The sequence below is a fragment of the Sciurus vulgaris genome (genome assembly GCF_902686455.1).
Source record: "Sciurus vulgaris genome assembly, chromosome: X".
Lineage (NCBI taxonomy): Eukaryota > Metazoa > Chordata > Mammalia > Rodentia > Sciuridae > Sciurus > Sciurus vulgaris.
This window is the reverse complement of record NC_136471.1, coordinates 94930470-95209713: the sequence shown is the minus strand read 5'-3', so window position 1 is coordinate 95209713 and position 279244 is coordinate 94930470. Positions and strand designations below refer to the sequence as shown.

Genomic DNA, 279244 nt, shown 5'->3' with positions numbered 1-279244 from the left:
AGGGGCAGCAAAGAGCCTCAGGAGGTATTCTCCAGTGAATATGAGTACACAGGCCGTGTCCATGCAGAAAAAGGCCGTCGGAAAGCGGTCACCACAGGGCTGCTCCCTTGGTGGCCGCCTTGCAGGGCCACGACACGGGATGGTCTCCACCACGTTGGCGATGACTGACACTGCGATGAAAAAGCCAGTCACATAGTAGAAAACCAGCGCCGCAGTGCTCGTGTGCGGGTTCTCGAAGGCCCTCCAGAGCCGCTGCCGCAGTGAGCTGCCTGCCGGCAGGGCGGGCCCATCACCGGCCTGCTCAGCCTCCTCGTCCTCAGCGAGGCGCTCTGCATTCTCCTTCTTGCGGTCCCGGTACTCTTCAAGGCAGCAGTCGCCCACGAGCTCGGGGACCAGGCCGTAGAAGGCCAGCTCTTCGTCGAAGGCCTGGATGCACTCCTGGCGTGGGCAGTGTAGCCGACCAGTTCGGTAGAAGTTCAGCACGTGCCGGAACATGTCCGGGTCGCGATCAAAGAAGTACTCTCCAGAGTCCGCGTCATAGAAGAACTCCTTCTCAGAACTGCCCAGCAGGGTGTCTGGGTAGCGATCCAGTGTGTTCTTCCAGGTCTCGAAGCGCCGTCCGCTCACATTCACCACCAGAACCTCATCCCCTCGAGATGCCTTCACCCCTGGCGCTGGGGGCAGAGGCTGCTGGGCAAGGGGCAGCCAGCCCACAGCAGCCGCCCGAGCAAAGGGCAGCCACGTGGCCACTCCTGCGGCCATCCTGCGGCTCCCCAGGCCCACGGAGACTTAGGGGGTGTGGCGTTTAGGAGAATGTGGCTGTCTCCAGGATGGTTGGGACTTGGAGAGGCCCTGGGCCACCCGGACAAGGAAACTGGGGGTGTCTAGAGAGGCCAAGAGGAACCAGGAGGAACTAGAGAGATGGGCAGGAGCTTGTGGGACATTTAGAGGGTCTAGAAGGGGCCCTGGTGGTGTCCTGAGGGACTGATAAGGGCTTGAGGAGGCCAGAGGGAACAAGATGGATCCTCAGGTTTAAAGAGACTGAAATGATTCTAGAGAGGTCAGCATGTGCCTGAGAGATATCTGGGGGTGTTTAGAGGGACGAAGAAACAAGTGGGGAGCTCTCAACATTCTCAAGAGTTCTCAGGGAAGTGAAAAAAAAAGGTCTGGAACCCATTAGCCAGTTTGGAGAGGAAATTGGGGCATCCGGAGGGGTACAAATGAGACCAGAGGTGCTTGAAAGAGGGAGTGTGCCTGGGGGCTGGTTCTAGAGGGTCTGAGAAAGGTGAGGAGGGTCGTCCACACCCTCAGGATTTCTGAGGTAAAGATAAGGGGGGTTAAGCACCCTCATGGATCTGAAAAGGGGGATGGTGCTTCTCAAGGGTGGCTGTAGAGCCAGGAGGTTGTAAAGAGGCTGAAAAGTGTCTTGGGAGTGCCTAGAGCTGCCAAGAATAGCCTGGGGGGTGTTGTCTACATTTTACAGGAGTTCTAGGGAAAGCAGAAGAGGTGAGGGCCCCCTAGTGGGGCTGGAAATGGAATAGGGTAGCAAAAGGGGTAGTTATGGGACTGGATTATTTTGTAAGAGGATGGTAGGTATCTGGAGGGGCAGAGGAATCCTGGCTCACACTCTGAAGAGTTCTGGGAGAAGGGAAAAGGGGCCTGGGGAACCCCAAGGTGCAGGGATTCAATCGGACCCAAGTTGGGCACAACCCCTGAGAACTCAGGGAATCTCAAAAAAGACTAAAAGGAAGGGGTTTCCTTCCCAAAAATGGGTTGGAGAAAAGGGTGGGGTGTTGAAAGGGAGTTGGGTGTGTCTCCAGGGAGGGGGGGCTGCTGGACCTTGCAGGAGACAGGCAGGGGAGGCTGGGTCCCACCGATGGGGGCAGGTCTGGGGAAACCACACCCCGAGGGGCTGGCGGTGTGTGCTAGGCAGCAGCAATAGCAGCAGCAGCGGCGGCAGGAGGAGGAGGAGGAAGAAGAAAAGCAGCCACAGCCAGGCCTAGGAGGGAAGGCGGCACAGGCAGGGGAGGGGGTTGGGTCCCTGGAAGGAGGCTGTGGAAGGACAAGGTCCAGTGGGATCCCTGGGGACTGTCCCAGGATGGGCTAGGGTGTGGGGGCTGGACCAGGGAAGGACAAGGACAGTGCTTGGCGGCCCCCTCCCACTCCCCATAGGGCTGTCCTCACCTGTGTCCCCGCTGCAGCAGCAGCAACAGCGGTGGGGCTAGGGGTACCAAACACCGGAGCTGCTGGCCCCCTCTGCAGAGCTGCCCGAGTTCTCCTCCTCCTCCGGCTCTCTCCCCGCCCCTCTGAGCTTGCCGGGAGATGGAGAGGCAGGGAGGGGCCTCCTGGCTCCCAGAGCCCCCTCCCCTAGGGTAGCCTGAGAGGGACCCTGGGGAGACTCCGCCTCCTACAAAGCTGGTTGGGCCTCAGTCGCGTCATCTGGAAAATGGGGGTGGCAGGGAGCTTTGCCAGTTCTCCCCACCTCCTTCCTGGACTCCCCCCTCTTCCTGCCCAGTTCCTACCCCCTCTGCCCCCAGGGGCCCCCACCCCCACCCGCCTGAATCAGCAGCACTTAGCAGATCCGATCGATGGGGAGGCGTCTGTTAATGGCCCCAGAGCGGAGTGCCATGGGGAATGATGCAGCGCTGTGTCCCCTCCCTGCCCCCCAGGCTGTGGAAGGGCAGAAACTGGGGTGGGAGGGTTCTTGGCAGGGGGTGTCCCCTCTACATGGACAAGCCTCCAAAGTCACCCCCTAAGGGGTGTCACAGCCCCAACTCCAAACCTCCACCATGGGACTGGAGCATGCATCTCCCACTGTTTTGAGATATGAAATAAGGGATAAGGGGAGTGCAGACAGGGACAATTCAGGCCCCACCCCCCAATCCGGGGAGGTCCCACGCCAAGGGGGCAGGAGCCCTTATCTGTGCACATCCAGTGGCTGCAAATCACACCACATCCTCTAGAGGGCTCTGCTCCTGGGCAGCAAGAGCGCTGAGTATGGAGAGCCTTCTGGCAGGCATGGGTGGGTTCAAACTTCAACTTTGCCACATTTTCTGTGTTCTGGAGAACTGACTTGTTTCATCTGTTGTCAGAATGGATTTATCCCCACTTGACAGTGTCATTTGGAAGAGCATTAATTGAAATGATGTGAAAGCACAGAACCTGCACACAGAGAATTCCTAATCTTAAGTAAATAAAGTTGTGTAGTGATGAGGGCTCAGTAACCTAGGAAGTCTATCCTGATCCATTTACCAACCCATTGGATTCCTCCATTTGCTCACTTATCACATTCTTGATTTGTCCATCCTCCCATCTATATAAGCAATTACTCTATTCACCCTTCCACCTGTCCATTTAGCCACTAATCCACCCACCACCCACTCACTCATCCTTCTGTATATTCACTCTATCCAATTAACCATTCACCAACCTATCCATATGTATCAATATCATCTATTCACCCATAGCTTCACCCATCCTTATGCACCATTTACCCTCCCCATTCATTAGCTTATCCATCCATACATTCCCTTATCTGTCCATCAGTTTATTCTCAACCTATTCTTAAATCCATCCATCCAGCTATATGCCTAATTCATCCACTCAACCATTTGTCCACACATCTATACATCATCTGTCCATTTATATATCCACTTATCCATTCTCTAGCTATCCACTTACTGATTCATCTATCCATTTATTCATCCACCAATCCATCCATCCATTTCCCAACTTATCCAAAATTGATCCATGCAACCTTCCACTTATTTATCATCAGTCCATACAACCACTTAGCATCCTCCCATCTGTCCACTCATCTATACCCACAACCCCATACACATCTACCCACATACATATCTGCAGATATTTATGCTCCACTTAGTTTGCGAAGTTGGTCAGGCGACAAGTGAGGTGAGGTTGGAGGAAGCAGTAAAGTTCCAGGCAGATAATTCCCTCCCCATTCCAATAGTGACCTCCCCACCCCCAGAACATCCCTCTTCATTGGAAAAAAAAAATGAGACCAGACAGTCAGTGGGTGGGCCCGTCTGGCCAGATGGTATTTTGGCTGCACAGCCTTTATACACACACGCGCGCGCGCACACACGCACACACACACACACACACACACATTGCTAGAATGCTGAACACAGACCGCACCCCCACCCAACATCCCCAATCCCAAGTGCAGAGTAGTCAGGCTTCCAGACATAAATTAAAAAATAAAATAAAATAAAAAAGAGTTGGTCTCTGGGAGGGAGAGCTCATGCAGAGATGGAGGCAGAAGTCCCTGGGAGCCTGGGCCAGGATAAATCCCTACCCCTTCCCTGGGGATTCCCACTCCCTGGGGGCCTCTGCCCTGACCGGGTCATTAACACCAGCCATCAGGCCTCTAGCCCCTTTAATGTCCAGTCTCCCAAATTACTAGATTTTGGTACAAGCCCCCATTTCCCACCACAGCCCAAGGGAGTAGCATCCTGGGGGGTGACAAGGGGAGGGAGTGGGTGCAGCCTGCAGGTCTTTAGCTGGATTCTCCAGGCTCTAGGTCTGGGTCAGGTGACCCCACGCACTCCTTGCTGAGTCGCACAATTTCCTGGGACAGAACTTCCATGTCCTAAGAAACAAACAAGCAATCATGGGCCAGAGAAGTGGGTAGGGGCAGCTCCTTCATCGAACATTGGGTATCATCTGTGATTTCCTTCTCACCCCATTCATCAGTCCCAATGGTGTCTGGCATGGGATGGGAAGGTTCTTAGCACTCACAGAGCGTCCAGCAAAAAGGTGGGCATGGAGAGAAGCTAAGGAGATGTGGTGGGTCACCTGCTGTGGCCCAGTGCTGCTGGAGGATACAACTGTCACCCTCACCACCTTGTCTTCTACTAAATGTGAGCTTGCTTCTCCAAGGAAGGAGCTGGGTCTAACTCCTTCCTGAACCCCCCAGAGATGGGGGAATATTTTGGTGGGAGGGGTGGGCAAATGGACATATAGGTAAACACATCAGGGATCTATGGGAGGCAAACGAGTGCACAAATGCATTGTAAGATGACATAGGGAGGACAACAGATAGGAAGGCAGGTCACTGGGTAGGTGGGCAAGGTAAGGCAATGGGTGACTGAGGAGAGAGGGGTAGGTCAGGAAATGGTTGGAAGACCTAGGGAAGATGAATAGATAGGTAAATAGTAGAGTAGGTATGGACAGATGGATAAAAGGTTGAGTGTGTGTATGAATAGAGAGATGGATGGGTGGGTAGAAGAACAGAGAGAAGAGTCAGAGACTAATAAGCTGACCCAAGGATGAAAGATGAGGGCATGAAAGGGTGGTAGATATAGGGGAAGGAGGATGGCTAGGAGGACAAGGTCTGGGTAGGTGGCTAGAGGGACTGGTAGAAGACCTGGGGGCTCTGTGGCTAGGGAGACATGTGGCTGGATAGACAGATGGGAAGGCTGGTAGGCTACACTCGCCTTGTGCAAGTGCATATTCTTGGTGAGCTGCTCCTCCAGCATGTTCTGCAGCTTCTTGTTCATCTCCCGAAGGTTCTCGTCACCTGGCTTCACTAGGTCTCTCAGGACGCTGCCCAGCCCGCTGCGGTCTGTGTGGCCTGCTGCCACAGACACATCTGCAAGGGCCCAGGCTGAGCACTACCCCCTCGGCAGAGCCAGAGGAGAGATGGGCAGAGCCAGAGGAGAAAAGAGGGAAACAGAGCAGAGGAGAGGGGAGGGAGAGAAGCCATATTATGTAGGGGGCAGAGATTTTGACATGTGAAACCAAGTGCTGTCATTACTAGTGATGTGACCCTGAAAAATGGGGATAATACCTAAATCATGGAGTTGGAAAGATGCATATGACTGCATGCAAATTATAGAGTACTTGGTAAACCCTCACCACATGTCAGTAGGTATTGTTCTGCTAAGGAAAAATTAGGGAGAGAAGGTTTGAAAAAAGAAGCAAAAGAAAGAAAGGAAGCGCAAAGGGGATAGAAGGTGGGAGACAGGTGGAAGAGGAAAAAAGGGTGAGGAAGGAGGGAGAAGAAATCAGAACCTCGAAAGGAATAAAGGTACAGAGAATTAAAATTTATGGAGGTAGAATACAGCCAGTAAGAGAGAGTAAAGGAGGGGGTTCAGAAAAAGACACAAGGAGAAAACAGAAGGGAGATAGAGGAGGAAGCTGAGACTTGGGGAGAAGAAAGGAGACAGAAGGCCGGAAAAGCACATTAGAGGAATGGATAGTGAAGGAATGACAGGCACACAGAGAAGAGGAGGAGGAAAGATAAAAACAGCTTCCCTGCTCTCCCTCCCATGGGTTGTAATTTTGTTAATAGCTTCACTGAGTTCCAAGAAGAGAAAAGCCACAGCATAGAACAATGGAAAAGGAGGGTCAGGTAAAGGCTGGATGGGGTTGAGGATAGGGGAGGGGGCACTGACCGATCCGGCTGTCCATGACGTAGGTCTCAATGATGGCGCTTTTCCGGCAGAGGTCCTCTGCCATGGAGGCACTGCTCACCTCCAGGTGCTTCACCTGCAAGATGGCCCAGCCCACCTCAGGCCCCTCAACTGCACATGAGGAGAGACCTGAGCAGACCCCCTCCTCACTGCCCAGCCAAGAGCACTTCAGGTGGGGATAAGTAGGGAGACAGACAGCACCTTCTCCTCTAGCATCCATTTCTCCTGCTGTGTCTCTGCCAGCCGCTGAAAGAGCTCAGCCACTTCCTCATCCGACAGCTCTGCTGGGCGAGGGGGCTGGGCCTGAGGGCTACTGGATAAGGACTGCAAGAAAGAGGAGATAGAGACCAGCCCCAGGTTCGTCACTGCCCACCCCAGACACAAGTCAGGAACAGGAGTTGGATGGGAAAGTGTGGGCCCTGTGGCTTGGGCTGTTGGTCAGTCGTAGCACCTTCAGAGACTGTTTCCCTTGGTCTAAAGGCGGGTAGAGAATAACTACCACATCAGGGCCTTATTGAGAGAATTCAAAGAAATACATTAGCAAATGAGATCTAACTTTCAGGCAACAGAAAAGGAGGCTGAAAAAGCTAAATGACACCACTAATAAGCAAGTAAAAAATTCCAAAAGGTGGGACACTTCTTGCAAGTCAACTGGGCTGGTCTATTCCCAAGTTGATGTCAGAAAAAAGGGACCACACGAAGGCTGGACATGGTGGCACTGCCTATAATCCCAGTGACTTAAAAGACTGAGGAGGATCACAAGTTCAAGGCCAGCCTGAACAATTTAGCAAGGCCATGAGCAATGTATCAAGACTGTCTCAAAAAATAAAAAGGGCTAAGGATATGGCCCAGTGCTCACTTTAGTGCCTCAGGTTCAATCCCTAGTACCAAAAATAAAAAATAAAAAAGAGAAAACAACCAGATGATGCAACATGTGCTCTGAAAGAGAATGCTGGTTTTCAGAAAAACAGCAACAAAGAACATTTTGGGGCCAACTAGAGAAATCTTATTAAGGGCAGAGTATTAGATGAGATGAAAATTTATCAAATTGAGAAGCTAGAGATCAGGTGAACCAAAACAGATTACTCTTAATCCCATTTAGGATTAAAAAGGAAGGATCTGAAAGGGTATGACCTAAGATTTGTTGTTTAGATGGGGGTCTCACCATGTTGTTCAGGCTGGCCTTGAATTCCTGGACTCAAATGATCTTGCCTTGTCCTTCTGAGTAGCTGGAACTACAGATGGGCAACACTGTGCCCAACTTGAACTAAGAATGTATAATAATGACCTTTGGATGGTGAAATCCTTGCTCACTTCATTTTTTGTTTATTTGTTTGTTTGTTTTATGGTACCAGAGATTGAACCCAGGGACACTTTACCATTGAGTTACATTCCTAGTCCCTTTTCATTTTTAGACAGGGTCTCACTAAGTTGCTGAGGCTGGCTTTGAAATTTCAATCCTCCTGCCTCAGCCTCTTGAGTATGTGGGATTACAGGAATGCACCACAACACCTGAAACACTTTTTTAAAAATTCTACAATGTACACATACTATTTATGGAATGATAAAAAATTATTTCCAAATAAAAGTGGCTGGCAAGGAACTGACATAACAGGTAGCAATAATAATGAATAATAAGTGTAAGTTGGAAAAAGGGACCTCCTGCATGGATGGATACAGTTACTACAAGCCATTTATTTTATGACTCCCAGAAAGGTGAAATTAGCTGACAAATGATGAAACAGAGGTTCAAAGAGAGAAAACGATTGACCTGTCCCCCATGTAACAATCTGAATCCAAGTTGATGACCTTGGGAAGAACTTGACAAGAAAATGCATGTGCCAGGGGATGGGGTCATAGCTCCAGTAGGAGAGCATGTCTGACACCCTGGGTTCAAACCCCAGCACCAAAAAAAGAAAAAAAAATGTTCATGCTAGACTCAGAGTAGATCACTGTAGGTCAGGAAAAAATGGGGAGATGGCCCAATTCCAGATTCTGGGCAGGAAAAATGGGTTGTAGGCTCTTCCTTGTCCCTTACCCTCGCTGGAACAGCTGAGCTCTCCTTCTCCCGCAAGATCTCCCGGTAGCTGAAGGAGGAGATGCTACTGCTATCTCCTGTCTGGGTTCGGCTTGGTGAGTTCATCTCAGAAAGAACCAGTTCCTCAAGGCCTGGAAAGTGGAGGGAAGAGAAACCTGAGCCCCAGTACCCCTGGGTCCCAGGGCACCAACTTGCAGAAAGAGGCAGAAATAGATTTGACAGAGATGGAAAGAGGCAAAGAGACACACTTGGGCATGGGAAAGGCAGAAGCAGACAGGACAGGGAAAGAGAGTAAAAAAAGAAAGAAAAAGAGCTGTCTCAGTTGGCAAATACATACAACAAGAGAGAGCCAAGGTGAAAGAGGCCAGGAGAAACATGGGCCTCAAGTGGCATTAGCACTTAGACTTGGGTTTGAAGAAAGGAAGACAGAGCACTGGAGAGGGCATAGGGCACACTCACACTCACAGAGAAAACCCCAGAGGGATAGGAAGCCAGAGCAAATAATGGAGATGATCACAGACCCTGGCAAAAGACATGGAGCAAAGAAAAATGATGGTGAAACTGGGCATGGTGGTATGCACCTAAAACCCCAGTGTCCCAGGAGACTAAGGCAGGACGTTTGCAAGTTTGAGGCCAGCATCAACAATTCAGCAAGACCCTCAAAATTTATTGAGACACTGTGTCAAAATAAAAAATAAAAAGGACTGGCAATGTAGCCCTGTGGTAAAAAGCACCCCTGGGTTTAATCCCCAGTGCCAAAAAAAAAAAAAAAAGAAAATGATGTCTCCATAGCCATGCACCTAGATTTCAGTTCCATTTAATGGACAAAGTGAATGTATGGTATACAGTTCTAATCTGTTATGTGCCTCTTAGTTTGTAACAAAACAGAAACAGAATGCCTCTGTTATAAAGAGGTACTTCAGAAAACTGAGTGCCTCATAGAGAAAGTGATTTGAAATGAGATAACATCAGTTTTGCCATGTCATTTGAAACATGGGCACTGTTTGTGCCACTGCTCTTGTGGCTGCTTCTCAGTGTCAGGAAGGGGTTAACAGCACATACCAAGGGATCTCCAGCAAGGGTGGGGTGCTGAGTGAGGTTCCATGTGTACCCTGAGTGGGAGAACAAGAGAGCAAGTTTTCTCTGAGGCTGTGATCTACATACAAGTTGCAACAAAGCCATCACTGCATGTTACTTATCTCAATGTATTAATAGGCTACCCCCATCTAAAAAAGGCAGAAACAATGCCAATTTTTTATGTCTGTCTTTTGCCTTACATGGCAGAAATAACAAGGATTGGATCTGGTTGTATAATGAAAACAGTACAGTGTTGCTGCCTGCATGAATGTCTGTCTCCCTAGCTCCACTGGGAAGCGAATCAGGGGGCTTTTTCCAGGAACCCTGGACTTGATCATGGGAATTTATAGAAGAAAAGAATGGATATAACAGATTTAAAAACACTGAGTGAGGTGTAGGATTGTATATGTGGGGGTAGTGGAGAGGCAGAGAGAGAGAGAGAGAGAGAGAGAGAGAGAGAGAGAGAGAGAGAGAGAGAGAGGGAGGGAGAGAGGGAGAGAGGATAGAGACAGAATGAGATAAAGGGACAAAAGAAGAAAAAGTGGGGAAGAGGAAAGGAGAGATGTAGAGAAAGAAAGCAGGGAGAAAAAAGCAAGTAAGAAAGGGAACAAATGGAACACAGAAACAGAGAAAAAGGAGAAAGAGAGAGAGAGAGAGAGAGAAATAGAAGAGAGACAGAAGAGGTAAGAAACAGAGTTCAAGAGGGACAGAACAAGCCAGAGAGCAGAAACAATGGAGGTGCAAGGCCCTGGGGCCCATATTTCCAGGCACTGGCTGCCCTGCACCATATATCCTTCTCTTCCTATCCTGGTGCCTCACCAGAGCGGCTCTTGCTATTGGTGAGGATATCCTGCAGTCGCTCCTGCAGCTTGTCGGCCCGTTTTCGCTCCAGGTGCAACTGCCGCTTGAGGTCCTTGAGCTGTGCAGGGACAGGAGGAAGATGAGGGCTGAGGACCAGGGGGCCCACAGGGAAGGGAAGGGGGTGCATGCCAGGAAGGGGCTGTATTAGGGCACCTCCCCATCTTACCGCAGCACTGCCCTTCTTCTCCAGGATTCGCTGCCCATCTACTGTATCCTTCACCTCCTGAAGGGTAAAGGCAGCATGGCTGATGGATGCCAGAACAACTGTCTGCAGCATGTCCTCTCTCTACCCTATGCTGTATACTGAGACCCAGGGGTGTGTCTGGGGCCACAGAGGGACCACTGACCTGCTTCAGGTTGCTAATGGTCTTCAGGTGGCCATCTCGCTCCTCCTGGGCCTGCTGGAGCTGATCACGCAGACCCTGAAGCTCCTCCTCCTTGCCCTGCAAAGCAAAGAGTAGCTCAGGCTGCAGCTTGGGAAGCCTCTGTCCTCCCTTGAGGGCCCTTCAGTACCCGGAGAAAGGAACACCATCAAAGGAGAGGCACCTTCAGCTCAGCAGTATGCTGCTCCTGGCACTGCTTTAGGGCTTCCTCTTGCTCCTGCTGCTGCTGCTGCAAGGATTCCTACGAGACAAGTCCCAGGTCTGGCCACAGCCCCCCCAGAAGACTTCATGCCCAGTTTAAGGGTATACTGAAGTGGGGCCCTTCAGGTATGTAGAAAAGAACTTCTTGCAGGCAAACACCACATGCCCTTAGGCAAAAATGTCACATTTATGTCTGTGCCATTCATATAACTCAATTTGCATTTACATTTTCTTTTATTTAACAACACATAACATAACACTTACTATATGCCAGGAATATTCAAAGGGTTTTACATATATTAACTCATCTTCCCTAATCCTTCCATATTCCCTAGACAGTAGGCATTATTTTTATTATATTGGTGCTGCAAACTGAACCCAAGGCCTCAGGCACCCTAAACAAACACTCTACCCCTGAACTATACCCCCAGACCCTATTGTCATCCCTTTTTTACCAAATATGAGAACAGGTCACAGAGAAGGCAGATGACTTTCCCAAGGTCACACAGCTAGGAAGTGACCCAGCCAGAATACAAACCCAGACAAACAACTGGCTCCGGTCTGTGCTCTTCCATGCTACTTGACATTTCCTCTTATATATTGTCCTGAGTTTTCCAGAAAATGGCAATAAAGGCTCTTGTTCAAATCATATCAGTGTATTACAACAATTTCCTGACAGAAGTAGAGTTCCAAGAGGAGAAGGTACCTTTTCAAATCTGCACAAAGGCGGGTTGGCTCTGCACACCTAATGTTTTGCCCTATCTGTTGGCCATTCCCTGGTCCACTCCAGAAGGCTGCTGTTGAGCCATCAGGACTGGGGCTGCACACACAAGTCCAGGACATCTCAGAAAGTTCCAGGGCCTGACCACTTTTGGTTCCCTGGTTTGGCCTGGGTTCCCCATAAGCAGCCTCCATGCTTCACTGGTCACCACCAACTCACCTCAGCTTCCTTCAAGCGCCGTTCAAACCAGCCCTTGGCTCCATCCATGGAGTGTACCTGAGCCTGAAGTTCTTCCACTGTCTGCTGGAGATTCTCCAGTTCCCGTGTTCGGGCCTGGAAGGGGCATCAGGGACAAGGTGGGCTGAGGAGTGGGCACCTCACACATGCCATTTATTGATCCATCAACAACATTGTGAACCCCAGGTTTTGGAGGAGGAAGGGCATGGTAATTTACCCACCCACCTTCTCCTCCCGGATCTGCCCACGGAGCTCCTCCTCCTGCCGCTTTTTGTCCTCATGCAGCTCTCGGAGCTCACGCTCGTAGCGGGCACGCACCCCCAGCACCTCCTTTTCATGCCGTAGTCGGACTGCTCCCAGCTCTTCCTTGTGCTGAGACTTCTCCTGCAGTGTCTCCATTGCTAGTTCATCCAGCATCGCCTTCCGCTTCTCAGCACTCTGGGGATCAGAAGGGTGGGCCAGGAGGATGGCAATCAACCTCCTCCCCCAATACTGGAAAAGGATTGCCACCCTGTCCCCATGGCCAAGGAACTAGCCAGACACCCCCCTCCCAGTCCAATCAATTTGGCTGAGTCACTTTCCCATCCTCAGAAAATGGGTCATTTGGGGCTGGAGTTGTTGCTCAGTGGCAGAGTGCTTGCCTAGTATATGTGAGGCACTGGGTTTGACTCTCAGCAGCACACATAAATAAATAAATAAAATAAAAGTACAACAACAACTGAAAAAAATATTTAAAAAAAGAAAATGGGTCATTTTCTTCCCCTTTCCATTCCCATGGATTTGACCATATCACCACTCTCCATCCCCTTGGACTGAGCCAGTTCCCCCACCTCTCCCCATGGTGCCCTACCTTCCTAGCCTCCTGGAGTTCCTGGATCAACTGCTCCTTCTCCTGTCCTATTTCTTGAAGTTGTTCCAGAAGGCGACTATTGGCCCGTAATGACTCCTATTGCAGGAACAAAGGGGGTAAGTTTGAAGAACTAGTAGTTGCTGGTTACCTGGGATGCTTCTGGTAGACCATTTCCCTTTTCATTGGTAAAGTGAGTGTTATAATCTCAACCTCTACACAGCTGGTTGCTCCCCAATATTCATTCTCCCCAATATCCCTAGCAACAGAATTTGTAGTTGAGTACATGATGGTCTAGCAAGCATTTCCCCTCTTTCTTCAAACTTAGGTGTACCTATGTGATTTTTTTCTTGTTTCTTTTATGAGACAGGGTCGTGCCATTGCCCAAGCTGACCCCAAACTCCTGGGCTCAAGGGGTCCTCCTGCCTCAGCCTCCTGAGTAACTAGGACTACAGACTTGTGCCACTACACTCAACTCACATGATTACTTTTTAATGTATGGAATTGGTTGATGTAACCTAGGTTATGCTTTTTTTTGGTACTGGAGATTGAGATCAGAGCCTGGCACATACTAGACAAGCACTGAGCTATATCCCCAGCCCTTTTTATCTTATTTTAAGACAGGGTCTCACTAAGTTGTCCTGGCTGGCCTCGACTTTGGGATCCTCCTGCCTAATCCTCTCAAGTAGTTGCTATTAGAAGTGTGCACCACCAACCTGGTAGGTAGTATGCTTAAAGGAAAGGGACATACTATTCCCTGCCCTATTTCCTTCTTCCTTCAAAATGGAATGCAAAGGCTGGGCTTGTGTCTCAGTGGTAGAGTGCTTGCCTAGCACTTGTGAAGCACTGGGTTCAATCCTCAGCATCATATAAAAATAAATAAATAAATAGAAAAAAGGAATCATGTCTATCTACAACTAAAATATAATTTTAGAAAAGATGGAATGCAAACATGATGGTGGAGGAGCGTAAGCAACCACCCCAAATGCCAAGATAGAAGTCTTCTGTTGAAGGGGCAGAATAGCAATAGAAAAAGAACCTGGGTCACTGGTGATTACAGAACCATTATTCGTCCTTAAACACCCTACTTGGAGTTTTACATGAAAGAGATCTAAATACCCTTATTTAATCTATCATTATTGTAGTTTCTAGTTGAGTATCCCTAATGCAAAAATCCAAAATCCCAAATGTTTTAAAGTCTTAAACTTTTTAAGTGTCAACATGAAACCAGAGAGGAAAATTCCACACCTGACCTCTTGTGACAGATCACAATCAAAACACAGGTGCAAGCCAGGCACAGTGGTACACACCTGTAATCCAAGTTACTCACAAGGCTGAGGCAGGAGGATTGCAAGTTCAAGGCCAGACTAGATAACATAGCAAGATCTGTCTCTCCCAAGGGAAAAAAATACAGGTATATTAAAATATTATATAAAACTACCTCCAGGCTATGTGTATAAGGTATGTATAAAACAAACGCATTTTGTGGTTAGACGTGGGCCCTATTCCCAATACATCTCAGTAAGTATATGCAAATATTCTAAAAAGCAAAAAATCAGAAATGTGAAACATTTCTAATCCCAAATATGTTGGATAAAGGACACACAACCTATGTATGGAACCAGAATATATATCCTAATGAAGTGAAGAGGTTTAGTTTCAGAGAAGCAAAATGATTTGTGCCAGGACATACAGGGAATCAGCCTGGGATCTAGATGCCCCTGACTACACAGTCTTCCCACTGCACCTCATGGGGACTCCACTGAGCCAGGACTAGGGAACTACAAGACAGGCTAGGGTCAGAAGTATCACCTGGAGCTGGGAGTTGAGGTCATCTTTCTGTCCCATGAGATCCTCATACTCAGTCTGCCGCTGCTGTAACTCAGCTGCCAGCCCAGTGGTCTGTTCCCGTAGCATATTCAGTTCTTGTGTCTTTGCTGTTTGGATCTGCAGAAAGTAGTGGTGATGGGAAATGGAGTGAAGAAGCCCCAGGACCCAGGCATGAGCATGGGCCTCTCAGTTCCAGGGGGACAGGGAGAAAGGCGTGAAAAAGATAGAATGAAAGAGAAAATTTCAAACAGAAAAACAGTGAGGATAATGGATAAATATGATATATTCATGCAATGGAGTACTACACAGTAATGAAGGACAAACCCAAGCACTGGGTTGTAGCTCAGTGGTAGAGCACTTGCCTTGCAAGTGTGAGGCACTGGGTTCAATCCTCAGCACCACATAAAAATAAATTAAAAAATAAAGACATTGTGTCCATCTACAAATAAAAAAAATATTAAAAAAGAACAAACCCAAGCTATATTTGGATAAACCTCATGGATACAAAGGTGCCAGAAAAAAGCCAGAGACAAATGATTCCATTTATATGAAATGAAAAGCAAATGAAGTGAATCTATATTGCTAAAGGTCAGAATAATGGTTATTTCTGAGGAAGTATTGACTGGAAGGAGTAAAGGGGACCTTTGAGGGTACTGAAAATACACTATATTTTGATCTGGGAGGTGGCTACATGTAGATAGAAAAATATGAAGATTGATGGATAGAGAGAGAGAATTCACTGAGTTACACACTTTAAGATTATTACATTTCATGCACTTTACTGGAGAGAAACTAGAATGCCAGAGAAGCAGGGACGGATGGCCAGAGAGAAGAGGGCTAGAGCCAGCAGAAAAGAAAAACAAATAGGCACCTTAAAACAGCATGGTATCCAAACCACTCTGCTTGGGTGTGGACCAGAAAGGAGAGAGATGGGGGAATGAGGAGGGATCCATGAGGGCTCTCAGGTGTCCTGTACCTGCTCCAGGGCAGCCAGACTAGTCCTCAAGGCATTGTTCTCAGCCAATAGCCCTTCCACTTGTTCCTGCGCATCTGCACTCTGGATAGAAACCTGGCCCCACCCCCACAACAGGTGAGAGTGGGTCCAGAACAGGGAGGCAGGACCTACCCACAGCCAAGAAAGAAAAGAGACAAAGAGACAGAGAGACAGAGAAACAGAAACACAGACCAGGACTAGGAGAAGCAAGAGCCCTGGGGACCTGCCTGCCTGTTTAGTACCCACTTAGGCTGCCACCTCCCCCAACCTCAGATTCATGAGCCCATCCAGTACAACATACCTGATCCTGTAGGGCCCTCAAAGCTGCTGCATGCTCCAGGCGCTCTCCCTGCCGCTGATCTCTTAACTCTGCCAAGCTCTGTGGGTATCAGGAGGTCAGGGGTGCCCATTCCAGACCTCAGTCTCCCCTGAATACGTATAACCATATAGACTCCCTTTCGAGTAACCAACAGTATGTCCTCAGCACCTATGAGTTTTGGACTACCCATCAAGGATGTCAGGTTCACCAAAATCCAGGTCACTACCTGAAGTGGCCTTAAGACACACTTGCACCCTCTACACCATCTTGCAATAATCTCAGACACACCTAAGCTTCTGGTCCTAGCTCCTGGGGGGCTCAAACTCCCTTAGCCCCCATCCATAAGACACCTTACACTAACTCAGATTCCATCTTGGGAGCCCCAGATTCTCAACATACATGCAACCCCCATAGATTGCAGATGTGCTCAACATCTAGGGACTATGGCTTTACCCAGACTCCAGGTTCTGACCACTAGGATTTTCAGAAACACTCAAACCCCCATGTCTCAAGTTCCCAAGGTCTCAGATTCACACAAACTCCTAGTCCCAGACCCTAGAGGTCTCAAGCTTATACAATCTCCTAGTTTCCAGCTCCTGGAGAAGTCTCAGACTGACACCTGCCATCTATTACTCTGGTCCCTAGTCTCTGAGGATCTTCAGATCTAGACCACCACCAGCTCCTGGGGGTCTCAGCTTTACTTGGACTCCTGTTACAGTCCACATATTCCCAGTTTCTAGGGGCCTTAGTACCATCAACCACCACATTCCCTTCTCCAATGGACTTATAACTTACCCCTTCTAGAAGAAAGCCTAGAGGCTTTAAAGTCACCCAGCCCTTGACCATCAAGAGCCTCAGACCCACCTAGACTTTTACACCAGCCCCTGAAGGTCTCTGACTGACCAGCTTTTTGTTCACTGCCCCCAGGGGTCTCAGGATCACCTAGTCCATGCAATCCCACTTCCTAAACATCTCAGACCAAAACTAACCTCCAGTCCCTGAGAATCTCAAATGTACTACACCTCTAGCACCAACTGCCCCACCCTTGAAAATCTTGAATCTACTCAGTCCCCATGCCCTTGGTCTCTGGAAATCTCAAATTTACTGACTCCCCTGCTCTTAAATGTCTCAACATCACCCAGTCTCCAGGAAGTTCAGACACACAATTCCTGGTCCCAAACCCCAGTGGGAGTTTCAGATTGATATGAACATAATCCCCCAAGTCCTCAGCCCTAGGACTTCTGATCCACACAGACTCTTATTCCAAATCTCATAGTTCTTGGGGCTCCTGAGCTCCTGGGGAAGGCCTAGATCCATCCAATCTCTGAATTTCCAACATGGGAAATTGAAGACTGCCCAGCCAGCCTCCTTGGGTCATAGACCTCCCCAAACAGGATCCCCACCCCAAGGAGTCTTGGGACTTGGCCTCCTCACTTGATTGGCAGCCTCAAGTTCCTGCTGCAGTTTCTGGGTGCGAGCCAACTGAGCCTTTAGATCAGCTTCCTTCCGCTGTTGTAATTCCTCAATCTTATTCCTAGGGGTGACAGGGGTAGGGCACACTGGATGACTCAAGGTTCAGTCTCTTGGCTCTACCCTTGTGATCTTCAGGAAATTCTGCATGGTATAGTCCCTATTTGTCTACCAGTGGTCCCAACCCTGGCAGTTACCTGCTGTCATTAAATAGTGTCTCCTTCTCTGTCTGCAGACGGCAAAAGCTGGACACAGAAAGACAGACATAGATGGGTCTGTTCTACAAGTCAATGCCTCTTTAGGCCCCCCAAAACATAGAAAAAAGAAGTATACCTTTCTTGTTTCTTTTTTAGTTTCTCAGAGAGCTAGATGGGAGGAATAAAGGGGAGTAGACAAGTGATAAAAATGAGAGTAATATTAATGAAAGACAAAAATTAACTTAATATTCACACATTTCTCACTGCATTCTTTCTGGAAGCCATGATTTACTTGTGTTATCCTGTGGAATCCTCAAAATAGCCCTGAGAAGTACTACCAGTCTTACAAACTGGGAAACTCAGTCTTAGAAGGGATAAGTAATTGCCTGGTTGGTCAGCAGCAAAAAGCATTATCTCCATTTAGTTCCCTTGATCTCCAAAGGTCAGCACTTATGCCCCCTACATAGTGGCCAATAGCCACATCATAGAATGGCTAGTCTGGGAGGCCTATAAATCAGCATCCTAATTGGTTATCTTATCACTGGGCCTCCGGGTTCTAAAATAAGAATTAGGAGTCTGTAAATGCTTGGATAAATGAATGAATGGGCTAAGTTGGAAGGAGACAGAAGTGATGGGACCTGACATGCCCAAGATAGAATGGGACCACATTAGCCCATTACATATTGAAAGCAACTCTGAAACATAAGTGTGAGTCTCTCCACTTCCCCCATGATGAAACTGAGGCTCTGAGGGAGGCACAATGGCCCTTTATGCTATGCCAGGAAAAAGCTGGGCAGCCCCACCTTAGCAAGTTCTTCCTGCAGCCTGGATGTTTCAGCCTGCTTTGAGCTCTGCAAGGAAAGATGAGGGATGAGCTTGTTGTTAGTAAGGACAGGGGAAGGCCTCTGCTTTGCCTTGTCCTCCTGCCTCCCTCACCCCTTCCATTCTGCCCACGAGATGATGATGTCACAGACATCTCCGTGGGACCATAGGCAGAGCCAGGGCTTCGGCCTGCCTCCTGACATCCCAGCTCCAATAGACCCAGGTTTACCTCCAAGCCTTGCAGCTGTTCCCAGAGCAATCTCTTTTCCTCTTTCTCCATTTCCCATTTCAGCTCCACCTCTGCCAATGGCATGGGGGCCATGGCAGTGGGGGTGAGGCCCCCGGGGGGGTCCCCTTGGCCTTCACTGACAGCTGAGGTCTTCACAGCCTCTTTCCCATAGCGCTCCTGCAGGGCTAGTGGGTTGAATGAGAATATGATGGATAAGGTAGTCTCTGAAGTTCTCTGCCATGCTTCAAATAGAGGGAAAAGCAGCCTCCAACCCTTCAGGTCACAGAAATCCTGCTCCAAATGCCCACAAGCCCCATCCATGCCTTTCACAAATCTTTCAAGACCTACCAACCTCTGAGATCCTGTCTGCCATGCTCCATTCCCTACTTATAGCTAAATCCCTCCTATAACCTCATAATTCCCACTCACATTCCAGTAAGTCTCCCTCCCGATCGTGGAACAAGCACCCACCAACAAACAAGTCCCAGCTGTTCACCAAGGGTCCACATATCAGGACTTTCTCACAATATACCAAACTGTCAGCTTTTATCCTAGACCCCACCTATGATCTGAGCTCCTTCATTCGCTTTCTCCACTTAGTAAATATATCCTTTTCAACATTCATGCTGCTGCTCTCTAACATTTGCTAGGGACCAGGCCCGGAACCAAATGCAGAATGATACCACCTCTTTCTACTATCATTTTCCAGGTAGCAGCCATCACTGTGTACACTGTATAGATGATGACCCTTTGGCTCAGATAGGTGAACTGGCCTGTCCAAAGCCACACACTGGTTCAAAGCAAGGTCAAGCCTAACCCTGAAACCCTTCTCCTTCCCCCGAGAGGCAGACATCCTTCTATGCTCCACTCAGGCTCTGAGGTCCCTATATCCCCAGGAGAGCTGCTACATACCTGCCACATTCTTCTGCAAGGCTGTATTCTCTGCCTGCAGTCTCAGCAGCTCCCCATCCACATGGGGTCCAGCTTGGACAGCCCCTGTTCCAGCAGCCCCCTCCTTCAGTTGCTGGTTCTCCCGTTCCAACTGCTCCATCTGACTGCAGAGCTGACCAGGGGAAGAGGGAGGAAGCAGAAGCAGCAAATCAGAACACTATTCACTGAAACATATATAGCACTTGACCATGCAGTTTATAATTCGTTTAATTCCCATAAAGACCTTATTACATAAGTGCTCTCACACTTTATAGATAAGGACACTAAGGCACAGAAATATTAAAAATCTTCATATTCACACATCTGTTAAGTGGCAGAATCAAAAAGGATGAGAATAGTGAGAACAATTTCCCCTTTGCCTCTTCCCAACATATCAATAAACTCCAAGACTTCAGATTCCTCTGGAAATTGTCAGTACCATGGATAGTCCCAATGCCATGCCTTCTATGGACAGTTCTGTGTCCTGGGTATTATACCCAGGGATAGTTCCTTCTCAGTCCAGGCACCACAGACAATTTTAAGAGCATTTCCAGGGCCAGCACTGCCTACAGTTCCTGCCTTGCCAACTCCTGGCCTTGGAGAGGTAAACAATACAAGCCAGTCCCAAGTTAACAGCCAGTCCCCTGTTAACTTCCCAACGAAAGAACAGTTCTCATAGAAGTTCCAAGACGATCCCTTATCCCCATTTTCAGGGGATAACATTGAGGCCCAGGGAGAATTTTTAATTTTATTGACTGGGATATTTTCTACCCCAAACATTATTTCTTTCGCCTAGTTCTTCACATGACTGGCTCCTGCATCCTTTATTATTCTGCTCAGATGTCACCTTTAACCTAGTATCGCATGGGCTAGGGATACAGCTCAGTGGTAGAGCACTTGCATAGCCTTGAGGCCCTGAGCTCCATCCCTAGTACTGAAAAGAAAAAAAAAATGATGTCCCTCAACACAGAAATTCTACTATTCTATCAGAGAACTGCATCCAATTCTTTATTATCAGGTGTTAATCACAATTAAATTTTACTTTTTAACAGTCACAAGCACAGATTCTGAAACCAGACTGCTTGGATATGAATTTCTACTTTGCCGTTTACTAACCAGGTGATCCTAGGACAAATTACTTTATCTCCCTGGGGCTCAGTTTTCCTCATCTGTTAAATAGGGATCCTAAAAATATCTCATAGGCTACTGCAAGAATGAAATGAATAAACAATGTGGAGCACTTCAAATAGGAACTGGTACATAGGGGATGCGATATAAATGTCAGTTATTACTACTAATTTTATTTGCTTACTATGTTATGTCTTTCTCCTAATCCCATCCCCAGAATGTAAGTTATGCAAAAGTGGAGACCATTCTGTGCTGCTCACAAGGTATTTCCAGAACACACAGAACATAGCAAGTACTCTATAACTGCTGAAGAAACAATTGAACTGAAATATATTGGCAAAAAAGGGGTGGATACAGGCTTCAACCCAATGCTTCCCTGTGAGCACTTCCAGTGCCTGGGAGGAGTAGGAAGGTGACTATGAAGTAAGTCTCTACACCAGGTCCTGTACCCAGCCTCGGGTAGTGCAGGGAAACATGAGCTGGATTGATGGAAAAATGCCTGCTCTGCCCCACCCCCTTAGAACCAAGATATCACAGAGGCAGAGAGCGGTAAGGCTGTGAGACCAGTGGTTATGTGAGCATCAGGGATATGCAACTAGGGGAGGGAGCACCAGAAGGTAATGTTTAAATGAATCATGAGGCAAGACCTGCAGATCAAAACAACCTATGAGGAATGAACCAATTAAAAAAACTTGAAGTGAGAAACCAGAGAGAAGACTGTGAAAATATAGCAGGTGAGAGGTAGTAAGGGCAGAGGCAGGTCAGGGCCACGGGATGGATATAAAACTTTTTTTTTTTTCAGTACTGGTGATTGAACCCAGGGTCTCATATATGCTAAGCAGGTGCTTTACCACTGAGCCATATCCCCAGTCATCTATTTTATGGTTTCTGTATGTGATACTAGAAATCAAACCAAGGGCCTCATGCTTGCTAGACAAGTGTTTTGTCACTAAGCTATATCCCCAACCCCTGGATATAAAACTTAAAAAGTTAACAAAGAGGGCTGGGGTCGTAGCTCAGTGGTGGAGCACTTGCCTAGCATGCATGAGGCCCTGGATTCAATTCTCAGCACCACATAGAAATAAATCAAATAAAGGTCCATTGATGACTAAAAAAATATTTTTTTAAAAGTCAACAAAGAGCTGGTGATGTAGCTCAATGGTATAGAGCACGTTTTTAGCATGCATGAGTCCCTAGGTTCAACCTCTAGGATTGCCGAAAAAAATAAAAAAAATATTTTAGAGAACTAGGGATGTAGCTCACCTGCTTGGCATTTGCAAAGCCCTGAGTTCAATCCCCAACACTGCCAAAATAAAATGTATTTTAGAGCAAGACTGAATCAATAGAAAGATAATATCATCAGCTAACATTTCCATAGCTGATATTACATCCAAAGCTCTGTTGTAAGTAGCTTATGTACGTTACCCATTTAATCCTCACAAAGCACTGCAAGACAGATGCTGTTATCAGTATCATTTGCATTTTAAATATTTGGGACCAAAGAAAAAGTAGGATGAGTGACTTTCTTGAGGTTACAGTTAGCAAAGATTTTAATCTAGGCCTATCTGGGAGTGGTGGCTCCCAGACTACAATATCACCAGCTGGGGAAGCTGAGGCAGGAGGATCACAAGGTTGAGGTCAGCCTTGGCAACCCAGCAAGATCCTGTCTCAAAGTTTTAAAGAACAATAAAATAGCTCAGTGGTAAAGTATCTCTGGGTTCAATCCTCAGTGCTGAGAAAATAAAAAGATTTTAATCTGGGTCTTCTGCTTCTAGACTCCATGTTTGGAATAACTGCTTGCTGAACTGCCGCTCCTGGCACTGTACTTGCTTAAAGGTTGCTTTTTGCTTTATTTTTTAAGGTCTTAAGCGGTATTGTATCAGGTGAAACCTTATAAATACCATTCTTACTGCCAAGGGACTTTTGTCCTGAAAACACCCTAAAAACTTACAAAGTGATTAGCCATGGACACAGTAGATAAGAAAGAAAACAAAAGACAAAATCTCCAACTGCTCAGTAGTTTCAGAAGCAGCCAGGACACTAAAATCAGTGAGGAAATAGAATTAACTGATCCAGGATGAATTATCTGGAAGAAGTAGAACCCCAGGCTCATGTCAGATGAAGGGAAGGAAGACAAAAAGGAAGCACTTCAAATATCTTTCCAACCTGTATTAAGCATAATAATTTTACCTAAAGACCCAACACCCTGATGTTTCAGAGCATCAGCCCCAAATTTATGGAGATTTGATGTTCAAAGAAAAGGAGCGCCTTGGCCAGGAACCAGCTGACCTCAGGGCTTGAAGTCATCTGATCCCACCACAGTAAATGGCCCCATCTGTCAAATTACTGCCCCCCCCCCGCCCCGCATTCCAGGACCTTTTTCAGCACCACGGACAGTGATCTAGGGTCAGACCCTGTCCAACCATCAGTTGCTGTCAGGTTTCAGCCTAGGTGGTCCCTACACACACTTATGCACACAAACACACACACACTCCATTCCTGTTCCCTCCTCATTTATCCCGGGCACCAGCACCTTGCTGAACTCGGCCATAAGAGTGCTGTTCTGCAAGCGGAAGTCCTCCTCCTGGCTGTGCAGCTTTGCCTGCAGCATCTCATTTTCACTCAGCAGTACCTCGACTTCCTGCAGTGGCAGATATAGACCAGGACTCCAACAAAGGCAGAAAAAATGAGGTGATATGGCAAAGAAAGAGACAGAAGGAGAAGATGACATGGGGGAAGCGCATAGGGTACAAAGAAAGAGGTGATATAGGGAGGGATAAAATAAGAAAAAGAGAAAGATGGAGAGAGAGACATAGGAAAATAGAAAGAAGGGAAAACAGGGAGGGAGAGACAGACAAATAAGGGGGAGTAAAAGAAAATAAAGGGAAAGGTAATGACAGGAAAGGAGAGAAGGATCAGGAGAGAGAAAAAGAAAATAAAGGAACAGGGAGAAATCACCAGGGAAAGAACAGAGGGGAGAGAGAAGCAAGGGGGTCAGGGTAAGAAATGAGTCAGGATGAGATAAAGAAACGAGGATAAAAAGAAATAAAAAGGAACAGGGGAAAGAAACAAGGAGTCAGAGAGAAATAAACAAAAAGCATTAAAGAGACATGATGACAGAGATGGGAACAGGTTGGGAAAAAACAAAGAGAGGGTTGAGGAGAGAAACAAGTCAAGAGAGAGGGAAACAGGAAGACAGAACCAGGAACAGACAGACTCAGAATAAAGAGAAAAATGAAGAAAGAGAGAAGCATAGGCAGAGTACAAGATAAACATAGGAAAAGAAAGACAGACACAGAAATACATGGCAGTGAGGAAGTAGTAGATGCAAGGACACACACAGAAAAAGGCAGGCCAGTATAAGGAGATTCCAGCACACAGAAATATCCCCATTTAGACAAAGTCTTCCAGACACATTCACCATGAGCCCCCTTACCTGAGCTTTCTTGCTTTTGCTCAGTGCCTAAAGGGAGGAGTGGGAAGAGAGCTTAAGTGAACAGCAATGAATTTATCCTACCCTCAGTAGGGTATGGAGACTACTGTGACAAGTGTTAAGGGAGAACAATGATGACATGGGTCGTAGGGTGATATTTTCTTCAACCTCAGAACTTTCCTGACAAATTGAAGCCCACAGGAATAACAGAATGAATGAGTAAATAAGAGACTGCCTTGGTGTTACAGCACACAGGAATCTTCCTTTTCTCTATGTCCTTGAGGTTGAGGTGTGTCTTATTATTTAACCCTTTACAGCTTGGATCTCCAGGCTCAGAAATTGTGGCTTCATTGCTATATTGTCCAAACATATCTATGTTGATCCTTCCCATGGAACATGGAAAGTGCTGCTCCCCTGCTCAGCAGCCAAGGGCATTGTCAGGTTTGGAGAATTAGCACCCTAGGAAAGAGAAGCCCAGCCTCCCAACAACGAGATTTTCTGCAATCTGTATTAGTTCATCCAACAAATATTTATCCAGCATGTACTACGTATATATTGTAAACATGGGGACAGAACAGTGAAGAAGACAAAGGAGAATGTTGAATGTCTTGAGGAGCCATAATAAGTTATATTCTATCTCATCTTGAGAGGATTTAAGAGGTGGGTTGGGTCTTATTTTACCAACAGGACCAGAACAGGGATGGGAGGCAGGAGCACAAGGCAGGATGTGGTTAGAAGTTGGGAGGCAGATTGAAGGCAGAATAGATTAGACTATTCAATCAAAAGGTAGTGACTGAGTAAGTAACTGAAATTAGAATGAATTGAGTTAATTAAATTAATCAATAAACTAAGCAGGATTAGGTAAAATTAGCCAACTAAAGAGACTTCCTTGAGAATTATTTAAATGACTATGTGAAAACAGCATATAATATGAGTGCTAGTTCACTGTAGGTGCTCATTGGCAACATGAATGAGTCAGACAGATAAAGGGTAACAGATAGTGGGTGGCTGGGTGGGTGGAGAAAGGTACCTTTTGAGCTTTACTGAACTCCTTATCCAGGTAGGCAACCTTCTGTCGAAGACTGGCAAGTTCTGGTGTGGGAAAAGTAGGGAATTGCAGCCTTAGGCAGTGGAAAGGAGCTGAAGGCCTTCCTGCAAGGCGTCTAAGGTAAAAATGTCAGCCTCTGGCCCCAAAATTCACCCCCATCTAATGAGACCCTCTTGGCTCACCAACACCATTCTTGCGTAGTTCATCTGAAAGCTGATAGTTGTTTGTCCGGAGTTCCAGGAGCTGAGCCTTTGGGGAAAACAGAAGGGAAAAGACTTAGTTAGGAAAAGTGCTCCCACCCCTATCACAAGGGAACCATGCTCCTAAACCACATAGATTGGACTGACACCGTCCATGTGCTTCCTCAGTCACTCCTTATGACTTAAGCATACTGCATCTTAAAGTAAGTTGTCAGGCCCTAAGCCCAGCTCCACTTATAAACCTAGCCACTCTCAACCCTCCATCTCCACTCCTCCAATCCATTCTGCACTGTGGCCATCAGTGAGTTTTGACTCAGTCAGGCTACTGTTCATGTGCATGAACATAAGTCTTCACACACACAGAATGAAGTTCCACTTCCTCATCTTGGCTGACTCCTTCACACACTGAACACTACCTTACCAGACCTGGAGGCCCCTGAGGGCAAGGGACAAGAACTTGCCTTCCCATTTCTTTCCCAAGAAGTTCTGGTATTTTCCTCTCCATCCTTCACTGAATCAAGGGGATTCCCAGGATCCTCCAACTACAGTTTCTCAAAACATTTCCAGGCCCCCTTCAAAAATTAAGGGAAAGGGCTGGGCATGATGATGCATGCCTGTACTCCCAATGACTCAGGAGGTACATGCAAGAGGATCACAAGTTCAAAGCCATTATTAGCGAGGTACTAAACAACGTAGCAAGACCCAGTCTCAAAATTAAAAAAAAAAAAAATAGAAAGGGTTGGGGATGTGGCTCAGCAGTTAAGCTCCCTTAGGTTCGATCCCCAGGACCAAAAAAAGAAAAAAAGGAAAGGGCCAGGTGCAGTGGCACAAGCCTGTTATACCAGTGAATCAGGAGGCTGAGGCAGGAAGATCACAAGTTTGAAGCCAGCCTCAGCAATTTAGTAAGACTCTATCTAAAAATAAATAAATAAAAACTATTGGGAATGTAGCTCAGTGTAAAGCATTCCTGGGTTCAACTCCCATTACACAAAAGGGGAAAAAAAGAAATAAAAGAATTAAGAGAAAGTGAAATTTAGGCCATTCCAAACAGCACACTCCTATCTACAAGCCCTGTAGGTCTCTGAGGCTGGTTCTTCCCAGACACACTCACTATCCCCCACCCCTCTAGGACCTTTTTCCTCCCTCACAACACACCAATATCTGCATCTCTTCCCCTGATAGTCTACTCAAAGTCAGAAGGTTTGGCCTTTATAAAACTTTTCCTGCCCCTGTCCTCACCAGGACCCAGTATGTCTCTCCAAGTCCTGATAGAATTGGTACACTCCTTTCCACTCCCTTAGATTCCCTCCTCAACAGAGCCAAATGATTTCCTCTCACTCACTGCCCAGTGGGATCAATCTTCCTCACTCAAGGATCCCCCATCCCCACAAGATCTCCCCAGTCATGGTCCATTGGGATGACTCTACACACTTCAAGTTCTCTCAAATGCAAAGCCTTGGGTGGGCCAGTTGGATTACTCACTTAGATTCCCTTGCAAATGTTAGGGTAGTCTTTCCAATTAATAGTACAATGATCTTGCCATTACATTCCCAGTGTCCCTCACTTAGGAACTACAGTTTTCCCTCATTCAAGAACCAAAATAATTACTTGTCCTCACTCTGAGTTCTTGCCCTTTACCCACAGGATTCTACTCAGGATTTTCTCCTTTCAGAGACTCCCTCAGCAAGGAACTCTCTAGAGAAGAGCCCACTCCTGATGCAATGTTATGGCCTTTCATCCCTTCTCAGAGTCCCCACCCTAAAAGAATCAAGTAATCAGAGTACCAATTCAGGGTACCTCCAGAAAGTCCATTGGTCCTTTCTCCATACAGTTCAAGGTATCACTCTTTTACATCTTCTGGTCCTCTCCCCCCCTAGAGATTGATGGTATTGCCCATTCAGGTCCTTCTTTACCCCAGGTCTAACGGGATCACCCCTAATAATCCAATGATACCCCCCTCTGAGGATCCCTGACCACCAAAGGCACAGTATCTCCACTTCCCAGGAACACACCTAGGGTCTTTCCCCAATCCCCTAGCATAGTTTTATCTCCCACAAACTTTCCACCTCCCACAGGCTAATGGTACTGCCCTCTCAAGGGCTCCCCGCACCGTGACGCAAACGGCCCAACGCCCGCTTCCTTCCTCTCCAGACAAAATGGTTTCGCCCTCAGGATCTCCTCCTTTCAAAGCCCCAAATTATCATCACCCACCAATGGTATCCCACACACACAGGAACAAAGATCTCGTCCCCGCAGTTCTGAGTGAGGTATCGCCTACTAAAGGACGCTCTCCCCTGCCCACAAGGCTAACAGAATCAGTCTTCAGAGCCCAAATATCTCAGAATCCAAGAGTCTCGCTGATCACAGCCTCAGTTTCCCTTCTCCAGGTCAATTCCTTAGACTCAATGTCGGTACCAGCCAACTCCTTCTCAGAGCCGGCGACACGACCTCTCTCTACCCCGCCTCCCATCGCCTAGCCGGGTGGTCTTTCCCACAGCGAGCGGCACCTGCATCCGCTGAAACTCCTCCTCAGACAGAGCTTGCGCCATGTTCCTCCCCCCCACCCCCCCTTCAGCTTTCTGCGCAGACGCAGCTCGTGCCCCCTGTCAGTATTAAGTTTGGGCCAAACCAATGGCCAGAAATAGTGGGGTAGGAACCGAATTCAGAAGTTCAGCTTTTGGGAGACGGAGAAAAGAGAACAAAACTGACAGGTCAGATGGGTTTTAGTTTAACGTTTTACTAGATTTCAAATCATCCTATCTGACTTTTAAACTTTTTTAGATTACCAATTGTTGCGAGACATTATGGCATCCCTGTCTCATGAGTGGACTCTTCGGTAGGGAAGTGTTTGCCGACAGAAAAGAACGCTTCCTCGCTATTCCTTTAATAAGAATGGTTGACTTAATAACCATAGAAATGAAAGCGGAAGCTTTCCTCTGTTCTGGTTCCCGCCTCCTTCCAATGACCCCAGAGGGGAATCCCTCCTCTCGTGAAGCCCCTTTTTTCGAAGATTTGACAGTGATTTTATTAACATGATACTGTACAACATGTTAGGTAAAGGACCTAGTCACCAATAAATTAAAAATACCTGAGAGGAAAGAATGGCAGTGAATGGGAGGGAGGGGAGCTCCATTAAAACAACAAAAACAAAAGCAAGGGCTAGGGGTGTAGCCCAATGGTAGAGCCCTGGGTTCTCTTCCTGGCACCCGGAAGGGTGGAGGAGGGGACCTGAATGCTGAAACATTCAAATAAATACTAAAATGCCAGGGCTCTTTTTTTCTTTCATTTAATGAACTTTATTGAGATATACTATTTATCCCACTATATAAAAGCAGCCATTTGCCAGGCATGGTGGTGCACACTAGTAATCCCAGGGGCGACAAAAGATGAGTCAGGAGGATCGCAAGTTCAAAGTCGGCCTCAGCAATTTAGCGAGGGTCCTGAGGAATTTAGCGAGATCCTGTCTCACTATTCTGTCTCAGAAAAAAGAAAGAAAGAAAGAAAGAAAGAAAAGAAAGAAAGGAAAGAAAGGAAAGAAAGAAAGAAAGAAAGAAAGAAAGAAAGAAAGAAAGAAAGAAAGAAAGAAAGAAAGAAAGAAAGAAAGAAAGAAAGAAAGAAAGAAAGAAAGAAAGAAAGAAAAAGGGCTGGGGATATGCTTCAGTGGTTGATCGCCTCTGGTTTCAATCCCTGGTACAAAAAAAAAAAAAAAAAGGAAAAGAAAAGAAAAACAGGGGATCTTTATCACTGAGCAAAGTCTCCAACCCTTTATGTTTTTATTTTTACTTTTGGGTACCAGGGATTGAACTCAGGGGCACTCAACCACTGAGTTACATCCCCATCCCTATTTTGTATTTTATTAGAGACAGGGTCTCACTGAGTTGCTTAGCACCTCGCTTTTTAGCTGAGGCTGCCGCTGAACTCGTGATCCTCCTGTCTCAGCCTCCTGAGCCGCTGGAATTACAGGCGGGCGTCACCGTGCTGGCCCCTTTTTATTTTTATTTTGAGGAAGGATGGTGCTAAATTGTTGAAGCTTGACTTTGCCTCAGTCCCCCAGTTGCTAGAATTACAAAAGGATGCCACTGCATCTTCTTTTATTGATGAGTAGAATTCCATAGTATGGATTTACCACATTTTGCTTATCCATTCCCTTAGTGTAGTTTTGATTTGTGTTTCTCTTAGTATGAGTGAAACTAGGCATCTTTTAGTATGTTTAAGGACTATTTTAATATGCATGTATATGGGTGTGTTTCTGCAGATTTAACCAAAAGAACCTCTGCAAGCTTGACAAGTTCCCTACCACTAAACTACATCACCAATCCTGAACATTGTGTGTGTGTGTGTGTGTGTGTGTGTGTGTGTGTGTGTGTATGTGTGTCAGTGTCAGGGAATGAATCCAGAGGCACTTAACCACTGAGGTGGATCTCAGCCCTTTTAATTATTTATTTATTTATTCGTGTATTTATTTGATACAGGATCCAGTTGAGTTGCTTAGGGCCTCGTTAAATTGTTGAGGCTTGCTTTGAACTTGCAATCCTCCTGCCTCAGCCTCCTTAATCACTGGGATTTCAGGTATGTGCCACCATGCCTGGTGTTAAGTGCATTTTGAAATTTAAAAAAAAAATTAGTTCTTTTGCCCATTAATTGATCAGGATATCAATAATCAAGAATACAAGTAATAATAAATGTTGGCAAGGATTCAGGGAAAGGGTACACTCATACATTGTTGGTAGGACTGCAAATTGGTGCAACCACTCTGGAAAGCAGTATGGAGATTCCTCAGAAAACCTGGAATGGAACCACCATTTGACCCTGTTATCCCACTCCTTGGCATATACCCAAAGGACTTAAAAACAGCATACTATACTGACATGGCCACCCGAATGTTTATAGCAGCTCAAATCACAATAGCTAAACTATGGGACCAACCTAGATGCCCATCAACAGATGAATGGATAAAGAAATTTTGGCATATATACACAAAGGAATATTACCCAGCCATAAAGAAGAATGACTTTATGATATTCACCAGTAAATGTGTGGATCTGGAGACTATCATGCTAAGTGAAATAAGTCAATCTCAAAAAATCAAAGGTCGAATGTTTTCTCTAATATGTGAATGCTAACCCATAATAAGGCCTGTGGGGGGAGTAGAAGTTCATTGGATTGGGAAAAGGGGAATGAAGGGAAGGGAGAGGATAGGAAAAGGAATGACAGTGGAATTAACCTGAAATAATGTTTCTATGTACATAAATGAATGCATATCAGTGAATCTCACTATCATGTACATCCACAAGACTGGGATCCTAATTAGAATAAGATATATTCCTTGCTTGTATAAATATATCAAAATAGATCCTACTGTCATGTATAACTAAAAGGAGTCAATAAAAAATAAAATATTGGAAGAGAAAATAGTTTTCCTCACATAAGCATTTTTCGCATTTCTTTTTGGGTTAATTCCTAAGTATTTTATTTCATTTGTTGCTATTATTTTCTTTTTTCCTTGTGGTTCTGGGGATCAAACCAGGAACCTCACACATGCTAGGCAAGCACTCTACCACTGAGCTTCATCCCCACCCACTCCTTGCCATTGTAAATGAAGTTTTCACTGTCATCATATCCTCAAACTGATTAGTGTTTGTATGTATGAAGTCCTTTGATTTATCTGTTATTTTCATATCCTTCCAATTTACTGAATACTTTGATTGTTAGAGTTATTTTACCATTGATTCTCTAGGGTTTGTCAAATACAATATCATATGGTCTAGCTGGGTGAGGTGGCTCATGCCTGTAATCCCAGCAATTTGAGAGGCTGAGGCAGGAGGATTGAGAGTTCAAAGTCAGCCTTAGCATATTAGTGAGGCACATAGTAACTCAGCGAGACCCTGTCTCTAAATAAAATATAAAAAAGGACTGGGGATGTGGCTCAGTGGTTAAGCACCCCTGGGTTCAATCCCTAGTACCAAAAAAAAAAATTCATGTGATCTGAAAAGAGAGCTATGTTTATTTCTTTTTTTCTAATCAATCAGACTGCTTCTAACTGACTTCCCTTATCTAATTACTATTTTTCTGTTACCAGTTACCAGGGCCCCATGAAGAGAAGGCTGATTCCAAGGCTGGGACAGGGAAAGTACAAGATTAGTCTGGAACATCTTATTTTACAACCCAATGAACTAATTTGAATTAAAAGAAAATAATCTACCAATCCAAATTGATCTAAATAAGTAAGTGGAGTAGAAGTGAAAACTTCCTTAGAAAACAATTGTAGGGGCTGGAGATGTAGCTCAGTTGGTTGAGTGCTTGCCTTGAAAGTATAAGACCCTGGGTTCAATCTCCAGCACCACCCAAAAAAATTGGAAATAATTAATGTGGGAGAAATGATGGAATCAGAAAATCTCCATTTGGCAACTGTTGCTGTAATAACTGCTTCAAGCAAATGTCATCAAGGGGTACTAAAACTAATGGGTATGAGTGTAAGGAGGAATACTATATTTACTTAGTGTTAAAGAATTGCCCTGCCTGGCATGGTAGCCCACACTTGTAATCCCAGCAACTCCAGAGGATGAGACAGGAGAATTGCAAGTTTGAGGCCAGCCTCAGCAACTTAGAGAGAACCTGTCTCATAATAAAAAATTTAAAAAGGGCTGGGGATGTGGCTCAGTGGTTAAGCATCCCTGGATTCAATCAGTCAATCTATCAATAAAAATAAATAAATAACTAAAAAGAGCTTGGGATGTTCATTGATGGTTAAGCACCCCCTGGTTTTAGTCCCTGGTACAAAAAACAAGAGTAATAACCTTAAAATTACTTCTTTTTTTCCTTTGGTACTGAGGATTAAACCCAGGGGTGCTTCACAACTGAGCTATATCCCCTGATCTTTTTTTACTTTCTATTTTGAGACAGGGTCTCGCTAAATTGCTTAGGGCCTCACTAAATTGCTAAGGCTGGCCTCAGACCTGCAATCTTTCTGCTTCAGCCTCCCAAGTAAATTACTTCTTAATTATACTGCGGGAAAAAGTAACTATACAATGCAGAAACCTGGTGAACACCACCATAACCAAGTGACCATTTGCATCATCCATGTGAGGACAGACTGGTGGTATGGGCCTGCTGATGTAATGTATTGAGAAGGACACAACATCATTTCTGGGATATTTCTACCATAAATTTATAATCTGAATAGACTCATGAGAAAATATCAGGCAAACCCCAATTAAAGAATTTCTCAAAAACATCAAAGTCATGAAAAACTGAATAAGTGATCCAGATTAAAGGAGACCAAAGGAGCATGACAACTACAATGCAACACTTAATTTTGGATTGAAGCCTGTACAATAAATTTGTTTAAAGTTATGATACAAGGTCGGGCATGGTGGCACATTCCTGTAATCCCAGTGGTTCAGGAGGCTTAGGCAGGAGAATTGCAAATTCAAAGTCAGCCATGGCGACAGTGAGGTCCTAAGCAACTTAGTGAGACCCTGTCTCTAGATAAAATATAAAAAAGGTTTGGGGAGGGGCTGAGGTTGTAGCTCAGTGGTAAAGTGCTTGGCTAGCAGGTGTGAGGCACTGGGTTTGATCCTCAGCACCACATAAAAATAAATAAAGATATCGTATCCATCTACACCTAAAAAATAAATAAAGGTATAGAAAATACAATAACATTATAAAAAAAGGTTCTGGGAATGTAACTAAGTAGTTAAGTATCCCTGCGTTCAATCCCCAGTACCAATAATAATAATAATAATAATAATAATAATAATAATACCTGCAATCCCCGCAACTTGGGAAATGGAAGCAGGAAGATGGCAAGTTTGAGGCCAGCCTCAGCAATTTAGTGAGATCCTGACACAAAATTTTTTAAAAGTGGGACTGAAGATGTAGCTCAGTGGTAGTGTGCCCCTGAGTTCAATCTCCCCCAACATACAACACACACACACACACACACACACACACACACACACACACACGAGTTTTCTATAAAGGAGTTCAGTAGGGCAAATGGACAAATTTGAATCACGTCTAAAAAAATAGGACATAGGATTATATCAGTTTTAAGTTTCCTGATGTTGACACTGACATTGTGGTTTTACAAGACAATGTTTTTCTGTTGTATGTCCTCATAAAGAAAAACTAAGGGGCTGAGGTTGTGGCTCAGTGGTAGAGTGCTTGCCTAGCATGTGTGAGGCACTGGGTTCGATTCTCAGCACCACAAATAAATAAATGAATAAAATAAAGATCCATCAATAACTAAATATATAAATAAATATATAAATTTTAAAAAAGAAAAGAAAAACTAAGACTGGTGCTCGCTTCAGCAGCACATATACTAAAATTGGAACGATGCAGAGAAGATTAGCATGGCCCCTGTGCAAGGATGACATCCAAATTTGTGAAGTGTTCCATATTTTTAAAAAACTAAGACTGATGCCCTTAAATGATCTACTTGTAAGGTTGGCCCTTGACTATTATCTGATAACTGGCTGGTAAACAGTTCCCTACACTGATAAAATATTTTTTACTAATGAAACTAGCTGGGCCTGGGGTGTAGATCAATGCTGGAGTGCTTACCTAGTAAGCTCCAGGCCCTCAGTTCCATTCACAGCGCTGCAAAAAAAAAAAAAAAAAAAAAAAAGAGTGGCTCACCATGACTAAACTGTTTGGAGAAACAATGTGGTTTATACTAAATACCTGCATTCCTTCAGAGTCTGGAATTTTGCTATGTGCTAGGTAGAGGGCACCCACAGACCAGCCTCCACCAAAAACCTTGGGCACTGAGTCTCTAATGAGTTTACCTGGTAGACAACACCTCATAACTCTTGTCATGCTCATTGCTGGAGGAATTGAGTTTTATGTGGCTCCACTGGGAGAGAACTCTATGAAGCTTTGCCTGGTTTCCTCTAGACTTTGGGTCGTGTCCCTTTCTCCTTTGCTCAAGGAGGTATAGAGCAGAAAAAAGCCTGTACCTGGATTTGTCAGATATGACCTATTTTTTGTTTGTGTGTGTGTGTGTGTGTGTGTGTTTGTGTGTGTGTGTGTGTGTGTGTGTGTGTGTGATCTGAGCCACCAAACAGGAGGATTGTCCTGGTGACTTGCAACAAAATTCCAAACAGATAAAGAGACAATGCAAGAGGAAGGAAAGGTGGTAAAATGTTAACACTGGAGCATTTGGATGAAGAAGTATAACAGTATTATTATTTTGCAACACTTTTACTAGTCTAACATTATTTCAGAATAAAGTTGTTCATCATATTCCCTTTATCCTTTTTTAAAAACATTGTCATACATATAGATAACAAAAGTTACCATTTTAATCATGTGTATAATTCAGGAACATTAAGTACATTCACAATATTGTGTAACTATCACCACTATCTATTTTCAGAACTTTGTCATCATCCCAAACAGAAACTCTGTACCCATTAAGCAATAACTCCTCATTCTCCCCCACCATCCAGTCCTGGTAACCTCTATTCTATTTTCTTTCTCTATGTATTTGCCTATTCTAAATACTGGTAGAAGTGGAATGAAACAATATTTGTCTTGTGTCCAACTTATTTCACTTAACATGATATTTTCAAGATTCATCATGAGTTGGCTTTCTGTCTCCAAGGGATAAGCTGGGTAATCATAAGGCTCACCTTGTTTCTTTTTATCCTCTCAGGGATCACTTTGCTTCATTGTCTGAGGTCCAGTTATCTTGAGATTTGTTGTTTCATATATTTGTCTGGATTTCTACTTATTTCAGGCAGGAGGGCAAATCTGGTCCCCATTATTCCATCTTGGTTGGAAATAGAAATCTCCTTCTTGCTTCATATTATCAACTATTGATCACAGGATATTAAAACTTCTGACAATGATTATGGATTTGACTAGTTCTCCCCTTGTTTTTGTTGGGATTTGTGTCATGTCTTTTTATTTGTTCATTGTTTTGCTTTGAGTACTAGGGATTGAACAGGAGCACTTTACCACTGAATTACATCTCCTGCCCTTTTTATTTTTTATTTTGAAGCGGAGTCTTGCCCAGGCCGAATTTTAACTTTTATCCTGCTGCTTCAGCCTCCTGAGTCACTAGGATCATGGGCATGTGCCACCACACAGGACTGTCATGTAATTTAAAATCCTATTATTAGATGTCTTAAAGTTGTATGTGTGATGTTGTCTTCCTGATGAAGGACATTATGAAATGTCCCTCTCCATGTCTCTCCAGAGAAAGAGTCCTAGTTTTTTTTGTTTGTTTGTTTTGTTGTTGTTGTTTTGTTTTTTTGATACCGAGGATTGAACCCGGGGGTGCTTAAACATTGAGTCACATCCCCAGCCCTTTTTATATTTTATTTAGAGACATGGTCTCGCTGAGTTGCATAGGGCCTCACTAGTTGCTGAGGGTGGCTTTGAACTCAGAATTCTTCTGCCTCAGCCTCTGAGCCACTGGGATTATAGGCATGGGCCATTTCAGTTTTCTTAAATTTAGTGTTTGCATCATATATATTTTCTATGCTGTAATTGGGCAGGGTGTATGGGGATAGAATCCAAGGCTTTATATATGCTAAGCGTGTGCTCTACTGCTGAACCACACCCACAGCCATTATGTTTTAACTTTTTTTTAATTGTAGTTGAACACAATATCTTTATTTATTTTTGTATTTATTTTTAGTGGTGCTGAGGATTGAACCAAGTGCCTCATGCATGCTAGTCAAGTGCTCTACCACTGAGTCACAGTCATAGCCCCCATGTTTTAACTTTTTAACTGTCATTATTTTATTGTTTCTCTTGTAGGCATAGAATAGGATCCAGTGCCATCCCAAGACATCCTGGACAGGATACAGAAGGAAAACTATATATTTTTTATATTTTTTTAAAAATTTTGCCAGTGTTGGGGATTGAATTTAGGGCCTTGTGTATGCTTTTTAATGTAATTTTTAAAAGTTAGTTTTTTTCAAGGTGGACACAGTGGTGGACACCTGTAATCCCAGTGACTCAGGAGGTTGAAGCAGGAGAATCACAAGTTGGAGGTCTGCTGTAGCAACTTAGTGAGATCCTGTCTCAAAATAAAAAATAAAAAGGCTTAAGGATATAGCTCAAGGGCAAAGTGCCCCTGGGTTCAATCCCCTGTACCAAAGGAAAAAATTTCTAGAACTTTAAAGTCATTGAAAAATATTTACTAATTCAGAATTATGAATATTAAACACACATCATTTTAAGTTTAAATATTTTATTTATACCAAGAACAGAATCTAATTTTGCTGTTCTTGCTTTAATGGAGGAGAGTAACTTGTAATATTTTCAAAATATATTTCTTTGCTTATCTCATTTTCAGTTGAGAGAATTGCCATGTTTGGCAGTCTTTCTCAACCAAGTGACAATCTGAAATAATTTTAAAACTAACTTCTGTTTACTGAAACTTATTTTGTGGGACAACACTATGATTGGTATTATTAAAACATTCTTGGGGCTGGGGACACAGCTCAGTGGTAGTGCACTTACTTAGCATTGCAGGAGGCCCTGGGCTTGAGCAGGCCCTTGGCTGGGGAGCACCAATGAATAAATAAGATGTTCTCAAAACCACTTCCAAATACAGATAAAAATGTACTACACAAAATTTATAAATTAGTTTAATAAAAAGATCCAAGCATGGTACTGAATTTATATTACAAACATCAATATTATTTGCTGTTTAAAACTATTTTAGGGGCTCTGTTGTAGCTCAGTGGTAGAGCACTTGCCTAGCACATGTGAGGCACTGGGTTCAATCCTCACCATGACATAAAAATAAAAAAATAAAATAAAGATATTAAAAGACACAAAATCCAAAATCTTAACACACTTCAGTTAATTTTTTATATAAGCATTTTAAATGTGAAATTAGGGATGAATATGTCAGTGGCAGAGCACTTGCACAGCATGTGAGAGGTCCTGAATTGAATCCCCAGTACCACACACACACACATATACACACGGTTAAATTAGTGTCTATAATCTTAATTTATCCTGGATATGCAGTCTTCCCAAAATAATTGATATTCTCAATCAGTAGTTTGTGTGTCCCCACTGTCTTTACTGTTTTTTTCATTCATTTAAATACTTCAGATGTATAGTCATATCTTATGCTTAAGATGAATACTGTAAGCAAAAGAATAGGCTTTGTCTGTGTGTGTGTGTGTGTGTGTGTGTGTGTGTGTGTGTGTGTGTGTGTGGTGTGCTGGGGAATTGAACCCAAGGCCTTGTGCATGCAAGTCAAGCACTCTACTGAGTTACAGTCCTAGCCCAGGTATAGGCCTTTTCTTAAGCACAGAGCTTTATATATATAATCATGATGTATGTATGTATGTATTTTCAGTATTGGGGATTGAACCCAGGGATGCTGTACCACTGAGCTACATCCTTAGCCCCAGCCCATTTTTATTTTGAGACAGGCTGCCTTGAACTTGCTATATCCTTGCCTCAGCCTCCTGGCAGGCTAGTCATGATTTTTCTTTTAGTAGAGCCTTATTAACTTTTTCCACTTGGTTCAAAATATACCCCATACATGGGGGCTGGGGATATAGCTCAGTTGGTAAAGTGCTTGCCTTACAAGCACAAGGCCCTGGGTTCGATCCCCAGCACCAAAAACAAAAACAAAACAAAAAAAAAATATATACCCCATACAGGTAAGTCACATAAATCTTTTCCATGCTAGGGATAGAACTCAGAGATTTGTACATGTTAAGCAAACACTCTACCACTGAACTCCATCCCCAGCCCTAACAATTTTTAATTTATTTGCACCAGGATGCTTTTGATTACAGCATAATGAAGTGTCATTTGGTATTATATCTTTGAATTTTTTTTTTTTGGTTGTTGATGGGCCTTTATTTTATTCATTTATTTATATGTGGTGCTGAGGATTGAACCCAGTGCCTTGCACATGCTAGGCAAGTGCTGTAACACTAAGCCACAGCCACAGCCCCTATCTTTGAATATTTGATAACCATCTTTAATTACCTTGATTGTATTTGATCTTGTGTGTGTGTGTGTGTGTGTGTGCGTGTGTGTGTGTGTGTGTGTGTGTGTGTTAGTGAAGGGAATTAAACCCAGGGCCTTACACATGTTAGGCAAGTGCTCTATCACAGAGCTATACAAGTGCTCTATCACAAAGCTATACTCTACCACAGTGCTAAATGTCCAGACCCTGTATTCAATCTTGATTCCCACTGGATATCTGTATGTTTTTTGTTTTGTTTTTCAGTACTGGGCATTGAACCCAGGAGTGCTCTATCACTGAGCTACACCCTCAGCACTTTTCATTTTATTTAATTTGAGACAGAATCTCATTAAGTCACTAAGGCTTATCTCAAAATTGTGATCTTGCAGTGTGCAATGGCACACGCTCGTAATCCCAATGGCTCAGGAAGCTGAGACAGGAGGATCATAAGTTCAAAGCTAGCCTCAGAAATTTAGCTGAGGTCCTAAGCAACTTAACAAGACACTGTCTCAAAATAGAAAGTAAAAAGGGCTGGGAATGTGGCTCAGTTGTTAAGTGCCCCTGGGTTTAATCCCCAGTAGAAAAAAAAAAATTGTGATCCTCCTGCCTCAGCCTACTAAATTGCTGGGACTCCAGGTGTACACTAGTGTGTGTGTGTGTGTGTGTGTGTGTGTGTGTGTTTATGGGTGAAATCACACACCTTGTAATCCCAGCAACTGGGGAGGCTGAGGCAGGAGGATTGCAAATTAAGGTCAGCCTGAGCAAATTAGTGAAACCCTGTCTCAAAATATACATATATGTATACACACACACACACACACACACACACACACACACACATTTTGTACTTGGAATTGAACAGGCCCTTACACATGCTAGGCAAGTGCTCTACTACTAAGCTATATCTCCAACCCTTTTTATTTATTTATTTTAATTTTGAGACAGGATCTCACTAAATTTCCCAGGTTGGTCTTAAATTTGTTATCCTTCTGCCTCAACTCCTGAGTAGCTGGTGTATGTTTTTAATGTAGTAGAGTTGATATAAGAATATTCTATCTGCTCACTGAATTCACCAAAATACATATATCCTTTGCATGGTACTAAAAAAGGTTATCATATTTAAATTCACAGGGGTAGTAGTATTTTGCATCTTATATTAAGATGATGATACTTGTGCAGTGACACTAACCTGTAATAATAGAGACTTGAGGACTAAGGCAGACAGATTGGGAGTTCAAGACTAGCCTCGGCAAATAAGTGAGACCCTGTCTCAAAATTTAAAAAAAATAAAATAAAATAAAAAGGCTAGGTATGTAGCTCAGTGGTAAAGCACTCCTGTATTCACTCACTAAAGCCACACACAAAAAAATGATGATGAGTTGAGTAAGGCAAAAATTTAGCCTAATCCTCTTGTTGTGAAATAATGGTTTGTATATTCCTACCATATATGCTCCATTATTATATTCCCAGCCTTACCAGTTTTTAAGTCAATATCATCTTTTTCCCATTTATTAACAGCTTCATAAACAAACCATACCCAGGTTTTTCTTTGGTTCAATAAAAACAATAAATCTGGGACTGGGGTTGTAACTCAGTGGTAGAGCACTTGCCTAGCACATGTGAGGTACTGAGTTTGATCCACAGCGTTGCATAAAAATAAATAAATAAATAGATAGATAAATGTATTGTGTGTATCCACTACAACTTAAAAATTATCAGTTTAAAAAAAAGACAAAAAATCTGTTGTTCCGACATTAGTCCTTATGTAATTTGTTGTTGTTGTTGGCATTGGGGACTGAACATGCGGTGCTTTACCACTGAGGTACGTCCCCAGACCTTTTTGACCGTTTTTTGGAAGTGGGGTCCAAGTTACTTTGGGCCTCCCTATATTGCTGAGGTTAACTTCCAACTTGCAATCCTACTGCCTCAGCCTCCTGGGACACTGGGATTACAGGTGTGCTGATATTATGCCTAATGTGAATATATCTAATAATCTGACACATTTATTCATGATGGGATACACATATTGTGTAATCAAAGAGTACAAAAATAGCTGGGTGAAGTCACACACCTTGTAATCCCAGCAACTGGGGAGGCCGAGGCAGGAGGATTGCAAATTAAGGTCAGCCTGGGCAAATTAGTGAAACCTTGACTCAAAATAAAATGAAATAATCTGGGAATGTAACTCACTGGTAGAGTGTCCCTGGGTTCGATTACCAAGAATTGCATGAAATGAAAAAAATAAAATAAAAAGTAGGGAAAGATTTTGTGTCTTTTACTGAAAAAGGTATTTTAGCTTTTGCATGATTTTCCAGTAGCAGTTAAAATTCAATTTTATATTTATTAGACAAATAAAATAAACCTTAAGAGAATGATAGTTTTGTATGATTAAATATATTATTATATTGATTTACAAGTTCAACTACATTTATAGGCTGGGGATGTGGCTCAGTGATAGAGCACTTTCCTAGCATGTGAAAGGCCCTGGGTTCAATTCCCACAACCTTAAACAAAAGTTCAACTATGTTTAGAAACATTTCCAAAATGGGACTTGCAATAGTTTCTTATGATCTTTTAAGAGATAAATTGATTTTCTGCATAAAACATAACATGTAAAATTACTCAGAGAATATTTCATCATATTTGTTTAATTTTATTGCCTTCTATAGAAATTATCTACTATACAATTAATTTGAATATTTTTAAAGACATTTTCATTTTGAAAAGCATCATGATGAAAATGGAATTAAGTAGAAAACACTTGATTCTATTGCATTACTGATAAAAATGACACATCTAAAACAAAGACAAAGATCATTTTGTTTTTAGTTTGTTTTTGGTGCTGGGGATAGAACCTGGGACTCCTACATACAAGTCAAACCTTTACCCCTGAAGTATATATACTCCAAACCTGACAAGGATCCTTGAGAATAAACAAGCCAGTCAAGATGAATCATCTCAGAAAAAAATTCATATATATATACATATATATATATATCATATATATATATATATATATATATATATTTTTTTTTTTTAAAGAAACCAGTCTTTGGAAAATCTTAGGTCATCATATTAAATGTAAGGAACAAGGCTGCAGCAATTTCTCCCCTGATTCTGCCCCCTCCCCACACACCATATTGTAATGTACATTGTTAACTTGTCAATCATTGGTCCAATAAGCCCACGGGCTTTCACTATTTAAGGGTAATTCCCCTGCTATTTGCTCTCTTTTCTCTCTTTCACTTTCAGTTACTCACTCTTTCACTCTCTCCATCTTCCTTTCTCTTTTACCCTTAAGGGCAGACACTCTGTCTGCTAATAAAGTTTCTTGCGTGAGTTCCCGCGTCTGGAGTGGTTTCTGGGTGCTTTCATTAAATAGATTCTGTACAATATTCATCTTGTCCTTGGTCCGGTTCATGTTATTTAAAAAATATTTTTCTTTTTGTCAGAAATTGGCAGTATACCCGGGCGTGGTGGCGAACGCTGGTAATCCCAGCAACTCAGGAGGCTGAAGCAGGAGGATCAAGAGTTCAAAGCCAGCCTCAGCAACTTAATGAGGCCCTAAGCAACTCAGGGAGACCCTGTCTCTAGATAAAATATCAAAAAGGGCTGGGGATGTGGCTCAGTGGTTAAGTGCCCCTGGGTTCAATCACAGTAACAAAGGATAAAAAAAAAAAAAAAAAAGAAAGAAAGAGAAAGAAAAGAAATTGTCAGTCTAAGGGGTGGGGCGTAGCTCAGTGGTGATGCACTTGCATAGCATGCACAAGGCTCTGGATTCCATCTCCAGCACCTCAAAAAAATCCATAATTACAAACAGTAGGAATTTATGTAATGGGTTTCTAGACAAATTTGGTTATAGATAATAGTGAAAAATGTTTTCTTAGAAAATAATTTAATAAAAGTTAACTATAACTGTTTTAAGTGAATAAAGTGTAAGTATTTCCTGGGAATGCTTTATTTTAAATTAAAAAGTATGTTTTACAGCAAAGCTGGGTGCAGTGGCTCACGCCTGTAATCCCAGGGGTTTGGGAAGCTGAAGTAAGTTCAAAGCCAGCCTTAGCAATTTAGTGAGGTCCTTTCTCTAAATGAAATGCAAAAAAGGGCTGGGGATATGGCTCAGTAGTTAAGCATACCTGGGTTTAACCCCAGTACCAGAAAAAAACATTTTTTTACAGCAAATGTTTGCTGGGGGTGTTGTGGTAAGAGCATGTATTTAGCATATAGAGGACCTTGAGCTTGATCCTCAGCAACACACACACACACACACACACACACACACACACACACAACCATATCTGATCAAATTTTATTTGTTAAGAGTCAAATATATTAGTAACATGTTTTTGTTGTTGTTGGTACCGAGGATTAATCCCAGGAGTGCTTAACCACTGAGCTACATCCCCAGCCCTTTTTTGTAGTTTTTAGAGACAGGGTCTCACTGAGTTGTTTGAGGCCTCACTAAGCTACTGAGCTTGGCTTTGTACTCATGGTCCTCCTGCCTCAGCCTCCAGAGCCACTGGGATTACAGGTGTGTGTCACCATGCCCAGTCAAATCCTTTCCTTTAATTGCAGCATTTATTCCACTTACGTTTTATGGAATTATTGGTATGGTCAGATTAAACTGTATCACATTGTTATGTGTTTTCTATTTGTCCCTTCTTGTCTTTGATCCTCTGTCCCTCCTTTCTTATTTTCTGTTTGTTTTTTTGTGTATGTTTTGTTTTTGTACTGGGAACTGAACACAGGATGGACAAACATTTTACCCCTGAGCTATATCCTACTTTCTTTTCTTTTTTTTTTTTTTTGCAGTGCTGGAGATTGAATCTAGGGTCTAGCACACTCTAGGCAAGTGCTCTACCACTGAACAACACTACTAGCCTCTTTTCTACCTTCTTTCGAGTTAATCAAATGTATTTTAATATTCAAAATTTATTTTTCTATTGGCTTTTAGTGGTACCTGTTTTAATTATTTTATTTTTCTTTCTTTTTCAGGAAGAAGGACACTCAAAATTTATTACATAGCACCAGGCATGGTGATGCATGCCTGTATCCCCAGTGGCTTGGGAGGCTGAGGCAGGAGGATCTTAAGTTCAAAGCCAGCCTCAGCAAAAGCAAGGCACTAAGCACTCAGTGAGACCCTGTCTCTAAATAAAATACAAAACAGGGCTGGGGATGTGGCTCAGTGGTTAAGTGCCCATGAGTTCAATCCCCAGTACCAAAAAAAAAAAAAAAAATTAAAATTACTACATGCCTAAGGCACAGGAGTATTAGACTCATTATTTCCTTTAGATGTTGCCCTGGTCATTACAAAATCCATCCTTCATTTTTTATAGTCAACTTAAAGTTAATATTATGCCATTTCACAGAAGATAGGAACAATTTGCACTGCTAAGGTTGTCCTTTGTGTTATTATGATGTACGTTTTATATACATAATTTCTAAGTCACACAATACAACTTGGTCCTTGCACTTGCTAAGGAATTGTTCTATCCCTGAGATCCAGCTCCAAACAACTTTATCCTTTGGAGGCATATGTTTGGAAAATTCCTTTACTCAAGATGGAAGTAGCCTTTCTTTTAACTCATGGCCTTCCTGGATGTCTTTCTCAGTGAGGTATTGGGTGAGGATTCTTCACTCAGGCTGGTCAAAATTCCTCTGTCTCTCAGAACTGTGTAACCCCTGGAATCTCCATTCAATTCACATAAGCCAAGGACTGTTCTCTGCTTGACCTCACAGTGTCTTTCCATAAGACTACAGAGCTTAGCATTTGGCCAAAGACCCAAAGCAATGCCTGTGGTGATCTGAACTTCACCTGGACAAGCCTCCTTTTCCTCCATTAACATGACTGATAGTCTGAAATTCCAGCAACCCCAACAGCTGACCTTTTCTTCCCCAGCTCAGCAATACTGCTATTCTGTCCAGGGTCCACTTCACTGCAGGGAGGTCCTGAAACTGACCCAGGCAGAAAGAAGGTACAAACACAAGGGTCACTACCTGCTTCCCCTCCAGGACAGTGGGGTTTATAAGACACTGGGTAGCCTTGATAAATATGTCTGCCTAACAACACCAGCTACAGTCTCATGGCAAAAAAAATAAAAGCCACAATTAACAGATGAAGAAAATATTATTTCATTCAATACACAACTGATCTTTCCTTGACCTTGACACTTCTGAAGAATCCTGATTTATTATTTTATAGAATGTCCCTCAATTTGCGTTTCTCATGGTTGCACTGGGGTTATGGGTTGGGGAGAAGCATACAAGTGAAATGCCTTTTCTTTGCATCAAATCAAGAATCCATGATATCCATATATCCTTTTTTTTTTAAATTCCCATCCCTCCTTTCTTCCCCTTTGTCTAATCCACTGAACTTCTATTCTTCCCTCCCCACCCCTTATTGTGGGTTAGCATCCACATATCAGAGAGAATATTTAGCCTTTGGTTTCCATATATCTTATTACTGGTGATGTTAATATTCAAGTCTTGGTTAAGGTGATGCCTGCCAGTTTTCTCTACTGTAGTTACTATTTTTCATTTTGCATTAGTCTTGTCACGAGAAGCAAGTCCCTAAGTCTAGCTCACATTAAAGAGAAGTAGAGGAATTAAGTTCCATCTCTCAAAATGATGAGAATCAAATATATGATATATATTTTGGAGGTGATATTTTAAGGCTGTGTAACTATCATGTTTCACCTTAAACTTTGCCCACTAGTTTTAGCATTTAGTGGGTTCTCCTCAACTACTGGGAATTGAACCCAGAACCTCAGGCCTATTAGGTTAGTGCTGTACCACTGAGCTACATACCCTTTTTATTTATTTATTTTGTGGTAGGGTCTCTCTAAGTTGCTGAAGCCAATCCTCCTGACTCAGCTTCCCAAGTGCCTGGGATTACATGTGTGTGCTACTGTTTGGCTCTGCAGCAATTATTATGGTGGCATCTTTTTTTTTTTTTTTTTTTTTTTTTTTTTGGTACCTAGGGATTGAACTCAGGGGTGCTTAACCACTGAACTACATCCTCAGTCCTTTCTCTTTTTTATTTTGAGACAGACAAGGTTTTGCTAAGTTGCTTAGTGCCTCACTATGTTGCTGAGGCTGGCTTGAATTTGAGATCCTCCTGCCTCAGTCTCCCAAATTGCTGGGATTATAGGCATGTACCACTGTTCAGGCTTATTATGATGGTATTCTAAAGGAAGTTTTCTACTTTCCTCATTCCTTTTATATGTAGTTTCTGGATTTTTTTTTTTTTTTTTTTGCAGTGCTGGGGCTGGAACTCAGGGCTGTGTGAACTCATGGTTGTGTGCATGTAAAAATATGTAACAACAAATCTCACCATTATGTACAGCTATAATGCACCAATAAAAAATTCAAATGAGCTGGGGGTGTAGCTCAGTGTTAATAGCATCCTTGGGTTCAATCCCCAGTACTATAAAAAAAGAAAAAAGAAATAAAGGAAATAAACCAAGATCTGGGCACAAGGTACTTGTCATTTCTGAAATAGCATTTTTTTTTTTTTGCCTTCTTAGTAGATTGACTTGAGAACCTTTCAGGAGATACCAAGAGGATATGACAGTTGAAATGCAGCACAGTATCTGTAGTAGGGAGCTTCTAAGATGTCCCTCAGTGGTCCCTCCTACTGATATTCATGGTCTTGTGTAATCCCCTCCCCTTGAGTAACTTGATTCAAACTAACTTATTGCTTTAACATGGAGGGGATGTCACTTCCATGATTAGATTACATGAGATTGGAACTTCTGTTTCTATTGCTGACTGTCTCTCTCTCTGATTGGCTTTGATGAAGCAAATTACCATGCTGTGAGATGCCTTACTCAAAGCCAAACATGGCAAGAACTGAAGCCATCTCTGACTGACAGCCATCAAGGAACTGGGGCCCTCCATTCAATAGGCTGCATAGAACTGAATCCTGCCAACAACTAGATGCATGTGGGGCCTGATCCTTTCCCAGTCACACTTGTAGATGAGTCCTCAATTCAATCCAATACCTTCATTGTGCCCGAAGGAGAGACTCTGAAGTTGAGGACCCAGGTGAGTCCAGCATGAATTCCTAACCCACAAAACATGAGAGATAATGAACATGTGTTTTTTTAGCCACTAAGATTATGGTCATTTGTTATACAGGAATAGATAACTAATATAACTTCCTTACTTGGATCCTAGAACAGAAAAGATATTAGTGGGAAAATCAACAAAACTCAAATAGTCTGAAATTGAGTTAAAAATATCCTGTAAATATTATCTTCTTAGCATTGATGAATGCACCATATTGGGGGGGAGAACTGGTATGTATTTCAGTGGTAGGGCACTTGCTTGGAATGGGTAAGACCCTAGGTGCTCCCCAGCACCCCCCGAAAAGTTACCATAGTTATATAAGATATTAACATTAGAGGGAAGGAGGTGATTGGTATGAGATCTCTGATGGCTTTGCAACTCTTTGGTAAATCTAAAAGTATTCCAGAATAAAAATTAAAGAAGGCTGTGGGAGGAGATCATTTGAATATCATTTGCTATCATATATAGCATGCTCAAGGCCCTGGGTTCAATCCACAGCATTGTGAGAGGGAGGGAGGGAGGGAGGGAGGGAGTGAGGGAAGGAAGGAAGGAAGGAAGGAAGGAAAAGAAAGAAGGAAAAGAAGCCACTTCTGGGCATTACATGTTATGTTTATAAAATAATAAAGAGATTACACAAAGGTTGAAGAGAAAAAAATAAAGGTATCAGGTATCACTAATCTGGTGTTAGGAACTCAGTAACTACCTCTGAGGGGTTGCAGAGACAGGCTAGAAAGAGGTATCAAGTGTGGTGGTCACAGTATGGTAGGGGAAAGTCACAGTGACTAGCCCTGTCCCAACCTTCAGAGATCAGTCTGATGGGGAAAGAGTTTCAGTTCTCAGGGGTTACATTCTGTTGGGGAAGTTACTGGGATCCAGCCTGAGGCTTCTCCTGGGTGTTAGAGTCTGAATGAGGAATTCCAGGAAAATTTTTTCTTGCCTTTTTTTTTGTTTGTTTTTGGTACTGGGTATTGAACCCAGGGATACTCAACCACTGCGACACACCCCCCAGTCCTTTTTAATATTTTTTATTTAGAGACAGGGTCTTGCTGAGTTGCTTACAGCCTGCCAAATTGCTGAGGGTGGTTTTGAACTTTTGATTTTCTTGCCTCAGCCTCCTGAACCACTGGGATTACAGGTGAGCACCACTGCAACCAGCTCCATTTAAATTCTCCCAAAATGTCAATGTCTGCTCCAAAATCTAATTGCTTCCCTGTTCCTCTACTTTCACGGTTTTTGTCTTTCCCTTCCATCATAATTATCTCGTCTGCCAGGAGATAATCTCATATATTTGTCAGTTTCAAAAGTGAGTTTGTGTGGTGCACGTGTGTAATCCCAACTACTTAGGAGGCTGAGGCAGGAGGATTATGTTTGAGGTCAGCCTTGGCAATTTAGAAAGACCCTGTCTCAAAATAAAAAAGAGCTGGGGGTGTAGCTCTGTGGTAGAGTGCCCTGGGGTTAAACTACCAGTACCACAGACACTTTTTAAGAAGGGCTGAGGATGTAGCTCAGTTGTAGAGCCCTTGCCTAGCATATTGCAAGGCCATGGGTTCAATCCCCCAGTACCACAGAGAGAGAGAGCTTGCAGGGATCTATGTGGCTCACTGGTAGAATGCTTCCCTAGAAAGTTCAACCTTCTGGGTTCCATCCCCAGAACTGGGAGGTGGGAATGAATTTGCAAGCATATCTTTTCTTCCTCTACCCTCACCTCACTTAACCATTTAGTGCTTCACCAATTTACAGGCTGCCTACCTTCATAAGTTATTTAATTTTTTTAGGTTTTGGGGATTGAACCCAGGTGCTTTACCACTGAGCCCCAGTTGTCAAATTTATGATCCTTCTGCCTTCACCTCCTGAGTAGTTGGGATCACATACATGTACCACACAAATTGTGATTACAAGTGTGTGCCACCACCAGTCAACACTTTCCTCAGTTTGTTCAAACAGGAAATGGGAATAAGCAGCAGCACTTTCTGACCAACAGCCCTCTGGGAAATATGAGGTGAAACAACTGCAGCAGTTAGATGGGTGCCTGGCAGGTCATAAAAGGACTGACTGGGGCTGGGGTTGTGGCTCAGTGGTAGAGCACTTGCCTAGCATGTGTAAGGCACTGGGTTCAATCCTCAGCACCACATAAAAGATAGATAAATAAACTAAAGGTATTGTGTCCGTCTACAACCAAAAAAATTTTTTTAAATATTTAAAAAAATAAAAGGACTGATTGTTTTTTAATACAGGTGATTTTCCTCCAGGTCCTCTTCCTATCTAAATTCTCTTATCCACCCCTCTGAAATGTTTCTTCCAGTAACTTGTATCCCTCTTGGTCTGCACAGGCCACATTCACTGCACGGTAAAAAAACAAGGACATGAGACACTTTGCCAAAGTTAAAAGCGCATCAAACACGCCTAGCATTTATTATTTTAATCACAAACCTACAGACCCCTCAGTACACCCTCCTTGGGGCCTGGCCCCAGCAATCCAAAGCTGATGACCTTGGGTATAGGTGACAGGAGAGGTGGGAATGGGCGAGGAGTGTCTCTTGATAACTCTGAAATGAGGAGAGTCCTCCAAATGGAGAACTGAGTGGGGGCCAGAGGTTGGGGCTAACCTAGCTTCTGAGTTGGGGGGGACAATAAAAAATCAGTTAAACAAAGAGAGGGTAAAATACACTTTTTCAACCCTTCCTCCAAGCCTCTGCCTTGTAGGGGAGACTTTGTCTTTTCTCTGGGCTGGGGATCACCCTGGAAGGGCCCCTTCCTTCAGCCCATTCGCATGTTGAACAACGGTACTGGGACACTGGACACCTGGACTGTATTCCCACTAATCCCCATCACCTCCCCAAACTTTCCCTAAAGGAAGAAGACAGGACTCTGTCCAAGGGTAGAGGCTTAATTCTCACTCCAGATCTAGGTTGGAAAAGTCAAACTGTAAGATTTCAAGATCTGTCCTCTTCCCCAAGAGCAGAGTTAGCTCAGAACCATCCTAGATCAGGTCAGGTTGGTCCCAGTTAAGGTGAGGAGCTTAAGTACTGCTCCTCCCTGCAGAGTGGAATGCTTACATGGGATGTTGCTAAGGGCCAAGGGTAGGGCTGTGGTCTCCAAGTGGGGTGGCCTGATCCTACTGATTCCTCCACACCTGAAACACGTGTGCTGGACTCTTCCTACAGGGAAGGGATGGAATGGGGCCTGGCCTCCATTCCCAGAAGGCCAGGACTTGAGTTCCCATGAAAAGGGGCTGGGTCAGGCCCTCAGTTCTATTCCTTGTCTGGATAGGGCAAGGTTCATGGGGAAGGAGATGGGCTTACCCCGTCCCCAGGGGTGGGACCTCCTCTTCCAGTGCCAAGATGGGCTGGACTGGCAGATCTCAGGGAAGGGATGGAGCAGCATCCTGACATCTCCTACTCCAAGGTGACCTGGTTAGGACAGTCTTTAGTGGGCAGGAGTGGAACCTCATCCTGTCTCCTTTGGTCTCCTGGTCAAGGGTAGGACCCACAGAACAGGGACAAGGCTGTTATCCCCAGAGGACAGACCCTGATCTCACAGTCTTCTCCTGCCTTCTCCCTCTGAAATACCTGCACTGGGCTGTGCCTATGGGGGAAGGGGCAGGCCTTCATCTGACTCCACCTCCTTGGTTATTACAGGGGTGGAGTCTTATCACATCATCTCCACTTCCCCCAAAATTCTGGGCAGGGCAGTCTCACAGGAGGGTGGGGAAAAGGCAGGGTCTCATCCTGACTCCTCCTCCTTTCCTGGGTGGGGAAGGTCCCAGGGGAGGGGTGAGGCCTGATCAGGACTCTTCCTCCATGCTGAAGCTGCTGCGTCGGCTGCTCGCCTTTGAGACAGCCGGGGATACTGAAGAAAGCAGGGGGTCAGAGGCAGCCCTCAGTGGGGACAGGGCACCCCCCGACAGTCCTCCCACCACCCCTTCCTCCTCCTCCATCAGAATGTCCTCCAGCCCCAGGTGGAAGGGGTCCCCCAGGTCCCCCAGGTGGTCACTGGGAAAGTGCAGGTCCAGAAGAGCATCTGAGGGTGGTGCTGGGGGCTGCTGATGGGAAGCATTCTGGGCAGGTCCCCCTGCTACATGAAATGTTGCTGTGCCTGGCCTGCCTTCCTCCTCAATGTCCAGCTGCTCTGGCTTGAGGCTGTCAGAGGCTGAAGTCGTGGTTAGGGAGAGCAGCCCTGGGGTGGGAGGCACTGGCAGACCATGGATCTGGGCCTGCAGTTCTAGCTCCTGCAAAAAGTAGGGGGTGGGTACAGAAAAAAGATGGGGGTCTGAGTCTCTCAGAGGCAGAGAAGGGTATTGGTTAAAAAGCCAGAGTGCCTGGGTTCCAATTTAGCCTCTGCTACTGGGTAGTTGCAAAACTTTAGGCAAGTGGCTTAAAGTCTGAGCCTCAGAGTCCCAGTCTATAAAATGGTTATAATGATGGTCCCTGTCACCTCATATGACTGTTGTAAGGATTAATGAGTTAATGGATACAAAACTCTAATTTGTTACAGTGTATGGCACAAGATATACACCATGTATATTAGATAAGTCATAAGTGCTCTTATTAATGTTAGTTAATATTAATTAGTATTCTTATTAATGTTATGATTATTACATATCATCATCACCATCACCATCATCATCATCATCTTATGAGTCAGGAAACATGGGGATCCCCCAGATATGCCAAGAGGGATAACCACGGCCTGTTCTTGCTCTGCCTCTGCTTGCAGGATCCTCCACCCCCACCCGGTCACTCCTGCTACCATCTCCTCCTTCCAGACCTGAATTCGGAGCTGCAGGCTGCGATTGGCTTGCTCCAGGGATCGCTGTCGACTTTCCAGGTCTTTGGAGCGCTGTTGCTCCTTCTGCAACTTGCGGATATAATCCACAGAGGCCTTCAGGATGGTGCCCTTGTTCCAGCGCATCTCCCTATGGGGCCCAATGGGGAGGAAAAAAGGGAAGGTTGAATATGGAGTCTCTCAAGAGGTGAGGGGGTATTGTATCATGTAAATGGAGCACCCTACCAGATGCCCAGAACTTGATGTTAGGGTACCTCAAGGGTGTGAAAAGCTCAGATGAAAACTCCCTGCCTATAACCTTCTAGGATTCACACACTGAACCCAGGAAGCCCTGTGAAACCTTACCCCTTTAGTACATATGGCCCTCTTCATTTGTCTCACTACAGCCACAGTGGCTTCTCAGTGCTTGTAGAACATGGAAAACCATCCCCACCTCAGGGCTTCTGCCCTACCTGTGCCCTCTGCCTAGAATATTCTTCTTCCAAACACCTACATGGCCATCCACCTAGCCTGCTTATGCTTTTTATTTCCTGTGGTGCTGGGGATGGAATACAGGGCCTTGAACATGTGAGGCAAGCACTCTACCACTGAGCTACACCCCAGGCCCCCATCTTTAGGCTCTTCATTCAAATGTTTCCTTGTCAGCTGAAGTTTGTCCTGAGTTGAGGCCTATCCTGTTCCACCTAGCTCACCCCAAAATCTTCCCTTCCCCACCCCAAACTACCACCTTCCTCAATACTCCAACACTCCCCCACCTTCCTTCTGTTCTTTTGTATGTGTGTGTGTGTGCGGTGGGGAGCTGGGGATTGAACCTAGGGCCTTGTACATGCTAGACCAGTACTCTACCACTGAACTACATTCTTGTCCTGTGGATATTGTTTTTGAGTCAGGGTCTCACTAATTTGCTAAGGCTGGCCTCAAAGTGGCAATTCAACTGCTTCAGCCTCCTGAGTCGCTGACATTATAGGAGAGTACCACTGTACTTAGCTTCCTTCTGTTCTTTGTTTTCCCCTACAACACTGATCAAAATGAATCCCACAGATTTTATTAATTCATCTTGTTTACTGTCTGTCTGCCCCCACTAAAACATAGGTTCTATGAGGTCAAGGATCTTTGTCTCTTTTGTTCCCTCTGGTATCCTCAGGACCTAGCATGGTACCTGATACAAAGCAGAGGCTCAATAAATAAATCTTGAATAGAATAAATAAAGGAAGTACTAAGTGAACAGAACACTAGGTGCAATATGTTCTGCACGGAGCAGACAGGACCACTTAATATTTTAGATGGGCACACAGTGAGAGTCTGCAACCCTGATCAGGTTGAAAAAATACCAAAGGAGAACTACTGCTTGGGCAAGGCTGCATGAAGGACCCACCAAAGAACAACAACTTCAGCATGGGGCACCCACCCAACCTCCCGCTTGCCTGGAGTCCCTAGCCCAGACTCACGGGTCATTGGACTTGGGAATGAGGGTGCCCAACTCCTTGATCCTATCGTTAATGTTGAATCGCCTGCGACGCTCAACTTTGGAGGCAGGGAGAGAGAAAGAAAAGGGGAAAGAGTCATCAATGGGTAAAGGAGGGGAAGGAGAAACTGGGGTGCTGGGAGGCTGGTATAGGGAGGGGCACCCCACAGAGGGAGGGCCAGGACTCAGAGAAAAGCAGGAATGTGTAGCGCATAGGCAAGTGTGCACACTCTCAGGCTTACTCAGGTTGTGATTGTCTTTCTTCTGGCGTTCCTTCAATAGGGCCTTTGCCTCGGTTTCTGTAAGAGAGCAGGGGTGGTCAGAGCCTCTGGGCACAGAAGGAAGGAGCATGTGCAGACACAGAAGTAGGGGTTGGTGGGCTGGGGACCAGAGAAGTGACTTTTTAAAGAGATGGGGTCACAATGTGTTGCCAGGCTAGCCCTGAGCTTCTGGGCTCAAGCATTCCCCCTACTACAGGTGCAGGCCACAAAACTCAGTTTGAAGTGAATTTTTTAAAAAGTGCCTCTTCTTTATTATTTTTATGAAGACATGGTGACAAGCCACTTGTTACACCCAAGAGGAGAAGTAGGATAAAAGGACCATGGACCATTGGAGATAATGCGAAAACAGCCCCTTTCTTTCTTTTGTGCTTGCTTTTTCCTTTTTTGGTGCTGGGAACTGAACCCAGGGCCTCGCGCATGCTAAACAGACACTCTACTACTGAGCTACTCCTCAAGACCTGGCAGGCATAGAGCTCAGTCCAAGATACAGGGTAGGGGTATAGGGCCAAGACTCTGGTACTTACCAGAGATCTCCCGTTTGATGTTGGGCAGCTCAGCTGGACAGGAGTTGCTGACAGTGATGGCTGGCGTGGCCACACCCTGATTACTGTACACATCAAGCAGATTCCCTGACACAGGCAGCTGAGGGCAGTGAGAGCACAGAAATAATGGTTAGGAACAGGTCCCAGGCTCAGCCTCTCCTCAGAACCAGTCTCCTGACTCCTCCCAAAGGAGGAGTCCAAAGACTCCAAAGACAGGGTCCTCTAATACAAGCACTAGTTGTCCCAGGAACCCTTCCCTCTTCAAGGAAATTCACATGGCAACCCAATGTGGGGGACAGAGCAAAGAGGACCTCCTGTGCTTTGCTGAGTGACTAGAGTCTGCCTGATAAGCCCATCACCCCTACCAGTTCCCTCAAATCTTTTAGGGGTCTCCGAAACCTCTCTCCCAAACCCCAGTGCTGCCTCTGAGAAGAAATGCTGGAGAACCACCATTCTCAGGTCTTTGTCAGCTCTGATGTGACATTCCAGTCTGATAGCTCCTCCCAACACAACATTCCAATCCAACATTCTTGGAACACTCCAACCCAATCTTCTCAGACCTTGGTAAATTGTCATGGCAACATTCCACCCAAAATCTGGCCTTCTGGAGCATTCCAACCTAATCTTCAGCCTTTCACTGTGATCAAGTCATTCCACCTTAAATGCCACGCCATGTACCAAGGTCCTGACTCTAGTAATTTTCTCGCACATTCTGATCTCTCAGAATTTCTTTTCCAACTACTCAACAACTACCACTGCTTTTATGTCAGCCTAGTGTTTTTCTCTCCTCTGCACTATTCTGGATATACTCCAGTGCAACAAACTAGTATATAAATACACCCAAGTCCCACCTCTTGATGAATTGTCATGGCCTGACACTTCCTTTAGTTTGTTAGATCTGTCTGATATAGAATCTCAATCTCTAACCATGTCCAAATCAAAAAAAAGTTCTGGACTGGGAATGTGACTTAGCGGTAGAATGCTTGCCTAGTGTGTGAGAGGCCCTGAGTTCAATCCCCAGGACTACATGAATAAAAAAATGAAAAGTTCTGATAAACTAGTACCAATTTTTTGTAGTGCTGGGAATAGAACCCAGGTCTTCACACATGCTAGGCAAACACTACTGCTGAGCTACACCCCCAGATCCAAACTGGTACCATTTTTATACATTCTTCTTTTGGGGAGAGGGTACTAGGAATTAAACTCAGAGGCACTTTACCCATGAGCTACATCTATTGCCTGTTTTATTTTTTTTTTATTTTGAGATAGGGTCTTGTGAAGTTGCTGAGGATGGCCTTGAACTTGCAATCCACCTGCCTTAGCCACCCAAGTTGCTGGGATTATAGGTGTATGGTACCATGTCTGGACTACAAATGCATCTATACTCTTGATAAGTGGGAACAAAGCCAAGCATAGCTACTTAGTATGTTCCAAAGCAAGTTATGAGATCCTCGGAATGCTCTAGTGTCGGAACGTTATTATAGTATATCCCTTACTCCTGAAAGTTTTACCCTTTCTCTATAAGGGCCCAGCATTTCAGCGCAGTACACAGCAAGAGACTTGACACATTTAAATCACTACATGGTCCAACCACTTGCTACAACCCACAACAAGTTTTGAGCCTTTTGGCATGTTCCAATCACTACATGGTCTGGGTATGCCCCAAACATCTGAGTCCCTCGGGATATTCAAATTGATATATGAGTCCTACCTCTTGGTACTTCCTACAGCAAAGCCCAAGTGCTTTGGTATACCTTAATATCTCTATGAACTCCCCTCAAAGTCTATAAAGGTCTCCTCTTCATGTAGTCTAACACAAGGCTCAAGGGCAATATTATGTCATATTCTCATCATAGGGCCTCCCTCTCTATCTTAGTACAATCAATGGCAAGGGTCTCATATATACACAGCCAGCTGTGGTGTACTATTAGTGACAGAAGGATGCCCTAATTTTCCGACCAACCAATCACCCATCTCAAGGCCTCACCGTGCTGGGGAGCTGCAGCCCTGCGGTGCCTCCAGGCAGGTAGCTGAGCATCTCATCATTGTAACTGGACTCCAGGCTGATGATCTCATCAATGACATCATCAATCTGGGGGTAAAAGTAAATATTGTACAGGGTTAGAAAAAGTGGAAGGGAACGCTGGGGGTACAGCTTAGAGGTAGAGCACTTGCCTAGCATGTATAAGGCCCTAGGTTCCATCCCCAGCAGCACAAGAAAAATTGGAATACAGGCATGAGAGAGTTGTCTACAGCCTTTTACCTCCTTCTCTGAGCTGGACCCGATGGTGAGCAGCGCCATGGGGCTGTTGGGAGCACTGCCTGTGGGACCAGTGGCGTGGGCAGCCTCAGGGGCAGGCAGCGGCTGGGCACTGGTGGGCCCTGGTGGTGGGGTGAGGGCCTGGGAAGCCAGCTTGGGCCCAAGTGTAGTGGACAGGTACTGTTTCACCTGCTGCCGGCGTGCCTGCTGCAGGTGGTAGCGCGTTGGGTTCTCCAGGTGAGTCTGTACCTAAGAGATAAGAAGGATGGGGCAGGGAGGGGACAAGGTGGAACAGTATCAGAGGGGATAATTCTGAGCCCCAGTCTGATCTTCCTGACTCATCTGTTTCTAGGTTTAGGCAGGCAAACTGGGCCCAGAATCTGAAAACCCCTAAAAATATTGATGAATCTTGCCAGGCACAGTGGCACACACCTGTACTCCCAGCTACTTGGGAGACTGATGCACGAGGATCAGAAGTTAGAGGCCAGTCTGGGCAACCTGGTGAGACCCTACCTAAAAATAGAGAATAAATAGGGCTGGGGATGTAGCTCAGTGATAGTGATAGAGCATATTTGGGTTTAATGCCCAGTACTGGAAAAAAAATATTGGTGAATCTCACCAAAGATCTAGTCCCTTGCTCAGAAATCCTTCATGGTCCCCAGGATCCACCCACAGCTGACAGGAACTGTTTCTAGATCACCTTGTCACTGTTCCCAAGATCCCCATGGAGTCTCTGACACCACCTAACATCTGGAAACTACATATGGTTTTCCAAAACACCCTAATTACCAAAGAATTCCACACATGGACAAACATGCACACACTCACTCATGAAAAGCTCATCCTACAAAGCCAGTGCCCACCTGGGGCTTGGATGATCATCCATGGTCCACAAAAACATCCTCATGACCCCCAAGAACTACTCAGAACTCCACAATAACACCTCAGAAACACTAAACACATAGGACATTAGCACAGACCATTTAAATACTATCAGGGACCTTCCTTATAGACTAGGACCTCATCCAAAAAGACACTAGCACCCCAGGCGACCCCCAGCTCCTAGGACCATTTCTTTGTCACCTGGAGTAAATCCCAGGGCCTCTAGACCTCACCTTACCTTGAGTACCTCCCTGGGCACCTGAGCAGGGGGTGGACGGCCCAATGTGTGGCCCCCAGCAGAGACGCCAACCACAGAGATGGCAGGAGAGGCAGGTGCAGGACTGGGGAAGGGAGCAGCTGCAGCCTGTTCCCGACGCTCACGCCTCTCCTGCTCCTGTGCCTGGGCCCGCATGAGTTGTTGCCGCAGCAAGACCCGGGATGAAGAAGATGACGACATGGCAGGGGTCCTGGAGCCCCCTGCAGAAGACGATGTAGAGAGTGTAGCTGGGGTGGTTGGTGTGGCTTGCAGTGATATTGGGAGGCTGTGGAATGGGAAATATGGGGCCATAGGTAAGCTAAAAGTCTCTGCCCATGTCTAAGGGTCATAGTGTGCTAGAATAGACACAGGAGCCAGGCAGGTTCTCTGCCTTCAGAGGCTATAATGTGGAGGGCAAGACGAAGGAATCAGGCCTGTCTGCAGCCCTCAGGGGTCACAGTCTGACCCGGGAGACCCTGGAACTGGACTCACTCTCAGCACTCAGAGGTCAGACTAGTGGGAGAATTTTAGCCCTCAGTCCTAACAGTGAAGCCTAGGTTTGAGCCAGTTCATATTCTCCGTGGAGATGCCATTGCTGGGGTCTGCAAGAGGGGTGTATCATATTTAAAGGTGAGTGGAAGCAGAATTGAGGTTGTGGCAGTTGACAGGGAATGTAAAGGACTTCTAAACCCACTTTGGGGCTGGAGATGCTCTCAGAGCTCCTGAGCATGGGCACCAGGCTAAAAGGGCAGTCCCAGCCCCCCCCTTCCTTTCCTGTCAGGGCCTCTGGTCCCAAGAGCTAGTCAGTCTCGAAAATCTCAGAGATTTCACAATCCTCTCTTCCTGCCCCTCTTCCAGGTCCCCTCCCCTCTCTTAGAGCTCAGGCCGATGACTCAGCACATTTAGACTACCAGGCTAGGGGAAAGAAGAGAGACCAGTAGGGGTTCCTCCAGGGTTTAGAGTGGGTGGGCTTGTAGAGTGTGGGCAGGGGCTGGGCAGGGGCTGTGGTCATGACTCCGCCCACCTGGCCCGGGAATTTAAGCAGGACACGCCCTACAACTGGGTACTCCAGGCCAGCAAGAATATTTGCGTACCAATGGGCGTGCAGGTGTAGTCAAGGGAGGCTGAGGAGTTCTGGTCAGAGCCAACTTAGCTTGCCCACCTGTTTCCCTGTGTGACATGCTCTTTCTGGCCCCTGATTTTACTATCTAGAAAATATAGGCTGCTGAGAGAATGGGTTGGGCTGGCACTGGGACTCTGCCCTGTCAGGAGGGGAGGCTGAGGAGTTGGGAAGGGAATCAGGTAGGCCAGTCATACCTGGAGCGTAGGGGTAGGGGTTGGCTTTTGAGCTCGTAGAAGCTGTCAGGATCAAGGATGTTTTCTAATTCAATGTCAGCAACAATCCCGGATTCCGGAAGCAAAGAGTTCAGGCTGAGGGTGGGAAGGAGGGAGGGGTGGTGGTCAGTGAGTGTAGGGAAAACTTATTCCTTTCCTTTTTTCTGAGACAAAGGGGGAGGGACCCCTCAGACATACTTGGCCACCCTGCTGGGTAGCTCCAGAGAATCCCTTTATCTGCTCCCCACCCTTTTCCCTCCCCTAACTCTTCAGTTCTGAGTTAACCATGGTCCCTTAAAAGCCAGAATAATGAGTGCCTGAATCCCAACCCCTTCACTCTTAGCAATCACATGCAACAACTGGGGTTGAGGAAAACAGAATTTAGGAATGACAATTCACTTTACAGAAGGATTTCTGACTTTGAATTCAGAGTTCTCCCATGGCCCCCCACCCACTACTGTTCTGACAGTTGAATGTAGACCCACGTTTGAGTCTACACACACACACACACACACACACACACACACACACACACACACACACGGCTAGGGGCTTCCCTCAGCATAACAATCCAGTCTAACACTAACTGCGTGCATCTCAAAGAGAACTGGGGACCATTCACTTTACCTAAGATCTAACACTTTGCAATGAGTTTTTCCCAGCCCCAGCGAGAGTTCATGGGACATTAATACACACCCAAATATAAAAATGGAATCACGGAAGGCTCCCTCACTCCAACAGTCTGTATTTACAAGAGAGAATTTGGGTGAATGATCTGCTTTATACGAACATTCTTTTCTTAGCTGGGGGAACCTACCCAGTTCTCTCCTGTTTTGGGGGGTAGATCAAAACACACACATCCCCAATATCAAGATCCACTGGCACACAAAACAAGAAGCCATGCACACCCCTCCCTTCAAACTGTGCCCGCTACTGTGATGATCCAGGCTGTTATAAGGAATTAGATGATGGTGAATACAGACGGTTCCTGCTCAGCCCCCCATGCTGGGTACAAGGACCCTAGTGCCCAGGGAACACTTACACACATGTGGATGAATATGCATCCTTGAATTTAGTCGAAGATTTAAAATCCTGAGAGACTGCGGGTGACTTCACTTGACAAGAATCCTCTCCCCTCCCCAAGGATCTGTCTTCCTTCCTCTCCTAACCCTCAGATGGGGCTCTAAAACCACCCAGGAAGTGGGGAAGAGGAAGCTAGGGGAGCCGCTGAGCTCAGCACAATTCCTGGCAGAAAGGAGGCAAAGCCCCCTCCCATGCTCACACACCCATTGCACAGAAGTTGAAAGAGATGGGGCGCTGGGGTGGGCAGGGAGAGATGGAGTTCCAAAAAGGGTTGATGAGAGTGGGGGTGAGAAGAGGTCAGAGAGGAGAACCTACCCATGCTCGGATGGTGCAATCAGTACTCACTCCAGCTCTAGGGATAGATTCAAGATTACCCCCAGGAACAGAGAGACAGACTGGGAGGGACAGATAAAAAGAAGAGGGGGTGTGTGGGCAGGGAGTGGGCAGGGCTTGCTGAGAGGCTAGAGTGAGTGGCAGCAGGAACAAGACCCTTCTCTGAGTTCCCAAATAAAAGTCTGAGGTCTTCCAGGAGCTTCGTTCTGTCCCGGATGGTCTCCATTCAAACCCCTGCTGGGTGTAGGAAGAGACCTTTCCACTATTACTGGGATCTGCCCCAGTTGACTGGGTGGGAACGGGTAACAGGGTTATTCTGGACAAGTCTTAGTGAATGTTACTTCTTTTGCTCACTCACATACACACATAAGACCGGTACCACACTGCATAACTGAAATACCCCCAATCTCTCCAGATTCAAGTTATCCCCAAACACATCAACCAATCACTGGGAGTCACTAAGCTCCCAAAACAGCACCTCTGTACCCCACGATCCCTTCTTCCACACTGAGAGAAATACTCCAGGATTTCCTTAAAATCAGTGTCTCACCTGAAAATGTACCCTCAAATTCATTCCTTTCATGCCCAACTCAAGGACCCCAAATCCAGCCTCTAATCAGTCCCCCAAGTTCTGCTACCTCAGACTAGTTTCTGGATACTACAGAATCTGTCATTCTAGACCCAGTCAAGGGCCCCCCAAATCTGACCCTGACCCCCTTAATGCACTCTTACGACTCCTTTAAGCCTCAGTCCAAACAGGCCACCACCGGATCCCCGAGGTGCCCCCCCAAGATCGGCGCCCCGACGTCCTCCAAGCCTAGGCCAAGGGCCTCCAATTCCAGTCAGGGGCCCCAATGCCCCTGGAGAAGGCCCCCGGGCACCCCAGTTGGCACTCCCAGCCCCAGGCAGCCCCGAACCTGAGCAGCTGGGCCGAATCGGCCGGCCTACGCTCCTCCAACAGCACGAACACGGCTCGAGGGCCCTCCGCGTTGGCCTCTACACCGTCCCGAGCTGGCTCGGCCGCATGAGACATGACGCCCGGCCCCGGGCAAGCCCTGCCAGGCCGGTCGGGCCTCGGCCCGGTCCCCCTAACAAAATAAGAGTCCCCCTCCCCCCGCTCGCCACCGCCTCCTCCTCCGCTAAGCCATGGAGCTAGCTCTGCGCGGGCGGGCGGCGTCGGAGAAATGGGATGGGCCGTGAGTCATCCCCCGCCCTGAACGGACCGACACCCCCCCACACCTAACCCCGGACGACCGCCCTCCTCCCCCTCGTCCTCTTCCCCCTCCTCCCTGAACTGGGGAAACTCCACAGGAAGTGACCACACTGGAGATGGACGGTTCATCTGGCCACACCCCTCAGTGAGGTATCCAATCGTTGAGGTGAGACTCCAGGGGCCCGCCCTAGGCCACGCCTTTGAGGCGGATTGAACACTGAATTAGGCCCGCCCTCATTCAGAGAGGGGGCACCTACACCACGCCCTCAGTGACAGAGGCAAATAGGCGAGGGGTGATTTGGTTGAGTCACGCCTCCATGTTTGCATCGGTCTCTGAGCCACGCCTCCTCTTCTCAAATTATCCCTCCGCAAGATAATATTAAGCCGCTCCTTAGCTTCTCTGCGCCTGCGCACCAATGGCCAGTCGGCATGCGGAGGGTCTCCAGGCCAAGCATTTAGCTGCGGAACCGCGCCCTCTCCCGGCTCATGTTTGCAATATCTGAGTCGTATACCGCGCTACAACCTCGATTTAACCGTACCTCCTCAGCCAAAGCCATAACTATGAGGCTGGAGCAGCTACATTTCCTGAAGTTGCTGGCCAGAAACCCTTTCCTTTCAGTTCCCGCAGTCCAGTCGCTCATCTATGTCATGTTCTGTCATTTAAAGTAGTCGTTGTTGTGGGCTGAGGTTGTGGCTCAGTGGTGAAGCGTTTGCCTAGCATGTGTAAGGCTCTGGGTTCGATTCTCAGCACTGCATATAAATAAATAAATAAAATAAAGATCAATCAACAACTAAAATATATATAAAATAATTAAAATAGCTGTTGTATAATGGTTGTTGTGCTACAGAATAGATGCTTGATGGATGAATAAATTGTAGAATCATAGGGAGCCAGGTCTGAGTATGATAGGGGATTTCCCTTCTCTGAGCCTCCTCTTTCCAGACCTGTCAAATGGAATCAAAATCTCTCTCTGGGCTGGGCGTGGTGGTGCATGCCTGTGGCAGAGGCAGGAGCATCGCAAGTTCAAAGCCAGCCTGGGTAGTTTAATGAGACCCTCAGCACTCAGGAAGACCCTGCCTGAAAATAAAAAAATAAAATAAAAAGATCTGGGGACGCACCTCAGTAGTAAAAGTACCCCTGGGTTCAGTCCTCAGTTTAAAAAAAATGAGAAGAAAGATAGAAAATAATTCTATATTTTTTTCTTTTTTTTTTATTGTAAACAAATGGGATACATGTTGTTTCTCTATTTGTACATGGCGTAAAGGCATACCATTTGGGTAATCATAAATTTACATAGAGCAATGTTGTTTGATTCATTCTGTTATTTTTTTAATTCTATATTTTTGAAACAGAGTCTTACTAGGTTTCCCAGGTTGGCCTCAAACTTCGATTCTCCTGCCTCAACCTCTGAGTTGGAGAGTGTTTGCTTAGCATGTGAGAGACCCTGGGTTCAATCTTCAGTACCTTCAGAAAACATCAAAACTGGGCTGGGGTGTGGCTCACCCCAACTCAGAGACCAGTTTCCAAAGCATAGCAAAACCTCCTTTCTCACAAAAAAACTCAAAATATTTTTATATTTTTGCCATAAATATGCAAGAATGGCTAAATTTTACAAAGGAAGAAGAGGAGGGCAGCATCTTAACAGAAAAGAAATATTACAACTGGCAGAGTAGCACATGGTATAATCACAGTGACTCAGGAGGCTGAGGCAGAGGATCACAATTTCAAAGCTAGCCTCAGCAATTTAGCAAGACCCTAAGCAACTCAGTGAGATCCTGTCTCCAAATAAAATACAAAAAGGTCTGGGGATGTAGCTCAGTGGTTAAGGATCCTGAGTTCAATCCCCAGTACCCCCCCCTCCAAAATATATATATATACACACGTGTGTGTGCATGCTCACACCCGCAAGCATGTGAGTAAATTACAAAGCCCTAGTCATTAAAACATGACTGGGAGCCAGACACCATGATGCATGACTGAAATTCCAGTAACTCAGGAGGCTGAGGCAGGAGGATCACAAGTTAGAGGCCTGCCTCTGCAATTCAGTGAGATCCCTGTCTCAAAAAGAAAAAAAAAAAAAAAAAAAAAAGCAGATCTGGGGATGTAGCTCAGTGGTGAAGTGCCCTTAGTTCAATCACCAGTACCAAAAATAAATAAATAAACAAACAGGACTGGGGATGTCGCTCAGGGGTAAAGCTTCCCTGAGTTTAGTCCCTAGTACCAGAAAACAACAACAAAAAAAGGTGACTTGGGTCTTTATTGGAATTAGTAATTGGTATTTCTCCTCCTCCTCCCCCTCCTCTTCCCTTTTCCCTTCCCCTTTTCCTTAGTTCTTAGTACTAGGATTAGAACTCAAGGTCTTGCATATGACAGGTAACACTGAACTACATCCCTAACCCTTTTTTATTATTTTTTTTGGGGGGTGAGTACTAGTGATTGAACCTAGAGGTGCTCTATCACTGAGCTACACCCCCAGCCCTTTTTATTTTTTGAAACAAAATGTCTCACTAAGTTGCAATTGAAGGACTTTGGAGGAATGGGGCACTTACGGGACAATTTAACTATGTTAGTAGGAGCTAGTGGAGGATGGATCATTAATACATTTAGGAGGTTAGAAGATTTTAGGGGTGCTATCTTGTTTTCTTTGGGGAAAAACAAGGATGGTTTAGGGGTCTATAGGAAGATAGTGGGTGTTTAGGAACAAGAGTTGCAAGGTAGTTAAGGATTAGAGCTGTTAACTGCCATAAAATGGTGTGGTTGACTAAATAATGTCCCTTTCAAAGATATCCACATCCTAATTCCTAGAACCTGTGAATGTTATCTTATATGGAAAAATAGGGTTGTGGAAGGACTTCATAGATATGATTAAGTTAAGGATTTTTTTTTGTGGTGCTGGGGATGGAAGTTAGGGCCTCACACATGCCTGGCAAGCACTCTACCACTGAGCTATGTACTCAGACTTTTATTTTGGTACCATGGATTGAACCCAGGGCCCTTTTTATGTTTTAATTTGAGACAAGGTCTTGCTATATTGCTTAGAGTCTCAATAAATTGCTGAGGTTGGCTTTGAATTTGCAATCCTCCTGCCTCAGCCACCTGAGTTGCTGGGATTATAGGTGTGTTCCACTGCCTCAGCACAGATGTTTTATTCTATTTTGTTTTGAGACAAGGTCTTGCTAAATTTCCGAGACTGGTCTTGAACTTGTGATCCTCCTGCCTTGACCTCCAAAGGAGCTGGGATTACAGGTGTGCACCATAGTGAACGGGTGCATTTTAGGTTTTTTGCTTTTTTTTGAGACAGGCTCTCACTATGTTCCTCAGGTTAGCCTCAGACTCCTGAATAGCTGGGACTGCAAGCATGTACCATCCTGCTCAGCTTGTAAATTAAGGATTTCAAAATGAAGATAAATTCTAATTACAATCACAAGTGTTCTTATTAAAGGTAGGAAGAAGCAGATTTGACTGACAGAAAAGGAGGCAATGTGACCTGAGAGGGAGAAAATTTGGTGATGTGGCCACAAGCCAAGAAATGCCAGCTGCCACCAGAAGCTGCAAGAGGCAGAAAACCAGATTGTTCTCTGGGGCCTCCAGAGGGAGTACATCTCTGTTGACACCTTAATTTTAGCCTAGTTAAAGTGATTTTGATGGGCTGGGGGTGTGGCTTAGTGGTAGAGCGCTTGCCTAGCATGTGTGAGGCACTGGGTTCAATCCTCAACACCACATATAAGTAAGTAAAATAAAGGTATTGTGTCCATCTACAACTAAAAATGTTTAAAAAAATAAAGTGATTTTGAACTTCCCTAGAGCTGTAAAAGAATAAGCTTCTCATGTTTAAAGACACCAAGTTTGTGGTAATTAGCTATAGCAGCTACAGGAAACTAATACTGATGGCTTGGCTAGAGTAAGCATCCTTGGAGAGACTCGGGTATGCTTGGGGGTTATTGGGAGTAGTTTGAGAGCAGAATTAAGGATCATTGGAAAGCATTTGGGTACAACTGAAGCCACTGAAGTGATGTGGGGTCAATGGAGGGTGATTTGGTGTTGTAGTTGGAAGGCTGCTGGGAAAGTAAATGGTGGATGTTTACAGGTAGCATTGAGGGCTATCTCAGGGCAGGCAGTTTAAGGTGTAGTTGGGAATTCATGGAGGGTGCTTTAGGTGTTATGGTTGGGAAAAACTGGAATATAAATTTTTATGGATATAGTTGCATGTATTTTTTTTTTTTTTTGGTACCAGGGATTAAACCCAGAGTGCTTAACCACTGTGCTGCATCTTCAGCTCTATTCATTCATTCATTCATTCATTCATTCATTCATTCATTCATTCATTCATACATACCAGGGATTGAAGTCATGGGTGCTTTACCACTGAGCTACATCCCAGCCCTTTATTTTTATTCAGAGGCAGGGTAATGCTAAGTTGCTGAGGCTGGCCTCAAACTTGTGATCCTCCTGCCTCTGCCTCCCAATCTACTGGAATTACAAGTGTTCACCACTGCACCTGGCCCCAAACTACTGTCTAATGATTTTCATACCCAACCTTATCTTAAATCATGTGGAACTGCTGGGTTGTGGTCATGCAGACCTGTAATCCCAGTGATTTAGGAGGCTGAGGCAGAAGGATTGCAAATTCAAGGCCAGCCTCAGCAACTTAGTGAGACCCTAAAAACTTAGTGAGACCCTGTTTCAAAATTAAAAAAAAATAAATAAAAAGAGATGAGGGATGCATAGCACAAGAAATAAAAGCAAGAATCAATATCTGGGATAGATTCAAACTAAATAGCTTTCTCTCAGCAAAGGAAACTATCAGCAATGTGAAGAGAGAGCCTACAGAGTGGGAGAATATCTTTGCCTCTCATACTTCAGATAGAGCACTAATTTCCAGAATATATAAAGAACTCAAAAAACTCTACACTAAGAATACAAATAACACAATCAACAAATGGGCTAAGGAAATGAACAGACACTTCACAGAAGAAGATGTACAAGCAATCAACAGATATATGAAAAAATGTTCAATATCTTCAGTAATAAGAGAAATGCAAATCAAAACTACACTAAGATTCCATCTCACCCCAATTAGAATGGCGATTATCAAGAACACAAGCAACAATAGGTGTTGGAGAGGATGTGGGGGAAAAGGTACACTCATACATTGCTGGTGGGACTGCAAATTAGTGCAGCCACTCTGGAAAGCAGTGTGGAGATTCCTTAGAAAACTTGGAATGGACCTACCATTTGACCCAGCTATCCCACTCCTCGGCCTACACCCAAAGGACTTAAAATCAGCACACTACAGAGATACAGCCACATAGCGGCTCAATTCACAATAGCCAGACTATGGAACCAACCTAGATGCCCTTCAATTGATGAATGGATAAAGAAACTGTGGTATATATATACAATGGAATATTACTCAGCTATAAAGAATAATAAAATTATGGCATTTGCAGGCAAATGGATGAAATTGGAGAATATCATGTTAAGTGAGATAAGCCAATCTCAAAAATTCAAAAGAGGAATGATCTCACTGATAAGTGGATGATGACACTTAATGGCGGGTGGGAGTGGGACAAGAATGGAGGAAGGAGGGACTGTATAGAGGGAAAAGAGAGGTGGGAGGGGTGGGGGGAAGGAAAAAAATAATGGAATGAATCAAACAGCATTACTCTATGTAAATTTATGAATATGCAAATGGTATGCTGTTACTCCATGTACAAACAGAAACAATATGTATCCCATTTGTTTACAATAAAAATAAATTAAAAAAAAATAGAGATGAGGGATGTGGTTCAGTGGCCAATCATCCTTGGATTCAATCCCCGGTACAAAAAAAGTGGTTTTGGGGTGCAGTTCTGGGGCCAAGGAAGTGTAGTTAGGTGAGATTTAGAAGCAGAGTTGGGGACTGTTGGAATGCAAATTTTGGCAGTGAGACTTTAAATATTGGACAGTAGTTTGGGGTTATGGTTGGGTATCATTGAAAAGGTACTTGGGGGATATTCTTGGCAGTTTGTGTGGGAGGTTTGTGAGGATTTGGTTCATGGATGCACCACTGAGCTACATCCCTATCCATTGTTTTATTTTTTATTTTGAGATAGTTTCATTAAGGTGCCAAGGCTGGCCTTGAACTTGATCCTCCTACCTCAGTTTTACAAGTAGCTAGGATTACAGGCATGTGCCACCACACCCAGTGGGGTGTTTTTCCCCAAGTGCAAGGGTCTCACTATGTTGTCCAAGCTGGCCCCTGAATTCCTGGGCTCAAGCTTTCCTCCTGCCTCAGCCTTCTGTACAGCTGGGACTTCAGTGTGTGACACTACTCTGCTTTTTCGGGAGTCGATATAGGGCAGTTTAAGGGTATAGTGGGAGAAGTTGGAAGGATTTGGGCATATAAAAATGAGACTGTGGAAGGGCAGTTTAGTGATGTTTGGAGATCAATGGAGTGGTTTGGGGGTATAGTTTAGGGATGATATGATGTGGGGTGCTGTTTGAGAGCCTAGTTTGAAGTCTGGATTTCAGAGGGCTATTGTGAGTTGTATTGTGAGTTAGTGGGTGATTTGGGGAACAGTTAAAGATGATTGGATAAACCAGGTGTGGTTGTGCATACCTGTAATCCCAGTGACTTGGGAGGTTGAGGAAGAAGGATCACAAGTTTGAGGCCAGCCTGTGCAAATTAGTGAGACCCAGTCTCAAGAAAAAAAAAAAAAAAAAAAAAAAAAACCCAAACCAAAAAGGGCTGGAGACGTAGCTTAGTGGTATACCATCCCTGGGTTCAATCCTCAGTACCTCAAAAAAATAAAATAAAAAGATCATTGGATACACAACTATTCAGCAATAAAATAATCAAACTACTGGTGCATGATGCATGTTATGACATGGATAAACCTCAAAAACCTTATGCTGGCCAGGCACAGTGACACACAGCTGTAATCTTACCTAAGGAGGCTAAGGTAGAAATCTCACAAGCTCAAGGTCAGCCTTAGCAAATTAACAGAAACCCTGACTCAAACTAAAATACAGAGGGTTCTGGATGTAACTTGGGGATAGAATATTTGCCTAGCATGTACAAGGCCTTGGGTTCAATTCCCACTAATGCCAAAACAAAGTTATGCCAAGTGAAAGATGCCAAGTCCAAAAACATCTTCATGTTAACATTTATATGAAATGTCCAGAACAGGCAAATCTATTGAGACAAAAAGTAGATTAGCGGTTGCCTAGGTCCTGGGAATGTGAATGGGGATAAGTTTTATTCACACAAAGACTCTTAGTGAGATAATGTAAATGCTATAACACTATGTTATGGTGATTGGTGCACACTTTGATAAATTTACTAAAATCGTTGAGCATACTTAAAAGTGAATGACATTTATGGTTTGTTAATTATATCCCAATTAATTGGTTTTAAGAATGATCATTGGAAGGTGCATTGTAATTTGAGTCCCTAATGTAGTATTTGGGATGCAGGTGGAGTCATTGGAGGGTTTAGGAGATACATTTTGGGTCACTGGAGTATGATTTGGGGGATCCCTGTATCAAAATGGTGGTTGGTTACTGGGCAGAATAGTTGAGGACTGTTCAAGAATGGTTTGTGGTGCAGTCTGAGTCATTGGACTATGGTTTAAAAATGCAGAGCATTTTGATGGTGCTCTGAAGTGCAGTTGGGAAACCACACAAAAATGTATTTGGGAGCATTTGGGATATTGGTAGGGGCTGTTGGAAGGTAATTTTGTTGAAATAGGAAGGGAGGTCAATGGAATGTATTTTGTTGGGGAGTGTGCCTGGAGCATGGTTTAGAGGTAGAGCACCCAGGTGATGTTTGTAATTGAGTTGAAGTGCAGGTGAGGCCCATGTCAAGTGTAACTGGGAATGTTTGGAGTGGTGATGGAGGCTCTTGGAAAGCACTTCCAGACTGACAGAGTATGGTGGATAGCACATGGACAATGAGGGATCGAATGAGGGTGTTTTGGGTACATACTGGAGAGTGATTCAAAAGTGATGTTTGAAGCTGGGGATGTAGCTTAGTGGTAGTTTTTATTCCAGAGGCCCTGGGTTCCATTCACAACACTGCAAAAAATAAAAGCTGTTTGGAAGCTAGTGATTTCAGGGCTAACTGCAAGTCGTTTGTGGGGAACAACTTGCAGGTAGTAGAGGGTAGTTTATTGGTATATTTGAATATCCATGGAAAGGTGGATTGGAGGTACTACTTGAGATCAACGAAAGTAGTTTGGGGATACAATTTAGGGGACTATGGAAGATGGTTTGAACGTTGAAATTAAGAGGTAAATAGAGTGATTGGGGGTTGGGTCCATTGGCGGGATGTATAATTTTTTTGTATGCAATCTTGAGGTCCACAAAGGGTAATTTAGGGGTATACTTTTGGGTCAACATAGTGTCATCTGGATACAGTTCAAAGGTTCATAGAGTGGTTTATTGGTGCAGTTTGGGTGTCTGTGAGGGGTGGAATGAAGATACTGCTTGGGATTAATAGTACTTTGGGGATATACTTTGGTAGATGATGGAGGGTGGTTTGGGGTGCATTTGGGGAAAGGCACTGGAGACTGTTGGGGGAGTTTAGAGGTGTGTTGGTGGCTTACAGAAAGCAGCTTGGGGTGCTGCCTGGGGGTCCCTGGAAGGAGACTTGTGGTGAGGGGCGCCAGTGTGCTCACTGAAGGGGCGTGGCTTGGGCGGGAGCGGGCTCGGCTGCCCAAGAGAAAGCGTGTGCGCACGCGCTCCCAGTTCGTTCGCTCCTGGCGCTCCCAGGGCAGGAAAATCGAAGACCCGAGCTGGCGCCTGCGCACTTCGTCTCCGCCGCTGCTGTGGTCTCGCGCCCCACTCCCCCGTTCCCAGCAGGCTCGGGCTCAGCGGCGGAGGCGGTGGTGCCGCCGGGAGCGGACGAACCGAGTTAAAGGTGGGAGTCGGGGTTCCACAGCCCGCGGAGGGGCCAGCACACCTCTTCCATCCTCTCGGAGCCCTCCGTCTGGCCCCCACGGCTAACGGTCGCGGGGCCGAACGCGGCCCACCAGAAGGGCGCGGAAGGGGTGTAGGCGCGCGTCCAGGGAAAAGCAGGGCTCAGCGAGGGAGGGGCGCGTCCACTACCCCTGCTGGCCTACACCGACCCCGCCTACGCCGCGGTGCATGGACCCTAGGTGAGTAACACCCCCCTCTAGGGGAAGAAGGGAGGGGACAGGGCGGGGTGAGGGCCCGGAAACGCCGACAAGGATGTACCTGCACGCACACTCACGACCTCTGACCTCGTGGTATCACCCCTGACTCTTGTCTGACCTCTTTTTTCATCCCCGGACCCCTGCCAACCTTGGTCTCAGGATCTTCAGTCCGATCCCTGATCTAATCATTTTCTGGCCTCCTGTGATCCAGAACCCTTGTTTTGTCCCCCTTAAGCCAGTATCACCCTCAAACCCATGCAGGTTTGTCCTCAGGATCCTTGGTCTAACCCTAGATCCTTGTCTGACCATGTTCTGTATCTGAAGCTCATCTTGCCCTGTCCTGAGGCCCAACTGACCCTAGTTTATGTCCAGATGCTTGGACCTGTGTGTTCCCAAAAAGCTTATCAGGTGTCTGAAACTCTACCAGTTGTGATCTGTCTTCCTAACCCCAGTCTGATTCAGTTCTATCCTGATTCCTGACCTTTTATTTCTGTACCTTCTCCCCACCCTGTAATATCCTCCAAGTCTCTTTCCCAACTCCTCATCTCCCTCTTGGCTCACCACCTTTAAACATCCCTCTATGTCTTCTGTCTGTCCCTGTCCCCAACCCTTTCTTGTTTGTCCCACTTTTTTTGTCCCATCACTACCTCTTTCCTACTCTTGTTCTGCCCTGGTCTTTTCCTGTTCCTAGTCTCCATCCTGAATCAATCTGCCCTTTTTCTTTTTTCTCTTCCTTGACAGGTTTGACCTGTCCCAATCATGTCTTCTTGGATGCTGTTCTACACTGACTTTCACCCCTACCTTGCTGTTTTGTCTTCTTCTTGTATGTTCTCTCTTGTCCTCCATCCTTTTGTTTCTCCACCCTATCCTCTGACCAGTGTCCTGGCTCATTTCCTGCTCTGCCTCCTTTTTTTAAGCAGAACTTGGAATTGAACCCAGGGATGCTCTACTACCAAACTACATCCTCCAACCCTTAATTCTGAGACATGATCTCACTAAGTTGCCCCGTCTATCTGTGCCCTTGTGATTCTCCTGCCTCAGTCTCCTGAGTTGCTGGGCCATTTTGCCTGGTCCTTTTCTGCTTCCTGATCTCCATCCTGTATCTCCTGTACTCCTTCCCGTCCTGTCCTTTTATCCTATCCCAACCCAAGATCTACCCCTTACATGCCCTTCCTTCAGGTCTTCCTCCTAACATCCACTTCCCCTCCCTTCTGAGTCTAATACGTTATACCCTACCCTTGCACTTAAAGGTTCCATTGTTCCCAGGGCTTCTGAAGCATACCCCAAATGCTGAAGAGCAAGCATCCCTGTGAGCCCTGTGTGGTTGATGGGGTTTTTGTATGTGATTACTCCCTCCCTCATTTCCACTCCAGAGATCTCACATAGAGCATGCATTTCTCTTCCTGTAGGAGAGCATTGAAATGTTCCTATGTCTCCTGCCCTCCCCAAGTGTGAAAAACACCTTAAATTATTCAGTGACTCTCTGGGAGTTGAGAGGTGCGGGTCAGGTTTCCAACCTTGCCATGTCCAGGGCTGTCCCTAGTTGGGGGAGATTGAGAAAATATATGGGAGCTGGGGGCTCAGAGTTTTTATGAATCTTCTCGGTCACGTTACCCCGTTCCTTGTTCTTGATCCTGGGTGTGTTATCCCTGCTTTTCTGGCTGGAGAAAAGTCTATACTAGGTCAGAGGCTTGATGGGGTAAAGATGGGAGTTGGGATTTATTCACTTCTCTCCTGGCAGTAAGCAATAAAATTTTTGGTGCTAAGTCCATCCCATCTCTGTGGGACCAGTTTGTGTGTGTGTGTGTGTGTGTGTGTGTGTGTGTGTGTGTGTGTTGGGGTAGGGGGATGCAGGCTGTCATTGGATGTTAGAATCGGGACCATCTAAGTGGGCATGGTGGCACACACCTGTAGTCCCAACTATTCAGAAGGCTGAGGCAGGAGAATCACTTGAGTCCAGGATTTTTTAGTCAGCCTGGCCAACAAACACAGCATGATGGTCTTTTTAAAAAAAAGTATTTTTAGTTGTTCCAAAGGAAATGAAATATTTAGGTCTATACTTAAAAAGACATGTACAGAATCTGTTTGCTTGAAAATTATGAAATGCTAATAAAATAAGCCAAGAAAGACTTAAAAAAATGTCAGTGGATTGGATCCCTCAACATAATAAAGCTGTCAATTTACAGGTTTAATAAATTTCTATTAAAGTCTTAAGAAAACCAACAGAAAAAGAATCAGGCCCATCCAATAGTAACAATTATAACAATAACATGAGATTCCTTTGCTGCATGAATCATTTTTTGGGGGTGGGTACCTGGGATTGAACTCAGGGGTACTCGACCACTGAGCCACATCCCCAGCCCTATTTTGTAAATTATTTAGAGACAGGGTTTCACTGAGTTGCTTAGTGCCTCACTTTTGCTGAGGCCGACTTTGAACTTGCGATTCTCCTGTCTCAGCCTGCTGAGCCACTGGGATTACAGGTGTGCATCACTTTGCCTGGTGAATCTTCTTGATTTTGGAGATAGATAGAATAGTGAGATGGTAGGTAATGTGTTATTCAATTATTCCTGCATTTCTTTTTCTTTTTTTTTTTTTTTTTTGCTGGGGATTGAACCCAGGGCCTTGTGCTTGAGAGGCAAGCACTCTGCCAACTGAGCTATATTCCCAGTCCTATTCCTGCATTTCTCATAGATTAGTGAATTTGAATGATGAATATTAGACCCATCTTATTTATCCAAAACATTTCTCCAAATCTGTTGATGTCAACCAACTGTTCTTCACTGTCCCAATCTATTTAGTATCTGAGTTCTAAGACAGGAAGAATTCTGGGAGTTCAGACAGTGAAACCTAACAACTTATCTGAAGGTACTTTGTGTTCCCATCTTACATAATGAGAAGTGAAAGTTCAGATAAACAGGGATAATGACTCTTAACTCAAAAAGATATCCAGGCAGGGCATGGTGGTGCATGCCTGTAATCCCAGCAACTCAGGAGGCTGAGGCAAGAGGATCACATGTTCGAAGCCAGCCTCAACAATTTATTGAGGCCCTCAGCAGCTTAACAAGAGCCTGTCTCAAAATAAAATATAAAAAAGGGCCGAGGATATGACTTAGTGGTAGAGTGTTTGCCTAGCATGCACAAGACCCTGGGTTCTGTCCCCAGCACAGTTAAAAAAAAATTCAGTTCTTGTATTGGGTTAGTGAGTGTTCCAACAATTTATCTGAATATATTTAGTTTCTGCATTTTTTCTTTGGTACCTGGGATGAACCCAGGGGCACTCTACCACTGAGCTACACTCCCAGCCCTCTTTGTTCTTTATTTTGAAATAGAGTCTTGCTAAGTTGCCCAGAATGGCCTTGAACTTGCAATTTTCCTGCTTCAGCCTCCCAAGTTGCTGGAATTAAAGTTGTGCTCCATGGTGCCCTTGTTTCCTGCATTTTAAATGTTGAGTTGAGGGAGAGGTTGGAGATGAGGGAAAACAGCTCTGTTTCAAACATGTCTGGTTTGGCAAGCGGGGAGGGTTTGGAGGCTGAGGGATACTAGCTCTGTCTATTTGAAATGCCTGTGAATATATTTAGTTCCTGATTTTGGATAGTGAGAGTTCAGACAACTTATCAGAGGGAAAACAGCTCTGTTTCAAATTTATCCGGTGAGGCTGAGAGACACCAGCTGTATCTCAAAAAAATAAATAAATAAAATAACAGTCCAGATGTATCTGTTTGATTCCTGAGTTCTGTGGGGAGGAATACTTGTGATTATGACAGCCATCATAACTGAGAACTTAAGGCAGGTCAGGTACTGTTCTAAGCAAGCTTTAAACGTTTTAACTGATTTAATGCTTACAACAGCCCTGTTGAGCACTACATACTGTTCTCATCATCCCCATTTAACAAATGAGAACATTGAGGCACAGAGATGTTAAGTGACTAGTCCAGGCTGTCACACAGCAGTAAATGACAGAGCTGGGTCGAATCCCACACCTACCATTTATTAGTTGTGTAGCGTCTATGTGAGGCTTAGGACCCACTGCAGTAGGACTGAGAGTTTGGGCCATCTTCTAAGATGTTAAAAATCATCAGAGCAATGATATGTGTGGGTGACTCTGCCCTACTTGTCTGCATGGCCCAGGAGGTCCAGCTACCTGTTCTCCTTCACTTCCCCCCACACCAGCCCGTCACGGGTTGAGTTTATTATTGTTATTAACAGTCATTAATGATGTGGTGAGTTTCCTTGCACTTTGAAATGCCTTCCAGAGTTCCTTTGGCCTTTATTATCTTTATAACCACCTTTTACCCATTTTTATAGGTGAGGGAACTTGAGCCTTGAGATTCAGTCTGCCTTGCCAACCTCACTCTCTTGTCTCTGCTGGCTCTGATTTTATATACATCCCACTTCCTAACATTCTTGGTGGCCCACAAGAGGTGGCAGAGGCCATGGCCAACTCCCCACCAGCCCTGGGCAGAGAAGGAGGGGAGAAAGGGGGAGGTAATGAAAGGGGCCTTTGTGTGCCACACCGGAAATCTCACACCCAGGAAGAAAGGTGGGCAGGGATGGCAGGAGGCCTTAGTAGCATGTGACAGAGGGAGCTCTCTTGCTTGGCACGCCTGCTGAAATAGGGAGAGAGCATTCCTCACACTCTGCTCTTTCATGTCATGGCAGGGCTGCTGCAGGGGCCTGGGTTAGGTTTGGGCCTTGAGGTCACGGAGCAGATGGTCCCACATGGAGCACAGGATGTGTGCTGTGTGCTGGGACAGGCCCAGAGCCCATGTGGTGTTGTCCCTACATTGTAGACACTTGGAACTCTCAATTTCCTCATCTGATATGAAACCTGACTCCTGGCCAGAAATGGCAAGGGGGAGAAATGAAGGAGACCCAGCAAGGATGTGAAGAAGCCTGAACCTCCTTCCTCCTCCTCCTCCAGGAGCAACCTCTGTCTGCCTCCAGTGCAGGACCTAGACCCCAGGATTCTGATTCTACCTACTTTTTTTTGGTGGGAGAAGGAATACTGGAAATATATCCCAGGGATGATTTACTACTCTGCTATATCCCCAGCCCATTTTTTTGTTGTTAAGTATTTTTAAAAAATAGTTTTAGTTGTAGATGGACACAATACCTTTATTTTATTTATTTATTTTTATGTGATGCTGAGGATCAAACCCATACAACCACTGAGCCACAACCCCTGTCCCTCCCTGGACCTTTTTTATTTTGAGACAGGTTCTCCCTAAGTTACTGAGGTTGGCCTTAAATTTGTGATCCTCCCGTCTCAGCCTCCTGAGCCGCTAGGATTACAGGTGAGAGCCCCCCTCCCCCACAACTTGCATGTTGTGATCTGAATCGGGCCTCTTCACTTCTCTGAGCCTCAGCTTCCACATATGTAAAATGGCTCTGAGAAGGCAGGCCTGTATCATTCTTCATGTTTGTAGGACATGATTGATGTGGTTGGTTTACTAGGATTACTTCTTCTGGACCTGTGGAAGGCAGTAGGGTCTTGAGATCTGGCCTCTTAGAAAGGTTGAATTCCAGTTGGGTGTGGTGGTACACACCTGTAATCCCAGCGGCTTGGGAAGCTGAGGCAGGAGGATCACAAGTTCAAAGCCAACCTCAGCAAAAGTGAGACGCTAAGCAACTCAGTGAGACCCTGTCTCTAAATAAAATACAATAATAGGACTGGGGATGTGGCTCAGTGGTCAAGTGCAAGTGCCCCTGAGTTCAATCCCAGGTACCCCTCCTCCCAAAAAAGATTGACTTCCTCTGTCCCCAACTTGGAAACTTACCAGAATGAATTACTCCAAGGCCTTCTCCTACCCCACCTTGCCCTAGGAGGAAGGACACGGACCTTGGGAATATGATACATACCACTAAGAGACACAAACTCAGTGTCACACGAGTCATCCAGTCTGTTTTACACCCCCCAGTCCCCCAACCCCCCAAAGCCAAGGTGCTACTCTCAGGAGACAGGCTCTGGTCCTCAAAATCTAGGCAGCATCAGAAGCAGTGTGTATTCCAAGACTTGTAACTCTTCTTTCCCAGGTCTACACTAAGTATCTTGGGTGAGGGGGGCATTCCAAATTCTTTTCTTGGCCATGCTAGGCACTGTGAATGGACTAGGCCCAGAGGCTGCTCCCCAGGGGTAGCCCTAACCTGATGGTAGGCAGGCAAGGGTTAAAAGGTGTGGGCCGGCCCAGTTCCTGGCCAGGTAGGCTGGGCCATTACCTAGTGGGAGGCAGCCAAGGCATCCGCCACTGTTGCTCACTGCCACTGCCAGCCAAGCCAGGGCCTGATTGAGACAACTATTTTTTTTGAGGTACCGAAGCTACCCCACAGCACTCTCTGGCATTGGTGAGCACCTGTGAGCAGTGGGCCCAGGGGTATGGGGGAGGTGAGGGCATGGGGAACTGGGGTGCGGTGTACTAAAGTTCCCTTCAAAAGAGAGCCAGGTCTGTGGGAGAGGTACACCAACAATGTGGGGTGGGGCAGAGTCGGGGGTTCAGCACAGAAGGAGGGCCTGAGAATCATAAAATGTTCAACTTCCTTTCCTGGGACAAAGTAAATTGGGGCCAGAAATGAACAAAATGGACAGGGAGGGATGGGGGAGAAGACGCATGAGTTCCCTTTCTCTACTCCCTTTACTTCTTCTCTTCCTTTCCTCCCTGCTAGAGTAGCCTCTGTCCTCCCCCAACCCAGGGACAATACCTCCAAGAAGACCAGAGTGAGCTGTTTGAGAAACCATTGTCTAGTCACCTGCCTGCCCTCTCCCCATTCGTTCACCTAGAGTGGAGGAAGTGGGTGCAGGAGGACTCAAGGGGGGGGCAGTTCAGACTTTGGTAATGCTCCAGGGGTGGCAGGATATGGAAATGGGGGTCCTGATGACAGTGTTGGGGTGCCACCCAGGTGAGGTGTCTTGGTTGTAAACAGTCATTACAGCCAGGAATTTCTCAGCTGTGGTGTCAGAAGGGCAGACCTGAAAAACCTGCTGGGCCCGCCTCTGGGTGTGGGGGGTGCCCTCTGTAGCTCTCTTGCTGTAGCCCATCTCTGTGACAGGATGACAGGACAGGGTCACGGGGTCACCAGTGGGGGGTCCCAGGGGCTGGTGTGGGGGAGGATATTGCTCGAATCCCCTTCTCACCATCTCTGGGGACTGGGTAGCCCCAGGTCGCAAGGCAAACATACAGAGGACATGTGAGTGGAGGCAAAGATTTTGGAGCCAGGTGCGGGGCGTTGACCCTGTGTCTAGCCTGCTCAGTGACCCCATGACTCATGCCCTAGCTATGTCCCTGAGGTCAGGTTGACAGGGTGGAGTTAGGATTCCTGTCTGGACCCTGTGTTGATTTCTAGGATGCTCTGAACTCCCAGAAAAGGAAGGATTGAGGCAGCCCAATGTGGAATGTGGGGCCAATCTTGGTGAATGTGGTAAATGGGCCTCTGGGGGGAGGAGTGTATTCCTTTTGGTTGTATTCCTTTTTGGATGGAAGAAGGTTCAGGGGTTCCCCAAGTCCAAATGGGACCTGGTAAAGTAGGAGCTCCAGGAGCCAAGGGGCAGAGAGAACTTGAATTGGGTCATCAAGGAAACTGTGCCATGCTGGGAAGGGTCAGACCTTAGATGGGTAGCCATGTGAGGGCCTGTGCATGTGTACACACTGTGCCTGTAGTTTTTTCCCCTTTTTTGGTTCTGGGGATTGAACCCAAGGGAGCTTAACCACTGAACCACATTCCCAGCACTTTTAATTTTTTTTTTTAATTTCAAGACAGGGTCTTGCTAAATTGCATAGGGCCTCACTAAGTTGCTGAGGCTGGATTTGAACTTGTTATTGTCCTGCCTCAACCTCCTGAACTGCTGGGATTACAGGTGTGGGCCACCTGTGCCTGGCTTTACTTTATTTACTTACTTATTTGTTTATTTTGGTACTGGGCATCGAACCCAGGGTCTTGTGCATGCGAGGCAAGCACTCTACCAACTGAGCTACATCCCCAGCCCGAACAAATTTTGTTTTTCTTATCCGTGCTGGGGATTGAAACCAAGGAACTTGTGCTTGCAAGGCAAGCATTCTACCAACTGAGCTATCTCCCCAGCCCCCAGCTTTATTTTTTATTTTGAAACCAAGGTCACACTAAGTTGCTTAGGATTTCTCTAAGTTACTGAGGCTGGCCTCAAATTTGTATTCCTCCTGTCTCAAGTCTCCTGAGTTGCTGGGATTATAGGCCTGTGCCATCGTACCTGGCTGTGTCTGGATTTATAACAATGGCTCTAGAGATTGACCTCACCCCTGATGTTCAGGATAGGGCACGGCTGCTTCAAGAGAAGGACATAGACCTTATGGGGTGGGTAGGAGGACAACAGAGAAACCAGGAACACATTATAGGCAGGTTGGCCATACCCCACAATATAGAGATGGGGAAGGGGCTTGTACCCATGCCTCTTAGGTTGCCTTGGTCATCCCTTGGCTACCATGTCTACAAACTGTGAGTTTCAGGGTAGGTGGAGATGGAACTCTGGCCCCATGAGGCCTTCCCAGTCACCTGTCATGAAGGTTAGGCCAGGTGGTAGGAGGTGATGTCACCCAGCTCCCCAGCTGGGGACCAAGCAGGATGTGGGAGGGAGAGAGCAAACTCTAGTGGAGAGGATGAGGGAGGGCTGGCAACTAACCAAGGCAGACTTCATGGTCCATCAGGGTTTCTGGGCAGAGAGAAGACAGGTGGCTCGTTATCTGTGGCTGTGGACTTCACTTCTCATAAATCTCTGCAGGGTGACCTCCATATGCTAGTCTCAGGCTGAGCTGTGGTGGAGAGAAGGGGTGGAGGGACCCTGGGCTAGGTGAATACCCCTTGTTACATGAGGGCTGCAGAATGGAGTTAGGACAGGTATAGACCCCCAGATCTGGACTTGAACCCCTAGCTTGGCTCCCTTAGCTTTCATTCACTCATTTGCTCAGTCAGGCAACAGACATTCAGAAGGCACTTGCTGTGTGTGCAGCAGTGGTCAGGGTGCAGGAGATACTGATTCAACAAGTCAGACACAGTCCTCATGGAGGTACAGGGGAGGTGTAGTCTTGTTGGATAGCAATTGTGAAGTGACATTTAAGCCCCAGAATTATAATTGAGAAATAGGGCCGGGTTGGTGAGAAGTTTAAAATAGCACTCAAGACAGCCATAGAGTGGGCAAAGGCCCTGATGTGACTTTCTGGACCAAGCAGCTTATGATGAAGTGGTGGGGTTGGAACATCTCTAGTGAAGGAGAGTGTAGGGCTGGGGAGGTGGGCCTGGGCTATGTCCTTGAATGTGGGCAAGTTATTTCACCTCTCTATGCCTCTGTCTCCTCACCTCTAACACAGGGTAATAATAGAGAACTCCCATCCCTAGATAGTTGGTAGTTGGGAGGATCCATTTTGGCTTAGTAGGGAATTGTTCAAGGCACCCGGTACTTAATAAGTGCCAACCACTGTGATACTTGGTTGAATCTGTACCATTACTTCTCTCTCTCTTTCTAGGCAAGACTCCTGGCTGTGGCCCATGGGCCTCTGAGGAGGCATAAGTCTGCCCAGATTCCCACTTGCTGTGTTCCCACTCAATGGGAAGGGAACCAAGGTACCAGGGCCATGTGGGTCCAGACATTGACACAGAATCTGAGAGGGCAGGCCAGGCAGGTGGGTGGGGCCCAGTGCACTTTGTATTCCCAGCTGGAGCATGGGAAGCTGGGTTGGGTGGGAACCAGAGTATCATGGGATGTGCTTTCTTAATGGCTCCTGTGTGTCACTGCCAGGCCTTGTCCACCATCAGCCACGGCCTCCTGACAGTACCAGGATGGAAGTCAAAGGTCAGCTGATCAGCTCTCCTACCTTCAATGCCCCAGGTTGGTAGCTGATTTCCCCCTCTTGCTGCCTCTTCCCCCACTCTGAATCATCACCTGGCCCCATAACTGCTTCAGGATTTCCCAGCTGTCCCATTGATTTTTGTTCCCTCTGTCCAGCTGCCCTTTTTGGAGAGGCTACCCCCCAGGTGAAGTCAGAGCGTTTGCGAGGGCTGCTTGACCGGCAGCGGGCCCTGCAAGAGGCCCTGAGCCTGAAACTTCAGGAGCTCCGAAAAGTGTGTCTCCAAGAGGCGGTAAGAGCTTGACCTGAGGGTTGTCAAGTGGGAAGGGGTGAGGGACTGGGACCCCTATGTACACATATGGTGTCAATTGCTAAACCACTTGTCTGGACTGTTGGTCACCCTCTGTCTTCTCAAAGCTCAACTGAGAATCAAGGAAATAGATTGAAATAGGTCCACAGTCTCTTGTCCCCCATTTAACAACCCCAGATCCTCAACAAACAAACAAAAATGAACAAATTTAAAAAAAAAAAATCAAAAGCTGTTTCCAAAATTTGGTAGCAAAGCCTACCCTGAACTGACATGGGGTGATTTGTAGGTTAGATTTACCCATCTTAGTGTGAATGTCCATGTAGTTTGCTAGAAACAATAATGTGGTTCAGATCACATAGCACCAACCCTGAAGGGAGTGTTTTTAATATGTAGTATATAGACTGTATTGCCTTTGTAAATACTAAAAGCTTCTGGACCGTAAAGCCAGTTTCCCAGCCTCCCCTGCATACCACCGCAGGAGTTTGGGCCATTGTGGGGCTGAGAGTCTACACTGCCCACCAGCCTGGTGGAGATCTTAGGAGGAGGAAGAGAGGAGGAGCAATAATGAGCGGGATGCTGAGAAGGGCCAGCTCCTTGGAGGACTTATGTACCTTCTGGGATCATTACTGCTTTACTCCATCTCCCCAGCTAACTCTTGGAAGTCTCTTTCCCCAACTCCGGCCCCTCCAGGAGCTGACTGGCCAGCTACCCCCTGAGTGCCCGCTGGAACCTGGTGAACGGCCCCAGTTGGTGCGCCGTCGGCCCCCTGCAGCCCGTGCCTACCCTCCACTGCATCCCAATCCAGCACACCACTCCTTGTGCCCTGTTGAGGTGAGCAGATGGGTGTGGAGAGTAAAGTGGTGAGGGGAAGGAACAGGACCAGGCTTGGGATGGGGAGGAGGTTGTGGCCAGAGGAGGGAGAGGCTAAGAAGAGAAGGGAAAGAGCTTGAGGAGGTGGCTTCTTGGAACAATGCTAGTCCCTAAGTCTTTCAGGACAGGTTGCCCACTTTCAGGAAGATGAACAGGCTCTGCCCCTCATCAATATGGACCTCTCTGCTCCACCCCTAGGCAAATTGGTCCACCCACAGGAAGAGCAGGCCTCACCTCCAGTGTAGACAGGCTCTTCCACCCTCTGGCCCCCTGCAACTGGCAGTTTCTAACATTTGGTCCTCTCCCACCCATCTGTAGGAGCTGGAACGGGAGGTGTCAGTGCAGCAACAGATTGCAGCTGCTGCCCGGCGCTTGGCCTTAGCCCCTGAGCTGAGTGGTGAGCAGCGGCGACGCCGGCGCCAGGTACAGGCTGATGCGCTGAGGAGGCTGCATGAGTTGGAGGAGCAGCTGGGGGATGTCCGGGCCCGCCTTGGCCTCCCGGTTCTCCCTCCACAGCCACTGCCGCTGTCTACGGGGGCACTTATCCCCACCCAGGGAGTCTGCCTGGGCACACGCCTAGCTCAGCTCAGCCAAGGTGAGCCAGGCTTCAGCACCCCACCAGTGAGAGAGGGAAAATAGGCCAAGGAGGGACTCTCAAGTGGTGGATGTGGTAGCGGGTGGCATGGGTGAGCAACCAATGAAGCCCAAAATTTAAGGGAGCCACTGGGTAAGAAGAATAGTAGAAACTGACTCACAGGCAAAGGCAGGCCCTAGGGAACTGGCCAGTAGACACCAGGAAAGTGAAGACCCAGGCCTGTGGTGGTCATGCATTCAGATAAAAGGGAATTCTTGGGGGAGGGAACAGGGTGAGCTGGTACATTCCAGAAGGTGAGCTAAGCAGAAGAGCCCATTCAATGGCATAAGGGGTTGGTACCCAGGTCTTGGAGTGATAAGCCTGATTCTCCCCCTTTTCACCTGTAGAGGATGTAGTTCTGCATTCGGAGAGCAGCTCCCTCTCAGAGTCTGGGGCCAGCCACGATAATGGTAAGGACTCCTATCACCCAAACCTGCCCATACTTCCCTTCTGTGTCCCCTCAGCCCATCCTGTTGCTTAGACCCCTACTTCTTTAGCTCCTCCTTAGTGATGTCCCATGTTGTTGTGGCCCTCATTTTACCTTCTCCTCACCCCTTACCCCCTCAGCCCAAGGATCTACTTGTCAGCCCGTCCTGTACTCATTTTACCCTACCTCATCCCTTAGTTCTTTGGCTTGCTTAATCATGTCCTAGCTCTTGCCCTTTCCCTACTTCTCTAGCCCTTCCCTGTTGCTTTGCCCCAATCCATCCTGCCCCTTCTGAGTGCTGTCTGATTGAATTCTACTCCATTCTCCCTTCTCATCCAGAGGAATCCCGTGGCTGCTTCTCTCTGGCAGAGCGCCCCTCACCACCAAAGGCTTGGGACCAGCTGCGAGCAGTATCTGGGGGGAGCCCTGAGCGGCGAACCCCATGGAAACCACCTCCGTCAGATCTTTATGGGGATCTGAAGAGCCGGAGGAACTCTGTGGCCAGCCCCACCAGGTGAGGATGAACCTCCTCCTCTACCTTCCCCAGGAGCCAGGAATGGAATCCTGAGCCTGGGCTGGCAAAAGGGCCTGCTGTTTGGTACAGTCTCTAACCTGGGCCCCGACCTGGGCCTGCCCATCTCTGTCTAGCCCCACACGCTCGCTGCCCAGGAGTGCTTCCAGTTTTGAGGGGCGAAGTGTGCCTGCCACTCCTGTTCTCACCCGGGGCACTGGCCCCCAGCTCTGCAAGTAAGGGGACTCTGAGGGTGGGTCTAAGTATCAGAGAAGGGAACTGTTAGATTTAACTGAAAGTGTTGAGATATTATCAGAAAGTGGGGGCATGGGCAGCTGGCTTCTGAAAGGTGAATAGGAGTTGTCTTGGAGAACAGGATGGGAATTGGGGGCAGAAACACCAACATTTGAGTATTTTTTTTTTTTTTGCATCTTTTGGACAAATCTTCTCATCTCTGAATTTTTGTCTCTTCATTTGTGAAACAGGCATAATAACATCTGCCTTTGAGAGACACAGGCATAATAATTTCTGGGTAACATGTCCTGGGTACCTACTGTCAGCTAGTAATCAGTGTTTTGTGTAATATCAACTTATTTAATCATCAGAAGATCCCTCTGAGAGGTGTGCTATTGTCATTCCTGTTTTACAGATGAGGAAACTAAGGCACATAGGGTTAATAACTTGTTAGTAAACTGAAATCCTAGTATTTGAACCCTGGCAATCTTGACTCTAGAGTCTGTGCTTTTAATCACTGTACTCTACTCTTGGTTTTATCTGGCTTGGTCTGGTACTGGGGATAGAATCCAAGGACATTCTACTGCTGAGCTACATCCCCAGACCTTACTTTTTATTGAGATAGGGTCTTGCTAAGTTACTGAGACTAGACTTGGACTTGTGATCTTCCTGCCTTAGCCTCCCAAATCACTGGGATTATAAGCATGAGCCACCACGCCCGGCTTATTCTACTGTTTCTTAAACAAATACTTATTGAGTACCTACTTTCCCAGGCTGCAAACAAAACAAAATCCCTCTCTTTTTGAGGTCTGTGTTCTGTGCATGGTAGCTGTTGGGATGGTCGTTTTGGGCAGTTCATAAACACGGTGGCACAGAGTTAAGGAAGGTCTTAAATTCCAAGCCTAGGGACTAGGACTTGGTCCTGGAAGTATTGAGGACCATGGGAAGGGCCTTAGCAGAGGATGAGGAAGAACCCTTTGTTTGCTCTTCTGCTAACGTTTCCTCCCCAGCCCTACACATATTTACATCTCCCTCAGTGTTAACTGCCCCTTCCATCCATACATTTCCAACCCTGGGGGCCCCTAGTCTGAGACCAAATTTCAGCTGCCCTACCTAACACCTTCATACATCCAGTTTCTGATTCTGGGCCCATTTTAGAGATGTGCAAGTGGAGGCTGCTCAGAAAGAGATGGGGTGGGGAGGGCACTCAGACCACTTGCCTGGTTTTTATTTTTGTGACCCTACTCTCATTACCCCCACCTCTGTACCCCAGACCCGAAGGCCTCCATTCTCGACAGTGGTCCGGCAGCCAGGACTCCCAGATGGGCTTCCCGCGGGCGGACCCTGCCTCCGATCGCGCCTCCCTCTTCGCAGCCCGCACTCGCCGCAGCAACAGCTCTGAGGCCCTGCTGGTGGACCGGGCTGCTGCTGGGGGAGCTGGTTCTCCACCTGCCCCTCTGGCTCCCCCTGCCGCTGGCCCACCAGTCTGCAAGAGCAGTGAGGTGCTGTATGAGCGCCCCCAACCAACCCCTGCCTTCTCTTCTCGCACAGCAGGGCCCCCAGATCCTCCCCGGGCAGCCAGGCCTAGCTCAGCTGCCCCTGCTTCCCGTGGAGCCCCCCGGCTCCCACCTGTGTGTGGGGACTTCCTCTTGGACTATTCCTTGGACCGGGGCCTGCCCCGCGGTGGCGGCGGGGCAGGCTGGGGGGAGCTGCTGCCTGCAGCTGAGGTCTCAGGACCACTCTCCCGCCGGGATGGGCTCCTCGCCATGCTCCCTGGCCCACCACCCATGTATGCAGCTGATGGCAATAGCCCCCTCCTCCGCAGCAAGGACCCCCACACCCGTGCCACCCGTACCAAGCCCTGTGGCCTGCCCCCGGAAGCTGCTGAGGGTCCAGAGGTGCATCCAAACCCTCTGCTATGGATGCCCCCACCCACCCGTATCCCCGCGACTGGTGAGCGCAGTGGCCACAAGAACCTTGCCCTGGAGGGGCTACGGGACTGGTACATCCGGAACTCGGGACTGGCCATGGGGCCCCAGCGCCGGCCTATGCTCCCTCACGTGGGCCCATCACACCCACCCTTCCTCCATGCCCGCTGCTATGAGGTGGGCCAGGCGCTGTACGGGGCCCCCAGCCAGGCTCCGCTCCCGCACTCGAGGAGTTTCACGGCACCCCCTGTTTCCAGCAGGTATGGGGGGTGCTTTTACTGATGGGTAGGGGTCTCTTGAGGCAATTGGTGAAGATTGTCATGGTAGCTAGTCATGATAGCTAATGACTGGGACCACAAGGAAACTAGCTGCAGTGTTGGCACAGGTCATTTCCAGGTGCGACCTGCGTTAGTCCTTGGGGTCCTGGTGGAGGGGGATCTTGGGCACTGGTAGCAGTTCCTTACCAAGTCATAGAAGGAGTTTAATATTTTAACAGTGCATGTCAGCTGGAAATGAGCCTTGAAGCCAGGGTGCTGGGAGGAAGGGACATCACCTGCCCTCACCTTTCTCTTCCTCTTTTCTCCATGCCCCGTGCTTGGGAGCATAAAGGTGCTTTCCTGTGCCTGCCTCCACCTCTTTAACGAGCCTCTTTTCCTCTTTCTTTCTGTGTCTTGTCTGTCTTTTCTTCTCTTTTCTCTGTTTTCCCAACTGTCCTCCGGATTCCTGCTGTCCCTTCTAAAGATACTACGCGGACTTCCTGTACCCCCCGGAGCTGAACGCTCGTTTAAGTGACCTGACGCTAGAGGGGGACCAGTCTTCCAGTTCTGACCCCCAGACTCCAGGGACACTGGTCTGACCCCTTCTGCTATGCCCCTTGTTGGTCTGGGCATGGCTCCAGTCCAGGGAGCACACAACCGACCTCGCTGAGCCCTGGGATGTGTTTTGCTCTCAGTCCTGGGCTGAGACTGGGCTGGGTGCCAACCTGATCTTCCAAGGCCCCTGGCTCCCCATGGGCCCAGGAAGGTGTCTAATTCCCTGCTTCTCTCACACTGTGCTGGGGACTGGGGGACCTCAGCCAGCTTCACAGAGAGCGAATGATAGAATGGGGATTCCAATCCCCTTCCTCCATTTCTGTTTACAGTTGTGATTTAGTATTCACTGTCTTTGCCCAACACTAGGCATTTTATAAAAGGGAAACTGTGAGCTTGTCCTGGTTGGGTTCATTCCTGTCCCCCTGCCCAACCTGTTCTGTTCAAGTCCACCCCCCTCCACAATGGACCATATAGGGTCTCAGGACCCTTTTTGGGGGTAGTCAGGAGACTCTGATATGAACAGAACTCCCTGCCACCCCCAAAACCAGGGCAGCTTGAATATCTGCCCAAATTTGGAAGGATTAAGTCTGGGTGGGTGCCTGAAGGAGTCCTTATCCCTCTCTGTGCTGATCATCCCCAATCAGGAGGCCCTATAGGTGGTTAACAAGGGGCAGAGCCATTGGGTGTGTCACATCCTGGGATGCTGCAGTGGTTGAACCTGGCATCTGGTAGATGCCTGTACAATCCTCAGGTGACGTCTGGCTACAGGCCACAGGCCACGTCACATCCTCCTTGGCTTTCCTTCCATTTACCACTTTTTAAACAAATCCACACAATCCGTGTTTTCTATGATACTTGTCTGTGACCTGGAGCTGGGGGTTCCCCTACCCCCTTTACCTAGTGTTAAACTTTTCTTTTTGTACCAGTGGATCTGGGCCCAAGACACTACCCACACTGGAAGGGGATTTCTATAATAAATGTGTAAACCGAACCCTTGCGTTGCTTCTGTAATCTGCTTTGCCTTGGGGTCCACACCTCTCCTGAGATAATGCATTTTTACAGGAAGAAAAATAATACTGGATAGCCTGTGATAGTGTCATCTGTTTTGGCTTGCTTTGTGATGTGGGGTAACTTCTTTGCCTGTTTGCTCTCAGATTCCTAGACTGCCTCAAACAAGAATTTATTTTTTGAGGTACTAGGGATTTAACCTAGGATGCTTCACCAATGAGTTATGTCCCCAGGCTTTATTTTTTTTACTTTGAGACAGGGTCTTGCCAAGTTATCAAGGCTAACTTCAAACTTGCTGTCCTCCTGCCTCAGACTCCCCAAGTCACTGAGATTACAGGTGGGTGCCACCGTACCCAGCTTTAACAAGAATTCTTAGTAATTCAAAATGGTAATAGTATACACTCTATTCCCTTAACCTCCCTGTGCTTTAGTGATGATCCAGAAGGTAAAAGGTTTGAGAAAGGCCCTAAGCCCTTCATCCTGCACACTTGACAGGTAGACCCAGTGAGGTAGAGGCTAGCAGAATTGAAAAGTAGACCACATTCCATTGAAAAGTACAGGAACTTAACCCAGGAGGCCAAACTGGCTTGAGAGATGCAACGGCTTTATTGTTGCAGTAATACTGATACAGATATCCCTTTCCCTGCTGGGGCTTTCCCCACCCTGTCCCACCCCTTGGTCCTTGACACAGGAATGTTGGGGAGCAGCCAAATCTGGAGAGCTGGAGGGAAACTGCTGGGACTAGTGAGGGTTGGGGATCACCAAGGATTCAACAGAGTCAGGTATCCTGACTTTACCCAGGTAAGGACTGAGGACACTTAGTTTGGGGTCAAGATTTGGCAATGCCTTAACCTGGGTTCAAAGCAGGGGTGGGGCCGGAAAAGCCTTGGTCCAGGGGTCAAGTGTTGAGAATTTCCTGCCCTAGGCCCCAGCTTTGGGGCCCAGCATGGGATACCAGTGAGAACCAAATTTGGGTTAGGGGAATATCTTGAGTCCATAGTTTGAGATTGGTCAGGGATGCTCTCGTCTCATGCCCCAGTTTTGGGGCTGAATGTAGGTGACTCTGGGACCCAAGTTAAGGGCTGGGGAAGACTGTGGTATCTAAGTAATAGGGGCTTGGATTGAGGGGAGTTTTGATTTGGGATTGAAGGGGCAGTCACAGAAATCTTGCTTGGGCTAGAGGGTTCTAGGCTCCTATCTCCTATCTGGGAAAAGGCTGTGGGTCTCGGGTATGGGCCGGGGATGGGTGGTGTTCTCCAGGCCCTTGGGTGCAGAATCCAGGCCCCTAGGATCCAGCCTCCTGCTCTTGTCCCAGCGCCTCTAGTAGCAGCCCCATTGGCGTTCGCTTGAGACCAATGCTCTCGATCTTGTTCTCAATCTTGTTTTTAAGGTTGCGCAGGCGCAGCGAGGCATGCACCAGGATCACTGTGGGCGGTATCCAGAGGAGTGGGATCAGTGGGATGGGCCCTCAATTTTTCAGACAGTTGGGGCCCATAGGAGGGAATTGGCTCACAGGCAGGCCAATCAAGTGGAGTGGCAGGACGTCTCTGATCCCGAAATTGTGGCCGAGTAGTTCTCTTTACATGGGGGCGTGGTCAGGAAGGGAGTGCAGTAACAGGGACCCGGCCAGTCTAAGGCATTTAGCACCAGGAGACTCCAAAAGGTGGTAATAAGAGGGGCATTCCCCGAAGTGGGGAGCAAAGCCAAGGAAGGCATTTAACAGAGGGGGTGCTGCCCTCCAGGTTTCCCAGCCCCCTCTCAGCCCACGAACCAGTACTAGACGGGTCTGCGGTCTTACGCGCGCTGGTCATTTCCCCAGCCATCTCAGGGTAGTGAAGACTCACAAAGGACAGGCCCGGCGATGCTGATCAGGAAGGTGCAAGCGCCGCCCGCGACCCAGAGAACGAAGAGACCGACGGCAAGCACTGATGCCAAGCAGGCTGCGGGGTGGCTGCGGCGGCAGCGGCGCACTGCTGCGCGGGTCTCAGCCGCCCATACCAGCACGCCGAGGGCCGCCACCACTGCCAGCGCACTCAGGAGCGTGTGCAGTGGACGCACGTACCTGCCGGAACAAGGGCACTAAGCTAATCTCATCATCCACTCGATCCTGGACCCCAAGAGCTTAGATCCCTGTTTCCGGATCCTCTATCCCGGCAACTACTCCCGCCAGCTCTGTCCCCCACGGGTTCATCCACCAAATTCCTATGGACCCTCATTCCCTCCGTGTCAATCCTACAGTCCGATTTTCCTGTTCCCTGATTTCCGTCTTCCCATCTCGCTAGATGCCCCGGGCCCCCAACACTTCCCTGGGTCTTTCCTTCTGACTCTGCGCGCCCACTCCTGAGCAAGAATCCTTCTCCAGCAATTCCACCTCCACCTGCCCCCACATCCCCCATTTGTGCCTAGCCCCTGCAGATCCCTCACCCTGGACTTCAGTCCCCACACATTTCCCCTCCCTAGGCCCAGGGTCCTTACAGGACCACCTTCCAGGCATCCCCCACATCAAATGTCCCCTCCAGGCTCCCATTTCCCAATAGATTCCTCCATCATCATTGCTAGCACTCCGTTCCAGGTCTTCAGTCCCACTTTTAACTTCCAAGTTAAGAGTCCCACTCTTAACTGCTTAAGTCCCTTCTCTAGATTCTCCACCTCTCTGATCTCAGGCTTTTCAACCGTGGGTCCTCCCTCTGGGACCAAGTTCCCCAACAGCTACCTGCTCGTTGCGTGTTCCAATCATGACCAGGCTCCCCTGCAAGACCCGATCCTCCACAAGTCCACTTTCCAAACCCTTTCAACTTTACTGGATCCCCGTCCCTGCATCACTCCTAAATTTTCCCTGGCTACATTTATCTGGCCCCATCACTCACATCACTGCACGTCCTAAGTACTCTCATGTTCCCCTTCCAGGTCTTCTTTATCTATAGGTCCATCTCCAAGCCCACCTTCTCCTTCAGTTCCACTCTCCATCCTCCCTAGGCCTTTCCTCCAGACCCTCCATCCTCCATAGGCCTTCCTTATAACCAGGATTCACTTCCTTCAAGTCCTTCCTTCAATGTATCTTAGGCCTTCCACTTCCGCCAAATTCAGCCTTCTTGTCTCAGCATTGTCCTTAAGGTTCCCCCTCACAGTCCTCAAAGACCAGGAGGTCCACCCTCCATGCCCTGCTGGCACCCCAGCCAACCGTTGCCTCCCTCCCTCCCTCCCTCCCTCCCTCACCCGGATAGAGCGAGACCGAAGCCAAAGCAGAGAAGGTAGTTGGTTTGATAGTAGAGGAGATTATTGATGACACGGTGGCACCATCGCTGCGGGTCGCATGGATCCGGAGCAGCCAGACGTGCTGATCCCAGAACAAAGTCGTCTAGGGCGCGTAGCGGTGGCAGCCGCACCTCCGACATCCTGCCGGTTGCTGGACCAGCCCGGAGGGCGGCCGGACTACAACACCCGTTAGACCCCGCGACACCGCGGAGCACTCTGGGAAATGGAGTCTGGGCCTGAAGACAAACCATATAGGTAGGCTGCGCAGATGCGCATGTGACCGGAAATGCAAATAATATGCCGGCCAGTAAGGCAGCAAGGACTGCCGGGAAATCAAGCCTCAACCGCGGCAACGGTCTCGAACTCTTCAAAATTTGAACCGCCCCTAGGTGGGGCACCGCGATGGGGGGGCGGGCAGTACTGGGCGGTGCTGGCACATAGTACCAACACAGGTAGATATAAGGCACCAGGGACTTTCAGAAGGACCCAAATCGGATTCCACTTCCTGTCAGGATCAAGAGAGGGTGACACCTCTCCTGGAAACTCAAAGCCCCACCCCTGAGGTCAAGCCATAAATGCCATTAAGGGCCTTTTATTCATATCCATACATCAAAGACCATCTATTCCTGGTAAGCTCTTTAAAATCCCCAGGTTGGATTAAGACACTCCCTCTTGAGTCTCTGGCAATTTTCTCTAGGCTAAGAGCCCCAGGGAATCTGCTGCCTCCCTGGTTCCTGACCTGGCCCTTGGGGCAGTCATCAAAAAGTGCTTGGAGGAAGTGAGCTGTTTATTTAGACATCTCTCTGCTGAATGGAGAGTGGCACAGGACTCATTAATGCTTGCTGGTTGGTGGATTGATTCCACAGCACTTCCCCACCCTCAAGACTCAGTTCTATAATCTGTCACTGCAGGTTCCTAGCGCATCCCCCAGGGTCCTTAAAAATCATCATCATCACAGATGTCAAGGTACACGTCGAAAGCCTCTCTGTTGCAGTTTCCATCAGGAGTGAAGACATATTTGTGGAAGGTCCCATCTACGCAGATGGCTGAGGGGATGGGAGGGGTGGTAAAAGGTTAGGGGCTGCCACAGCCACACACTGCAGTCTTCTCAGATGTCCCACAGTCTAGGGTCTACTTCCAATTCCTTTGCCCAAGTGAAATACCCCTTACTGATGATGTATTGAGTCACACATTCAAGCTCCCTCAGGCTTTTGATGGCCCTCAAATTCTTTTAGGTCCAACCCGCAGACCTTTGCCCACATAGTACCCCCAACCAAGAGGCTTTTCCAACTCACCAATTACAGAGTTGACATTCTTGGAAGTATTGCGACCAAAGGCGCAGATGCAAGCTGACTCGGCAGGTACAGTAAAGCTTGCCAGGCTCCACTGAGAGTCCACGTACTGTCCAATCATAGGCCCCACCTTGCCCACACGAGCCAGCCTGCAGGCAGCACTGGGTAAGTGCACGTGGGATACGTGGGCAGGGGAATGGGGATGATACAGGGTGAGACAGAGGGTACTCACGCGGAGCGACGGTTGAGGCGGGTATCCTTGAGAGCAAAGATATGGACAGTGCCCTTATCACTGGAAGCGCAGAGGAAGGAGGAGTCGTGGCTGAAGTTAATGCTGAAAGACAGACCAGCCATGATGTACATGTGACATGTGTCGTGGGATCACCACCCCACCATACATATCCTGTGCTCACCAGTATAGGGTGGCAGGGTCAGTGCCTCGGCGCAGCTCTACCAGTTTTTCCTTGGACTGGGTGTCAAAAAGGCGAATAAGGGTGCCCTTCTGGGAGGCCGAGGCCACTACAGTGCCTGGCTGGTTCAGAGACACACAGGCCACATCACTCTGATGTGCATTGATGGTGAAAGGAGCAGATGAGGTGCCGGGCTTTGTGCTTGCCAGGTCCTGGGTTAGGAGGAAGCCTGTCAGCTTTGGGGTGGCACAGAGGGAAGGGGCCAAGAGTTCACAGGGAGTGCCAGCCCACCTCCCTACCCACTCCTGCCCACTGGAAAGCTCACCACAAGTTGCAGACTTCCACACTTGTGTCCTGGGAATACAAGAAGTTGCTTCTCCAGGCTGGGACAGAGGTCACAGAGCCCTAGGGTGTGAGGATGCATGGAGGATGAGCATGTGAAGAAGAGACAGGCTGGGTACATTCTCAAATGGGCAGATCTGGGTGAGGGCCAGACTTTAAATCTCCATAATAGATACATGTTATCCATAAAAAAGCTGGGGGTGGGGTGGGGGTGGTGGCAGGACTTTGCTCAGCTGCACTCCCCACCAGCTAGGCAGATTCCTATCCTCTCCCATGAAGCTGAGGATTCTAATATGCTTCTATGACAGCCTAGATGCCCAGAGCTCCCTAACACACCCACCCTCATCCTCACTAGGTGTTTCTGCTGTCATCTGGGGCACCCAGAGATGGGACAGTGCTGAGGGTAGGGAGAGAAATCTGTAGGATGAAGGATGGATACACGCATCTTTCAACCCATTTGAGCATCTCTGTGAATGAAGTCTCTCTCCCTGTTCTTTTCCCCCTGGTATTGGGGATTGAACTCTGGAACACTTTACCACTAAGATACATCCCCAATCCTTTTAATTTTTTTAAAATTGATACAGGGTCTAATTAAGTTGACCAGGCTGGCCTCGAACTTGAGAGTCTCCTGCCTTAGCATCCTCAGTTGCTAGGATTATAGACATGACCCACCATGCCTGGCCTCTTCTCTTCCTGTTCTTTGTATGTGCTCCCTTTATCTCATCTCTGCCCCGCCCCTGGGCTCACATCCTTATACCCGCATATCTGGGTCCTCTCACCCTTGGGGTTGTCTCGGGTGTCAAACTCAAATAGTTTTCGGGGATTGTCAGGAAAGGAGTACACGTAGATGCGGTTCCTCAGCACAATCACAATCCTGTGGGCAGCACATAACACAGTATGGTCATGAGGGGAGGGAGGGTGGGCTGTCCAGACAGGACTAACCCTTTCACTTGCTGTGGGGACCACCTGCCCTCCACCCCAGTCCTCCTCAGGCTCACTTGTCATGGCGCATGCGCACAGCCAGCACTGGCTTGGTGAAGGTGAACTCCAGCACCAGCTTGTCCTTGGAGTCCTTGCCCTCCCGGGCATCATCCCAGATCAGCACTGCTGGGCAGGTGGGTGGGTTGGCAGGGTCAAGGTTTAGGGTGAGGGGCAGCCCTGGTGACACAGGATCCACCCCTTTTCCCCACTGGACCTTAACCCACTCCCTTGGCCTTTCACCAAACCCCTAATGTGAGCCTTGCACAGCATGATCCATGGTGGGCATGATCCCTGAGGGACTAGATTCTAGAACTATTAGGCTTGTTTGGTGATGAGGAAACCAGGGCTTGAAGGGGTTGTGTCTGGCCACGGATATTACAGCCCATAAGCAACCAAGAAGGGACTCATTCCCAGGCCTATAACTTTCCCTTAATAAATATATCTGCCTCCAGGGTCCCAGTCCATATCCCCCCAAGATTTCTCTAAGGAGTCCTAGGGTTCTGTGACTCACCTAGGACAACTCGTTCCATGTTTTGGTGAGATTGATAAGAACATACCTTAAAATGGGATGACACTTGAGGCTCAAGCCAAGGGGGTGTTTGAAAGACAGCACCAAGATTTGAAAACCTTTGATTGTGTGATCTTGGGCAAGTCAACCTCACTGGGCCTGTTTCCTCATTAATAATAATGGAGTTGGGGTGTGGCTTAGTGGTAGAGCTCATGCTTAAGATGTGAGAAGCCCTAAGTTCTCTCCCCAGCACTATAAAAATAGGGGGAGATCATGAAACTTCCTATCACAGAGTTACTGTGAGGATTAAATGAGTCAATAAACATAAAGTGCTTAGGACAATGTTGGGTTCACATTTAAGTGTTCCATAGGTAAGAACGGGGCACTGGGAAGTGTTTTTGTTGTGCTGGGGATTGAACCCAGGGACTTATACCTGTCAGACATGCACTCTACCACTGAGCTACACACTAAGCCCCAATAAGTTTGTTTTAAAAATAAAAACAAGCTTCTCAAATTTCTAAGCTGTGGGCCTCACTATGGGATTCTGAGGTCCTCTGACATCTTCGTCTGTTAGTGCTTCCCGGCTCCTGTGGGAGGACAGGAATCCCAGGAATCTGGGCCAAGGGCAGGATGAGGGCACTTACCTGAGATCTCTGAGAACTTGGGGCTGCTACCACCGCCCACCAGGGCCAGCAGGTTGGAACGGTGCAGCATCTCTACCAGGCCCATGCTGCCCACCTGCTCGTGGTCTGGACAGGGACCAGGATGTCAGTGGAGGTTAAGTGCCAAAGCCCAGCCTTCTGCCCACTGCCCCTCCCCCACTAAGTGGCTCACCCAAATGCCCCTTCTCCATCAGTGGTTCCACATTGTAGATGCGCACGCCTGTCTCCATGGCACAGCAAAAACAGCCTGGGGATGGAAGGAATCCAGAATGCCTGGAGAGGGGAGCTGGGTCTATGGCCCACCTCTGACCCTTCTCTCCTTCCCTCCCTCAAGGGTACAGGTACAAGCATCTCTCACTTTGGTCTTGGTTGAAGCGCAGGCTGGTCACCCCTCGAAGAGGCTGCTGAGTCATTGTTCAGGATTGTTCCCCTGGACACCAATAATATAGAGTTGGAAAGGGTCCTGGGATCTCCCTTCCAAACCCGAAAACTTTTGTCCCCCAAGTAACTTCTTCCTCCTCCCCACTCTGCTAACTTCTTTGCCAGTCTACAGAGAAGATAAAACAGGAGAGTCCTAAAGTCTCTGCTCTAAGCTCCAAAGCCCCAAACAGAATGGCCAGGAACCCCAGATGTTTCACACATATTTTCTCAATCCCAGATCCAGGCCTATACTGACTTAGTCTTCCTACCTCCTTCTTAGCCACTGAGCCTTACTGACTTGTCAGGAAGTAATGTGGTGGGTGCTGCCCCAATGATACCTCCTCCTACCCCCAGTCAATCTTAAGGTGGCCTTAAACCACTGCCTACCCACTTCTGATCTTCACACCTGCATCCAGACTGTCAATGCTTAGGGGAAAAGGGGTTTACCATCCACCTATTCTTGCACCTCCTGAGACTGACTGCAATGTGTGGTCCACCACCCACAGGAACTTCCCTCATGTCCTTCCTACTCTACCCCAACCCATTCATACACCTGAGTCTTCTCACACTTTACTCCCTCACAGACTTCCCCCAACCTCTTCTCACACCTTGTAAACTCTGCCCACCAAGGCCAGCATGGACTTTCCTCTGAATCCCCTTATGAGCTGAAGACCCTATCTCAGCATTCCCCTATCACTCTAAATCTTCCACCCCTGGAACACCTGATTTCTTGTGCTCTGCTGTTCCTGGATCCTACTTGAGCTGGCTTAGATCCACCTTCAGGAACCCCATACCCCTCAGATTGCTTCTCTAGAACCTGTATCTCCTCACCAAGACTCTGGTCCATGGAAAAGCTACCTCTCAAAACCTTTTCCCAGGACACACCACCCAAAACCCTTTCGTAAGAAAACCTTAACCTTGTAAAAAGCCTGTTCAGGTTCCCCCCTCCCTAGATTCCTGCCCTAATGAGCCCCCATCCTCCCTTCAAATCCCATCTCACCCAAGACCTCTGCCCAGATGCACCCCCTGCCTATCTTCTAGTTTCCTACCTTTCCCCCACTTAACACCTTCCAGCTGACATTTTCACCCCTCCCCCCAAGACCTATACTTTGGACAGCTCCTCCTTCCAGTACCCCCTTTTTTGGATCTCCATTCCATTCCAAATACCAGCACCACCCAAGAACCCTATACGGGATACCTCAGGTCTCTTCTAAGACTGCTCTCATACTCCTTGCAACACCAACACTCACTTTAAAACCCCTGCCCTAGACCCCTAACCTACTTAGACCCCTCCCTCCTCGAGACACACCCACCATGACCCCGACTAACCCTGGGATCATGCTCCAGCTTCCCACCCACTTCACCAACCTGACCTCCGTGTGTCCCTGACCCCGGGCCTCGCTGTCGGTGCCGCCCGCGGCCCGGCTTTCTGACCTCCCGGGCCTTGGTGCCCGGCTCCGGTGTTTACATCAGGCCTCGCTTCCGGGGGAGGGAGTCTGCGACCGGAAGTGACTCTACAAGACCTGAAAACTCGGCTGCAACACTCCTCGCCCGATTCGCAGGTCTTTTGAGCATCCCGACTGATACCAGGTGGCTGAGGGAGCAGTAGAAAGTTGGCTGTGGGGAACGAGGCTCCCTAAAGGCAAGGTTGTCCGAGGGCGAGGGAACCAAGAAGGAGTTGGGAAGAGAGAGGGCCGTCCCTTACTAAGCGGAAATGCGCCCAGCAGGCAACTCTTTAACCCATAGATAGCCAGAGGCGTTTAACCTTCCAGGCTAACAAGACGTGGCCCTCCTGCGGGGCTAGAGTAGCTCCCGGCTGTTTGTCATAGGAGTCCTCCCGGAGTTAGGGAGGCGGCTTGAAAGGCTCTGGTCATAGCCGTTCTTAGAAACCTTGAAAGTTGAGCCTCTATCTCCTTGACCAGGGAAAGGCAGAGATGGAATTTTGCTCTGCTCACTGCACCTCTGGTCCTGTTTTATTTACAAAATGAAAAATAGTTTTTTGATGATAAAAAGTATGAATGCTTACTGTAAAACCAAAGTACTTCCAAATTATGTACATGCTGGAAGTATTTCTTAAAAGTTTTGAGCCAAGTGTGGTTTCACACACAGTTGTAAGAAATATCAGTTGTTAAAATCAGAATATTAACATTAATGCAGCTGGATACTGTGGTGCACGCCTGTAATCTCAATGTCTCCGGAGTCTGAGACAGAGGGTTCAAAGCAAGTTCAAAGCTAGCCTCAGCAATGGCGAGGCGCTTAGCAACTCCGGGAGACCCTGTCTCTAAATAAAATACAAGAAACAAAACATTAATGCAGTCCATCCATCCTTTCCTTTTTTTTTTTTTTTGGCGGTACTGGGGATTGAGCCCAGGCTTGCTCCATCACTGATCTATATTCCCAGGTAGTATGTGTATGTGTGTGTGTGTGTGTGTGTGTGTGTGTGTGTATAAATGTTTGGAGAAGGTCTTGAGAAATTTCCCAGGTTGACCTTGAATTGTGATCCTCCTGCCTCAGCCTGCCCAGTACCTGGAATTGCAGGCATTCGTCACCACGCCCAGCCTACTCTTTCTTTGAAAGTATTTTATTTGTTTGTTGTTTTTGTTTGGTTGTTTTTTTGGTGGGGCTGGACATGCAACACAGGTCATTGCATGTGCTAGGCGATCATTCTACCACTGAGTTACATTCCCAGCCCCTGAAGTATTGTTTTGATGCCTCATTAATTATAAGAACATCTGTTTAATTCCTCTTTTTAACTAATATTCCCCCATTGATGGTCATCTAAGTTGTTTCACATCATGTGTCATTAACACCCATGGAAATGTTTACTTGTGCAATTTGACCCCGTATACCCTCCTAGGCATGACTCCTTTTGACTCCTCAGCAAAGCCAATCTTCTGGCTTTCTTCAGGCTCTACTTCCTCTTGTCCCAGACCATATTTAACTTAATTCAGTTTGGCTTCTATCACTACCACATCTCTCAGACTGCTGTTAACCAGATCACTGATGAGTAACAATCTTTCCAAAGCAGCAATCACTTTGTGACACTCTCCTGTGACATCCCAATGCAGTCCACAGTTTTTTACTCCTACTCTTTTGGTTTTCTCCATCTCTGGCTACCCCTCCACTTGTATACAATTTCCAAATATTAGAGAATCTTTGAGTGTTGCTATAGTTTGAATGTGTTCCTCAAATTCATGCACGGGAGGCTTAATCCCCAAGTTTATGACCATTGGATGGATGGTGATTGGGTCAAGTGGTCTTTGCCCTCATACTCTTGCCTTGGGAGTGGTTTTATTGTTGTTTTTGCAGTTGGGGATGGAACTCAGGGCCCTGTAAATGGTAGGCAAGTTCTCCACTACCTAACTACATTCCCAGTTCCATTTTTGCCATTCAGTAGTGGAACTTTTCATTTTGTTTTCTTCTGTGGTGCTGGTGAAGAAACCCAGGGCCCCGCGTGTCTTAGGCAAGTGCTCAACCACTTATCTAAGTCCCAGGCCTTCGGCTACCTTTTTCTGTGTATAAAGATTAAGACAGAGGGAATTCCATTATCATGCCAATTGAAACTGGCCTTTTTGAGAAATTTGGCTGTTATCTCTGTAATCCTGATTTATTGAAGATCAGATTTAAAATTCAGTTTCAGTTTGCCTAAATTCTTTCACAAAAAATTATCTAAAGTAACCTGATATTATCCAATTTTTTTATCTGTACTTGTGATTGAACCCAGAGGCACCTTACCGCTGAGCCACACCCCTAGCCCTTTTTATTTATTTATTTATTTTAAATTTTGAGACAGGATTTCACTAAGGTGCTTTAGTCCTCACAAAGTTGCTGAGGCTGACCTTGATTTTGCAATCTTCCTACCTTAGCCTCCCCAGTGCTGGAATTATAGGCATGCACCACTGGGCCCAATTCCAATCAGTTATTTTTCCACTATTCTTTCTCCCTGTCCCTGCTGTACAAGGAAAGTAACTTTGAAATGAACAATCTGCTTTTTTTTTTTTTTTGGTTTGTTTGTTACAGCTTCCTTCAACATTTCTGTGTCTATAAACTAGCCACCTTTTTTTCAGCTCATTGGAATAATTATTCTCTTTTATGAAAAAAAGTGTTACCCAATTCTGTAGTCACAATTAAAGCCAAATAAAATTTTTAAATTGATCTGGGCATGGTGATGTATGCCTGTACTCATAATTACTTGGGAGGCTGAGGCAGGAGGATGACATGTGCAAAGCTAGCTGGGAAATTTAGTGTGACTTTGTTTCAGAATAAATAAACAAAATAGCTCAGTGCAGTGGTGCATGCCTGTAATCCCAGCAGCTTGGGAGACGGAGGCAGGAGAATTGCAAGTTCAAAGCCAGCCTCAGCAACGGTGAGTTGCTAAGCAACTCAGTGAGACCCTGTCTCTAAATTGAAAACAAAATAGGGCTGGGTATGTGGCTCGAGTGCCCATCAGTTCAATCCCCAGTATAATAATAATAATACTAATAAATAAAAATAAACTAAAATACCAGGAATGGTGGTGCACGTCTGTAATCCCAGCAACTCAGGTGGCTGAGATGAGGATTTCAAGTTCAAAGCCAGCCTCAGCAAATGAGCAAGCCCTAAGCAACTTAGTAGAATTTGTTTCAAAATAAAAAGGGCTGGGGATATGGCTCAGTAGTTAGGTGCCCCTGGGTTCAAACCCTAGTACCAAAATAAATAAATATACAAAATTAAAAGGTGGCATTGTCACTCAGTGGCAGAGCATCCCTGGGTTCAATCTCTAGTACTACCCACACAGATTTTCCACTAGGTGCCAGGGCACATGCCTGTAATCCTAGTAACTGAGGAGGCTAAAACAGAGGGATCACAAAATCAAGGTCAGCCTCAGCAATTTAGACCCTAAGCAATTTAGCAAGACCTGTCTCAAAATTTAAAATATAAAGGGCTATTCAGGAGGTTGAGGCAGGAGGATTGCAGATTCAAAGCCAGTCTTAGCAACTTAGTGAGGCTCTAAGCAACTTAGCAAAACCCTGTCTAGAATGATAAAAATAAAAAGAGCTGGGATGTGGCTCAGTTGGCTGACCGCCCCTTGGTTCAATCCCTAGCACCAAAAAATTTAAAAAATAAATAAATAAAAGTAAAAAGGGATTGATATGTGGCTCAGTGGTAAGGCACACTGAATTCAGTCCCCAGTACCAAAAAAAAAAGATACTTACTTTGCAATTTTGTCCTTTGACACTATCCTTTCTTCATAGACAGATGCCCTGGCTGCCTCTAATTCTTTGTACCATTAGAGACTGCTATTGACTGGACCCCTAGGATTTGTGCTTTGAGATGTACACCCAGAAGCAAACCCGTCCACTTGGTGAAGGACATCATGTTATTGTTCTAGAAGGGCCCTTCCCAGTTTATATTCCTGTTCTCAAGCCTACATTCTTGGTCCCTACAGGCCCTTCCTGTGCATTTTCTATGCTTTTATTTTTGTACTGGGGATTGAACCCAAGGGCACTTAACCACTGAGCCACGTCCCCAGCCCATTTTTATATTTTATTTGGAGATAGAGTCTTGCTGAGTTGCTAAATTGCTGAGGCTGACTTTTTTTTTTTTTTTTTTTTTTTTTTTTTTTTTGCAGTGCTGGGGATCGGACCCAGGGCTTTGTGCTTGTAATGCAAGCACTTTACCAACTGAGCTATCTCCCCAGCCCCGCTGAGGCTGACTTTGAGCTCAGATCCTCCTTCCTCAGCCTCCAGAGCTGCTGGGATTACAGGCATGTACCACATGCCTGGCATTTTCTAGCTTTTATAGGTCTAACAGTCAAATAAGTATTGATTGGTTTCTCAATTTAACTTACATTTCATTGATTATTGAATTCAATCATCTTTTCGTGCACTTGCTTGACTTTTGTAGTTTTTATTTAAATTGAGGATGGATCATAGGGCCTCCAGCAAGCTAGGTGAGTGCTCTACCACTGAGCTACACCTCCAGGCCAGCTTTTTGGGTTTTATCTTCTGTCAACTGTCTGATCATTTTTCTTTTGAGATTGCTGCCTTTTATGCTGGGCACAGTGGCACACATCTGTAACCCCAGTGATTTGGGAGGTTGAGGAAGGAGGATTGCAAGTTCAAAGCCAGTCTCAGCAACTTAGCAAGACCTTAAGCAATTTAGTGAGACCCTGTCTCAAAATTAAAAAATAAATAAATAAAAAAGGTCTGGGGATGTGGCTCAGTGGTTAATCATCTATGGGTTCAATTCCTAGTACCAAAAAAAGGAAGAAAAACAAAAAGAAAAAAAATTGATTTTCAAGAATTCCTTGAAAATTTGAGATATGAATATCTCCATAACTTTACATCCTTAAATATCTCACATTTTGAAATCAGGTTAAAAATTTTGCCCATGTGTGGGAGGGGGTGGGAGACAGAAAGATAGTAGAATGAAACAGACAATATTACCCTATGTACATGTATAATTACATGAATGGTGTGACTCTACATTGTGTACACCATAGAAATGAAAAGTTGTACCCGATTTGTGTACAGTGAATCAAAATGCAGTCTATAAAAATAAAAAAAAATAATTAAAAAATTGCCCACGGTTTTACTTTGTTAAGCAGAGTTTTTTGTGTTATGTCGTCACATGGCTGAGGAGGGAACCCAGGCCTTCCTGCATGCTTGGGAAGCACTCTTATCAGTGAACTACATAAAGAACACTAGAGATTATTATTATTATTATTATTATTATTATTTGGGCAGCTGGGAATTGAACCCAGTGGTACTTTTCCACTGAGCTACATCCTTAGGCCTTTTCATTTTTTAAAAAAATTTTCTAGGTTTCTGAGACTGGCCCTGAACTTAACAATCCTCCTGCCTCAGCCTCCTGAGTAGCTGGGATTGCAGGTGTGCACGTCTACACCTGGCTGCTTTGAACATTTTCTTGAAGACTGCCGGGGACCAGCCCTAGCAGCAGAGTCCAAGGGTCCTTGATGGCCTGAAATGTAAAAGCCCCAAAAGATTAGGCGGCGCAGCGTCGGCGATGGACAGCAACCACACAGACTCAGGTCAGTGTTAGGTTGCTGACAAGTTTATTGAATTCACCAGCAATTTTTATACCCTTTACAAACTTACTAAGAATAAAGGAGGGAGTTTCAAGGGTATAGATAACAGAAGAAGGATTTGGGTATTTAGCCGACAGGCGCCATCTGGTAATATCTTATCTTACTTGACACTTCCCCACAATGAAGTATCCTTGACTCGAAACTTACAAAGGCAAGTTGTTGTATACCACCTGTTTTTCCTTGAAGTTTAACTTCTATTTGATTTCTTACTGCTAAGATTAATTATAACTTCTAATAATTTGTTATTAATTTTTCATGACTATAATTACATGTTTATGCTATGTTAAATCATATTATACTATTAAGAACCAAGTTATTATCTTCAGAGTAAAAAATCTTCATCTAAAAGAACTAAAACTTTTCTTTTGAACTAAATATAATGTATTTCTGTGGGAGGCTCATTACTTTGCAGAAGAAACCAGATGTAACAAATATGTTGATCACTGAAGCTAAGAGAATCACTTATATGCAACTAGATGTCTGGGAGTCTTGTAAAAGTTAACAAAAACATCACAAGACATATTGCTTCAGAATGTCCACCATTCCCTATAGGAATATTAGTGCTTTGTGTAAACAAATGAATTTTATTTTACTGGAATTGAGTTGACTCATATGAACTGTTTGTGTTCCCATCATCCTTCAACCGAAGAACTTTATTAAACATGATTAATCCGCGTAATATTGTGAGTTCTGGTGAAAAACAAAAAAGGAAGAGAGATTAACACTCTGAGGAAGGGGCTCCAGCTTTACTCAACTTACGACGAGTCCTTGCTATCGTCTTCCAGGGAAGGCCTTGGCAGCACCCAACTTATGACGAGTCCTTGCTATCATCCTCCAGAGGAAGATTACCAACCTCTGGCATGGGTCTTTATGCGCCAGGCACACTTCCCTGGCATGAGTTTTATGTGCTAGGCGCCCCCGCAGAAGACCTGCTTTCTCTCCTACATTATATTTTCCTACATTTTCTTCAATCAGTTTCATCTTTGTCATTTAGGTCTTTAGTCCATCCAGAGTCTACCATTGCTGGTTGTGTAATGTATGAACTTAGTATTTTATTTCAGTTCAAACCAGTTTCCAACACCATCTATTGACATATATATGCTTTCCTCATGGAACAGTGCTGTCATTTATGCACATTTGGCTTCTGTCCATGCAGGGGTCTTGCACTGACTTCCCTACTGTTTCATTGTTCCTTTCCTGTAGCAGTACCACACTGCTTTTATTATCCTGTGTGATATTGTGAAGTAAATATTTAGCCCCATTTTCAGGCACATGCTCCTTGAAATTTCTTTCCTTTGGGGGTGGTTTACTAGGAATCAAACACAGGACCTTCCAGCATTCTAGAAGGGTCTACCACTGAGGTATGCCCTTAACCCTCATTGAAATTTCTTAAGTGATAAATGCCTTTATATGCTAATGAGATGATGGGTAGTTAGGGAATCCAGGACAGCATCAAAATGGGGACTTGTGGCCAGGGCATCCAAACCTGTGATTAGAGGGTTAGAGCTTTAATCCTGCCCTTGACCTCCTTCCAGTTTAGGGGAGAGGTTAAGGTGAACACCAATGACTAGTAATTTAATCAATCATGACTATGCAGTGAAGATTCCATGAAAACTCAAAAGTGGGCTGGGGCTGTAGCTCAGTGGCAGAGCACTTGCCTAGCATGTGTGAGGCACTGGTTTCAATCCTTAGCACCACATAAAAATATACATATAAAATAAATGCTTTCTGTACATCTATAATGATAAAAAAAAATTTTTTTAAAAACTCAAAAGTACTTGGTCCTGGATGCTTCTCAACAGATGGCAGGTCAACATGTGCAGGTTCCAGGAGGGTGACATATCACTTCTCTCATACCTTGTGCGCATCTCTATCATCTGGCTGGTTCATCTGAATCCTTTGTAATATCCTTTATAATAAATGATTAAACATAAGTATTTCCCTGAGCTTCTGTGCTGCTCAAACAAGTTAACTGAACCAAAGGAATGGGTCATGGTTCAAATAAAAGGTGGTTGTTAAGCAGCACAGGTTACAACCTGTTCTTTGTGACTTGGATCTTAAGTAGCAGGGAGTCTTGTGAGCCTGAACCCTCAACCTGTGGAATCTGAAGGTCTCTGCAGTTAGATTCACGATGGAATTGAATCAGAGGACACCCCACTGCTGTTAATGGCAGAACTGATTGCTTAATATGTGAGGAAACAACCCCCACACAAATTGGTGTCAAACTGTTGTGTTGGCTCTTTGAGAGCAGGAAAAACACTGGTTTTCCCCACATCTAATATCTTATTTATTTATATTTTTGAAAACCTTGTCTTGCTATGTTGCCCATACTGTTCTTACTCTTGAGCTCAAGCAATCTTGCTGCATCAGCCTCCTCAGTAACTGGGACTATAGACCACACATTTCTCATTATCCTGTGTATCATCAGGGTTCAACCAGGGGAGCAGAATCTGTAAGGGTAATATATGAAGACATTTATTGGTTGCTATTGCTAGTATGGAAAGATACTTTAATTACTGGCCACCTTGCTAAGGCTTATCAGTCAGCAGTGGCGATGCTGGGCATCCTTGTTCTTAGTTTTAAAGGACATGGATCTAAAATTCCTCTATGCAGTGTGATGCTTGCTGTGTGCTTTGGGGCATATTTTTTAATTTTATTTTTTGTGACTAGGGATTGAACCAATGGGTGCTCTACTACTGAGCTCATCACCAGCCCCTTTATTTAAAAAAAAAATTATTTTTGGTACCCGGGATTAAACTCAGGAGCACTCAACCACTGAACCACATACCCAGCCGTATTTTTGTATTTTATTTAGAGAGACAGTCTCACTGAATTGCTTAGCACCTTGCCATTGCTGAGGCTGGCTTTGAACTTGCAATCCTCCTGCCTCATCCTCCCAAGCTGTTGGGATTACAGGTGTGCACCACCACGCCTGGCTATTTTTTAAATAAGTTGCCCAGACTGACCTCAAACTTGTGATCATCCAGCCTCAACCTCCCAAGACACTGGGCATGCATGGCTTTTTAAAAAATATTTCTTTAGTTGTTGATGGACCTTCATTTTATTTATTTATATATGATGCTGAGAATCGAACCCAGTGCTTCACACATGCTAGGCAAGGACTTTACTACTGAACCACAACCCCAGTCCCGCATGTATGGCTTTTGATATAATTTTCTAAATTATCTATCACATATTTTATTTTTTTCTATGATAACTATATGTGTTGTGTGTGTGTGTTTGTGCGTGTGTGTGTGTGTAATTTGTCTTCACTAGTGATTTTCATTAATTTAAAAAATATGTATTCTAGCCAGGTGCAGTAGTGCACGCCTGTAATCCCAGCAACTCATGAGACTGTGGCAAGAGGATTGCAAGTTCGAGGCCAGTCTCAGCAACTTAGTGAGGCCCTAAGCAACTTGGTGAGATCCTGTCTCAAAAGAAAAATAGAAATGGGGCTGGGGTTGTGGCTGAGTGGTAGAGCTCTTGCCTACCATTTGTGAGGCACTGGGTTCAATCCTCAGCACCACATAAAATAAATAAAATAAATTTATTATGTCCATCTAGAACTAAAAATATTTTTAAAACTGGGGCTGGGTATGTAACTCAGTAGTAGAGCACCCCTGGGTTAAATTTCCAGTACCGAATATATATATATATATATATATATATATATATATATATATATATATATATATATATAATTTAATTTTTAAAGTGTATTAAAGTCTAAAGTTCTTCAGAATACTGATCATTATGTCTTTTTTAACATTGGGCCACATCCCCAGTCTTTTTTATTTTTTATTTTGAGACAAGGTCTACCTAATTTGCTGAGTCTGGCTTTAGACTTGCAATCTTCCTGCCTTAGCCTCCCAAATCCCTGTGATTACAGGTGTGCAACAACAGTGCCACCTAATCATTACCTATTCTTTCCTAAGAATAAGACTAAATTCTTTTTTTGGGGGGAAGGGGTGCTGGGGATCGAACCCAGGGCCTTGTGCTTACAAAGCAAGCACTCTACCAACTGAGCTATCTCCCCAGCCCCAAGACTAAATTCTTTAACAGTAGATCCAAAAAAGAGGACTGTAGTCAGTAGCTTCCTTCATGGCTCCCAATGAGTCCACCTCTGACAGTCACAACCCTGTGGAATTCCCTCCCCTTCAGTGTAGGCTGAAACCTAGTGATGAACTTCTAATCAATGGAATGTGGTAAAAGTTACAGGCTGTCACTTCCATGATTAGATTTCAGAACACTGGCTTGTGATATGTTAGTGCTCTCTCCCTCTTGCTGTCATTCTCTCTGGCCTGTTTTTATTTGTTTGTTTGTTTAACCAGCAATTGAACCCAGGGGCACTTAACCACTGAGATACATCCCCAGCCTTTTAAAAAATTTTTATTTCAAGACAGGGTCTCACTAAGTTGTGGAGGGCCTCACTAAATTGCTGAATCTGTCTTTGAACTCATGATCCTTCTATCTCAACTTCCCAGACCTGTGGGCTTACAGGTGTGTGCCACCACTCCCAGCTCCTCTGGCCCTCTTCTTGTCTTTTTCTGCTGAGACTAACTGCCATGCCATGGACTGACCCATGGTGGGGCCCATGTGACAAGGAACAGAGGCCCTTGGTCCAGCAACCCTGTGAGTCGGCTTGGATCTGGGTCTTTTACCAGTCAAGTCTTCAGATAAGACCAAAGCCCTAGCTGGCACCTTCATGACCACCTTGTGCCAGATCCAGAGCCAGAGGATTCAGTTAACCTGTGACCAGACTCCTAAGGTACAGAAACTATAGTTTTGTTGTTGTTTATTTGGGGTTTTGTACCAGGGATTAAACCCTGGGGGGTTTAGACACTGAACCATATCCCCAACTCTTTTTTATATTTTATCCAGAGATAGGGGCTTGCTGAGTTGCTTAGGACCTTGCTAATTTGCTGAGGCTGGCTTTGAACTCCTTTGATCCTCCTGCCTCGCCTTCCTAGCTGCAGGAATTACAGGCATGTAACACTGTGTCCCCTATCAGAAACTGTAGATAATAAATGTGAGTTGTTTATAGCTGCTTAGTTCTGGAGTAATTTGTTATACAGTAAAGAGAACTTATGGAAAGACTTCTATGACTACTCCATTTATCATTTGGAGAGACAGAGGTGGAGCTTGGGCTTTGCAATCAGACAAACTTGACAAATCTTTCATCCTGGGCATGTTATTTCATCTGCAAGGCTCAGTTTTCTCATTTGTAATACCAAGATAACAATACCTGCATTGCATATGAGCTTTTAGGACTGTTAGTAAGTTCTATAAAGGTATGATACATAGTAGGACTTCATCGTTATGACTTTCATTCCTGTAAATCTGATGCTTGTTCCAATTACAGTGCTACTGATTATGGAATATAAATTTCTTCGCCACTAAAACTGATTTATTATGAAAATTTCACTCGATTTTTGTGTGATAGTACAGGCAGTCCTCCATATCCATAGGTTCCACATCCATGGATTCAACCAGTTGCAGACTGAAAATGTGTTTTTATTTTATAGTGTTGGGGATTGAACCCAGGACCTTACACATGCCAGGCAGGTACATTTCCATTAAGCCTCATCCCTAGTCCCTGAAAAAAAAATTTTTAAACTGCATTTGTACTGGTGTGGTGGCACACACCTATAATCCCAGTAATCTAGGAGGATCATAAATTTAAAACCATATTCAGCAATTTAGTGAGACTCTAAGCAACTTTATCGAGACACTCTCTCAAAATATGTATTTTTTAAAGGGCTGGCATGTGGTTCAATGGTTGAGCTACCTGGTTTCAATCCCCAGAATGGAAAAATAAATAAATAGGTAAAACCCTGCATTTGTGTTGAACACATACCAACTTTTCCTTGTAATTTATTCCCTAAACAATGTAGTATAGCAACTATTTACATAATATTGTTATTAAGTATTTTAAGTAATCTAGAAATGGTTTAACTTTACAGGAAAGATATGCATAGGTTATATGAAAATACTATACTGTTTTGTTGGAAAAGGTGGTTAATGCATGTGATTCCAGCAATTTTGGAGTCTGAAGAAAGAAGATAGCACGTTCAAGGTCAGCCTGGGAAACTTATTGAAACCATGTCTCAAAATAAGAAATAAAAAGGCTTGGATTGTACCTCAGTGGTAAAGTGGTAAAGCACACCTGGGTCTGATTCCCAATACTGAAAAAAAAAAAATCAAGAAACCCCAAATAATATGCTCTTTTTTAAGGAAATTGAACTCTGCAGATTTTGGTATCAGTGGGGGTTCCTGCAACCAATCCTCCTTGAATACTGAGGGATAACTGTATTTATAAAGTACCTCAAAATGTATTACCTCTCAAATTAATGTCTCCATTTTGCAGCTACACAGAGTGGCACACACAAGTAATTCCAGTGACTCAGGAGGCTGAGGTAGGAAGATTGAAAGTTTGAGGTCAGCCCTAGCAACTTATTGAGGCCCTAAGCAATTTAGTGAGACCCTGTCTCAAAATAAAAAGGGCTGGGGATGTAGCTCAGTGACAAATTGCCCCTGGGTTCAATCCCCAGTACAAAAAAAAAAAAAAACAACAACCAAAACAAACAAAAAAGTCTTCATTTTTCAAATTCAGTGCAATACATACTCAAATTTTGGGTGGGTCAAAATTAACTGTGGTGCAGGGGATGGTGAATTACGCAATGTTTGTCATTCAACATCAATTCATGCTGAAAATCTTTTTCTTTTTTGAGATGCTGTTGATCAAACTCAGAGCCTTTCACATACCAGGCAAGCATTGTATTACTGAGCTACATCCCCAACCCCAATTAAATCATTTTACCTCAGAGAAAAAAGACAGTCAAAACAAAATAAAAATAAAAAATAAAAAGCCAGGCATGGTAGCAAACACCTGTAATCCCAGAAGCTTAGGCGACTGAGGCAGGAGGATTGTGAGTTTAAAGCCAGCCTCAGCAACATAGGAAGGGCCCTAAGCAACTCAGTAAGACCCTGTCTCAAATAAAATATAAAAAGGACTGGGGATGTGGCTCAGTGGTTGAAAGCCCTGGGTTCAATCCCAGTACCAAAAATAAAAATATAAATAAATAATAAAAAATAAGCAAATGAAAAATGGAAAAAAAAAACAAAAAAAAGAACTATCAAAGAATCGTTGTTGCTATGTGAATTGACTGCTTTATTTTGGATCTGGTTTTGTTTTTTTTTTTGCTTTTTTTTTTTTTGGTACTGGGGAACTGAACACAGGGGCACTTTATCACTGAGCTCTATATCCAGCTCTTTTTATTTTTTACTTTGAGACAGGGTCTTGCTATGTTATTTAGGGCCTCACTAAGTTGTTGAGGCTGGTCTTGAACTTGCAATCCTCATGCCTCAGCCTCTGGAGCCACTGAGATTATAGGTGTGCACTACCATGCCTGCCAATATTTTGGATCTTGAATATCTCTCAAAGCCCATGTGTTAAAGGCTTGGTCCCCAGGGTAGTGCTATTGGGAGGTGATGGATTTTATGAGAGGTGGATCCTTGGTCTTTCAGTCATTGGTGGTGTGACCCCAGTGGGGATTGGGGGATACCCCTTTATCTTTTTCTCTTCCTGGCCATGAGGTTAGTTGGTGTGCTCTGCCATGTGCTATTCACAACACCCCCACTATAGGCCTAAAAGCAGTGGGTCTACTTGATCTAGATTGGAATCTCTTAAACTGTGAAATAAAATAAACCTGTTCTTTTTATAAGTTAATAATCTCAGATATTTTGTTATATGGATGGAAAGCTAGACCTCATATGAAACCCTTTCTGAAGAGCAGCCTTCCAGACCTGATAGGGCAAGAGAATGTGGGAACATCTTCCTTACTAGATCCTCACGGATACATGGCTCAAATATGGCTTTTTCCTGTACTGAATCTCCCTATAATTTTGTGCTTGCTCATGAAACTTGGCATTCACCCAGAGAATCTTTATGCCTAGACTCACAAACCTAGAAAATAGAAAACAAATGCCTGCCAATGATCATCAAAAATGAACACAAAAAGCATTAGTCTTAGGTTATTTTCTAAATGTATATTTTCTTAGGTATATACAGATAGACCAGGAGAGAGAGAGAGAGAGAGAGAGAGAGAGAGAGAGAGAGAGAGAGAGAGAGAGAGAGAGAGAGAAAGAAAAGAAGAAGAAGGAGAAGAAGAAGAAAAAGAAAGAAGAGAAAGAAGGAAAGAAAGAAAGGAAGGAAGGAAGAAAGAAAGAAATAATTTTTTTCATAGTGTTGGGGATTGAACCCAGGGCCTTTCAACATGCTAGGCAAGTGTCTACCACTGAGGTACATCCCTAGCCCCCAGTTAAATATTTATGGTTTTATGTTGAATATGGATAAGATTTTTATGTTCTTACATCTCATTTTCATCCCCAGCTTAGATACATTAAGCAGGGCATTTTAGAACAATTTAGGACAGTAAATATACATCAAGCTATAGCTATCTATATATCTATATCTATATATGTATATCGTAAAAAATTATAACGGATGAAAAGGGGATTTTTGCTCTTTTCCCTTACAATTTGGTTCTTGAGTTGTATGCCAAAATTGCTTTTTTTAACTTTTAATTTTTGGGCAGTGCTGGGGATGGAACCCAGGGACTTGTGCATACTAGGTAGGCACTCTACCACTGAGCTATACTCTCAGCCCAAAATTGCTTAAATTTTTCCTAATTAAATTTAATATTTCCTAATTCAAGGGCATGATATTATCTGTTCTCATTATCAAAGTGAAAAAAGGATTTATTATAGAAGGAAAAGTAAAATAAAAAGATAGACCTTTTCTTTTTGTAATTAGGCTCCCTATTCTTCCCAAGTTCTGAAACAGATACCTTTCTCTTTTTTTTCTTTCTTTCTTTCTTTATTTTCAGTACCAGGAATTGAACCCACAGGCACTTAATCATGTGTCATGGGGCGCAACTTAAGAACAGACCGATCACCACTGAGAAGTCCAAATTTGAGAGTCTTTATTAAGCCGGACGGCTGACTGTCTCTCACAATGCCCCAAAAAATGGCTATTGGGAGAACAGCCCCGACCATAGGGTTGTAGGGGTTCTTATACCAAAAATCACATTAATCATAAATGTCTGTTGCTATGATTTGAAATTACGCATTAACATCATGAGATCATCAACAGAAGGGGAAGTGGGTCAAAATGACCCTTACCTAGGTACAAACTAAAGAATGGTTACTAACATCTACACAATCACTGTTCACATGGTACATTGTTTAGGAGCAATAGGAATCAAAAGAGAGCAATGTTTCTTTACATAGGAATTATCATTCTGTATTGTTAAACATGTCACACTAAGTAACTGATGATGGGTACAGAGGCGGGGTGTTCCCATGGGAGAAGCTTATTTCCTACATAACATGAAGTCTCAGAGCAAAATGGAGTCTGTTTAGTCATTTCCTTTATAGTCTAGCCTATAACATTCTCATGGAGCCAGATCTGTCGGTCCATCACACATGGAGCCACATCCCCAGCCCTTTTTACTGTATTTTTACAAAATTTGAGGCTGGGTCTCACTAAGTTTCTTAGGGCTTCACTAAGGCACTGGGTTCCATGTCCAACACTCCTAAAAAAATGTGAATGATGCACTCCAAAGGTTCCGACAAACACCCATAGTCTCAGCACAGATTTTTTGTTTTTGTGTTTGTACTGGGGATTGAACCCAGGAGTGCTTTACCACTGAGTTACATCCCCAGTCTTATTTCTTTTAAGATAGGATCTCACTATGTTGCTGAAAAATCTCATTAACATGCTGAGATTAGCCTCAGATTTGTGATCTACCTTCCTCAGCCTCCCAAATCGCTGGCATGTTTCACCCTGGCCTTTTTATTTTATTTTGAGACAGGTTCTTCTTAAATTTCCAAGGCTTATCTTCAACTTGGAATTCTCATGCCTCAGCCTCATGGGTAGCTGGGATTACAGGTGGGCCTGGCTGTTGTAAAGCATTTTTTTGGTAGTACTAGGGTTGGCACCAGATTTTTTTTTTTTTTTTTTTTTTTTTGGTGGTGCTGGGGATTGAACCCAGGGCCTTGTGCTTGTCAGGCAAGTACTCTACCAACTGAGCTATATCCTCAGCCTACCTTTTAATTTTTTGAGACAGCATCTCACTAAGTTGTTCTGCTGTGGATGGAATGTGTTCCACCCAAATGCATGTGTTTTAAAATCAATCCCTAATGGAACAGTGTTGGAAGATGGGACCTCACATTAAGCTACAAGGCTGAAGTGAATGGATTAATGTGTTATGGAGGGAATGGGTTGTTTACCATGGGAGTGGGTACCCTAGAAAATGATGTACTCAACCCCTCTTTCTCTCTCTCCCTTATTTATTTTTTTGCTTTTCTGTTATGGTATGGTGCAGTAAGGCCCTCACCAGCTATTAGCATCTTAATACTGAACTTTCCAGTCTCGAAAACTGCTGGGCAAGTGCTGTACCATCACGAGCAATACACCAAGTCCACACACCCAGTCCCATTCGCACATTCATTATTCACTCATCCAATGCCTCCTTCCTCCACCTTCTCCTCCTCCTTCCCCACCCCTCCTCCTCCTCCTCTTCTTTTTCTTGTTTTGTACTGGGGATTGAATTCAGGGGTGCTTTATCACTGACCTACATCCCCAACCCTTTTTATTTCATTTTTTAAATTTTGAGATGGGATATTTTTAAGTTGCTCAGGGCCTCACTAAGTTGTTGAGGCTGCCCTTGAACCTGTGATCCTCCTGTCTCAGTTTCCTGAGTCACTGGGATTAGCAGTGTGCACCACTGCCCCTGGTTTAACTATATTAAATTAAATCTGTCTATGTATCTAATTTTTTTTTATTATTTATTTGGTACTGGGATTGAACCCAGGGGTGCTTGACCACAGTACTATATTCTCACTTCTTTTTTTGTTTTGTTACCGGGGATTGAACCCCAGGGCACTTAACTTCTGTGCCATATCTCCAGTCCTTTTTTTTTTTTTTAAATTTTGAGAAAGAGTCTCACTAAATTGAATTTGGCAACCCTCCTGCCCCAGTCTCCCAAATTGCTGGGATTACAGGCATGCACCACTATGCCCAAACCCAGTTCTTTCTTTTTCCCTTTTTATTTTTACAGACTGCATTTTTTTTTTGGCGGTGCTGGGGACTGAACCCAGGGCCTTTGCATTCGAGGCAAGCACTCTACCAACTGAGCTATATCCCCAGCCCTACAGACTGCATTTTGACTCACTGTACACAAATAGGGTACAACGTTTCATTTCTATGGTTGTACACAATGTAGATTCATACCATTCATGTAATCATACATGTACATAGGGTAATAATGTCTGTCTCAGTCTACTATCTTTCCTTCCCCCCACCCCATTTCCCTCTACACAATCCAAAGTTCCTCCATTCTTCCTTAACCCCCTGCCACCCACCCCCCATTATGTATCATCATCCACTTATCAGAGAAAACATTTGATCTTTGGTGTTTTGGGATTGGCTTATTTCACTTAGCATGATATTCTCCAACTCCATCCATTTACCTGCAAATGCTAAAATTTTTTTTCTATTCTTTATGGCTGACCAAATCCAGTTCTTTTTACTTTTATTTTTTAAATATTTTATAATATTTTATAGTTATTTATTTTTGTGGTACTGGGGATTGAACCCAGGGCCTTGTGCATGTCAGGCAAGCACTCTACCAACTCAGTTATATTCCTAGCCCTTTTTATTTTTATTTAAAAATTTTGTTGTTGGACAGCATGCCTTTTTCTTTTAATTTGCTTATTTTTATGTGGTGCTAAGGATCGAATCCATTGCCTCACACATGCTAGGCAAGCGCTCTGCCACTGTGCTACAGGCCCAGACCCCAGTTATTTTTATTTTGAGACAGTTTTGCTAAGTGGCTGACAGACTCAATATGTTGGTGAGACTGACCTTGAATTTGGTGATCTCCCTGCCTCAGTCTTGAAAGTTGCTGGGATTATAGGCATGAGTCACCATGCCCAGCCTGGTTTAATGTATTTTAAAAGACAATTCCATAGCAATAGTTTAGAATGAGATGGGTTATTAACTAAATTGCTGTTAAGTTCATCATTGTGGAGTCAAGTAATCAACAAATGCCTGATAGCTGGGCATGGTGGCACACACCTGTAATTTCAGCAATTCAGGAGGCTGAGGCAGGAGGATTATAAATTCCTGGTCAGTTTTGGCAATTTAGTGAGACCCTGTCTCAAAATAGAAAATAATAAGGGCTGAGGGGGAGGTGAATCTCATTGGTAGAGTATCCCTGGGTTCAATCCCCAATATTATAAAAGAAAAAAAAATTGGCTGGTGACTGGTACATCTTTCTCTCTAAATAGAGCCTCTGTAAGGCTGCTGTTCTGCCCATATTATTTACCACAGGGCTGAACTCTGTGCCTGTGAATAATTGTCACTCAAGATATTCATTGATGTCTGGAGTGGTGGTGAAGTGATGAAGGAGGCTGAAGTAGGAGAATGACTAGTTCAAGGACAGCCTGGGCAATTTAGCAAGACTTTGTCTCGAAATTAAAAATAAAAAGGGCCAGGTGTTGGTGCTTACACCTGTAATGCTACCTACTTGGGAGGCTAAGGCAGGCATATTGCAAGTTCAAGGCCAATCTCAGCAATTTAGCATGGCCCTAAGCAAATTAGTAAGACCATGTCTCAAAGAAAAAAAAATTAAAGAGTGTTGAGAATGTAGCTCAGTGGTAAAGCACCCCTTATTCAATTCCAGTACCAAAAATTTAATAATATTAACAACAAATTTTAAAATAATTACATGGTCTGGGCATGGTGTTATAAACCTGTAATCCCAGCGACTCAGGAGGCTGACACAGGAGGATTTTGAATTCAAAGCCAGCCTCAGCAACAGCAAGGCGCTAAGTAACTCAGTGAGATCCTGTCTCTAAATAAAATACAAAATAGTGCTGGGGATGTGGCTCAGTGGTTAAGTGCCCCAGAGTCCAATCCCTGGTACCAAAAAAAAAAAGTGGATTGGCCATATGACTCAATGGTTAAACATCCTGGGTTCAATCTCTGGTACCAATAAATAAGCAAATGAATAAATTAATTAATTAAATAATGAAATGGACTGGGGATACAGTTCAATAGTAAAGTACCCTGGGTTCTATCACCAGTAACACACACACACACACACACACACGCACACGCACACTTACTACTTCATAAAAATATCAAATGTAAATTCATATCCTGAAACTGAATGCTCATTTGGCAGGAAATAAAAGATCCTCTCAATAATATTGCATTAAAGAATGTTTTAGAAAATCATGAGGAGAAGCTATAATTTGCATGAGGAAGCCTTCCTTCCCCCTTACTTAATGCCCAGGAGTTGCTGCTGAAGATAATAATGTATTTTAACATCATGAGTTTGGTTTTGCAACCCATTGAAAATTCTAACTACACTTTCACAATGAAAAAAAAATGTGTAATAGAATGGGCAAATATATTATTATTGTTGTTGTTCTTATTATCATTATTATTATTTGGGGGATTGAACCAAGGGAACAAACATATTAAAATAGGCAATTTTGATTGTCTTTTCTCTCTGAGACTTGAAGGATACTTTTTCTACATTTGAAATTAGATAGCACCTTCATTTTGGTGGTTCAGACTAATAAAGTAGTGAAATTATATACCAACATCGCCCACAGTAAGCCTTGCAGAAACACTTCTTTGGTGAATGATTGTAATTCCTTTAAAAACTTTTCCACCCCCCCGCATTTCCAGTAGTTATCACCCATAATTTTAAGAACAGCCAAGGCGCTTGACTGCGTCTCTGGGGGCCACCAGGGTTAGTTTCTGGTCAGTCCTCCCCTTGGCCTGCAGATGGGGCCCTTCTTATTGTGTGTGAACATGACCTATTCTCTGTGCATTCACATCCCTGATGTCTCTTCCCCTTTTTATAAGGACACCCATTCTATTAGAGTAGGGGTCTGCCCTTATGACCTCATTAGCCATAATTATTTCCTTAAAGGTGCTATCACACACACACACACACACACACACACACACACACACACACACACACACATAGTTTGGGGCTGTGGGTTGTTTGTGGTGCTGGAGATTGAATCCAGGGCCTCATGAATGCTAGGCAAGGGATGTACCACTGAGCTTCAACCTCAGCTTAATGGCCCTATCTCAGACACAGTCACATTTGGAGTTAGGGCTTCAACATAAGAATTGGGTGGAAACACAATTTTATTCAAATCTTTGCAAATGATTCGCCCCAAATGCATTTTTTGTAAATCAATTACAAGGTGTTTTACTCTACTTACTTGTTCTCATTTTAGTACATGATTTATTTCTTTTGGGGAAGTAAATCTTTGGGATGAGGAAAGTGACTCAGAAGTTCACTGGACCTCTCTGGTCACAGACTCCACTGTAGCCAGGCATCTATTTTTACTTTGTGATACCCAAATCACTAGGCTGTTCAGGGATATCACAAGCTGATATTCAGAGTATTAGGGAAGGAGGAGAGATTCCCAGCACTTTTTTAATTTTTGTACTGAAGATTGAACTCAGAGGTGCTTAAGCACTGAGCCACATCCCCAGCCCTTTTAAAAAAAAATAGTTGTAGATGGATAAAATACCTTTATTTTATTTATTTATTTTTATGTGGTGCTGAGGATCAAACCCAATGCCCCACATGTACTATATGCAAGTGCTCTACCACTGAGCTACAATCCCAGCCCTACTTTTCTTGAACTTTAAAGCTCAAATGATCCTTTGCTCTTAGACTCGTGAGTAACTTGGAGTACAGACACTTGTACCACTGCAAATGGCAAGTGCCCACCATTGGTTTCTCTACCCAGCATCCCAATACCCTATATGCACATATTTAAAATAATAATCTTGAGGCTGGGAATTTGGCTCAGTGGTAGAGTGCTTTCCTACCATAAATGAGGTCCTGTGTTTGATCCCCATCATAAAAAAATATATAATGTAATAATGTTAGCCACATGTGGTGGCACATGCTTGTGAATTCCAGATAGTAGGGAAGCTGATATAGTAGGATCATAAGTTCAAGGCCAGTCTGGGTAGCTTAGTGAAACCCTTTCTCAACACTAGAAAAAAGGGAAGGGAGGTGGCACATGCTTGAAATCCTAGTGGCTCAGGAGGCCGAGACAGGAGGATAACAAGTTCAAAGCCAGCCTCAGCAATTTGGCAGGGTCTTAAGCAACTTAGCAAAACTCTGTCTCAAAATAAATATAAAAAAGGGCTGGGGATGAGGCTCAGTGTTTCAGTGCCTCTAGGTTCAATCCCTGGTACCAAAAAAATTGGAGAGAGAAGGGAATGGTGATGTAGCTCAGTGGTAAAGCATTTGCCTATGTGTGCATGAAGCTCTGATTCAATCCCCAGTACCACAAATAATAATAAATAAAATACTCTTTCTCAGGACTATAGGTCGGCTTGGGTTTTCAGTGGTGGAGGCAGCACTGGGAACAGATTTTGAGTTTCCAGTCTAATTTTAGGAAAATGTGTCCTGCCTGTTGGAGGTAAGGGCCACAAGGCTGAATATTCCTAAAATTTTGGGCACCAAGTTAAACTATCAATATTCCTTCCCTTTCAGCATGTAAATAACCCAGCACTGTAACCCAAGGCTTCACTATTCTACTATTATCATCTATGTCTGTATCCATATGGATATGTTTATTTATATGTATTCTTTTATGACACATGCACATGGTATGTATACTTTATATTTTTACATATGTGCAGTGTAAAAATTGCAAACTTCAAAACAAGTAACTGGCTACATCACCTAGATATGTATTAAATAATACATGTCGATTGTGCCAACCCTGTTCCACCTGACCAGGTCTACTGCTCCAAAACCATGAGTTTAAATATGAGAGAAACAAAGTATTTATTTTTCAAAAATTTGTCAAAGGTCCAGCCATTTTTACCATACATTTATTTATTTCCAGTACTGGGATTAAACCTGGGGGCACTTTACCACTAAGCTACATTCCAGCCCATTTTATTTTGAGACAGGGTCTTACAAAATTGCCCAGGCTGACCTTGAACTTTGAGATCTTCCTGCCTCATCCTCCAGTATAACTGGGATTACAGGTGTGCAGTGCCATGCCTGGCTCATTTAGAGCTTTTAGAAGGCTTTAAACTTTGTACCTGTTTTGTCAGAGGAGTAAAACTCACATAACTTTAGAACACTATCAAAAGAGCACGGGTTATTCATTTTGCAATTTGTTTTGTGGGTATTTTGTCGTTTTTCCTTTTTTCTTTCTTTCTTTCTTTCTTTTTTTTTTTTTTTTTTGAGTGTGTGTATGTGGGTGGTAGGTGCTCTACCACTGAGCCACAGCACCACCGCCTTTTAAAAAATTTAAACAGGGTCCTGTTAAGTTACCCTGATCTGAAACTTGGCGATCCTCCAGGTTAAGTCTCCAGTTGCTGGGATTATAAGCGTGCACAACAGTGTTCAGTGAGATTTGTGGTTTGAGACAACCAGTTATCTACTGTGAGTGTCCCACTAGCAGATCCAAACTCAAAACAATACTATTTGTTTTGAGACTAAAAAATAAATGAATTTAAGAACTTTTTTTTTTTTTTTTCTTTTCTTTTCAGGTAACAAAACCAAACTGGGCTTGTTACAAAGGTTAAGATGGTAATGCCCGGTTCAACGGGTATCACACCCTGACGTGTACCATCACTAACTTCCAACAGTAAGCACCCTTTTCTGCTCCTTCACAGGTGAATAATGCGACACAGTGAGGCACCACTGGAGGTCACTCTCTAGAAAGAAACCCACGAAATACCGGCATTGACGGATGGTGGGCGGACTAGCACCACTACACATGCTCCGAAGCAGTGACTAATGGGAGCTGGGCGTGCAAAGAGTGTGGGTGGGGCTTTATGCGCATCAATTCATTCATCCACCAATCAGAGCCCGCAATGGTCCCACCCCTGAGCCAATTGTCTGCCAGGCTGCGTTGAAAGCTGGTTCAAAATTTAAAAATAAAGGGGTGAGAGGATAAAATGGCAGTTGTGAAAGAGGTTGAGGGCTGACAGAAGAGCGAGATTCGTCCGAGGCAAGTGTCAGTAGACAGGACAGGACCAGGTCTTGGGACAAGCAGGCCCGTTCCTGTACGTGAAGGAGACATTCCTTCACTGTATTCCGTACTCCTTCCCCAGAAACAAAATGGTACATTCCAAGATGGCCGTCCTTTGGTAGTGGTATCATCCTGAGTGCGTTCTTCTCCACGCCTGGCATGGCTGCTTCCAGGTTGTATCACTCCTGAGGTCACACAGACTGGGGAATGTACACACTTGGGGTCACACAAGGACCGTCACATGCTTGGGTGTGCACGTTTCTAAGCACACAGACTGAGGTGTGAGTATTTTCTAGAGGCTACAAAAATTGGTTACAGGGAGAGTTGGTCAGACCAGAAAGTGTGGGGAGGGGATTGACTGGATGGGAGATGCTGGGCAAAAAAAAAGTGATATTTCTTTCATCCACTTCACTCAGCTCTTTTGTTAAAAAATGCATAATTATGCCTTATCAAACTCTGTCCTAATTACTTTACACGAATGATCTCATTTAGTCATAACAATAACCATAACTACTATTATTATGTTCACTTTGTGGATGAAAAAAACTGAAGCACTTAAAAGTTACCAGAAGGTAAAGCTGAGATGGGCTGTTCTGGAGGGCTTCACACTGTAGTTTTAATCACTTGGCCAGCACTCCCACCTCAGTTCTGGGGATCAAATCCAGGGCCCCACACATGCCAGGCAAGTATTCTAATACTATACCAACATACTATACTCCCAGTACACTGAGGCATTCCTTTTTTGTTTTGTTTTGTTTTGATTTTGAGACAGGGCCTTACCAAGTTGCTGAGGCTGACCTCAAATGTGATCCTGCCTTGGTCTCCTGAGTTACTGAGATTACAGGCATGTTCCACCATGTTAGGCTTACACTGAGCCATTCTTTATAGATGTCTCTGCTTTTCTGTGCTAACCCAGTCCTCACCTACCCCCACCAGGACTGGGATCCCAAAGCACCATTTGTCCATGTCCTCAGTGAACAGTATGTTCAATTCTATGATAGGAGGCTGGACCCCTGGCACTCATGAGTTGTTTCTTCTAATTTTCCTCTGGTAGGGGAAGTTAAGGAAGGACTGGGAAGCCTTGTTGGAAGAGGACAGTAGATACCTAAACCATTTTCTACTCATTGCATGCAGGGTCTTGTTCTAGATGGGGGCATACTGCAGTGAACAAAACAGACAAGGTTCTCTTCCTGCCTGCCCTGGAGATGTGTTTTGGGATTCCTGATAGGCATATTCTAGTCACCATGATGATGCCTTGGCATTCAATGGACATGGGCCTGATTTTGGCAGCAGCTTCACACCACCAAGACTTGTAACATATATGAATGCCACTTCAGGATGGTAAAAAAGGCTTCCAGCCTGGTGAGGTGGCACACATCTGTAATCCCAGCGACTCAGGAGGCTGAGGCAGGAGGATTGAGAGTTCAAAGACAGCCCCAGCAAAAGTGAGGTGCTAAGCAACTCAGTGAGACCCTGTCTCTAAATAAAATACAAAATAGGGCTGGGGATGTGGCTCAGTGGTTGGGTGCCCCTGAGTCCAATCCCTGGTACACCCCCACACATACACAAAAAAAAGGCCTCCAAAAATGTTTTTTATTAAAAGTAAACATTGGGTCTGAGGGGTGGTAAATGATGCTCTCTTAGGTTGTTCCTGTCCACAGGGGGTACCCCTCAGTCATGGGTACCAAGGGCCAGGAGTGGAAGGAAGGTAAGGGAAGAAGGATGGTGTGGTGATGTAAATTTTGCCATCTTAGCCTCAGTTTCGTTTCAAAGAACATTTGGACTCTCCCCATGCCAAGGTCTCCATCATGTAATGGGGATCAGTGTGGAAGACACCCCCATATCTTATTACCTATTCAGAGCTTGAGTTGTAGGGATCAGGATCATGTAGGCAGTATCTTCCCCAAATACAGTGGTTGCTAGCTGGTCATGGTGGCACATGCCTGTAATCTTAACTATTTGGGAGGGTGAGGCAGGAGAATTGCAAGTTTGAGGCCTGCCTGGACAACTTAGTGAGAACCTGTCTCAAAAAATAAAATTATCTGGGCATGTAGCTCAGTGGTGGAACCCCCTGGGTTCAACTATTGTGGTCCCTTGGTACCTGTGGGGGATTAGTCACAGGCACCCTCTTCCTTGGATACCAAAATCCTGGGATGCTCAAATACATTATGTAAAACTGGGTAGTGTTTGCATATGACCAATATACATCTTCCATATACTTTAAATCCTCTCTAGATTATTTATAATACCTAATACAATGTAAATGCTAGTAAGTAATTGTTACGTTATATTGTTTACAGAATAAGGACAAGAAATATAGTCTCTACATGTTCAATACAAATGCCGTTTGTTTCTCAAATATCTTTAATTCTTGGTTGCTTAAATCAATGGATATGGAAGGACTGTAAAGCAAAATAAGTACAAGCAGACTCAACCAGTTTTTGTGCAAAGAGAGGAAGAAGACATCTTGCCTGGGTGAAGCACATCAGGTAGGAAAGTGATTACTGGATGTGTCATAGTTGGGAACCACCCCCATAAGATTAAATATACAATATGCCTGAAGTCCAAGCTACTGAGACTGAGGTAAGGGGACTGCTTAAGCCCAGTACTTTGGGGACAACCTGGGCAACATGGCCACACCCTGTTTCCAGAAACAAAACCAAAAATCAAGTCAGCTTGGAATTCCATAGGCATTGTGTACAATTCCAACTGGGAATGGCGAACAGGAGGAAATGGGGAGAAGGGTTGCCTCCCACTGCCTGTTTGGTCAATCTTGAAAACAGATGAATTCTTGAATTAGGGATGACACATTAAATTGGTCTGTGACAACTGTACTTCATGCCATAGCTACTATATTGGAAGATTTTCCTAAATCATCCCTTACAAGGCATATGGCCATTTTTTTCTATACCTGTTCATTTTGGCTATAAACTCCAGTTTGCCTTTACTCAACAGGGACAGAAATTTGTCTTTTTTTTTTCTTGGTACTGGGGATTGAACCCAGAGGCACTTTGCCATTGAGCTACATCCCTAGTAAACTTTATTTGTAATTTTGAAACTGGGTCTTGCTAAGTTGCCCAGGCTGGCCTCCAAATTGAAATCCTCCTGCCTCACCCTCTGGCGCAGCTGGGAATACAAGGTGTGTACCACTGCATCTGGATAGTAATTTACCTTATTATTCTTATTGTCATTTGCAGTGCTAGGGATGGAACACCAGATCTTGTGAATTCCAGTCCACAAGCTACCACTGAGCTACACCCCAGCCTCAACTTATCATTATTATCAATTCTAGGATAAGTATTCATATGCACCACATTCTGCCTATCATTTCTTTTCACCAGTGGCCTAGATCTAAGTCAAACACAAGTTATTCCAACAATTACTTAACAATTAGGGGTGATTTAGAACAATTGCTTCTAAAGCTGTGAAATCTCTTGCTGATTATTTATCTCAGGTCATTAAACAGGTTCAGGATTCTCTGACAATGAGTTTTCTTCACTGTGTTGCTGAGGAACAAATTCAGGGTCTCACACATGCTATGCAAATGTCCCCCACTGAGCCAGACAGCCATCCCTTTTTATTTCTGAGACAAATTCTTGCTAAATTGTCAGGCTGGCCTCTAACTTGCAATCTTCCTGCCTTAGCCTCTGGAATAGCTGGGGTTACAGGCATGTACAACTCTGCCCCACTGACAACTGCCTTTTTAAAAATAATTTTTTCTTGGTTATAGATGGACACAATACCTTTATTTTGTTTATTTATTTTTATGTGGTGCTGAGGATCAAACCCAGTGCCCCACCCATGTGAGGCAAGCACTCTACCACTGAGCTATAGCACCTGCCCCAGCCTAACAATAGCCTTTTAAAAATATAATTACCTCAAAGAAGCAAAGAAATTTTACCTGAGGGGCTGAGGTTGGAGTTCAGTGGTAGAGCACTTGCCTCCTGTGTTGAAGTACTGGGTTCAAGTCTCAGTACCACATATAAAGAAATGAATAAAATAAAGTTCCATCAACAATTAAAAAAATATTTAGAAAAAAAAAAAAGAATTTTACCTGAGTCAGACAACACTTTTTACCACCAGGCAAAAGTTTTGGGACTAAAATAGGGGCAAGTGAACTGGATCCTTTATAAATTAGAACTCACACATCCAATCTGTGGGTAGAAGCCTCCCTTCTTGATTTGCATCAATAATTTGCTCACATATAACATTATATATATATATATATATATATATATATACACACACAGCATTTTATATATATATAAACACACACACACACACACACACACGCACACAATTTGCTGAGGATAGTTTCTGGGAATCTGTTCTTCACCATGAATCTAACAGATCCCACTGCTACAGTTCTCAGTGTGTTAGTCAGTTTACCACCACTGTGATGAAATCCCTGAGATAAGTAACTTATTATAAAGGAAAGGTTTATTTTGGCTATAAGTTTTGGAGGTTCCAATCCATGACTGACTGCCTCATTGCTTTGAGCCTGTGGCAAGGCAGCATAACATGGTGGGATTATATAGTGGTGCAAAACTACTTACCTCATGAACCAGGAACAAAAGTGAGAGAACAGGAGACTAGAGTCTCACAATTCCCTACAAGGGCATGCCCCCAATAACTCAAGGACTTCCCACTAGGCCCCACCTCTTAAAGGTCCAGAACATCTCTCAATAGTGCCACCCCAAGGACCATGTGTTTAACACATGGACCTTTGGGGGACATTTAAGTTCTAAACTGTGGCACTCAGGAAGTTGTTCAAAGATGTAGCATTACAGATTCCACAGTGTCTGTCAGGGGACACACTTTACAATTTCTATATTCCAGAAATGAATTTGTGATTGTTTGTACCGTGAGCAGGAAGGTGAAGCTGGCAAATGAAATGGTTCCTACCTCAGTCAGCAAGGTTTCCACACTAATTTCAACTTATAATTTCATCTACTAAATATTTAAAATGGTTTTTATTATATACTCAATTCTGGTAAATATTAGGTTTTTTTCCAGATTCTCTTCTGGTTCATCCATCCATTCCCCTGTCCCTGCCCTGCAGGACTGCACCGCAAGGGAGAATGAGCAATTATCTTCTTGTATTCTTGAAGGCAACTTCATCAGACAGTACAAAACTGGCAACAGCCTATGGGTTAGTAGTGGTCCCATGGGTCAGTCTTCATCTGAGTCACTGGGGCCCATGTATTGACAGACAGCATCATAGTGTAGCTCCACCAACTGATTATCTCTCCGCAGTTGCACCAAAGCCCGGCTCCTTGCTCTGTCTCGGCCCATCAGGTGTCCCACCTAGAGTAGTTGGGAGATGAAGTCAGCAAGACCAGCCTAGACTCTGGGACATCCCTTGAATGACCACCAAGACTCTATTTCCAGTTTTGGGACTTACCCTTCCAGCCTTTGGCCCCAGTACCACCATCACACGGTTTCCCTCTACCTTGGGGACCAGGGTCTCCAGCATGTCTTCCCTCAGGCCTGCAGATGGGGGGAGAGGGGAGTGAGGCCTGCAACAAGGGCTACCCCAGCCAGGTCTACCAGAGAGGCCTTTTCCATATTCCCTAGAGCCACTCTACACCCGGTTGACAGATGAGGTTCCACCACACCCAGTGAACAGGTGAGGAAGCCTAGGGAGCAATTCACAGAAATAACTGTGAAAAGGCTGGGTGCAGTGGTGCATGCCGGCAGTCCTGTCGATTCAGGAAGCTGAGGCAAGGGGATCACAAGTTCGAGGCCAGCCTCAGCCCCTCAAAAATAAAATCTCAACAAATAAAATAGTAGAAAGGGCTGGGGATATAGCTCAGTGGTAAAGTATCTGTGGTTTCTCCTATGTTCATATATGAATATATAACCAGTGTAACTCCACTTCACATCATGTTCAACCACAATAGGATCCAAATTAGAATAAATTACACTCCATATATGTATAATATGTTAAAATACATTCTATTGACATGTATATCTAAAAAGAACAAATAAAAAAAATTTTTTTAAACTCTCTGGTTTCAATCCCTAGTACCAAAAAAGAAAACAAATAACTGTAAAAAGGAGCGTTTATATACAGTGTGTAAGACAGTTTTATTTGACTTTTTAGTACTGGAGATGGAACCCAGGGCTACATCCCCAACCTTTTTAAAAAAATTCACTTTGAGACAGGGTCTTGCTAAGTGCCCAAGTTGGCCTCAAATTTGAGATCCTTTTACCTTAAGACTTTGGAGTAGTTAGGATTACAAGCATGTGTCACTGTGCCTGGCTACAAATTCTGTTTATTGTGGGCATGCTGTCAGCCCTGCACTGGGAGCTCAATACATTCCTGTAGGCATCAGTCAACAGAGGAAGAAATAGTAATTTCTATGCTAACTTGACAGATGGGGAGAGCTGGTTTCATATAATCACTCTCATGAAATTGTCTAATATTCTGTAAGAGGATGCTGAGCCTTTCCAGATTTGTGTGTGTGTGTGTGTGTGTGTGTGTGTGTGTGTGTGTGTGTGTGTATTGCTAAGGGTGGAACCCAGAGCCTTGCTCATGCTATGCCTCAGCAAGATTCTTGGCCTCAGACACTCTTCTTGATCAGCCTCCAGGATGGGATTGCCCCAGCTGCCATGGCTCACACTCACCTTCCAGAACTCGGCCTTCATCTGTCCGACACACACAGGTATCTGGGCTCAAGACATCTTCAATTGTCATCTAGAAGAGTGAAGGGAATGAAAAATGTTTAGAGAGTTAATGGGCCCAGTCCCTGGGTGAGGAATGGTCCTTAATCTGTGGGCTTTGCACCTTGGTGTTGTAATACTGGCCACCCTTGTGCAGCTTGTCCACAAACCGCACACGCAGGTCCCTGTGTAACCAGTGCTGAGTCATGGGGGCTGCTTTCTTATTCTTGGCTGCAGGCTCATCCTTCCTGTGGAAAGAGGGCCAGCACCAGTCTTAGCTCTTTATCATACACATTCCAGCTACCCTACCTTTGCCTGTGCTGTCAAACCCACTCATGTTGCTAGTTGCTAGCTGCATCTCTGTACCCTCCTCCTTGCACCAGAAGCCTTCTCTGTTTGCTCAAGCCTTCCCACAACCCTGCCTACTTCCTCCTCCCCAGATGCCCAAGGTCCCACCAGTCTGGAGGGTGTTTCCGCTTCCTTTCTGAGTCTTCCCACCGGACATGGAGGTCTTGATTCTGGAGGGCCTTCCATGATGAGTTTGTTCCATTCTGTTGTCCCAATGAAGTTTTGCTCACCTGGCCTGTTCAAGGGGGTGTAGGGAAAGCCAGGAAAAAGCCTCAGTTTCTCACTTTAATTTTTTGCTGGTAGTGGGAAGTGAACTCAGGGTTCTTTACCACTGAGCTACATCCCTGTCCTTTAAAAAAAAACTTTTTTGAGAAAGGATCTTGCTAAGTTGCTGAGGCTGGTCTTGAACTTGTGGTTCTCCTGCTTCAGCCTCTTGAGCAGCTGGGATTATAAATGTAAACCACTGCACCCAACTCTCACTGCCCTTTCCTTCCAAGGCCACATCTCACCCTATGGCCATCTCCCATCTGCTAAAGCACCCCTCACCCCACTGTGCATTCGCCAGGACTATGAGAATGCTTTTCCCCTTCTGCTCCACTGTTCTGGCCTCCTTCAGGAAACCTCTCAGCCACCAAGCCCATGCTGAGCGCTCATCAGAAGTAGCTACCTAGTGTGCACTACAGAGTCTTGAAGAGATATCTTCACCCATCTGCCAAATCCCTCCTACTGTCAGCTCTTCACCTGGGCTATTCTGCTGGCCTCCTTTTGTCACACCTTAACTGTAGGTCTCCCTCCCTAGCAAAAGAGAGCAACATCATCCCAAATAGACAAGGACCTCCCAAGAGTAGGAATTGTTTTCCACAGTTATTTCTTCCCCCTTAGGGAGAGGACAAAGAACCAGGGGTACTAGATCAATCTTCCTTCAATCACATTGAATAAACTGGGCTGAGGGTGTCACTCAGTGGTAGAATGCCTGCTTAGCATGCAAGAAGCCCTGGATTCCATCCCAGCACCACCAAGCAAAAACATGAGTAAAATCCTCATGTCTTGACCTCTGATCAGAAGTAAAACCAGCCAGGCAGACCACTAGCCATGGCCCCTACAGATCAAAAACCCACCCCACAAGACAGGCCTTGCCCTCCTCCAGTGTTCTTCCACATCTCCCAGGTACGAAAGTGGCTCACTCACCAAGATGCAGGGAGTTTCTGTCAAACTCTTGCTGGGAAACAGGCCGCAGACGGTATTCACTAACAGTCACCATGCGGCTGCCCACTGCTAGACGGACCATGGCTCGCACATTGTCAGGATCGAGGCCTTCCACCTAGAGTCAGGGGAGGGAGAAGACAGAGAGGGGTTGAGTGGACTCCATCCACATCCCTAGGATCAAGCTGTCCACACCTTACCTCCAATAGGCTTGAGCCCTGTGTACCTCTTCCACCAGGCTATGACCCTTGAGGGCTGAGAGCAGGTCTGGTTACTCTGTCTCTTCTACTAACTGTGACCCCTAAGAATTGGCTGGATTCCTGTGTCTGTCTCAACAGACTGTATGACTCAAATATTCTTTATTTAATCCTCAAGTACCCTGTGGTATTTGATGTTTCTCTCTCCCCTTTAGCTGGGAACTGAGGCTCATAAAAACCCACCAAATGGTCCTGAGTTACCTAGTGAGGCAGTGGGCGAAGCAGGCCTGAAAGATTAACTCTCAGCCTTTCTATTCCAAACCCAATTCTTCCTCCCTTTGGCCCTCAAATCAATCTCCCCTGCTTAGCTTCAGGCATATCTTGGTTCCTTACCTTTCCATAGAGACCTCGGTGAGGGCCAGAAAGGACAACCACAGCTCCTCCAGGCACGAGCCCTTGAGGCTGGTCTTCCTTATCTTTCTCTTGCTCCCCATCTGACCTCAGTAGGCTCTCAGAACCAGTGGAGGTCAAGGCCTGGGCCTCAGTCAAGTTTGCACCCAGTCCTAGCCCCTTGGGTCTCAGTGAGTTGACACGGGGCTTCACTACTCTGTAGAAAGGAATACAGGCTTGTCGGAGGATGCAACAACCTATAGTGCTTCATTTTACTTTCCATCATCCAAGCCCACCCCATCCATATTATCAACAATGTCCTTTTGTTTGTTTTTTGCTACAGGGCCTTCTTGCACATGTTAGGCAAGTGCTCTAATGCTGAGCTACATCCCCAGCCCGTATCTATATTTTTATTTATGTAGTGGTACTAGGGATTGATCCCAGGGCCTCATGCATGCCAAACAAGTGCTCTACTTCTGAGCTACAGCCCCAGCTCTAGGAATATTTTTTAAGGTTTTTAAAACAGCTTTATTTATTTATTTTTAGTTTTTAAAATATTTTTTAGTAGTTGATGGACCTTTATTTTTATTTATTTACATGTGGTGCTCAGAATCGAACCCAGTGCTACACACATGCTAGGAGAGTGTTCTACCAATGAGCCACAACCTCAGCCCAGGTTTCATTTTTTAAAAGTTAATATGTGCATTACAGGACCTAGGAATTTTTTGATATATAAAAATGGCAATTTCTTTTTATCTTTTTTGTGGTGCTAGGGATTGAATCCAGGGCCTCACATATATTAAGCACATGCTTTATCACTTAAATACACCCTAGCACTCAAAATGGCATTTTCATTTGGTTCAACCTAATAACATTGTGCATATACCATCCATTATCTAGTATCTGTAGTGGGATCTAAGTCGGGTCCTTGTAACCAAATACACTAATAGTTCCACAGGAGAAATCATATGAATATGCATACCATGCATACCATGCAGGGGAGAGAAGGATTTTTTGTGTGTGTGTGGTGCTGGGGATTGAACCCAGGGCCTTGTGCATGTGAGGCAAGCACTCTACCAACTGAGCTATATCTCTAGCCTTGCATACCACGCAGGGGAAATGGGCTTATCAAATGTTCAATGCTAATTCCAGTCATTTGGCTGCCAAATGGGGGTTTATGATAAAAATATTTGGTTTTGAGAATTCTTTGGAGTTTGCAATTGCAAAGAAGGGATTTTAAAGCTGGGTGATTGTAGCAAATGTTTAGTCTGTGCTTACTGTGGGCCAGGGACTACTGTATATGCTTCATGAATATAATTACATCTAACTATCAAAACACACTTGTGAATTCAGTACTATTACCTCATTTTCAGATGAGGAAAACCGATGCTGAGAAGTTAACTTTACGTAAGTAGGATCTTCTTATGGAGTTACGAAAGGAAATAGGATACTGAAAGAAGTAGAAGGGGCTACTTAGAACTGGTTAGAGTGATAATGTATCCTTCCTCCCTGCCTGGATAGTTCTAGGTTGGCAGCAACTATGGGGGTCTTCTTGTTCACAATTCATCCATTGACTCCCTCACCCCTACCCCATAACTCACTGATTGAAAGTGCGACCGATGCCCTCACCAGGTTTCCAGCCCATGCCCCGCAGCATGGCCAGCCCATAGGCTTCGACAGGGACTGCCTCATAATCAGCTTCCTCTGGCACCTATATGTTCAGGCAGAGAAAAGAGATCAGGCTTTGCTTATGGCAGGCCCTCTGTTGGAAACGTACTTGCCGTTGCCCACTGGGGAATCCTGTATGCTTCTAGCTCTTGACCAGTCATCTCACGGCAAAGTTTTAATGTCCTCTCACCATCCCTCACTATACTCCTCCTTTATGTTCAGTCCTTCAACAAATATTTGCAAAGCACCTATTCTGTGGCAAGTACTAATCTACTTGGCAAGTGCTGAGATGAAGCAGTGAACAAAACAGAAAAAAAATCTCTGCCCTTGTGGGGTGTATATTCTAGTTGTCAAGATATATAATAACTCAAATTCAGAGAACATGATACATCAGGTGGTAAGAATTTTTTTTTGGGGGGGGGGGACTGGGGATTGAACCCAGGAGTACTTTGCCACTAAGCCATATCCCCAGTCCTTTTTATTTTTTGAGACAGAGTCTCACTAAGTTGTTTAGGGTCTCACTAAGTTGCCAATGCTGGCCTTGAACTTGTCATCTTCCTGTCTCAGCTTCCTGAGTCATTGGGATTACAGACCTGTGTCAATGCTCCTGGATTTTAGGTGGTGATGAGATTTATGAAGAAAAATTAAAGTAGTGCTGGGTGCAATGATGTGTGCCTGTTGTTTCAGCTACTCAGGAGTCTGAGGCAGGAGGATCACTTGAGCTCATAAGTTTGAGGCCAGCCTGGGCAACATAGCAGGATGCAGTCTCCAAAAAACAAACAAACAAACAAACAAACAAAAAGTAGGTTAAGGGGATGAAGAGAAACAGAGTAGGAATCCCACTGAGGTGACATTTGAGCAGAGATAGGAAATAACAGAAAGAGCCATGAGGATATGAGAAGGAAGTATTCCAAGCAGAGAGAACAGTAAGAGTATAGGCCAAGGCAGAGCAAGATTTGGTGTGTGTGGTGAGTATCATGAAACTCGATGTGACTGATGTGGAGGCAGAAGAGATGGTTAAGAGGTTAATGAGGAAAACTGAGCAGGAGTCAAAGGGCCGCAAGTCAGCTGGAAACCACAAGAGAGACCCATGAAGAAGTTACTGCAATAGTTCAGATGAGAGATACTGGTGCCTCAGCCTAGCGTTTTGGTAGTGGTGATGGTGAGAAATGGTCAAATTCTAGATACACTTTGAAAAGGGAGATGATTGGGTTGGGCTGACAGACTGTATATGAGGCATGAAATAAAGGGGAGAGGCAAGAATGACTCTAAGATGAATTTATTTATTTTGGCACTAGGGATTGAACCCAGGGATGCTTCACCACTGACCTATATCCCCAGTTCTTTTTAATTTTTATTTATTTTATTTTATTAATTATTTGTCTTGTACTGGGGATTAAACCCAGGGGCACTTTACCACGGAGCTATATCCAAAGCCTTATTTATCTTTTAATTTTGAGACAGCATCTCCCTAAGCTGCTGAGGTGGGCCTCAAACATGTGATTCTCCTGCCTCAGCCTCCGGAGTGTCTGGGATTACAGGTAGATACCACAAAACTCCTAGCAAGGTCAATAATTTTTTTTATTGTTGTTACTAAGAATTGAACCAAGGGACACTTTATCACTGAGCTACATCCCCCAGCACTTTTTTATTTTTATTTTGTGACAGGGTCTCATGAAGTTACTGATAGCCTTGCTAAATTTCTGGGGCTGGCTTTGAACTTGCACCCCTCCTGCCTCAACCTCCCGAGGCAACAGGATTACAGATGTGTGCCACACCTGGTTATATCAAGATTTTTAAACTGAGATGAAGGATGTATGGAACTGTGATCAATTAAGACACAGAAAGTTTTGGGAGGAGGCTTTTAGAGAAATGAAGCCAAAACTGGAACAGGAAAAAGAGTGACGGGAGGGTTGGGGACACAGATCAGTGGTAGAGCACTTGCTTAGCATGTGCAAGGCCCTGGGTTCTATTCCCTGCGTGGAAGAAAGAAGAGAAAGAAAAAAAAGAATTGGAGTGAAATAGTGAGATTCCTTTTTTTTAAAGATTAAAAAAAAAGAGCACATCTGAAGGCTGTTGAGAATAGTTCAATTGAAAGAAAGGATGTTTCAAAGCTGTAGGAATAGGCACCAAAGAATCATTGCAAAAAAAATTATGAATGAAGAGGTGGAAAATTGGGTCCATGCCACGCATGGTAGTGCATGCTCAATGGTAATACTCACCTGTGTTCAATACCCAACACCAAAAAAAGAAAGAAAGAAAGAAAAGGAAAGGAAAGGAAAGAAAGTTTGATTCATGAGTATGAAAGACAGACTTTGGTTATTTCCATAGATACATCTCTCCTGTTGTCACCTCCCACTGTCACTCCTTCAATCCATTACAATTGCTGGATGTATCACAAATTGCCTCACTAGTGTACACACACCACACTTATTTCCTCCCACTGCGCCACTGCTTGTGCTGTTGATTTCATTAAGAGTACTCCCTGGACTGGGCATGGTGGCCCATACCTGTATATCCCAGCAGTTCAGGAGGCTGAGGAAGGAGGATCATAACTTTAAGGTCAGTCTCAGCAACTTAGCAAGGCCCTAAGCAAGGTCCTTAGCAAGGGCCTGTCTCTATATTATAAAAAAGGGCTAGAGATGTGGCTCAGTGGTAGAGCACCCAGGGTTCAATAAAAAGTATACCCTGAGCTCTTCTGTTTCTCACTGAACCCTATCTATCTTTACAGGCCTCCCTCATTCTGATGGCATCCTCATCATCTCTATCATGGACTACTGGTCCCCCTACTTCCACCTTCACTTATTAGTCTGTTCTATTCATAGCAGCCAGAGAGATCCTGTCAAATCATAAGTCACAGCCCTTTCCTGCTTAGGGCCTGCCAATGGCTTTCATCTCACTTAGAGTAAAACCCAAAGTCCTTGCCCTGGCAAAGGCCCTGATTGGTATAGCCCCCTCTGCCTTCATCTTACTTTTCCTCCCCCTCATTCATTCCACTCTAGCACATTGATCTCTTTGGTGTTTTCACAAACACTCCAGGTCAAAAAAAAAAAAAAAAAAAAAAAAAAAAAGAAAGAAAGAAAGAAAGAAAAAGAAAAGAGAGAGAAATCAAACACAAAAACCACTCCAGGCAGTGTGTACACTTATGGCCTTTACATTTCCTATTCCCTTTGCTCTCCATCTTATTCAGATAATCCCAGAATTCAGATATTCTTTTCACACCCTAATATCTATTCATTTATGCTTCCAAAAAGAATGGAAGGAGGAAAGGATGGGCAGCAGTCTTCTGGGACACACACATATTTCCCCTGCTATGTGCAAGGAGGTAAGCCTGGCAGACTGGGTGGAGAGGGTAGGGCAGGAGGGGTCAAGGGGCAGCTCACTGTCTCAGCCCGGGGTTCGCTGTCTGCCCCTTCCCCGTTGGGGGTGCATCCTTTCTGGACCATGGGGATAGCGAGCGTGGGGTCGACACCCGCATTCTCTCTCTCCTCCAGAGACTTCTTGGATTCTAAGGAAGAATGGGAGGGAGCAGTGAGGTCCCACCCTATACTTCCACCTTCCTCCCGTCTTCCTTCACTGGCACAGGGCAAAGGCGGGAGGTCACTCACCCTCAATGAGTTCCTTCACTGCCTGGGACAGCACTCCATCCACCAAGGCCTCAGTATCTGTGGATGGCCCAGTCATCTGTGTCAGCGTCTGCCTACGATAGCCATTCTGGATCAACGGGATGACCAGTTCTTTGGGAGCTTCTGTGGGCTTCACACTGATGTGGACACAGAGGAGTGAGGTTGGGAGAGTAGTAGTCTCAGTGAGTTCTGAGTCACACTCCTCATTCAGAGAAATACAAGTCAAACTCACTCCCAGCCCCGTGGACCACGCCCTTCTTTCTGCTTTCTGTCTCTCCGGTTATGTCTCTGACAGTGCATTGACTGGATTCTCTCCCACAGTTCTCCTAACTCTTAAATGTCAGTGTCTTCCAGGAATTATTTCTAGATTATTATTGATTCTTTTCTGGAGGTCTCAGGCACTTGGGAGTCTCCTTTACTAACTAACCTGAAGATTGCCTCCCTGAACCTGAATCTCCAGCTCCATCTCGTTCTCCAAATCGGAGAGAGGCCCCAATATTTCAATTGACACACTAGGGGCCCTGTCATGTTCCCCTCTTTTCCCTTTCTCAAAACGCACATACCGCAGTGTCCCCATGTTCTAAAATTCTCCCTCCCAGTAATGTATCATCTCTTCTCAATTCCCATGGCCACCAAGCCCAATTTTCCCACCTCTCCTACAGAATCCCCCTTTTCGCCTCCATCAATTTACTCAGGATGCGTTTCAGGATTTCTAGGTCACTTTCACCAGGACAATAAACTCAAATTCCACCCTCCCGCTTGTGCCCACTGCACCGATTTCCACTGGGTGAAAGACGCAGCGATTCACCTCTGCAGCTCCCTGTCTTCCACGGTCTTCAAGAAATCCTTCTCTGGGGTCGAACCCTCGCCGTCTCTCGGGTCCGCCAGACGCCTCCGGGTGGACGTGCGAGTGAAGCCGAAAGAAATTGGGGCAGCTAAAGCTGCCGCTGGCTGCAAAACATCGTCTTCTGCATCCGCCATCTTGCCCGGGTTCCCAGATTGGTGCGCTGCTTGCTGGGAAATTTAGTTTGAAGTCAGTTCGCTAGCGGCCAGCCGTTGAGTACTAGAACTACCTTTCCCATACAACAGTGCGGCATCATCAGGCGAAGGCGGAGTAGGGGCCCTGGGAAGCAATCGTCGCTTTCTTATGCTTCACAGGAGCCCTCTGAGCTTAGCCTACAAGAAAATGTTATTCAGAGAAGTAGTGCTGGTGGAAGGTTGATTTATCCTTCCCAGGTATTGATTCTTTTCGTGAGTTTGACAAATATTTATTATTGTGTGCACCTTACTGTTCCCTACTGATGAAAGAAGTATAGATGAAAATAAATCATTAAGAAATGATCTCAGACCGCTCGTAGTGGCGCAAGTCTGTATTCCCCGCGGCTCAGGAGGCTGAGGCAGGAGGATTGCAAGTTCGAGACCCGCCTCAGCAATTTAGTTAGCCCCTGTCTCAAAATTTAAAAAAAAATAAATAAAAGACCTGGGCATGTGGCCCAGTGGTTAAGCAGCCCCCCCTCCCGCCTAGTAATAAAAGAAAGAAATGCCCAAGGCCCTGGGTCGTTGGGTTCCCTAATCCCGCAAAACAACAAAACCAAACAAAAAAGCTGGGCATGGTGGCACAGGTCTGGAATTCCAGGTACTCTGGAGGCAGGAGACTAAGGTAGGAGGATCACATATTCAAGGCCAATCTGGGCAAATTGGTGAGAACCTGTCTCAATAAAAAAATTAAAAAGTCTGAGAATGTAGCTCAGTGGTAAAGCACCCCTGGGTTCAATTCCCAGTACTGGAAAAAAGGAAGAAAAAAAAAATCAGGATTGGGCTGGAGATGTAACTTAGTGGCAGAGCACTTTCCTATCAAGGCCCTAGGTTCCAACTCCAGCCCTGCTAAATAAAGAAAAAAAAAAATCAAAACAGACAAAACCCCCAAACCTCAGTGAGCAGTATTTGTATAGAATAATAAATAATATATATGTAAATGGTACCCACTAATGCCAAAATTAAATATACACTGGATTAAATTTAAAGCACTGGATTCAAATTGAAATAAAATGGGTCGTTTCTATAGGGCCTCTAGTCCAGGGGGAGACACTGACTTATTTTGCAGTTCAGGGGATCCAATCTAGTGCTTCCCATGTGCTAGGCAAACACTCTACCACTGAGCTACATTGCCAGCATGGAAAAGTCATATCTAAACAGGTATTTTAAAAATATAGCAATAGTAAAGATTTTGAGAGCCAGCTCCTAAGATTTCAAAGATTAATGAGACAGATATCTCATATGTAAGACTTTAAGAATTTGTAGTGCTGGGAGTCAATTCAGGGTCTTGGGAATTTGGAGCAAACACTGTATCACTGAGCCACATCCCCAACCTCAAGAATTTCTAGAGCAGAAGAGAGATACTCAAACAAATAGTCAAGAGTAAGAATTCGGGGGAAGAGAAGAATGAAAGAACTTTGGATGGTGTAGAGGAAAATGGGGCGGGAGGGGTGGGGGGAAGGAATATAGTAGACTGAGACAGATAGTATTACCCTATTTATAGGTATGATTGCATGAATGGTGCGAATCTACATTGTGTACGACCATAGAAATGGAAAGTTGTACCCCATTTGTGTACAGTGAACCAAATGCAATCTGTAAAAATAAAAAAAAATTAAAGAATAAGAGTTCTATAATTCTAATACAAATTCATTCCAAGGAAACAGTGGAAGATGTGCAAAATTATTTTTATGAGTCATTATTGTATTATTTATTATGGCAAAAGCTTGAAAGCCTCCTAAATGATCAGCATTGGATGGGTAAATGAATTATGATAGCATACCACTTGGATGAAAGGAATGTGCTAGATCATTTCAACATGAATATACAAACACAAATAAATGGGGATACAGTCACAATGTTTTGCGAAATAGAATGTTGGTTCAGTGAATGGTCTTGGAAATAGACTATTGCTCCATCAATTCCACAGTCATGTTTCTCATGGCCTAGGAAGGTCTGTGGATCTCAATTTCAAAGCCACTATGGTTTTCATTTTGTTTGTGGAGTGCTGAGAGGGAGAGAAAGAGAGACGTATGCTGGGGATACCCAAGAGCACTTGAACCTAAGAGCACTTGAACCCAAGAGCACTCTACACCTGAGGTACAACTTCAACCTTTTTTTTTTTTTTTTTGATACCAGGGATTGAACCCAGAGGGGCTTTACCACTGAGCCACATCACCTGCCCTTCTTAATTTTTTTCAAATGTTGAGACAGGCTCTTCCTAAGTTGCTTATGACCTCGCTAAGTTGCTGAGGCTGACTGAATTTGCGATCCTCCTGCCTCAGCCTCCTGAGCCCAAGCCCAGACCTAGCCCTTTTAAAATCTTATTTATTTAGGTACTGGGAATTGAACCTAGGGGCGCTTAACCACTGAATCACATCCGCAACCCTTTTTAATATTTTATTTCAAGACAGGGTCTCGAAAAATTGCTTAGGGTCTCACTAAGTTTCTGTGACTGGCTTTGAACTAGTGATCCTCCTACCTCAGGCTCCCAAGCCTGTGATTACAGGCATGTGCTACCACACATGGCTTAAATTTTATTTTGAGACAGGGTTTCTCTAAGTTACCAAAGCTGGCTTTGAATATAGAATCCTTCTAGGTCAGCCTCTCAAGTAGCTAGGATTACAGGTGTGTATCACTGTGGTTTTCAATATGCAATGATAAAATTCTTTAGTATTTTATTTAGAAATAATTTTAAACTTAAAGATTGCAAAAATACTGTGGAATGCTCCTATATATCCTTTATCTAGATCACCACATTTTATATAACAATAGTATATTTCAAATCCTGAAATTGACAACATTGGTGCAATACTGTTAACTAAACTGTAGACCATTTTCTCTTCCAGGATCAAACTTAGGATCTCAGCTATTACAATATAATTATATGCCTATTTTGTCTTCTCCACTCTGAGTTCTTCAGGTTTTCTTTGTGTTTCATGCTTTTAGCATTTTGAAAAGTACATGTGAATTATTTTGTAGAACATTCCTCAGTATTGGTTGTTCTGATGATATCTCCTAACTAGACTGAGATTATGACCTTTTGGCAAGAATGTCATGGGGATAATATGTCCTTCTAATCACATCTTGGGGGTTCATGTTTTTTCTATGGCTTATTAATTTTTATTTATTTATTTAAAAATTGTTATTTATTAATTCATTTTTGCAGTGCTGAGAATCAAACCTAGGTCTTCCTGTTTGTAAAGGAAGCACTACCACATCCCTACATCCCCAGTCTCTTTTAAAATTTATTTTTATATTTTTGTTGTACTGAGAATTGATCCCAGGAACAATTTACCATTGAGGTATATCCACAGCCCATTTCATTATTTTGAGACAGGATGTCTCACTAAATTCCTAATGCTGGTCTCAAACTTGTGATCCTCCTGCCTCAGTCTTCTCAGGTGCTGGGATTACAGGTGTGTGCCACCACACACAGCCCAAGGTAATCTGGGATTCTGGGAAAAACAGGAATTAAAAGTGTGGTTATAACTGAAAACACAGCTGGGAGTCTAAAGCAGGAAGGTCACAAGTTCAAGGACAGCCTCAGCAACTTAGTGAGACCCTGTCTCAAAAGAAAAGATAAAAAGAAAGCCGGGGAACTGGGCTTGTGGCTCAGTGGAGCACTCACCTAGCATGTGTGAGGCACTGGGTTCGATTCTCAGCAGTGCATATAAATGAATAAAATAAAGGTCCATTAACAACTAAAAGGTTTTTTTTTTTAAATGAAGAAGACTGGGGATGTGGCTTAGTTGTAAAGTACCTTTGGGTTCAGTTCCCAGTAGCTAAAAAAAAAAAAAAAGTAACATGTATGAAAAATATGTAGTCAATATCCTCAACACTCAACATGCAAAGAGCTCCTGCAGTTCGAAACCATAAAAGGTAAGCATTCTTCCACTGAAAAAATGAGCATTGAACATAATCAAGTGATTTGCAACAGAAAAAATACAAATAACCATTAAGCACATGTAAAGATTTTTAATCTCTAATGGAGCATGGTGGTTCACAACTGTGATCCTAGTTACTTAGGTGACTAGGTAGGAGGGTCACAAATTCAAATTAGCCTCAGCAACTTCTCAAGGCTGTAAGCAACTTCGTTAGACCCTGTCTGTAAATAAAATATAAAAATGGTCTGGGGATGTGATTATGCACCTCTGAGTTCAAACCCCAGTACCAAAATAAAATAAATAAATAAATAGGGCTAGGGATGTAACTCAGTAGAGTAGGTACAGTTTTCCTGGGTCCAATCAGCAACACCACACAAAATGCACACATGCATATGTACAAACACACACAAGATTCTTAACCTCAGTAATAAAGCAGTGCAAATAAAAGAATAATGAAATGTATCATTCTTTAAATACATTAGAAAAGACCAATAGTCAAACCAGCAAATACTTATTTGGTAGAACCTCTCACTACTTTAAGTACTTTTGTCCTCCAGGGGACTCTGTGAGTTGAGAACAATTTTTAAATTCACTTTACAGATGAGGGGACTCTCTCAGAGAGACCGAGTTGGTCAAAGACTCAAATAGTAAGTACCATAGGTCACATCCAGAATAGCTAATGATCGAATAAACATTTTTATACACTATGGATAGAGACACAAAATGATTCAACTTTGCTGTGGTTCCTGATTGCCATACCCTGCACTTCTTTCCTCTGCCATGATGTTCTGCCTCACCCAAGGCCCAAAGAAATGGAATCAGAATCTATGGAATGAGACCATGAGCAAAATAAACTTTTCCTCTCCTAATAAAAAATGACTCAACCTATATTAGATAAAATATTGTAATATGTATAACTTTTCTGACCCAGTAATTCCACTTTTAAGAATGGAATTGAAGGAAAGAATGGAAATCTTATAATATTATTATTTTTCAGTGTTGGGGATCAAACCCAAGGCTTTATACATGTTAGGCAACTACTCTGCCACAGAAATATATCCCCAACTCCTTTTATTTTGTTTAATTAATTAATTTGTGGTACTGGGGATTGAATTCAGGGGTCCGCTATCACTGAGCTACATCCCCAGCCATTTTTTAATTTTTTATTTTTTTGGTACTAGGGATGGGAACCCATCCATTTTTTAATTTTTCATTTTCAGACAGGGTCTCACTAAGTTGCTGAGGCTGGCCTTGAACTTGCGATATTCCTCCTTCAGCCTCCTGAATAACTGAGATTACACGTATGTGCCACCATGCCCCGTTTATTTTTGAGATAGGATCTCACTACATTGCCCAGGTTTGCTTCCAGTCCTCTACCTCAGACTTCCCAATAGCTAGGAATATGGGAATGCATTACTGTGCCCAGCTGACAGGATATTTTTTTCTATAAGGCTTTTAGTCTAGGGTTTTTTCCATTTAAAGATTTTTGGAGATACCTTTTGGGCTGCTGCACAGAGGCTACTAGTGAAACAGTTGAGCCAGTTTCTGGGGAGCTAGTGTCCATGGCACATGATTATTTTCTCCCTAAAGAGTCACCTTGCAAGCCTTGCAACAACAGTATTCCTAAGGAAAAAGTATATGATGCTTTTTGATAAACAAGACAAAGGAATGTGAGAATCATAATATCACCCAAATAAAATATGATACATATTAGATAAGTGGTTCAGGCCATTAGATCCAATGAGTATAGCTTAAGGCTAACCAGTAAAGACCAAGGCAGTAGAAGACTTTACCAAGGAAGTACAATTAGAAATGGATCTGCAAAGTGTAAGCAGACAAACCTGGTATGGTGGCATTCACCTGTAGTCCCAGTGACTCAGGAGGCTGGGGTAGGAGAATCACAAGTTCGAGGCCAGCCAGGGTAATTTAGTGAGACCTTGTCTCACAAAAAATGAACAGGGCCAGGCAGGTTGGTCCACTCCTGTAATCTCAGTGGCTTGGGAGGCTGAGACAGTAGGATCACAAATTTAAAGCCAGCCTCAGCAACTTAGCGAGGCCCTAAGCAACTCAGTGAGACCCTGTCTCTAAATAAAATATAAAAAAGGGCTGGGGAGGTGGCACAGTGGTAAAGTAACCCTGGGTTCAATTCCCAGTACCAAAAGAAAGAAAGAAAGAAAGAAAGAAAGAAAGAAAGAAAGAAAGGAGAGAGAGAGAGAGAGAGAGAGAGAGAGAGAGAGAGAGAGAGAGAGAGAGAGAGAGAGAGAGAAAGGAAAGAAAAGAAAAGAAAAGAAAAGAAAGGAAGAAAGAAAAGAAAGTAAAGAAAAGAAAAGAAATGGTCTGGGGATAGAGCTCAGTGGCTCAGTGGTAGAGTGTCTCTGGGTTCAGTCACCAATATCACAAAGAAATAAACAGAAAAGATTATGGGTGGAGAAGGACATAGATTGGCAACCTGATACTGGGATAAGTTGGATCACAAGAACAACACAATATGTTGAAATCTATTACAAGCTGATTATATCAATTGACCCGTAGTCCCTGAAACACCAAAGTGGATAACCAAATCTCTGAGTTCCAAGAACATCTTGAGGAACTCAAGATAGATGTCTTGGACCCAGAAGAACTCAAGTCAGAATTGGTGAAAGGGAAGTGGAAGTCATTCTGCTAGACATCTGAAGGGTTTGTGGAGGAATTCACCTATAATGTTTTGCTGCAAGTAGGTTGTTCTCAGGGCACAAGGTTTTGCCACTGAAATTGCTCAGAACCGGGAAGGCTATAAAAAAGCAGTTCACACCAGGCCATTTGGAAATCATTTCATCTCACCAGGTGCCATGGGTCACACCTGTAATCCCAGACACTCTGGAGGTTGAAGACAAGAGGACCACAGTTCCAGGTTAGCCTTGGCAATTTAAGGAGACCTTGTGTCAAAAATAAATAGAGCTGGTGGTGTAGCTCAGTGATAGAGCACTTGTGAGTTAAATCCACAGTAACACTCACACCAGAGCAGTTCATATCGGTGTTCAGAACAAAAGAGAAAGGAGCCACCAATGGAGGAGAGAATAGAGAAAAGAAAGGAGCTGACTGTTGAGAAGAAAAAAAAAGTAGTAGTCAACAGAAAAAAAGAAAGAAGGGCTGGGAATATAGCTCAGTTGTTAGAGTGCTTGCCTTGCAAGCGCAAGGCCCTAGGTTCTAATCCCCAGCACCCCAAAAAAGGGGGAAAAAAGGAGAAGAAAATTTAAAAAAAACTGACTAAAATAGGAAGTTACTTGAGAAGAACTTATAGTCAGAATAAGAACCGATAATAATATCTTTTCATTTACCATGCCATTAAAGACTCTTTTTTCCCATTAAATACTCTTGACAAAACAGAAAACTCACAAGTAGGATAAGATGATAAAACCAAAAAATCGAGATAAGTGGGGATAGTACTCTTATAGCTGTTACTCAAATGGACCACAAATACCATGATGCTAGTGATACTCCTTTGGTTACATGTATGTCCTTTTGCAACTGAAGGACATTCAGAAGGATATCTTTCTAGTCTACTAATCAGGAGGAGAACTGATCATTCCCTTGTAATTAACTGGCTTAAAGATTATTAGGAGGGCCCAGTGTGGTGGTGCATATCTGTAATCCCAGGTACTGGAGAGGCTCAGGCAGGAGGATTACAAATTTGAGACCAGCCTGGGCAACCTGGCAAGGCCCTGTCTCAAAATAGAAAAATTAAAATGTTGGGGATGTAGCTCAGTGGTAGAGTGGCCCTGGGTTCAGTCCCCAGTACTAAAATGACAACAAGGAGCAAAAAAAAAAAAAAAAAGATTACTAGTAGGATCTTGTTTCTTGCGTCTTACTATTGGTCAAGTAAACAATTTTATAAATAAATTTCTGTTTTTTGGAGGGGTGGATGCTGATGACTGAACCAAGGACCTTGTCTGCTTATCACTGAGCTCTACTTCCAGCCACTGTAAATAAATTTCTTCTGGTTCTTGAAATATTGGAGGGACCTAGGGATGGAGCACAGTGGTATAGCACTTGCATAGCATGTACAAGACCCTGGGTTCAATCCCCAGCACCACAAAAATATATATTGGAGGGGCTGAGGGTGTAGTTCATTGGTAGAACACATGCTTCCCATTTGTGAGGCCATGGACTCAACCCCCAGAATGTGTATGTGCGAATACACACCTATATAAAACAATCAAAATTTCCCTAGATTCAATCACCAGTAACAGGAGAAAAATTAGTGAACATATGTTATACTATTATTTAAAAGGTATAGTTCTTTGTGGATTGACAGGGAACAATAGCTAGAATATTTTAAGTCAAAAAAGCAATTTGAGGAATGTGCAGGGGACTTTTGTGGAATTAGTCACATTCTTTTCTTTTACCTAGAAGTACACAGGTATTAATTTTATAATTTGTTAAACTGTGCATGTATGTTTTATGCATATTCTTCTCTATTAGTTATATAACACCATTTTTAAATACAGAGAGGGCTGGGCATGGTGGCACATGCCTGTAATAATATATATTTTATATAAGTATATATACATATATGCATATTTGCACATATATATGAATGATATATATATATGGGGGGGGGGCTAGGAGCCAAGTGTGGCAGGTCACGCCTTTAATCCCAGCTGTTAGGGAGGTTGAGGTAGAATGATCCCAAGTTCAAAACCAGCTTCAGCAATATAGCAAGACCTTGTCAGCTGGGAATGTTGCTCAGTGGTTATGCACTCCTGGAATCAATCCCCATAACCCCCCACAAAAAAAAAAGGAAAGAAGGAGGAGGAGGAGGAGGAGCAGAAGAAAATAAAAAATAAAGACAAGTACTTCTAGAATGATAGCATGAGGAACTTGGACATTCTTCCCAACAAACTAACCATAACCAGTGAATATTCTTTTAAAAAGAACGATCATTTAGCTGAGTGTGGTGGCACACACCTGTAATCCCAGTGGCTCGGGAGGCTGAGATAGTACCATCACAGGTTTGAAGCCAACTTCAACAATTTAGTGAGACTGTAAGCAACCTAGTGAGACAGGGTCTCACTAAAATTAAAAAAAAAAATTAATTAAAAGGGCTGGGGATGTGGCTCAATGGTTAAGTGCACCCCTAGGTTCAATCACTGGTAGCAAAAAAAGACAGAGAACACAGGATTTTGAATGACCCCAACACAAAAAACAATAAATGTTAAGGTGATGGATATGCCTATTATCTTGATCTGTAATGTTTGCATCATTAAACTTCATGTACATGAATTGAAATGACATACTGTGCCCCATAAATGTACAATTATTGTTCAGTTAAATTTTTAAAATATTTTTAAAAAATTAGTGGAGGTTAACAGAAAGATGTGGTACAAATACACTCAGACCAGATAGAAAAGAGAGGTCAGGGGGAAAATGATGAGAATCTAGTTAAAAGCTAAGTCATCCGAGGGTGACTGCACTTATGCTCAAGGCTGAACCTTCTGAAAATTTGATTAAGAATCTAAACATGCATTTCTCCAGAGAAAATATATGAATGACCTTCAGGCACAATTAAAAGATCCTTAAAATCTGTATTAGTTTTCTATTAATGATTCATCAAGTGATCCCACTAGCTTAAAACAAATGTATTATCTTACAGTTCTATAGGGCAGAAATTTCATCAGGCTAAAATCAAGATGTCAGTAGGGCTTCTTTCCTTCTGCAGGTTCTGGGGGTGGATCAGTTTTCTTGTTTTTCTAATTTCTACAGTCTGCTTGAATTCCTTGACTCCTGGCCCCTTCCTCTGTCTTAAAAACCAGTGCATTAGCATCTTCAAAATTTTTCTCTCACTCCTGCAGCTGTTGTCAAATTCCCTTCTCTGATTCTCCTGAACCCACTTTCTTTTCTTCTTTTTGTGGTGCTCAGGATTGAACCCAGAGCATGCTACACTCTCAGCCCCCTTTCATATTTCAGGACCACTTTGATCATATTGCCTCCCAGGATAATCTCCTCATCTCACAATCCTTAATTTATTCACAACTGCAATGTATATTTTCCCATACAAGGTAACATTCACAGGTTCTTGCGACTGGGCTGTGGACAATTTGGGGGGCTTCATACTCTGCCCATCAAATCATGTTTATCTAAGGCACATAAAAACATAATTATCTATTCAGAAAACGAAAGTCTTCCACAATGACATATAAATTCACAAACCCACTAACGTGTCCACCTTAAAAAAAGGCAGAAAAGTCAGGTGAGGAGGCACATGCCAATCATCCTGGTGGCTCACAAGTTCCAAAGTAGCCTCAGAAATTCAGTGAGACCTTTTCTTTAAACAAAAGGGCCAGAGGCATAGCTCAGAGGTAGAGCATCCCTGAGGTTAATCTCCAGTATCTAAAAAAAAAAAAGCACCAAAAATTCGTACACAAATGTTCAGAGTACCATCAGAGCACTATTATTCATAATGGCCAAGAAGCTGAAACAATCAAAACGTATCTACCAGTGAATAGATTAAAAATGTGGTATCTCCATACAGTGGAATACATATTGTCAAAGAATGAAGTACTGACCCATGTTACAATGTAGAACCTCAAAAACATTATCCTTGTTTAATTCAATTTTTAGGAAATGTTAAGACATGAATCCATACAGATAGTACATTAGTGATTTTGTAGGGCTGAGGGGTAGGGAAGGACAATAGGGACAATGAATGTTAAAGGTTAGGGTTGTTTTGGGGGGGCAAAATATGCTAAATTTATATTGGGATGATGATTACATAACCCTGTGAGGCCCTGTCTCTAGATAAAATATTTTTAAAAAGGGCTGAGGATGTGGGTAAGTGGTTAAGAGCCCCTGAGTTCAATTCCCGTTACCAAAATAAATAAATGAATAAATAATCAATTGCTGGTGGTGTTGCACACCTGAAATCCCAACCAGTTGGGAGGCTGAGGTAGGAGGATCAAATGTTCAAAATGAGCCTCAGCAAATTAGCAAAGCCCTAAGCAACTTAGTGAAACTGTGTCTTGAAATTTAAAAATAAAATAAAAAGGTCTGGGGGTGTAGCACAGTGGTAAAGTGGCCCTGGGTTAAATTCCCAGTACCAAAGAAATAAAAATAAAAATCCACAGTCACAGGGGCTAGGTCTGTAGCTCAGAGGTAGAGTGACTGCCTAGCATGCACCACAACCTGGGTTTAGTTCCAGCACTGCAAGAAACACAATAAAACAGCTACCAAGCCAGGCGCCGTAGCTCATACCTGTAATTTCAGTGGCTTAGGAGGCTGAGACAGGAGGTTTTCGAGTTCAAAGCCAGCCTCAGAAATGGCAAGGTGCTAAGTAACTCAGTTAGACCCTGTCTCTAAATAAAGTACAAAACAGGGCTGGGGATGTGGCTCAGTGCTTGAGTGCCTGAGTTCAATCCCCAGTAATCCCCGCCCTGCCCCACCAAAAAAGCCTGCCGATATGTCATTTTTGGTTGTGGGTTTAGCTCAGTGGCAGAATGCTTGCATAGGGTGCACAAGGTCCTAGACTGGATACACATTGCCTCAAAATAAAGGCAGAAAGAAGCAGTAGGTACAGGGAAATATAGTATACACAAGTCTGATATTTCTCTCTCTCTCTCTCTCTCTCTCTCTCTCTCTCTCTCTCTTTCTTTTTGGTACAGGGGAATTGAACCCAGAGGTGCTCAACCACTGGGCACATTCCCTACACAGTTCTGATTCTTAAAATATAAATGTATTCTTATGACTGGGCAGCAAAGCTTTTCACAAAGAGAGAAAATGGCATACAAAAAGTTAGGAAACAGGTACACATTTGAATGCGCATTGCCAGAGAGGAGTCTTCCACGATTCTAGACATTGACTCAGGCCTTGTGCTTAGATTCACAACGTGGGTCCTGCCACCGACCTTCTTCAACACTCATCCTCCTCTACCACAATAATCCTCCTGAACCCAGGGTCCCTTAAGGTACTTTCCAGCACCATGGACTGTTCACAGCACCCCAAATTGGCCCAGGTATACATACCTTACTAGTATTAGTATTTACCAACTAAGAACATCTGCTGGGGAGGCAAAGGGATCTTGGAGCAGGTCACTATCCATAACATTGGCTTCAGAGTCCTGCATGATAATGGTTGCGGAAGTGAAAGAGACTGAGCAGCAATAGGGGATTTGTCATAGCAACTACAGAGGCCCCGCCCCTAAATTAACATTCTACTCTTTTGAACTTACATCCGGGTCGTGTCCCCAGTTTATTTCAGCACTGCCCACTAGGTAGTGACTCAAGGCACCGCCTTCTGATTTATTTACTTATTTATTTATGTATTCGTTCATGTATTTATTTATTTATTTTTAGGTAACAGAGATTGAACCCAGTGGAGCTCTATCACCAATTCCCCTACCACGCTTTTTCGGTACTGGGTGCTGAACCTAGAAGCGTTTTATCATTGAGCTACATCCCCAGTCGTTATTTTGTTTTTTAAGTGTGAGAAGAGGTGTTATTAAATTGCTTCAGGGTCTCGCTGCATTGCAGAGGCTGGCTTCAAATCTGGTATTCTCCCAAGTCGCTGGGATTACAGGAGTGTACCATCGTGCCCAGCAAGGTTCTGCCTTTTTAGTAAATAATCCTGGGTCAGCTATATGTGAATAATCCTCCAGACCTCCCTAGCTGATGATAACACGCAGATCCCACGCCTCACAGAAGCGACAGTGGAAGCTGCTAGTTGAGGATTGGGCTCTTGAACATCCCAGGCCCCGCCCTCTAATTAGCCTCCAAACTCCACCCCATTCCTCACGTTTCAGGCAGCGCCTCCAGGCGCTCAGAGCCTCCACCCCTGGATTAGCATTCAACAAGTACCCGCCCCCAGCACGCTCCAGGCTCCACTCCCCAGAAATAACCTTCCAAGCTCCGCTGACCAGAATAATCATTCACTCCAGCACCCTCAAAGAGTCGTCTGGCGCTCGCCTAGCTCAATAGCCCTACCGGAATATGTTAGAATAACCCCAAGGCCCTGCTCCCTCGAAGAGCCCTCTGAACCCCGCCCTCCCGACCCAGTCACACCCCTGGGCCGCACCCAGGCCCGTAACTGACAACTCGGGGGCCAGTCACCTCCAAACACAGCCCATCCCAATCCCGTCCCACCCCCGCCCCTCCCCGCTCCCTCCCCGCTCCCTCCCCGCTCCCTCCCGGCTCCCCGTCACGCACCCTCCTTGGGGCGCAGGCGCAAAGTGGCGCCCGCCCTGCGTACCAGCGCCGACACGTCCGCAGCAGCTCTGGCCGCCAGGGGGCGCGCGTCCAGCCGCCCCAGCAGCCGCCGGGCTCTGGGGCCAGCCGGCGGGGGAAGGCCGCGGCCTGCGCGGAAGAGGGGAACAGGTCAGCGCACACTCGGAGCTTCCAAGAATGCCCACGATTCCAGAAGTCCTGAGACCTAGAAATGCTCCTCAACAGGCCCGGAGACTCCTGGCCACTCCCTTCATTGTTCTGAAAGTCGCCGACTGTCCCTCTCCTCTTTTGGGACCCCTGACCGTCGCCGGTATGCCGGGGGACCCCCGCCTTGTCCAGACCATGTCCCTGCAGGTAGCCATTCCACTCAAGTAATCCCGGACCCCTCCGATCACCAGATCGATTTCTCAGGAGCTCCTTGACTGTCCCTTAAATAACTCTAGATGCCAAACTTCTCCCACCATGTCTCTAGGGACCCTGCTGGACAACACACACACACACACACACACACACACACACACCCAGCCCTGGGACGCCCGATTTCCCCTCCACATCTCCTAAGCAAACCCTGCTACTCTTAAGAGATCCCTCAGAGGCCCATTTACCCCACATGAGCCACGTACCTGTAGATGCCCCCTCCAAAGGTCCCTAGAGATTCCCGTTCTGCCTCCCCAATGCACTAAGACACTGCGTGGTCAGGTGTCCCCAGCAACCACGGACAGGCATACTTTCTAAAGACTCCTGACAGCCTCCTTCCTATCAGCTGGGTCTTTTGCACCGCCTCTCTGCTTGGGTGGGGGGAGGGTTGGGGTGAATAGAAGGCCCTGGAGCCCAGCCACTGTCTCTGGCCCCAGGCCCCCGCCTCTGCTGCTTGTGCACCAGAGATACTTTGTTTACCACCTTAGGATGGAAAATGTGAGGAGCAGGTAGGTGGGCGTGGTTGGCAGAGGATAAGTCCCCTCTCCCTTCCTCACTTCACCTAGTTACCTCCTCTGCTCCCCCTAGGGTCCGTGGTGCCCCTTGCACATGGCTCCATGGCCAGTATTAGATCTGATGGATGCATAGTTGCCTGTGATGCTTTTGGAGCACTAGACGAGCTCCCCTGGTGATCCGTCCAGTCCTGGATACAGGTCAGCCAGTCCCATGCTTGTTGCTCCAACCTGTGTGGTGACCTACCTGGCTGCAGGCAAGAGGCCTGACTGTGGGAATAATTAGGAACCCTTGGATTTTTATTACCTCAGGTACTGTCCCTGTTAACTGAGAACCCTGGACTGGGCTTTTCTTTCCACACAGGGGATGCTGTTATTCTAGGCATAGGAAGTGAAAGTTGAGGTCCACAAAAGTTAGGGTACAGTGAACTCAACTAAAAACAGGAACAGAACAGCCCAAGTTTATCACTAAATTCTGCAACCTCTCACATAAATTTGAACATAATAAGCTCTCATTAAATTACTATTTAAAAAGTTTGCCTAAGATAGTCTGTATTGGGGAAATGGAAGTATATGACGGGGCTGGAGGCTACCCTCTGAGCTTTGGGGGCCATGTGAGGTTTTGGGACCTTGAGCATCATGAATTCAGAAAACTCAAAAACTGAGATGGGCCAGTGACCTGGAGCGTAAAGGAGAGGTGGTAGCCCGTAATTGAGGAGGCTCTGAAGGCATTGGGGTGGGATGAGACACCAGTCAAAGTCAGTGGAAGAATGAGGCCCGTCCTAAGTTTGAAGAGTTTTGTCTAGGGACATAGGCCCCAATGAGGGAGCCATTGGGCACAGTTTGATTGTAGGAGGAAGGAGGAATGGAGTTGTAGTGAGTTAGGGCTTGTGACCATCCCTTTGTAGAAGAAACTAAGGGTCTGAAAGGCTCAGAGACATGTGCAGTGCACCATAGTTAGCCAGCAATGCTGTTCTCTGGGAGCTTGCCCTGACTTGGTCAGTGATGGTTTTACTATGTGTCATGGATTCTCAGGTCCTGACATGTATGGACAAGTGTTGTCATAGGCGATAAACAGTCTCTGCTTTCATTCCTCCTTCAGTCCCCTGCCCCCATCTCTGACTTGACCTTGTCTGAGTGAGGCCATGTTGGACCCCCTACACTGCTCTCTCTCTCTCTCTCTCTCTCTCTCTCTCTCTCTCTCTCTATATATATATATATATATATATATATATATACGCTCTCTCTATATATGTATATATATATATATTCAATGGATATTTATTTATTTATTTATTATTTGTATGTGGTGCTGAGAATCAAACCCAACGCCTCACACATGCTAGGCAAGCGCTCTACCACTGAGCTACAACCCCAGCCTCTGTGCCCACTTTTTGTGGAGACTTTCAGCTCCAGTAGGTGAACAGGGCAGCTTCCCACTTGGGGTTTGGACATCCAGGAACTTGAGGGTGGGTAGCAGGCTGCTTACAGAGTGGAGAAAGGGAGCTTGAGGCCCTGTGGCTCCATGGATGGAAGAGTCTTGGAGGTAGAGGTGTTGCCCAAGGGGTGGGACATGTGGACTGTGAAGGGAAACTTCCAAACACCCAGGGTAGGGAGCTTGCCAAATGGATGGAGTTGGGGAACAGGTTCCAGACTGGGAGATACTCAGACTTGGGGGTCTATGAAGGATTGGAGGGTCTAAGTATGTTCCCAGGGATGAATTACAAGGTTTGGAGTTTCAGGACACTGAGTAGGGATGCACAGAGAAGCCAATGACAGCAGGGTCACAATTCTGGGGGCCAGGGACAAAGCCTGAGGCTGAGGAGGGGTGCTTGTGTCACCGAGGCTGCTGAGAGGGTAAGAAGTTCAGATGAAATACAAATGGGAAGGTGGAGCCCCAGCCACTGTGTCATCTGGAGCCCTAATGTACCCCTTTGGAAAATGGGGGCGATGAGTTGTGTGTGTGGCAGGATTGCCAATGGAATTAGTAATAAAGCTTCCAAGTCACCTGCATTGTGCCCATCTAGGCTGTTTGGTAGTAGTGTTGATACTTATCTTTAATTAATATTGATTACCATCACACTAGGAAAGGCGAAGCTCCCTTAATCCTTGCGATTTTGAACCAATGCCCCTCTCAGCTTCATCCATTCACGAATATAATAAAACAATTAACCCCTTTAAGCCTCACTTCATTCATGACTTTAAGTCAATATCTCTCATAGTCCCACCCAACTTATTAATTTTTTTTTAATTTAAACTTTGGACTAGGGATATAGCTCAGTTGGTAGAGTGCTTGCCTTGCTTTCACAAGGCCCAGGTTCAATCCTCAGCACTATAAAAAAAAAAGAATTTAAACTTTATTTTTATTTATTTGTTTCTTTTTAAAAATATTTATTTTTTAGTTGTAGGTGAACACAATGCCTTTATTTTATTTTTATGTGGTGCAGAGGATCGAATGCAGGGCATCATGTGAGCTAGGTGAGCGCTCTACCACTGAGCCACAACCCCGCCACAATTTATTAATTTAATCAAACCTTTCTAATAGTGGAACCAACATAAAATTTTATAGGTTTTGAATGTAATGTGTACATTTGTGAAACCAGTACTATCAGGATTGAGAACCATCCCTGTGAAGCATTTTCCCTTGCCTCTCTTTTAATTTCTCCTTCCTGTCTCTGGCTTCTCCTCCAGGTAACCACTGATCCATTCTGTCACTATATATCAGTTTATGTTATTAGATACTTGTATAAATGGAATCTTACAAGTTGGGACTGGTGGTGCATGCAATCCCAGCAACTTGGAAGGTGGAGGCAGGAGGATCATAAGTTTGGGGCTAGCCTCAGCAACTTAGCAAGATTCTCGGCAACTTAGCAAGACCCCCCTCTCAAAATAAAAGTAAGAAAGACTGGGGATGTAGCTCTGTTGCAAAATACCCCTGGGTTCAATTCTGAGTACAGAAAAAAAAAAAAGGAAGAAAGAATCCTACATTATGTGTGTGTGTGTGTGTGTGTGTGTGTGTGTGTGTGTGTTGTACCAGGGATTGAGCCCAACCACTGAGCAGCATTCCCTGAGCAGCATTTCCATCCCTTTTTATTTTGAGACAGTGTCTCTGCTAATTCCCTGATGTTGGCTTTGGATTTGTGAGCCTCCTGCCTCACCCTCTCTAGGCACTGGGATTACAGGTGTGTGCCACCATGCCCCAGTTCATGAAATCTTTTTTTTTTTTTTTTTTTTTTTGGTACTGAGGATTGAACCCAGGAGTGCTTAACCACTGAGCCACATCCCCAGCACTTTTTATTTTTTGAGAAAGGGTCTCACTAAGTTGTTTAGAGCCTCACTAAGTTGCTGAGGCTGGCTTTGAACTTGCAATCCTCCTGTCTCAGCCTCCTAAATTGCTGGGATTACAGGCATGTGCCACCATGCCCAGCTTCATGTAATCTTTTGACAGGGGGTGGATGTAGCTTATTTTACTTCTTTGTTTGTTTATTTATTTTGGAGGTAATGGGTCAGAACCCAAGTGACTCTACCACTGAACTACATTCACAGCCCTTTTTATTTTTAATTTTGAGACAGTGTTTCTGTTAAATTGTCTCCTAATTGCCATCCTCCTCTCTCAGACTCTGAAGTAGCTGAGATTACAGTTGTGGGCCACTACACCTGGCTCATAATTATTTTGAGGAAAAATTGGTAGTGCTGGCGATTGATCCAAGGGCCTCACTTAGTGTGTTCTCTGCCATTGAATTATACTCCCCAGCCAATAGCATAATTATTTTGAGATCCATCCAAATTGTTCACTTCTTTTTTATTGCTGAGTTGTATCCCATTGTACAAATATACCAATGTGTTGATCATTTACCTACTGATGAGCATTTGGGTTGTTTTCAGTTTTGGGTCATTAACAAATGATGAATTGTGTGCCCCCTTCCCCTGATAAATTCACATTAAAGACCTAATTACCAGCCCACTTGCAAGCCCACTGATGTGCCCTACACCCCACAATGTGCCACACAGTGCCACATCAGACACACTACAATACCTCTACCTTAAACTATGACAACCCATACACTCTGAAATATACACAGGGGAGTCCTGATGGCTAATCTGAGTTGTTCACCTTATTAGATCAAAAAGATGCCTAAGATTAAGAGACTTCAAGGTGTGTCAGTGAGGGGGAGACACACCCTAAATGTGGGCAGCATAGTCCAATAGGTTGGGGGCCTGAATGGAAAAAAAACAGTAGAAGCAGAAGCAGATGCATGCTCAATTCTTCTAGAGTGGGTGCTTTGATTGCTGCTGTGATTGCCTGAAGACATCAGACTCACTCTGCCAAAGTGGACTCTTTTTTTTTTTTTTTTTGTGGTACAGGGCCTTGCGATTGCGAGGCAAGCACTCTACCAGCTGAGCTATCTCCCCAGCCCCAAAGTGGACTCTTAATGGTAACTCTCCAGAGAGTTTCCAGGCCTTCAGTATTGGAATAAAGATGCAACAATAAAGGATTGTTCCATCCTTTTCTGAAGCTCCAGATTCTTGAACTGTGCAGTTACTGGTTCCTCCAGGTCTCCAGCCTGCAGAAGGCCATTGTGGGACTATCCACAATGATCATGTAAACCAATCTAATAAATTTCCTTTTTATAATAATAAAAAACTGTAATCAACAATGTGACCATATCCGGAGACAGGGTCTTTAAGAGGTAATTAAGGTTAAATGAAGTCCTAAGGAGGGTCCCTAATCAGATAGGACAGTATATAGCCTTACAAGAAAAGGAAGAGAGGGCTGGGGATATGTCTCAGTGGTGGAATGCTTGCCTACCATGCATGAGTCCCTGGGTTTGATCACCATCACTCCCCCCCAGATTAAAAAAAAAAGGAAGAAAGAGAGAGGGATTCTGTCTCCCTCTGATCTCTCTCTTCAACTGTCAACTCAATATGAGGACAGAGCCAGAAGGAAGCCATCAGCAAGGCAAAAAGAATTTTCTCTAGCAGCTGATGAACCAGCACCTGGATCTTGGACTTTCTAGGCTCTAGAACTGTTAGAAATTAAATTTCTGTATTTTCAGCCACCCAGTTGCTGTAGTATTTTGTTATGGCAGCTCAAGCTGAATATGACCGGAAATAAAGGTGACATTTATGTACAAATCTTAGTGTAGAAATCTGCTTTAAAGAAAAAAAGGTAAATAAATACCCAGGCTGGATCACACCTATATGTTTAACTTTTTAAGACACTTCCAAACTGTTTTCTAAATTTGCTATGCCGTTTACATTTCATTCAGCAGTATATTTGAGTTCCATTTCCTCTATATCTTCTGCAACTGTTGGTAAGGTCAGGCTTTTTAATTTTAACCAGGGTCCTCAGTTAATAGAAGCAGTGATGCCTCAGTGAAAATGAGGTCAGGTGCTCCTACTGGCTCCTACAGCCAGGCCTTGGTGCCAGTGGCCAGGTAGGTCACAGCGCAGGTCGGGGCTCCAGGCATGGAACTGGCCGGCCTCAGCCGCGTCCAGGCTTGGGCAGGTCGCCAGATCAGCGTGCCCCTGTGCTCAAAACTAGTTGCTGGGCAGCTGAGAGTCCACCCCGCGGACTACTGGCTATGGAGTCGCGCTCAAGGGGCGCTGCAGACCCTAGGAGGAGCAGAGGAGGTATGGGAGTAGGGTGGGGAAGGGAGGGAGAGTGTCCCATGTCATCCTTGCCCTGCCTGTCTGCTCCTCACCTTTTCTATTCTACAGGTGGTAAACAGCCCTGGAGGCCAAGCAGCAATGGTTGTGGGCAGGGTCTCAGGGTCAAGGGCTGTGCTCCAAGTCAGCACTCCTCACAACACAGCAGAGGGGCGGCACACCAGGCATAGGTCGAATAGTGTCCTAGGGGTCTCCAGGGGAACGTGCACCGAGGGGTCTGGGGACACAATAGCTTGAGGCCCTCTACTCACACATCCCCTCCACACACACCCAAGCAGAAAGGCGGTGCAAAAGACCCAGCGGGAGTATCTGGAAGGTATGCCGGGCGAGGTCTGTCCGTGGTTGCTGGGGACACCTGACCACGCAGTGTCTTAGTGCATTGGGGAGACAGAACGGGAATCTCTAGGGACCTTTGGAGGGGGCATCTACAGGTACGTGGCTCATGTGGGGTAAATGGGCCTCTGAGGGATCTCTTAAGAGTAGCAGGGTTTGCTTAGGAGATGTGGAGGGGAAATCGGGCGTCCCAGGGCTGGGTGTGTGTGTGTGTGCGTGTGTGTGTGTGTGTTGTCCAGCAGGGTCCCTAGAGACATGGTGGGAGAAGTTTGGCATCTAGAGTTATTTAAGGGACAGTCAAGGAGCTCCTGAGAAATCGATCTGGTGATCGGAGGGGTCCGGGATTACTTGAGTGGAATGGCTACCTGCAGGGACATGGTCTGGACAAGGCGGGGGTCCCCCGGCATACCGGCGACGGTCAGGGGTCCCAAAAGAGGAGAGGGACAGTCGGCGACTTTCAGAACAATGAAGGGAGTGGCCAGGAGTCTCCGGGCCTGTTGAGGAGCATTTCTAGGTCTCAGGACTTCTGGAATCGTGGGCATTCTTGGAAGCTCCGAGTGTGCGCTGACCTGTTCCCCTCTTCCGCGCAGGCCGCGGCCTTCCCCCGCCGGCTGGCCCCAGAGCCCGGCGGCTGCTGGGGCGGCTGGACGCGCGCCCCCTGGCGGCCAGAGCTGCTGCGGACGTGTCGGCGCTGGTACGCAGGGCGGGCGCCACTTTGCGCCTGCGCCCCAAGGAGGGTGCGTGACGGGGAGCCGGGAGGGAGCGGGGAGGGAGCGGGGAGGGAGCGGGGAGGGAGCGGGGAGGGGCGGGGGTGGGACGGGATTGGGATGGGCTGTGTTTGGAGGTGACTGGCCCCCGAGTTGTCAGTTACGGGCCTGGGTGCGGCCCAGGGGTGTGACTGGGTCGGGAGGGCGGGGTTCAGAGGGCTCTTCGAGGGAGCAGGGCCTTGGGGTTATTCTAACATATTCCGGTAGGGCTATTGAGCTAGGCGAGCGCCAGACGACTCTTTGAGGGTGCTGGAGTGAATGATTATTCTGGTCAGCGGAGCTTGGAAGGTTATTTCTGGGGAGTGGAGCCTGGAGCGTGCTGGGGGCGGGTACTTGTTGAATGCTAATCCAGGGGTGGAGGCTCTGAGCGCCTGGAGGCGCTGCCTGAAACGTGAGGAATGGGGTGGAGTTTGGAGGCTAATTAGAGGGCGGGGCCTGGGATGTTCAAGAGCCCAATCCTCAACTAGCAGCTTCCACTGTCGCTTCTGTGAGGCGTGGGATCTGCGTGTTATCATCAGCTAGGGAGGTCTGGAGGATTAATCATATAGCCAGCCCAGCACTATTTTTAAGAAGGCTGGGTCATGATGTTTATTCATAAGAGCTGAGACTTTTAGATTACTGTAGAGTGGAAACTGGTCCCTAAATAGTTAAATGGTGGGAGTCTGAGAATTATAGTGGCCAGGCAACAAGGTGAGGCCAGAATATTAACTAGAGGCTGGTCCTAGCTGTGTCCCCTGATAGCCCTCCCCCTCTCGTCCTTCAGCCATTAGTGTGTTGGACTCTGCAGACATTGAAGTCACAGACAGTCGCCTGCCTCATACCAATGTTGTGGAACACCGACCTCAGGTACCACCTCACCCTTGTGTTTGAAGTCATCTTCTTTAGGGCAGGCAGTCAAAGTACGTTTGCGTCCTTATTCCAGCATCGTCAGATGGAGACTCTGGGTATGCGTACTGCGCCACCTCGAGCCACCCAGTGTAAGACAAGATGTGCTTCAAAGTCACTCCAGGACTCTGGTCGGTTCTCTGTGGAGCTAGCCCGCGGTCCCACAGGCTTTGGACTCACCTTAAGTGGGGGCCGAGATGTAGTGGGTGATGCTCCACTGGCCGTGCGTGGGTTGCTGAAGGACGGGCCAGCACATCGTTGTGGTCATTTGCAGGTTAGCCCTAAGCACCCTCCTTTCATAGGTGCTATCACCTTTGTCCAGGTACTCTCCATATGCCCTTCCTACACCACCACTGTCTTGCATTCTTGCAGACCGGTGATCTCATTCTCCATATCAACGGAGAGTCAACGCAGGGTCTTTCCCATGCCCAGGCCGTGGATCGGATCCGCGCTGGAGGTTCCCGGCTCCGCCTTGTGCTGCAAAGGCCTAATGAGACCCAACCTGGCAAGCAGGAGGGGATGGGTGGGTTGGTTTTCCAGGGAAGGGGATTAGGCATCTATGAGAGGAAGAAATGGTTAGCACGGTAGAAGGGGTTTGGTGGTCTCAGTGGGGAGGATCAGTGTTTGGTGTCTGAGTGGGGTTAGGATATTTTTGAAAGTAGGGTGGGAGAGGAGCCTTCCCAAGATAGGAATTTCAGAGGGGAAGCATTCTAGGTCGGGAAAGGAGAGGAGGGAAGAGATCTGGGGTAAAAGCAGGTAGGTGTTCAGTTGGACATGGTGTCCCACACCTGTAATCATGGCAATTCGGGAAGCTGAGGCAGGAGTATTGAAATTGGAGGCCAGCTTCAGCAACTTAGTGACACCTTGTCTCAAAATTAAAAAAAAAAAAAAAAGATAAAAAGGGTTAGGGATGTGGTTCAGTGGTTAATCGCCCCTAGGTTCTGTCCCTGGTAGTACTACTACTAGTATTACTAGTACTAATAATAAAGCTGGTGTTCAGAAGGAACGGTCTTAGTCCTTGGAGGGCAAGGCAGAATCGGATTTCATCTGGTAGTACGTGGGATGGAGATCTAGAAAGTAGAGAGTTTAGTTCTGAGAGACAAAGGGTTGATAAGGGAAAAGTTGGGAGTCGAGGTGGGATGAAAGGGAATAGTCAAAATTCTTAGACTGGAGAGATTAATAGTCCCAAAGCCAAGGTTACGGTTTGATTTCCTTTAGGTATTATGGGAAATGATTTCTGTGCGGGGGGGGGGGGGATTCCTAGATTAAGACAGGGAAGGGTCTAGAGAAAGGAGGTGTTGGGACTTCTGAGGGGTGGTACTAGCCACTGAAGGACACCTCCAGGGCGGTGAAGGAAGGTTTCTCTAAGGGAGGGGGTCTCTGTCTCCTGCCGCCCTTGGGCTCTCCAGGGCACCCTAAGCTATGGGACCTAATTGCTGTTTTCCACTCCATTTATCTAACTGTAGCCCCGCCGCTCCCAGATTGCTGTCCAGATCCTGGGGGTCAGGCGATGATGATGTCTCACAACACCGGTATTTCCCCAGTTCACCACCCTCAATTTAGGAGGACGCCAAATACCCGGGGCAGCCCTGAGCCTAGTCCGGAGACAGCGGTCCACGGTCCTGCAGTTCCTCCATCTGAGCACCGCGCGGAGGACCCGGACGACTGTATCCCTGGTTCCCCAGGGCCCTGGCTGGTGCCGAGTGAGGAGCGGCTCTCACGGGCCCTAGGGCTCCCAGGGGCTGCGCAGCTTGCTCAGGAGACAGCAGCTGGAAGGCGAAGGCACTGAGCAGACCACACAGGGCTCCGTGCTCACTTATGGTCCATTCTGGCTCTTGTGTGCCCTGACCTCAGTGCACTAGCACTGGGGCCAAGAGCTTCCAAGAGCTTGTCTGGTCTTCTCTCCCACTGCAGAGTCACTGTCCCACACTTCCCTCCAGGCGTCAGCGGCCCGGTCTTCCCAGACCCACTCAGACCCACGCTTCTTGTTCTGGGCGGGGGATGTAATAAAATGGTTCGATCTAGTCTTGACTTGCCAGGTGTTCCAGGAGGGGTGGGGCTTCCCAGTTCACGCTTGAAAGGAGGTGGCGAGTCGATCCGGTTTCGAGGAGGACCTCTGACAAGCTGCGGGCAGTTTCTTTGAAGTCTCTAGATGAGTCTTCACCTCGGCCCATCCTCACTCAGCCCAGCGCGCTTGCTCCCCTTTCGTTTTCTCTTTGCTAACTCCTGCTCCTCTCCCCACTCATTTATTTCACTCGTTAGGAGACGTGAAAGGCTCTCATATATGCGTGTGGCATGGGAGATGCAGACGTGGAGCTGTTATGGTAGTACCCTCAACTTATACCTGCTGTCCAGGCTCAGAACCCTTCACACCCTTAACTTACATAGGGATAGCAAGTCTAGAAGCAGGGCGGCTTTCTTTGCCAGGAGCCTGCGGTCTCCCATTTCCGGCCTAGAGTGCTTTTGCTGGCACGTAGACTGCCACCCTCAGGGTACTGGCTGGGGCCCTGGAGCCCCCTTTGGGACAGGAGCTGGGAAGGTGTGAGTCAGCGCCTGGGGTTGGGCCAGGCTAGAAAGGGCAGTAAGAACCCTTTGGACACGCCCCCTTTTCCGTAGATGGTGACGAACTGCAGTGGGGCTTGTGCGGACACGCCATATGCTGGGCGTTCCGGTTCCCTAGAGAGACACAGAATTTCCTCCACCCTGGAAGCGCAGCCCCACAGCTGGGGCTTATTAGGAAAGTGGGATTCTAACTGGGTTAGACCCGAGACAGATGCAGGCTGAGACCAGAAATGTCAGGTCACCTTTGCTGTCACCACATCCTGAACACTCAGCCCCAACCTCCCAAGGAGGGAAGCTGTGGTCTGACCGGATATAGCAACTTTCGCCCCTATGGGGAAGAGGTGTGGAGGGGGAGACAGAAATTAAAGTGTCAGAGTGTGAGAGTCTGGGGTTGTGCTGGAGCTGGATTATGAAGAACATTTGAATGGTTAGCACTGTACACATCGCAAGGCTGTGTGTCCCTATTCCTGCTACCCCTGACTCAGAGCCTGGGGAAGGTGTGGCTCTACAGATGTCAGGAAAGGGTTCTAGAGTCCCATTCCTATAAACACAGTCACACCCATGAGACTAATAACAGTAACCCCATTCACATTGATCTAGCCTCATCCCTGCTAGTGGTTTTAGTGCAATATTTATTCTCATCTAGTTACAAACCTACTCAACTAGCCTGCTAGACCCATTTCACAGAGGGGGAAAGTAAGGCCCCAAATATAAATAGCTTGAAGTGTGTGTGTGTGGAGGGGTTCAAGCAAGAGTTAATCAAAGCCTGATTTCTGAACCTGTCCTCTTAATCTCACCTATAATTAACAAGTATTAATAGAACCTTAGCTGTATACTTTGCATGGGAGTATTTTGGAGATACTTGTGGAATAAAACAAAGATTTCCATCTATAGGATGAATAAAGCTTATTGTTACATTTCCAAAAATATGTATTTCCATCTGTGTGGAGCAGATATAGTGAGGGTAGGCATATGTCAGATAGGAAAGATAAGACCATTTATAAAAGTGGCTGGGTGCTGTGGCACATGTTTGTAATCCCAGCGGCTCAGGGGGCTGAGGCAGGAGGATCACAAGTTCAAAGCCAACCTCAGCAAAAGTGAGGCGTGAAGTAACTCAGTGAGACCCTGTCTCTAAATAAAATACAAAATAAGGCTGGAGATGTGACTCACTGGTTGAATGCCCGGTACCGCCCCCCGCCCCAATTTACAAAAGACAATTTCAGAAAGAAGTGAGAATTACAAAAATTGCCAAAGGAGGTTGTTTTGGGAGAGATCATGGTGGGCTGCTAGCTTTTTTGAAGACATAACATATGAGCTGGAACCTGAATGATCAGAATTCAGATCACTAGTTATGGGGGAAGGGCATTGAAAGTCACTGGAACAGCAAGTGCAAAGGCCCTGAGGCAGCTGAGTTTGTTTCCTTCAAGAAATTTGGGCGTTCCTCACCAAAATGGAAAGCACACACTCAGCACTGGCGAAAATATGTTTCTACTCCTTCCACTATTCAGTCACTCTTTCAGCAACCTTAAATCTGTGTTTGGAAGAGGGAAAGCTGGCAGGGCCCTGGGGTGAATCCTATGAATCCAACTATGACTCTCCACCTCAAATGAGATGAGAATAAAACGAACATCCAGTCTAGAGAGTGTGTTCATCGGAACACTTTGGGATGTTGATTTCAGGTAACCGGGTGTATGTATGTCTCCTGAGCCAGAAGTTACTTGCTCAGGATAATAACTGCAAACGACAACTATGTCTTCAGCCTTGCACTCCAGGAGCCATGCCCTATCTCGCCAAACTCCCAGCAATAAAATTGTGCTCCTTCCCCATTCCTCATCTAGGGCTACCTCTTCCCTCAGAACTGGAAACTGAGGCCTGGCACTTAGGGTCAAGACTTTTCTGGAATTGCACTGCACAGAATCAGACCCTGGGCTGTCCTGGCTCTAAACCTATGAACAATGTCCACCCCCATTTACTGAGCAGTTCCATGCTCATCAGGCCCTGCTGTCACTCAGCCTTTGCATCTGCAGGGTCTCATTCTCATCACTGCTGAGATTTCTTTCACTCCACTATCCTTTATCCGAAATTCCAAAGTCCAAAAGCTCTAGAAACTGACTGCCCCATGACTGCTACAGGTTTGGTACCAATTGGCTATACAAGCTGACCTGATGTGATGAAAAACAATATTCTATCCTTATTTATCCCACTTGTTGTGAACATTCACAGCTTTCCTTGAGGAAATAAACACCCAGGACCTCGCTGCGAATGTTAAGTAATACATATGCACCGGGAAAACTTTTTTAATATCCAAAATTTTCCGAATTCTGGAAACATACCTGGCCCCGAATCTTTCGTGTTTAACCATGACCTCGGCTGGTTTTCAGCTGAGGAAACTGAGTCACTCCCTCCCAAAGCCAGATTCCCGCAGTTCTAAGTGGAGGCAGCCCTTGTTTTGCGCTTTAAAAAGGTGAAGGGTCTTGGTATTCCCGCGCCCGGTACTGGGAGCTGCAAAGCACCTTGGAGATGAGGTAGCCTCGGGGCTTGGCGCGGGGCTGGGACAGTCCTTGGCGGGCGGGGCGAGGGGGCTTCCGGGGCGGCAGCCACCTGGCCCGGCCCCCTCCGGCCCCGCCTGCTGGGGCTCCGCGCGGTGATTCACTCCTCCTTCGCCCCGGGGGCCTCCTTCCCGGCCAGACGGCGGGCACGACGGCTGAGTGTGCAGCGTCCTCGAGCCCGCGAGCCAGCGAGCCAGCAGATCCTCTGCGCCCGCAGGGACTCCAGCCCACGCCATGGCGGATTCCGAGCGTCTCTCGGCCCCCGGCTGCTGGGCCGCCTGCACCAGCTACTCGCGCACCCGCAAGGGAATTCTCCTGTTTGCCGAGATTGTGAGCGTGCCCGGGCCAGCGGGTGGGCAAAGGCGGGGTGGGGTGGCGGGACCACGCGGTGCTGGACGGTCCGGGGTGAGGCAGGCACGTGGTCGGGACGCTGGGCCTTGGGGCGCAGGTGGCTGGGTTCGCGGCAGAGGCTGGAAACTAGGGGTGCAGCGGGAGTTGGTGGGACTTGGGAGGGTGCTGGAGAACTGGTGGAACATGGGTGAAGTGAGGAGCCTATGACTCATGTGGGGGGCTTTGGCGGCGGAAGACCTCCTGGACTCAGTGAGTGGACTCGGCCAAGGGGTCCGGGGGCCTGGGAAGTGGGGTGCCTCCCGTGGCAGGGCGTGGCGCGGCCTGGACACTGGCGGGCGGGCTGGCAATGCGCCCAGAGGCGGGACCTGTTGGGGTGGGGCCCCGTGCACTAGTGTTGCAGGGTAGTGTGCCCCACCCTCCGCCAGTTCTTTCTTGCCCTTTTGGGACTGGGCGGGAGGTCCTCAGCTCTTCAGGCGGCAAGGTTCCCCGCCCCTCAAAGGGGGCGCCGCCTTTGAGCCACTCGTGAGAGTGGTGCGGCGCCTTTAACGGAGCCCTGCCCCTCCAGTGTCACTCTCACCGCTTCCCAAAGGGGTTGCTGGGGGAACCGCACGTTCCGCCTCCTTATGGTCTGGAAGCTGGCGCCTGCCTTGCTCACGAAACACCTGGCAGAGCCACTCCCCTCGGGCTGCCGATATCCTAGAAGGGAAAGCGGGGAACTGAGGCACCCAGCTCTGCTCCTTACTTGATGAGTGACCCTGGGAAGCCACTTGACCTCTCTGACTCACTTTTCTCATCTGTAAAACAGAGATACTAATAGTATCTAGCTCGTTAGGTGGTTGCGATGACTAAATGAATTAATATTTTTAACTTAGAACAACGCTTGGAACCCAGCACGGTGGCGCAAGCCTGTCATCCCAGCTACTTGGGACGCAGAGGCAGGAGGAGCACAAGATCGTGGCCAGCTTCAACAAATTAGCAAGACCCTGTCTCAAAATAAAAAATAAAAAGGGCTGGGATTGTGTAGTTCAGTAGTAAAGTGCCTGTGGGTTCAAACCCTAGAAAAAACAAACAAACAAACAAACAAACAAAATAACACATTGCTCCAAGCACAGTGAGCAAACAGAAAGTGTTTAGCAATTATTATGTGTCATTTTTTTCCAGGCCTGGTAGGTATCTGAGAAGTGGACTTTTTGGGGGGGCGGGGTGCTAGGGATGTAACCTGGGGCCTTGTGCATGCAAGCAGTCTATCTCTGAGGTACACCGTCAGTTCTGAGAAGTGGATTTCATTTATTTTTTCTGGTAGGCGTTTGAGTATGAGACCTCCGCTCTCCCAATTTAAATCAGTTCCCTCAGCTCCGGGAACTAACTGGGACGCCCTTTCCCATGTCACCCTTCCAGATATTGTGCCTGGTGATTCTGATTTGCTTCAGTGCCTCCACATCATGGTTCTCCTCTCTGTCTGTGATTGAGATGATCCTTGCCGCTGTCTACTTTGTCATCTACATGTGTGGCCTGCACACCAAGGCATCATTCATCAACTGGCCCTGGAGTGTGAGAAGGGGTCAAAAATGACGAGGCTGGGGAGGGGCCTGGGCAGTTGGGATTGTCTGGAGAACTGTGGTTGCTGACTTCCCTCTTCTTCCTACACCTCACAGGATTTCTTCCGAACTCTCATAGCATCGATCCTCTACCTGATCACCTCCATTTTTGTCCTTGTTGAAGGCAGAAGCAACTCCAAAATCACTGCAGGGGTAAAGGCTGTGGAGACATCTCCAGAGCATGGGGGAAAGGGTTTAAAAATCCAGGGACCATCTGCCTCTGCTTTTGGCAAAAACTGTATGACCCTCAGCAGGCCACACTTATTCTCAGAGCCAACAGGAAAGTCTGGCCCCAGCCATGGTTTATCTCCAAAGATCATTTACTGTAAAGGCCTGCCTGTTGTCAGACACAGGACCTTTGTTGGAAGTATAAACATGCTAGATTGCCATCTGTTAGAATTTTGTCTCAAATGTAGGATGAAATGTGCCCCCTACATGTGGCTGACTGTCCTGTGTTGAGAGGTACTAGGGGCGGAGTGGGGTAGAATCCAGCCTCCTGGCTGTTCTCTGTGGCTTCCCAACCTAGACTGGAATTACCATCCTGCATGGGGCAGTCCCTCGAGGTGGTGGACATAGGGAGTTAAGAGGCTGAGTGGGCCAACCACCTAATCCACCTCCCTCACTCTCACCTCCAACCCCAGGTACTGGGACTGATAGCTACGTGCCTCTTTGGCTATGATGCCTACTTCACCTTCCCTCTTCGGCAACAAAGACATACAGCAACCCCCACTGGTAAGTGTGAGTGTGTGTGTGTGTGTGTGTGTGTGTGTGTGTGTGTGTTGCTGAGAGAGCAAAGAAGTAAAGGTATCCCCCAAGGAAGGGTAATAATGCCCTTATGCCATAAGCTTCAGCATTCCTGTCTGTAAAGTGGGCACATGGCTCCATCCAATGTTTTCTCTCTTTTCCTCCTACAGACCCTACAGATGGCCCGGTGTAGGTGAACTCCCTCATTTTTCTCTGCAATTTGAAAATAACTCCTCTTGGGAAACACTTCTTCCCACTCCCACAACACTCCCAGCCAACCAACTTCTAGCCCCCTGTTGAAGTAACAGTGCCTTTTCTGGAAGAATTTTTTCTTCCAGACTGCCAATCAATCCTCCTGGGTATGGTCACCTTTATGGGTATGCCTAAGTCCCCTTCCCTTTTGCAGTATTCAGTTTTGCCTGGACCATACTCCCACCTAAACCACAAAATAAGGGAAGTGGGTGCCTAGGATTTCAGAGTGTACACTCCACCTGGTGACCCATTCCAAATAACCTCCTCATTGTGTGTGGGGGCGGTTCTGTGGGGAGAGAGATAAATAATAAACATTGTTAAAATCTATGATGATGAATAAATTAATCCTTTGATCAAATGTGAACAAATCTCAAGCATCCAAGTTGGGATGCTTACCTGGAGTAAGGAGGCAAAGAAGCCAGGCCTGTTTTACAACAAATATTAAATTACTTCAATAATACAAACAGAAGAAAGAGGGAGGAAGAAAGGGTATTTGACTTAGTTTGGGGGGGGCATCATCTACACTGATTAGAGAATGGAGCCCCCTCCAGAGCTGCCTGCCTTTAAGCCACGATGCAGTTCTTGTCTCTGACCTGGCGAGGCATCCCTGTGCGAGAGTCCCCATGGAGCTCTGGTGTCACAGAGCTTAAAGTCTCAGTTACATTGTCCTGAGAGGTTGTGGGCCTGCGCAGATGTGGGGGCAGTGGAATACGTTCCCCTAGGAAGAATCCATCATCCTCAGAGGATTCAGAACTGGGGGTGGAGGGTGTACTGGAGCAAGATCCTGAGTCTGACCCTGATCCCATGTCACAGCGATGGTGACCACGTCGGCCAGGGTGGCGATGGTGGTGGTGGTGGTGGTGGTGGTGGCGACGGCGGCGACGGCTGGGGGCCCTGGGTGGGGGACTTCGTGGCCTGCGGCGCTGGGCTGGAGGTGCACTCAGGGTCCTTCGCGGACCTCCCTCTGACACGAGTGGGTCACGGAAGCTGACACGCGGGGTGCTTTGGCGGCCAAAGGCACTATCATCAGGACACAGGTCCGGTTGCCCCACAGACTCCAGGGGTTGCTCAGGAGCATTGCGGAGCCCCAGCTCTGGCATGGAGTGGCGGTGGGGAGCCCCTCTCAGAAAGGGAGAGGGCTCCTCAGCCCCTGTAGCTGGAAAACAAGAGATGGGGAGACTTCCTGTATCTGCAACCCCACCTGCCCCCACCTGCAAGGAGGCTTGTGGAAAGGCCTTCTCCTTTTCCCCCCACTAGGATTGGGGAAGTGAGGACAAGGGTCGGTGATGGGGAGCTCAGGAATTCTGAAGCCTGGTGCAGACTGGGTGGAGAAGGTAGGAAGAAAGAATGCAGAAGGACCAAGGTAGGATGGTGTATGGGGCGTGGCCAGGGGTCCGGGAAGCTAGAAGTGGGGGAGGTATGGGCTGGAGTAGATTGGGTTTACCACATAATAGAGGTGGGGCCCAAGTGCAGAGGGTGGAGGGTGACAGGTTGTAGGAAAGGAGGAACTTGGGCTCCGGCAGAGATGAAATGGGGCAAATGAAGCACTCTGTACAGAAGCAGGGCGGACCCATGGTTCAGGAGGCAGGTGTAGCTGGGGCAGGAGACCTGGCTTGGGGTGGTGTGGCAAAGGAGGCTGGGTCAAGCTGTGGGCGGGGCTTGGGCGAGTCCAGGGGAAGGGCTCAGGTTGAAGCGGGGGACCAGGCTGCGACTGGGCGTGGCTCTCACCAGGCGCTGCCTCCGTGCAGGTGCCTTTGGTGGCGGTCTCTGAAGCCGCCTCCGCGGCAGAGAAAGAGGATGTGGAAGTTGCAAGCCGTGCGGTGACTGTGCCTGCGCTCCAGCTGCGGCGGCCGGGTCCTGGAGCCACGGGCTCAGACCCAAGGCTGCAGGCTCGCGAGCAGAAGATTAGGCCTCGTCGAGGCAGGAAGGGGCGGCCCAATAGGGCTCGACCGCAGCGACTACAGCAGAAGCAGCGGTCTGAAGCATGCCAATGCTGGCCCTCATAAGCCATCTGACCCTGGTCCAGGCCTGTGGGGACCAAAGTCAGGGATGGGGACTGAGGCAGAACCACAGGCATACTCCCAACCCTCATGAATAGGGCCTTCCTTGGGAAAAGGGGGATTGGAGGCAGTGCGCCCTGATTTCCCTCCCCCATCCCGAAATGGTATCATCCTCTGGAATGGGGTTTGGTCCACACCCCGTGGCTCCTCATCCTCCTTCTCTCCTGGAGATTGGCAGATGTCTCACTCACCCACCTTCCTTTATTGCCCAGGGAGCCCCCTCTGGGAGTGGGGTTGATTATTGGACTCTATGATGTGAGACAGACTTAGACATTAAGCGGGGGTGGGGGTTGGGGGTGACTTCAGGTCAAAGTGAGACAAAGGTTGGGCCTCAAGAAGAGGTCTGGGTGGTGGTGGCAGAGCTTAGAGGGTATGGTGTCACTAGAAGGTGGGACCTAATCTAGGCTGATACAGGAAAGTGGAAGAAAATGGGGTGTAGGGCAGTAGAGGCTAGGCTTAGAGGGCTGCAGCTGGAGGGTGCACTGCTAGTGGGTGGAGACAGGTAGTGGTGGCCTCACCTGTAAGTAGGCTTTCGAAAGTGTGGCAAAGCTTGGGATGTTGGAGATGGAACTTGCAGTGAAAAGCACTGGACTGTGGTGCTGGGACTGATTTAAAGGACAGAGTGTAGTGGGGGATGGGGCCTGGTGAGGTGTGGCTGTGGCCCAGCTATACATGCATCCCTCCATCCAGTCCCATTATGTTCACCCACCGATGTGCTCCCCACAGCCATCACAGTACTCCGCATGTCGGGCCTCATAGCAGGCACAGCAGTGGGGGCGGCTTTGCCGCATGACATAGCGCTGCCCTCCTAGCGAAGCTTCACACTCGAAGCAGCAGAAGTGACCCATATGCCAGTGCCGGCCCTCAGCTTCTGTGCACTCAGGGGAAAAGATGATCTGGAAGGCGCAGGCCATCTGTGGCTGTCAGAAGGGTCTGCCCTGGCCCTTTCCACCCTCCACTCCCACCCCTGGGCAGAGAAGCACAAACCTCATCACAAGCTTGGCAGCGAGGGCGCAGGCGTTCAGCATGGTGACGCCCACAGTAGACCTTGCCAGCATGATAGAAGTAGATGAGGTCAACAAGCAGCTCCCGGCATGTGGTGCACACAAAACACTGTGGGTGCCAGCAGGCACCCAGGCCTGCACGGCTGGCAAACACCGCAATGTCCCCACCTCCAATCTGCTTCCCGCACTGCCAAATGACAGACAGACACAGTCACGGTCACCAAAACAGTCAGATGGATTGGGTCAACCAGATATGTCACACTTGGGCCTTTCCCATGGTGAAGTTTTATGACTGGCCCCACCTATAGGATAACTTTTTTTTTTGGTAATGGGAATTGAACCCATGGGTGCTTAACCACTGAGCCACATCCCCAGCCCTTTTTATTTTGAGATAGGGTCTTGCTAAGTTGTTTAGTGCCTCGCTGAGTTGCTGAGGCTGGCCTTGGACTTGTGATCTTTCGACCACAGCCTCCTAAGCCACTGGGATTATGCGTGTGTGCCATTCTGCCCAGCTGTAATATTTTGAATCACTTACAGGGTAACGGTGAGACAATTCTCACTTACAGGGGTGACTTAGTGACTGACCCTGCTCACGGGAAAAACCATAGAAACAGGCCCTACATTGAGGGTGACCTTACAGGCAATCGTCTCACATAGGGGGCTGGGGCAGACATATAGAACAGATTGAGCAGGGGAACCATAGAGATAGCCTCTACCCACTGGGACTTTATCGACAGACTTCAACAAACAGTAGGTTCTAAGGACAGGCTCAACCCACCGGAGAAAGCCTTAGAGATATTCCACTCACCACTTGGCTTTGGACACAGGTCCTGCCACTGTGGGTCAGTTTGTTTGTGCTGGGGATTGGATCTAGGGCCTTGGGCAGGCTAAACTATGCTCTGCCACTGAGCCATACCTACAACCTATGGATCAGTTCTTAAGCACAAGTCCTGACCATCAGAGGTCAAGAGAGATAGCCCATGGCTCATGTCTATTATTGCATGGAGGGAAGAAACCATGGAGAGGATATACCAAGGTCTCCTTAGAGATAATCTATACCCAACCGTGGGATCCTAGGGACAGGTCCTATCTATCAGTGGGCTCTAGAGACGCATCCAGTCCAGTAGAGGGGACTCTAGAGACAGCCCACTGGGGCTTGAGTGACAGGCCTCAGCTTTGCAGGGACTGATAGACGGGCCCTGCACCCCAGGTCCTTCAATCCAAGGCCCTTCATAATTTACCTCCTCACAGATGGCCCCAGTGATGGTCACTGGGAAGATGCGTACAGTGCCACGTCCCAGATTCTCCCGTTTCCGCTGCTGGCTGAAGGCTCTTAGTTCTTTCTTCTCCTCCTCTTCTAGTGCTGTGCAATATTGTGCCTGGGGAGAGCAGGGCTCTTCCAGACTTCACCCACACTCACAAAATTGACTTCTAGAATTTTCTAGAGCTGGTGCCTCCTGCCTTAAATACCTACCCCTTCCTCCTTCCAAGGCCAAGCTGTGGTTTTGCCAAGGAATGTTCCCTGATGGCCCCTGCCTGTTCAGACCTCAGCTCAGCTCAGTTTACCTCTCCTCCTCTGACCCTGCCCATTTCCAGCTGTCCTGCATTTGCCCAGGCTGTACTCTCTACCCGGCATGCTCTGTCTTCTCTCTCACCTCACTGTCGTGTGGGGGCAGCTGGTGCAGCAACTGCTTGATCCTGTATTTCTCCCCAGGACTGTTGACATAGGGGACCTTGTCCTCTGGGAGGCAGCTGAAAAACTGGTATACCTGGGAGGACATGGTGGGGGGGGTAGGAGAAAATAATTGAGATTGGGTGGGTAGGGATGCAGTGAGATGGTGGGTCCCTGCTTCTCTAAGAAAATTAAACTCGACAGAAAGGAAAGTCTCTTGATTCTCCCTTCTTCCTGAAGCTCCCAAACATGCTGAGAGTTCCCATATGTCTTGACCCCACTTTCTCCTCCAGCTGTGCTCCACTTTTCTCCATTTTCTGTATAGCAAAACTCTCACAAGAGTTGTGAGCGCTTACATGCACTCTGCTTCCTCTCCTCCCATTCTTTCTTGACCTTACCATCTCGGACTTCCGGCTCTGCCCTTCCTCAAAAGATGTTCCGGTCATTGATGATGTCCATATTGTTGAAATCATTGTTCAGGTCTCAGTACTTACTGGAGTTGACCTTGGTAGCCCTGGGCCCAGCTGATTACTCTCTCTTCCTGGAAACAGTTTCTTCCCTTGGCCTCCAGGATGTCACACTGTGCATTTCCTTCCTACCTTTCAGCTGTTCTCCCTCTGTCTCTTTGTTTCCTCCTCAATTAGCTGACTCCTGAATGTGCAGGGATCCTAGGGCTTAGTCTCTGAACCTCTTGCCTCTGTCTACATTCACTTTCTTGGGAACTGCATCCCCAATCTCAGAACTGTAAAAATTGTCAGTTGGCTAAAATGTCACAAATACTTATCTCTAGTCCATGCCCTGTTCCTTGAGTTCCAGGCAGTGTGGCCACTTTGATCTCAAACAGGTACCTAAAACTCCAGATGACCAGAAACAAACTTAAGCTCCTCAATCTGCAACTCCCTCTTTCATTTATTTTTGGTACCAGGGATTGAACCCAGGGGCACTTAACCACTGAGTCACATCCCCAGCCCTTTTAAAAAAATTTTATTTTGAGATAGGGTCTTGCTAAGTTGCTGAGGCTGGCTTTGAACTCGAGATCCTCCTGAGCCACTGGGATTACAGGTGTGGGCCACTATAACCAACTGGCAATTTTCATACCAGCGAATCCATCCACCTATTCTTGGGTCATCTTTCACTCTTTTGTCTTTGACCCCCACAGGCAAATTCTCTCATCCTACCAGCTCTACTTTCACAATATACTCAGAATTGGGGATGGGGGTGCAGCTCAGTGGTAGAGCTCTTGCCTAGCATGTTCAAGGCCCTGGGTTCCATCCCCAGCACTGGAGAAAAAAATATATATATATATTCATTCTCCAGAATTAGATGTGCTACTTCCACCACCAGCACAGTCACCAGGTGTCGCAGTAGTCACTTGCCTCCTCCTCATTCTTTTCCCTGCTTCCACCCTCATTCCTACAGGCTGACACAGCAGTCATAGATCCTGTTAACTCCTAAGACAAATCATGTCCCTCCTTGCTCACAACCCTCCAGTGACTGCCCCTTCATTGAGAGTTAAAAAGTCCTCTCCATGGCCCTGCCACCTCTCTGGTCTCATCTCCACCTGCTGTCCCCTTTGCTCTCTTCCTCACACATATCTGCCAAGCACACTCCTGCCTCTGGGTATTAACACTGCTACCTGGATTGCTATAACTTCAGATATCTGCAAGACTCACTTCTTCACATCCTTTGGAGCAGCTCAGACATTAAATTCTTTTTTTCCCCTTTGGTACCAGGGATTGAACCCAGGGGCACTTTACACTGAGCCACATCCCCAGCCCTTTTTATTTTTTATTTTGAGACAGGTTCTCACTAAGTTGCTTAGGGCCTTGCAAAGTTGCTGAAGCTGACCTTGAACTTGCGATCTTCCTGTCTCAGCTTCCCGAGCTGATGGGATTGCTGGGATTACAGGCATGTGCCACCAAGCCTGGTTCCCCTCTTTTTTTTTTAAATTGTAAGACAGGGTCTCGCTAAATTGCTGAGTCTGGCCACAAACTTGCAATCCTCTTTCCTCAACTTCCCCAGGTGCAGGAATTTCAGGCATGCATCACTATGCCCAGCCAGACATTAAATTCTCACAAAGGTCTACCTGAGTTCCTTATAACGATTCCACCCCCCACTCCTGCTATTGTTTTCTGGCACTGGAGATTGAACCCTGAAGCCCTCTACCACTAAGCTACATCCCTAACCCTTCTTATTCTTTATTGAGACAGGGCCTCACCAAACTTTTGAGGCTGGCCTTGAACTTGAGATCCTCCTTTCTTGGATTCCGGAGTCACTGGGATTATAGGCCTGAACCACTGCATCTGGCTCCTTCCCTGCTTTTTTTTTTTTTCCCGTAGCCCTTATACCATCTGACATAATTTTACCCTTCTGCATCTGCAAGTTCCACATCATCAGGTTCAACCAACTGTAGATCAAGATTTGAAAAAAAAAATTGCACTTGTACTAAACACATACAGACTTTTTTTCCTTGTCATTGTTTCCTAAGCGATACCTCTTTTTTAAGGTGCTGGGGATCAAACCTAGGGTCTCGGACTTGTTAAGGCAAACGTTCTACTATTGATTTATACCCTCAGCCTGTAAACAATACAAGTATTTAAAGAGCATTTATATTGTATCGGGCATTACAAGTAATCTAGAAAGGATTTAAAGTGTGCAGGGGGATGTGTATAGGTTATATGCAAACACTACACCATCTTATATGAGGAACTTGAGCATCTGCTGAGTTTGTTATCCATGAGGGGTCCTGGAACCAATCCCCCAAGGATATCAAAGGATGACTGTATGTTTATATGTTTGTTATTGGCTATTGCTCTTTTCAGGAATCTAACCTTCATATGGGAAGATATGTTTGTTTTTTTGGTACTGTGGACTGAAACTTAGGGTGCTTTACTCCTGAGCTACATCTCCAGTCCTTTTAATTTTTTTGTTCTTTTTCACAATTTTGAGACAGGGTCTCACTAAGTTGCTTAGGGTCCCATTAAATTGTTGAGGCTGGTCTCAACCCCCTGGAATCCTCCTGTCTCAGCCTACTGAGTCACTGGGCTTACAGATGTGTGCTACTGCACTCAGCAAGATATATTTTATCGTTTTTTTTTGTGTGTGTATGTGTACACGCGCATGCGTGCACGCGTGTGTGTGGCACTGCTGGGGACTCAACCTAGTGCCTTGTGCATGCTCGCAAGTACTCTACCACTAAGCTACACCCTTAGTCCCTATTTTGTGTTTTCTTCACTGCTGTGTCCACAGTGCTTAGAATTGTGTCTATAGTAAATGCTCAATAATTATTTGTGGAATGAACCAGTCAATGACGATGTGGTAATGAAGTGCTGTGATAAAACCTGGGGCGAGGGGTGCAATAGGAGTGGGTGAACAAGTCCTGGGGAACTGATCCAGTGATCACTCAAGGGCATCTGTGAAGTGGGGAGGGAACTGATGCCCCCTCCATCAAGAGGGGTCAGAAGGACAATGGAAGTTTGACCACATACTCTAGCATTGCTCCAGAAATAGATTCCTGTTTGCGTGTTGTGTGTGTGTGAGTGTTTGTGTGCACGCCTGCCACCCACTCTCATTCTCCAGTAGTCTATGGTCACCTGCTCAGGTTTCAGGCCTGGGGGCACCCAGGCATACTCCTCTGATGCACAGCCTGAGTCATCATCTGAGATGGAGTGGCGCTGGAAGTCTGAGATTAGTCGGCACATGATGCGTTCCAGGTCCACAGGTACCGAATGCACTGCGTGCTCCTCCCGTGGGCATTTGCAGTGCTGGCAGATCTTTCTGAGGGGAGCAAGATGGGTGGTCAGTTACTAAGGAGTAGCCTATCCAGACCCTCCCTGGATCCCTTCACAGCCCAAATTCAACTGAAGAGCAGGACATGCAGATTACCACCAAACCAAAGGCTGTGAGTATGGAGCTCTGGGCCTTGGGACTGGAGCTGACAGGAGGTGGGGCAAAGAGCCAGGGCCTGGCTGTGAGCCTGTGGCCAAGGTCGTGGAGACTGGAGTGTTGGTTATGAGGGGCCCAGCTTCTGGCTGATGGCTGGGCTATAAGATAGGGGCAGAGGAACTGGGGTTGGGGCTGTAGCCTGTGTGCTGTAGCCTGTACCTCCAGTCACGCAACGTGAAGGGGCTGTAGGGTCTCAAGAACATGATCCAACTTTCCTGTTTTGGGACTTGGATCAGACTCTCCAAGCAGCAGCAGTGGGTCTGAGAGTGGCAGGACTCCAGAACTGAGACTGGAGTTCTAAATCTAGGAACTTCCCATCAAAAAAGGCTCTGTGCTTTGTGGGGGAACTTCATTTCCCTGGAGGCAGAGCTCCTGAGGCTCCAGAGCCTCCTGATGAGGCTCTGAACTTGTGTGCTGGGGAGGTGGGCTGTGGGCTCCAGTAGGAGGATAGAATACTGGGCCCCCGGAGAAGAGTGGAGTCCTCGAGAAGGGGGATGGGGAGTGCACAGGCGGTGCTCAGAGCCAGGGTCAGAGAATCACCCGAGTCAGGCTTGGGGAGGCCTCTTTTGGGGTGGGGGCGGGACTGTGTAGTAGGCGGAGCTCTCCTGGGAACAGGATTCGCGGTAATGAGTTAGGGGCAGGGCTCTGAGCCTTAGCTTGAGGTTCTTTTCCCTACTGAGCTCTCCCCGTGGGCGGAGCAAAAGCCTAGGGACGTGGCGTAAGCCTCCAGTAGTTTTCCCTGAGGGCAGGGCTCTCAGAGTTGAGGTCCTGGGAAGGGTTCACTTACCTCCAGCCATGCAACAGGAAGCCGGGGCACTGCTCCCTACAGGAGTTGCAGGGCTGGCCCCGGTCTGGGTCCTCTGCCTCTGGAGGCTGTAGTAGGCGGAGGCAGACGCAGGGCCAGGCAAGGCGCCGGAGCAGAGAGGGAAAAGTCAACGCCTGCCCCTCCACTCCCAGGCCCACGACCGCACGCTGGGGCCTGTCCCACTAGGGCAGCGCTGGGCAGGCTGGGACAGCGCCTGGAGCGCGGGGGAGGAAGACATCGGAGCCAGAGGCGGGGCAACTGAGGCCACCTCCCCGTATGTTCATTTTTCAAGGAATTACTCTCCTTGGGCTGTTCTTGCCTCTCCCCCAGCCTTGGACACGTCCCACCAACCTCAGATCTCATCACTTCCCCCAGAATCAGGGTATTCATCCCACCGGAACAGAGTCCCTAATCTGGGCATCCCCTCCCAGGCTTCATCCCAGTCACTTCTCCACCCAGAAGGCAAGCAGCCGTCTGACTCCACAGGGTAGAAATCTAAGACCCCCATCCTTCATGGGATCCCCACATAAAACGTGTCCCTCCCTTTAGAAATTCAAGAGCCTGTCCCCCAAACCCCGTCTTCCCTCCCTCATATCCGAGAAACTGGGGACTGTCCCCTAGGATCTCAGGAGGTCCCTGCTCCATCCAGAAACCCCCACCCCACGAAGGCTTGGCTTTTATCCCTCATATCTACTAGGACTATTCATTCCTCTGGATCCCAGACCCCCCCCCCCCAGACCCTACCTTTCCTGGTCAAGGGTCTTCCTCTAAAGGAAAAGAAAGACCCTCCCATATGGGAAGTCAAAAGCTCCCAGGCTCAAGTGGGAGCCTGGAAGCCCTTTTACCTCAAATTCCAGTCTCTCCACACTAAGCGTGGGGGAACACTACAAGGGTAGGACCCCATCCCTCAGTCTACTTTCCCCAAAGGTGTGGAGGTCCCTTCTCTCAAAGATCCTGTTCATCCCAAGAGTCAGCCTTTTGACTCTCAGAATCCCCTCTCAGTTCCCAGGAAAAGGGACACAGCAGGACGCAGGGTTGTAGAGAGGTGATTAGGGAGCCTGGGCTAGCAGATCTATATGTTCTTTCATCCAAACACCTCCAGAAGCCCCAGAGCCCAAGTCTGGGAGAGCTGGGTTAGGGTTTCCCGGACCCTCTGTGGGGCTTCTCCAGGCCATCCCTGTGCCCTGCTCCCTCACCTGGCCCTCAGTTTACTCCTGACCCCCACCGCTGCCCTGATTGTCGCTCACCACACGCCCGGAGCGGCGCCTCCGGGACCCACGCGCGAACATGGCGCGTCCGGACAGGGTCAAGCCGGGCCGGGTAGGGCGAATGGAATCCTTGCGGCCTCCAGGACACCGCGCGTCGGGCCTGGGAGCTCGGTTCCGTAAACCTGACACCGGCGTGGGAGGAGTGCGCCCAGTAGGGTCCGCCCCCGGGCCCCGGCGTCTCTCCGAGGCCAAAGCGCCCCCTGTCTGAAGGTGAGCTGTCCGCAGCCCAGGGTCGCCCTGCCGAAAAGCCCCCTGCCCTCTAGACCCCGTCCGGAGCGGGATGTCAGCGGGCACAGCCTCTAGAACCCCAATGTGCCACGTGGCCTCTAAGACTTGAAGGCTTATGTGGTGGAGGAGGGAGGGACTTGGAGGTGACTCCCTGACTGGAAGGAGTGGTGCACTCGGCTGCTTTTATTGATGCTTTGTGTTGACTTATCTTGGATGTTTATCTGGGGCAGGGGTTAAAGCCATCTCTGTGCGCCTTGCCACCAGTGAGGTTCCAAAGTTCTCTTTTCCTTAAAAGAATACTGCAAGATGGGCTGGGGTAGTGGCTCAGTGGTAGAGTGCTTGCCTCTCACGTGTGAGGCTCAGAGTTCGATCCTCAGCACCACACACCACATAAGAATAAATAAAATAAAGGTATTATGTCCATCTACAACTTAAAAAAAAAAAAAAAAAAAAAAGAATACTGCAAAAATGGTTTCCAGTCACATCTGCAGCCCCAGCTGCTGCTCCGTGACTCTCACCAGACAGCTAGACCCTCCCTATTTCCTTCTTAGAACCAGGATTACATGAGATTTATAGGGAGGAGGCTAAAGTCACCGGTCAGGTTCCATGGCCCTCTTCCCCACTCCCTTTCCATCCTTTTAGGCCCTGCCATCATACCCCCTAAGTCCAGAGAAGTAGATCTTAAAAGTTTGCTTTCCCCACTCCCATTTTTTTCTCTCTCGGGTTAGATATCCTCTTCCCTGAGTTTGGTTCCTGAACGGGGAGTCTCTTCCTTGGCACTCTCAGGCTTCACAGTGCCTCGGGGCTGGGAGGAGGGGGGTCCTGCGTCTGCAGTCAGCACTCAGAACTCGGGCGCCTAACCTGGGTCTCTAATTAGGCACCGAGGCGGCGGTCAGCCCGGCTTTTCATCGTGGGCGCCAGGGACCTCCCTCAACACCATTACACACACCCGAGTCACCTCCCTCCCCTTTTGGTCCCCAGGAGGAGCCTGGGAGGGTGTAGAGAGAATGAATAAAAGAGTCACACCTCCCTGGTCACGAGGTTCTCCAGCTGGAGCGAAGTCAAGGAAAAGGAGCGAGCAGGGAATTGGGTAGGGTGAGGTCTCCTTGTGATGTCTCCCTAGCCAGAGCCCTTGGGGATATATTTTATTTATTTATTAAATAAATACTGGGGAGCAAACCTGGAAACTTTTACATGCTAAGCAAGTGTTCTGACACTGAGCTACATCCCGAGCCCTTCCCATGGGGATCTGAGGATAGGGCGACACAGGGGCTGGGAAGGAGAGTGGCCAGAATGTGAAACAAACCCAAGAAGATGCGTCATAGCAAGCAGGGCTACTCAGAGCGTGATAGAGGATAACTGGCAGGCGAGGCGCCTTCACAGAGGCTGTGGCAGTAACCTGAACTGTGTTCATCAGGTTTGGGTCCCACCCTCCTATCCCAGTCTCTACCCTCCTCTGCCCCCACAAAAGACACACTGAGAAACTGGAGCCGGTTGGACTAGGTGGTTGAGGAGTTTATTTGGGGGAGGAGAATTATTCATATTTGTTCTTCCTCGGGGAGGGGGTCTTCAAACAATACCAAAGGGCAGGGCATGGGAAATGGGGGGTCTGGAGGGGAAAGGGAAGGGCCACAGCCAGACGAAATGGCAACACACGATCACAGGCACTACCGACATCACGGACACAGCAGAGGGTGCAGGACAGGGGCTCCAGACCAGGCCTCCAACCACCTCAGGTTGGATGGAAGTGTGGAGGGAGGGAGGGAGGGGGCAGGGGAAGGGGGAAGAGGGGTGGACCAGTCCCACAGACATGCCTGGCTCTGTCCTTGGATTACCTAGCTATCTGGTCAAGGGGATGGACAAGGGTGTGGGGGCTGTTCCTCTCTGGATCCCACCCCTCACTCTACAAGCCAAATCACTCAATTTTTTCCCAGGTCACCTTCCTTGGTTCCCAGCCTTAGCTAGGGCCATTTCCCCAACCCTTTACAAAACTCACCCTGCAGCTCCTATGCACCCCCCCCACCTACTATCCAAACCTGTTCAATATAAAACACCTTTTCTTCACTGCCCTATTGGGGGAGGGGCTGCCCTTTCTGAAACCACCAGGCACACCCCATTCTAACCCCACCCCTTCTGGAACCCTGACTAGGACCATTCACCCCAAGCTTAGCCCATTCCTGAACCTCACTTCTTGCTCTACTTGAGATGTGTTCCCATTATATCAAGTTCAGATTTCTGAATGTGCCAAGTCACACACGCACCTCTGTAGACTGGTTCCAGCCCAAGACCCAACCACTCTGGAGCCCACTTGCTGGCTCACATAAAGCCCCACACCTTCTAGAGATATGCCCTCCAAGCCCCACCCCAGAATGCTTTAGGCACCCCTTTACTTTAATTACCCCCTGCTGACTAGTCCCCTCCACTCCAGAGCTCCCTTACAAGACCACCTAAGATCCAAGCTGTCCTCTCTACCCCAAGATCCCAGGTCTCTGCCTTTTTCCTGCCCTCAGGGTTGAATTTTCCTTCACAGCTTTGTTCAGGCATGGCTGGAGGAACCAAGGCCAGAGTTAGGAGGGGGGGGGGGAGAGAGGTGAGAGAGTCTGAATTCACACCCACCCTCCCCACACAGCTAAGGTCTGTCCCCTCCCTGTCCCCCTTCCAGAGTCCCCAAAATTCAGGGGACAGGGACAGGGATCAGAGAGGGGCTGAGGAATGCAGGGGAAGGGGCAGGAGTAGGACAGGAGCCCACTCAAGAATGGGCCCCTAGTGCATGAAGGGAGTAGTAGGGTGAGGGCAGGGCTCAGACAGATAAATAGATATTTATATATAATATATATATATATAAACAGCAAAGACAGTTAGGGTCTCCTGGCTTGAGGGGTGGAGACCTAGGATGTAGGGGCAGGAAGGGGGGCAGGCCTTCTCCTGAGCTCTTGCCCACCCATGGGGTCCTCCCGGGCTGCACTGACCTGTAGAGACAAAAAACACAGAAAGGAGAAAGGGTCCAAACACAGGTGGCACCCTTGGGGAGGAGTTGCCCCCTTTCCCTATGGGCTGCTTTATCCTTCTTTCTTCACTCCCAGCCCTGGAGTCAGTTTCTTTCCAGCTGCCTTCATGGGGTTCCTGACTTTGAGCCCACTGGGTTAGGTACTGATGCCATTAAGGTCCCCCATTCCCAAGTAAAAATGTCCATTAACAGCTACTGTTCCAGCCATTGATGATATGCTGTATTGCGAAAAACAAAGATCCCTGTCTTTATGGGGCATACATTGTGGCAGGGGGAGACAGACTTCTGTCAATGATGCATAAATGAATTATATAGCATAACATAAATTCATAAAAATGAACTAGAATGAAAGTGGAGTGAACAAGGGGAAGAGTGGTAGGTGATGTCAGGAATGGGGTCTCACGGGGCCTGTGGACCAAGTTGTGAAGACTCCAACTTTGCCTGTGGATGTGGTATGAGCCATGGAATGGTTTTGGGCAGGGAAGAGTAAAATGAGAGTAAATGTCTCATGTTGTTTCAATCATTTACTCAATAAAATGTTTCATAGCATGAAGAGTGCTCTAAGTGATGTGTGTCCAGTATGAATAAGTTATGGTCACATTCCCCAGTCTAGTGGAAGAGACAGTGAATAAACATATACACTAATAATTTTAGATCATGATAAGGAAAAGCACAGGGCACTATGAGAGAGATGACAAAGAGGGATTTGTTTTAGACAGGCAAGATCTCACTGAGCAAGTGACCAAAAGGATGAAAGGAAGCTGGCTAGATAAATATGAATTTGTGTGGGTGTGAAACTCCAGGAGGAAAGTGTTTAAAGACCATGAAGTCAGATTGTGCTTGATACACTGTGGTGGCCAGTTTGACTGAAACAGAGTGAGTAGGGGAATGGTAGGTGAGGTCAGGAAAGTGAGATGGGGGTGGGGGGCTAAATGTGTAGGGCCTTATGTACATAGTGAAGACTTCTGGTTTTAATTTAAATGAGATGGGTGAGATGGGAACTACAGCTGACTTCTAAGCACAGGAGAGCCATGCCTAATTTAGGATATAACAGAATCACTCCAGATGCTGCATAGAACAGAATGAGAATGGGGGTGCACACCTGTGAAGAGGTCAGGGGAGATGATGGTAAGAAGTGGAAAGACTATGAATTTATTTTGATGGTAGGGCCCACAGGGCTCTTTGTTGAATTCGATGAGGGATGCTTTAATAAATATCCTGCCCTTTGCATCCTGGCTAACCCAGCTCCAGAAACTACCTCAACTCACATGTTGCCACCTCCTTGCCTTCTTGGCACCCTCCATCACCTATATCTGCCCACCTCCCTCAACCCAGGGAAACTCTATCACTGAATTACATCCCCAGCCCTTTTTATTTTGAGGCAGGGTCTCACTAAGTTGCAGAAGCTGGACTCAAACTTTCAATCCTCCTGTCTCAGCCTCCACAGTAGCAGGGATTGCACCACCACTGATGGCTCACTTCTCTTTTAAAAGGCACAGCAAAAAGGTCAGCTAGCCTTGGTGAACGTGGTTGTGAAAGCCTGTAATTCCAATGATCTGGAAAACTGCAGCAGGAGGATTGCAAGTTCAAGGCTAGCCTGGACAATTTAGCGAGACCCTGCTTTAATATAAATAATAGTAAAAAATAAATAAAAGAGCTGGGAGTGTGGCTTAGTGGTAGGCCAGTCCTGGGTTTAATCCCCAGTACTGCAAAAATAGTAAGTGAAAAAAGTTTCAGTCCTACCCCTTTTCCTCCTTTGAAATTCCACACCACATACTTAATCTCGAAGACCGGGGAGAGGTGGCAGATATATCACCTCCTCTGGCATTGGTGAGCTCATCTGACCTTCAAGACTCAAGCCATTTACACTGAAAATCTATTGGCTTTACCGCCTATTGGCTAACCTATCACTTCTAAGACCCACCTCTTCCGCAGCTCCTTCACTCTGCCGATGTTCTACTGCGCAAGTCCTCCTGTGATTCTCTCCTTTCATTGGCTTCTCTGCCTACTTGTTTCTCCCCTTCCTTCCCGCGGAGCTGCACTTCTCCCTCCCTCTCATTGGCTTGTTATTTTGCTAATCTTCAAGCACCACTGATTTTCTCCCCATTCATTGGCTAGCTTTTCCGCTGCGGTAATTTTATTGGTTCCTTCAAACTTCGGTCCTTACTCGCGGTCAAAAGTCCTAGGCAAGGTCCATTCCTGACTCTTATTGGTTCACTGGCCCGCCCATCTCCTTTCAAGTACCCTCCTTGGTCACGTCACCCGCCAGTCACTCACCAGATTACATCTGATTGGAGAAGGAGGTGGGCGCACCCTGCGGGCCGTAGCCTTGCTGCCCATAGTCGCCCTGAGGCCCGTAGCCACCGCCACCGCCGCCGGCGGGCTGCCCATAGTCGGGCTGGTAACCACCCTGGGGCCCGTAGGAGTCCTGGGGCCCATACCCGCCGGGGCCCTGCCCGTATCCTGCATCTCCGTAGGCGTCCCCAGGTGCTGGTTGCTTCTCGGGGGCGCCAGGAGGTGCCCGCAGGAACGGGGCGGCCCAGCCTGTCTCCTTAAACACGAACCACAGGTTGCCGACCCAAAGCACCAGGTTGAGGAAGCCGAAAACCTGCAGGGAGATAAGGCCTGGCTGTAGTCCCCTGCCCATTGCCTTGGCGGCCCCAGGGAACTTCAAGGCCATGCACACAGGAATGGGCACATAGTACATATAGTGCATGAATTTGTGGACTCCTGGAGGGTGGTTTCTAAAATCCCGACTGAGTCCCAGGGTTGAACGTCAATAGACAAAAAAATCATCGTGGGCATGGGGTGCACGTTAGAATTAAGATTCCTGGGGATGTGGCGCTGTATTAGTATTCCATACACAAGTATTTATCTATTTACATACATTACATGTTTACATGTGTATAAAATATAGTAAATTTAAGTTTGTAATATGTTTATCATAAGATACAAGTATATTTTTTTTAAACTAGGTTCCGAACCCAGGGCCTTGAGTATGTGTGCTTTACCACTGAGCTCCAGCCTTATTTTAATTTCAAGACGGGGTCTTGATTAGTTGTCCAGGCTGGCCTCAACTTGGGATCCTCCCGCTTGTTTCCCTAGTAGCTGGGATTTCAGGAGTACACTACCACACCTGGCTATAAGCATACATTTTTTATTAAATATACCACTAACAGGGCTGGGAATATAGTTTGGTGGTAGAGCCCTTGCCTAGCATGCATGAGGTCCTGGGTTCAATTGCCAAAAAAATAACAAATAGGCCACTAACACCCCCCCCACACACACATACATGGATACACAAATATGTAGTAAATTCATATGTATAAAATATGTAATCATATGCTCTCATATTAAAATATAAATACATGGGAGCCAGACCCAGTGGCACATGCCTGTAGTCCCAGAGACTCGGAAGACAGGCAGGTGGACCACAAATTCAAGGCTAGCCTGGGCAACTTTGTAAGACCCTGTCTCAATAAAAAATAAAAATGACAGGGAATGTACCTCAGTGGTATAGTGCCCCTGGCTTCAATCCCCGGTAGAACAAAAACAAAACAAAAACATATAAATATGTTGACTGTAAAAAATATTTTAAAAACATAAAACATTTGATATGTCTTTTGCTATATGTTGAGCTATATGTTGAGCCTACATCTAAGTGCTTTACATGTTATTAATTCACTTAAAATTCTTTTTTTTTTGGTACTAGGAATTGAACCCAGGGATGCTTTACTACATTTCAGAACTTTTTATTTTTTTCATTTTGAGACAGTGTGTCAGTAAGTTGCTTAGGGCCTCTCTAAATTGCCCAGGCTGGCCTTGAACTTTCCATCTTCTTTCCTCAGCCTCCTAAATTGCTGGGATTACAGATATGTGCCACCATCTGCAGCAAAATTTCATTTTTACTTTTAATTTTTTAATTTTTAAAAAAATACATATTTTTTAGTTGTTGATGAACCTTATTTTCTTTATTTATGCATATCAGTACAGAGAATTGAACCCAGTGCCTCACTTATGCTAGGCAAGCACTCTACCACTAAGCCACAACTCCAGCCAAAATTTCATTTTTAGACAGGAAGTAAAATCTCCATTTTATTTTGCTCAACATTTTATTTATTTATTTATTTATTTATTTATTTATTTATTTATTTATTTATTTATTTATTAAGACTGGGTCTGGCAACGTTGCCCAGGCTGACCTCAAACTCCTGGACTCAAGTGATCCTCCTGCCTCAGCCTCCAGAGTAACTGGAACTATAGTCCCATGTTACCATGCCTAGTTGATATTTCTATTTTATTTAATTAATTTACTTGGCCCTGGAGATTGAACCCAGGGGCACTTTACCACTGAGTTATATCCCCAGCCCTTTTGATTTTTAAAATTTTGAGTCAGGGTCTTGCTAAGTTGCTTAGGGCCTTGCTATGTTGCTGAGGCTGGCCTCCAGCTTGCAATCCTTCTTGCTTCAACCTCCTGAGTTGCTGGGATTACAGGTGTTCACTACCATGCTTGGCTGATATTTCCACTTTTAATTTTTTTAGTTGTAGATGGACACAATACCTTTATTTTATTTATTTATTTTTATATGGTGCCTCACACATGCTAGGTGAGCACTTTACCACTAAGCCACAAACCCAGCCCTGATATTTCCATTTTAAAGCAGACAAAATTGAAGCCCAGAGAAGCTAAGTTGCCCAAGGTCTCAATCAGCAAGTGACAGAAACGTAACCTATAACATTTATATGCAATTTACATTATGCCAGGCCCTTTTCTAATCACTTTGTATTTTATTAGTTCATGAAATACTCAAGTTTGGAGCAAGATCAATTAGTAGTCTTCAATTTACATGCTCAAATAGAGCCTCAAGTGGCAGTGTGACTAGCTTTAGATCACATAGCTTACAAGTGGCAGAGCTAGGATTTGAACTCAAAAGTAGGGAAGCATTTCAAGTTATTCTTTCCTTTTGCACATAAGAAAACTAAGGTCCCAAGATGATACTGAGTTGTGGGAGGTTCTACATGACGAGGTTGGGCCTGGGATCCAAGTTTCCAATTTAATGTGGATGGAAGGCTTCCTGTTCCCCACTAGGGGACAGTATGTGGCATCACAGTGGCTATCACTGTTATCTCATCCTTCAATATTCTGTTGTTGGTATGCCTCCTCCAGGGAGCCTCCTTGGATCTCTCCTGACCGTCCTCTCATTTTCACTCTCCACCACTCTCTATGCCAGACTGTAAGATTCCCAGCCTCCCTCCTCCAACAGGCCCAGTTTCCCAGCACTTACCACTGAGGTGTTGAGTCCTGAGGTCACAGGGTCCCTCAACTCCTTGCATGTGTTGCCTGTCTGGCGGCAGACACCCATCTCCTTGATAATGTTCTCTGGGTCTGTGGCCATCTTCACATCTGAGAGCCCCTTGGCCCAGGCAGATGAGCTTACTAGCCACATGAAGGCAAACACTGCTGTGGCTAGAAAGTCCTAGGGTGGATGGGGTGAGGAAGGTGGCATTGTGAGTGGGCTACTTCACACTGAGAGTTCCTGGGATCAGAAGCTTTCTTGGGAGGTGGGTCCCCCAGAAGAGCCTCTTTCTTCCCTGCCTTTTTAGCTGTGAAGCCTACAATATTTTCACCTGAAGGTGGCCCTCCCAGCTTTAGTTAGTGTGTGTGTATGTGACACAGACGATATGGGAGTTTGATTGTGATGTGTGGGTGCAGGTGTTGGGGGAGGAACTGTGTGGGATGTTTCCGAATTTGTGGGAAGTGGTGTGTCTTTCCGCTTTCATCTGCATGTGGGAATTTGTGTCATTTGATGTCTGGGATGAGGGTGTGTGAGTACAGCTGTGTAGGAATCTGTCTGTGTGGCAGGATGACATGCGTGACTGTCACAGTGAACTTCTGCATACTCCTTCCTTTGATCTAGACTGCGTGGTTGTGAGAGAACTGGTAGGTTCACTGGTGTAGGCCTGTCTGGGGTTTTTTGTAGGCTGTGAGTGTGTCCCCAGGACCCTCTGGCTTCGTCACTCCCTGATGCCCAGTGGGGACTCAAAGAGACAGCAGCAGCAGCAGTAATGTGTGGCTGTTATGATGGCTGCTTCCATGTGGGCCTGTCTGGGAAGCGGGTGTGCCTTTGAGCAAAATGAGCTGTGTCCCCCCCTCCCTGCACGCAAACAGCTGGGAACTCACCATCATGGGTCCTTTGTTGTTCTCTCGGTACTTGTTCTGCAGGAAGATGTAGGTGGCTAGAGCCCCCATGGAGTAGAGGAAGGCAAATACAGCCACGGTGACAAAGAATTCAGCGGAAGAGGAGTAGTCCCCCACTAGGAAGACCTTGGTGGTGCCCCCTCGGCAGGTGGGTGCATCAAAGTACACTTGGTGCAGCCTACAGAGAGAAGTGGGCAGGTGTGGTACAGCACCTAAGAATTCCATCAGCCCTCTGCCCAGTCATGGGTCTATTAGATTCTGACAAGATCCCAGGAAGAGGAGGAAATGACCATTCACAAAGCACCTGTGATGTACCCAGTCACATTTCATTGACAGCTAGCTCAAAGCATCCTAGTGAGAGGGGTTATGCATGTTCCACTTCAACCTAGGCACTCTTGTCTCTTGGTTATTCCTAGAACTTTCCAGTCATCCTCTTAACTCAGGATCTTTGCACCAGCTGTTTCCTTTCCCAGGAATGATCTTCTCTTAAAAATCTTCATGTCTTACTCCCCCATCTTCTTCAAGCTTTGCTCCATTGTCACCTTCTCAGTGAGACCTTCCCAGAAAACACTATTTAAAAATAAATTGAACTATTTCCTTCCAGTATGCCTTAACCCCCTTCCTTATTCCATTTTTCTCTGAAGCAGTGATCCCCACCTAACACACCAGGATTTTTGTTTTTGATTTTTGTTTATTTATCTTGATTTTTGCTGTAATTACAAGAGGGCAGGGTTTTTTCTTGTTTCGTTCACTGCTGTATCCCCAGGGTCTGGAGGACCCTGGAGCACATAATAGGTTTTCAAGCAGTATTTACTGAATAAAATGTACAGAGGTACAAAAAATCTCAGAGAAGTACATTAACTTGACTAAAGTCACAGAGCTGGCAAGGGAATGGCAGAGTTGGAATCTGAATCCTGTTTTCCCCCTATATCATGTTGACTCTTCTCCCCATCCCACTTCAGGTTCCTGAGAGAAAAAAAAAAGTATGCATAGCAGAGGAGAGCCCAGTGTCTACAAAATAAGAGTAGTCAGAGAGAAAGGACGGTAGAAGGGATACTGGAACAGGATGTATGTATATGAGGTGAAGACAGTCTGGGTGAAATGGAGGAGGAAATTGTAGGGGCAAACTGTTATGGGGTAAAGGCCTGGAATGGGGGCCTAGAGCTCTGGCGTCAGATTGGGGGCAGGATTCTGAGACTCAGCAAATGGAGCCAGTGTCCTTGTATAGCAGAGTTCCTGAAGGAAGGGGCTTAACATTTATTGCTCATCTGCTAAGTACTTTATATAACTATCTTATTTAATGATGCCTTTCCAGCAATTTCTCTAAAGTGAACATTACTAGACCCATTTTACAGATGAACAGAGGTTTAGCAAGGCTGTACAAAGAATTGAGTCTGGGTTTGAGTTTCTGTGTTTCTAGTGGGCTGAGTTGAGAGAGGGCATATCCAAGGGGGAATGAGGGATCCTTAGGGTGTATCAGGACAGTGAGGAAGGAAGAGCAGGAATTGGGACAAGACTTTTTGAGGGAGACTTGTGGGTAAAAGGGCAGATCCTTCTGACCTGAGGTTCTAGGCACCCGGGAGTCCATAGGGAGCTTTTCTGATGTGGCTTTACAAAGGGCCAATCTTAAATAGTGTTCTATGCTGTCAACTACCACTCCTCCCTGGTTTCTATGAACCAGTGGATCCCTGTTTGCTCCTTTACCTCTCAGGTCGGTCATGCTTTCCCAGTGCTTCCACTTCTTTCTATCATTATTCAGAGTCTGGGCTGGGATTTCCTCTATTTTAACTGTTTCCTCTTCCCACTGAGTGATCTCTTACCCTGAGTGATACATTTACCCTTAGTGAGCCAAAAGCCCTAGTTTCCAACTCAATGCCTGGCCTCCTTCCTGTGTTCCTAAAACTGATTTCTTTTACTTATTTAACCAACATTTATCGAGCAACTTTTTCAGTATTGAACCCAGGGTCTTGTGCATGCTAGACAAGTGCTCTGCCACTGAGTTACACCACCAGTCCTTCTTATTTTATTTTCAAACATGGTCTCAATAAGTTGCCCAGGCTGGCCGTGAACTTGTCATCCTCCTGCCTCAGCCTCCTGAGTAGTTGGGATTATAGGCCTGCACCACGATGACTGGCTCTTAGTGAGCATTTCCTGTGTGCCTGGCACTAAGCTAAGCACTTTGCAAGTATTAACTCATTTATGACTTGCCAAAACCTTGGAATAGGCATTATCATCCCTATTTATAGATGAGGAAGTTGAGACTCAGAGTGATTATGTGATTTGGCTAAGTAGTAGAGAATCCTTAATGAAAATTGTGTCTATAGGTCTGACTCCCCACCCTTCAGGAGGTCGTGACCATACCAGGTGGCTCGCTCTTGGACACCTAGGATCCTGGACAGAGCCCAGTGTACAGTGTAAGCTCAAAAAATGCCAGAATTGTTTAACTGGGGATCATCGTTCCCTATATCTAAGCAGCACCTGCTCATTCTTCACCATCAGAAAATCCTGTACGAGGATCCCCTCCTAGAATTTCTCTCCATCTGCAATTATCCTCTCTATCAATTTGTTTGTTATCAGATAGACTCCACATGGGTAGGGAGAATGGTCTGTTTTAGTCACTTTTACATCCCCAGTACTTTGAGCAGTACCTGGCAAACAATAGGTTCTCAAAAAATGTGTACGGAATAGATGAATGAATGGAGAATAAACAATATTGACTAATTGAGCACCTACTGTGTTAAGATATATATCTTTTACTATTTTTGTTGTTGTTGTTGTGCTGAGGGTCAAACGCAGGGCTCAGGCAAGTGTTCTACCACTGAGCTACATCCCTGGCCCTGTGTTTTACATTTTTTCTTTTGTGGTTCTAGGAATTGAACCCAGTGGTGCTCTATCACTGAGCGACATCTCCAGCCATTTTTATTTTATTTTAATACAGAGTCTTGCTAAGTTGCTTGGGCTGGTTTTGAACTTGCAATCCTCCTATCTTAGCCTCCAGAGTAGCTGGGATTACAGGTGTGTTACTTTTTAATCTTGTTTATTGTCTGTCCCTTACCCCTTCCCTTCACTAGGACAGAGCCAGAGGGTGACAGCCTATGTCTGTCTTGCTCACCATATGTCCAGAGGAGTGCCAGGTACACAGCAGGTGCTCAGTGCATGGGCAGTAATCCCAGTGGTTGTGACCTCTTGAAGTAGGGGCTGGGCAGAAGCCACTGGGTAGGAAGTATTGCCCAGTCCCACCCTACCCCTGCCTCTCCCAGGTCTGTTGGGATCCCAGGGTGGGGGCACACCTGAAGGGGTACTCAAATTCAACCTCGATGCTGAGGTCACTCTCCGTCTTGTTGGCACACTCCACGCTCAGCCGGAGCTCCCCGTTGTAGCTGCCGCATGTGGCAAAGGCGAAGATGGCAAAGACCTTGGGCAGTAGGGATGGGGATGGTCATATTGAGCCTGTCTGCATGTGGGAGGGGGGTGCCCTCGTCTGGACAGATGGGGGCCCAGCACAGGCAGCAGCAGATGGAGAGGTCCCCACCCCCATCCCCTAATCAGGGCTCATCGTACAAGCTGATTACAGGGGTGTGGCTGTCTCTTCCTCTTTCTCTCTTTCCCTGTGCCTCTCTGTCTCGACCCCTCTATGCTCTTATGTCTTCCTCTCTTTCTATGTGTTTTACTGTGTCTCTATATCTTTTGGTATCTCTGTTTCTCTACACATCTTTTTGTCTTTCTCAGATGTCTGTCTCTCTGTGTCTCTTGATTTTCTGCCTCTCTTATATCTAGGTGTCTCTTTTTGCTTTCTCTGTATGAGTGTATGTCTATGTCAGTGTCTTTCAGTTTCTTGGTCTGTTTGTCTCTGTTTCTCTACTGTCTCTCATGAGGTCAATATATAGTTCTCTCTGTGTCTCCCTTGTATCTTTTTCTCTGTGTTAGTTTCTCTTTTATTTCTGAGAATCCCTGTCTCTCTACCCGACCCCGTTTTTTTTCCCTCTCCCTGTGTCCATTTCCCTTTGCATCTCTGTTCTCTGTGCATCTTTCTCTGACTCTCTTTTCTTCTCTGTTTGCCTTTCTATCTGATTTCCTTTTTTCTCCATCTCTATCTCCATCATTTCTTGTCTCTCATTCTCCCTGTCTCTTTCACTGTCTCTGGGTTTCTCTGTCTTTGCATCTCTCCCCCAGCAATGAGCTTCAGGCTCCACCTCCCCCACCCCTCCCTCACTTCAAGAAAGGATGTAGGACGTCACAATATGTCACTTCACGACGGGGGTACCCTCAGCCCTATGTGACGTCACAGCCCACCCGTTCCTTGGCTTCAAACCCCTGGGACCTCACCCCGAAGCCCACTTTCCTCATCCCCTTCCACTGTCCATCCATTCCTTGGCTCCTACCCCTCCTCCTCCTCCTCCCTGGTTCTTCTGAACCCCCACTACCTCTGCCTCTCCCTTCAGTGCTCCCCACAACCCAGATCACACTCACCCATTGCAGCACCTTCACGAAGCCAAGGGGCTCCTTGACCACCCGGAACTGACCCCCAGCGACCAGCTGAGGAGAGAGAGTGGGGTGGGGTGGGGTTGGGAGGAATGGACAGGGAGGTGAGGGGAAAGGCTACCAGGTAATGACCCCTGGGGATAGGGCATGTGACCTCTGGGAGGGGGTGGCATTTGGAAAGGTAGTGAGAAGGAAAAAGTGGCACCTTGGGGAAGGTGTGAACACCAGGGTCTCTGTGCAAAGACCCCCAGGGTTCAGGTCTAGTGGAGAGGTCTGAAGTAATGGTGGGTCAGATGGCAGAGGTCAGAGGTGAAAAAGACAGGGATGGGGTCTGGACTACTTAGGGAAGGTAGGTGTGAAATCCTTAAAGGTGAATCAGATAGGGAAGAAGGTCGGAGAAGAGAGTGAGGAAGGAGTCGGGGTTCACTAGGGTGGGGGAGGGGGTCTTGAGTGGTGAAGGTGAGTCATAGTAGGGTGGGAGGTGGGTTATCTAAAGTGGGGTAGGGGTCCACAGTGGTAAAGGTGAGTCAGATGGGGGAAGTCTGAGGAGATGAGGATAAGGAGGGGTTGGTATTGGTTAGGGAGGGGGCGAGGTTCGAGGTGGTGAACCAGAGTGAGATGGCGGAGAGGGTCTGAACTGGTTAAGGTGGGGGAGAGCTAGGACATGGCTTCACTGGATAAGTGTTGTGGGAGAAGAGATTGGGGGGCTTGGAGAAGCAAAATCGGATGGTCACCCTAGGTTTGCTCTGGGGAAAGGAGTGGTCATCTACCGGGGTGCAGTCTGTTTGGGAGGGGCGGGTGCCAGCCCTCCCCCACCCCACCCCCACACCTTCTGTCGCTCTATTTCCTAGCTCATCCGCAGCCCCTCCTGAGTCTTCCTTCCACTCTCCCTCCCCTCCCCCTTCCCTTTCCCCCAACCCCAAGACCCCTCATTCTTCCCTCGAGGTCACTAGTAATGATCAGGGCTTTTGGCGGCCTCCGCTGCGGCAGTGAGGACAGCCCTCGCTGCGGCAAAGAGCTCACTCCTTTTTTCCACATCCCTCATCCTCCCCTCGCCTGCCGCAGACCCCCAGCCCCAGCACCAGGGAACGGGTCTCTGTTGCCAGGACCCTGGCCACCACCTCTCAGAGTCGGGGCGCCAAGGCGCCCCGGGTCCGGAGGCCTGGAAGCAGAGGGCTCTGTCCGCGGTGCTGGAGCGCGTACCTGATTCACCACGTCCATGTCTGCCAGCAGCAGCATCAGCAATGCAGGGGGCGGGAGGTGCCTGCTAGCAAGGGCGGGCGCGGGGCGCGGAGGGGGCGGCGCGCGATCGTTGGAACAGCCCAGGCGGCGGCAGCCCCGCCCCTCGCACCCCCACCCCTCGCGCGCCTGCGCACAACAAGCTGTTTCCCGGTCCCTCTGGCCGCCATTCCAGCCTGGAGGCTGGAGACCTGAGAGCGTTCTGGGAACAGCTTTCTCTCTGAAAAGACAGCTAGAGGTTTGGGGAGAGGAGGACCGCTCATTCCTACAGTATTATACTTTTCCAGGCCCTTTCCCGAGTTTGCTAAATGTTCACTCATTTAATCCCTGTGTAGGAGGTACTATCAACCGTGTTTTTACAGATGAGGAAAATGAGTCCCCCGGGAGGCTAAGTGACTTGCACAAGGTCACCCAGCTAGTAATTGGCAGTGCTCAGAGTCGCTGCAGTTTAAACATAGTTCAAGGTCCTAAGGGTTCCTTTCCGAAAGTCTGAACTTTAGGTACATCCAAAAACCTGTTCCTCCCTCATCTTATTTTCTTGTCCTCTTGGTCAAATTCTTGCCTACTCCAATTCTGCGGTTTACTTCCTCTTTATTCCTCAGCACTACTCCTCCATGCTGCTAAAACTAGACCTATCAAGGTCAATAGTGATTGCCATGTTGCAAAATCGAATGGATGAAATACAGTTGGGGCTTAAGATGCTCAAGTTCACTCACACTAAGAGGAGTGCACATAAAAATGACTAATACTAAATGCTAACAAATCATTACATCATTTTACCTGACAACACTAGCTGCCACTAGAGGAAAAAGAAACTTTTCAATTTAGACACTTTTGTAGCTTTTGAATTTTGAAACATCAGAATGTATACTTATTTTTATAACAAATCATACAAATATGTAATGGATGCTTCCTAGTTGTTGCCTTATGGAGGGAAGCAAGTGTACAGGATGGGTGAAGAACATGGGATTTAACATTCAGCTGCTGGAATTTGAACCCCATCTCTAATATTTATTCCTCTTTGACCTTGGACAAGAAAGAAGGTTTAAAACGGTGTACATAGGGTTGTTATACTGATTAAACACAATAACCACTGTAACGTACTTAGCACAGGGCCCAATAAATGGTTAATTTTATCTCTTTCACTTCTCTGGAATCCATTCACTTCTTGCCATCTCCTCTGACACCTTCCTTAGCTAAGGCAACCATCATTTCTGCCAATTTTAGCATCTCCAGTCTCTTTCCCCTCCCTTCTGTTTTCAGCACAGCCATCAGAGCATCTATTTAAAATGCACAGTTAACTATGTCACTACCCTACTCAAGTCCCTCCCATGATTCCCCACGCTCTAAATCCCACATTTTGGGTCCTAGCATTCAAGGCTCTGCATGATCTGGCCTCAGGCAGTCTCTCATACTTCATCCCATAGCAGTCACCTTTCACTCTCTATGCACTGCCCAAGACTTGCGATCCCACCAGTCCAAAACTTCAAGACTTTGTTTCAAGGTCTAGCATAACTCTTTGGAATTCCAGTCTCCAATTCTGGCTTTCCCCAAATTTCAGTCCTGATGTGATTGACGCAAATGATACAAATGAGAAACCCTTGCTCTGAGATTGAAGAGACCCTAAGTCAGACCCTCCCCAGTTGGCCCCATCCTGCATCATTCACTATGATGCTTCCAATGCCCTTGGAGAGGACCTCAATCCTGCTTTGGATAAGCCTTGTCTCATGTCTGAGGCAGCTCATATTTCCCTGAGGGAAGCCCAGAATGGTGCCTGGCATACAGCAAATGCCTATAAACCTTCCCTGAATGAACGAGACCCCAAAGGTGGAGTAATGAGTAGAGGTGGAGCAACAGGCAGAAAAAAAAAAGAGCTTGGGGATCTGTATGGGAAGGAGAGTGAGTGATTCTCAGGTGATTTGGGGGAGGAAAGGGGGCCGATGAGTGGGTTCCCTGGGGATGGGAGCCCCACCCTTTGCTGTCATCTATATCTTCTACCAATGAATTTAGGTCTTCTCTTTCTTGGGCAGAAGGTGGGAGGAGAAGACAGCGTGATCCTAGTTTAGCCTCCCTGAAATTTCTGATGCTATCAGAGAACTCCTCTGCCTAAGACACGTCACATCCAGACCAACTCCAACTTCCAGGCCTTACCAATAGCAGGACTCTTCTATGGGTTTCCTTATCCTTTCCCTCTCATCTGTGTGTCCTTCCTCAGCTTCACTTGACTGACTTCTTGAGAATCACTACCCCCCTAGCCAGGCACCACCCTTCACATCCTCTCTCTCCCCTTCCTTCATTTCTGCCCAGTGCCCTCCTCCTCCCCTACCACCTCCACTCTGTCTCCAGCTTTTTTTGGCTGCTGTCTCTTCCTCCTCCTTCCTCCTTCCCTGACGCTGAATAATCAGGCCTAGCTGTCCTGGTTTCTGGAAATACCCATGTGTAGGCAGTGGCTCAGGGCTGGAACCAGGGATAGATGGATGGATAGGGACCTCTGGGTAGCCCCAGGCCCCCAGAAAAAAACACCAAAGTATAGCAGTATGTGGTCCATGCCTGTCTTCCTCTGGGGAGGGGAGGGCAGGAAGTTTATTGAGCAGTGGCGGAGGGGTAAGAATTCAGAGGGCATGGACACAGGCCATCTCATCTCCCAGGTCCTCCTCATCAAAGCGGGAGAGGATGGACTCCTCATCACTATACAGTGAGCTGGTCCCTTGTGCCAGTAGGTCACTAGCAGCACTGTCCATTTCATCCAGTGTCAGGCGACATGCATCTGCGATCTCCTTCTTGGCCAGGGCCACGAAGCGTGGGTCTCGGGCAAAGAGGCCCAGGCCCTCAGAGATGAGCACCTGAGGGCACAGGTGGAATCAGTGTGACAGTGTGCACAGAAGGGTCAGTGTGGATTAAATGATGTGTTCATGAGGACATATAGGAAAGTCAGTAGGGGACAGTGGTAGTACATTATGCTGAATGTACACAACAGAGCCTGGGGACTCTTTCCCCTCCTCCTCCAGCTCCCACCACCTCCCTTTTTCCCAGGCCTCTTGCCTATACCCCCTCTGTACTCACGGCCTCCACTAAACTGTCAGCACTGCCTCTCTTGCCATGGCTTGGGTCTGAGCGAGATCCAGGCACATGCAGACAGGTAAAGGTGCGTAGTGGACCACTGGGTTTGCCGAGGTATCCCTCCCCTGCTGCACCCTCCTCCACCAACAACAGTGGGGCGTATAGGAGCCGACCCCTCTGAGGAGGGGTTGCCCAGGAACCCTGGGTCAGAAAAAATATCAGAGGATCAGGGATCGATGGGTGGGCATGAGGGTCTAGGACTCACTCCTGTGAGTGCTGTCCCTCTCCCCCAATACACGACTGGAATCAAACTGAATGGGTGCAAATCAGACTTGAGTTTATTTATGTGTTTATTTGCAGCACTGTGGTGGGGGGAATGGCAGGCCTTGAACAGGCTAGGCAAGTGCTCTACCATTGAGCTATATCTCTAGCCCCAGAACTGAGTTTATGTCAGAGCATAAGATACTGAGGTTTAAATTTCAGCTCTGTCACTTACTATGTGATCTTGGCTGAATACATTTCTCTGGGCCTGTTTCCTCATCTGTACACTGGGAGTAGTAATACACACCTCACAAGATTAGTGAGGATTATGTGCATTCCTCCATGTATGCCCTGTTCAAAAGGGCCTGCCATGTAGTGTATTTGATAAGTTCAGCCTAGGCTGATCCCACTCCTGCAGACCCCAGGACCCCCTCCCTCGCCTCACCTGAGCCCTGCTGGGCCCTGAGTTTCGCCCACGATGATAGGTGCCTGGTATAGGTAAGTCTTCACAACTGCCCTGGCGCTGCAGACACTGGATGGTGAAAGAGGGCTTCCGACCTGGTGGCAAAGAACAATGGCATTGTTTCCCTGGTTCTCTCTTCTGCTGGTCCTTCGGGAGGGGTGGCCCTAGAGCCCATCCCCACTCTCACCTGCAGGAGTGGGGGGCAGGAGACGTCTGCGTGGAGCATTGTGCCCATTTACATATCTCTGGGGTTGGTGAGGTGGCATAAGGGCCGGGTGCCGGGGAGCCTCTCTCTGTTCATCCATGTAGGAGAGTCTGTGCACAAGGGGGAGCTGGAGGTGAATCCAGGTCTGGAACTTGATGTTGGGGTAAAGACAGTCCTGCCCTCTCCCCCACAACTCATGGGCTCATCCAATGTGGCATGGCCAGTGTACCTGTCGGGGATTTCCTCTTCCTCATCCTGCTTGTTTTGCTCTCTAGTTTCCTTGGGCTGAGAATTTCCTTCTTCTGGGATGGTGAACATGAAAATCTCAGAACTTCTCCTGGAGAAAGTGAGGCATTGTAGGCAGACCAGATACCCCCAAATATATGACCCTGGGTCCTTGGTTACTATCATATCATGTCCCATCATCTGTACAAATACTGGACTTAACACTTCACTGAAAATTCATGTAACATAAAAGTAACCATTATTATTATTATTTTGGTACTAAAGATGGAATTCAGGGTCTTGTGCATGTTAGACAAATGCTCTACCACTGAGAACTGAATGCTTTACCCCCAGCCCTTTGTATAATTAATTAATTAATTAATTTTGGTACCTGGGATTGAACCCAGGGTCACTTAATCACTGAGCTGCATCCCAGCCCTATTTTGTATTTTATTTAGAGACAGGATCTCACTAAGTTGCTTAGGGCCTTGCTAAGTTGCTGAGGCTGACTTTGACCTTACGATCTTCCTGCCTCAGCATTCTGAGCTGCTGGGATTATAGGCGTGTGCCACTGCATTGGGCTCTATTATTATTATTATTATTTTGCAGTGAACCCAGGGCCTTGTGTTTGTGAGGCAAGAACTCTACCAACTGAGCTATATCCCCAGCCCTATTACTCATTTTAACATGAATACAGGCTTACTTTTAATACATATTTTTCTCATTAGAGGAACCCAAAATTAAAAAAAAAAATCAAAATTGGCCTGTTGAAGACACAACTTCAACACAGAAACCGGGAGTATGTTGGGGAAAGTAAAGACTGGACCCTTGATGTGTATGACCTTGATTTATGCTTTCATTATCCCTATGAAGTAGGTGCCATTATCATCCCCATTTTGGAGTTGAGGAACTGAGGATCATAGAAATGAAATGATTAGCCCCAGGTGTCCCTTAGCAAGTGACAGAGCCAGGATTTGAACTAAAACCTATTTTGTTCCATATCAAGTGATTTTTTTTAAACCTTTATATTACCTTTCTCATATGACTCTCTTGTTATTTCCTCTTCCCACTTAAGCCCTTGAAACATCTCCATGCTCCCTAGATTTCTACTCAAAGATCTCTAGGTCCTCATGCCATGCTCCCTGATAGTGTCTAGTCCCTGCCTTCCTTCACCACTTCCCCCAGACACTTGACCTTACCTTTGGTTGTGGGATTCAGCTGGGTTCACACTGGGCTGTCTGGAACTGGAAGCCCCCCCATCATCATCACTGGGTCCAGGGGAGAGTGAATCTGGGATTCTGCCTCCAACAGGCAGAGACACAGAAATTCTGGAGTTCCTACGAGATGGGGGCTGGGACTCCGTGGGGGCCTGTGGAGAGTCATAGGACTGAGTATTGCAGCAAAATTATAGCTAAATCAGTTGGTCATATTGTGTGTGTCCCTCACTGGTTAATAGGCTCCCCAGGAGCTGAATCTGGGTCCTGCTCTCTAACAGCCCATGATAGGTAGTGAAGAAATATTTTTTCCATTGTGGAGGGGGCTCCTTCAGAGGGCTTTTTCCTAGAAAAGTGTCAAAGGCATCAGGGGATTGAGTGAATATTTTACGATCAAGTATTCCTGGGGGATGAAAATTAAAAGGAGATCAATAGAGGAAAGCGACCAGGGAGGGGGAGGTGCTGGGGAGGGATATTGGCCAAATTATATTGTTATATTGTGTGCACATATGAACATGTAACACATCCCATCATTATGTACACCTATAATGCACCAATAAAAAATGTGGCAAAAATTCCTGGGCGAGTGAAAAACAGTGCTTACTTTGTATGCTTCTGGGTCCTTTTTGGCTTCTTCCTCTCCCTCCTGCCCCTCTTCCTCCTCCTCCTCTTCCTCCTCTGTGTCACATGTGAGGGCCTGCCTGATCTCAGGACCCAAGTCCTGTAGGCTCCTCAGACCAGCCTGTGGGTGTAGAAAAATAGGGAAGTGGGAAATTCAGGGTCTAAACTTCTTCTCCATGAGTTGGCTTCCCATGAAGGAGTGTGTGTGTGTGTGTGTGTGTGTGTGTGTGTGTGTGTGTGTGTAGCTCTCGGTCATCCCTGACCCTCTGTGGGGTCCAGGGCTTCAGTTTCCTTATCTGTGACATGGATTTCATGAGATCAAGAGGGAGGTAAGCCTCAGCCTCAGCCAAAGCAGACCCTGCCCTGAAGACCTGAAGGACAGAGGAAGTGCTTGAGGGGGCCTCAGTTCCTAATAGCCCCTTTTCTTTCCTCCTTCGGAATTTTCGGAAATAATCTTGGATCAGGAATGTGGCATAGAACTTGCCCACGGTGACTTCCTCCTCTGGGGACAAAGGAGAGAGGGCAAGGTTACACAGGGGTTGTCTCTCCCACTACTGCCTCCCCAATTCTTATCCACCAGCAGTGATCCCCACTAGCCCCAGGCCAATACTGGTTTTATGGTAGAGAGCAATCACCAGACACTTAGGTAATCCTCTAATGATTCAAACAATTATCTGGGTTCAAGGAATTCGGATGGGGACAGCTCACCATCCGGAGGGGGAATGACTTCATCCAATAGCTTCTGCTTTATCCGCTTCCAGATCTTTTTGATGACCATCCGCAGCTCCTGGTTGGCTTGCTCCAGGTTCCCTGCATTGGAGGAAGATGTGGGGCAGAGGAAATGGGAAGAGCTGCTCATCATTGTTAGTGGGGGACACTAGAAACTATTTTTTTTTTGCAGTACTGGGACTTGAACCCAGGAGTACTGGACTTGAACCTCTGGAGCTATATTCCAAGACCTTTTGTAAAATTTTATTTTGAGACAGGGTCTTGCTAAGTTACCCTGGCTGACCTTGAATTTGCAGCCCTCCTGTCTTAGCCTCCTTAGTAGCTCCAGAAGCTTTGACTGCAGCTGTGCACTGCCCCCATCGGATGGAATGCACAGGCCTGGAGAGGTCAGAGGCACCCATTTTGAGGTTTGAAGTGAGGTCCATCACTCTATGAGTCTGCTCCATGTACCTTCCCCAGGAACTCTCTTACTCCTGCCCCTACCCTCCCACACACCCCACACACCTTCTGTCTTAATCTTCAGGGATGTCCGCACCAGGGCAAAGAGTGTGGCATTGAATGTCACTGTCCCATCTGAATTGAGGGGCACGTTCATTGCCACGAGTCTCTACAAACACCAGAGATAAAGAACCCACTCTGAGAAAATGCCAAGTATTCGGGCATGAATTCCTGGGGCAAAAACATTTGAGAATGTGACCAAACACATGTCCCCACCCAAGGCAGGTCCCTATCCCCACATGTGATGGACAGCCCTCCCAGAGGTCATGAGAGAGTGGGTAGGTGCACAGACCTTGCAGGCCACTCGATGTGGGCATAGCTTCCCAAATCCTAGTGGGGGCTGGATACGTCTCAGCAGGGCAACTACATCCAGGTGCTTGATTCGGCCTCTAGGACAGTTGGGGAGGTTCCTCTGGATTGGTGATACCCTCTCCATCCCTTTATCAAGACCCCACCAGCTCATCACTACCTCCCCCGACCAACACCTTGAAGCTTTCTAGGGAAGAACTGGGGGACAGTTGGAGAGGGCAAAGGACAGGGGCAGTGGATTACTCAGGGCATTTATTGACAGGGTAATGGGATGCATTGGTCAAAGGTTCTGGGGTTAGGGGACCATGGAGGGGAGTGCATTGTCCCCTGGGATTCTGGGTAAGTGGTTAGAAGGCATACTTGGCCCCAGGGTCATATTCAGACCAGATCCTCTTGAATTCATCAAGATGATGAGGGCCCAGGATGGACCAATCTCTGGTTAGATAATCAAAGTTGTCCATAATCACAGCCACAAAGAGATTTATGATCTGTGGGCCATTGAGCAAAGAGGGTTAGGTGAAGGGCAGGTTAGGATTACAGGGGGCTTGTGGGAGGCTAGGGTGATCTTGGTTACTGGGTCACAAGTCCCCAAGGTTGAACTTATTGTCAGGTCAGCCCTCTCAATATCTGGGTTGCCAGCCAAACTTGGATATCTCTGGGCCCTCAGGTCCAGCCCCTATGGCAGTGGTAATGATCGTGGGGAAATGGTTCTCACCAGGAAGGCACAGAGCATGAAGAAGCTGATAAAATAGGCAATGGCAAAATTGCTACCACAGGTAAACTCCTCGCCAGGGCCAAAGTCAGACTCAGGGTCACACCGATTTCCAGGAAGGCTGGCAAGCATTATTTCCTGCCATGCCTCACCAGTGGCACACCTGAAGGGTCAAACAGGGATGGGATCCTGAGAAGATGCCATGAAATTGTGTCAAGTGGCACTGTGGTGAATTAGGGAGCAGGGAGACGACCTAATCATTGCTAGAGGCTGCATCTGGCAGTGAGCATTTCATTGTTTTAATGGCTAAAATGTCCATGTTGATGACAGTCATTTTTGCATCTTACAGATGAGGGCACTGTAGATTAAGAAGGGGGTGAATCTTATACTAGAAAAGGAATGGCTGAGACTAGAATATTCTAATACTCCTCAGGTCATGCCCAGAAAAGGTCTCAGGCTACACAGAGCCTCAAGCTGATCTAGTATTTCCAAAGAACAGGAAGTCTAGGGACCACGGAGGATGTGGGGACCAAGGTGGCATGGAAGTGGGGAGATGTCACCTGAACAGAAGCAGCACAGCCTGTGGAAATGTCTGGAAGTTGTTGTTTCTGTTGATCTGTGTGCCATCCTGAAGAGCCACCTTGCCGAACATCTGTGGGCACACGGGGTCTGTGTTGGGGGATAAGCCCATGCCCTCACATGTTCCCACCCATTTCAGACCTCCCAATACCTAAATGAGTCTTATAATCCTGACAAGTCGGCACTGCTGATCCCATTTCACAGATGTGTAGACTGACCCACGGTCATCTAGTTTGTCCGTCTTTCCACCCCCACCCCACTATAGGGCTATTCCTAACCAATTGTCTCCCTTGTGCAAAGAGGTGCAAGAGGGATGCTCCCTAGGATTCTCACTTACCTGCATGCCAATGACTGCATAGATGAAGAATATCATCGCTATGAGAAGAGCCACATAGGGCAAGGCCTAGAGGGATGGGGAGAATAGATGCTTAGGTGCAGGCAGAGAGTTATAAACTCCAGAATGCACTCTCCTGCTACCCCTGGCCATGGTTTTCTGGGAGATGTAGTCCATCCTAAAATGCTCAGGACTACCAGAGTCTCCCAAATGTGGATGTAGTATTAAATAGAATAGGGTGAGTTCAGTGAGGCCAGGGGCATGTTGGGTATTGAAAGCACAGCTGGAGAAAGCTAGAAAGCTGGGAATCATTAAGTTGGAAAGGAGTATGGCAATTCTGGAGAGTTGTAGTTCTAAGGGTAATAAAAGGGCAGGCTGAGAGGGATGGGGTTGGGTTGAGGTGTGGCTAAAGGGGTGCAACTGGGGATTACCTGGAAGGATTTGATGAATGTCCAGAGCAATGTGCGTATCCCTTCACCCTTACTGAGGAGCTTGACCAGCCGCATGACTCGGAAGAGGCGAAAGAAGGTGATAGATATGCGAGAGCTGTCCTCAGAGCTCTGGAGTTGAAGATGCACAGTTCACACCAGCCCCAGTCACTTCCCTGTCTCATGTTTTTGTCCTCCCAGCTCCCTGAACCCTCAGAAACCAGGCCCTGGAGTGGTCAGGGAGTATTTCTAGGGACTTTTGGGAAGAAAGGGAGGGAGAGAGGGTAGAAAAGGAGAGTGTCCCTGTGGTGGTGGGGTACTACCTCGCCAAGATGGCCGCCATTCTGGAGGAAGATATGGCCAAAACAGAGATGATAGAGATGATGAGACCATTGGCCCAAATGGACAAAGAGTTGAGGAGAGACATTGGAACCAATGGAGGAAATGATGGAGTCAGTGTTTTATGGAGATGATGGAGATGAGGACCAGTAGATGACTCATTGGAGAAGCCAGTGGTGGAGATATGGAACCAGCAGCATTGTCAGTTGAGGTTACAGAATCACATAATACCCAATAGAGGAGATGATGGAGCCCATGTCGCAGTCATTGGTGAGATGGAGATGATAAAGTAGGTTGAGGAAACGGAGTCAATGGGGCCATCAGAAGGGATGATGAAGCCAAAGCAAGAGTCAGTGGACATCATGGAGCCAATGGAGGGGGAAGGTATAGGCAAAGAAAGAGATAACAGAAATAACAGGAAAAACATTTCAGGAGATGATGGATCCAGTGGAGAGGATGCAAAATCAATTAGGGGACTAAACAGAGGGGGTCTTCGACTGAGTCCAACAGGGTCCCATTGAGAGATAGAGTTAGAATCACTGCTGAGTCCCCAGTGATAGGAAGGATGTGAGTGGGAGCCACCTACCCATGTGAAGGAGGGCCCTGAGGTAGAGGTGGGGGAAGGTTTTATGGGGAGAGTGGGTTAGTACAAAGGCCAATCCTCACATTGACTTCAGTGACAGCAATGTCCACGACGCTGCCCACCACAATTAGAGCATCAAATGTGTTCCAGGCATCAGTAAAGTAATGCTGCAGACAGAAGGAAAGCAATGTTCTGTCTTCTCTGAGCTAGCAGGGAAGGGTAGGGGGTCCTGGGGAGACAGGGCCTGGCTTGGGCCACAAGATGAGTCTGCACCTGGAAACCTCTCACTCCCTAGTCCCATGACTCCCTACTTGCTGTCCCTCTGGGAACTGTGGAATGTGGTCCCTTCCCAAGGAATTCACCCACTTGGGGGTGGTTCTGGGGCTGAGGGGCACCTTTGGTTTGAAGGCGATGATTTTGAGCACCATCTCAATAGTGAAGAGGCCAGTGAACACCATGTTGAGGATGTCCATCGCATAGTTGAAGGGAGCAGTCTGCTCATAGTGCTGGGGGAGGAAATCAGGTGGTGACAGCCTAAGGTAAAGAATCCCCATTCCCAACCAAATTGTTCCTAACCTGGGCTGAAGCGAGACTGGGGACACGGTAGCACTATGGGTGGACCAAACCCCTAATATTATCTCCTTCCTAATATGGATACTAGAAAGCCCAGGTCTCAATTCCTAGATTTTCTTGCAGATGGCAAGGCTAGTTCTGCTAACACAAACATAAATCTGATGCTGGTTAAAAGCTTCTGTGAAAAATATTTTGCTCTCCATTAAAATGCTCAAATGAGGAGAGTCCCTTGGGGCAACTCTCTCTTCTTTTTCCTGCCTTGAATATGGTTTTGATGTCTGGAGCTACAGCAGCTATATTGTGACCATGAAGCAACAACCATGAGAATGAAAGTCAACTTGCCAAGTATGGTGAAGCAGAGACAGATGGGGTCTAGGACTGTAATCAACAATGAGAAAACAACCTACATCTATGCTTCTCATTATGTGAGATAATTACTATATTTCAGTGACTCTCTTTAGAATCTCCGAAACTGGAGTGCATTTTATAACCAGTGGCAACTTACAATGGCCATGAATCATTGTTTTCACATTCATACAATGTTTTTAATCACATTGTTTTTAATGTGACTGAAATGAAAATACAATTTACAATTATTGGCCTTAAATTTGAAGAAATGTGGCAACTGTCTCGATAGCTTGGGTGTCTGTCAGTTGGGGGATTTTGTTATTTGTAGCCTAGAGCATTCCTAATGGTTCCCAGGGAATTGTGTGGAGAGAATAGAAGCAGGTGTCTGGCATAGATCAGGATGGGGCACTCGGACCTGCATGGCTAGGGCAACCGTGTTGAGCAGGATAAGCAGGAACATGAGGTATTCAAAGGCAGCAGAGTTCACAGCGGCCCACACTCGATACTGATGGGGGTTCTTGGGGATGTATCTGCGGAGTGGCTGCGCCTTGAGGGCATACTCCACACACTGGCGCTGCATACCAATACAGAGCATGAGTGAGCAGGGGAGTCCCAGGGCAAAGGCGGAGGGGCTGGTGGCCACAGGTCGGGAGTCGGGGGTCAGAGGTCACCTGATTCTTGTCCAGCTCACAGTTTTGATACTCCTGCTCGCCTTGGGCACGAAAGGTGATAATGACAAAGCCCACAAAGATGTTCATCATGAAGAATGCAATGATGATGATGTAGACAATGAAGAACACGGAGATCTCCACGCGGTAATTATAGATGGGACCTCGGTCTTCTGCATGCGCATCAATGGCCTTATATAGCAGCCTGTGGGAGCCAGTGGAGAGTAGAGGCAGGGGCAGTTCAGGAGGTATCCCAGACCCTCAGACCTGACCCCAGACCACCTATCCCAGATACAAAAGGATCTCTTGTGTGGTACCTCAAAGTCCCCTAAATCCCTAACTTAATCCCTTGGGACCTCTATATGTCCTCATCAGGACCCCAACGATTCTCAAATGCCTTGACCCACAGACCCCCATACAGCTCTCTGAAGGATTCTCATTCATGCTTGCAAAGACCCACATCCCCCAAATTCCCACAGCCCTCCAAATCCCCTTAGCCAGCCACCTGGAGACCTCCATGCAGTGCACCAGAACTTCCCCCACAAGTCCCTAAAGATCTTTAAATCCCCCATCCCATTATCAGGAATCCCCTGCCCCATTCCCCCTAGAGAGCTCCAGCTAGCACACCCAAAGACTTGTGAATTTCAGGTGGTCTGAATTCTCTGCTCCACCTCCTTGGAGACCTTCTTTCTAATCTACACAGACCTCTACTCAGTCCCCCCAAAATCCTACCCAATCCCTTCTCAACTCCTACCTAGTCCCTCAGAGATCTCTACACAATTCCTGGAGACCCCTCACCCAAGTCCACCAAAGAACTGGCAGCCAACTTCTGGAAGACCCTCCCCCCAACAAGTCCGTGGACACAACTACCAGTCTCTAGAAAACCCTATCCAGACCTAGAAAAAGATCATGACATGAAAATAGCAGGGAAACTATTAAAGAAATAAAAGACGATCAGGGGGTGGGGGGATCTGAGGGTAAGGGAGGTTATAGGGATGGAAATGATCAAAGAATGTTACATGTGTGTATAAATATCCCACAGTAAAGTTCATTTTTTTTTTCTGTATAAATAGTATGCATTAAAAGACCTTATCTAGTCTTGAGAGACCTTCATTACACCCCCAAGTGATCCTAATCATTTCCAGAAGATCCCCAGCCAATCCCCAGAGAACCCTGCCCAGTCCCCAGTCATCCCCCATGGCCCTGCCCCTCACGCAGGCCAGCCTTCGAAAGTGGAAACAGTGAACAGGGCCATCATGGCTGAAAGGACATTGTCAAAGTTGAAATCACTGTTGACCCAGAGCCGCTCCCGGACCAGGGGCCGTGACACATCTCCATCAGGATAGATCAGGAAGGAGCCCCTGTGGATGGTACAGACAAGCTAGGTGGGCAAGGAGGGGTGGAGAGCTGTGGCAAAGGTCTGGGATCTCTAGAATGGAAGCAACAGGGCATACTGGTAGAGCTCCACAGTCTGGGTTCCAATACTACCCTTGCATTTCCTGGAGAGGTGACTGGTCATTTAACCTCACTGTGCTTGTTTTCCCCCTCTATGAAACGAGGATAACAGCAAAACCCATTTCCTGGCTTGTCACAGGATAAAGCAAGTCAATAAATAAAAGTCATGTCTGACCATAGTTGGCGCCCTAGCCTCACCAGTATCACCAGCCAGGGAAAAGTAATACTAACACATAGTTATCAGTGCTTAAGATATGTAAGCACCACGCTGGGTTTTCAGTGTAGTAACTACACCATGGCATGCTTTCTTTCTTTCTTTGTTTCTTTTTCTTTCTCTTTCTTTCTTTCTTTCTTTCTTTCTTTCTTTCTTTCTTTCTTTCTTTCTTTCTTTCTTTCTTTCTTTCTTTTCTTTTCTTTTCTTTTTTTGGCACTGGGGATTGAGCTCAGGGGCACTCAACCACTGAGCCACATCCCCAGCCCATTTTGTATTTTATTTAGAGACAGGGTCTCACTGAGTTGCTTAGCACCTCTCAGTTACTAAGGCTGGCTTTGAATTCAGGATCCTCCTGCCTCAGGCTCTGGAGTCACTGGGATTACAGGCATGTGCCACCACACCCGGCCTTTAATCCCTCTTCTAAAGGAGTCTCCAGATGGAAGCTGGAGGCTTGCAGCAGGGGTGGGGATTGCTTGGGGATCTGGAATGAAATGGAATGTAGGTAACACTGGAGAATGTGGATGGGGGTTTGAGGGAGGAAATGGGGGGCTTCTGAGGGCTTGATGATCTCTAAAAGGCCTCTGTGGTTCTTGGAATGTATCTTGGGGTCTTAGGGACTTTGGGGGACTTTGGGGGTCTTAAGGAAATATGGGAGTCTTTACAGTTCTCAGGAAGAGGCTCTAGGGGTTTCAGAGATGTTGATGAGGTCTAGAGGCCCTACAGCTTTTAGGAAGGGCCCTGGGGTCCCTGGAGGGCTGAAGACACTCACTTGCATTCTTTGGGGGTGTGTTTGGCCTCATCAGTACAACTGTAGAATTTTCCCTATAGAGAGAACATCTGTCAAGCAGGTTTGTCCTTTATCCACTGTCCTGACTCCTGCCCAGTCCTCCCTCCAGCATTTCTCCCACCTTGAAGAGCTGCACACCGATGCAGGCAAACATGAATTGCAGGAGCGTGGTGACAATCATGATGTTCCCGATGGTCCGGATGGCCACGAACACACACTGTACCACATGCTGCAGGCACCCATGCATATGGCTGATGGATGCTGCAGGCCACAGTAGCCATGGGGTGGGGAATCTGATGATAGATGCACCTTGGGGACTTTGGGCACATGTGGTTGTGGATCAGGAACATGTGGTCAGAAACACCTGGCCAAAAGGCAGCGATGTGGGCTAGGGATGTATAGGCACCAATCAAGAATGTTTGCCAGGCAGGTATATTTGGCTATACACCAGGGACCTGCACTAGACAAATGTGACCACTGCCAAGGAATGAATGGTCACTCGTAAGAAACATGGGTCAGGTCATATGGTCAGTAGTCAAGGATTTGTGACTACTTATGACTGCACAGTTATGCATCAGTGCAAATGGTCAGCTTGATCAGTGTCCCTGGCTCCAGGGGCAGGGCAAGGGGTGGGGCCCTGTGGGTTTGGGTAAGGTGGGCTTACCTTGAGTCCCTTGGCCCTATTGATGGCTCGGAGGGGCCTCAGTACCCGGAGAACTCGAAGAATCTTCACGACAGAGATGGCACTAGAGCTGGGGAGGGGATAGTCCTTAGGCCCTGAACTGGCCCTGGCTTTGGCTCTGGCAGGAAAGGAGTAGGCAGTGGGAGGTGTCACTTACTGGATGCCAAAAGATATGAGGGACACACTGACCACCAGTAGATCCAACAAATTGAACCAGCTACGGCAGAAGGACCCACGGTGCAAGAAAGCCCCAAACACTGTCATCTGGGGACCAGAGGACATCAGGCTAGATGTAAGACCTGAAGATGGTTGGGGGGAAAAGGGGACAGGGACCAGAGAGGTACACTTGTAGGGATGGGGTAGAAAAGAAGACTAGAGGCTGGCTAGAACCACAGGAGCTGGGCTGTGAGAGCAGATGGGGACGGTGGGGGTAACTCAGGGTATGGTTGGAGTCCATTACTCACCTTTAGTAGAATCTCCACAGTAAAAATGGAGGTAAAGGCATAATCAAAGTACCCTAGAATCTGGGCAGTGAGAAAGAGGGAGAGCCACTGAGTCATGACTGAAGGGGAGCATAGGTGAATGCATGTGTGCCTCTCTGCATTAAGCTTTGCCCTCCCACTGGGCACAGCACACGATTGTGATCCCAGCAGCTTGCGGGGCTGAGGCAGGAGGATCACAAGTTCAAAGCCAGCCTCAGCAACTTAGTGAGACTCTGTCTCTAAATAAAATAAAAAAAAAAAAAAAAAAAAAAGGGACTGAGGATGTTGCTCAGTGGTTAATACTTGGTTTCAATTCCTGGTACCAAAAAACAGTTTTACACTCCCTCTCTCCCTTTCTCTCTTCCTCTTCCTCCTCCCCCTCTTCCTCCTCCTCTTCATTATCAAGACTTCTCTAAGAGTCAAAGGATGTGACCATCAGGCAGACTAGGGTTCAAATTTGGGTTCCTCTTACCCAGGTTACATGAGTGCCCTTGACTTGCTTCAGCTCCCCGATCACAGGTCCCCTCCACCCCAGTCAAAAACAGATCCCCTGCCTGGCGCTTCCTCAGATGAGTTGCACACACAGTAACTGCTGGCATTGTTGCAGCTGACATCATTGATCCTCTTTCTTAGCCCAATTAGAGGTTTTCTCCCCCACAGACACCCCTTGGGAGAGTCCCCCCACCCCGCTGCCCACAGCATAAAGCCTCCAGGTATTGAGGCTCCTCCAAGCCTCACGTGGTTGCGGAAGGAGTGGGCGCGAATGGGGTCCTCAGCGGCCAGGGACACACTACTGAGGATGATGAACACCAGGATCAAATTGGTGAAGATATGATGGTGGATTAGGGTGTGACAGGCTTTCCTCAGCCTGGGGAGCAGAAAAAGGGATGTGGTCAGAACCCAGGATCACTGAAATGGCGGGAGAACCTGAGGAGTACAACTCTGTCCCACCCCTGCCTTGACAGCTCCATGGCCTTCCACCTGCCCTAGCCCCAGGGCCACTCCCAGTGCTCACGGGTTGGTTTGGCTGAGGCAGAAGAAGGCACTGCCTTCTGGGATGGGTACCACTTTCTCCTTGGGTACAACTTCCTGAAGGAGTTCCACATGCCCTGCACCCCCTTCTTCTTCTTCTTCTTCTTCTTCTTCTTCTTCTTCTTCCTCTTCCTCTTCCTCTTCCTCCTCCATGCCTGGCATGGAAAAAAAGAGCAAGATATAATTCATTGAGAAAGTTGATATAAAGTGCCTGGAACAGTGTTTGTCACTTGACAAGGTCTTTCTATTTTCCCTGCCAGAATGTCCACTCTGCAGGAAATTTTTTAATTTTTTGGCACCAGGGATTGAATCCAGGCGCCTTAACCACTGAGTCACATCCCCAGTCCTTATTTTTTATTTGGAGACAGGATCTCACTGAGTTGCTTCCGGCCTTGCTAAGTTGCTGAGGCTGGCTTTGAACTTGCCATACCCCTGCCTCAGCCTCCTGAGTGGCTGGGATTACAAGTGTGTACCTGGTAGAGAAGGGGTGTTAGTCCATTTTGTTCACTGCTATGTGCCTAGTGGGACAAGGCAGGGGCTCAGTGAGTGTGTACTGAGTGAACGTGTGTGTGTGTGTGTGATTTTATAATAAAGGCCCTGAGAAATTCTGCAGTAAAACAAAAATGTCTTTTTCTCTTCTTCAACCTCAATGTTCTCAAATGTTGTTGGCCAATTCCAAGTCCATTCTTTTCAGGATGATCTTGGCAAAAGCCACTACATGGAGAGAAGGACATCAGGAGGCAGGAGCTCTGTGCCCAAGGTCCCACACCAGGTCCCATTGCCTACTTGCCTGTTCCTTCAGTCTTTGTACCCTCCTCTTCCTCATTTTCTCCACCAGGCACCTGGGGACAAGAAGCTGGGAGTCAATGGTAGTGGGGAGGACAACAGAGGATGGACACAGGAGGCATGGAAAAGATGTGATGAAGGGGGAATGAACAGGTAGAGGGTGGCAGTTAAAGCCACTCACACAGACACGTATGGGTGGCAGTGGCAGCTATAGACAGTGCTCAGGCTTCTAACTCACCAACACTCCATTCTCTTTTGGGACGTTGTCTTCACTGCTCTTCTCCCTGTGTGAGGAAATACAGAGCGACCGTCACGATGGCAGCAAATGGACAAGTCTGGGGAGGAGTCAATGCAAACCTTTCTTGCATCCCCGAGAACCTCCCTGATTATGCCTGATCCCCACATTCTGTTCTCATAGCAGCCAGAAGGAGCCTGTCTGCTCAGTCTTCCCATGCCTCCCCTACCAAGAGCTAAGGCCAAAGTCTCACCTTGACCCAGATTGCCCTCACTCTGGTCCCTCTCTCCTCTTTACCTATTGACCTCACCCACTACCACTCTCCTCCCCACCTACTAGTGGGTGTTTTTAGGTTCATTTTTTTAGTTTGTTTTTTTGTTTTTGCTTTTTGCAGTGCTGGAGATGGAACCCAGGGTCCCACACATGACAGGCAAGCTTTATGGCACTGAGCTATGGCCCCAGCCCTAGTGTTTTATTTTAAAAGTGCTAACATTTGCACTTGCTCTCCCCCTGCCTTGAATAGTTCTCCCCCAGATACTTGCACAGCTTACTCCCTCACTTCATTCAGGTCTCTGTTTAAATGTCACCACCGCTTAGAGCCCTCCCTTGACTATCATAACAGAAAAAAAAAATCTTGGTTTCTCTTTATCCCTTCATCTGCTTTTTTTTCTTCATTACTTACTAGCATATACTTAAGTTGTATTACATATTCATGTGTTTTGCTTGCAACTAGAAGGCCAGTTCCATGAAAGGCAAGAACTCTGTCTGCCTTCACCCCTGCTGTTTCAGTGGCATCTACATTAGGGCCTGGCACAAAGTAGGTGCTCAATAATTGCTTGTAGAATGCATGAGCCCTGGCAGTTTGTATCTGGAGGTGAGGATTACCAGGGAGACAGGAGGCATCTTTAGTAATATGGATTGTATGTGGGATTCCCACTCAGGCACCTCAGAGAGTGGCTGTCATGGGGGTGGAGCTAGACCTCACCTGCCCTTGTCCGTGGCAGTCCCTGCATCCCCGCTGGCCAGGTTATCCACAGCAATGGCAAGAAACACGTTCAACAGGATATCTAGTGTGAACTCAGGCTGCAAAGGTGGAGAAGCAGCCTACCTGTGCACCACCCAGGTCCTGCTATCTACCCCGAGGCCCCAGCCCCCAGCCCACCAAAGATCTGAGGATACAGTTGCCACAGATGAAGAGAATGATGAAATAGATGCACACCAGCATCCCTGGGAAGAAGGGGCCACCGTAGGCCATGATACCATCATACATGACCACATTCCAGTCCTCACCCGTCAGGATCTGGGGGTGGGATATCACCATGAAGCTCTTGGGACCCCCCTCTGACTTCAGAGTTTCCCCAATCCACCCATCCCAAGGTCTCCTGGCCTCACCTGAAAAACAGTGAGCAGTGCCTGGGGAAAGGTGTCAAAGGTGCTTCGCTTGGTTTGGGTCTGGTCAAAGTTGAACTTGCCCCCAAACAGCTGCATGCCAAGCAGGGAGAAGATGATGATAAAGAGGAAGAGGAGAAGCAGCAAGGATGCAATGGATTTCATGGAATTGAGCAAGGATGCCACCAGGTTGCTCAGAGATGCCCAGTGCCTGCAGCAGAGATAGAAATGGGCAGGGATGACACCATGTCCACTGAAGAGTCAGGAGCCAAGGCAGGGCTCCAGCTTGGGATGTGCTGAGGCCATCTGGTGGAAATGGTTTTGGAATTGGGGTGTGATGACAGAAAGGAGGGGAAAGCTGAGTTTGGGGCTAGGGCTGGCATTAGGGCTGCCATGGGAGATGAGGTAAGGATGGAGTTGTAGACGAGAGTTGGTGAAGGTAGAGTTGGGTTTCAGTTTGGGACTGGGACTGGGGGTGGGATTGGGGACATTTGGGGCTGAAGGTGGAGCTGGGGATAAGGTTGTGGTTGAGGGTTGGTACGGGAGAGGGAATGGGGAGGAGATTGTGGCTGGGGCAGGGAATGGCTCTGTACTTGGAAAAAGGGTGATGCTTAGGGGTTGGGGATGTGGGGTTTTGTTTGAGGATTGAGGGCGGCAGTGTAGTTGGTGGTTAATGATAGGGCTGGGGCTGGCGATGGGGCTGGCTTTGGTAGTGGATGTTAGTGTTGTAAACAGGCCATGGACAATGAATGGTGGGGGCTGGAGTTAGAGATGGTGTTATAGTTGTGGGTGGGGATGGAATTTAGCTTGAAGATGAAGATGAACTTGGAATTAACTTTGGAGATGGACTTGGGGCTGATGTTAGAGTAGGAGTTGAGGTGGAGGAAGGGGACAGGAATGGAGTGGACACTCTCCCCAGTGGAGTCAAATCTCCATGAAGGCAGGAACTTGGGTCTACTTTGATTCCTGGTGTTCACCTAGGGCCTAGAAGCGTGCCCAGTATGCAACAGGTGCTTAATGGATGTTTGTTAAATGAATGGTGATGCAGATGAGATTATCATTGGAGTTGGGATATAGGCTGTCTGGGCTATGTATGGGACTCCAGTCTTCCCCCACATACACACCTGGTGACCTTAAAGATCCTGAGGAGACGCACACATCGAAGCACTGAAATGCCGAGGGGCTGCATGGCACCCACCTCCACCAGGGTGGTCTCCAGGATGCCCCCACAAACCACAAAACAGTCAAAGCGGTTGAAGAAGGAGGAGACGTAGACAGAGGGGCCCAGACCATACAGCTTGAGAAGCATCTCCACAGTGAACAAGCAGAGTAGAACTTTGTTGGCATACTCTGTAGGGACAGAGACATGAGTGACTGGACTGGTTGGATTCCACAGAGACATATGGAGAGGTAGGGGTCATGGAGTCATCTTGAGTTAGCTAGTATCAGGCCAGGTGCAGGCTGGGGATGAGTTTTTTGAGGGGCCTAGTTTTGGGGCAAAGGGCAGGAAGATGCCAATTCAAGGGTAGGGCTAGCATCTAGTGTTTACTATTTTTTTTTTTTAAACTAATTCTTTTAATTTTTTTTTAAGTTGCAGATGTGCACAACTTTACTTCATTTTTAAATTTTTATGTGGTGCTGAGGATCAAACCCAGTGCCTCACACTTGTTAGGCAAGTGCTCTGCCACTGAGCTACACCCCCAAGCCTCAGGGCTTACTATTTTTTAATTTGTTTTTATTTTGTAATGTTTTGGCACTGCAGATGAACCCTAGGAGTTCATGCATGCTAAGCATATGTGTAGCTAGATCTATCACTAACCTCCGTCCCCAGTCAAAACTCTAGAATTTAGTTGGGGTTGGGGTATGTTTGGGGTTGAGTAGGATCCATAAACTGGGTGTGATGGTGCACACAGACTGAGGCAGGATGATCTCAAGTTCAAAGCCACCCTCAGCAATTTAGCAAGGCACTAAGCAATTCAGTGAGACCCTGCTTCTAAATGAAATACAAAATATGGCTGGGGTTGTGGCTCAGTGTTTGAGGGCCCCTGAGTTCAATCCCTGGTACCCTGCCCCACAAAAAAAATAAAAGGGCTAGGGATGTGGCTCAGTGGTTAAGTACCCCTGGGTTCAATTCCTAGTAGAGGAAAAAAAGAAATGGGATCTATAATCAGTCATTCAGTTTATGTGGGCCTCACAATGTTCTAAGAACTTTCCATTTGAACTCATTTAATCCTCCCAATCACTCCAGGCTGTGTATACTATCATTGTCTCTATTTTGTGAATAGGGAAATAGAGGTACAGGGTAACTTGACCAGATGGTATGGTGTTAGGAGCCTGGATTCTGCCCATGTGGAAGTGCATGCCTGTAATCTCGGCTACTTGGGTGGCCGAGGCAGGAAGATTACAAATTTGAGGGCAGCCTGGGCAACACAGTGAGACCCTGTCTGAAAATAAATAAAAAGGACTGAGGGTGTAGCTCAGTGGGAGAGCACTTCTGGATTCAATCCCCAGTACTGGAAAAAGAAAAAAAGCAACTCAAGACTCTGGGGCCAGGTTGCCTGTGTTCTAATCTTGGTCCTGCCACTCACTTGCTGAGTGTAGGTATTAGTTGCTTGACTTTCAGCACTGTGGTGATCCGTACCCTGAGCCTCAGTACTTAACTTGTACAGGTTGTGGTGAAGAGAGATGGGAGCTGGTATATGTGAAGGGCTGAGAACAGAGCTTGGTTTACACAGAAAGCATCACACAAGTGTAAGCTACCAGGTAGAATGGTACAGGATAAAGTTTTTGTGTTTATCTGGCCAGGAAGGCACTGTATGAGGTTCCCTAGAGATTCTGAATGTGAGCTGGGCATGGTGGCACATGCCTGTAAATCCAGTGGTTCAGGAGGCTGAGGCACAGGAGGATCGCAAGTTTGAGGCCAGCCTCAGCAACTGAGTGAGGACCTAAGCAACTTAGTGAGACCCTGTCTCAAGGAAAAAAATAAAAGAAAAAAAGGTGGGAGCTGGGGATGTGGCTCAGTGGTAAAGCAGCCTTGGGTTCAATCCCTGGTATGAAAAAAAAATCATGGATTTGAACCTGTGGAATGGAGGGAGCAGGGACCTGGGGGGAGAGGGCTGGCAGGCTGGGTACGCACCCTGGATCTGGGTGAGCCAGACGGGCTGACCATGGTGCTCTGAGGCGATTGTCAGTGTGTTGAGGAAGACGAGCAACAGCACAGCCCAGTAGCAGGCATTGGACTTCACGGCCTTCCGGCAGTGTGCCCGCAGCCCCCGGTTGGCTCTTCGAAAGCGGCGGCTGGTGGGGGAAGGAGGAAAATCCACTGCTGTGATCACCTCCCTAAGCTGGGGCAGAAGCTGGTGAGGGATCCCAGAGGTCATGGAACGCTTGGAGGTAGGGGGTTGTCTCTAAGTCATGGGGTCAGATAGTCACACAATTTTCCCAACTCACCAGACCCTGGTTTTCATGATCTTGTTTCTGGAAAAGAGGGGATGGGAGGTAGGTGTCATAAAGGACTGACAGGGAGTCAGCAGCTGGGGCTGGAGGTCAAGGTTTGAGGCTAATTTAAGGAATAGGGTCAGGGTCTAGTCTGGGTGCCAGCTGGTCAGGGTCAAGGGCTGGGGGCCCTCACAGGCAGCGAGTACAGCTGGCCAGAGCCCCCTCCTCCTCCTCCTCTTCCCCTGGGGTCTCTGCCATGGAGCCGGTTTCACTGGCTGGGAGGCTGGCTGTGGACAAAGTGAGGAAAAAGGTCAGGACTCAAAGATCCTATGTCCCACCTCCCTTCTCCTGGCCCACTTGTCCTGGCCCTGCCCCCACCCCGGCATGGCTGGATCCCCACCATGGCTGCTGGTGGAGTGTGTGGAGCGAGTGGAGTGACTGAACCAGCGCAGACGTCCACGCCTCCTATTGGTTAGCTCCGCCAGATTTGGTCCTGTGGGGACAGAGAGGACAGTTGGGGAGGACAGTCTAGGGGCAGAGTTGGGCCCATGTCTATGGGAGGGGGTGTTATCTGGAGTCTCTGTATCCAAGCTGGGTCTAGATTCTGTGTCCTGAACCAACACTGAGGATTGGTCCTAGAAAAGTTGCAGGCTGGGGCTGGGTCTCAGGAGGGTGGACCACATCTGAGGCATGACTGGAGCAGGGAATGAGCTAGATTGAAGGTGCCTACGATGGCCAGCCCGGCCCTCTTCAGCCATAGAACCAAAATTGCCATCTCCAGAGGGCTCCTCGAGATCCAGCTCCTCAGCCTGTGTAATCCAATCCAGGTAACCCCGCAAGTCCTCTTCCATCTGCTGCTTCTCCCGAAGCTTCTGGAAGTCACCCCGTGCTTTTGCCTTTTCTCGCTCCTTGGAGAACTCCCTAAGGGAAGAAGGTAGAGGGCTAGGGGAGGAAGCCACCAGACCCTTGTATTCACCATTCCAGTCACACTTCCCTCCGAGCTCTTCTTTCAATATGCCAAGCACATTCTAGCCTCTGACCCTTTGCATTGGCTGTTCCTGTTGCTTGGAATGCTCTTCCCTCAGACAGCCACATGGCCCACTCCTTTATCTATTACACATTTTTATTCAAATAACAACTTCTAAACCAGGCTTACCCTGATGTTTCTATTTCTAATTGCAAGCTCTCCCCATTCCTATCTTTTTCTTTCCACAGCACCTGTTCCGTGTGTGTGCAGATATATAATGTAACATGTATGTTACTGTTGTCTGCCCCTGCCCTTCAGGATGTAATATATCCAAGAAGCCAAGGGTTTTCATGTCTTGTTCCTTTCCTAAAACAGTGTCTCCCATATGGCAGATGCTTAAGATCAAATGAGTGAAGGAGCATTTCAGATGGGTTTTGCAGGACACCTAGGAGTTTGCCAGCATGACGAATGGGTCAGGGGCTAGAGAAGGGCCTCTCACCCACTCAGGACACCAAGCACAAGGTTGAGTACGAAGAAGGACCCAAAGATGACCAGGCTCACGAAGTACACCCAGGGTAGCTCATACCCCATGGCATCCTGCATCTGTGAAGAGAGAGAGCATACTTTCCTTGGGGTATGTAGACATGCCCACCTGAGCTTGGGGAGGAAGGGCAGGTGCATCCTTGGAGCTGTATTCCCGCTGTCCACCTCACCCAGTAGAGGACATCAGTCCAGCCTTCCATGGTGATGCACTGGAAGACTGTCAGCATGGCGAAGAAGAAGTTGTCAAAGTTGGTGATGCCACCGTTGGGCCCTGGCCAGCGTCCGCGACACTCGGTCTGGTTCAGAGTGCATGCACGCCCAGAGCCTGAAGATGCACAGGGTGACGGGTCCTCTTCTGCCTCCACATCTACGGGAAGACTGGAATTTGTCAATACGAAGCATGCCCACCTGGCGACCTGGAAACTCTGAAGCCCTTCCCACCTGAGACTGGGGATTCTAGATTTTTCTTAGGCAAGGGCAACCCCTTGCTCTGCCTCTCGGGCAGAGCCCTAGGAGCTCCCACATTCTGAACCCCTGGGAAGTTGTGTGTCCCACCAACAGGGATCTGGGGAAGCTGGACTGTAAATCCTGGATAGGGTCTCATAAATAACAGGGAGGCATAAGGCTGGAGGCGGGATCTGGTGAATTTGGGAAATTCTACAAAAGAGAGTGGAAGAAAGGCTTGGGCTTGGATCCGTATTAAAGGGCTTAAGCATGTCTGGTCAGCGGTGGAAGACGATGTCTTAGATGAGGGGCAGGGCCTTGGCGTGTGGGTGGAGTCTTGTGATAGTGGCACAGTTGTAGTTAGGGACTTAGGGCAATCTTGAATATATAGGAGTGTGGCTTGGTTATCTAGGGGTGTAGCCTGAGCCTGGGGGTGGAGTCTTGTGAATTTGAGAGGATTTCCTGAGCACAAGAGGCGGCCTAGGAGCCAGGGAGGGGGCGTGTCCTATGCAAGGACGGGTGGGCTGGCTGACCAGATCCAAGGAAGTAGCACGTTTTGTGCATGCGGCCAAGGAATAGCTCCAGTCCGATGATGGCATAAATGATGATGACGAAGAGCACAAGCAGTGCGATGTGCAGCAGCGGCACCAGCGCCTTCATGATTGAATTGAGCACTATGTGCAGGCCTGGGGGGAGGGAGAGGAGCGTTTAGCCCAGTCCCCGTCCCATCTCCCCACCTTCAACCCCGAGGGGCGTGCCACTTACTCGGGACACCAGACACCAGCCTCAGTGGCCGGAGCACCCGAAACGCCCTCAATGCCTTCACATCAAAGCCTCCGGGCTTCCCCCCGGTATGCGGGGCATCGCCTGGCCGCCCAGGTCCCTGCTCCAGTAGCACGCTGAACAGTCTGATGGGGAAGGATGGGACAGGGAGGTGGGGATCTTGGATGCCCCCTCCACTCTCCTTTCTCCCCAGGAAAGCACAAGTCCCAGTAAATGGAAATGCACATGAGTTTTAAATATGTTAATATATCCAACTGTGGTTGCTAAATAGGGGCGGTCTGAATCAGTCACTTCCCTGGGTCTGGAATTCAATGGGCCTAGGGTTAGCAAGGCGAACTAGGGTGGGGTGCCTCCCCCACCGCTGATGCGCACCCGACCACGACGATGATGAAGTCCAGTAGGTTCCAGCCATTGCGGATGTAGGCGCTGGGGTGGAGCACCAGCCCATAGGCCACGATCTTGAGCACGGTCTCCACAGTGAAAATCACCAGAAATACGTATTCCACTTGCTCCTGGGGGCGGAGCCGACACGGGGTGGGAAGTCGGGGAGTTATTTTGGGGCGGGGCCTGTCCGGAAGGGTATGGGGGAAGGAATGCATAACCGGACGGAGGGTGGGGCTGGGTGAGTGAGAGGTGGGAGACTTGAGGCGTGGTTCTCCTGGGGCTGTATCTGGCTGGGGATGGGGCAGGGCGGGCCTCACCAGGTTGTGGTTGGCAGTGTTGGAGTCGTCCTCAGGGAAGGGGATGTAGACTCCCAGGGCCACACAGTTGGCAAAGATGGTCAGCAGGATGAGGATGTCAAAGGGCCTCAGGTGGACACAGTCAAGGACCCAAACAGAGCAGCCTTGGGATCCCCACACTCCCTTAGGGCTCTTCCACCCAAAGCTGACCCTTGACTTCAAGGTGTCTGGTTCTGATATTCTCAACCTTTACTCTGACTCTTGACATTGACCCTCTGCCCCATAGAAACTTGGGTCATATCAACTCTTGTTTTAATTCAGCCCTTGACTCTTACCTGGTGACTTTTATGAACCCCTCCTCTAATCTATTTCTTATCCCTGGATCCCTGATGACCTTGGCCCTCCTCAGTTCCCGATCTGATTCAATTCTTGACTCTTAGTACCCTGGTGACCCTTACCTCTGAGTCCTATTCCTGCCCTTCCAGGATACTTCCACTCCACGATGCTGATGCAGGACCGCCGAAGGGGATTGGCCAGGGTGAGACAGAACAGTGCCCGAGGAGACCGCTGGGCACTGGCCACTGCCACTGTCTTGTGTTTGTTGTGCTGGGCCTTACGCCTAGGGGTCCCCAGACCTGAAGTCCCACCAATATCACTCCCCATGACTGGAGGCCCAGGGCAAATCCCCCATTCTGGACCAGGGCCTGCCCCATTGGCTGGACTGGGCTCTGGGGTGGTATCTGTGTAGAGAAACAGTCAGGGAAGGGTAGAGAATTGGGGCAATTATAACCACTTCCAAAATGATCCCACCCCTGTTGAAGGAAGGAGAGGACACGTAAAATTAGAGAGTTGGGGGTACTCAGGTTAAGGATTGTGGGTAAGAATTACTGTTGGGATTAAGATTGGAGAATTTACAGGGGAAAGTTTCCATGTGAAGTAGGGTTTGACTGGGGATAGACTTTAAATTGTCACAAGGTGGGCTTCAGTTTATAGCTGGAGGCAAATTTTAGGTTAATGTGAATTGTAGATCTTGGGTCAGTTGGGGTTAGGTTTAAATATAGGAGTGGATTTTGGATGACATTTAGGGTTAGGACTGGGTATTTGATGAGTTCGAATCAGAATTAGGATCAAGGTTAGAGTCGAAGATTAGTTTTGAATGTGGTTTGAATTTTGCATTGGGGTTTTCAACTAAGGTCATTTCCAATTGCCATGGCCTTGTTTCATCCTGTGAGGGGCAGTAAGTCGGCCTGGTTAAAATCCCCAGCTTTGGAGGAAATAAACAGTTTGAGTTTAAATCCCGACTCTTCTGTTTGGTAGCTATGTGTCACCTTGGGCAAATTAGTAAATCCCTTTAAGCCTCAATTTCCTTATCTGTATAATGGGATGATAATAAGGGTACTGGCATTGTAGAGGTGTCTTGGGGATTAAATGAGTTCAGCATTCAGAAGAATGCCTGAGGTGTAGTATCATTCCATTTTGCAGAAGAGGACATCAAGGCAAAGAGGTTAAGTGTCTTAATGAAGCAGCTGAATCAGGTGTCAAACCCAGGCAGTCTGACTCCAGAACCCTTGTGATTTAGTGCACCCCATCAGGTGTGTGTTCTCTGTATTTGTTTAGTCTCGTTTTGTTTTTAAAGATCTGTACACTTTCTGTAAAGTCACAGACTACACTCACTAACAGTACCAGCATCTAGGGGTTCCAGATGAGGTTAGGTGACTTTAGTGCTCATAGTAAGTCTGTAACCAGGGTGGGGTTTGGATTCTAATGGGGTTTGCATTTTGGTTAGTAGGGTTTATGTTAGGATTCTATTTGGGACTGGCTTTGAAGTTAGAATCTGGGTAGGCACCAGGACAGGGGTCCGGGTGAGGATTGAGGTTGGATTTAATTTGGGAACTAAAGCTATGGAATGGGACTGGGAGGCCAGGGGACAGCATCTGGGTCAGGCTGAGGGTCTGGGCTCAGGTGGTAAAGAGGTTGTTATTTAGGGTCTGCTGGGATGGGAAGAGGGAAATGTGGCTTTGGTCCCCCAGAGGTTTCCAGGGATAGGGTTCAGGTGGGCAGTTGATGGGTTGGAAGGGTGAGGGTGGAGCACAGCTCAAGCTTGCTCCAAGGGTCTGCAGGGGTAGATGGTTCCTCTCACCTTTCCCAACTTCAGATTCCGACATCCTCCTCTGGAGATTGAAGGGCCATCTGCACACAGGCCCCCTCTCCTCCCCCAGCTTTGAAGAGATTAAGGTCACAGGGCGGGGCTATAGCAATGTTGGATGGGAGGGTGAAACAGGGGCTCGAATGGGACTTTTGTGGGCCGGAACCTGGCAACAGAAAAGACAATTGATTAAATGTTTACCAAATAGATACCCACACCATATAGTTGGAAACTAAAATAAGAAAAATGATATCATTTTCCAATAGTATATGAAATTTGAAACACATAGGAAAAACAGTATATGTGTAATATCTCTATGGGGGAAAAAAGGATCAAATATCAAATGTTAAAGGAGACTAAAAATGGAGAAACAATGCTCACTGATTGAAATATTGAACATTAATAAAAAATGAAAAGGTCAGGGATGTAGCTCAGTGCTAGAGTGCCCCTGGGTTCAATCCTCAGTACTGAAAAAAAAAATTGACATTGACATAATGTTGAATTTTTTTTTTTTTTTTTTTTTTTTTTTGGTATAGGGGACTAAACCCAGGGGCTCTTTACATCCCAAGTCATTTTTTTCCTAAATTGTGACAGGGTCTCCATATGTTTCCCAGGCTGGCCTGGAACTTGCTATTCTCCTGCCTCAGGAGACAATGTCAATTCTTCCCATAGTGTCCTGGAGATTCAGTGGTATCCCAACAAAAATATCAAAAGATTTTTTCATGGAATTTGACAACTGATTCTGAAATGTATATCAATGTACAAAGGACCTAGAAATGCCAAAATCCTTTGAAAATCAAGTTGGGAAGACTTGCAATATCTAATATCAAGGCTTGTAATAAAGATACACTAATTAAGAGCAATATAGTTAGGACACTGAGCCATGTACACATATACACGTGGTTTATGAAAAATCTGGGTAGAAGAGACAAGATGGGCTTTTTTCCCCCTTTGAGATGGAGTCTCACTATGCCATTCACGTTGTCCTCAAAGTCTCAGTCCTTCTACCTGTCCCAGAGTAGCTGGGATTACAGGCATGCCTCACAACCCCCTGCTCAGGAACGACTTGTCCATAGTGGTTACACGGAAATTTGCTGTGTCATTATTCTTTGGAGTGTACAAATATATATATAGCATAGTAAAATGAGGCATGTATTGAATCCATAAATAGTTACACTAACAAACTATAACTTAAGTAGTTACTCTATTACGTGTCAGGCATATAGTACTCTTTTACTCTATTATGTGTCAGGCATATAGTACAACATGCTTTACATAAAGTAATTGTGTTTTAATTCTAGGAAGTAAGTACTTTCAATAGTCTCATTTTTCAGATGGGGAAGGCAAGACGCAAGGACTCAGTTGTTTTGTGCTAAAACCCCTGCCCTCTTGCCTAGCGTGCCTGAGGCCCTGGGTACAATCCCAGCACTGCAAAATATATAAACAAACAAACAAACAAACAAATCCCCTATCTTTCACTTGTACTCTTTTATAGTCTAGAAGATGTATGCTGCCTTAAATGAAGATCCTATTTGTCCAGTCCCTCTCCTCCCAACACCGCTCGTTTTCCCCTTTAAAGAGCCCAAGTGGCCGCTAGTAAAACTACAATTCCCAGCAGCCATTGCAAGATTGAAGCTTGCGCGCGCGCTCATTAGCACCCGCCTCTAAGAATCCCGCATAAGACGCGCTCGCTCACGGAACTACACTTCCCAATTCTCCCCGCTTGTCCCGTGACGCTCATTGCACCGTGAGCCCAGAGCGGGGTTTCAACAACTGCGCCCCACTTTCTCAGATCCGCTGCTGAACCCAGCCCCCGGCTCCGACTGGGCTCCACCATGGAGGAGGCAGACCGAATCCTCATCCATTCCTTGCGCCAAGCTGGCACGTAAGTACGCAGCCCCCCTCGCCCGCAAATGACCACATCCGGGACTCCAAAACCCAGGACCCCCGTTACCCGGGAACCTTAAAACCCGGGATGATATCTAGGGCTCCAACTTCCAGGGATCTAAGACCTCAAGCACACACCCCAACCTTAGGGTCTTTCCAAACCCATTCACCCCAACATTGGGTAAACCCAAACTCTGGGACTCAGACACCCAGAGACCATAAAACCTTGGAACCTCAAGACCCGGGACCCTGAAATCTTGATATCAATATGCTGGGAACCTGATACCTTCAGACTCAGACACCTGCACCCTGAGAACCAGCGCAGTGGGGTACGCCCAAAACCCTAGAAATGCAAACTTCAGAACCTTCCAAGTTTAGTTTCCCAAACACCTTGGACTTTTAAAAGCCCAGGACATCAGCACATCTGGTGACATCAGCACTTGGTCACTTCTGACACACCAGGACTCTTCCATTTGAGGGTCCTAAAGACTCAGGATAGGAAAATAGGATACCTGATTTTTGTTTTGTTTGAAACTTAAAGGTCATAATATCCAGGAATCTTCACATCTAGGGACCTGACATTTGAAACTCCTGGAAACCCCAGACTTTGCAACACACAGTCTTCTCTAAAGCTCAGTAGCTCAATATCTAGGGGTTCCTGACTTGTAGCGAATGTAATTCTGGGGACCCAGAAATACAGAGACCATGCCACCTGGGCTCTTTCACCTTTCCAGACCCCCAAAATTTAAGGTTTTGAATCCTAGAGAAAATCTGAGATTTTTCTAAACTGAGATTCATTTCATCCACCATTCTCTTATACCCAGGACTGGAGGATTTAGCTGGGTCTTTTTTTTTTTTTTTTTTCCAAATGAAGTCACAGTCACCAATACTTAGGATTGTTTGAACTTTTGAACTTGGGCATCCTTCCCAACCCGTGTCTATTCTAGGGCTTTCAGAGGGCTGCATGGTCCAGCCTGATCCCTGTTTCCTGACTACTGCCTCCATAGATCCTGCCCCTCTCTTCTCCAGGGCAGTCCCTCCAGATGTGCAGACCCTAAGAGCCTTCACCACTGAGCTGGTGGTAGAGGCTGTGGTACGCTGCCTGAGAGTGATCAACCCTGCCGTGGGCTCTGGCCTCAGCCCTCTGCTGCCTCTAGCCATGTCTGCACGGTTCCGCCTGGCCATGAGCCTGGCTCAGGCCTGCATGGTGAGTGTCCTCTTCCCATTACACACATCTTCTTCCTTCCTCCTTCACAAAGTAACCATGTTTCTTTGAAACTCGTGCTTTTCCTCTTTGCCATCTCTCTCTGTGGCTTAGCATTCATTAGTGGTTAAGGTTGCTGGCTTAGTGACCAGACTATGATGAGTAGTTCAGACCTGGGCTATACCACTTGCTAACAGTATGACCTAACCCTTCTGGGCCTTAGTTTTCTTATCTTTGAAGTGGAGATGTTAAAAGTAAAGTTTTTATGAGTATTAAATGAATAGATCCTGTTTACACCTGGGCTGCCCTTACCTTCCAAATTTTAAGCTTAGCATCAATATATTTGCCTCCATATAGTAGCCATTTATCAGTTCCAGGAAAGGCCCTGTTTAGGTCACATGCTGTCTCCTAAACTAATCACTGTGCCGATTGGTCCATCCTGAATTGGTAGAACACTGATTGACTGCTCCTTCAGGATCCTATGGATATATGGGAAGGACGGTTACCCAAAGAAAGATATACTGGTTAACTCAAACAATGTCTCTTACAATCCCCTGTGGCAACCACATGTATCCTGCTTCTCATAGCAATTCCAAAAATATCTCTCTGATAGATCAAGTAAGGCACCTTTCCAATAATGCCCTCATCCTCCCCCATTCACAGCTGTGTCCAGTTAGTATATTCCAGAGGGCTGAGTAATGCTATTTCTTGTGGCTCCTTGACTCTGTGACTTTGGGCCAGTCTCTTAACTTGTGGTCCTAAATTTCTACATGTAAAGAAGGGTGTGAGAATTGTGCCTACCATGTAGATTTGCTATAAGGATTAAAAATAAGGGGCTAGGGCTGGGCACAGTGGTGCACATCTGTAATCCCAGCTCCTAGGGAGGCTGAAGCAGGAGGATCCAAGTTTGAGGCTAGTTTCATCAGTTTAGCAAACCTTCAAGCAATTTAGCAAGACCTTGTTTTAAAATTTAAAAACAGTATAAAAAGGACTGGGAATGCTCAATGATTCAGTGCCCCTGGTTTCAATCCCAAGTAGCACCTAAAAGTGGGGAGAACTAAGGGTGTAGCTCAGTTTTAGAGTGTGCTTTGCATGCATGAGGCCCTGGGTTCAATCCCCAGCACCAAAAAAAAAAAAAAAAAAAAAAAAAAAGTAAAATCGAGTTAATAAAATGAATAAATGGATATATAAACTTTGTGTCAGTGACATCATTGGATAGGTCTGATGGGGATACTTGCATTTCAGCAACCCGTGGCTACATGGTGAACATAAAGACTTCCAATATACCTAGTAAGTATGTGGTGGCAGAGGGACAGTAGAATAGCTTCAATGAAAGCTTCCATTTAGACTAAAGGGACAGGGTGGTCAGAGATGTTGCATTTGGACCATGCTTGTGCACTTTGTCTCTTTCTCATCTCTTAGTTCTCAGGTTCACCTTCCTGTCGGGAGTTCTGAGTCTTCTATTTGGGACTCTTGGTGGCCTCATGAGGCAGACAGTCTGTTCCTTGGCCTGGGGTTATGTCTTAGAGGATGGTACTCTAAGGGGGAAATTATGTCTTCTGTGGTTCATGGAGAATGCACAGCAGGAAGTGCCAAGTAGGCATCAGACCTTTGCAATATCTGTTCTCTTTTCTTAGTGCTGTCTGCCACTGGATTTCATGTTTACCTACTTTGGCTTACACTAATTTTAGTGTGGGTCAGAGAATGTGGCTTTTTTGGTGGTCAAGAGGTACGTGGAATTGTCTAGCCTTGGTTTGCCAGTGGCAGGCAGAAAGGGTCTCACTCATTATTGCTGCATTCTTATTTATTCCTCTGCATGTGCCCTGCTTCTTGTACCCATTTCTGTGCCTCATCCAGCCTTATATTTTGGCATCTGCCACCACACACACCTTACTCCTGGAATAAGTTTCCATATCAGTCAGAACTCTTTGATTGCTAATGTAAAAAAAAAAACAAAGTGGCTTGAAAGCTAGTGGTTTTCACAATTTTTTTTTTTTGACTGTGACCCTCCAAAATAAATAAAATTTAGAGAGTGGGCCAGACCTCATATACGTATATAATAAGGATGGCCTTTGAGTGTGTACTTTGTACCAGGAACTGTGGCGACGCATTTCATTCTTATGACAATCTTCTGGGGTAGGTACTTTTGGTATCTCTTTTTTTCAGATGGAGAAAGTGAGGCACAGAGAGGTTAAGTGATTGGCCTGAGGTCACAAGGTTTTAAGAGGCAGAGTGTGAGTTTGAATCCTGGAAGTTGGCTTTCAGGATCCAATAGCGTCTCTGGTAAAGCAAGTGTTTCTTTCTCTCTGGGCCTGTTTCCCAGTCCCACCTGGAACTCTTAGGTGTCCTTTCATTCTATTCTATTGTGTTGCTGGTCTTTTTTTACCCTGTTTATATCATTTTATTTTTTTGCAGTGATGGGGTTGGAACCCATGGCCTCATCTGTGCTGGGAAGGTGTTCTACTACTGAGCCACATCTCCAACCCTGTTTATTTTTAGTCATTCTTTATATAATAGGTAAAGTCACTACTTGCCTATGATAGGGGCTCCAAATATTTTTTCCCAACTCGTCATGACTCTTGATTTTGCTTATTTTATTTTCTGGAAATTGTTTATTTTTTTTCATATTGGCAGAAATCCCATCTTCTCTTTATGGCCTCTGGATTTTGAGTCATAGTTAGCGAGGTCAGAGCTTTAATCTCCTTTCTCGCTCTCATAGCATGACTGTAATCACTCTGGAGTTCCCTGGGGACCCTGGAGGCCTTTGGGAGCCAGGAGCAGGTTGAGAGGGTAGTGACTTGTGAGAGAGCATGAGCAGGTGTGACCTAGACCCAGGGCTCCCAGGGCAGGAGGATCCTGCCTACCTGACTGATAGGGGCCAACCTCCCCAGCCAGTCAGTGTCCTCTGATTAACACCTGATAACCTTCAGGACCTGGGCTATCCCTTGGAGCTTGGCTATCAGAACTTCCTCTACCCCAGTGAGCCTGACCTCAGGGACCTGCTTCTCTTCTTGGCTGAGCGTCTGCCCACCGATGCCTCTGAGGACGCAGACCAACCTGCAGGTACAGGGGCCTGAGGGGTGGGGGTGGGGGAGTGGAGTGTGTACCTGGGGTGGGAGGGGCTGTGGGAGGCAGCAAAATGGTTGCCTGCCAGGTGTGTGGGGGGAGTCTTTGGGAGATCTAGGCAGGAGGTTTGGGTTAAAGGGGATGGAAGCGTAGCAGGTCGCACAAGGCTGGGGGCTGGGCTGACCCAGGTAGTGAGTGAGTACTTGGGTGGCCTTCCCAACTCACCTCCTGCACCTTCCTCTTGGCTCACTCTACTCTCAGCATGATGCACCAGGCATGCTTCAGCCTCAGGGCCTTTGTTTCCCCCTATCATTTTCCCCCAGACCTCATGGTTTACTCCCTTAGCTCTGTTCCAACATCACCTCAGGAGGCCTTCCTCTCACTGCTTGGTGGAATGTTCCAGCCTCCTCTCAGCAGACCTCTCCTGCTCGCCATCTTGATCTAGATCATTCTTATAATCCTCATCATGAACTGTCTCCTCTACTAGCTTGTGGGCTCCATGAAGATGGGGACCTTTATGTCTTTGTTCGCTGAGGTGATCCTAGTGTCCAAAACAGTGATTGGTCTCTAGTTTGTGCTCAGTAAGTGTTTGATGAATGACTGTGAGAATGTTAGCTGAATTGATCTCCATCTCTGGCTGAGGAATCAGGAGCCATGGCTGGTTTCCCAGAGTGTGCACTTTTGGATCTGTGCCATCATCATCTGATGAACACTTCTTCCCCAACCCCCCATAGGTGACTCAGCTATTCTCCTCCGGGCTATTGGGAGCCAAATTCGGGACCAGCTGTCCCTGCCCTGGGTCCCACCTCTCCTTCGAACACCCAAACTCCAGCACCTCCAGGTGGGACCCCCCGACTCCTGTCTGTCTATGCCTGTCCCCACCTTGCCTTTCTTGTCCCCATCTGGTTGCTCAGGTTGTCCTCCCCCCCACCAGTGACCCCTGTCCCACTTTGTCCTAGAGGCTCTGACTCTGCTCTCCCTCCAGGGCTCAGCCCGCCAGCATCCTTTCCATGTCAGTAGGCTGGTCATGCCTGAGTTGAGTTCCAGAGAAGGTAAGACTGAGGCTGTGGGGAAGGTTGGGGAGCAGAGTAGAGGTAGGTCATCATGCGGGAGGGCTGGCTGACTCTGTTCCTGTCTCCAGAGCCACGGGAGTTCCAGGCAAGTCCCCTTCTGCTGCCAGTCCCTGCACAGGTGCCCCAGCCTTCTGGGAGGGCAGCCTCACTCCTTGAACACCATGCCATCCAGCTCTGTCAGCACGTAGGCCGGGATCGCCCAGGGGAGGAGGACTGGGTACGCCGCGCACCTCGCCTCCCACCCCAGGTATGGCCCAGTGCTTCTCATGATCAGATTTCCCCAGCTGTCTTGAAACTGTGCCCTCGTCTCTCTCTTGCCTTATTTCTCCTCTCTCTAACTCTGACCCTTTCTTTGCCTTGCTTCTTTGATTTTTCTGTCTCTGTTCTGTCCCCCACATCCTTTCTGTGTCTCTCTGATTAGGGGCTCCAGGCTTCTCTCTCTTCCCACATCTTCTCCAGGGTAGGTGGAGAGAGGTGTGGCTGTGGGGAAGAGGTCCCTCCCTGTCCTCAAGGAGCCTCAGTGGAAAGGCTGGGAGAAGGGTGTGACTTGTTAGGTGGCCTCTGGAGGAGGCAGGGCCTTGGGTTCCAGTAGGCTTCAGTATCCTCCTGTACCCCTGCCCCCTTTCTACAGGAGGACACCCGGGCTCCACGGCAGCGGCTCCACAAACAGCTGGCTGAGCACCTGCGCCAGAGCTGGGGCCCACTTGCAGCCCCCACACAAGCCCGGGACCTGGGAGAGCTGCTCCAGGGCTGGGGTGCTGGGGCCAGGACTGGTGCCCCCAAGGGATCCCGCTTCACACATTCAGAGAAGTTCACCTTTCATCCGGTGGGTGGGCCTGAGTGGACGAGGGGATGCTGATAGGGTGAGGGCTGCTTTATATATAAATGCAACTTTTATTCACATAGGGTCCCATATACCCTTTCCCTACAGGGGGATGGTGTTCAGAGAGCTCTCCTAGCTTCTTGGGACATCAGTGGAGAAATAGCATATAGGGGGGAGGGAACCATGTAAGCATATGGGGTGCTCTTGGTACAAACCCCACCTTTCCCCAGGCACTTTGCCTCTGGACATATTTTCTCTCCTTGGATGCTCACCCAGAGGGGCCTTCGTCCTTCTCATGGGCATTTGGGGATGCTGCATTTGGGCCAGGGATGTTTTTCTGAAAGCAGACACTCTAGTTGGAGGCTGCATATAGTGCCTTTACCCTTGTGTAGTCACAGGCTCACAGCTGTCAGTAGTTGAATGGATGTGGGTACAGCACTGGGAGGAGCTTTGGGTGTTGAGGCCAGGCCATAAGAGGCAGGGCCTTCCCTGATATCCAGGTTGCCCTTCCTCACGCCCTTAGGAGCCCCAGGCCCAGGCAGCCCCAGTGTCAGATGTGACAGCTACCTCCAGGCAGCTTGAACAGGTGAGCAGAGCAGTCCATGTGTGTGTGTGGGGTTCCTGGTCCCTTGCCTGTCCTCTGGGTCTGACACTTCCACCTGACTGGCCTGTGCCTCCCAGGACACGCGGGCAGCTCAAGAACAGGAGCTAGAGTCCCTTCGGGAGCAGTTGGAGGGCGTGAACCGCAATATTGAAGAAGTGGAAGCCAACATGAAGACTCTAGGAATCAGCCTTGTGCAGGTGAGGGGCTGTGGGAAGGGCCACGGGCTGGGTCAGGTCAGAAGTAGGGCCTTGAGGGGGCCCAGAGGAGCTCTCTTGAGGTCCGCAGATGTCAGTAAGGCTCATGGAGGATATTGGGAACCTCTGGGGCTCTTGATGGTTCAGGAGAGTTTGTGGGAGCAAAGGGATATGTGGGTTTGGGGGCTTCTTAGACCTCTGGGGGTTAGAGGCACCAATGGGCATCAGTCAGGCCTTATAGGTGGCTTTGAGGCTCTGTGAGCATCAGTGGGGCAAGATGGATCAGCGTGGGCAGGGGCTTCTGCGGTTGTTCAGGGCTTCTGGGCATCAGTGTGAATCTGGAGGGTCAGAGAGGCCTGTGGGGCCTCGGTCTAGGCCAGGGCTTCTTGGGCTCACTGGGGACTGTAGTGTGTGACTGGGGGTGGGGCTGATGGTGTGCCAGGTGGAGACAGAGTGTCGGCAGAGTGAGCTCAGCATGGCAGAGCGTGAGCAGGCCCTGCGCCTGAAGAGCCGGGCGGTGGAGCTGCTACCAGACGGGGCTGCCAATCTCGCCAAGCTGCAGGTAGGTTGGGGCCGAGCCTGGGGCTGTGCTGGTGGGGCAGTGTTGGATGGGCCCAGCCTGTGTGACAGTGTCTCCACCCACAGCTTGTGGTGGAAAGCAGTGCGCAGCGGGTCATACACTTGGCCGGTCAGTGGGAAAAGCACCGTGTTCCACTTATTGCTGAGTACCGCCACCTTCGAAAGCTCCAGGATTGCAGGGAGGTAGGTGGTGGGGTCTGAGTCCATGGGTGAGGCAAGTCTGGTGCTGCTCTAGGAGGCTGTCTCTGAGCTCTGCTCACTGCTTCTGCCTGTGGGTCCCTGGCAGCTGGAATCTTCTCGACGACTGGCAGAAATCCAGGAATTGCACCAGAATGTTCGGGCAGCTGCTGAAGAGGCCCGCAGGAAGGAGGAAGTCTATAAGCAGCTGGTAAGGCCTGTGAAGGGGCCCTGGGTAGCAAAGATGGGTGGGGTACAGGTCCTTGGGAAATGGCCTGCTGTGTTCCTACCTAGGTGTCAGAACTGGAGACTCTGCCGAGAGATGTATCCCGGCTGGCCTACACTCAGCGCATCCTGGAGATTGTGGGCAATATCCGGAAGCAGAAAGAAGAGATCACTAAGGTGCATTGCAGTGGCCCTGGTGGGTGGGTCTCTCACGTATGCATGTATGTATATACATGTGTGTGTATGTATAGATATATATGTATGTATGTATATATGTGTATGTGTATGATAGATATATGTATATATACGTATATACAAAGTATATACGTATATATACTTTTTATATAGTGAAAATTATATACACTTTTTTTTGGTACCAGGGGTGCTTAACTCCTGAGTCACATCCCCAGCCCTTTTTATTTTTTTTATTTTGAGACAGGGTCTCACTAAGTTGCTTAGGGCCTCACTGACTTACTAAGACTGGCCTCAAACTTGCAATCCTCCTGCCTCAGCCTCCTGAGCTGCTGGGATTACAGGCTTGTGCCACAGTGCTTAGCTAGGTGGGTCATATGGGCAGACAGGAGTAGGGTGGTCACATGGGGACCTCATGGCCTCTGCTAGGCAGAGCTGTCCAGCACACCCTAGCACAGAGTAGTCTATTCGAACCTCCCTGATGCAGTGATACAGGCCCTGAATTTATGTGAGTGCATGCACATGAATACCCTCAGCTGGCCAGCCACCCTGCCTTAGACATGGGCTCATGGCCAACCTGGTGTCTGCCAGATCCTGTCTGACACGAAGGAGCTTCAGAAGGAAATCAACTCACTCTCTGGGAAGCTGGACCGGACATTTGCAGTGACTGATGAGCTCGTATTCAAGGTTTGGGGCAGGCTGGGCCTGGGTTTGGCATGGGGCTGGCCTGCTGTTGGCCCATCGGCTCACAGGCCACCTTGGCCCAGGCCCTCAGTGAGCCCTATAAGAACAACAATTCTTGGAATTGGCTTTGCTTCATGGAGGGTGAAGGCAGCGGGGTGGTGGCATGGAGGTGGTGGGGGACAGTAGATAGCTGATTTTTCAAGGTCCCCTCTGCCTGGTCAGGATGCCAAGAAGGATGATGCTGTTCGGAAGGCCTACAAGTATCTAGCTGCATTGCATGAGGTGAGGAGAGCAGCATGCTTGGGGGGCTGGTTGGGGAGGGGCTGACTTGGGTGCAAGCCTTGTATTCCTGCCATCCCCAGAACTGTAGCCAACTCATCCAGACCATCGAGGACACAGGCACTATCATGCGGGAGGTTAGAGACCTTGAGGAGCAGGTGAGAGACCTGGAGGTGGGAGGGGAACTGAAGCAGGTCAGGGGACAGCTCCTTGACTTACACAAAGAGAAGCTGTGGGACCAGACAGTCTACCACTGGAGGCTCAGCCTTGTCACTTAGTACCTGTCCCTGGAACAGACTGGTGGCCTTCTTTGAGCCCTAGCTTCTGTTCTGAGGACCTCACACATGCTTCCCAGGGCTGCTGGCAGAGGCTTTGGCTTAAGGCTGCTTTAGGTGGAGGGAATGACACCTGCAGAGGTCTGGCAGTGGGAAGGAGCAGGCCACTGTTGCAGGGGGTGGGAGGGGCCAGAGTGGCTGCAGTGGAGGGTGTGGTGAGTCGGAGCTGTGGAACTTTCTTCTGAGGTATTTTTTGGGCCCTGTATGCTGAGGAAGTATGCATTCACTTTGCTTTAGATCGAGACAGAGATGGGTAAGAAGACCCTCAGCAACCTGGAGAAGATCTGTGAGGACTACCGAGCCCTTCGTCAGGAGAATGCTGGCCTCTTGGGCCGGGTCCGGGAGGCCTGAGGAGCTCCTGTGGAGGGCTCCCCAGCCACAGACAGGGACGTGGGGTGCTGAAGGTGGTAGCCAAGTGCTGCTTGCCCTAGCCATTCCCTCCATTTGCCATCAGTTCCTCCTGCTGTGACCTTAGTCCCAGACACTTACTCATTTGACCCCAACCCTGATTTGGGGTAATCGTCCAGCATGTGGGAGTTTGGTTGCAGTTTATTGGGGAGGGCACTGGGGGTTGAGGGCCTTGGATCCCAAATAAAGGAGGGGCTCTTCTGCAGTATAGGCTGAGGCATGGATCGGGCTCAGGGCCATGGGAGTGGGGTGGGTAGCAAGTGAGACATGGGATACATTTTTGTCAGGTGTTGTGTGTCTTTGTGGGACTCTGGAGATACTGGGGGGCTGTGTGTGCACATGGGTGAGATATGCAGGTGTATCCAACAAACGGTGTGACGGAACATGTGTCAGGAGCTGCATGAGCCTGTGTATGACCAGTTGAGTGTTTATGCGACTTTCTGGAACCTGTGATCCTGAGGGTACAATGCTGCTTCTGTGTGGGGCTCTGGGAACACCTGTGTGTGACCCTGTACCTGGGGCCCCAGAGACTGGAAGCAGGTATGTGCTTTCAAGTTGACTGGGCTGGGCTCATGCATGATTGTGTAACTATGCTAGCTTTGAGGGTGTTTGAGTGTACCAAGGTGGGCTTTGTGATTCAGAGTTTATGTTGAGTACAGGGGACAGGATAGTGACTGTGTGTCCATGTGACTTTCCCCCACCCCTGATGTGAGAGTGGCTAAGGCGGGCTGTATGTGTGGCTGCTTGTGAGGGCGCTGATTGGCTGGAGAACTGAACTGGGGGACTTGGATGGGGGTGGGAGCTGGGCTGGTTCTGGGGCCCCTCCAAGCAGCCTTGGTGCAGAAGAAATGATCTGGGAGGGCAACCAGCTGGGGAGCAGGGTCCCCGGCAGGCAAGACAGTAGACATTTCACTTCTTGGTCTCTGGGCATGTCCAGTGCCTGTCACCCCTGCCATGGGCACCTCTGCCCCCTATTTTGGCTCCTGTCCATCCTTCCTCTTCTTGGTTTTGAGGTCAGGGGCCGGGGGTAGGGTTGGAGCACCTGCTGGGCCGCTGACTCCTTTTCTTGCGGAACTCAAACTCATCCACGGTCCACACAGCCCCCTTCTCACTCTCCACCCGAACGAAGCACTTGTGCAGGCTCAGGTTGTGGCGGATGGCATTCTGTGGAAGGAGGATCAGCAGCCTGAGGTCAGCAGCCCCTGTCAGCACTGACCTGCTCCTTTCCCACATGCCTCTGAACTCAGCCTGTTTCTGCACTGTGTTGGCACTTGAGGCCATCCCAACCAACACCACCTCCAAGAGGCACTCACCTTCCAGGTGGCAGGGTGGTTTCTGAAGAAGGCGAACATGCGTGTGAACCAGTGGTAGATTTCATTGAGTGTCCGCTGCTTCTCGGGAGCTTCCAGGATGGCCTGGAAGTTGGAGTAGGGTGGGCTAAGAAGATCATTCCCCCAAAGTTGGGTCTGAGGGGCAGTGGCCTGCCCTGGACCTTCTGTTCTGGGGGTTGGATTGTGGGGCAGGGGAGGGGAGGAACTGAGATGGTACAAGGAGAAGGATGGGGGCGGGGCTAGACATGGGGTAAAGCATGGGATCAAGGGTAGGTTTTAGGTTCATAGTTCGGCTTACACTGGCCTGGATGGCAGTTTGGGTTTGGGTTTAGGGACAGGATTGGGGTGAGGCCAGAAGGAGGATCATATTTGAAGCTTGGCTGGGGCATCTCTGGGCTGGGGTTTGTTAATGGAGAAGCATGAACTCTGAAGTTGTTCAGAGGAAGGTGGGAGTCTGGGAGGCAGGCACCCCCATCTTCCTCTTCCTCCCCCTTGGGCTTGAGCTGCCCTACTTACCCAGCGGATGAGGGTGGCATAGGTGAAAGGGGGCCGCATGTTGTGGAACTTGAAGTAGTCCATGTTGTGGAAGAACTCTGGCAGAGGGCGGGGACAGATCAGGCCCTGTCCAGGACCTCCTCACTCCTTGTCCCGCCCTCTTCTACACTGAGTCCACACGCCTGAACTCCTACCATCAACCCAAGGGGAGGGGCTGTGGTCACACTGGTACTGTAAATTGTTCCTTGCTCTTTGGTCATTTGTGACTATAATAGGGGACTTTCAGGCCATAAAAATCCTGAGAGGAAGCTTTTGCAAGCATGTCATTTTCAAAGTCTGGGTGGTGGCGGTGGCAGTAGGGCAGGATCTATATGGAGTTCCTTTGCACCCCCGCCTCCAGCACCAGGTGGGATTAGGAATGTAGGGTCACTGGGTAGGGTATAGACCACTCTTACCTGGGAAGGAGCTGTTTCCATGGCTGCCCCAAAGGTGCCTCCGCACTGCAAACAGGCTGTCAGAGGCCTCCTGAGGGCTGGGCCAGGCTGGGACAACACTTCCCTGGGTGCCAGTGGCTACCATGCAGCAGGAGCCCTTGTCAGAAGATGCCTGGGGGAGGTAAGAGGGGCTGGTGACCCAGAGGTTTAAACTTTCCACTCTTTTTTTTTTTTGTGTGTGTGTGTGTGTTTGTTTTGTTTTGTTTTTGGTACCAGGGATTGAACCCAGGGTTGCTTAACCACTGAGCAGCATCCCCAGCCCTTTGTTTTGTATTTTATTTATAGACAGGGTCTCGCTGAGTTGCTTAGGGTCTCACTAAGTTGCTGAGGCTGGCTTTGAATTCATGATCCTGAGCTGATTGTAGGAGTGTGCCACTACACCCAGCTCCACTCTTATTTTTAAATCAGTTTTTTTTTTTTTTTTTTTAAAGAGATAGGATATGGTATGCTGCCCAGGCTGGCCCTGAATTCCTGGGCTCAAGTGATCCTCTTGCCTAAGCCTCCTGAGTAGCTGAGACTATAGGCATATGCCACCTTGCCTGGCTAAATCAGTATTCAGGGGCACCCTGTTAATCCCAGTCTGACTTGGAATCCCATGGAACAGCATGAGCCATACATGTTAAAGTACTGGTGTGGGGTTGTAGCCACAGATGCTGGGACCATGAACTAGTGCTGAATAGGGCTTTTCCAGTGCCCAGCTATGACTTTGGGAGAGTCAACTAAACTTTCCTAGCCTCAACTGACCTCATCTGTGCATTGGGGATGATAGTGGTAGCTACCTTACAGTGGCATCCTGAAGCCTGAATAAACATAAGCAAAGTGCTCAGAAACAGTGCCAGGCACTCAGGACTAGTTTTATGAGTGTTGACCTGTGCAGTCACACCAGACCCCACTTTTTTTTTTTGGGTGCCAGGGATTGAACCCAAGGGCTTTTAATCACTGAACCACATCCCCAGCCTTTTTTGTTTTTTTATTTTGAGACAAGGTCTCAGTAAGTTGCTTAAGGTCTCGATAAATTGCTGAGGCTGGCTTTGAAATTATGATCCTTCTGCCCCAGCCTCCCAAGCACTGGGATTATAGGCATGTGTCACCATGCCTGGGTAGGATCCCACACTTGAATGCACTGAGGTTGCCATCTTGAAGTTTGAACATGGAGCCTTGCATTTGCCTTTTGCACTGGGCCATCCAAGTTATGTAGCCAGTGCTATGGGAACCACACTGGCTTAATTATTTGGCTAGGTACTGGAGGCTGATCCTAGGTGTGCTTAACCACTGAGCTACAGCCCAACCCCCCCCCCCCCCCCTTTTTGTGGTACCTGGGATTGAACTCAGGGGCACTTAACCACTGAGCCACATCCCCAGCCCATTTTTTGTATTTTATTTAGAGACAAGGTCTCATTGAGTTTCTTAGCTCCTTGCTAAGTTGCTGAGGCTAACTTTGAACTCATGACCCTCCTGCCTCAGCCTCCTGATCCACTGGGATTACAGGCATGTCACACCACCTGGCCCTATTGCTTTAAAAAAATAGTGTTTTTGTGGTGCTGGGGATTGGAATCATGGGTGCTCTACCACTGAGCTACGTCCCCAGCCCTTTTTGTTTTGATACGAAGTCTTCTAAATTGCCCAGGCTGACCTTGAACTTATGATCCTCCTGCCTCAGCCTTCTTGGCATAATTTAATTTTTTGTAATGTTGAGGATGGAACTCGGGGCCTTCTGAATGCTAGTCAAGTGCTTTCCCACTGAGCCTCAGCCCCAGCCCCAGCCCCAGCCCCAGTCCCAGTCCCTGCTATTGCTTTGAAAATTCAGAATCAAGATGGGTAGGGTCAAAGGATTTGTATGTGGAAGGGGAGAGATTCCCAAGTGTGGCATGTATGCAGCTAGGGACAGGAGCTCATAGACCCCAGAGGCTGTGTGTGAGGACAGGTTCCCATGCACCCTGCAGGACCCCCCAGCAATCTGGTTCTGCTGCCTTCAGGCCTGGGGTAGCTCACCGCAGCTGGAGCCTTGGTCAGTGCCATTTTTCCGGCCAGGTGGGCCTGCATAGCGCCCAGTTTCTCCTTCTCCAACACCAGCTGTGGGCACAAAAATTTTGTGGGCACAAAAATGGGGCCTCCATCTGGCCTTTCTCCACCACACCTTTGCCCAGGCTGTGTTCCTCCGTGGAATTCCCCTCCCTCCTTTCCTTTACACGACACTCATCCTGGGTGATCCTGGTTTCTGGCACAGTGTGGGCATGTGGCTCACCCACCCACCACCCACCTTCCCCCTGAAGGCATTACCTGCTGCTCCAGAGTCTGCACCACCTCTCTCTGGAGGAGACACTGTGCCCTTCCCTTCTCATCCAAGAGGTGGTCTGCCTGGCAGTGCCTGGGTAGGGGAAAGATTCCATGCAGGTAGCCATGGTGTGCCTGGCTCCGAGCTCAATCTTTCAGTTGCAGATGACCCACTCCCTCTGGGAGCTGCAGGAGCCACCCCCTCCTGCAGGCTCTCCATCACATCTGTCCTTCCTTCAACACATGCCCCTTGGCACCTACTGTGTGCCAGGCTTGATGTCGCTCCTTGAGCCTGGCCAGTGTGTTAAAGATGATGTTGAAAGTGGGGTGAATGGATAATGGGCCAGGCAGGTAAGATCAGGAATGGTATTCCACATTTTGCAAAGGGCACAGCCTTTGCAAAAGCTTGGTTGTGAAGAGGGCAGGGCATACCAAGTTGCTAATAGCTGCGTATGGTTACAGAAGTAGAGAAGGGTGTGTGTGTGTGTGTGTGTGTGAGAGAGAGAGAGAGAGAGAGAGAGAGAGAGGACATAGGGCTGAGGGGAGGTAGCAACAGACATCTATAGGAGCTGGGAATTTGGGGATCAATAGTGTGATGTGTTGGCATCATGGTATAGCAGGGCAAAGATGTTAGTCATTGAACCCTTGCTGCCTGGGTTCAATTTCCAGCTCTGTCACTAGGGAAATGGGCAATCATGATCAAGACACATCCTCTTTGACCTCAGTTCCCTTGCCTATAAAATGGAGGTAAATATCAGTATGCATCTTTATTATCATGCCCCATTACACATGAGGAAACTGAGGTCCAGAGAAGTTAATTACGTGCTCAAGGTTGCACAGCTGTGGAGTGTCAAAGCCTGGATTTGAGCTGACGCTCAGCTTTTACCTCTTTCATCTTACTCCTGTTGGGAGTAAGATCTGCATCTTACACCTATGCCCACAAACTAAGTCACTCACTTGAGGAACTCTTCTGGCTCCTTGAAGACCTTCTCGCATCCAGGCCACTTGCAGACACCATTTGCCAGTAGTGGGTAGGAACCCTGGGGTGCACCTAAAAGGGTGCTAAAGGGACAGAGGGTGTCAGGGGAGGAAAATGATAGGGTGAGAGGGTCCTTCCCAGCCGTGCACACTTACCTGTCCTTCCTGGGTGTGCCAGGGCTTGGGAAGGTGCAGAGCAAGGCTGGCTCCCTGGACACCCACTCCAGGTTGGCCACGTTGATCCCTGTGGGTAGGAACAGGGCACCTCTTTGGGCTGTGGGCCAGGCTCTGCAGCCTTGGCCCACAAGGGCTCACACCTTCCTGAGTCTTGAAGACCCTGACTCCCAAGGGACTCTGCTGTCCCCACAGTTCAGGGTTTCCGGTAGAGCAGCTCAAAGACAGCCATTGGCAGGTGCTGACATTTTGACTAACTTTGCAAAGATCTGTGGTTCTGTGATATTGACATTCTGTCTTTAAGGTTCTTAATGTGACATTTTATGGAGATTAGAGTTTCTATGTCACTAAGACCTGAGCCCTCAGACCCTCAGAGGGGTCTTGATTCAAAACAGTCTATCTTGCATGTTCAAGGATTTGGGGTCTCTCAGCTTCTCTGAAGCTTTGGGATACAGGCTAAGGTGTTACCGGGTGGCAGGCCAGGCCGGGCCTTGAGAGAGAAGACCCCAGTGGTGGCGGTGGGTGGTGGAAGGCTGATCATGGCTGGGCTTTCCAGTGGGCGCACTTGTAGCACAGGGGTCCGGGCGTGGGCATCCACTGTGGAGAGCTGGGGGATACATATGGGCCACGGCTCAGGCTCAGGAATTCCTCCCCACAGTTCTCCCACCTGCTCCCTCTTCCCGGTCTCTTCAGGGTCCATACCTGATGCATAAAATGTGGCCTGTCCTGGAGAAGTGCCTGCAAGTGTGGAGAGGGGCCCAACCTTGCTCCAGAGGGTGCCACCATGACTAGGGGCACTGTGGGCAGCTGGAGGGAAAAGGCAGGTGTGTGAGGTACCACCCTCATCCTCTCTGTTCTGTGTCGAATTCATATGCTTCTCACGATAGCCCTACAGTGTAGGTACCACGATTGTCTCCACACATATGGAAACTGAGGCTCATGGAGACTGACTGATTTTTTTTCAAGATCATATAACTAATAAGTGGCAGAGCTGGACTCAACCCTATTACCTCACCTCCTTGGACCCCAGCTATCTCCTCTTGTCATATGGGGATATGGACACATAGCTGTGCCCATGGGACCATTATAGAGTCTCCTCTTCTCCTGAAATAGGGATTGGGAGATTGGGGAGAGCTTCGAATTTCTGAGGCATGGCAGGTGGGGACTTTCTTGGCTCTGCAATATCTGCATAAGTCACAGACTTGCCTGGGACCCAGAAACCACTTCCTGTGCCCCAGCCTGCACCCCTCCTGCTCAGTGCCACAGTAAAGGTCGGCACCTGTAGGGCCAGGTACCCCACCCTGCCTGCCCCATCCTGGGCCCTGGGCCTCACCTGCAGCTGAGATGTTTGCAGGGGGTTCAAGGAGGAGGAGGAAGAGGCATGGATCCCACCTCGGAGTTCCCGGCCCTGGAAGTTTCCTCCTGGGCCCCTGGCTCCCAGGAGGTCTGAGGTCTTGGGTGCAGCCCTCCAGCTGGGCGAGGCTCCAGGGGATGGGCCGAGGGCCAAGGAAGGGGCGGAGGGCTTGGCTGGCCTGGGGTTGGGCATTGGGTCCTTGTCCAAGGGCAGGCTGCAGGGACATAGTGAGAAGGAGTCACACATGTGCTAGGTTTGGTGTGAGATCCTCTGAACCACACAGACAACCCTTCTGGTCAGAGCAGATGTTGGCTGGGATATGCCCTAAAGGGCCCCACAACCGTGCCCCAGCTCTGGTCATGCTTGTGTGTGTGCACATACGTGGTTATCAGGAGCAGGCATGTGTGTACCCAAATACCCCACATGCACAGGTCCGCACCCAGCTTGCCAACACATGCCTGTGCTGCCCTGCTGTAGGAGTTTCCCCCACAAGGGCAATGGGTCTTTGGTTTGTGGGGCGTTAGCCAGGGTAGGTCTCAGCCCATCCTCCTATTACTTGAGGCTGGTCTTCAAGTCTCAGCCCTCCAGTACCCAGGCACCATGCATGGACCACACAACCTTCGCTGTTTCTGCTGGGAATGGTCTTGGACTCTTAACTGGCATTGAGGTACTCCAGTGATGGGTGGGTGTGGACTTAAAAATTCATCTGGCTGCTGTGATGGGGACTAGTTTGGAGGCTATTGTAACAGTCAAGGCAAGTGATCATGTTGGCACTGACTGGGATGGTGGCAGGGGCGATGGTGAGAAGTGTCTGAATTCTGAGTCTATTTTTAAGGTGGAGTCAGGAGAAGTTGCTGGCAGCTTGGATGAAGTGGGTGACAGAAGGAGGGCCAGGGTGACTTATGGGTTTTATCCTGAGCAGCTAGATGAACAGAGATGACATTATAAGGGGCATGTGGTAAACAGGGTTGGGGATGATAATCAAGTGTGGATGGATGTGAAGAGTCTGGTGTTGAACATATGGATGGATGTGCCAGATGGGCAGCTGGATATAGGATAATGGATGTTGCTCAGGGCAGGATAGAGTTTATCTCTGAGCTCTTGTCCTGCATGGATCTAGCATGGCAGGTGCCAGAGAGAACCAGGAACATGCTTTCTTGAGCCAGGGCCTATGGGAACTCCTCAACCCAGTCCCCATCAGTGGTCACCCCAATTCTTGCTCCCCAAAGTCTGCCTTCAGGCCCTGGCTCACACTATTTGCCATTCTTCTTCTTTCCCAATTTGAGCCACAGAATGCCTGCTTTTGTGCTAGTTCTCCTCTTGAAAGCCTTCCATAATGACTCCAGGCCCCTCTACTGAGCCCTTGCACTTACACTCCCCAAAGTTCATGGTCTCAGTTCCTCAGATTCCCATAGTCCCAGTCAGCAAGGAAGCCAGAGCTAGAAGGGACTGGGACATCCAGGTGCAGAGTTCCATGGTCCCATGCTCACCTGAGAACTCCATTTCTTTGTCCAGGAAGCATATGTGCCTGTGTGCACATTTTCATAACCCCCCTGCTCTGTACCTGTGTGTGAGAGACTCCCTGTCCCACTACACAGCACTAGGTTGGGCACACAGCTGTGGAGAACAGCCCACCGAGTATAGGAGATTTATGGGAGGGGCAGTTGTCCTTCCTTTCTTTGCTGTCACCTCATGGGGGCTGTCAGAGATGCCATGCTGAGGGAGATGGGTGCGAGAGTCCAGGTATTAAAGCCTTAGTCTCTCCAGGGTTTGAATATTAGTGTGAGAATCAGAAGTACAGGTCTCCGGAAGCTCAGGCCAAGGGCCTGGGAGAATGGTGGAGAGATGAGGAGGTGAGTGAATGAATGCTGGAACCAATGAAGCCAAGGAGGAGCAAAGATTGCCAACAAACCACCAGAAACTGAGGGAGGACTGAAACAGATTCTCCCTCATAGCCTTCACAAGGAACTAGCCCTGCCAACACCTTCATCTTGGACCTCTAGCTTCCAGAACTGTGAGACAATAAATTTCTGTTGCTTAACCCACACTGTCTGTGATACTTTGTTATAGCAGCCTGAGCAAACAAATACCAATTTCGGCGAATGACTGGATATTTTCCACCACTATGGCCTGGCCACGTGGCTGGCCTGAAGCTGTCTGGACACTTGGCCAGAGCTTATTGAAAATCTCCTCCCCCAACACATCTGGAGTGGTCTGACTCAGGGAAGTATAAATACATTCTCAGAAAGGGGACCTGGATACAGTCTGTCTGGTGGCGGGGTACTTGGAGGGCCGGGCTGGCCAGCCGGCTTCCTGCACTGTCTGTTTAGGCATCCTTTTCTGACTAGGTTTCTCAGAAGCTGCATGGAGGATGTTTCTGGAACACAGATTATGTTTTCCTATCGGGGTCTGCATCTGCACCCTGTTGTTACAGCCCCCGACTTCCCCAGATTTTTCTGCCATTGACGTCATGGCGGCCGGATGCGCTGGGCTTCATCGGCACCAAGGAGGAAGAGAAGGGGGCAGGACCTCACCCCACAGGTTTCGTTCCGAGAACTGGCTGGCCCATCCTGCAGCCGACTTGGCCCAGGTGGGGTGATGTGGGTACTGGCGGATGTGGTGGGTGACGTCCATCTGGCCACCATGACAAGCTCCGGGTTCTGTAGACCTGCCCTTTCTTGGGCCACAGTGAGGTCCCAGGTTGGAAGCTCAGGGAATGCTAGAGCAGCCCCATGAATACTGGGATTCCTGGGGTCTTCGTATAGTATATACCCAAATCTCCAAATTGTAGGACATCATTTCTTAGATTCAAAGAGGCCCAAGATCACAAAACCACAAACTCTGTGGGGTCCACAGATCCATTGGTATACAGGCCAATGCCCTTGACATTCAAACCAACTAGAACTGCCAAAAGGACAGGAATCACACTGTTTCAGAGGGCTTTTCACCCACTAGGCCTAGAATGGCAGCAAGTCTCCCCTCAGCTTCCCTCCTCAGTTCCATGAAGGCAGTCAGAGTAGCCCCTCTTCTCCCCTGAGTCTGGGGCTATCTCTGCCCCTGACTGTCTTCAATGCTCCTCAAATTCAGTATAAACTGGTACAGGAATAGGCGCCATTTTGCAAAGTTATTGCACATGAAACACTTAGCTAAATGTCAATGACTGGCCTCAGTCTCCCTGTACATTTTGGGACAATGTTCCCAAAGTGAGAGCTCTTTGGCAGAGATGGGGATGGAAGGAAGAGGAGGATGAAGCTACTCAGTTTCTGGCTTGGGCCTCATGAAGGGAGCCCACTACCAGGTTCTCTGGTGGATCCCCAGGAACCAGTGACAGCTCTGGTGACACCCAAAATGACTGATGTTCCTCCATCATCACCATCCTCTGGCCAACTGGGTCTCCTGACATGGGATTCATGACCCCTACCAGCCCTGTTCCTCCTAGGCTAGGCCCTATGTTGTGATCATGAATCACTGTACCCAAGTCAGGGTCCAAACTGTGAGAAGACAGAAGGGGGAAAGGCAGCCTAGGTCCCACTTTACCCTCCTCATGGATGCAGAAAGGTAAACTGAGGTCCACAGTGGGGGACAGAAACAGAGTTAGGGGCCCTCTGAGAGGCCTAATTTCTGATCTTGTATCACACTGCTGCCATTGTGTCTCTGTGAGGCTTAGAAAGGGGCACTCCTGCCTGCCTCTTGGCCTCAGTTTGACCTTCTACATGTGGTAAGGGAGAGGTGTGGGGTAGAAGAGGGTCAGAGACCATCTCCTCTGTGTCTTCTTGAGTTGTTAGGTGTCTACATGGCTTTGAGTTGACAACTGCCCTTCTATACAGGGGAATGGCTGAGAGGGGTATATGGAGACAAAGAGACAGAAAGAGACAAAGACAGACATATACAAAGGCAGAATGAGAAACAGACAGACATGAGGGAACTGAGGTACAGAGAACAATAGATTCAGGGAGATATGAAGAGAGACATGCGATGGATCAGAGATACACACACAGAGTGAGAGACATTGACAGACACAGAGAGAAAAAGTGACAGAGAACGAGAGAGAGAGAGAGAGAGAAAGCAGGAAGAGAGAATTGCTCCAAATAAGAACAGTCACTGGCCTCTGGCTGGAGGACTGATGCTGCCTGAAATAAGGAAGGATAAGGAAGGACAAGGTGATGAGGATGCCCATGGCTATGGCTGGATATTGACTCATATTACAAAGCAATATACGGCTAAATAGCACGGCCCTGGTACAAGGACCAATACAGAGGAACAGAACATAGTAGAAGAAAGTGTGGACACAGACTTGTGCATGGAGGGAATGGAATTTGTGATAAATACAGCATCTTAACATGGGGGAGGGTGGAGAGTGGATTAATAAATATTTCTGAGACAATTAGGGGAAAAAAAAGAGCAATTGAATAAATAATCATTCCATGTTCCCACTGACACTTCCCTGTTCAGTCTGAAATGTCACCATCACCATATACTCTAGAATAAATTCCAGATCCATTATAGAGATACATTTTAATGTCTAATACTGATATTGGGTTTATTTTGTGTCAGGTCCTATGCTAAGCACTTACCATGATTAATAAACTTAACCTTGACAAAGACCCTTTGAGGTAGGTACTATTATGATCATTATAGCACATACGAGGAAATGGAGGTACAGAGTAGTTATAGTTAAGTGTCTCGCTAAAAATCACACCGATGGCTTGGGGTGAGGTTGGGTTTGTCCCAGACAGTCTGGCTCCAGTACCCACACTCTTAACCTCTATAGTAAATGGAAAAAATGAAGGCATAAAGGAGACTAGAAGCCAACACAGGGTGAACATTTATCTCATTTTCAAGTGGGAAAGAACTTTCTAAGCACAAAACCAGAGACAGAAACCACACAAGTGAAGACTAACCTATTTCACTATATAAAAACATCATGAGCATCACAAAAACCATAAACAAACAGAAAATGCAAATGATGAATTGGGGGAAAATATGTGCTGCATACATATGGTTGATAGTTAATATCATTTCCAAAAATAAAGAGCTATGGCAAATCAACAAGAAAAATGATGAATATCCTATTACGACTAAGGATATGACAGACAACCCGCAAAAGTACAAATGACTGATAAACAGTAAAAGTAATCAACAAATGTACAGTTCAACAACATGGCAATGTTTTTTCCTTACCTGTTAAGTTGGGAAATGATTTTCAGCGGGACAGGGTACCAGAGATTGAGTCAGGGGCACTTTCCCACAGTCACCTCCCCTGTCCTTTTTATTCTTTATTTCAAGACAGGGTCTTACAAAGTTGATGATATTGGCCTCAAACATGTGATCCTCCTGCCTCAGCCTCCTGAGTTGCTGGGATTACAGGCATGTGCCACTGTGTTCAGTGGAAAATGATTTAAAAAATGATAATATCCACCCAGTATCAGCTTGAGTAGAGGAAACATAAAACAGGACAAGTTTTTAGAAGAACAATTTGCAGAGAGGGTCAGAAACCTTAAAAATGCACATCTCTTTTCCATGGAAACTCCATTTTCAGGACTCCAAGGAACCAGTTAGGGTTGTTTATGAAGGAAAATTAGAGATGTCCTGAATGTCCAACAATTGGCATTTGGTCCAATCATAATTCATGCCGATGTGAGGACAGTCATGATAACCATGAATGATCATGTGTTCAAACATTTGTTTTTAGTGGACTACAAAAATGCTATTACTTGAATAAAGCAGGAACAAAACCAATATATAGCATGCTTATAATTTGGTTAAAATACTAATAGCTAACACTTAGTGAGTGCTTACTATGTACCAAGAATTGTGCTACGCTGCAGAAACAAACTCACCCCAGTCCTGAACAGCCTGCCTTCCTCCTGGACACAGACTCTGGTGACATGCACACAGTCCTGGAGTAGGACTATACCACACAGTAAACCACAGTTGATGATAGCATGAAGTGCCCCCCAGGAGGGTCTCCTCTCATGTGATGCAAGCACAAGTTCAGTTAAATTCTCATCCTTTCCTGACAGCTCAAAATCCTCCTGCTGCTGGGGCAAACAGAACTGATGCCCATTCTTGTAAAATGTAAATGTCCTCAGCGCCATTACTCAACCCACTATTAATAAACACCAGTTGTATACAATTCTCTGTGTTAGAAGCTGGACGAAAGACAGGTGAGGAAAGGTGAGACAGGAGAACCAGAGGTAGGAAAGAGAGAAAAGGTAATAGATGTACTGTGGCCCAAGATGGAGGAGATGGAGTCAGGGGAGACGGTCAGAGCCTAGAGCCTGAGTTCAAGGGAGACAGAGAGATGACAAGAGAAAGAGAGGCAGAGAAACACAGAAAGGGAAAGAGAGGGTGAACAGAGACAGGGATGGAAGGCATCAAGAGAGAAAGACGAAGAGAGATGCAGCTGAAATTTCCAGTTACATCTGGACAGCATTTCAAGTTGCTCAAAACCCTGAAATCTATAAAGACTGGCAGTTGACATATTTAAAAAAATCTGGCCCATCTGTGTATCAATTAATCAATTTATTTATCTTTGTCCCTGCCCAAACACCGATTAAGTACTTCACCTACCTGGTATTTATTATGATTATTATATTATTTTTAAAAAGATCTTACCTGAATGGGCTCGCAGTGGCTGGGTGAGTCTGACTGTACTGGAAGGCCTCTGACCCCCCAGGTGCCTACCTCCCTGCCATCTCCTCCATTAGGGCACACATTTGGCGGGGTAGAGCAGGGACACTCACCTTGGTGGACTGACAGAGAAGGATCAACCTGGCTTGTGGGAAACTGTCACATATCAAAAACAACTTTGCTTTTATACCGAGAAGAAAAACCACGGCGTGGAAGCCACAGACCTCTCTTCTAATAATCCAATTTCGATGAGTGTATATGCTGATAATCACGGGGGGTGGGTTCTCATAGTTCTCTCCCTCTCCCTCTCTCTCTCTCTCTCTCTCTCTCTCTCTCTCTGCTCTGCTTCTTCTCTTCTTGATTATGAGACTTAAACGGAAATTTTGAAATTTTGGGTTTTTTCTTTGCCCTTTACGAGTCATCTGAATATATGATTTCTTCCCCTCACCACAGAGGTGAGAGGTATCAATGAGATAACAGGGCTTATGAGAAAACACGGTTTTTAAGCAAAAAGCGTATAGAGTCAGAAAAAAATAAAGGAAAAGAACTCAAATCACAGAGGCATCCTGAGACAGCAGAGACACTATTCTGTGGGTGAGAGTATATTTGAGGGTGTTTGGGTTAAGAGAGAATGTGAAGACCTACGTGCGAAGACCTATCTGCGGAGAGAAAACATCAGGGAAAGAGATAAAATAGAGTTCTGTTTCCAGAGGCTTCGCCTTGCTTCAGGTCTCATTTTCCTCTTAGGTATAACTGATATTACCATCTATGCTGGCCAGAGACAGGGAGCTTTGAACACCCATGGAGCCCTCTTTCCCACAGAGTGTAGGGGGGAATGTCAGGTATTTCATAGAGGAAAAAGTGGGAAGTCCATCCCTACCCCCCAATTCACAGAATTGAGGAGTCTGAAAGTCACTGAGTTAGGGAAGGCAGAAAAGTCTCACTTCTGAGACGTCTGATCCAGTGACCACCCCAGTAGAAGGAATCAAATTTCACAATGAAAGCCAGAGGCCCTTTGGGACACTGGGCCTCTCCTATCATGAACACCATAGCTGATGCTTCTGAGGTTCTCAGCCTTTGTGATTTTATACTTGCAAAAACCCGAGTTTCCAAGGATTTAGATTTCCAAATATCACCTATCATCCTGGCGGTTGACATTTATCTTGAATTTTCCACATGCCAGACTCAGGGCTGAATATTTCCCACAACCGATTGCGTCCAATCCTCAGCAGAGGCCTTTGAGGTCCATCTTATTACTGTATCGCTGTTATACAGATGGGGAAAATGGAGGCACAGAGTGACAGAGCAATTTGCTCAAGATCAGAGAGCTGATTCCTTGGTGCTAGACTTTGAAACTCCCAGTTTCTGTGATTCCAGTAGTCTCAGATTTTAAATTCTAGGGTGCCATGAGAGGGAGGTTCTGGGATCTGGAGATTCCTCTGGGGGATTGACACTGTGAGGCTTCTAAGTTTTCCAAGCTTCAGTGGCTGCATCTTCCCATCTCAGTTCATACTCCCTTCCTCCAACCACTGGTCAACATGGGAAATCAGACTCCAGGGGCTTCTCTTGACTGACCGTGGCTAAGACTTCCAGCCCCACCCTACCATTGTCCATTGCTTTGTGTGGCCTGGGGTTCTAGTCATCCAATGTCCATTCTGACTTTTCTGCAAGACTGGTTTCAGACCTGGGGAAGAGAAATTGAAAACAAATTCTAATTCATACGATACAAATCCAATGACCAAGACCCACCCCTTCACCCTTTTGCTCCTTTGCCCTTTCACCCCTTTTCCTCCCCTCTCCTTCTAATCCCTCAAAAAAAGGGCAAGTGTCTTTACTTAACTCGACTCACCTTTCTGGAAAAGCTCAGGGTTGACCTGATGGCCTATCTTTGTGAAGACAAGCGGGGGTGGGGGTGGGGGGAAAGAGTGAATAGAAAAAAAAGACCTAAAAAAACACCCAACGACAATTAAAATAAAAACCCCAACCCTCCCTACCATTAGTTCAAAACAAAACTTTCACTGGTTGGGGCTGCAGAGTTGGTGGGACATGTCTATGACACAATGATGAACTATGTGTGTGCTGGGCAGCTGGAGGAAGCACCAAGATGGGGTGAGGTCCTCCCAGCTGGGAGGTCTGCAGGGACCCTGTGTACAGCAAGTGCTTAACAGATTTTGTTGCCTGTTGGAGGGACCAAGGGAGGGGGTGAGGAGCATGCTTGTCAGGAAGGAGTCCCGGGGAGCTGCCCCCAAAGTTGATGACCCCCTGCTCCTTGCAGACTTGGGTCTGAACATTCCCCATGCCTCTCTGTAATTATACATCAGGTCAGTTCTAGAAGCTGAAACCACCCTCCCTGCCCTAGCACTTGTCTTCTCCTGGGAGAGGGGCTGGGATTTTCTGTCAGGGTCTGAGGTGTGGGTTGCATCCTCCTTATACCTTCCCATGACCATCTCTCCTTTACTGCCACTTGCTTTGTGAGAGATTGGCTAGAGAGGTGGGAGAAAAAGTGAATGCAGGTGGTGGTCCCAAGTGTCCTAGGAGGCCACTTGAGTGAGACTCTGAGTGTGGGAAGGGTGATGCTAATGCTTCTGAAAGTCAGGCTCTTTGCAGAATGAAAGAGGGGCGGAGGTCACTATCTCCTCCCAAAACTGGACTATACCCTCTTGTATAGAAGGATTCTGGAGGAGGGCATTGGAAGGACTAGGAGTTTGGGGAGCATAGGCAGGATCAAATAGGTTGGGGAAAGTCCCCAGAGAAGGGGGTCTTTGACAAAAACTTGAAGGTGAGATATCATGTCTGTCTGTGGAACTCCAAAGGAAAGAGCCAGTGCAAAGGCCCTGATGGGAGAGTGTACCTGATTTGTACAAGGAGGCTGGTGTGGTTAGGGTGGAGTGAATGAGAAGGAGAGGGATAGAAGCTGAGGCTGAAGAGGGCACTAGTGGGGTTAGACCATGCGTGACCTTATAGGTCATGGTAAGAACCTTGGCTTTTACCCTGACTGAGAGGAAACCATGGGAGGCTGGTGAGCAGAGAAAAGACATAAACTGTCTTAGAATTTAACAGAATGCCCCAGACTGCCAAATATAGAATGAAGTGCGGGCGGGGGCATTGAGGGTGGAAGCAGGAGGATCAGCAATAGGAAGATACTGCAGTAGTCCAGGCGACTGGTGCTGGCAGTGAAGGAGGAAATGAGAGGTGGATTAGGGAAATATTTTGAATAAAGAACCCACAGAATTTGCTGAAGAATGAGAGTTTTTGGGCCAGACCAGGACATAGATGATGCCCAAAATGCATGGGCAGGAATGGAGTCCCTGGTCTTTTTGCCAGTTTGAGCTTTTAGGGGAGGAAAAAAACATAAGTTTCTGTCTTGTTTAAGATTTCATGATTTTTATGTAACCTGGGGATGAACATATTCTTTTCTGACCCATTACTCCATCCTGGACGCTGAAACCTGAGGAGAAGAGAGGCTGCTGGGGGAATTGCCTCCCTCCTAGGGATGCTTTTGTTAGAAGAGCCAACAGCATTCTCATAACCTGGCATACAATAGGTGCTTGGTAAATCCTCCCCGGGTGGAGGGGGGAATATATGCACGAATATGTTCACTTGAAAGAGGCTATAGTTCAGTTACCACAGGAGATAAGACCTCAAAGGGAGAGTGAAAACAGTTTGCTAATTAGAAGCAGCAGAAGGAATAATACTCTTGGGGCAAGGAAACAGTAGGAGCAGAGGTGGGAACAGAAAGAAGGGGGGTAAGGCCACTGAAGGGGTTTGGAGTAACATATTGGGCAAGAAATGTGGGACTTTGATTTATGGTTACATTAGCCAGTGTCTATCAATATGTCCAATCGACTCCTGGTGGCATACAGTCAAGCTCAGTATTTGCTGAACTGAAGATAGAAAAACCTAATCTTTCAAAAAGTTCCATTTTTCATTTGGGCATCTACAGTGGTGAAAAGTCCTGGAGAATGCTAACGATCCATCTGGGACATTAATGAATAATCAGGGGCATTCTTAGCTAGTGACGGTTCAAGTAAAGGCTGGGAGGTAGGCATGTCAGGGGATACCCAGTAACAGATAAGAGCATCCTTTTTGGTCTTCTTTTTGGTCTCACGCTAGGGTGCAGTCTAGGCTTCAGGGTCTCTGGGCATTTCTGGGGCAATGAGGAGTCGTGGAAGGTTAGGAAGAAAGGAAAATCTGTCCCCCAGAGGCATATTTTTCCCATTGAATGCCTGCATTCTATGGTTCTGCTGCTTGACCACCCAACGGCCCAGACCCTGCCTGAACTCCTCTCTAGCTTCCTTATTGGCTACTCTTGCCTTCCTTCACACCATCCACCCCGCCCCCATTGGCTCTGCTCTTTCTTCTTGCCTACAAATCCTCCCTATATTCCTCTATACTATCTAGCTTTGGTATTGGTCAATCTTACACTAGCCCTGCCCTTTGAGTTCTCACTGGCTTCCCCTGGCTCCCCCATTGGCTATCTGCCATCTCCCTTCTTAACCCCTGCCTTCATCCCCATCCCCATTGGCTCTGCCCTGCTCGGTCCCACCTCTGTGGCGGCTCACTCACCACCTCGTGGTCTCCTTTTAGTCTCTGTATTGGCTAGTTCCGCCCTGGCTCCTCCCCTTGAAGCCGTAGAGCCGGCTTACAAGACTCTGCATTGGTTCAGTTTGGCTATTATCGTCATCTTGCCTTTACGTCATCTGTGCGCGGCTCCTCATAGGCTATTCTCCGTCTACGCAACCCGCGGATCTCCCACTTTTCGGACCTCTGGGTTCGCTCCCTTATTCCCCCATCGCCTGAAGCCATTCCACTTCCCCGTTGCCTACAACGCCGCTTCCATTCAGACTTCCCTATTTGCTATCCAACTTCTGCTCTCTGCCTCCTGGGCCCGCACCACCCCCATTCCGACCTCCCCATTGATTCCTCCATCATCCCGCCTCCCACACCGCCCACTCTCGGGCATCCCCATTGGTTGTGTCCTTCTCTTGCTCACCATTCACCACCTACGTCATCCGTGCGCAGCTGCCCATTGGTTCTCTGCTATACCTGTCTTCATCTAGCCGCCTACGCTCCCCGTGAGCTGTACCCCCCCGCACTGGCCTTCCCATTGGCTGTCCGCCCCTTCAGGCCCTGCCCCCGCCGGTCCCGCCGCCGGTGCCGTCGGTGCCGCCGCGGCCGCCGATATGGCGCGCACGGCCCCTGTGGAGCCCCCGCTGCGGCATCCCGCGCCCCCCTCGCCGGCCGCGGGCGAGCCCCGCACCTCGGTTGAGGCCGCGGTGGCCCCGCGGAGGGTGCTGTTCGCCGACGAGGCCCTGGGGCTGCCGCTGGCGCAGCTGCGCCGCTACCGGCCGTGGGGCGGGCCCGGGGCGGGCAAGATGGCGGCAGCGGCCGGGCAAGATGGCGGCGGCGGCGGGGCTGATGAGGACGACGATGGCGAGGATGGGGATGAAGGGGAGGAGGAAGACGAGGTCATTCCCGAGCCCTCGCCGCTGTGCCCCGTCCCCGCTGGCGGGGGGTTTTATCTGGTGCCCACATTTTCGCTGCCGCCAGCGCCGGGCCGTCTGGAGCGCTTGGGGCGCGTCATGGTGGAGCTGGAGGCGTTACTGCCGCCTCCCGGAGCGGTTCCCGGGGGTGCAGGGGTGTGGGTGCCTGGGGGGCGCCCGCCGGTGCTGCGCGGGTTGGTACGCGTGCTGAACCGCTCCTTCGAGAAAGCGGTGCACGTGCGGGCCTCACACGACGGCTGGGCTTCCTTCTGCGACCACCCAGCGCGCTACGTCCCACGCAGCCCGCCTGGTGCAGGAGCAGGAGGAACAGGAGCAGGAGATCCCATCCTGGATCCAGGTCTTGGCCTGGGCCCTGGCCAGGCATCTGCCTCCTCACCCGATGACGGTGGCCGCACCGACCGCTTCGCCTTCCAGCTGCCCTTTGCTGAGGGCGCGGGTGATGGGGCACGCCTCGACTTCGTGGTGCGCTATGAGACCCCCGAGGGCACTTTCTGGGCCAACAACCACGGTCGCAACTACACAGTCCTGCTCCGGATCGCACCCGCTCCCACACCCAGTGATGTCGAAGGGCTGCTCCAGCAGCAGCAGCTGGAGCCACAGCCTGAGTGCCAGGGTCCCGTGGAGGCTGAGGCCAGGCAGCTGAAGAGCTGCATGAAGCCGATGAGGCGCAGGTAATGTCGCCAGCGCCACCTCCGCCAAAGCAGGGCTGTATGTAGAATGGAGGGCAAGCATCCCTGCCCGGGAACCCCTCAGGCCTGCTCTTCACAACAGGGAGGAGCGTGCAGTCAGTCAAATAGTTGTGGAGGCCAACCATGTGCTAGTCACTGTTTTAATTACTGGGATTTTTCATTTACTGATCTCCACTGTAAAGCCCTGAACAAAACAGACATCTTCCTGCTCCTCAAGGATCATACAGGCTCCTGTGGGAGACAGTTTGAAAAAGCAAACAAGTAAGCAGATGAGTAGGTTTAAGGTTAGATGCTGAGAGGAAAGAAAAACAAGGAGATGAAGGAATGGTTGTTTTAGAGATTGTGTTCAGGGAGAGCCTTTGTGGTGAGTCCTAGATAATGAGAAAAAAGATGAGGGAAGAGAATTGGTAGAAAAGTGGACATGGAAGACTTTTCTGAGGAGGCACCATTTAAGCTGAGTCCTGAATGATAAGGAACAGTTATGTACATATAGGTAAGGAAGGTTCTAGGTAGAGCGAATGGCAAATGCAAAGACCCTGAGACTGGAATGAATTTGGTGTGAATGACGGGCAGTGTGCTGGAATGGAGAGAACTGAAGTGACATGGTAGTGTGGACCAAAGGCCTTGCAAGTGGTGATAAGGAATCTGATCCCTATCTAACAGCAGAAAATCAGGGTTCCAGAGGTGGAGAAACTGATTGAGGAAGTGATGGCGCCTGGTTATTTGACTTCAGCCCTGTCTGACCTTGAAGTCTGTGCACGCTTTTTACTGTTAATACTCTGTAATTTAGTTTTGAGACTTGCAGAGGTGAGGGACTGAGGCCATGCTCTCAGGAAAGCGGTGGTTTTGGCAGAGGCAGAAGCAGATGGGGAGTAGACTTGAAGCTCATGTCCCTTTCTATTTGCCACACTTCCAGTAACCATTCAGGGACTGGGAGAAAGAGCCGTCTATATCCCAGGAAGCCCTGATACAAGATTTTCCTCCGTTTCCTGTATTTAAGTTTAAATGACAGCCACTAGGCCTGATACTTAATGTGATCATCTAAATCTAGCTTGGGATCAGTAGGTTTTCCCCCAAATGCATGCATTTCCCTGCTCCTGGGAGTACTGGAAGTGGGAAAATACTTTTTTGACCTTATATTTGCTTGATTAGATGTTGGTTGCAGCAAGGTGTTTGTGGGATCTGCTGGTCCTGGAAAAGCTTTAGGCTGTGAGTGGTTCAGGAAGGTATACCTCTTTCCTGGCACTATGGTACCTGCCTAAAGTACCAGCTTCTTGGGAGGCTGAGGCAAGAGTATCACTCAAGCCCACAAGTTTGAGACCAGCCTGGGCAAAGTATATCCTATCTCAAAAAGTATTTAAAAGAAAGGTCTTTCTCTTGGCCAGTTGGCGTATGTACCCGAGTGAGTGAACAAGCAGTCAAGTACCTGCTTACCAACCTATGACCCCACCATACCAGAGATTTAGTTTAAAAGAGGATGTTGCATGACTTTCCTTACATCATTAAGAGTTTGGATTCTGGCCAGGCATGGTGGCGAAAATCCCAGCAACTTGAAAGGCTGAGGCAGGAAGATTGTAAGTTCAAAACCAACCTCAGCACCTTAGTGAGGCCCTGTCTCAAAGTAAAATATAAAAAGGGCTGGGGATGTGGCTCAGTGGTTAATCCCCAGTATCAAAAAAAAAAAAAAAAAAAAAAAAAAAAAGGATTCTGGCAACAGATTGCTTGGGTTCAAATCTCAGCCATGTCACTTACCAGCTTTGTGAACTTGGCCAACTTAATTTAACCACACTGTGCCTCAACTGACTGTACTGTCATCTGTAAAACAGGAGATTATGGGCACCTGATTCACAGGATACAAATAAAAGCACTCAGAACCAAGCCTGATTCAAAGTAGTGCCATAGAGATGTAGCTAGTATTGATAATTAGTTACTCACATACAGTTCTCAATTCTACTAAACTCCACCATGCCCATCATCAGCTGTGTTGCTTTGCCTCAGTTCCCTCATTTGGTAAAGGGTAATGACCATCATGTTGTGTGATTGGATTGGATGTAGCAAAAGTGGACAAGGTAACTGAGGCAGGTGGTAGCTATATAAGGTAAGAGTGGCCAGCATTTACTGAACTCTGCTAAGAGCACCAGGTCCATTCTCTCCTTGAGGCCAACCATGCATACTACATAGTGTAGGTGCTGTAATGATCCCCATTTAAGATTGGTAAGCAGGGAACTCAGGTGAGCCATTTTGCTCAAAGTCACTCAGCTAGTGAATGACAGGATGAGGTAGACATGCTAAGGATATTATTATTTTTTTTAAGTTTTGATCCTCTTTGAAGTTCTGTCAGGGTTCAGGGCAAATTCTGGATTTCATTCTTGGTGTTCTCAGTGTGTTTTGCTTTCCTTTTACCTTTTGTGTGTGCGTTATGTTTTATTGAGGTATACCTACCTACAGAAAATGCACTGCTTAAGCGTATGGCCCAGGGAATTTGTACATGTGTATGCAATTGTGTAACCACCTCCCAGATCAAGAGATCCAGTAGTTCCAGTACCCCAGAATCGCTTTCATTTCTGTCATTTTTCCCAAGTTGTCATCTTAGCCGGCTATCATGGGAACCCTTTCTGTAAGATATGACAGTTTGAGTAACAGAGTTTGGTCATTTTTAAGATTGTGAGAAGAAGGGGACAGAAATCAAAACCTTGCTGGGGCAAGGTGGGTGGAAAGGGTGTTTTTCTTTTAAAATACATGGGTGGTTTTAAGGAGAAATTGAAGCAGCCCGTTTAGACAATTGTTTTGGTAGCTGGCCCCAGGTCTGTGGTTCCTAACATGACTTGTGATATTATTTTAAGTGGGCAGATGGCTTTTTGATAGTTTCTTTATCTTTTGATCTCAGCTCTTGCAAAGGGGAGGCTGGTGCTCATTGCAAGATCAGTGATAAGGTTTTCTTTGTAGGTTGGTGGCTTTCCTGGCGAGTACATTTCAACTTATTATTGTTTTAAAACCTGTGTGCTGCAGCTGGGGTCTTGGAGCACTGTTGAAGGGCCACCCCCTGATCCAGCCCCCTGGGTAAATAGTGAAGGACCTCAGGGGATATCCTTTACCTGTGGAAGCCCCATTGTGGAGGGCTTCAGGAGATACTGGCTGCAGACCCCCTGTGCATTGGGTATGACCACATCAGGTGGGGGAAATGGGAGAAATCTGTGGTGGCCATTGGGATGTAATTCAGAAGCCCCAATGGCTGCTTTTCCTGGGTTGTAGGACCAGGCTTTCAGTTCCCTGTTAGGCTTACAGAGTATCCATCAACAAGCATTTATTGATAGCCTTCTTTGTGCTGGGCACAGTGCTAGGTTCAAGCAGGGAAAATGAGATGCAGACTGGTCCTAACATACCCAAGGGTTTGTGGTGGAGCTGGGTGGGAGGGGCAGGTGTTGAGGATTTGTCATGTGAGACCTGGCTGAGACCATGCTCTTTGCTAGGCACTTCGCCAAATATTTTTGTGCAAAATTGTCATTACACCTGACAGTGGACCTGGTGAGCTACATTGTTTTTAATCCCTCTTTTCCTAGATGAGCAAACTGAGGGTCCCAGAGTCCCAAGTTCCAGGGCCCGTGTGGGAAGAAGCCCTCTTGGTCTGCCTTGGCTTAACACCCCAAGAAGGTCCCTGTTCCTCTTAAAAACAAAGACCAACAAAGCCTAATGATGGTCTTCAAGCACCTCCCATTCCAGTCTCCCAGTCTGGTTTCTGCTGTCTTCTGGTCTTACCTCATACTGGACTCTGTTCCTGAGTTCCTTTCAGCATGGTCTTTGTCACTCCCAAGGGTCTGACTCCTTCCTGCCTCAGGACTTCTGCTCATGCTGTTTCCTTTACCAAGAGTGTTTGTCTCTAGCAATCTCCTGGTGTGGACCGTGAAGTTCTGTGAGGGCTTCCTAGGGAAACCCGTCCACTCCAACCTCCTCAGACCCCCAGTTTTTTTCATAGTACTGGGCATCCTAGCAGGCAAGCCCTGTTATAGCATGCCACAGCCTTATGTTACAGCATGTTATAGCATGCATAGCAGATGAGCCTCACCCCAAATTCTGGATCATTTTCCACCCTGCCTGGCAGTCCTGCTGTATTTTTCTGATCCACTCTTGTCTCTTTTCTCATGTAACTTTTTCAAATGTTCTTTACCTTCACACTTTACCTCCTGCTTCCTAAAACACGATAGAAACCATAAGAATGGAACTGTTCCAATTTGCAGCATCCAAGCTTGCACACTGATTCTCCTCTCCTGTGTTACAGGTGAGGAGGGGTCCCTTCACCTTTAGGCCAATTCCCCCTCCTGTGCTGCAGGTTCCCATTTTCTGCCACCTGCTGCAGAATATGAGCTCATCAGTCCCCCTTTTTGTCCTGGCAGCTTTTCTACTTGTCCTCCCTGATCCTCTCTGTTGACCTTTCCCCAGGCCAGTGTCGCTGTCTCTTCTGATCTCCTTTCTGTCCTCAGCTCCTAGCTAGCACCTAATCACCCTCCACGTTCACTCCCACCCTGTCTGAAGGATTCCCTCACTCATTTTCTCTCCCTGCTCACCCCCATGCATTCGTCAGCCCCCTGCATCAACAACATTCCATAGGAGGTTTTGCGGTTTTCTTGAAGTGGCTGACCACTCCTAATTAAGTCACTTCCTTCCTTGGCCTTGGTATCACACTCTGCTGCTTTTCCTCTGAACTCTCTGGCCCTTTGCTTTCACCCTGGTCTTTTAGCTTTGTATCTAAAATTGGTGTTTCTACTTGACCCAGTCCTAGTGATTCCTTAAAGTAAACCTTATTTAGGGCTGCTTTCATCCCCTTCTCTCAGTGCTCTAGAGCTGCCTCTTACTTCCCTGCCCCTTCCCCTGCTTATTTTTATTCTAAGCATCCTTAAGCCCTCACCAGCCCTGTGGTCTGGGCCAAGGTCCCTTGTTCCAGGGCATTCTTTCCTTTTTTTTTTTTTTTTTAAGGCACTTACCTCAGTTTGTAGTCAGACATTCATTAGGGGATTGCTGGATGACTCTGCCCTGATAGACTGTAAACTCCTTGAGGGGTAGGGACACAGTCTGCTTTTGGTCACCACTGTATTCTCACAGGCCTGCCATGGTGCCTGGGACTTAGCAGGTGCTCAATAAATGTTTGTTGAAAGAACGAGTTTGAGTATTTTTTTAATGTTTTCTTCCACAGTGAATTGTAAGCTTCCTAGTCGGGTTTGATCACCAGTGTATCTCCAGGGTCTGTCACTGGGCTGATGCCCAGTAAGGCCTCAGTGGTGCACCTATAACTGAATGGATGGGATACAACTTGATAATTACTTGATAATGTGAATTGGCAGCCTTAGGGCCAATGGGAACAATTGGAGTTGAAACAGGATGGGTCAGAGTTCATCAGAGTTGTCTGGAGAGAGGATTTAATGAAAAATAATATCCATTTTATTCCATAGAAAAGTAGTAGGGCATCACAGTTAAGAATGTGGGCCTGAGTTCTGCATTAAGAAAGTGGCAGAGCTGGGAACTGAGCCTGGGTGGTCCTTCTCTGGTGCCCCAATTCTTAACTGCTCTACCAGGCTGGGGAGTGTGTGTCTTACCAGCTGGGCACTGCTGGGCAGGTTACTTTCTTTTTCAGATCCTTAGTTTCCCTCAGTATGAATTTGAAGGGAATTACTTTTAAGCACTTTGTAGACACTTTTTATATATTTCTTCAGTTCACTTAACTCACTGAAGGAGGAAATTACTATTATCCCCTCTATAGTTGAGAAGAGTGTGGCACAGAGGGGCTAAATAACTTGCACCAAGTTGCACTGCTGATAGGTGGCAGAGCTAGGATTATTAAAATTTGCATGTCCTGACCATTTATTGAGATGTAAAATCAATTTACTGGGTTTTAACATATTAAAAAGTGGTATAAGAAGTACCAGAGCACGTCACACCATGCAGGAAAGGTAAGTATTGTTTCAAATTCAAAGAAAATCCATTTTTCAGTTATATATATGTAAATATATTTACACATGTATGGGTGTGCTGGATTATGATGTAATTTTTTTTTTAACTGGGTGAGCTGTGGCCAGGGAATTGTTCCTGCAAGAAATTTAGCTCATGGCATGATAAATGCTTTCCTCCCTCCACCTCGCCATATTTTAAGTCTCAGAACTGAGGCTGACATATCTTGGGGGAAGGCAAGGCTGCGTCCCACATAACTTGGTGGCTTTCACAGCTGCCTTCAAACCCCATTCTTTCCCGAAAGCACGTGGCCTAGGGTAACTGTGATTCCAAGTATCACAGGGCAGCTTTCTGAAACTACCCTCAACCCCCCAACCTCCGCCAAGAGTCAGCAGCAGTATCGGATTGGTCCATGGGAGCTGGGCACTGCTGAGTTTCCCTTTGGGTTTCAGTGCCTGACCCACTTTGGGCTGGCAAAGTTCTTTGAAGACGTGAGTGCTGGGGGCACTCACAGCTCTTGGGTGGCAGTGGTGGTAGCAGGGATGTACCTGCTCTGCGAGTCTGCTTTGCTTTTCTCCATGAGACTTGCCAGCCCTCTCTTGCTTGTTAACTCTCTGACCCTGGCAACTCATCTTTCTGTTGTGTCTCTGCTGGCCTGGGCAGGGGCCTCTCCAAGATCTCTCTTCCTGATTTCCTTGGGTACTCTGAATTCAGTTTCCTGATAGCAGGAGAAATTTTCACACCCAGGGGACTGGTGTGCAGGCCTTAGATAGGTCCTTCCAGGCAACACTGACTTGGCCATTGCTCCCAAGCGCTCCCAAGGTTCATACCCAAGAAATCCCCAGCAATGGGTGCCCTGGCCCTCTACTGCCTGTTACCCTTGAGAGGATGCCACGTGGCATTTGTGAGACTGGTGCCAAAAAAGTAGGTTTCCTTCTTGAAAATTAGCAGGCACACTGCAGGTACAGTTTTGTTCTTAATGTCTCTCCCCATTTTTCTAAGAAACCTGTTACTGATCAGTGAGTCAGTGTACACTTCTACTTGATTTCCCTTACTGTCTTCATTTTGACTGTAGTCAGAACTGCCTCTCAATTTTTATTGTGAATAATAGTTCAAGGATATATCTTCATTTTAGACCTCCAATTTTAGACACTGTCTTCAAATTTATGTACGTTATCAGTGTGGTGTGGAGTAAGTGTGCATAGAGATAGTTCCTTAAGCCTTACTTACTGCATTTGTAACGGGAAGGGTGCTGTTTTGAAGGATGAATGTGAAGATTTTTCAAATGACTTGGTGTATCAGTGAAAAGGGCCTGTTTCAGGGAGGAGGTGAACAGTAAATGCTGGTGCCTCCTGCTTTTATTTTTCTGACTTAGAGGTTAGGAGAACAACTTGTGTGCTTCTGTGGACTTTGTGGACCCTGAGATGGGCTCGGTTGCTTGACCTGATTTCTAGACGTTCTTGTCCAACTCTTCTGGAAGTGATACTCTGGCAGTTGAAGGATTTCTTTTGTATTTGTTTTTCTTCCCCCACTTCTTCCTCCAGCTGAATTGTGGAGAGCTTTGCCTCTGGCTGGATGCTTCCTGAGTTCTTCCCTTTTCACTTGCACATCTAAGACTTTGTAGTGGCTTTTAGAAGCTTGGTTGTCACGCATGTCAGAAGTGGGCCAGATAGCAGGAAGGCTTGCCTAGTCCTGCCCCTGGGAGGGAGGGCTAGCTTTCTATCTGTTCAAGAGTCTTTTTGAAGAGGCTTGCTTTAGAAGATCCGAAGAAGATTATTATTTTTTATTTTTTTTAAAGGAAGTCAGTGCTGTTGGGCAGAGATTGTGTTGAGCCACACGTTCATAGACCTGGATTCAAGTCCACTGAAGGGACTAGAGCAGGACTAGGGTGATTTGCTCTGAATCCCCCTTTCTCAACTGTGAGGTACAGGGAGTTGATCTCTGGGATCCCAGCATCACCCGTCCATGGTCCTATAGTATTCTGATTAAGATGCCTCTCTGGTGGGATGTTTAAGCCCTAGGCCAGAGAGAATGACAGACTCTCCCTTTCAAGGCTTTCCAGACTCTGGATCCATATACATGGTTCAAGCCTCTTCCTCAAGGGTGCTAATAAAAAGTTCTGGCAATCATTCTGTCCTTATTGGTCTCCTAGCCCACATGACCATGGAGGCAGGGAAACCAGGAATGAATATGGGGGGAAGGGTAAAAGGCAGGTCCAAAGAAAAAACTGGATGAAGGAAGAGGGAGTATCTTGTCTGTTGTTGATGCTTCCTTCTATCCATTTCTAGAAAAGTTTGGAAATGGAATTGGGTAAGACCCCCTTTCTCGTCCAAGAAGGGGCAGCTTATGGATTCAAAACCAGAAGGCTGGGCTGGGGATATAGCTCAGTTGGTGGAGTGCTTGCCTCTCATGTACATGGCCCTGTGTTTAATCCTCAGTGCCACAAAACAAAACAGAAGGCCTGTGCCTCAATCATGTCTGCACGACTGTGAGCCACTTACTCCATCTCCATTCATCATCTGTAGGATGGGGATAATAGTACTGCATAGTTTAAAGGATTAGAAATACCTTTCTCACGGCACTGTGAAGATTAAATTTACATGAGGCACACAGACCAGTGCTAATGCCATAGTACTATGTAGTATAGTCAGTGATATTCTTTTTTTTTTTTTTTTTTTTGGTACCAGGGCTTGAACTCAAGGGTGCTTAAACTGCTGCATCCCTGGCCGCCTTTTGTATTTTATTAAGAGACAGCATCTAACCTTCTTTTGTATTTTATTAAGAGACAGCATCTCACTGAGTTGCTTGGGGCCTCGCTAAGTTGCTGAGGCTGGCTTTGAACTTGTGATCCTCCTACATCAGCCTCCTGAGCTGCTGGGATTACATGCATGTGCCACCACACCCAGCTTGATACTCTTTATTTGTGAAGCCAATTGATTAGGTGTTTTCACAAAGTTTCAGCTATTTCCAGGAATGTCAGTATTGCCCCATTGCCTCTCAGGAAAAAAAGTCTGTAAGTGCTTGCCTTAGCTTCTCTTATGTCTCTGAACATGTAATCAATGCTTCCTTCATTCACCTTATCTGTACACATTTGATACTTCTGAGAAAGTAAGAAGAGTGATTTCTACATGATGAGACCCCATCCCTGGTAAGGGGGGCATCTAGTTGAAATATACTTGGTTTAAGTCCCTCAAGTCAGACTTGACTGGTGAGAGAGCAATAGCCATCTCCTGCTGATTTACCCCTGCTCTGTGCCAGGCCCTGATATATGGCTTTCCATCCTCATTCCTCTTGATTTCCCTGTGCTTCATGTGCACATACTGGCTTGTGTTACAGGTGAGGAGGTGACAAGACCTGGCAGGCTGATATGGGGATGGGCAAGGGCTGGTGAAGGAACCCAGGCCTTTCTGATCCCTTTCCTATTCTCCATTTGCTTTTCCTTTCTCCTCTCTGTTTCCTGTGTCCCAGTCTTCTCCATCTGTCCTTTCTTGGAGAGGATGGCCTTCTCCACAAACAGGAATGTACCCTAAACAACTGATCCATTTTTTTCTATTGTGGGATTAAACCCAGTGGCACTCTACCTCTGAGTTACATCCCTAGCCCTTTTCATTTTTTTTATTTTGAGACAGGGTCTCACTAAGTTGCTGAGGCTGGGCCTCAAACTTGTGATCCTCCTGCCTCAACTTCCCGAGTTGCTGGGATTATGGGCAAGCTCCACTATGCATGGTGAACCAAACATGTTGATGAAGCTATGCACAACACTGTTTGCTGAAGTCTGCTTTGTGACCGAAAAGTAAAGGAAACAACCTACTCGCTTAGCAGGAAGGGAATGGCTATGGAAATTATGGCAAGCCATATGATATGAATATTAAGCAGCCATTTTCAATGTTTGCAAAAGCCTGTTATGTTTCTTAGTGATAAATGGACAAAGCCAACTGCAAAAGTATGTCTGCAGAATCTAAACAGTTTCAGAGAATGTCTGGAATGAAATTTTCCAAAATGATAATGGTGGTTGCCTCTGGCTGATGTGTGTGATTGCTTTGTTTCCTGTATCTTTACACTTTCCCGTATTTTGCAAAATTTCCATGACTGTGTAGAGCTTTTATGATCAGGGGATAAATAGAGGCAGCACAAAATAGCAGCTGTCAGGGGAACATGGGCCACGACAGAGGTGCAGAAGGTGCTCACAGGTGGCAGAACTGGCCTCTCAGGGTGTCAGATCCATGTGCTCTCTCCTCTGCCCCACAGGCCTCATGAAGAGGAGCTGAGGATGAAGAGCATGGATGATAATACCCCTGTCATGGGTAAGCACCTGGAAAGCTTTGCAGTTCTAATCCCTTTTATATCTCAATTGTTTTTATTTGCAGTGCTGGGGATTTGAACCTAGAGCTTTGTACACAAAGTGCTATATGACTGAGCTATACTTTCAGGCTTTCCAGTCCCATTTTACCATTTCTTTCTTTTTTCTTTTCCTTCTTCCAAGAGTGCTTTATCACTAAGCTACATCACCAGCCCTTTTTAATTTTGAACTTGTTAAGTTGCTTAGGCTGATCTCAAACTTGTAATCCTCCTGGCTCAGGATCCCGAGTCACTGGGATTACAGGTGTGTGCCACCGTACCTGGTGAAATTAATAATAATAATAATAAATGCTACTACTACTACTAATTATTATTATTATTATTATTATTATTATTATTATTATTATTTTGTGGTGCTGGGGATTGAACCCAGGGCTTTGTGCATGTGAGCAGGTGATCTACCACTGAACCATATCCCCAACCCCTACCATTTATTTCTTCTTACCCTTTTTCTTTCTATAAAAATGAAGAGGCCCCCTCTGCCACAGAAAGCTTCAGAGACAAACTGCCAGTTGGTCACACTAGCAGATTTTCTTAACAAAATAAGACATACTTTTACACCTGTCTTGCCCCAACACTGTCCTTCCCTTCTCTTCAGCAGAGCATCCTGATGTCCAGGAGTCATTGGGACCCTTGGTGGCCCCCACCCCTCTCCGTCCATGGCCCCAGATGACACTTCAGGTAAGCAGGCTCTTGCAACCTGGGGGTGCACAGCCCAAAGTGTGACCTCAACTGGGCTAGGTGGTGGGGCCAAGTAGCTCTGGGTTCATTGTAAGTCAGAGGGAGATTGCAAAAATCTGAAGCTGATAGGGGAGGGGTAGAATCAGTGATTTACCTGGGTTTAGGGAAATTTCAGTTGTTAATTTGGCAAATACTTAGGGAGTTCTTTCTATGTCATAGACATTGGAAATACAGTAGTAAACAAAAATGCTGTTTGCATGGGGCTTGCATGTTCAGTAAGATACAATAAAGTAATAGTTAAAATATATAGTGTATTAGATGAAGATCAGTTCTAAGGGAAAAATTAGAGGGAGAAGGAGAGAGATACACAGAGAGATATGGGATGTTTACAACTTTAGATCAGGTGACCTGGGAAGGACTTAGCAATGATAGAGATTTGAGAGAAGATCCAAAGATGAGAGAGTGAATCATGTGGATAACTAGAAGCACATTCTAGACAAGTACAAAGTTCCTGAAGTGGGGCCATGACTAATGTGTGAGGGACCAAGGAGTCTGTTGTGGAGAGAACAGAGTGAGTTGGGGGCAGAGTGGTGAGAGTTAAGGTCAAGAGAGGTGGTTGGGGATAGATTATACAGGGCTTTATGGGCCACAGTGAGTGAGGACTTTGGCTTTTACTGTGAGAGGGTTGTGAGCAGAAGAGGGACTTGATCTGACCTTGGGTTTAACAGGCTTCCTCTGGCTGCTACCTGGGAATAAGCCGTTAGGGGAGGGTGGAAACAGGGGTACCAGGGAGGAGGAGGACATTGCAGTGGTCTGGGAGAGCCCTGACGGTGGTGGCAAGGGAGGAAGAGACATTCCAGAGCTCTCTGTGTGTGTGTGTGTTTTAACTTTTTATTATAAAAATTGTCAAATATATATAAATGTAAAGAGACTAGTATAATGAACTCACATATACCATCACCCAGTTTCAACAAACAGCAACACATACCTATTCCTACTTTGTGTACTTCCTACCTCCCCTCCCATTTATTATGGAATTATTTTGGAAAAAAAATTAGACATAAATTGAGTACAGTGGTGCACATATAAGAACTTTGGGATGCTGAAGCAGGAGGATTGCAAGTTTGAGGCCAGCTTCAACAACTTTCACAAGGCCCTTAGCAATTTTTCAAGACTCTGTCTCAAAATAAAAAATAAAAAAATTAAAAAGGACTGGGGATATAGCTCAGTGGTAAAACACCCCTGAGTTTAAGCCTCAGTACCAGTACATGCCCATATCCATCTCTATCTATCTATCTATCTATCTATCTATCTATCTATCTATCTATCTATCTATCTATCTATCTACCTACCTATCTACCTACCTACCTACTTACGTACGTACTTACCTACCTATCTTGATGACAGAGTCTTTGGAGTTTAAAGAATTAAAGAGGGCTTTTTAAGGCATCATTTAGAAACTCCTGTTGGGCTGGGTGTGGGCCATCAACAGTTCTTATTGTCTTTGCTTGTCCCATCCCCTCCTCTGCTTCATTTCCTTTCCTTTCTCTCCCCATTCCCATCATGGCTCCAGGTTTCTGAAGTTACAGCAACTGGAAAACCCCCAGAAGAAGGTGACATCCCCAGAAGCAGTCCACCTGTGGCTTTTACAGAAGTCCCCCAGGCACCAGCCATCAGGATTCCCCCTTCCACCCCTCTCTGTGGTCGGGGAGGCTTCCCCAGGGACCAGGCCTCAGGGCCCGATGCAAGTGAGGGGGCCACAGGGCCCTTCCTGGAACCCAGCCAGCAACAAGTTGAGACCACGTGGGAAGTATTGAGTGAGAGTGGAGGGGGTCGAAAGGACCCCATGGTGGGGGCTATTATGGATGAGCCTTCTGGGGGTCTGGAGGTCATGAGTGGGTTGGAGGAGCTACTTGGCGAAGACACCATTGACCAGGAGCTGGAGCAGCTCTACTTGTCCCACCTGAGCCGCCTGCGGGCTGCTGTGGCTGCAGGTGGGGCAGGGGGTGGCGGGGAGGGCCCCACAGATGGAGGGTTGTCCCCCAGCCATCCTCTGGGCATACTCACGGACCGTGACCTGATCTTGAAGTGGCCTGGCCCTGAGAGGGCCCTGAACAGTGCCCTGGCTGAGGAGATCACACTGCACTATGCGCGCCTGGGGCGTGGCGTGGAGCTCATCAAGGACACCGAGGACCCTGATGATGATGGGGAGGGTGAAGAGGGGCTCTCCATCACTCCCTCCAGCCCTGAAGGAGACAGCCCCAAAGAATCGCCTCCGGAAATCCTCTCTGGGGCCCGCTCTATGGTAGCCACTATGGGAGATGTGTGGCTCCCATGGGCAGAGAGCTCAGGATGTGACAGCTCTGCGGTTCTGGGTACAGAGGGTCAGTTTACTGGGGATCCAGAGAAAGGGATGGGCAAGAACACCAACTCTTTGCACATGAATAGGATCATAGCTGGGGTGACATCCCCAGGGGAGGCTGGGACAAAAACCCAGATGGAGGTCACTGGTGAGTGGACAGGCAGCTTGGTTTCTTTATCTGGCAAAGAACCAGCTGCTTCAGTCCTTCTGCGGGAGCAGAATCTCTCCCTTCTTGGTCCTGTGGGGGCTGAGGCCTGTCTGTCTAGTGTGACCAGACCTCATGTGATCTCCCAGGATGAAAAGGGTACAGGCCCAAACCTTGAGCCCTCAAAGAAGTCTCCCACCCTAGCAGCCCCTGCAGAATGTGTATGTGGCTTACCTCCTCAGCTCCGGGGGCCCTTGACCCAGACTCTTGGAGTCCTGGCTGGGCTGGTGGTAGTCCCTGTGGCTTTGAACAGTGGTGTGTCCCTCCTGGTGCTTGCGCTGTGCCTCTCTCTGGCCTGGTTCTCGTAGGGGCTGCTTGTGGGATCAGCAATAACAGGCTTCCCCCTCTCTAGGGTCTGGGGAGGGGCAGTCCCTCTAGCACCTCAGAGGGTCAATTGGAGATTTGTGGCCTGTGCAATGAGGGACTTTGGTCCTTTGCTTCTGAGAATGCTCAGTTGGAGAGAGGCCTTCCTTGTCCCTGAGCTGCCTAGTCAGCACGGGGCTCCCTGCAGTGATACCCATGGAGAGGAAGGAACAGTGGATGATGTGAGTTAAAAGGACTTTTAGAATGAAACCAGGCATGTCCTCCCCCCCCCCAAGCCTGTATTTATTTTTGTATAATTCTCTGGATGAGGGAGAGTGGTCGTGAGCTGGTCTTGGGGCACAATTACCCAGAGATATATTTATTAACAGCCAACCTGTGCAACCTGCTGGAGCTTTATTTTTAATTTAATTTATATAGAGTACCTATTATTATATGCCACAATAGAGCTCTATGAGAAATGATGTGTCTTGCTGTGCAATGGTCTCCTGTTTGGGCCTGAGCGTGCAGGGTGGTCACATTCTAGAGGAGAATCACAGTGGGGAATGGGCAGTGAATGTGATTCTGCCTGCTGCTACCACTTCAGTATGTCCCTGAGGTTCTGTGTCTCCTCATGTCATGGTCCTATTATGTGTAGTCCTTTGGTCTTTTCACATTCTACCTGTGGGAACCTGCCTGTGTATATAAGGATGGTGGTGGGATCCAGGGAAGAAGAGTTGTGGCCACATAAGGTTTTGGTGTCAGTTACATGGCTGCAGGGTGACTGTAGTCATTTTTGTTATAAGAATATGAGCTGTGAATCAGTCAAAAGGTTTTGAGGTTACTGAAAAAACAGTCTTGGACCCAGCAGGGAGACCCCTCCAACCCTCAAAGAGGGGAGGCCTCAGAAAGGACAGAGGAATTAATGTACTGTGAAAAATTCTTACCAGAGTTGCTGTACACAGACATCACATTTCTACTCAAAACAGGAAACCCAGAAGCTTTGAAAGAAAGGGTACATATATCTATTGCATGCAAATAAAAACTCTTTGCATAGCAAAATAAAACCCCATATATGTATTTACTTTACAGCAAAACTCAAATACTTACAGCAGCTTTCTTTAGTTCTCCATTGCTTCAGTGCCTTTCTGAAATAACCCCAATCAGATTTTTTGCCCAACCATTTCAGCAAAATGGCCAAAAAGTTACTGATGATGTTCATATTGATCAAACTATAGTTAAGTCTCAGACCTCATCTTATATGACCTCTTTAGAGCATTTGACACAGTTGGCCATTTCTACTTTCAGCCCTTTCTTCACTTGGTTTCCAGGACGCCACACTCTTTTAGCTTTGCTCTTTCTTCACTAGCTACTTTTGTAAAACCGTGTCTACCACAGAGTAGCTGCTCAATATATACCCATTAAATGAAATACATGAAGGAACAAACAAATGTACATGGGACAGAGACACATGGCCAGAAAGTTTAGTTGGTCACTCAGTGGTTACAAGCTCAGTTCAGCTCCACAAGTATTGTCTGGCTATCTCGTCTCTGTGGATACACAAAAAGGAGCTCACTGTCCAGTGGGGGTGACAGAGAAAGGATCTCAGTGCAGCCTGATCAGTGCATCAACAGTGATTTGTCCAAGTGACTCTTGGAGCCCAAGACAGATGCTCAGCCCAGTTCAGGGAGTCTGGAAATCTTGGAAGATCTAGTGCCTGGACTGGGTTTTCAAAACCAGGAAAGGATCCACAATGTGATGAAGGGGAGGAGAGGCAGACTAGTCCAAAGAAATAGCACTACAGAATCTGGAGGTGGAAAGCAGCTAATGAACGATTCGACACGTACACATCTCATCTGCTTTTGAAGGAGCATATTGTGACTTTGTCCAGTATCAACACCCAGAGAGGTTTGTCTTTCCATTGATATAATTAATTTGATGTCTAAAAAAGGCAACTTTATGCCAATTTGTTTGAAAAATTAAGATAAACTGGATGAATTACTACAGACTTAGAGCTTGCCGAAAGTATCTCCAAAAGGAATGGAAAACTTGAATAGGTCCATAACAATTGAAGAAGAAACTGAGAGCCAATAGTCTTCCCATACAGAAACACTGGGCCCAGATAGATTTGCTGTTGAAACACTCAGGAAACAAAAAATTCCAATTTTACCAAATAACTTCCAGAGTGTAGAAAAAGAGGGAGTATACCAAAATCATTTTATGGAACTGATATAATCTTTATTTAAAGACTCGATAAATCAAAAAAGAATATCAACCTCAAGAACATAGATGCAGAAATTTTCAATGAAATGATAATTTCCAGAGCACAATGTATTTTACAAAGATTAATATGACCAAGTAGGATTTATCCCCAAATGTCATTGTTTTAATATTTGAACTCAGCATAATGTCCTCATTTGCAGATTAAAGGAGAAAACCTCCAATCATCTCAATAGATAGGGAGATAGGGTTAGATAAGATTTGACATCGCAATCATCTCAATAGATAGGGAGATAGGGTTAGATAAAATTTGACATCGATTTATGATTTTACAGAAATCTTAGCAAAACAGTCAAATGAACATTCTTAGGCTAAACAGTATGTGCAAAGCTTTGCATATTTAAATGTTTACAGCTTTGACATTGGCAATGTGTCAAGGATGTCTGCTACAGCCATTTCCACTCAGCATTGTACTGGTGGGCTTAGCCAGTACAATAAGGTAAGGGAAAGAAAGTAAACACTTAAAGATTGGATATAAGAAACAGAATTGTCATTATTTGTAGGCAGTACCATGTAGAAAATCCAGAATAATTCATGGGTAAATTACTAAAATTACTAGGAATTTAGAAATATTTCTGGATATAAAAATTCATATTTAAATACTTATTTGGTTTGGCATGGTGGTGCATACCCATAATCCCAGTAGCTTTGGAGGCTGACACAGAGGGGTTGCAAATTCAAAGCCAGCCTTAGGAATTTAGTGAGGCCCTAAGCAACTCAGCGAGACCCTGTTTCTCAGTAAAATAAAGTTCTGGGGATGTGGCTCAGTGGTTAAGTAACCCCTGGGTTCAATCTCTAGTACCAAGATAAACAAATAATAAATAATAGATAAAAAAGGACTGGGGGTGTAGCTAGGTGGCAGAGTGCCCCTGGGTCCCATTTTCCCCACCAATAGTAATAAAATAAAAAATTCTTGCTTGGGCTTGGGGGTTTAGATAAGTGTGAGAGTGCTTACCTAGTACATGTGAAGCCCTGGTTTCATCCCTGGCACCAAACCAAAACAGTACCGTCAACAAAGAAATTTTTAATAAAGATACCACATGTGAACTACTGAGAAACTAACAAAAGAGGGCAAGAACTTTTTGGAAAAATATAAAACCTGATTGACAGACTTTAAAAATACTAAATAGAGCCGGATGCAGTGGTACAAGTCTGTAATCCCAGCAGCTTGGGAGGCTGAGGCAGGAGGATCATGAGTTAAAAGCAGCCTCAGCAACTTAGGGAGGCCACAATCAACTCAGTGAGACCCCATCTCTAAATAAATATTAAAAGAAGGGCTGGGGATGTGGCTTAGTGGTTAATCGCCCCTGGTTTCTGTTCCTGGTGCCAAAAAAGCAAAAACAAAAGAAAAAACAAAAAACAAAAAATACCCAACTAAATAAGATACCTGTTTACATTGAAGAGTCAAAACCATAAATCTGTCATTACCCTCTAAAGTGTTTTGTAGATTCAATGCAAATCCAATTTCAATTCCAATAGATTTTTGCATATGTGTAGACTTTGACAAATTAAATTAAAAATTAGGTGGAAGTGCCAGGACCCCTATACTTATTATAAACATATAGCAATCAAGATGGTATGCTGATATTGCTGTAAGAGTAGATAAGTGGACCAATGAAACAATTCTGCTCTCATAAACAGGCCCACTGCTATGTAGACACTGAATAAGTGAATGAGGAATTATTGTAGACCAGTGGGGAATGGTTGAACTTTCAGTAAATGGAACAATGGGTTCTATATTGAAGAAGGAATAAAATTGGATCCTTGTCTTACAAACAAAAATAATTCTTGGCGATTTCAAAACCTATATGTGAAAGACAAAGTCAAAAAGTTTTAAGATTATAATGTGGCAGAAAACATTTCTTTTTTCAGTGTCGGAAATCAAATCCAGGGCCTCATGCAAGTTAGACCTGAGCTCTGTCACTGAACGACACCCTAGCCCCGGAAAACTTTACATACTTGTGGTAGATAAGTTTTTTCTTCAACAAGGCATAAAAGCATTAACCATAAATGAACATTATAAAACATTCAATGACACGAATGTTTATTGATCAAAATACACTATAGAGTGAATACACAAGCAACATATTGGGAGAAGAAAATGGAAGCACATATAGCTGATGAAGGGCTCACACCTATTAGAAACTACAAAGAAAAACCAGACATGTCAATAAATGAACCAATAAATTTTGGTATATTCACAAAAAGAAATATTGTACAATGAGAAGGAAAGATCTACAACTGCATGAAAGGATCTGGGTGAATCACACAGACATGATGTTGATCAAAAGGAGCCAAATGGAAGTTTCATACTGTATGACTGACTCATTTACCGGAAGTTTACAAACAGGTGAAACTAAAGTATTACCACATGAGAGGTAACATAAAGAAAGGTGAAGAGATGATTATCATAGTCACCATAGTGTTTCTTTCTGGAGGGGTGAGGAATGTGGCTGGGATGGAGTCTGGGACTTCTGGGATGTCCATATGGCCTACTCCTCAATCTGGGTGGTTGTTCATGGATGAGAAATTTACTTTTTGTGCTTTTTATGTATTCTGGGGGATTAAACCCAGGGACACTCTACCACTGAGCAACATTCCTAGCCCTTTCTTAAAAATTTGAGAAAGAGTCTGGCTAAGTTGCCCAGGCTGGCCTCAAACTTATGATTCTCCTGCCTTAGTCTTCTCAGAAGGATTACAGACCTCTGGGATTATAGGCCTACATGACTGTGCCTGGTGATGTGAAATTTATTAATATTCATTAAGATGTACCTTTATGCTTTATATGCCTTCAGATAGAGAAAGAAGAAATCACCATCTAGGATGAGAAGTGGGCGTAAGGTGACTGTCTGTAACTCCTGCACAGTCTCCCAGTGACCCCAGCTTCTGGGTCTAAGTCTAGGTGGCCTACATACTTCTCACCCTCCTTTGTGCTCAGGATGTTCTTTTCATGGAGGCTTCATAGGCTCCCTTAACCCTGTTTGTGGAGATAATGCTGTGGGGAATTGTTGGTCCTATATCTCCTGATAGCAGCTGTGGGGAAGGGACACCCATTTGTCAGGGCAGGGACAGGTTCTGCCCATCTTGACCTCAGATGTTGGAGTTCATCTCCCCTTGGCCTTATCACACCTATCATAACCCAGGACACATGGGTTTGAGATCCTCATTTAAAACCCTGCTGTGGCCCAGCATGGTGGTGCATGCCTGTAATCCCTGTGGCTAGGGAGGTTGAGGTAGGAGGATCGAGAGTTCAAAGCCAGCCTCAGCAATTTAGCAAGGCTCTAAGTAACTCAGTGAGACTCTGTCTCAAAATAAGATACAAAACAGGGCTGGGGGTGTGGCTCAGTGGTTACATGCCCCTGGATTCACTCCCCAGTACCAAAACAAAAAACAAAACAAAACAAAAAACCAAAAACCCCTGGTATGTGGGGGACAAGTCCTAGCTGTATGACCTTGGGTAAGTCACTTGTCCTCTCTGAGCCCCAGTTCCACTTCATAAAAGAGCAGGGTAATTGTGGGCTTTGAGGAAAACATATAATGTTACTTCACCCAGGCCCATGTTCAATTGGTCTGGTTGTCAACACAATGTAGCATGGTGGACAAGAACAGAGGCTGGAGCAAAACAGTCCAAGACTGATTTGTCCCTGTGTCATGCAATGGTCAAGTTATTTAGGCTCTCTGTGTTTCCCTTGGCTCATCTGTCCTCTGGGTAGTAACCTTCCCTCCTCATGGGGTTATGTGAAGGTGAAATGAGATGGCCTGTCAGTCACTGAGAGCAGCACCTGGCACAGAGCTAAACTGAGTGCAGGCCTACTGTTGTCACCCCTCACCAGAACCTGTTTCCCACGATACCTGCCCCTCCTGCCGGTGTGTAGACTATGGTGTGCGATGTGTAGAGTGGGGCCTCCCCATGCTCCAGGTGCCTTTCTGGCCTCCCTCTCATGAGGCCCTGGGTCCTTGCACCCTTGCCAGGGGTCATGAGCCCCGCTGAGTCTCAGCCGTCACTAAGGATGATAAGGAATCAGGGCCATTCACTCAGCATCCCAGAAACACTCAGCTGCAGGGCTGGGTGTTTCTGACAGAAATGCCCTGGGAGGGAGGGAGGGAGGGAGGGAGGAAGGGAAGAAGGGAGGGAAGGGGGAGTGGATGTATATTCCCACCTGAATTAATTTCCAGTTGCTGATGGGACAAATTCAAAACAAACTTAGTGGCTCAAATCAACATGAATATATATAATTGGAAGTCTTACAGGTCAGCATGCTATGTTCCTTCAGGAGGCTCTAGGGGGAGAATTTGTCCCCTTTCCCTTTCTGCTTCTAAAGTTCGCTCATGGAATCCCTTTTGCTGGTGTCCCTTCCCTCCATCTTCAGAGCCAGCAATGGCCAGTTGAGCCGGGTGCCCATCCTGTGGGGACAACACCATGTTATGTCAATTGACATAGAATGATTCTAGTAATAATAACAATAAAAAATATGTCAGCGTTTACCTCAGTCAGTCTTTATCAGACACTGGATGACCCCTTTCCATGAATTCTGCTTTCCTCACAGAAACCCACAAATGTAAATTCTACTTGTATCACCAGTTTACAGATGAGGAATTTGAGACCCTGGGGCCTCCTGTGTTCTTATCATTCCCGAGCACAGTCCTTCTCAGGGGCCTTCCTGATCATCCTCACTCTCCTTTTCCTTGTTACTAGGCTCAGAGTCTGAATCTCCCAGTGGCCCCTGCTCTCTCTGTCCTTAGCCTCCGCCATCTGTCACCTGCCCACATCCCAAAACCCCTCCACTACCCATTCTTGGTGTCTCTGGCCCATGGTCAGGTCAGGTTCCCACCCGAACATCCAGCTAAATCGAAGTTAATTTTCCTTTCATTCAGGGAAGCCTAAAGGTAGCCTGTGATCCCATGGTAGTTGTGGTCCCATGGTGAAGTCTTGGTATCACTAGGCACAGCTCAGCCATGAACTGTCCACATAATAGTGATACCGACCTTTGCCAGCAGGGGGCACCTCATCACCTAGTCAAAGAAGGCCTCACAGAAGACTGAAGAGGGATGGTCTTTCTTGATTTCACCTGCCCACAGTATTGGAGATCAAAGATACTTCACCACTGAGTTACATTCCCAGCCTCTTTTAAAAAATAAATTTTACTTTGAGACAGGGTCTCGTTAAGTTGCCCAGGCTGACTTTGAACTTGCAATCCTCCTGCCTCAGCCTCCTTAGTAGCTGGGATTACAGGCATGTAGCACTGTGCCTGGCAGGATTTACTGGGCACGAGAGTCAGTCTTAAGCATTCACTCCTAGTGGGGTCACAGGCCTCTGAGAGTGCATGAGCCCCAGGACAGCATGTCCCTTGTAGGCTCCCTCTGCATGTGGAAAGATGGGGGCAGCCAAGGGTAGGTAGGCTGTGCTCCTTCCTCCTGGAAGGCCTGGGTTTTAGTGGGTACTCTTTGGGGTCTTCTACGGATGGCCTTCCTCCTCCTCTTGTTCTTCCTACCAGTGGATCATTTCTATGGATAAAGGAGATTGTCATGTTTTCAATCTTCTTATTCTCATTTAGAACTTGTATTATAGGATTTTTTTCCCCATAAGATGCACTGATTCTGTGACCTGGACCATAATCAGGTCAGACTACAGTGTGACCAGTCCTGAGGGGACAAGCTTGGATCACAAAGACACTTGGGACAATCTGAACTGAGTATGGGTTTAGGAAAAGACCATAAGCCTTCAACCACATCACATCCTGGGCAGCTGCCAGATCTGCCTCCACCCAGTTCCTTCCAGGGCCTGAATGCTGGGTTTACAAGTGAAGGAGATGACCCAGAAAGTTCCCTCAGGGGAGAAAGCAGCAGAAAATCTCCACATGACTTGAGGGGATATACAACTGTGGGTTAAGGGATTGCCACCCACCGCCTACCCACTGACCTGCCATGCAGCTGCAGACCCCATTCCTGCCCTCCATGGCCTCAGTCTCCTTACCTGCTCAATGGGCATAATTATACTTTCAGCATACAGGGGATGCTCATGAGTGGAGGAGAGGTGAAGCCATAATAAAGCAGATTTGGCCCAAGAGGATGAGGGTCAGAGTTGGCGGGGAAAGACTGACTTTAGCCAATTCAGGCATCACCCTGGGCTGCCTCCTTGGAAGTGCTCTGGGAAGTCTGGCAGGGTAAAGCTCTGAGGCATGATGGGAACCATGGGTCAAAGAACAGTTGAGGTTCACTCTGTAGGGCTCTGGGATGATCAGCTGCTGATGTCACTGGCTCCTTCCTGTTTGTCCTCATATGTGGCCACTTGGATCCTGAGATGACTCAGAGAGCTCACTGCCCCATTGGTTACCCAATGGTCCACATACCATTGTTAGAGCTGTGAGCCATCATCACAATGGCCATCAGGGGAATACTTGTGTAATTTACCCAGCAGTGACTCACGTATTCTGAGATGATTCTGATGATATGATATTGTCTATTATCATCATTGTTTGTTCAATCATTCTATTGGATATATAGGTAGTGCTCAATTTACTTTTTCACCATCTTAAAACAAGTGATATGTGCATTCTTGCCCATACACGTAAACCTGGTAAAAATATAGCAATATTCATGTAACAAACTATTTGTAACAGCAAAGAATGGGAAACTACCGAATTGTACAGAAACAACCTAATTATACATCACCCATTGAAGAGCATTTTGGTTGTTTCCAGTTTGGGGCAGTTATTAACAGCTGCCAAAAACATCTGTGTATGTGTTTTTGTGTGAAAATGAGTTTTCATTTCTTTAGAAGAAATACCTTACATGTCCAATTGTTCTGACACTATTTGTTGTAAAGACTTTCCTTTCTCCATCAAGAAAGTATATTTTGCTGTAATAACACTGTAGAATACTACACAGGTACAAGAATGAACACACAGAAATTGTGTTAAGCGAAAGAAGCCAAATGGAAAAAAGGTCATGCTGTAGGATTCCCTTTACAAATGACTCAAAAGCAAAGAAAACTAGTGTTCAGCTATACATACACCTGTGTCAAAAATTTTTTACAGAAAATGAGGATTCTCACATACTTGACTGGCAACATTTAAAAAATGTATTCAAAATTACAATACTGTAGAATTGTATTTGAGGAATTATATGAAGTTTAACACATGCAAACATTCAAGAACCCACCATCATAAACAGGATACAGACATCTTCCATCACCCTAAAAATCTCCATCATGCGGCCCTTTCATAATAACACCTTCTCTTTACCCCAAAGCCTCTGTAAAACTTCATCACTATAATTTTGTTTTTTTCATGAATGTCATATAAGTGGGATAATATGGCCTGTTATCTTTTTTATTTATTCTTTTTAGATACACATGACAGTAGAGTGTATTTTGACATGTCATACATACATGGAGTATAACTTCCCATTCTTGTGGTTGTTCGTGATGTGGAGTTTCACTGGTCGTGTATATGAACACAGGAAAGTGATGTCCCATTCATTCTACTGTCTTTCCTATTCCTATCTCCCCTCCTTTCCCTTCATTCCCCTTTGTCTAATATAATGGGCTTCTATTTTTCCCTTCCCCACCCTTATTGTGTGTTAGCATCCTCCTATTAGAGAGAGCATTTGGCCTTTGGTTTTTTGGGATTGGCTTATTTTACTTAGCATGATGGTCTCCTCTTCCTTCCATTTACTGGAAAATGCCATAATTCCATTTTTTCTGGCTGAATAATATTTCATTATGTATATATACACATTTTCTTTATCCATTCATCTGTTGATGGGCATCTAGGTTGGTTCTATAGCTTAGCTATTGTGAATTGAGTTGCTACAGACATTGATGTGGCCACTGTAGTATGCTGATTTTAAGTTCTTTGGTCATATGCTGAAGAATGGGATAAGTGGGTCAAATGGTGGTTCCATTCCAACTTTTTTGAGGAAATTCAATACTGCTTTCCAGAGTGGTTGCACCACCAATTTGAAGTCTCATCAGCAATGTGTGAGTGTAACTTTTCCCCCACATCCTAACCAATATTTATTGTTACTTGTATCAGCCTGTCACCTTTTTTGGGGGGACAGTTACCAGGAATTGAACCCAGGGGCACTTGACCACTGAGACACATCCCCATCCCTATTTTGTATTTTATTTAGAGACAGGGTCTCACGGAGTTGCTTAGGATCTTGCTAAGTTGCTAAGGTTGGCTTTGAATTTGTGATCCTCTTGCCTCAGCTTCCCAAGCCTCTGGGATTACAGGCATGTACCACTGCCCCTGGCCCAGCATGTTATCTTTTGATGTTGGCTTTTTTCACTCAGCATAATTACATTAAGTTTCATCTACACTGTTGAGTGTATCAGTAGTTCATTCTTTTTATTTCATTGCTTGCATGTAACACAGTTTGTTTATCCAATCACCTACTGAAGAACAATCAGGTTGTTTCCAGTTTTTGTCAAGCATTAACAGCTTCCTTAAACATTTGTATATGCATTTTCGTGTGAATATATATTTTCATTTCTTTATCTGAAGTACCCTACATATCAAATTGTTCTAAAACTATTCATTGTGAGGATTTTCCTTTCTCCATTGAACTGCCCACACAAATATGGCCAGTTGATTTTTCATAAAGGTATGTCTCTACCACATTGTTAATACCACACTGTCTTAATTATTGTGTGTCATGGTTTGGATCTTAAATGTCCCCTCATAGCTCATGTGTTGAAGGCTCAGATCCCAGATGATGGTGCTACTGGGAGGTGATAGAAACTTTGGGGGGTGGGGCCCAGTGGGAGGAAGTTAGGCCACTGGGGAAGTTTCCTTGAAGAAGTATGGGAACCCCAGGCCCCCTGCATCTACTTCTCAGATGCCATGAGGTGACTAACTTTACTCCACCACACTCTCCCTACCATGATGTTCTGCCTCACCACAGGCCCAAAGTGGGAAAACCAGCTGATGTTAGATGGAAACCTCTGGAATCATGAGCCAAAATAAACCTTTTTTCCATTTAAGTTGATTTTCTCAGGTATTTGGTTCCAGGAAAGAAAATCTAACTAACACAATGTAGGTTCAGAGTAATTCCTTTCTTTTTATTTTTTGTGTTACTGAGGATTGAACCCTGGTATTCACCTATGCTAGGCAAGTGCCCTGACACTGAAGTACATGCCCAGTCTCCTTAAAATTTTATTTTGAGATGAGGTCTCACTAAGTTGCCCAGGCAGGCCTCAACATTTGATCATCCTGCCTCTGCCTTCCTAGTAGCTAGGATTATACATGCAGATTGGAGTAATTTTTTTGTAGCGGTGATTGAACCCAGGGGCACACAAACATTGAGCTGCATCCCCATCCCTTCTAATTTTTTTAATTTTTATTTTGAGACATGGTCTTGCTGGCCTTGAAATTGTGATCCACCTGCCTCAACCTCCTGAGTTACTGGGGTTACAGGCATGGGCCACTGTACCTGGCTTGGAGGAATTCCTAAAATATGTGTTATTCCTTTGGTTTGTTCATCCTTTCCAAAATTAGTTGGATTAGTCTAGTTTCTTTGTCTTTCCATATATATTTTAAATTAGTTGTATATACAAAAAATCCTGGAATTGCATTAAATCTATAGATCCACTTGTGGACTGTTGATATCTTAACTATATTGTTTATAAATTCGTGAAAATACTGTATACTTTATTTGGGTTCTTTTCTTTCTTAAATTTTTTTTTTTTTTTAGTTTTTGATGGACTTTTTTTTATTTATTTATATGCGGTGCTGAGGATTGAACCCAGTGCCTCACATATGCTAGTCAAGCACTCTACCAGTGAGCCACAACCCCAGCCCTCCTTTTTATTTCTTTCATCAGCTTTTTATAGTTCTCAGTATACAGATCCTGCACATGATCTGTTAGATTTTTTAAGGAACAATGCAAATAGTATTATATGTGTATTTTAATTTTTTCTAATTGCTCACTGATAGTATATAGAAATATGCTTGATTTTTTGTATGTGTTGAATTTGTAGCCTGCAGAAGTGCTAAACTCACTTGTTAGTTCTAGGAATATTTTTATAGATTCCATGGAATTTTCTATATTGAAAAATATGTCATCTACAAATTGGGGCTCTTTTATTTCTTCCTTCCTAATCCATAAGCCCTTTCTTTCTTTCTTTCTTTCTTTCTTTCTTTCTTTCTTTCTTTCTTTCTTTCTTTCTTTCTTTCTTTCTTTCTTTTCTTTCTTTTCTTTCTTTCCTTCTTTCTTTCTTTCTTTCTTTCTTTCTTTCTTTCTTTCTTTCTTTCTTTCTTTCTTTCTTTCTTTCCTTTATTAAACTGGCTAGGACTTCCAATAAAATGTTGAACGACAGGGGTGAGAGTGGACATTCATGTTTCATTCCTGATATCAGGGCAAAAGCATTTAATTTTTCTCTACTAATCATCTTCTAAGGTATGGGGATTTCTTTGTAGATGCTGTATAACAGGCTATGAGAGTTATTTTTCCCTTGCTTGTTGAGTATATTTTTAAAATCATGAATTGATGTTAAAATTTTTCAGATAATTTTTGCATTACAGGATATTATCATGTGGTTAAATTACTTTAGTATGTCAATATGGTGCATTGAATTGATTGTTTTTTTAATATTGAGCCAATTTTGCATTCCTAGGATGAGTTTCACTTGGTCATAGTGTATTATTCTTTATGTGTATTATTGGATTCCATTTGCTAATATTTTAGTGAGGGTGTTTTTTTTTTAACCTCTACATTACTGAGGGAAATTGGGCCATAGTTTTCTTTTTCCATACAGTCCTTTTTCTAGTTGTGGTATCAGGGTAATGCTGATCTCATAAAATGATTTGAGAAGTGTCCTCTTCTTAAAGGTTTGGCACAAATTTCCAGTGAAATCTTCTAGGCCTGGCAATTTCTTTTTAAAGAACCTATCATTAAAATCAGTTTTAGGTTTACAGCTAAATTGAGCAGGAAGTGCAGAGAATTCCTGTTTATCCCTTTCCTCTTACATGCTGAGCTTTCCTCACAACATCTGTCACCAGAGTGGTACATTCGTTTCCATTGATGAACATACACCAACACACCTTTATCACCCTTAGTTTACATTGGGGTTCACTCTTGGTTTTATACATTCTTTGGGTTGGGACAAATGGATAATGACAGGTATCCACCATTATAATATCATACGAATGGTTTTACTCCCATACAAATTCTCTGTGCTCTGCCTACTCATCCTTCCCTCCCCTCTAACCCTTGGCAATCACTGAACTTTAATTGTCTTCACAGTTTTGCCTTTTCAACAGAATGTTCTATGTATAGTTGGAATCCTACAGTATGTTGTCTTTTTAGACTGGCTTCTTTCACTTAGTAATATGCATTTGAGTATCTTGCATGTTTTTTCATGGCTTGATAGCTCATTTCTCTTTAAATGCTGAATAATATCCCATTATTTGAATGTACCACAGTTTATTCAATCACCTGCTAAAATGTATCTTGGTTGTTTCCAAATTTTGATAATTGTGTATAAAATGGCTATGAACATCTGTGTGCAGGTTTTTGGGTGGTCATGAGTTTTCACATCTTTTGGGTAGATACAAGGAATACAATTGCTGAATGGTGTGGTAAGAGTATGTTTAATTTGATAAGTATATGCCAAACTCTTCCAAAGTGGTTGTACCATTTTGCATTTCCAACAACAATGAATGGGTGTTCCTGTTGCTCCACGTCCTCATCAGCATTTGCTGTTGTCACTGTTCTGGATTTTGGCCTTTCTGCTAGGTGTGTAATGGTAGCTCATTCTTATTGCAACTTCTTATTTTTGTTTGTTGATTTTTAAGGGAGTATTTAGTGAACTTACTCAAATGAAATATTTAGCGAATTTACTAAAATGAAGGTAGCTTAATGATATAGGATTGCAAAATATTAGAAATCTATATACAACAAAATAAAGTGAATATATATTAGTCAACTCCATGGAAATTTGCAGGTAAACATTCATACAAATATATATTCACAATTTTCTTTATATAGAGATAACATATACATATATGACACCAAGATTCTGAAGAAAGTTATCAGAAATAATACATGAGGACTGGAGTTGTGGCTCAGTGGTAGAGCACTTGCCTAGCATGTATGAGGCACTGTGTTCGATCCTCAGCACCACATATAAATATATAAAAAATAAAGGCATTGTGTCCATCTACAACTAAAATAAATATTTTTAAAAAGAGAAAAAGAAATAATATATGATAGTAGAAGGGAGGAAAGTGTATTAGAGGAAGGGGAATGAGGGAGAAGGGAAGAGGGATGGGAAAGGGGAGGAGCAACAGAAGGAAATTAACCAAACTATGCCATATGTATGTATGAACATATCACAATGAATTCCACCTTTGTGTATAACTAATTCATCAATTAAAAAGTAAATCAATAAAAAAGAAAAAAGATTGCTAAAACTAGAAAAATAAAAAATAAAAAGTCAGATATTAAAAATATTTTCAAGGTGTAAAAAGTGTGGAGTATGTTTCAACAACAACATTCTACATGAGCATAAAATCCTGATGTAATTCCATGATTTTATCATGCCCAAAGCATGATTTTATTTATTTATTTTGAAGTGCTGGGGATCAAAGCCAAGGCTTCATACATGTTATGGTATATTTTAATTTTTAAAACAAGTATTGGTATCATAAACATTGGCATATTAATAATTAAGGTGGGCTGGAGTTGTGACTCAGTGGTAGAGCACTTGCCTAGCATGGGCACTGAATTTGATCCTCAGCATCACATAAAAATAAATGAATAAAATAAAGGTATTGTGCCCACCTACAACTAAGAATTATTAAAATAAAAAAATTAAGGCATTTTTCATATACAATCTCTCACTATGGACAATTTTGTTAAAATATTGATCATTTGCTATGATGTTTTAAACTTACATTCTTTTCAATGTCAGAAAATAGAGGTACATATTTAAGTACTTCTTTTTTTCTTTTGGTACTGGGGTTGAACTCAGGGTCTCTTCACCACTGAGCTACGTCGCCAGATCTTTGCATTTTTTATTTTTGAGACAGGATCTCACTAAGTTGCAGAGGCTGATCTTGAACTTGTGCTCCTCCTGCCTCAGCCTCCTGAGTAGCAGTGATTACAGGTGTGTTCTACAATGCCTGGCTAAGTGTTTTTTTTTTTTTTTTTTTTTTTAATAAAACACAGTCTTTGAAGAATTAATGATGAGGGGTAAGATATAACTCAGTGGTGGAGCACTTGCTTAGTACGTGTGAGGCCCTGGGTTCCATTCCCAGCACTGCCAAAAATAAATAAATGAAAGAAAGAAAGAAAGAAAGAAAGAAAGAGAAAGATGATTGATTTTGTGGTTCCTAGTAATAAGTTGTGTCTTATTCTTTTGCGTGTCATATATTATATTCTTATGAAGGATGGTATTTAAGACCCAGATGTTCTTACATGGTGTTATTAAATGGCCATATAAATCCCAAATGCAGCAAAGATGAACAGTATTTTTTTTTTCTTGGCTGCTGGGGATTGAACCCAGGGCCTTGTGCTTACAAGGCAAGCACTCTACCAACTGAGCTATCTCCCCAGCCCCATGAACACTTTTTATAGGGCACTTTTACCTCATTGAAATTGAAGCTGCTGCTTTTGAATATTTTTCCACTTCAATGTGAAGTCAATTGTTAGATTTTATAGTGGTTTCATCATGTGGCTTTTTAAAAGAAAGAAAATGGTTTTGACTTCTTCCACAGTTCACACTTCTCAAAGAGACCTACTTCTGGAAATCATATAATCCAGGGATAGTTTGAACAACTAAATGCTCTTTAATAGGGAAACTCTGTCAATACAATAGATAAGCATCAATTGTCTAAGCCACA

At 46.6% G+C, this 279244-nt stretch overlaps 15 protein-coding genes and 2 long non-coding RNA genes across 42 annotated transcripts in view; 7 read left to right on the top strand and 10 right to left on the bottom strand.

Annotated features, from left to right (window-relative positions):
- Positions 1–2510, bottom strand: part of KCND1 (potassium voltage-gated channel subfamily D member 1) — a 9637-nt gene extending 7127 nt beyond the window's left edge. Inside the window, exons 1-2 of one of the 2 annotated variants that reach the window (XM_079123819.1) lie at positions 2185–2510; positions 1–884 (exon numbers count right to left, since the gene is read on the bottom strand). The exon at positions 1–884 is cut by the window's left edge and continues 359 nt beyond it. In XM_079123819.1, the coding sequence (XP_078979945.1) occupies positions 1–762 (762 nt within the window). In that variant the 5' untranslated portion in view covers positions 763–884; positions 2185–2510. The other variant, XM_079123818.1, reaches the window with a different exon arrangement.
- Positions 2511–4229: 1719 nt separating this feature from the next.
- Positions 4230–27967, bottom strand: GRIPAP1 (GRIP1 associated protein 1). 4 transcript variants are annotated; one of them, XM_079123814.1, is made up of 26 exons: positions 27910–27967; positions 25385–25451; positions 25185–25246; positions 24158–24184; positions 23255–23362; positions 19576–19726; positions 18664–18848; positions 18416–18463; positions 17749–17780; positions 17613–17660; positions 17380–17479; positions 15928–16005; positions 15609–15701; positions 14615–14749; positions 12806–12901; positions 12181–12393; positions 11938–12051; positions 10960–11037; positions 10761–10856; positions 10580–10636; positions 10372–10471; positions 8476–8606; positions 6639–6761; positions 6420–6513; positions 5460–5614; positions 4230–4612 (listed from the first exon to the last, which is right to left on the bottom strand). In XM_079123814.1, exons 1-26 carry the CDS (start codon positions 27949–27951, stop codon positions 4520–4522), a joined length of 2526 nt encoding a protein of 841 aa, XP_078979940.1. In that variant the 5' UTR covers positions 27952–27967; the 3' UTR covers positions 4230–4519. The 4 variants fall into 4 exon arrangements, with proteins under 4 accessions (XP_078979940.1, XP_078979942.1, XP_078979941.1 ...); XM_079123816.1 differs by lacking the exon at positions 5460–5614; XM_079123815.1 differs by lacking the exon at positions 15609–15701.
- Positions 27968–48799: 20832 nt separating this feature from the next.
- TFE3 (transcription factor binding to IGHM enhancer 3) lies at positions 48800–60833 on the bottom strand. 6 transcript variants are annotated; one of them, XM_079123922.1, is made up of 11 exons: positions 60570–60722; positions 58933–58978; positions 58219–58332; positions 56884–57122; positions 55767–56012; positions 55491–55595; positions 53486–53603; positions 52923–52979; positions 52664–52739; positions 51198–51345; positions 48800–50658 (listed from the first exon to the last, which is right to left on the bottom strand). In XM_079123922.1, exons 4-11 carry the CDS (start codon positions 57100–57102, stop codon positions 50215–50217), a joined length of 1413 nt encoding a protein of 470 aa, XP_078980048.1. In that variant the 5' UTR covers positions 57103–57122; positions 58219–58332; positions 58933–58978; positions 60570–60722; the 3' UTR covers positions 48800–50214. The 6 variants fall into 6 exon arrangements, with proteins under 6 accessions (XP_078980048.1, XP_078980046.1, XP_078980045.1 ...); XM_079123920.1 differs by having other exon boundaries at positions 56884–57187; positions 60570–60721; XM_079123919.1 differs by lacking the exon at positions 58933–58978 and having other exon boundaries at positions 56884–57187; positions 60570–60825.
- Positions 60834–69618: 8785 nt separating this feature from the next.
- On the top strand, positions 69619–86553 carry CCDC120 (coiled-coil domain containing 120). Of its 4 annotated transcripts, none has more exons than XM_079122754.1 (11): positions 69619–70006; positions 79516–79612; positions 79788–79877; positions 79995–80128; positions 80837–80977; positions 81335–81611; positions 81998–82060; positions 82417–82591; positions 82726–82824; positions 84096–85010; positions 85492–86553. In XM_079122754.1, exons 3-11 carry the CDS (start codon positions 79829–79831, stop codon positions 85604–85606), a joined length of 1968 nt encoding a protein of 655 aa, XP_078978880.1. In that variant the 5' UTR covers positions 69619–70006; positions 79516–79612; positions 79788–79828; the 3' UTR covers positions 85607–86553. The 4 variants fall into 4 exon arrangements, with proteins under 4 accessions (XP_078978880.1, XP_078978881.1, XP_078978882.1 ...); XM_079122755.1 differs by lacking the exon at positions 69619–70006 and adding an exon at positions 76318–76369; XM_079122756.1 differs by lacking the exon at positions 69619–70006 and adding an exon at positions 76347–76379.
- A 600-nt stretch (positions 86554–87153) lies between these two features.
- Positions 87154–90244, bottom strand: PRAF2 (PRA1 domain family member 2). The gene is made up of 3 exons (XM_079122773.1): positions 89787–90244; positions 88415–88632; positions 87154–87995 (listed from the first exon to the last, which is right to left on the bottom strand). The coding sequence occupies exons 1-3, from the start codon at positions 90074–90076 to the stop codon at positions 87856–87858; spliced, it is 648 nt and encodes a 215-aa protein (XP_078978899.1). The 5' UTR covers positions 90077–90244; the 3' UTR covers positions 87154–87855.
- Positions 90245–90401: 157 nt separating this feature from the next.
- On the bottom strand, positions 90402–95964 carry WDR45 (WD repeat domain 45). 4 transcript variants are annotated; one of them, XM_079122765.1, is made up of 11 exons: positions 95809–95964; positions 94379–94450; positions 94193–94267; positions 94003–94107; positions 92868–92976; positions 92649–92743; positions 91853–91932; positions 91531–91739; positions 91350–91451; positions 91121–91266; positions 90402–90871 (listed from the first exon to the last, which is right to left on the bottom strand). In XM_079122765.1, exons 2-11 carry the CDS (start codon positions 94431–94433, stop codon positions 90762–90764), a joined length of 1086 nt encoding a protein of 361 aa, XP_078978891.1. In that variant the 5' UTR covers positions 94434–94450; positions 95809–95964; the 3' UTR covers positions 90402–90761. The 4 variants fall into 4 exon arrangements, with proteins under 4 accessions (XP_078978891.1, XP_078978893.1, XP_078978892.1 ...); XM_079122767.1 differs by having other exon boundaries at positions 92868–92973; positions 95809–95963; XM_079122766.1 differs by having other exon boundaries at positions 95814–95941.
- On the top strand, positions 95964–120190 carry LOC306650659. Its single transcript, XR_013760984.1, has 2 exons — positions 95964–96087; positions 118281–120190. It is a non-coding gene; the product is annotated as an uncharacterized lncRNA (long non-coding RNA).
- Positions 120191–123595: 3405 nt separating this feature from the next.
- Positions 123596–147714, bottom strand: GPKOW (G-patch domain and KOW motifs). 4 transcript variants are annotated; one of them, XM_079122762.1, is made up of 13 exons: positions 147477–147714; positions 146836–146982; positions 133546–133751; positions 132720–132874; positions 132495–132619; positions 129045–129154; positions 127447–127660; positions 126842–126974; positions 125762–125888; positions 125430–125553; positions 125270–125339; positions 124044–124129; positions 123596–123946 (listed from the first exon to the last, which is right to left on the bottom strand). In XM_079122762.1, the coding sequence occupies exons 3-13, from the start codon at positions 133716–133718 to the stop codon at positions 123812–123814; spliced, it is 1452 nt and encodes a 483-aa protein (XP_078978888.1). In that variant the 5' UTR covers positions 133719–133751; positions 146836–146982; positions 147477–147714; the 3' UTR covers positions 123596–123811. The 4 variants fall into 4 exon arrangements, with proteins under 4 accessions (XP_078978888.1, XP_078978889.1, XP_078978890.1 ...); XM_079122763.1 differs by lacking the exon at positions 146836–146982 and having other exon boundaries at positions 147477–147713; XM_079122764.1 differs by lacking the exons at positions 146836–146982; positions 147477–147714 and adding an exon at positions 145657–145770.
- On the top strand, positions 133758–146684 carry LOC306650660. Its single transcript, XR_013760985.1, has 3 exons — positions 133758–133973; positions 138880–138960; positions 145987–146684. It is a non-coding gene; the product is annotated as an uncharacterized lncRNA (long non-coding RNA).
- A 4748-nt stretch (positions 147715–152462) lies between the features above and the next one.
- On the top strand, positions 152463–157462 carry MAGIX (MAGI family member, X-linked). Of its 4 annotated transcripts, none has more exons than XM_079122772.1 (6): positions 152463–153416; positions 154376–154522; positions 155316–155398; positions 155475–155711; positions 155810–155942; positions 156982–157462. In XM_079122772.1, exons 1-6 carry the CDS (start codon positions 153368–153370, stop codon positions 157224–157226), a joined length of 894 nt encoding a protein of 297 aa, XP_078978898.1. In that variant the 5' UTR covers positions 152463–153367; the 3' UTR covers positions 157227–157462. The 4 variants fall into 4 exon arrangements, with proteins under 4 accessions (XP_078978898.1, XP_078978897.1, XP_078978896.1 ...); XM_079122771.1 differs by having other exon boundaries at positions 152465–153416; positions 156919–157462; XM_079122770.1 differs by having other exon boundaries at positions 152873–153416; positions 155810–155960; positions 156919–157462.
- A 3184-nt stretch (positions 157463–160646) lies between these two features.
- Positions 160647–163820, top strand: PLP2 (proteolipid protein 2). Its single transcript, XM_079122774.1, has 5 exons — positions 160647–160878; positions 162298–162450; positions 162555–162650; positions 163139–163229; positions 163412–163820. Exons 1-5 carry the CDS (start codon positions 160783–160785, stop codon positions 163432–163434), a joined length of 459 nt encoding a protein of 152 aa, XP_078978900.1. The 5' UTR covers positions 160647–160782; the 3' UTR covers positions 163435–163820.
- PRICKLE3 (prickle planar cell polarity protein 3) lies at positions 163584–174562 on the bottom strand. Of its 3 annotated transcripts, none has more exons than XM_079122758.1 (9): positions 174227–174562; positions 172962–173047; positions 171823–172006; positions 168213–168326; positions 167799–167936; positions 166541–166744; positions 166263–166449; positions 165222–165521; positions 163584–164649 (listed from the first exon to the last, which is right to left on the bottom strand). In XM_079122758.1, exons 1-9 carry the CDS (start codon positions 174266–174268, stop codon positions 164057–164059), a joined length of 1848 nt encoding a protein of 615 aa, XP_078978884.1. In that variant the 5' UTR covers positions 174269–174562; the 3' UTR covers positions 163584–164056. The 3 variants fall into 3 exon arrangements, with proteins under 3 accessions (XP_078978884.1, XP_078978885.1, XP_078978886.1); XM_079122759.1 differs by having other exon boundaries at positions 174176–174561; XM_079122760.1 differs by lacking the exons at positions 172962–173047; positions 174227–174562 and having other exon boundaries at positions 168213–170636; positions 171823–171947.
- A 1403-nt stretch (positions 174563–175965) lies between these two features.
- On the bottom strand, positions 175966–189458 carry SYP (synaptophysin). Its single transcript, XM_079123917.1, has 7 exons — positions 189367–189458; positions 188152–188217; positions 186972–187096; positions 183664–183859; positions 182768–182959; positions 179760–180090; positions 175966–177444 (listed from the first exon to the last, which is right to left on the bottom strand). The coding sequence occupies exons 1-6, from the start codon at positions 189400–189402 to the stop codon at positions 179764–179766; spliced, it is 942 nt and encodes a 313-aa protein (XP_078980043.1). The 5' UTR covers positions 189403–189458; the 3' UTR covers positions 175966–177444; positions 179760–179763.
- A 2556-nt stretch (positions 189459–192014) lies between these two features.
- On the bottom strand, positions 192015–217633 carry CACNA1F (calcium voltage-gated channel subunit alpha1 F; the record flags this gene model as incomplete). The annotated part of the gene is made up of 49 exons (XM_079124252.1): positions 192015–192245; positions 192466–192663; positions 193169–193281; positions 193374–193501; positions 193621–193728; positions 194816–194985; positions 195435–195572; positions 195823–195953; positions 196160–196261; positions 196685–196787; positions 196971–197067; positions 197348–197475; positions 197703–197862; positions 198260–198351; positions 198616–198681; positions 199044–199172; positions 199364–199384; positions 200046–200129; positions 200358–200468; positions 201299–201457; positions 201555–201756; positions 202766–202912; positions 203990–204042; positions 204129–204236; positions 204672–204759; positions 204847–204953; positions 205154–205213; positions 205910–206039; positions 206187–206353; positions 206667–206676; positions 206990–207045; positions 207228–207273; positions 208210–208291; positions 208404–208524; positions 208617–208824; positions 209738–209963; positions 211750–211910; positions 212064–212090; positions 212245–212338; positions 212452–212544; positions 212782–212972; positions 213518–213621; positions 213732–213928; positions 214539–214691; positions 214771–214913; positions 215161–215300; positions 215490–215595; positions 215959–216208; positions 217609–217633. The coding sequence occupies 49 exons, from the start codon at positions 217631–217633 to the stop codon at positions 192015–192017; spliced, it is 5964 nt and encodes a 1987-aa protein (XP_078980378.1).
- A 1666-nt stretch (positions 217634–219299) lies between these two features.
- Positions 219300–229499, top strand: CCDC22 (CCC complex scaffolding subunit CCDC22). The gene is made up of 17 exons (XM_079123811.1): positions 219300–219499; positions 220531–220708; positions 223636–223768; positions 224506–224612; positions 224757–224823; positions 224913–225091; positions 225476–225670; positions 226191–226253; positions 226349–226468; positions 226908–227027; positions 227111–227227; positions 227331–227432; positions 227516–227623; positions 228230–228325; positions 228545–228604; positions 228685–228759; positions 229174–229499. The coding sequence occupies exons 1-17, from the start codon at positions 219450–219452 to the stop codon at positions 229285–229287; spliced, it is 1884 nt and encodes a 627-aa protein (XP_078979937.1). The 5' UTR covers positions 219300–219449; the 3' UTR covers positions 229288–229499.
- A 191-nt stretch (positions 229500–229690) lies between these two features.
- Positions 229691–247974, bottom strand: FOXP3 (forkhead box P3). 2 transcript variants are annotated; one of them, XM_079123812.1, is made up of 12 exons: positions 247644–247974; positions 243191–244761; positions 236424–236658; positions 235559–235897; positions 235073–235160; positions 234896–235000; positions 233945–234032; positions 233657–233737; positions 231626–231776; positions 231192–231268; positions 230658–230759; positions 229691–230508 (listed from the first exon to the last, which is right to left on the bottom strand). In XM_079123812.1, exons 2-12 carry the CDS (start codon positions 243497–243499, stop codon positions 230359–230361), a joined length of 1725 nt encoding a protein of 574 aa, XP_078979938.1. In that variant the 5' UTR covers positions 243500–244761; positions 247644–247974; the 3' UTR covers positions 229691–230358. The 2 variants fall into 2 exon arrangements, with proteins under 2 accessions (XP_078979938.1, XP_078979939.1); XM_079123813.1 differs by lacking the exons at positions 243191–244761; positions 247644–247974 and having other exon boundaries at positions 235559–235697; positions 235793–235897; positions 236424–238331.
- Positions 247975–248127: 153 nt separating this feature from the next.
- PPP1R3F (protein phosphatase 1 regulatory subunit 3F) lies at positions 248128–263602 on the top strand. 2 transcript variants are annotated; one of them, XM_079123809.1, is made up of 4 exons: positions 248128–249252; positions 259459–259514; positions 260171–260250; positions 261824–263602. In XM_079123809.1, exons 1-4 carry the CDS (start codon positions 248261–248263, stop codon positions 263123–263125), a joined length of 2430 nt encoding a protein of 809 aa, XP_078979935.1. In that variant the 5' UTR covers positions 248128–248260; the 3' UTR covers positions 263126–263602. The 2 variants fall into 2 exon arrangements, with proteins under 2 accessions (XP_078979935.1, XP_078979934.1); XM_079123808.1 differs by having other exon boundaries at positions 248144–249252; positions 260168–260250.
- Positions 263603–279244: the final 15642 nt, after the last annotated feature.

Coding starts and splice junctions, on each gene's coding strand:
- GRIPAP1 (XM_079123814.1), bottom strand. CDS start 27,951: ATGGCGCAAGCTCTGTCTGAGGAGGAGTTTCAGCGGATGCAG. Junction 25,452..27,909: donor AGGAGTTTCAGCGGATGCAG/GTGCCGCTCGCT, acceptor TTTTCCCCAAAG/GCTCAGCTCCTGGAACTCCG. Junction 10,472..10,579: donor AGAAGAAGGGCAGTGCTGCG/GTAAGATGGGGA, acceptor GTCCCTGCACAG/CTCAAGGACCTCAAGCGGCA.
- TFE3 (XM_079123918.1), bottom strand. CDS start 60,685: ATGTCTCATGCGGCCGAGCCAGCTCGGGACGGTGTAGAGGCCAACGCG. Junction 58,333..60,569: donor GATTCGGCCCAGCTGCTCAG/GTTCGGGGCTGC, acceptor TCCCACCCTCAG/CCTGAACTCTTTGCTTCCGG. Junction 51,346..52,663: donor ATTCCCAAGTCCAATGACCC/GTGAGTCTGGGC, acceptor TGGGCCCCATAG/GGAGATGCGCTGGAACAAGG.
- CCDC120 (XM_079122754.1), top strand. CDS start 79,829: ATGGAAGTCAAAGGTCAGCTGATCAGCTCTCCTACCTTCAATGCCCCA. Junction 80,129..80,836: donor AAGTGTGTCTCCAAGAGGCG/GTAAGAGCTTGA, acceptor CGGCCCCTCCAG/GAGCTGACTGGCCAGCTACC. Junction 82,825..84,095: donor ACTGGCCCCCAGCTCTGCAA/GTAAGGGGACTC, acceptor TCTGTACCCCAG/ACCCGAAGGCCTCCATTCTC.
- PRAF2 (XM_079122773.1), bottom strand. CDS start 90,076: ATGGTTTGTCTTCAGGCCCAGACTCCATTTCCCAGAGTGCTCCGCGGT. Junction 88,633..89,786: donor TTCGGTCTCGCTCTATCCGG/GTGAGGGAGGGA, acceptor TTGTTCCGGCAG/GTACGTGCGTCCACTGCACA. Junction 87,996..88,414: donor CATCGCCGGGCCTGTCCTTT/GTGAGTCTTCAC, acceptor TACCGCCCACAG/TGATCCTGGTGCATGCCTCG.
- WDR45 (XM_079122765.1), bottom strand. CDS start 94,433: ATGACTCAGCAGCCTCTTCGAGGGGTGACCAGCCTGCGCTTCAACCAA. Junction 94,108..94,192: donor GATGGAGAAGGGGCATTTGG/GTGAGCCACTTA, acceptor GTCCCTGTCCAG/ACCACGAGCAGGTGGGCAGC. Junction 91,267..91,349: donor CGCCTCAACCGTCGCTCCGC/GTGAGTACCCTC, acceptor TGCTGCCTGCAG/GCTGGCTCGTGTGGGCAAGG.
- GPKOW (XM_079122762.1), bottom strand. CDS start 133,718: ATGGCGGATGCAGAAGACGATGTTTTGCAGCCAGCGGCAGCTTTAGCT. Junction 129,155..132,494: donor GCGAACCCCGGGCTGAGACA/GTGAGCTGCCCC, acceptor CTGAACATATAG/GTGCCAGAGGAAGCTGATTA. Junction 126,975..127,446: donor ACCGAGGTCTCTATGGAAAG/GTAAGGAACCAA, acceptor CCCTGACTCTAG/GTGGAAGGCCTCGATCCTGA.
- MAGIX (XM_079122769.1), top strand. CDS start 153,368: ATGGAGTCGCGCTCAAGGGGCGCTGCAGACCCTAGGAGGAGCAGAGGA. Junction 153,417..154,375: donor CCCTAGGAGGAGCAGAGGAG/GTATGGGAGTAG, acceptor TCTTCCGCGCAG/GCCGCGGCCTTCCCCCGCCG. Junction 155,961..156,903: donor TGGCAAGCAGGAGGGGATGG/GTGGGTTGGTTT, acceptor ATCTAACTGTAG/CCCCGCCGCTCCCAGATTGC.
- PLP2 (XM_079122774.1), top strand. CDS start 160,783: ATGGCGGATTCCGAGCGTCTCTCGGCCCCCGGCTGCTGGGCCGCCTGC. Junction 160,879..162,297: donor TTCTCCTGTTTGCCGAGATT/GTGAGCGTGCCC, acceptor TCACCCTTCCAG/ATATTGTGCCTGGTGATTCT. Junction 162,651..163,138: donor ACTCCAAAATCACTGCAGGG/GTAAAGGCTGTG, acceptor CTCCAACCCCAG/GTACTGGGACTGATAGCTAC.
- PRICKLE3 (XM_079122758.1), bottom strand. CDS start 174,268: ATGTTCGCGCGTGGGTCCCGGAGGCGCCGCTCCGGGCGTGTG. Junction 168,327..171,822: donor CAGGCCTGAAACCTGAGCAG/GTGACCATAGAC, acceptor ATGTCCTCCCAG/GTATACCAGTTTTTCAGCTG. Junction 166,450..166,540: donor GCTGCCAAGCTTGTGATGAG/GTTTGTGCTTCT, acceptor TGCGCCTTCCAG/ATCATCTTTTCCCCTGAGTG.
- SYP (XM_079123917.1), bottom strand. CDS start 189,402: ATGCTGCTGCTGGCAGACATGGACGTGGTGAATCAG. Junction 187,097..188,151: donor TCGTGAAGGTGCTGCAATGG/GTGAGTGTGATC, acceptor CTACTGCCCAAG/GTCTTTGCCATCTTCGCCTT. Junction 180,091..182,767: donor CAGGACTCAACACCTCAGTG/GTAAGTGCTGGG, acceptor ATCTCCCTGCAG/GTTTTCGGCTTCCTCAACCT.
- CCDC22 (XM_079123811.1), top strand. CDS start 219,450: ATGGAGGAGGCAGACCGAATCCTCATCCATTCCTTGCGCCAAGCTGGC. Junction 223,769..224,505: donor GGACGCAGACCAACCTGCAG/GTACAGGGGCCT, acceptor AACCCCCCATAG/GTGACTCAGCTATTCTCCTC. Junction 225,092..225,475: donor CACCTCGCCTCCCACCCCAG/GTATGGCCCAGT, acceptor CCCTTTCTACAG/GAGGACACCCGGGCTCCACG.
- FOXP3 (XM_079123812.1), bottom strand. CDS start 243,499: ATGACTCGTAAAGGGCAAAGAAAAAACCCAAAATTTCAAAATTTCCGT. Junction 236,659..243,190: donor TTCTCTGTCAGTCCACCAAG/GTGAGTGTCCCT, acceptor ATGTCCCTGCAG/CCTGCCCTTGGACAAGGACC. Junction 235,001..235,072: donor GGCACACCCAGGAAGGACAG/GTAAGTGTGCAC, acceptor CTGTCCCTTTAG/CACCCTTTTAGGTGCACCCC.
- PPP1R3F (XM_079123808.1), top strand. CDS start 248,261: ATGGCGCGCACGGCCCCTGTGGAGCCCCCGCTGCGGCATCCCGCGCCC. Junction 259,515..260,167: donor TGATAATACCCCTGTCATGG/GTAAGCACCTGG, acceptor CCTTCTCTTCAG/CAGAGCATCCTGATGTCCAG. Junction 260,251..261,823: donor GGCCCCAGATGACACTTCAG/GTAAGCAGGCTC, acceptor TCATGGCTCCAG/GTTTCTGAAGTTACAGCAAC.